Here is a 238,050-nt window from a genome sequence, read left to right as displayed (position 1 = left end):
AGCTGTACATGTCGCTGAAACATGGTGAAGCCCCAAAATTGCACTCCCTGGAAGCCTATGTTTCAGACATAAGGAAGTGGATAGTGGCAAATGTTATACTTTTAAACTCGGACAAAACAGAGATGCTAGTTCTAGGTCCCAAGAAACAAAGAGATCTTCTGTTGAATCTGACAATTAATCTTGATGGTTGTACAGTTATCTCAAATAAAACTGTGAAGGACCTCAGTGTTACTCTGGACCCTGATCTTTCTTTTGATGAACATATCAAGACGGTTTCAAGGACAGATTTTTTTCCATCTACGTAACATTGCAAAAATCAGAAACGTTCTGTCCAAAAGATTAATCCATGCTTTTGTCACTTCTAGGTTAGACTACTGCAATGCTCTACTTTCCGGCTACCCGGATAAAGCACTAAATAAACTTCAGTTAGTGCTAAACACGGCTGCTAGAATCTTGACTAGAACCCCCAAAAATGATGATATTACTCCAGTGCTAGCCTCTCTACACTGGCTTCCTGTTAAGGCAAGGGCTGATTTCAAGATTTTACTGCTAACCTACAAAGCATTACATGGGCTTGCTCATACTTATCTTTCCGATTAGTTCCTGCCGTACATACCTACACGTATACTACGGTCACAAGACGCAGGCCTCCTTACTGTCCCTAGAATTTCTAAGCAAACAGCTGGAGGCAGGGCTTTCTTCTATAGAGCTCCATTATTATGGAATGGTCTGCCTATCCATGTGAGAGACGCAGACTCTGTCTCAACCTTTAAGTCTTTATTGAAGACTCTTCAGTAGGTCCTATGATTGAGTGTAGTCTGGCCCAGGAGTGTGAAGGTGAACGGAAAGGCACTGGAGCAACGAACCGCCCTTGCTGTCTCTGCCTGGCCGGTTCCCCTCTCTCCACTGGGATTCTCTGCCTCTAACCCTATTACAGGGGCTGAGTTACTGGCTTACTGGTGCTCTTCCATTTCTCCTGTCTTATCCGCTGTCCTGAGTGAATTTAAGTATGCCTTCTCTAATTCTCTCTTTCTTTCTCTCTTTCTTACTTTCTCTCGGAGGACCTGAGCCCTAGGACCTTGCCTCAGGACTAACTGGCCTGATGACTCCTTGCTGTCCCCAGTCCACCTGGCCGTGCTGCTGCCCCAGTTTCAACGGTTCTGCCTGCAGCTATGGAACCCTGTTTACCGGACGTGCTACTTTCCCAGACCTGCTGTTTTCAACCCTAGAGACAGGGTTACACACTGCTACTTCCGGGTTGGAGCGAGCAGTCGCATCCGCACTTCGGTCTGCACTTCGGTCTGCAGGTAGTATAACTTTTCATTACATTTCATTACATTTCATTATAGTACAACGGTTTGATTTGTCTAATCTTAGCAATTTCTTCTTAGCTAGCTACATAGCCGTCTTTGTATCAAAGATAATTGCGTAATTATCGTATTTCGTCGTCCTAACGTATCTGCCCAGCAGCTAGCTAACGCCCACCGTCTACATAGCTAGCTACATAGCCGTCTCTGTATCAAAGATAATTGTGTAGTCTAGAGCGATTTTCTAGGTTACCGAGCCAGCTATTGTCGTTCTTTTAACGCAACGTAACGTAATCAACACTGCTAGCTAGCTAGCCAGCTAGCCCCTGAATCAACAACGCAGCCAGCTATTTGTCGTCCTTAACGTAGGAGACACTGCTAGCTAGCTAACAGCTAGCCAACGTCTACCGATTAGAACTCAACAACCCGGTCGCATTCCGCCTCGCTCCACAGGTAGTATCACATTTTCATTTCATTTCATTACAGTACAACGGCTTGATTTGTTTGATCGTAGCTAGCTACATAGCTAGCTACATAGCCGTCTCTGTATCAAAGATAATTGTGTAGTCTAGAGCGATTTTCTAGGTTACCTAGCCAGCTATTGTCGTTCTTTTAACGCAACGTAACGTAATCAACAACGCAGCCACTGCCAGCTAGCCTACAAAGTCAACAACGCAGCCACTGCCACCTAGCCTACTTCAGCAGTACTGTATCATTTTTAATCATTTTAGTCAATAAGATTCTTGCTACGTAAGCTCAACTTTCTGAACATTCGAGACGTGTAGTCCACTTGTCATTCCAATCTCCTTTGCATTAGCGTAGCCTCTTCTGTAGCCTGTCAACTATGTGTCTGTCTATCCCTGTTCTCTCCTCTCTGCACAGACCATACAAACACTCCACACCGCGTGGCCGCGACCACCCTAATCTGGTGGTCCCAGCGCGCACGACCCACGTGGAGTTCCAGGTCTCCGGTAGCCTCTGGAACTGCCGATCTGCGGCCAACAAGGCAGTTCATCTCAGCCTATGCCTCCCTCCAGTCCCTCGACTTCTTGGCACTGACGGAAACATGGATCACCACAGATAACACTGCTACTCCTACTGCTCTCTCTTCGTCCGCCCACGTGTTCTCGCACACCCGAGAGCTTCTGGTCAGCGGGGTGGTGGCACCGGGATCCTCATCTCTCCCAGTGGTCATTCTCTCTTTCTCCCCTTACCCATCTGTCTATCGCCTCCTTTGAATTCCATGCTGTCACAGTTACCAGCCCTTTCAAGCTTAACATCCTCATCATTTATCGCCCTCCAGGTTCCTCGGAGAGTTCATCAATGAGCTTGATGCCTTGATAAGCTCCTTTCCTGAGGACGGCTCACCTCTCACAGTTCTGGGCGACTTTAACCTCCCCACGTCTACCTTTGACTCATTCCTCTCTGCCTCCTTCTTTCCACTCCTCTCCTCTTTTGACCTCTCCCTCTCACCTTCCCCCCCTACTCATCGCTCGACCTCATCTTTACTAGATGCTGTTCTTCCACTAACCTCATTGCAACTCCCCTCCAAGTCTCCGACCACTACCTTGTATCCTTTTCCCTCTCGCTCTCATCAACACTTCCCACACTGCCCCTACTCGGATGGTATCGCGCCGTCCCAACCTTCGCTCTCTCTCCCCCGTCTCTCTCCTCTTCCATCCTATCATCTCTTCCCTCTGCTCAAACCTTCTCCAACCTATCTCCTGATTCTGCCTCCTCAACCCTCCTCTCCTCCTTTCTGCATCCTTTGACTCTCTATGTCCCCTATCCTCCAGGCCGGCTCGGTCCTCCCCTCCCGCTCCGTGGCTCGACGACTCATTGCGAGCTCACAGAACAGGGCTCCGGGCAGCCGAGCGGAAATGGAGGAAAACTCTGGACCTGGCATCCTTTCATCTCTACATTTTCCTCTTCTGTCGCTGCTGCAAAGCTCTTTCTACCACTCTAAATTCCAAGCATCTGCCTCTAACCCTAGGAAGCTCTTTGCCACCTTCTCCTCCCTCCTGAATCCCCCTCCCCCCCCCCCCTCCTCCCTCTCTGCAGATGACTTCAACCATTTTGAAAAGAAGGTCGACGACATCCGATCCTCGTTTGCTAAGTCAAACGACACCGCTGGTTCTGCTCACACTGCCCTACCCTGTGCTCTGACCTCTTTCTCCCCTCTCTCTCCAGATGAAATCTCGCGTCTTGTGACGGCCGGCCGCCCAACAACCTGCCCGCTTGACCCTATCCCCTCCTCTCTTCTCCAGACCATTTCCGGAGACCTTCTCCCTTACCTCACCTCGCTCATCAACTCATCCCTGACCGCTGGCTACGTCCCTTCCGTCTTCAAGAGAGCGAGAGTTGCACCCTTCTGAAAAAACCTACACTCGATCCCTCCGATGTCAACAACTACAGACCAGTATCCCTTCTTTCTTTTCTCTCCAAAACCCTTGAACGTGGTCCTTGGCCAGCTCTCCCGCTATCTCTCTCAGAATGACCTTCTTGATCCAAATCAGTCAGGTTTCAAGACTGTCATTCAACTGAGACTGCTCTTCTCTGTATCACGGAGGCGCTCCACACTGCTAAAGCTAACTCTCTCCTCTGCTCTCATCCTTCTAGACCTATCGGCTGCCTTCGATACTGTGAACCATCAGATCCTCCTCTCCACCCTCTCCGAGTTGGGCATCTCCGGCGCGGCCCACGCTTGGATTGCGTCCTACCTGACAGGTCGCTCCTACCAGGTGGCATGGCGAGAATCCGTCTCCTCCACCTCTGTTCATCCACCTCTGGCCTGCTCGCCTCCCTACCACTGAGGAAGTACAGTTCCCGCTCAGCCCAGTCAAAACTGTTCGCTGCTCTGGCCCCCCAATGGTGGAACAAACTCCCTCACGACGCCAGGACAGCGGAGTCAATCACCACCTTCCGGAGACACCTGAAACCCCACCTCTTTAAGGAATACCTAGGATAGGATAAAGTAATCCTTCTCACCCCCCTTAAAAGATTTAGATGCACTATTGTAAAGTGGCTGCTCCACTGGATGTCATAAGGTGAATGCACCAATTTGTAAGTCGCTCTGGATAAGAGCGTCTGCTAAATGACTTAAATGTAAATGTAGAGATACTCTGAATGATTGGCTATGAAAAGCCAACTGACATTTACTCCTGAGGTGCTGACCTGTTGCACCCTCGACAACCACTGTGATTATTATTATTATTATTTGACCATGCTGGTCATCTATGAACATTTGAACATCTTGGCCATGTTCTGTTATAATCTCCACCCGGCACAGCCAGAAGAGGACTGGCCTCCCCTCATAGCCTGGTTCCTCTCTATGTTTCTTCCTAGGTTCTGGCCTTTCTTGGGAGTTTTTCCTAGCCCCTGTGCTTCTACACCTGCATTGCTTGCTGTTTGGGGTTTTAGGCTGGGTTTGAGATCGACCGATTAATCGGATTGGACGATTAATTAGGGCCGATTTCAAGTTTTCAAAACAATCGGTAATCTGCATTTTTGGACACCGATCATGGCCGATTACATTGCACTCCACGAGGAGACTGCGTGGCAAGCTGACTACCTGTTACACGAGTGCAGCAAGGAGCCAAGGTAAGGTGCTAGCTAGCATTAAACGTATCTTATAAAAAACAATCAATCTTAACATAATCACTAGTTAACTACACATGGTTGATGATATTACTAGTTTATCTAGCTTGTCCCGCGTTGCATATAAACGATGCAGTGCCTGTTAATTTATCACTGAATCACAGTCTACTTCGCCAAACGGATGATTTAACAAGCGCATTTGCGAAAAAAGCACTGTCGTTGCACCAATGTGTACCTAACCATAAACATCAACGCCTTTCTTAAAATCAATAAACAAGTTTATATTTTTAAACCTGCATATTTAGTTAATATTGCCTGTTAACATGAATTTCTTTTAACTAGGGAAAGTGTGTCACTTCTCTTGCGTTCTGTGCACCAGAGTCAGGGTATATGCAGCAGTTTGTGCTGCGTTGCGAACTGTGTGAAGACCATTTCTTCCTAACAAAGACAGCCAACTTCGCCAAACGGGGATGACTTAACAAAAGCGCATTTGCAAAAAAAGCACAATCGTTGCATGAATGTACCTAACCATAAACATCAATGCCTTTCTTAAAATCATTACACGGAGGTATATTTTTTAAAACCTGCATATTTAGTTAAAAGCAATTAATGTTAGCAGGCAATATTAAACTAGGGAAATTGTGTCACTTCTCTTGCGTTCATTGCACGCAGAATCAGGGAAAATGCAACAGTTTGGGCCGCCTGACTCGTTGCGAACTAATTTGCCCAAATTTTACGTACTTATGACATAACATTGAAGGTTGTGAAATGTAACAGCAATATTTAGATTTAAGGTTGCCACCCGTTAGATAAAATACGGAACGGTTCTGTATTTCACTGAAAGAATAAACGTTTTGTTTTCGAAATGATAGTTTCCGGATTTGACCATAATAATGACCTAAGGCTCATGTTTCTGTGTGTTATTATATTATAATTAAGTCAATGATTTGATAGAGCAGTCTGACTGAGCGGTGGTAGGCAGCAGCAGGCCAGTAAGCATTCATTCAAACAGCACTTTACTGCATATGCCAGCAGCTCTTCGTAATGCTTCAAGCATTGCGCTGTTTTTGACTTCAAGCCTATCAACTCCCGAGATTAGGCTGGCAATACTAAAGTACCTATTAGAACATCCAATAGTCAAAGGTATATGAAATACAAATGGTATAGAGATAAATAGTTCTATAATAACTACAACCTAAAACTTCTTACCTGGGAATATTGAAGGCTCATGTTAAAAGGAACCACCAGCTTTCATATGTTCAGAGCAAGGAACTTAAACGTTAGCCTTTTTACATGGCAAAAATTGCACTTTTACTGTTTTTGCATTATTTAAACCAAATTTGAACATGTTTCATTATTTATTTGAGACTAAATTGATTTTATTGATGTATTATATGAAGTTAAAATAAAAGTGTTCATTGTTCATTCAGTATTGTTGTAATTGCCATTATTACAAATGTATATATAAAAATCGTCCGATTAATCGGCATCGGCTTTTTTTGGTCCTCCAATAATCGGTATCAGTATTGGAGTTGAAAAATCATAATCGGTCGACCTCTAGTTTCTGTACAGCACTTTGTGACATCAGCTGATGTAAGAAGGGCTTTATTAATGAATTTGATTGAATAAGGAAGTATGCAAAAGAGAGAGGCCTACCTGACTGTGCAAACAGACATAACATTTCATAATCCTAGTAGCTAGTAATACCAGATCAAATCACCAAATTTGGTAGATGAATTCCAATTCCTATTTCTTACATATTTGACTGATCTGACCTTGACATTCCACAGTTCCTGAAATAGTTCCACAAATAGGTGTAAGTAACAAAGTGTGATCCCAGTTCTGACACTAGTGTAATGAAATCAAATAAAAATGTTACTCTTCACATGCTTCGTAAACAACAGGTGTAGACTAACAGTGAAATGCTTACTTACAGGTTACTTACTAAAGTATGTGGATACCTGCTTGTCAAACATCTCATTATAAAATCATGGGCATTAACATGGAGTTGGTCCCCCCTTTGTGGCTATAACAGCCTCCACTCTTCTGGGAAGGTTTTCCACTTGATGTTGGAACATTGCTGCTGGAACTTTCTTTCATTCAGCCACAAGAGCATTAGTGAGGTAGGGCACTGATGTTTGGCGATTAGGCCTGGTTCACAGGTCCTGGATGTCAGGGAGCTCTGCCCCAGTGATGTCTGCGCAGTACCCACTACCCTCTGTAGCACCTTGCGGTCGGATGCCAAGCAGTTGCCATACCAAGCGGTGATGCAGCCAGTCAAGATGCTCCCAGTTGTGCAGCTGTAGAACTTTGAGGATCTGAGGGCCCATGCCAAACCCTTTCAGCCTCCTGAGGGGGAAGCATTGTCATTCACGACTGTGTGGGTGTGTGTGGACCATGATAGATCCTTAGTGATGTGGACATTAAGGAACTTAAAGCTGTTGACCCGCTCCACTACAGCCCTGTCAATGTGAATTGGAGCCTGCCCGGCCCTCCATTTCCTGTAGTCCACGATCAGCTCCTTTGTCTTGCTGATTTTGAGGGAGTGGTTGTTGTCCTGGCACCACACTGCCAGGTCTCTGACCTCCTTATGGGCTGTCTCATCACCATCGGTGATCAGGCCTACCACAGTTGTCATCAGCAAACCTAATGGTGTTGGAGTAGTGCGTGTTCATGCAGTCGTGGGTGAACCAGGAGTACAGGATGGGACTATGCACACACACTTGTGGGGCCCCCGTGTTGATGGTCAGCCTGGCGGATGTGTTGTTGCCTACCCTCACCACCTGGGGGCGGCCCATCAGGAAGTCCAGGTTCCAGTTGCAGAGGTAGGTGTTCAGTCCCAGGGTCCTTAGCTTAGTGAAGAGCTTGGACTATGGTGTTGAACGCTGAGATGTAGTCAATAAACAGCATTCTCACATAGGTGTTCCTCTTGTCCAGGTGACAGAGGTGCAATAGGGATTGTGTCAATCTGTGGCTTTGTTTGGGCGGTATGCCAATTGCAGTGGGTACAGGGTGTCTGAAGATGGTGTTGTGAGCCATGACCAGCCTTTCAAAGCATTTAATTGCTACAGATGTGAGTGCTACGGGGCGATAGTCATTTAGACAGGTTACCTTGGCGTTCTTGGACGCAGGAACTACGGACACAGGGACTGTAGGCATTACGGACTGGGTCAGGGAGAGGGCGGCAGGTAGCCTACTGGTTAAGATCGTTGGGCTAGTAACTGAAAGGTTGCTGGTTTGAATCCCCGAGCTGACTAAGTGAAAAGTGCCCTTGAGCAAGGTACTTAACCCAGAGTGTCTGCTAAATGAATAAAATGTATAATGTCAGTGAAGACACTTGATAGCTGGTCAGGGAGTGCGGATTGAACTCTACTACAGTCCTAACTGCCACTCAAACATTTCCACGTCCACGAAGGTTCTAGCATCAGGCAGGGCCATGACTACACCAGTGAGAGGAACCAATTATGTTCCTGCCTAGCAACAGAGATTTATTGGCTGTGTAGATGTGTAAGGAGTTGACCCCACCTAGTTGGAGGTTATACATATGTGCTTATGTCATCATGCTTTGTCTTTACAGTGGGCGGATAAACTTAGTTATGACACACATAAATCTAACTGCCTGTATGTAGCTCAGGACCTGAAGCAAGGATATGCATATTCTTGATACCATTTGAAAGGAAACACTGAAGTTTGTAGAAATGTGAAATTAATGTAGGATGTAAAAGTTCATACAAAAAAAAAAAAAGTTTTCATTTTTTTCTCCCATCATCTTTGAAATGCAAGAGAAAGGCCGTATCAAGTCTGCCAGGAGTTTTCCCAAATGTGCCGAATAGGTCAACTGATACATTTTCAAGTACATAACTATAGAGAACATACATTAAAAAAAATGTAAAAGTTTACACACTCCCAAGAATGTCATAACATGATGGATCATTAGCCTATAAACTAACTTTCACACATCTAGATGGCCGGGTGTGGAGCCAGAGACAGCAGTGGGGTCAAATTGTAGACCCCAGTTCCTACATTTGAACATAAAAATGTATTTTAATTTTAAAAAAATATGCTTCATTTTATCTCTGGGACCCACAGGATGACAAATCAGAACAAGATTACTGAATGTAAGAACATTATTTACCTTCAAAAGTGAATGTGTCAAACCAGTTGCCGTGATGAAAGTTTTGTTGTGCACTCACTCTCCTCAAACAGTAGCATGGTATTTCACTGTAATAGCTACTGTTAATTGGACACCGCAGTTAGATTAACAAGAATTTAAGCTCTCTGCCCATAAGACATGTCTATGTCCCAGAAAGTTGGCTGTTGCATATGTCATTCTAGTCACAATAGCAATAACCGTCCTGGTTTAGGGACACCGATCCCGTAGAGGTTAAACAAAATTATACATTTGTTTTACTCCATTGCATTGTTTACAACAGCTTAATAAATAGTAGCCTACATTCTACAGTACATCACACAGATAACATAGATCAGACATTGAAGCATACACTTAAGTAGCAAACAGATACAGTATGTATGATATGTGATTTATAACACAGTTGAGTGAATGAGAGTTCCAACATGTACTGCAAAGTGAATTTAATGAGTTTGGTCACACAGATGACATTGATCAAACAGTCTTTCCCAATTGAAGCACATACTGTATCGCTGATTGCTACGCAAGTAAGTATGATATGTGATTGATAACACTCAACTGAGTGAAGAGCTCCAACACAACGTGGGGTTGGTCAGTTCTCAGTTAGAAAACCCTGACATTGGGTGTTTTGATCTGAGAACAAGCCTGTGGGTTGAGTTTAGCAATACCACTGGAACTTTGTACATTGCTCAAGAGAATATTACTTGTTTGAGTCATTCCACTAAAAATGTTTGACACAAGGCAAGGACAAGCATGCAGTTGGCACTCCCTCATGGTCCAACTTCCTTTACTAGGCATACATCTGATAGAGCCAGACACCGTTGTATTTAATTAAAACTGCTGTCCTGACATTTACAGAGCAAGACATTCTTCTCATAGTTCAATGTACCGTACATTAGTTTCAATGTTTAACTATATGAAGCAGAAAGACAACTGAATGCCATTTTCCCTTACTCCTGAATACCAGTTTTAATTGAATAAGACCGTCATTCACAATGACAAACAAAACACACACACACAGAGCAAAAGCAGCAAGAAATAAAATGTAGGAATACTTCCTCCTGATAAAATTAGCATTCAAAGAATTGATGATAAAAAAGGTTATCAATAATTAAATTAAGAAAGCGTATGTTTAAAGAGCAGGTTTTTCCCTGATTTGTGCATTCATAAATACAGTTTGTGTGTGCTGTGTTGAGGCACCATCTCGCTGCTCTCTCCTTGTACACGGCTAGAAACACCGGGTATTCTTGCCTTTGCTCCGCCCCGCTGACGACAGACAACCGCTGGTCTTGGGACGTCGTGAAGACATTACTTATTCGGATGCTGCTCAAAGAAAACAAAAAGATGGAAACAACCATTTGTGTGGTAAGGATAATCGTCGAGGGCAATGGGATGTTCAGTGGATGTACTATGGATGTGTTTGGGACAAAATATTCCAGTGATTATCATCACTGAACAGGTCCCATTTGTCTGGATTTGACAGAGTTACCCTACTTCGCAATAGCCAGAAATCAGTGGTTCTTGGTGCTAGGCTATCTGAGGTTAGAGACCTGTTTTCAGGGAGTATGCTATGAGCAGGCAGAGTGTAGTGTATTGTGCAGTAGTGTACATACCGCAGCGTTCAGGGCTTGTTCCAGGTCCTCAATGATGTCCTGCTCGTCCTCCAGCCCCACAGACAGACGTATCAGTGTGTCACTGATCCCTAGGGCAGCCCTATCACTCTCTGGAACAGACGCATGGGTCATTATCGCCCTGAGAGGGAAAGAAAAGGGAAATCGCTAAATATGAAAAAATAATAATTATATTGGCACTGTTTAAACAGTTGGTTTCAAAACTTCAAAAAGTTATATATATAGAGAGAGAGAGAAATACAATATTTATTCTTGACCACTGCTGCCCCCGTGTGGCATTATTGTTCAAAAGTGAGGCAATCAAAGTACTTTATATTTTGATATTACAAGTACATTTTTGGGTCAGCTGACAACATTTTAAATCTCGATATCATAGCAATTACAATATTACGATTGTTGATGATATGTAGGAATACTTACGGATGCTCTGCCAAACTTTCATAACCGCCAAGGCTTTCGGCAAGTGCGAACAACTGAAATAAAGAACAGCACAAAATGTTATTCCTGTGTCCATCTGTGATTGAATTCACAACACATACTGTAGTAAAATACAATGATGCCTCATACTATAGAGGTGAACCATGCAGTTTCTTTTCCCACTGTTCTTTCCACCATAGTTCCGACAACTACGGTGTACGCAGCGTAACCAGACAAGTCCAGTAGAGATAGTCTTCGCATTATATTGTGAATCAGAAGTGAGCGTCTCAATTCTGTAATCACCTTGAGGCTGCTGAGGAAGGTGGTGGCATTCTCCAGTTTTCCCTTTATGTAAAAGGTGATCATCCCTGGGCAGCCTGTGCACTGTCTCTTCATCAGCTCGTGCTGGGGGTGGGAGGGTAAGCCTACAGAGTGAAGGGGGAATAAGAGGAAAACCAGTCGACTGTTAAATCCTTTAACCACCGGGTGCGGTCGACTCAAGCGCAGAGAATAAGAGTAACTGGAGAGGCCATGTGCTGTGTTTAACTATACATGTGCTTCTACTGGCCCAGAGAATTACCAAAGTGAATGCATTGTCCACATTTTTGTTACATCACCTATTTGCCCAGAAAGCAGGTCACGTTAAAGGAAAGGGTGGGAAACCTAGTCAGTTGTACAACAATGCATTCAACTGAAATGGGTCTTCCGCATTTAACCAAACTCCACTGAATCAGTTAAAACATGCGTGTTATGCAATATACAGAAGTACTACAGTTTGACATCCACAGAGAACCCCCCCGTCACCTGGAAAGATGACTCTGTCCACCCTGGGGTCAGCTTCCAGGAACTTGGCCACCGCCAGGGCATTCTTGAAGTGCTGCCTCATGCGCAGGTGCAGGGTCTTCAGGCCACGGTTACACAGGTAGCAGTCAAAGGGGGACGGTACGGCTCCCAGGGCTTGTCAGGGTACAGTAAGGAAGAACAATGCGTTACACAACAATCAGCCCCTCAAACAAAGAATAAACAAGGGTAACACACAAAGCCTTCTTTATCAGTGGTTTATAATTGGTGGAAAGCCCTGGCATCATGAGCATGTGTGGGTATTTGATGGACAAAAGTAAGTCACAAAAATGTAGCAACTGCTTCACAGTGAAGTTCAAGTGCTTCAATCATAGGCAAAAAAATGTGGCGGGTGTCAGCTTAGCATGCATAGATTTTATCCAGTTGCCATTGATCCATCTCTCACCATTCTGAAGGAACTTCAGTCGGTCATACAGGTCCTCATTATTCACAGACACCAGGCCCATTACAACGTCACTGTGACCTGTCAATCAAATAAGATTTTTTTTAAACTCCCATGTAAACTGATTTTATTTGTGTGGAAATTATCTTCAGTCAACATCAATGAACAGACAGAATGAACCTACCATTCATGTACTTAGTAGCTGAATACATGCAGATGTCTGCTCCGAGGTCCAAGGGGCGCTAAAGAGCAAGAGAAATCAATGACACTATGAACTGGTCTGTGAAGAGGAAATGACTGGATGAGCGTGAAATGAAGGAACACATCCATTTTAATTCAGTTCACTAAGGTTTTCATTTCCAACGGTCCCTGGGCTGAACCAACAATCTAGTTACATAACCAACAATCTAGTTACATAACCAACAACGCATACAGGGCAGGATAAGAATTGTTACATACCTGGAAGTAGGCTGACATAAAAGTGTTGTCCACAACCACCACGGTATCCTTGTTGTGTTGGTGGACCACAGCTGCACAGGCCTGGATATCCACCACCTTCATGGTAGGGTTGGTGGGAGTCTCAAGCCATACTAACTACATGAAGATAGAAAATAAAAGAGAAACCCTTCAGAATTTCATGAACAAATTAGTTTGAGTGGAAAGTAATACAGTATACAGTGGGGCAAAGAAGTATTTAGTCAGCCACCAATTGGGCAAATTTTCCCACTTAAAAAGATGAGGCCTGTAATTTTCATCATAGGTACACTTCAACTAAGCATGACAAAATGAGGGGGAAAAAAATCCAGAAAAATCACATTGTAGGATTTTTAATGAATTTATTTGCAAATTATGGTGGAAAATAAGTACTGGCTGACTAAATACCCTTTTGCCCCACTGTATATCAATCATATACAGTATCTAGCCTTGTAGTAGCAGGTGTCATTTGAGTTTCATAGTTTTGGCTCCTAATCAAAAAAGTACAGCTATAAGATCTAGGTATTAAACTATGGCCATGCATGGACAGGAGAGAAAAGTCACAGTGAAGTTTCTCTTTGATGATGCCATGACTCATGGAAAAGCTCAGGGTGGAGCACTTAACATGAAGAACAAAAGCGAAATGCTAGTGCTGAATGACATCTATTCTCACACCAACAGCCTGGAAACCTGAAACCTGGGTTCTTTCAAACTTTAGATTAAGGTGAAAATAAATCAATAGAATAAGGTAACTAAGCAGACTTAGAATTCCACTTACCTTTGTGTTTGGCTTAAGAACGGCCTGGAGCAACTCGATTTTGGTACAATCAGCAAAGGAGACATCCAAGCCAAATTCTGTAGCAATCTTCCGGAAGTAACGATTGGTGCCTGTAGAGAAAAAGGAATACCATTTCATGGATGTCATAAGGTGAAAGCACCAATTTGTAAGTCGCTCTGGATAAGAGCGTCTGCTAAATGACTTAAATGTAAATGTCATGGTAATGGCTGTATGCATCAAACCATACTTACAAATACAGTTGAAGTCAGAAGTTTACATACACCGTAGCCAAATACATTTAAACAATCCCTGACATTTAATCCTAGTAAAACTTCCCTGTCTTAGATCAGTTAGGGTCACCACTTTATTTTAAGAACGTGAAATGTCAGAATAATAGCATAGAGAATGATTTATTTCAGCTTTTATTTCTTTCATCACATTCCCAGTGGGTCAGAAGTTTACATACACTCAATTAGTATTTGGTAGCCTTGCCTTTAAATTGTTTAACTTGGGTCAAACATTTTGGATAGCCTTCCACAGCTTCCTACAATAAATTGGGTGAATTTTGGCCCATTCCTCCTTGCTCACACACGCTTTTTCAGTTCTGCCAACAAATATTCTATAGGATTGAGGTCAGGGCTTTGTGATGGCCACTCCAAAACATAGACTTTGTTGTCCTTAAGCCATTTTGCCACAACTTTGGAAGTATGCTTGGGGTCATTGTCCATTTGGAAGACCCATTTGCGACCAAGCTTTAACTTCCTGACTGATGTCTTGAGATGTTACTTCAATATATCCACATAATTTTCCTTCCTCGTGAAGCCATCTGTTTTGTGAAGTGCACCAGTCCCTCCTGCAGCAAAGCACCCCCACAACATGATGCTGCCACCCCCATGCTTCACGGTTGGGATGGTGTTCTTCAGCTTGCAAGCCTCACCCTTTCCACTCCAAACATAACGATGATCATTATGGCCAAACAGTTCCATTTCATGGCTTTTTTATGGCGGTTTTGGAGCAGTGGCTTCTTCCTTGCTGAGCAGCCTTTCAGGTTATGTTGATATAGGACCCGTTTTACTGTGGATATAGATACTTTTGTACCCGTTTCCTCCTGTATCTTCACAAGGTCCTTTGCTGTTGTTCTGGGATTGAGTTGCACTTTTCGCACCAAAGTACTTTCATCTCTAGGAGACAGAACGAGTCTCCTTCCCGAGCGGCATGACGGCTGCGTGGTCCCATGGTGTTTATACTTGCATACTATTGTTTGTACAGATGAATGTGGTACCTTCAGGCATTTGGAAATTGCTCCCAAGGATGAACCCGACTTGTGGAGGTCTACAAAAAAAAAGTTTCTCTGAAGTCTTGGCTGATTTATTTTGATTTTCTCATGATGTCAAGCAAAGAGGCACTGAGTTTGAAGGTAGGCCTTTAAATACATACATATGTACACCTTCAATTGACACAAATTCTGTCAATTAGCCTATCAGAAGCTTCTAAAGACATTACATCATTCTCTGGAATTTTCCAAGCTGTTTAAAGGCACAGTCAACTGAGTGTATGTAAACTTCTGACCCACCGGAATTGTGATACAGTGAATTATAAGTAAATAATCTGTCTGTAAACAATTGTTGGAAAAATTACTTGTGTCACGCACAAAGTAGATGTCCTAACCAACTTGCCAAAACTATAGTTTGTTAACAAGAAATGTGTAGAGTGGTTGAAAAACAAGTTAATGACTCCAACCTAAGTGTATGTAAACTTCCGACTTCAACTGTATGTGTGTACTCTTTCACTGGCAACATTTGTCTACCTTTTGGTAATTCTCCAGACAGTTTTACAGACACTTTGGGCCATGTCTTACCTCCATATACGTCACTCATGCAGACAACACCATCTCCAGCTTTCAGCATGTGAGTGATGGTCATAGTCGCAGCCAGCCCAGAAGCAAGAGCAAAACCTACAGAAAATTCCCAGTTAAGAATACATTCTCTTCAAGTTGTAAACAGGAGTCTCGTTAAATGTATAGCGGTATTTTCTACCTGTAAGCTATAGGCCTACATTCTCTAACCTGTTATATTTTATTAGATACAAATTCATGAGGTAGTTGTCAGACATGAACACTTACAATACTTTGCTCCATCCAAAGCAGCAACAGCTTTTTCCAGACAGTTTCTAGTAGGGTTTCCACTCCGACTGTACTCAAAACCCTGATGAAGACAACATTCCACATTCAGAGAGCCCACATTTACCACATCTTTCATAAATAAACAGATGCTGATACTGCTGATCATCTGGCTATTAATTATTCGTTAAATGTAATGCCAATCGTTAACACTTTCAGTATTCATCAAAAATAGGTCATTTCCCATAACTGTAAGACATTGTGCAACCAACAGTCTGACTTGTGAATAAGTGCAAAATGAGCCAAGCTCGTTCTGGGCAGGAAAAGATGCTACAAAAGACAGTACATTGCTACTACAGTATGTCATACAAATTAATATTTAATTAACCCTGAAAATTCGTTTAACCTGACCGGTTCAGTATACCGTCCAGACCGGTATGACACCCCATGCTGAACGAACGCCTCTCGATACCAGACACCTAGGTTATTGCTGGCCTTGGCTACTGTTAAACTAGCCCTACATATGTCGTACGGCGTCCTATATAGGGTTACTGCTAGACATTAACTATCTAGATACAGTACATAGGGGAAAAAATCTTGCTGGATATACAATGATTATAGCTACTATCATTTCAGGTCATAATAAACATTCAAAACATTTCAGATTTGTCCCGCAGGTAACTCCTACTACAGTTCCCCTACGGTCTTTACGTTAGCCAAATGGTATACATTAGGTAACTTACAGCATGATCTCCAGGTCCATACTGCTTGAACGTGGTGGACAGAGAAATAGGTGGTACCACCGCCATAGATTTCCATTGCTCAGGTTCCTGACCAACGTGGATCGCCTCTGTTGCGAAAGATTTGAACTGCACTCGGAACCCGGCAGGCAAGTCGTTCTGTTGGTGTTTTGAAGCCATGATACAAATCAAGTCCGGTTACATGAGAGTAATTTACAGGATGAATAACCTAAATGGAAACTGAACTGTGAATAAGCAGCGACTTGTAATACCCTTATAATGTCTAGCCCAATCACAGCCTCTCTATAAGGGCAGGATACCACCGATTGGTGTTTCAAAAGGGGAGTCCCGTACCACGTCACCCGTATTTGCACGTGGTTTATTTGATTTTGTTGCTGGCAGGATTTTTTATTAATTTTTGTATTAACACATATCAACAAACAAGAGGAATAGTCACATGTTAACAAGCATACAAACTATTTACATTGCCAGGAATCCTAAACAAACAAATCATATTCATTAATAATACAAGTTTTAATTGTCTTTTTGTTTTTAATTTTAGTTAAAGTGGTGCCATATTGTTTAAACTAATTTATAAAGTGAAAAAAGTTAGGTTTTGAATTAGACCATTTGCATTTGTGAATATGAAATTTACCTAGTATTATTAGCAGTTGAATTAAATATACTACATCTGTATCTATGTCAGAATTTCTGAAATAAATCATTATATCAAAACCATTAAATAGTACAACCGGTCCTATTTTTTTGTAACAAAATTCTGTATGTCAATCCAAAATATTCTACTATAAATACAGGCAAAAAACAAATGCAAAATGGTCTCCTTCTCCATTCCACAGAAATAAGAGTTATATTCAATATTCAGCTTGAATCTTTCCAAAACATGTTTCACTGGATAAATTATATGTAACATTTTAAATTAAACTTCCTTTACTTTGTTACTGATACAATATTTGTTCACAATTTTCCATGCTTTCCCCATTGTATATCACCATAGATATTTGACCAAAAGAATCTTGCTGAGGGAATTGTAGTAACAAACAATATCCATAATCTGTTTATTACTGCATTTATCTTTGATGTTAATATTGACAATTAATATATTTTAATGTAAATCTGTTACTTACATCAACCACAGAGGAATTTAAAAAGAGATAGAACCCCCCTTAAAATCGCATCAAAAACAATTGCATATTCTTTCAGGGTTATTGGAATTGTAAACTTTTCAAGAAATTCCCAATATGAGAGTAGATATCCATCCTTATTCAGTAACTGACCAACCAAAATAATTTTATTTTCAAACCAGTTATGAAAAAAAGAGACTCATTTTTAAATCGTATATCTTTGTTGTTCCATAAAAAGTATCTGTGAGGGGAAAAATTGTAACCTTATCTTTAATTGGGATACCATAAACTTCCTGTAAAACACAATCCTTGAGTGGATTTTTTTTATTTTACCTTTATTTAACTAGGCAAGTCAGTTAAGAACAAATTTTCAATGACGGCCTAGGAACAGTGGGTTAACTGCCTGTTCAGGGGCAGAACGACAGATTTGTACCTTGTCAGCTCGGGGGTTTGAACTTGCAACCTTCCGGTTACTAGTTCAACGCTCGAACCACTAGGCTACCCTGCCGACTGAGTTATTGATATTATTTTTCAAACCTTAAAGTCTTCAATACAGGAAACTGCTTTAGAAACCTCATTCCTGTCTCTTAAAAATATGGTGGTATTGTAAGGATTTAGGATTAATGCATTTTAAACCCGCTACCATATTACTTAAGATTGAATTGTTTGAACAACAGCTGCTTTGTCTTTATCTGTGTGTGTGACAAGAACGGAGTAACATGGTGTGACTTGCATGTTGCAAAGCGGTGTACTGTTTGCTACATTTGCCTTGCCTGTCTGTGTGTGTGGCAATATTGAGCACATGGTGTGACTTGCTGCATGTTACAAAGTTGTGGTAATCAGGTATAGGGAGGGGTGGTCATCACGAGGTTTAACTGAGATGGAAAAATACTGAACACAATAGCAGGAACTGAGCAACTGTTACAACTAGGGTGTGATACCAGAACAGTGAGAATCTATACAGAGGGTGGACTCCAAGAAGCGCCAAGAGACTAGGACTAGTCTGAGCGCCTGCGATAGGCTGAGCAAGTCTAAACCACGCTCAGCCTCTACTGTGATAGGCCAAGAGACGGGTTGGAACTATGTCTATCACAGTATAAGAAAAACTGTTTACGTACATCCTGTCAGTTCTCTACTTGCCCTGCGTGGTGATACAGTGAACCCATATATACGAAAATTGCATTTACCATTTATTGCTCACTTAATAAAAAGCAGGCATAGAATAAAATCTGTGACTTAAGTCTTCTACTTGTCCTGATACCGGATTCGAAAGACGCAGCCTTTAACAGTATCATCAGCCAGTTGACATAGTTTAAATTCCTTGCCAAGTGCTGAAACACCTTGAAAATTCCCTTTCTTGATATGAAGAGCCATAATTTGAGTAACCAATCAAAATAAAAATGGACTAATTGGGCAGCCCTGCCTAATGCCACGGCCAATATCAAATCTTTGGGATGTCCCATGAGCTCATTTAACAGAGCTAGTACAACCACCATATAAAGTTTGGACTGCTTTAAAAAAAAAATCAACAAACCCCAAAAAACTTATTGCTTTGAACAAACTCATGTTCTACAGTGTCAAAAGCTTTATAAAAATCAACAAACATAAGAAAACTATCATCAAGGATGAGGTCATTATAGTCAATCTTATCTAAGATCAACCTGATGTTATTACTAATGTGTCGACCATGCATAAAACCAGATTGTTCTTCATCAATTATATGATGAAAGCCTTGTTTCAACCTCTTAGCAAATACAAGGGCAAATAATTTCCCATCATTAATCAACAGGCTAATGGGTCTCCAGTTGTCTATATAAAGAGTATCCTTATTAGGTTTGGGAATCAAAGTAATTACACCTTTCTTTAAGGAAGCCAGTAACTCCCCTTTTTCTATTGATTCTTGAAACATAGCAAGAATAAAAGGAATCAATTTATCATTGAATGCTTTATAAAACTCGCTTATTAAACCATAATTTCCAGGGGACCTATTGTCCTTAAGGCTTTTAATACAGTCTTTTATCTCAATTTCTGATAACTCATCATCACAAAAATCCCTGAAATAATTATCTATCTTCTTAGCAATGTTTGCTACATTGTCTAAGAAAAGATCCATATTGGAAGTTGGCTGGGCTGATGTATACAGATTCTGCAAAAGGTGGCGCTACAAAGTATTAACTTAAGGGGGCTGAATAATTTTGCACGCCCAATTTATCAGTTTTTGAATTGTTAAAAAAGTTTGAAATATCCAATAAATGTCGTTCCACTTCATGATTGTGTCCCACTTGTTGTTGATTCTTCACAAAAAAAATACAGTTTTATATCTTTATGTTTGAAGCCTGAAATGTGGCAAAAGGTCGCAAAGTTCAAGGGGGGCGAATACTTTCGCAAGGCACTGTACATCTTTGGTACTCCATGTTAACATAATCTTTTCTGGGTTCTTATGTCTCCAAATATCTAGAACACCTAACCGTAGACATATAATCCTTATTTCACAAACATAACTGCTATCCTTAGGAGGCATCTATCTAGACTATCATGTAATACTGTATTAAAATCTCCACCCCATATTACTATGGCCAATGGAAATTTAGACATAATTTTACTTATTTTCCTCTCAATGTCTCTAAATAAAATACAGTTACTTGACTTGTTATTGGAAGCATTTACAACAATGAATTGAACGTGGTTGACATCTACCAATAGTATAATCCATCTCCCTGTATTATCTGCTTCAAGACTCAATATATGACCCTTAAAGTTGCCTTTAAAAATAACGACATCTGCTGACCGATTAGTACCAAATGAAAACCAAATATCATTCCCCATTGACACTTCCAAAACGCAGTATCTGTGGAACAGGCATGAGTTTATTGAATTAAATAAAAGTCGGCACTCTTACCCCTACACTTAGCCTTACAATACACAAATAAAGATTTCCTTTTCAAAATATTACGGATTCCCCTGGCATTAATAGAAAAAACAGAAATGGACATTTACTATCACAGTGACTATATGAAGAATATTCAACTTGTATACGTTCACATGAATCGGGTTCTCACAAAAATAAAAGTTCTTACTAGTTACAAATAAAAACAGTCCTTTGCACCACTCAAGTGGTTGACCTAAATTATATTTATATATATTTTTATACAATTGCAAATAACATTGTACCATAGATTGGTAAAAACGAATAGCCATCAAGCTAACATTAAGTGTCATTGCGAATTTCCCTGCCATAAAAAAAATAGATATAAACTCAGTCCTGCACAACTCACTTGATAAGTCCAGCTGTCAACAAGCTAGGCGTCAGCGTGAATTTCCCTTCCATTATCAAAAGCCTTAGCTCCCGCAAAGTATGTACGTTTCCCTCCCTTCCTTGCTCTCTCAATCATCTGCCACAGACGATTCCGAGCTTCTTTGTCAAATGCTGTCAGATCCTCCTTGAACCCCAGGTTGTTATTCTTTAAATAGTCATTTTTCTTTGCACTTTTCCATGTCATATCCCTCGCTGTCCTGGAGATGAATCTCATGATCACTGGTCGTGGTGGCTGGTTGTTTTCCCCATCTCTCAGCCTACCCAGGCGGTGCACTACATCCAGAGAACCTGCAACATTTCGCTCCTCCTCCGAGACTATTGCCCTGCAAAATGTCCTTCACTCTTGCTTTGATGTTCTCGGCAGATTTTTCTGCTATTCCATAAATTCGAAGATTCCATCTCCGACTATACCGGTCATTCTCATTTATCCTTGACTCCATTTCAGTGAGTTTCTTCTCCTGCTTTGCAACCTGAATGTTCAATGTTCCGTTCTGCTGCTTCAGAGTTATTACTTCCTCAGCATTGAAATCAATCGATTTCTTCAATAGTGATAGTGTTCTTTTTCATCAAATTCATGATGTCATCTGCGCTCTCTTTGATTTTAGCCGTGAGGATGCGGACGATGTTGTCCTGTAGCTGGCTCATTGATGGTTCACTTCTCAGCTTCTTTGGAAATTGCTCCTTGGTTGGGGTATGAGTCGCATTCACCCCCTTTTTTACACTACAAGCATACGATTGAGTTTCAACAATGCCTCTTTTCTCCTTGGAAGTTTCAACATCCATTATCTCAGCAACAGTTTGGTCATGTCCTGATTGTATGCTACTAGCTATGAAGACGTTAGCAGGCTAACTTAACTACACACGCTGAAACTTTTCGATAGCTAGCTTTTTCGTTAGAAATTGTCAACATATATTTCAATGGTTTGATTAATGACAGAATTATTCAAAATAGCTGCATTGTATGGTTAGATATATATATATAAAAAAATGCAACTGCAGTCTAAAACTATAAACTTTGTGAGAAAACCCTAAAATTGTTCCTCAACTTGAAATGTTACACCCTCTCATGTCGCCATCTTGAGCGCCCCCGCTGGCAGGATTTTCTCTCGCCACGCCAACATTACGTACAATGTAGTTTGTTCATAGTTTGAACATAGTCTAAAATTTACACCACCAGTTGTGTGTATTGAAGACAGTTGTGTGTATTTTTTCCACATACATATTTTCAGTTGAATGTAAAACACGGGAAACAGAAACAGGAGAGTTATTATAACACATTTGTATGTTTGTCTTAGTACATAAAAAGCAACATATTGCAAAAAAATAACAACAATGACACTCCCATTAATGCTATGATGGAGAGTCGAGATGTTGCTGTGATAAAAATAAACGTTTCTCTATCACACAACTATTTCCACTCCTGTGACACAGGGGGAGACAGTGTGCTATGTTGTTCAGTCCCTGTGTTTGTCAAGACAGTTTGACTATAAAAAGTAACATTTCGAAATGTGTAGATCCACAGTCCTTCTAGTATCTGTGCCATTGTAGCGTCTGTGACAGCATGGGCAGCGCTATTGAGGCAATCTCCATTTTGAAGTAGCCCTTAATGTTTGTCACAGTTATTTTGTTGTTGAATGGTAAAGAAGGCAATCTATCCAAGTAAGCATAGACAGGTTCTAATTGATATTGATTGAAAATCAAACAAAAAGGCAAAGAAATTGGTTAAAAGGATTAAAATAGCTAATGAATCCAAAGGTAAATCCACAACAGAAAACCAATATAAGCAGTATTTAGATTTGAAATCTGTATCTCTAGGTGTCTTCCAAGCAGGTATCTATCACCTTTTCTAATTAGCCCATTCATAGACGCTAACTACCTTTAGCTCTATTCATGAAGGTATCTTCTAACCAGGGCATAGCCAGAATAGATTCTAAACCTACACTTGCTTACAGCTACACTGGGATAGGATAGGCTTCCACATGTGTTTGAGCACGCTAGATGGCTAAATAGCACAGGGGGTCACCTCTGACTTCCATTTGTCTTCTTTAAACAAGTGCTGTAACATGGAGATATGGCCGTGTCGGAACCCTAACCCTATAAAGGCATGCAGTAATTTAACCTTTTAATTTGTTATTCTTGTTCTTGCTAATAAGAAAAATATGTTCCTTAGGTTTCCAAAACCGTACTGCAAGGCATGTTATTGTTCAGACCGAACTACTACACAAGAAGATTGAAATACTGCTAGTTATTTAGCAGTTATTCAGTTTTGTCAGTGTAACAGTTGGGATAATGGGACAATTCTGAGTACAACGCCCGATTGAGGTACATTTTCTGAGCCATATCTCCTGCAGGCGCTGTAGTTTCTTAATCTAAACAGGAAGTCTGTCTGACCTCAGTGCAGCTGTAAACAAGTGTGGAGTCGTAATCTATTCTGGCTAGCCGGGGGAGTTTTGTTAAGAGTTTAATTCAGAGGGTGAATGGGCAAGACAAAATATTAAGGTGAGTTTTAATGGTATATGGTAGTAGGTGCCAGGCGCACAGCAATGCTGTTTGGTTTTTCATTCTCAACAGTTTCCCGTATGTATAAAGAACGGTCCACCACCCAATGGACATTCAGCCAATTTGACACAACTGTGGGAAGCATTGAAGTCAACATGGGCCCACATCCCTGGGGAACACTTTTGACACCTTTCTTTCGACACCATAATGTTTTGTACGCTCAGTGTATTTTATATCTGCATCAGAATGGAAAGTTGATTGACTGACCATGAAGGGTAAGCAAATCTATAAACTCTTGATCTGTGCTATGATGACACAATGAGACATGACAAATCGACTCAATCCAAGTGTTGTAGCTATTTACTTTATGAATAATGCTAGAATTTGACTTGTAGTACAACTTGAGAACTTATTGTAGCCTAAATGAGCATACTAGTAGCCAATCAGTTAACCCACTGTTCCCTGGGCACCGAATACTTGGATGTCGATTATGGCAGCCTCCACACCTCTCTGATTTAGAGTGGTTGGGCTAAATGCAGAAGACACATTTCAGTTGTAACACTGACTAGGTATCCCCCTTTCCTTTACCATGTAATTAGTAATTGTAACATCATTGATTGTAGGCGTGTACATTAGTAGCCAATCCATTTAATGAGAAGTAACATTGTAGCTATTGGGTTGTAATATCCCCTAATGTAACACCAGAGAATGTAACAACCAATCATGTATATTAACTTAACACCCCCTGGTAATGTAGCTGAGGAACAATCAACTCCGTTTTCTTAAATGGAGGCGGAGTTGACTTTTGATAACTATTCGCGTGATATGCTTGCAACAACATTGAGTCACCATCAGTCGATAATTGTACAAATGAATCTGTTTACATAGTATGTCCAAAGCCGCTACGTTTCCATTTGAGCAACACAAAATAGGAACAAGTCGGTGGTTGTATACGATACAAGTATTTATTAAAAGTATGAATTCAGCACCCCATGGAAGGACCGCGGTTGTACAGGACAAACATATGTACACATTTTTTTTAGAATAGCATTTGTTAGAATATATATATATTTTTTACAAGTATTGACTAATGGTGACTCAATGTTGTTGTTAGCAAATCACGTGACCAGTTATCGAAACTCAACTCCGCCCGAGATACGCCTCGACAGAGAACGGTGTGGAGCATAGTTGAACGTTCCTCAACTACATATACTGTAACCTTTGCAAACTCTCGCGATACTACTGGCGGAAGATGGCAGATGAATCTTCCGTACTAGTCAAATGATGCACTCTGTAGGAGCCGCTAATGTAGGGACAGTTTCGGTTATGAGAAAAGGGGACATAGTTGTAGTTACTGCGGAGTATTTGTTACCCTTTTTAAATTGCATTCTTCTTTCCTTTTATTCGTTGAATAATATAGGATTTTCATGTTGTGCAATTTACAGATTTTGGGTGATCTAGACTACCACTGGCATTTTTGCCAGCGAAATACATATATTTGCACAGAGGGTCATCGTCAACGGCACCCTCTCCTCCGCTGTCAATTGTTTAGAAAATGACAGGAGAAAAGATCCGCTCCCTCCGCAAGGATCATAAACCGAGCAAAGAAGAGGATTTACTGGAACCGGACGAAGAGGCTGCAACTGGGACATTTACTTCAACTAAGACAAATAAGGGCAAAGCAAGTAAAATCTTTAATCACAAGTTGGTTAAATCTCCATCGACACAGCAGCAACATCAGAATCAGCAATCGCAGATAAATGCAAACACTAACACATTGTCAACCGCCGACGTTATCGAGGATAACAACAAAAACCCTGTAATCAGAACCGGCGAAAGCTTTCCAGTCCATGAATGTGTATTCAAAGGGGATGTCCGAAGCTTATCCTCGCTCATTCGAACTCAGAATATTGCTCAGAAAGATCTCCATGGTAAGAATCGTATGGCTCCCTATCTATGTTCCAAACTAGCCTATTTGACCCAGGCAATACCGGTACCGTGGGCATTTATCGTTTCATCTTATTTTCAGCTGACTAAATTATCAATTTAAACACGCTTTGTAGACGAGCTTATGTGTCTTCCAAGCTTGGTTTTCATAATTTATTTTTGGGGTGGTTGACATTGCTCTACCATTTCCCTCAGGCCAACACCTTGGGATGACCATTTTCCAAATGCCCAACGCTGCAGGGCAAGGCCTACCCAGCTCAGCTCGTAGTTGTTCTTATTGGAAGTTGTTCTTAAGGAATGGATAGGTGAGGACAACAACAACCTATACAATGATCGAAAAAAAGCATCCATTAATGAGATTGGCCATACTTCAGGGAAGCTGTCAATCTCACGCCGGTTCAAAGACTAACAAAAATCTGACCCAGGCACACCTAATGCAAATCAAACAGCAATATCTGAATTTGACTGATATCACATGCTAGCTAGGCTAAATTAGTGTAGTGTTTTTATTTAGGCTATCCAATTTGTAAGTCGCTCTGGATAAGAGCGTCTGCTAAATGACTTAAATGTAAATGTATATGGGAATTCCTCTAGTGCTGATATTCAATTTGGCCTACTGTGGTAGTGTCAGTATGGTGAGTCTGTTGATTATTTTTTTGGACCATATCCATTTGAGCATGACCAGGAACTTGATCAGTCTCCACTGTTTACTTACAGCACATTTTAGGTGATGCAGGTTGCAATAGGGCTGGTTCTACATCCCCTTGTGCATGGCAAGGCTATCCCAGTTCAAGTGGACTGGTCCATGTTGACCTCCCATACTGCATTGTTTCACATTGTTTATTAAGGTGTATAAGGTTTATTATTAAGATTATTTAAGATTAAGATTATTATTCCAGAATCTCTAAACCAACCTGAAGTTATGCAGCGTCTGAAAATAAGCAGACTGAGACTGAGGTATCTGCCAGTCTTGGACACTCCCCTTTCTCATCTGAGAACCTCAGCTGGGCCTAGGCCCTCTATGAAGTTTGTCACATCAGGGCTACTGGGAGGCCTGTTATACTCTAGATGCCTGCCATGTGGCCACCCTGTCTACTGGAAGAAGCTATGGGGATGGGTTTTTAGCTTTCTCAGTAGGATTCTACTTGTGCATATTCAGACCTTTGCTCATGCTGTCAGTGTTTGTGGCTTTTCTTCATTAGTTTACTACAGAAGGGTACTTTTTGTCTGTACATGTTCATTTCTTTGGTGTAGGCTATGTGGGGACCTTTAAGTGTACAGTATTATAATATTATAAGGTTAACTGCCTTTTTTTAAACAGGTGCAATTTGTGCCTGTCTACACTATATTCTCTATTCTCTGAGACTGACCACACACACACATACATACACTATCCTTCTTCTTAATGATTAAGGTTGCATTTAAACAGGCAGCCCAATTCTGATCTTTAATATAATTGGTCTTTTGACCAGTCACATCAGATCTTTTCAAATCCGATCTTTTTCAGAGCTGATCTGATTGATCAAAAGACTAATTAGTGAAAAAAATATCAGAATTTGTCTGGCTGTGTAAATGCAGCCAGTGGATTACTGCTTTACCAAATACAGCAGTTTTTCCAAGGTTCAATTACATATTGGTTAGGCTAAGTAAATAACAGGCATGGGAATTGATATGATATTTTGAGTGTCTGTTTGCAGGCCTATCTGTAACACACAGTCTAAACTGGTGGAGAATTGCTCATAATAATGGCCGGAACAGAGCAAATGGAATGGCATTTGTTTGATCTTTGTTCCTCTCATTACCACAAGGCTGTTCTCCCCAATTAAGGTGCCACCAACCTCCTGTGGTCTAAACTGTATTTTCTTTGTCCTCTTCAGGAAACACACCCCTACACCTCGCTGTCATGATGGGTCACAAAGGTGAGTAGTGCACAGGTTCCATTAGGGTGTTTGTGTATGGTGAGTGTCTGTTGTCTGGCATGAAGGCCTAGGTTTCTGACGTGTGTGTTTGTCTGGTCCTGAATCCCTTTGTGGAGGGTAAAAGTGCTATAGACGTTTGCCACCAATCGCAGATCTCAGAGTCAAACCACAAAAGGCAGGATGCTCATGCATTTCTAAACAGGAGCTTATGGATTTATAACTGACCAAAATAGGTTTGCACTGGCAACCCCTTTTTAATGGACTTTCCTTCAGACTAAAACCTCTAAAGTGGACTCTGTGCTAGAACGGACTGTCTCGACAATAGTGAAGATTGCATCATTTCTATTGAATCTAAGGCTGCACAAAAGAGGCTATGCATTGCTCCTTATCTATGATTGAGATGGATACATGTTGGACAGTTGGCCCACACATACCCTGACAGATGGAACTTGGCAGTGAGGATGATTAGCAGTACGAATGACTAGAGATTTTTCTTTCCTAAATTTAATCTGCTATGACTGCTATGCATCCTTGCAGATCATTAATGTCAGTGATCATCTCTCTGGATCAAGGAAGATAAAGGGATTTTGTTCGAAGTTAGATTGTACAAAGCTAGCTAATCTCTCTCATCCCAGAATTATCCAGGCAGAGACCATATCCTAGCTCATCAGTTTTTGGTTGTTGCATATTACTGAATTTACATAGTTTTGTTTATGTATTTTCACAGTGGGATAATGTATAGCCTGTGTGGGTAGTTTGAGGACAAAGTAGAGCGATCACGACTGCTATTAAGGTTTTGTAGAACACTTCAGTACGTTGGTCTTTTTGTGCTGTGTTAAGTTGTATTGGCTTTACTAGAAACATGCTTCTGTGTAAAATATTCATGCAATGCCCCTTTTGTGACTAGATGCCTACATTTCATTTCACTGGGAGACTACAGTACATGCTATTAAAAGATTTATGCATTTTTTAGGGGGCTTTCAGTGAACTATCCAGGCGTATGTTCCTTGTGTGCCGTTCACTGCTTGTATGTCAGATGTAAACACAACTGAATTGAAACTACATGGAAGTCTAATTTCCACTACATATAGGTACCGTTTATCACTATTTTGCTTGCTACCCAACTGAGAGTGTAGTGGTTGAATTGATTGTAGTAATGCGTTAGCCTATCCCTAGCTTATGACCCCGCCCTATCCTCTAGAGATGTATTGGCTAGACAGGCGATAGCAGCAACATGAGCTCATATTGTGGGTGGGGTCCTCCCTATTGGGATTTCTGTTTGGAAGGAGACACTGTACTGCTTTGTGTGTGTGCTAGTCTCTATAACATACAGTAAAGCAGTGGTTCCCAACCTTTGCTCTGCCCGGAGTACGCCTGAAGTACCCCCTCATGTGCATTTTACCAGTAAGCCTATGGTCTCATGAGTTTTCTCAAGTATCCCCTGTGGATAGGCCCCTAGGGGTCCCTGTACCCCTGGTTGGGAATCACTGCAGTAAAGGATGGCCTGTTTGTGATAAGGAGCTGGATGTCGACAATTAATTGTGACTAGGGGGCAGTATTTTCATTTTTGGGGAAAAAACGTTCCCGTAATAAACAGGATATTTTGTCAGGACAAGATGCTAGAATATGCATATAATTGACAGCTTAGGATAGAAAACACACTAAAGTTTCCAAAACTGTAAAATATTGTCTGTGAGTATAACAGAACTGATGTTGCAAGAGAAAGCCTGAGAAAAATCCAAACAGGAAGGGACTCTTATTTAGAAGGCTCTGCGTCCCTATTGAGCAGTGAATGGGCTATCAACCAGATTACTTTTTATATGGCTTCCCTAATGTGTCTAGTGTCACAATACATAGTTTCAGGCTTTTATTTTGAAAAATGAGCCTGAACGTCAACATTGCGTCAGTGGTCAGCTGAAGTCTCTCATAGTGTTTTGTGCGTAAAGGATAACGTTTGCCATGTTTCTGTTGATATTATGGAGCTAATTTGGAATATTTTTAGCCGTTTTCGTGACTGCAATTTCCAGGCGATTTCTTAGCCAAACGTGAAGAACAAACGGAGCTATTTCGCCTACAAAAATAATATTTTTGGAAAAAAAGGAACATTTGCTATCTAACTGGGAGTCTCGTGAGTGAAAACATCCGAAGTTCATCAAAGGTAAACGATTTAATTTGATTGCTTTTCTGATTTCCGTGACCAAGTTACCTGCTGCTAGCTGGACAAAATGCTATGCTAGGGTATCGATAAATTTACACAAATGCTTGTCTAGCTTTGGCTGTAAAGCATATTTTGAAAATCTGAGATGACGGGGTGATTAACAAAAGGCTAAGCTGTGTCTCAATATATTTCATTTGTGATTTTCATGAATAGGAATATTTTCTAGGAATATTTATGTCCGTTGCGTTATGCTAATTAGTGTCAGATGATGACAACGGTCCCGTTCACGGGATGGGGTGTCACTAGAGGTTAATACATGGAGTGTGCCCTCTCTTCTTCCTGCACTGTAGAATCATGATGAATACTAGTGAGAGTCCGTGGGAAGGACTTTAGGATACATGTTTGATACTGAAGATTGTGTAGTATGTCTGAAGAGTCAGATCTGTCATACAAGCCCATGTCTGTACAGTTGCAGATCTGTTGCAGATGTTTGTTTAGATATCAGTATCTACAGTTCCTTTTTCTCCCCTCTCTACACCTCATAAAGCTACGGGCTGAATCCTGAATGCGGCATAATATTGGATGGGTTTGAGGATTCCCCTATTTGGCATACAGCAACAGAACATCGCTGAGCTGCGTATATATCTGTCAGTTGTTAGGGGTGGTGTTTGTTTGGCACCCTGTCCTGTTGTGTCTCCTGTCCAGTTGTGCTTTGCTTGCCCAGAGAGACACAATGACAGGCCACCTGGCCATGTTCTGTTATAATCTCCACCCGGCACAGCCAGAAGAGGACTGGCCACCCCACATAGTCTGGTTCCTCTCTAGGTTTCTTCCTAGGTTTTGGCCTTTCATGGGAGTTTTTCCTAGCCACTGTGCTTCTACACCTGCATTGCTTGCTGTTTGGGGTTTTAGGCTGGGTTTCTGTACAGCACTTTGAGATATCAGCTGATGTACGAAGGGCTATATAAATAAATTAGAGAATTGACCTCAAAAGGATTTGTGAGATCCAGGATAACGAGTTGCGTGTTTGGTACCAAGGTACCAGGTTGAGCCTGTCGATAGCCAGTGAAATCTGACACGCAAGTGCATCATATCATAAGCACACTAAAAAGGAACGTTTTCACAAAACAGAGAAAGGCCCTCGGTATCAGGAAGCAGTAAAGCTCAGTCTGTATTTAGAAGACTGATGAGAATGCCCAAATATTAGTTAGGCTAATTTATTAAGAAGTGCAACCAATAAATGGTGCAACCTCACTCCTGTAAGAGATGATGGAGAGAAAGAAAGAAAGACATAGGGGAGTGAATGAGCAAGCCATTTGGGGATGTGCCTGGCTCTAGTCTGAAATGGGCTGACATTTACAGCCCTGGGTGGTTCTGACAAGTGCCCCATCTGCAGCCAACGCACGTACTGAGGCGTGCGGCAATCAGATTAGTACAACTCTTCCGCCCCGTTCTCTCCGCCCTCCTGTCACTGGTGTGTTTTGGGCAGAGCCCCACTGCCTCTGTACGCACGCACTCTGCTGAGCTGACCAGATTGTTGATGGAGACTTTCTTTTATCAATAGTTTCACAGCTGCTGTCTGTATATTTGATGGATTGGGACTGTAGAGGTAATCTGTTGCTAATTGGCTATCAATTATGTTTCAAGGCAGTATTTTGGTTTGATATGTATTAGAAGTGAAATGTTCATGGTGTGTTGAAGTTCAATCAATGGACAGATAATGGACAGAAACACCCTCACACTGCGCTTGGAAAGAAACTCCCTCACACTGCGTTTGGAAAGAAACTCCCTCACGCTGCGCTTGGAAAGAAACTCCCTCACGCTGCGCTTGGAAAGAAAATCCCTCACGCTGCGCTTGGAAAGAAAATCCCTCACGCTGCGCTTGGAAAGAAACAAACTCTATCACTACTGGGGTTGCAAAGGGTCGGAAACTTTCCGGTAAATCCATGGGAAGATAAACTCCGGAATTTGGGGAATTTTGCTTAAATTCATCAAAGAAGTTAGTTTATAGCAGTGAACCTTTTTTCATGAGATTACACAGGGCAGTTCTAGGTCATGTGGCATATTTTGGTTAAACTATCCCCAATTCAATGGAATTGCAACCCTCTGCATGCACAGTGCACTCTTTCATCACATGTACAGCTGATTCTCAAGATCTTGCACACTAATGGGATGCTATTGAGCCCACACTACTACACTGTCTGAGCCAAGGACTACATCCTTTCTGGTAATTTTTGATTACAATACTGGGTGGGGTGAATATATTTTTACGTCATACATGCTTTTTTGTTCACTAGTAAATAGTAGCCTACAGCAAAGTGTGTTTAAATCATTTCTAACTTGTTAACAATTTCTGCTAGTTAGTTTTTGCTACCATGTGGGTTTTAGCTTGTTTGAGCCTGCTAACTGAGTGTTAATTCACCATTTTAAAACATGTATCTTACAAAGGAGTTGTTTAATCTAACTGCTTAACTATTTATCTGTACATGGAGTTGTATTTGTTTTTTTTTACCCATTTCTTTCCTAATCTTTAAAGGAAAATGCCACGGGCGCTATCTGATGTGTGGTGACATTTCACTGCAGCTAATGTAGATGGAAAAGCTGTGTACATTTGCAAATACTGTGCCAAATCATATGTGAAGAACGCAACAAAGATGCAGAATCATCTGGTCAAGTGCATAAAGTTCCCTCTGCGTTCACAACAAGCAACCTCTGACAAAAGTCTGTCAACTTCTATTCGAGGTGAAAATGATGAAACGGACATCTTATCGATAGCAACAGCTCATGGTCCTCCTGGAATCAATGTTTTTTTGACACAATGGAGGAACGTAGTCAGAGAAATGCTGATGAATGTCTTTCCCGATCTGTCTATGCAACTGGTTCACCTCTGATGCTCACAGGCAATGTGTATTGGAAGAGATTTCTGAATGTTCTTCGCCCAGCATACACCCCCAATCAGACATGCTTTATCTACTCATTTGCTAGATGCAGAGTTCAAGTGAAGGTCAAGCAAATCATAGAGAAAGCAGACTGTATTGCTATCATCTCTGATGGGTGATTGAATGTTCATGGGCAAGGAATAATTAACTACATCATCTCCACCCCTCAACCAGTATTCTACAAGAGCACAGACACAAGGGACAACAGACACACCGGTCTCTACATTGCAGATGAGCTGAAGGCAGTCATCAATGACCTTGGACCACAGAAGGTACTTGCACTGGTGACAGACAATGCTGCGAACATGAAGACTGCTTGGTCTAAAGTGGAGGAGTCCTACCCTCACATCACACCCATTGGCTGTGATGCTCATGCATTGAATCTGCTCCTCAAGGACATCATGGCACTGAAAACAATGGATACACTCTACAAGAGAGCCAAGGAAATGGTTTGGTATGTGAAGCTTCATCAAGTTATAGCAGCAATCTACCTCACCAAGCAAAGTGAGAAGAATAAGAGCACCACATTGAAGCTTCCCAGCAACACCCGTTGGGGTGGTATTGTCATAGTGTTTGACAGTCTCCTGGAGGGGAAGGAGTCTTTCCAAGAAATGGCCATATCACAGTCTGCAGACATGGACAGCCCCATTAAGAGGATCCTCCTGGATTATGTATTTTGAGAGAGAGTGGTAAGCAGCCTGAAACTCCTGAAACCTATAGCAGTAACCATTGCACGTATTAAGGGAGACCATGCCATCCGGTCTGATGTGCAGACTGTGCTTGCATATGTAAGAGAATAAATCCATACTGCCCTGCCCACTTCACTGTTGCTCCAAGCAGAGGAAACTGCAGTTCTGAAATACATCAAAAAGCATGAAGACTTCTGCCTCAAGCTCATATACGTTGTAGCGTACATGTTGGACCTCCCTATCCTGTCTGGTGCAGAGCTCAACAATGCCTATGGTGTCATCACTACCGTGTCTCGCCACCTTGGCCTGGATGAGGATAAGGTTCTTGGCAGTCTGGTGAAGTACACTTCCAAGCAAAGGCTTTGGAATGGAGATGCAATATGGCAGTTGTGCCAACATATCTCAACAGCCACCTGCTGGAGGGGACTTTGTGGATCTGAAGCTCTTTCCCTGTTGCCTCCATCATCCTCCAAATCCCACCAATATCAGTCGCCTCAGGGCGCAACTGGTCCATGTTTGGGAACACACACACCAAAGCACGCAACAGGCTGACCAATAAAATAGATGAAAAATTGGTGGTCATCCAGGCAAATTTGAGGCTTTTTGAGCCTGATAACAAGCCATCCTCAACCAGGTTGGAAAGTGACAGTGAAGATGAGGCGTCAGAGTCTGATGTTCAAGAGGTGGACATTAGAGGTCGACCGATTTATGATTTTTCAACGCCGATACCGATTATTGGAGGACCCAAAAAAATGCAGATGCCGATTTCTTGTATTATTTTTTGTAATAATGACAATTACAACAATACTGAATGAACACTTATTTTAACTTAATATAATACATCAATAAAAAATCTATTTAGCCTCAAATAAATAATGAAACATGTTCAATTTGGTTTAAATAATGCAAAAACTAAGTGTTGGAGAAGTTGAAGTGCAATATGTGCCATGTAAAAAAGCTAATGTTTGAGTTCCTTGCTCAGAACATGAAAACATATGAAAGTCGGTGGTTCCTTTTAACATGATACTTCAATATTCCAAGGTAAGAGGTTTTAGGTTGTAGTTAATATAGTATTTATAGGACTATTTCTCTCTATACCATTTGTATTTCATATACCTTTGACTATTGGATGTTCATATAGGCACTATAGTATTGCCAGAATAACAGTATACCTGCCGTCCCTCTCCTCGCCCCTACCTGGGCTCGAACCAGGAACACATCGACAACAGCCACACTCGAATCAGCGTTACCCATCTCTCCACAAAAGCCGCAGCCCTTTCAGAGCAAGGGGAACAATCACTCCAAGTCTCAGAGCGAGTGACGTTTGAAACGCTATTAGCGTGCACCCCGCTAACTAGCTAGCCATTTCTCATCGGTTACACCAGCCATTAGGCTGATAGGCTTGAAGTCATAAACAGCGCTGTGCTTGCGAAGAGCTGCTGGCAAAACGCACTAAAGTGCTGTTTGAATGAATGCTTACGAGCCTGCTGCTGCCTACCACCTCTCAGTCAGACTGCTCTATCAAATCATAGACTTAATTATAACATAACACACAGAAATACGAGCCTTTGGTCATTAATATGGTCGAATCCGGAAACTATCATTTTGAAAACAAAACGTTTGTTATTTCAGTGAAATACGGAACCATTCTGTATTTTATCTAACGGGTGGCATGCCTAAGTCTAAATATTCCTGTTACATTGCACAACCTTCAATGTTATGTCATAATTACGTAAAATTCTGGCAAATTAGTTAGCAAAGAGCCAGGCTGCCCAAACTGTTGCATATACCCTGATATACCCTGAGAAGTGACACAATATCACCTGGTTAATATTGCCTGCTAACCTGGATTTCTTTTAGCTAAATATGCATGTTTAAAAATATATACTTCTGTGTATTGATTTTAAGAAAGGCATTGGTGTTTATGGTTAGGTACAGTCGTCCAACGATTGTGCTTTTTTCACAAATGCGCTTTTGGTAAATCATCCCCCAGCGTTGCATTGATTATATGCAACGCAGGACACGCTAGATAAACTAGTAATATCATCAACCATGTGTAGTTATAACTAGTAATTATGATTGATTTATTTTTTTTTTTTTATAAGATACGTTTAATGCTAGCTAGCAACTTACCTTGGCTTCTACTGCATTAATGTAATCAGGTGGTTAGAGCGTTGGACTAGTTAACTTTAAGGTTGCAAGATTGGATCCCCCGAGTTGACAAGATGAAAATCTGTCGTACTGCCCCTGAACAAGGCAGTTAACCCACCATTCTTAGGCCGTCATTGAAAATAAGAATGTGTTCTTAACTGACTTGCCTAGTTAAATAAAGGTATATGAAATAAAAAACGTGCCCAAAAATACCGATTTCTGATTTGTTATGAAAACTTGAAATCTGCCCTAATTAATCGGCCATTCCGATTAGTCGGTCGACCTCTAGTGGACATTGAGGAGGTCCAGGGAGAAGACATGGAAGCCTGAGAGGAAGACAACCAAAGCTTTAGTTTCTAGACTATCATTTTACAGATGTATGTTGAAAACGTCTTTGGGAGATCATTGGGGATCATTCAATATTCCCTTTTGTTGTTCAGTGAAATCATCCCATGTCAAGAGTCAACTCATTTAATTAAAGTTCAATTCGTAATTACATTTTTATGATTTTCTTTTCTATTGGAAAGATTTAATCATTTGCAATTATGTTTACTTATGATAAGGTAAACGGTTTGTTTCTGTCTCCATATGATATGGTAAATATATACAATGAAATATTCATCCTTGGTTATTAAACCTGCAGATAAGGGGGGTGCTGTGGTTGTTTTAGACTATGAAAAATATAAAGAAGAAATTCAGAGACAACTCAGCAATGAATGTGTCTATAGAAAACTGAGTGTTGATCCCACACAGGTGTTCCAAAGGTAAATATGCTCTAATCTGGAGCCCTATTAAACCACCTTATATCAAAACCTGAATAGAAATATCTTTGCTGCAAATGTGCCATACGTCCATGCCTGTACATTTTACCGAAATTACACAAACCTAAAACACAAGGCAATTATCCAGGCAGCCAAGTGGTTGCAGGAATAGGCTCAATGCTAGAGCCGTTGTCGAACTTTGTAGACTATTTTATTAAAACTCATGTGCAAGAATTGCCATCATATGTAAAAAGACTATAGACTTCATAAACAAGATTTCACTAATAACTGGTTTAACAGAAGACTGTATTTTGGTCACATTAGATATTGAGAATCTATATACCAGCATTCCCCATGTGGGAGGGCTGGCAACCCTAGCTCACTATTTGGGAGACAGAGGTACTAACGAATATCCACCAACAACCTTTATTCTAATGCTGGCTGAATTTGTTTTGACTTATAACTATTTTAGGTTTGATGATGAATACTACCTACAAACGAATGGAACATTGATGGGCTTCACATTCGCTCCGAGTTATGCTAACCTTTATGTGGGTCTTTTTGAAGAACGTTTTGTTAATAATGAAAACGAAAATCAATTTTTGAATAAAGTCATGAAGTGGTATCGATATATTGACAAAAAACAATTGCATATGGGAAGGACCGGAAAAAGAGCTGTCAGATTTTATGGCACTACTTAATGACATTGTCCCTAATCTCAAATTCACGATTGAATGTGACACTCAACGTGTTCATTACCTCGGTATGTGGATTGAGAAATTAAACGGAACCCTGTTTAATGGACAGAAATACTATATTACAGGGAGACAGCTTCCATCCCGAGACATTAAAAAGAGGACATCCAAGATGCCAGTTTTTCAGACTGCGCTGTGTATGGCGATTACAGAAGATTACCTAGAAAAAGCAGCGGAGATGCGCATTAGGTTTCTAAGAAGAGGCTATTCGCCACAATGTGTGGATGAAGCTCTTAATTTGGCATTGGGGAAAAACACAAGATGAACTGCTACAAAAAGACCTGCAAAAGAACAATCCGTAATGTTCACAACCACATACTTTGAACTCGCGAAAAGTGGGAGATGCGTTCAAGGAACACTGGCATATTTGACCATCGGACCCAGCTTTGCCGGCTGAATTTAAAAATCCACCACTTATTGTGTATAGGAGAGGTCGCAATTTACGCGATAAATTGGTTCATGCCAACTGCCAGCCACAAAAGACAATCAGCCAGGCTCTTTTACGCCCTCTTCCAAATGGTAGCTATACATGCAGAGGATGCGCACAGTGCAACAATATGATGAAGTGGGAATATTTCTGCCACCCACATAAAATAAAATGGTTACAAATAAATGACATTATTACGTGTTCCGCCATGTTATTTACATGATTAAATGTCCATGTGGGCTGTGCTATGTCGGTAAAACCTATCATCCTCTCAAACAGAGAATTAGTGAACATAAAAGTTCAATCAGGAGAAACGACAGGGATTATCCAGTCGCAGTACATTTTAATGACCTAAAGCAGGACATTTCTACCTTTTTAGATTTTGTGGCATAGAGAAAGTTAAGATATCAGACAGGGGAGGTGATATTAATAACACTCTGAGTAAAAGATAATGTTTTTGTATTTTCACCCTCCAGACATTATTTCCTAAAAGACTTAATGATGAAATGCATGTATGTATGTATGTATGTATGTATGTATGTATGTATGTATGTATGTATGTATGTTATATTGTGAATTTGAACATGAATTATGTCCCTATTTAAGATTACTCTGTTTTTCGTACGATGTACCCAATAATGAATGAAAACTTGCTATGTCCTCATTGTGGTTTTACAGACGTGTTTAATACGTCTTATTTACACATTTTATTTGAATATTTATGAAATGCATATTGTTATATTTGGTAGCACTTATTTGTTTTTCCTTCGCCTCCAACCCCTTTTCGATGCGTGGAACAAAAGCTCTGACAAAGGCCGTGAGGCCGATACGTAAGCTTATTAAAGATCGTATCACTGATCTTTAATAAGCTATCAATAGCAGTGTGCGGTTTCATTTTTCCTTCAAATATATACAATGCAAAAAACTAAAACATTTAAATGGTATTAATATTTAAAATTTATATTTTTCACATTTCCATTAATTCCCATATTCCCACGGAAAGTTCCCACCTCTGATTATTCTCCAAAATGTGCAACCCTACTCACTACGCTTGCAAAGAAGCTCACGCTGCACTGTAGTTTGTGCTAACATTTCTGCCTTCGGCCTGTTTTTGTTTAGAAGTTGTCTCATTTCTTCAGGCTGAGCAAAACCCTATATTCTCATACCCCAAATATCTGTCGAGTAGATTCATGTCAAACCAAATTATTTTCACGATTGAATAGTGTAGAGGTCGCGATAAGAGAACTTATCTGCAGATACCATCTGGTCTTACCGATGAGGTTGTACAGCCGTGGTCCAGTCAGTACACTTAGAAAAAAGTGTTCCAAAACGGTTCTTCAGCTGTTCCCATAGGAGAACCCTTTTTGGTTCCAGGTAGAACCCTTTTTCAGTACAACGTAGAACTGTCTGTGGAAAGGGTTCTTCATAGAACCCAAAGGGTTCTATCTGGAACCCCCAAAAAGTTATTCAAAGGGTTCTTCTTTAGAGACAGCCGAAGAACCATTTTGGGTTCGAGATTGCACTTTTTTTTTTCTAAGAGTGTAGGATTAGCCTACCCTAGTATAGAACTCTTCCCTGAAATGCCAAACCCTGCTCCTAGGGCCTTGCCTGACCGACATGCCCTGCAGTTCTCTGCCTAATCTAGCCTGTCTGCTTGCTTGCTCAGGCTTATGTAAAGAATTTTCACTACACAATCAGGGAATAGGGCTGTCTGTCTTACGTCATCCAGTAGGATGCTAGTCATGCACTTAGCTGCCAAGACCACAGCGGCCGGGCAGGCAAACTCAGTTTCCTCTACACATTAAACTCCCTCATCAGCTGGCTTGGCCCTGGACAAAGAGGATAAGCATGGATCATGCTGATGCAACACTCACTGACACGTGTTAGCTTTTTGCTTTTCAGTTTGGAGATGGACACAATACTTTTTGTGACTCAACATCACCCCATCATCGGAGCACAACTTTATATTTTATAAAATAGGAAACTTTATTATTCTTCATTAGATCTAAAATGGTAAAATAAGTATTTGTTCTGAACTGTCTTGCCTTAGTTAGGTTAAAAATGGTGAAAAAAAAACAATACGTTCCCCTCGTTAAAACATGTTTTACTTCTCTTTTTTCACTTGTTCTCTATTTCTACCTCAAACTTCTACTCGTATTCTCTCTAAGTATGTTTTCAAGTAAAGTTAATGTCATGTGCACAAGTACAGTGAAATGCCTTTCTTACAAGCTCCAAACACAACAATCCAGTAATTAATATCAATGTTGCACAAAAAATGATATATGGTAGAACAAAATCAAACGAGAAATAGAAATAAGAAGCTATATACAGGATCAGTTCCACTCCATATTTGCAATGTGCAGGGATTCTGGAGTGATAGAGGTGTGTCTTATTTATATATATATCTCAGCAAAAAAAGAAACAACCCTTTTTCAGGACCCTGTCTTTCATAGATAATTCGTAAAAATCCAAATGACTTCACAGATCTTCATTGTAAAGGGTTTTAACACTGTTTCCCATGCTTGTTCAATGAACCATAAACAATTAATGAACATGTACCTGTGGTACGGTCGTTAAGACACTAACAGCTTACAGACGGTAGGCAATTTAGGTCACAGTTATGAAAACTTAGGACACTAAAGAGGCCTTTCTACTGACTCTGAAAAACACCAAAAGAAAAAGCTCAGGGTCCCTGCTCATCTGCGTGAACATGCCTTAGGCATGTTGCGATGTGGCCAGGGCAATAAATTGCAATGTGAGTCGCCTAAGACAGCTCTACAGGGAGACAGGACGGACAACTGATCGTCCTCGCAGTGGCAGACCACATGTAACAACACCTGTACAGGATTGGTACATCCGAACATCACACCTGCGGGATAGGTACAGGATGGCAACAACAACTGCCCGAGTTACACCAGGAACACACAATCCCTCCATTAGTGGTCAGACTGTCCGCAATAGGCTGAGAGAGGCTGGACTGAGGGCTTGTAGGCCTGTTGTATGGTAGGTCCTCACCAGCCATCACCTGCAACAATGTCGCCTTTGGCACAAACCCACCGTCACTGGACCAGACAGGACTGGCAAAAAGTACTGATGAGTCGCACTTTTGTCTCACCAGGGGTGATGGTCAGATTCACGTTTATCGTCGAAGGAATGAACGTTACATCGAGGCCTGTATTCTGGAGCGGGATCGATTTTTGAGGTGGAGGGTCATGGTCTGGGGCGGTGTGTCACAGCATCATCGGACTGAGCCTGTTGTCATTGCAGGCAATCTCAAAACTGTGTGTTACAGGGAAGACATCCTCCTCCCTCATGTGGTACCCTTCCTGCAGGCTCATCCTGACATGACCCTCCGACATGACAATGCCACCACTCACAGAACGGGCAGTATGGCTGATTTCTTGCAAGACAGGAATGTCAGTGTTCTGCCATGGCCAGAGAACGACCTGGATCTCAATCCAATTGAGAACGTCTGGGAGCTGTTGGATCGGAGGGTGAGGGCTAGGGCCATTCCCCCCAGAAATGTCCGGGAACTTGCAGGTGCCTTGGTGGAAGAGTGGGGTTACATCTCACAGCAAGAACTGACAAATCTGGTGCAGTCCATGAGGTGGAGATGCACTGCAGTACTTAATGCAGCTGGTGGCCACACCAGATACTGACTGTTACTTTTGATTTTGACCCCCCCCTTTGTTCAGGGACACATTATTCCGTTTCTGTTTGTCACATGTCTGTGGAACTTGTTCAGTTTGTCTCAGTTGTTGAATCTTGTTATGTTCATACAAATATTTACACATGTTAAGTTTGCTGAAAATTAATGCAGTTGACAGTGAGAGGGCGTTTCTTTTTTTGCTGAGTTTATATACACAGTGTATTCAGACCCCTTCACTTTTTCCACATTTTGTTACGTTACAGCCTTACAACGTGAATTTTTATTGAACCTTTATTTAACTAAGCAAGTCAGTCAAGAACAAATTCTTATTTAAAATGATGGCCTACACCGGCCCAACCATGACGACGCTGGACCAAATGTGGGCCGCCCTATTTGGCTCCCAACACTGCTGGTTGTGATATAGCCTGGATTCGAACCAGTGTGTCTATAGTGACGCTTAAAGCACTGAGATTCCCACGGCGCCACTCAGGAGCCCATTTTAAAATGGATTAAATAAAGCTGTCATCAAGGCAAAGGGTGGCTACTTTGAAGATTCACAAATATAAAATATATTTTTACTTGTTTAACACTGTTTTTGGTTACTACATGATTCCATATGTGTTATTTCATAGTGTTGATGTCTTCAGTACTTTTCTACAATGTAGAAAATAGTACAAATGAATTAAAACCCTGTCATTTGTAGGTGTGTCCAAACTTTTGACTGGTACTGTAAGTATTGACCCTTTGCTATTTGACTCAAAATTAAGCTCAGTTGCATCCTGTATCCATTGATCATCCTTGAGATGTTTCTACAACTTGATTGGAGTCCACCGGTGGTAAATTCAATTGATTGGACCATGATTTGGAAAGCACACTCCTGTCTATATTCGGTCCCACAGTTGACAGTGCTTGTCAGAGTAAAAACCAAGCCATGAGGTAGAAGGATGTGTCCGTAGAGTTCCGATACAGGATTGTGTCGAGGCACAAATCTGGGGAAGTGTACCAAAAAAAAAATGTCTGCAGCATTGAAGATCCCCCAAGAACACAGTGGCCTCCATCATTCTTAAATGGAAGACATTTGGAACCACCAAGACTCTTCCTAGAGCTGGCCGCCTGGCCAAACTGAGCAATTGGGGAAGAAGGGCCTTGGTCAGGGAGGTGACCAAGAAACTGATGGCCACTCTGACAGAGCTCCGGAGTTCCTCTGTGGAGATGGGAGAACCTTCCAGAAGGACAACCATATCTGCAGCACTCCACCAATCAGGTCTTTATGGTAAAGTGACCAGACAGAAGCCACTCCTCAGTAAAATGTACCTAAAGGACTCTCAGACCATGAATAATAAGATGATCTGTTCTGATGAAACCAAGATTGAACTCTTTGGCCTGTATGCCTTGTGACAGTTCTGGAGGAAACCAAGCACCATCTCTACAGTGAAGCATGATGGTGGCAGTGTCGTGCTGTGAGGATGTTTTTCAGCGGTAGGGACTTGGAGACGCGTCAGGATCAAGGGAACGATGAAATGAGCAAAGTACAGAGTGATCCTTGATGAAAACCTGCTCCAGAGCGATTAGGACCCTTAGACTGGGGCAAAGGTTCACTCTCCAACAGGACAACCACCCATTGTAACAGGTTGCCAAAAAGGAGTGATGATAGTCCCAGTTCCTACCCATGAAATGGCTGGCCTATATATTTTCCATTCAGTGTAATTTTTACAAATTCCAATTATCTTTTGTATGTGAATCTCTATCTATCAATACAATTTATGAATGGCATTAGCCAAAGTTGAAACAGAATTGCATGGAGGCCACAATTTCAAGAGATGTCACTGTTCTATTAACAGTCGAAACAGCAGGCCCCATTTTGGCTCTGTTGCTGACAAAGTGCCCATCCCAGGAAGTACAGAAGCTCTGTATTTCACTCACTGCGGTGCTGCTTGTTGTTGACATATAGGCAACACCTGGGTGTTTGGGCTGTTGTATTGTCCCATCAGAATACAAATTAATTGATGTCTGTTTATTTCCTGGCTTAGGATATGTTGTGGTCAAGCCAGAGGTAAAAACAATTTAATTTCCTACAGCCTTCATAGTTGTTTGGCATTGCAGAGCCAGATGTGTGTGTGTGGCACATCAGAAGGGATTCTATAGCTATAAGCTAATAAAGTTGTAAGCCCATATGAATGCATGAGGTCATGTGGTTTAACAGCACAGTTATTTTCATCCCATTCTTACTCACATCTATGTTCAAGTTTAACATGAATTGTCCTCTACAGCTACAAAGCATTTGGCTCCTGTATTAGTCAAAATAACTTGAAGGCTACACTGAAAATAGATAGCCTAACAGTGGAATGTATGAGAGTATAATAAACCCTTTATAAAATCATAATGAAATAGTTGGATTGGGACGGCTAATATTTCAGAGACAATCCTATGAGGCCTTTTCGAAGGTGTGTATGTGACCAAAATGTTATATTTTTCAATAATTATTTGAAGTGAATTATATTTGAAGTGAAGCCATTCTACCGTGTCAATTCATTTATTGCAGACTTCCATTTTTGGAACCGTTCCCTGGAGAAGAGAAGTTAGAATTCTAATTTAGAGCTTGTTCCGAAATCGGCATGGTGTCAGGTTGGAATTAATATTAGCTTCCGGTGCCTCTTTTGTCTTTTTGATAGGGAAGCTCAGTGGAGTTTGAATGAAATACTTGTCATGACAACGAAGGGCTGATGGGAAGCGTTTGGTGGGAAAAATAGTGTACTGTTGACTTTAGACGATGAAGAAATGCTTACACAGAACCCGCTTGTTAAAGTTTTTGGCGGTTATTAATTTGATTTCTTTGCAATGCTTGACCCATGTCTCCAGTACAGTATTTCCCAACTCCGGTCCTCAAGTACCCACAACAGTACATATTTTTGTTGTAGCCCTATACAAAAACAAAGATTCACCTCATTGAGGGCTTGTCGATTAGTTGACAAGTTGAATTAGGTGTGCTTGTCTGGGGCTACAACAAAAGTGTGTGCTGTTGGGGGTACTTACATGTTTTATTTAACTAGGCAAGTCAGTTAAGAACAAATTCTTATTTTACAATGATGGCTTACCCTGAGTTGGGTAAACACTGCTCTAGTCAGCCCACACTGGGCTATGTAGCAGCGCAAATCAGATTAACCATCATCAAATTGTCAATGAACTAAGAAGGCAGTGCTCTCTCCCACTAGCCTTGTCTCTGTAATGACCTGTAAGTAAATTACTGTTGCCTTTTGTTTATTTTTCCCACAGAGTGTGCCCATCTGCTGCTGGCCCACAATGCACCAGTAAAGGTGAAGAACGCTCAGGGATGGAGTCCCCTGGCAGAAGCTATCAGCTACGGAGATCGACAGATGAGTAAGCAACCGCGCCCCGACTCAGACTGGCTCTAAATCCTGACCAGTGTTCCCCCTATCATAGATGGCAGGTAGCCTAGCAGTTAGAGAGGCAAGCCAGCAACCGAAGGGTTGCCAGTTCAAACCCCGGTTCTGACGGGAAAAATCTGTTGAAGTGAGCTGGCAACCGGTGGGTTGCTGGTGTCAAATCCTAGATGCCATTGCCTGCCGTTGTGCCCCAGTGTGAAGCATTTTGGTGTCAGAAGTCATGCTTGTTTGCTTGAATGCCCCACCTGTGTGGGAGAGAACAACAACTAGGGGGGAAACTTGCTATGAAATTGGCAGATGATCCTGTGCATTCCTCCACATGGCTCTCAGAGTTGGCACCAAGCTGCCCATTTTTTCCATCAGGGGAGAAATTCCTCAAGGGTCTCAGGCTTATGTGTTCAGATGAAAGATAATTCATTAGGAAATGCATCTCTCATAGGCTGGGTATAGGCACGCCTCTGTATCTCCCCTGTTTGTCCCACAAGCATGGCCTGGTAGTGTTATGTCAAGCCCCCAAGTTGTAGAGCTACAGTTGAAGTCGGAAGTTTACATTCACTTATGTTGGAGTCATTAAAACTCATTTTTCAACCACTCCACACATTTTTTGTTAACAAACTATAGTTTGGCAAGTCGGTTAGGACTAGAGGTCGACTGATTAATCGGAATGGCCGATTAATTAGGGCCGATTTCAAGTTTTCATAACAATCGGAAATTTGTATTTTTGGACACCGATTTGGCGATTTATATATATATATTTTTTTGTGTTTCTTTTTTTTGTTTTTTTTTGTTTACACCTTTATTTAATCTTTATTTAACTAGGCAAGTCAGTTAAGAACACATTCTTATTTTCAATGACGGCCTAGGAACGGTGGGTTAACTGCCTCCTTCAGGGGCAGAACGACAGATTTTCACCTTGTCAGCCCGGGGAACCAATCTTGCAACCTTACAGTTAACTAGTCCAACGCAATAACAACCTGCCTCTCTCTCGTTGCACTCCACAAGGAGACTGCCTGTTACGCGAATGCAGTAAGCCAAGGTAAGTTGCTAGCTAGCATTAAACTTATCTTATAAAAAACAATCAATCAATCATAATCACTAGTTAACTACACATGGTTGATGATATTACTAGATATTATCTAGCGTGTCCTGCGTTGCGTATAATCTGACTGAGCATACAAGTATCTAAGTATCTGACTGAGCAGTGGTAGGCAGAAGCAGGCACGTAAACATTCATTCAAACAGCACTTTTGTGCGTTTTGCCAGCAGCTCTTCGTTATGCATCAAGCATTGCGCTGTTTATGACTTCAAGCCTATCAACTCCCGAGATGAGGCTGGTGTAACCGAAGTGAAATGGCTGGCTAGTTAGCGCTCGCTAATAGCATTTCAAATGTCAATCGCTCTGAGCATGTGGTTGTTTCCCTTGCTCTGCATGGGTAACGATGCTTCGAGGGTGGCTGTTGTCGTTGTGTTCCTGGTTCGAGCCCAGGTAGTAGCGAGGAGAGGGACGGAAGCTATACTGTTACACTGGCAATACTAAAGTGCCTATAAGAACATCCAATAGTCAAAGGTTAATGAAATACAAATGGTATAGAGGGAAATAGTCCTATAATTCCTATAATAACTACAACCTAAAACTTCTTAACTGGGAATATTGAAGACTCATGTTAAAAGGAACCACCAGCTTCCATATGTTCTCATCTTACTTAAACGTTAGCTTTCTTACATGGCACATATTGCACTTTTACTTTCTTCTCCAACACTTAGTTATTGCATTATTTAAAACAAATCATAATCATCATCATAATCGGTCGGCCTCTAGTTAGGACAACTACTTTGTGCATGACACAAGTAATTTTTCCAACAATTGTTTACAGACAGATTATTTCACTGTATCACAATTCCAGTGGGTCAGAAGTTTACATACACTAAATTGACCGTGCCTTTAAAAAGCTTGGAAAATTCCCGAAAATTATATCATGGCTTTAGAAGCTTCTGATTGACTAAAATTATGTAAATTAGTCTATTGGAGGTGTACCTTCAAACTCAGTGCCTACCTTCAAACTCAGTGCCTCTTTGCTTGACATCACGGGAAAATCAAAATAAGAAATAAGCCTGACTACGGTTTGCAACTGCACATGGGGACAAAGATCGTACTTTTTTGGTCTGATGAAACAAAAATAGAACTGTTTGGCCATAATGACCATCATTATGTTTGGAGGAAAAAGGTTGAGGCTTGCAAGCCGAAGAACACCATCCCAACCGTGAAGCACTTGGGTGGCAGCATTATGTTGTGGTGGTGCTTTGCTGCAGGAGGGACTGGTGCACTTCACAAAATAGATGGGATCATGAGGGGGGGAAATGATGTGGATATATTGACGCAATATCTCAAGACATCAGTCAGGAAGTTAAAGCTTGGTCGCAAATGGGTCTTCCAAATGGACAATGACCCCAAGCATACTTCCAAAGTTGTGGCAAAATGATTTAAGGACAACAAAGTCAAGGTATTGGAGTGGCCATCACAAAGCCCTGACCTCAACCCTATAGAACATTTGTGGGCAGAACTGAAAAAGTGCATGCGAGCAAGGAAGCCTACAAACCTGACTCAGTTACACCAGCTCTGTCAGGAGGAATGGGCCAAAATTCACCCAACTTATTGTGGGAAGCTTGTGGAAGGCTACTTGAAACGTTTGACCGAAGTTAAACACTTTAAAGGCAATGCTACCAAATACTAATTGAGTGTATGTAAACTTCTGACTTAACTTAAGTTAGGGAATTTTTACTAGGATTAAATGTCAGGAATTGTGAAACTGAGTTTAAATGTATTTGGCTAAGGTGTATGTAAACTTCTGACTTCAACTGTATATCTGTCACATCATTTTGACCCCATATTTGTATTTTTATTTCTAACCTCTGTCCTGTTGTAAAGCAGTAAAGTGCCCATGTTGTCACCCTACTCTTGGTTGTGAATCAAAGTACAAAGAAGATCATTTTGACAGGCTGAGACTGCATTCTGTCACTCTGAACGTGGCCAACCACAGGTCTGTTCTGGAATTAACTCGCCACAAAGGGAGCTTTTGAACTGCTAAAGTGAGTTAGAGGCCATAATGGAACATTGCACTTAAAAAGGGACTAGGATAACATTTTTTTTAAACTTCATTTGGCTGTTCATCATTGTCTCTAGCCTTATGAACTTCTGCTGGTCAGAGTAACGTTAGCCGAGTCATGAGAAGCATACATTTCCTCTGACTGACATTTCTCATTCTTTAAGAACACACTGCATTTTAGATCATAAAAACTCTAACCTCCTCCCTCTATGGCCAGCTTTGATATATTGTGGGTGTGTAAGAAGCCTGATGTATTGTATGATTCTCCCTCTTTCTTCCCATGGATCATGACAGTACATCTATGGGAGGGGGAGTGTGCTTTGATGGGTTTCTTTGGGTTTGTGGTTGTTATAAAGGGGGACTGTGGTATGTACTGTACCTTGAGTGGGATGCATACAATGGGGCAAAAAAGTATTTAGTCAGCCACCAATTGTGCAAGTTCTCCCACTTAAAAAGATGAGAGGCCTGTAATTTTCATCATAGGTACACTTCAACTATGACAGACAAAATGAGAAAAACAAATCCAGAAAATCACATTGTAGAATTTTTAATGAATTTATTTGCAAATATGGTGGAAAACTTTTGTTATTGACCAAATACTTATTTATCTCAATACTTTGTTATATACCCTTTGTTGGCAATGGCAGAGGTCAAACGTTTTCTGTAAGTCTTCACAAGGTTTTCACACACTGTTGCTGGTATTTTGGCCCATTCCTCCATGCAGATCTCCTCTAGAGCAGTGATGTTTTGGGGCTGTTGCTGGGCAACATGGACTTTCAACTCTCTCCAAAGATTTTCTATGGGGTTGAGATCTGGAGACTGGCTAGGCCACTCCAGGACCTTGAAAATCTCACGATACATGGCCCCATTCATTCTTTCCTTTACACGGATCAGTCGTCCTGGTCCCTTTGCAGAAAAACAGCCCCAAAGCATTATATTTCCACCCCCATGCTTCACAGTAGGTATGGTGGTGTTTGGATGCAACTCAGCATTCTTTGTCCTCCAAACACGACGAGTTGAATTTTTACCAAAAAGTTATATTTTGGTTTCATCTGACCATATGACATTCTCCCAATCTTCTTCTGGATCATCCAAATGCTCTCTAGCAAACTTCAGACGGGCCTGGACTGGCTTAAGCAGGGGGACACGTCTGGCACTGCAGGATTTGAGTCCCTGGCGGCATAGTGTGTTACTGATGGTAGGCTTTGTTACTTTGTCCCAGCTCTCTGCAGGTCATTCACTAGGTCCCCCCGTGTGGTTCTGGGATTTTTGCTCACCGTTCTTGTGATCATTTTGACCCCACGGGGTGAGATCTTGCGTGGAGCCCCAGATTGAGGGAGATTATCAGTGGTCTTGTACGTCTTCCATTTCCTAATAATTGCTCCCACAGTTGATTTCTTCAAACCAAGTTGCTTACCTATTGCAGATTCAGTCTTCCCAGCCTGGTGCAGGTCTACAATTTTGTTTCTGGTGTCCTTTGACAGGTCTTTGCTCTTGGCCATAGTGGAGTTTGGAGTGTGACTGTTTGAGATTGTGGACAGGTGTCTTTTATACTGATAACAAGTTCAAACAGGTGCCATTAATATAGGTAACGAGTGGAGGACAGAGGAGCCTCTTAAAGAAGAAGTTACAGGTCTGTGAGAGCCAGAAATCTTGCTTGTTTGTAGGTGACCAAATACTTATTTTCCACCATAATTTGCAAATAAATTAATTAAAAATCCTACAATGTGATTTTCTGGAATTTTGTTTCTCATTTTGTCTGTCATAGTTGAAGTGTACCTATGATGAAAAATTACAGGTCTCTCTCGTCTTTTTAAGCGGGAGAACTTGCACAATTGGTGGCTGACTAAATACTTTTTTGCCCCACTGTACACTGGAGAGCAGAGTACACCATGGCTGCCTTCTGTAATGTGTACCATGCATGGCTATATATGTAGCAGGCATAAAAGAAACACCAGAAACTAGAACCTCTTATATATTGGTCTTGGGAGCAAAACTGACGGGAGGTTCTCTTCTGCACTGTTCAACCAATCCAGGAAATGTGGTGTGTCGCCTTGTTAATGTCCAAAAGCGGAAGTCGCGTCACAGGCTCTCTTTCCGTTTCCCCTAAAAAGCAGAACATTCGATTGTTGTGAACTCAGATAGGAAACAACACCTTCACTTTGCTGATCCTCAACACTGTTGCCCCACAAGGATGCGTGCTCAGCCCCCTCCTGTACTTCATATTCACCCATGACTGCGTGGCCACGCACGCCTCCAACTCAATCATCAAGTGTGCAGACGACACAACAGTAGTAGGCCTGATTACCAACAATGACGAGGCAGCCTATAGGGAGGAGGTGAGGGGTGTGGTGTGCCAGGAAAATTAACTAATAAGAAATAACACAAAAAAACTGAACCTGAGAAAGCATAACTATTCCCCCCCCCTCCAAAGTCAATACTTTGTAGAGCCACCTTTTGCAGCAATTACAGCTGCATGTCTCTTGGGATATGTCTCTATAAGCTTGGCATATCTAGCCAATTGAGCAGTTTTGCCTTAAAGAATGGGCAAAAATCCCATCTCCTTCAAGTTGGATGGGTTCCGCTGGTGTACAGCAATCTTTAAGTCATACCACAGATTCTCAATTGGATTGAGGTCTGGGCTTTGACTAGGCCATTCCAAGACATTTAAATGTTTCCCCTTAAACCACTCGAGAGTTGCTTTGGTAGTATGCTTAGGGTCATTGACAGGGTCTTGGCCAGGTCACAGTTGTAAATGAGAACTTGTTCTCAACTGGCCTACCTGGTTAAATAAAGGTGAAAGAAAAATAAAATTGTCCTGCTGGAAGGTGAACCTCTGTCCCAGTCTCAAATCTCTGGAAGACTGAAATAGGTTTCCCTCAAGAATTTCCCTGTATTTAGTGCCATCCATAATTCCATCAATTCTGACTAGTTTCCCAGTCCCTGCCGATGGAAAAACACGGGATGGTGTTCTTGGGGTGATGAGAGGTGTTGGGTTTGTGCCAGACATAGCGTTTTCCTTGATGGCCAAGAAGCTAAATTTTATTCTCATCTGACCAGAGTACTTTCTTCCATATGTTTGGGGAGTCTCCCACATGACCTTTGGCGAACACCAAACGTGTTTGCTTATTTTTTTCTTTAAGCAATGGCTTTTTTTCTGGCCACTTCCGTAAAACCCAGCTCTGTGGAGTGTATGGCTTAAAGTGGTCCTATGGACAGATGCTTCAATCTCCGCTGTGTAGCTTTGCAGCTCCTTCAGGGTTATCTTTGGTCTCTTGGTTGCCTCTCTGATTAACGCCCTCCTTGCCTGGTTGTGAGTTTTGGTGGGCGGCCCTCTCTTGGCAGGTTTGTTTTGTACCATATTCTTTCCATTTTTTAGTAATGGATTTAATGGTGCTCCGTGGGATGTTCAAAGTTTCGGATATTTTTTATTTATAACCCAACCCTGATCTGTACTTCTCCACAACTTTGTCCCTGACCTGTTTGGAGAGCCCCTTGGTCTTCATGGTGCCGCTTAGTGGTGTTGCAGACTCTGGGGCCTTTCAGAACAGGCGTGTGTGTGTATGTTTGTGTGTATATATATATATATATATATATATATATACTGAGATATTGTGACAGATCATGTGACACTTAGATTGCACACAGGTGGACTTTATTTAATGAATTATGTGACTTCTGAAGGTAATTGGTTGCACCAGATCTTATTTAGGGGCTTCATAGCAAAGGGGTGAATACATATGCACGCACCATTCAGTTTTTTATTTTTTAGAATTCTTTGAAACAAGTTATTTTTTAAATTTCACTTTACCAATTTGGAATATTTTGTGTATGTCCATTAGATGACATCCACATGAAATCCATTTAAATTACAGGTTGTAATGCAACAAAATAGGAAAAACGGCAAGGGGGTGAATACTTTTGCAAGGCACTGTATGTGACAAATTAAATTTGATCTCCAGGGTCTATGGATACCCACCATCCATTTGGTCTGTGTTACTTGGTAACTGTTTTAAAGGAGAGAGGCACTCATTATTTCAAATGATTTTTTATTATTTTTATTATATGATGTTCGGCTACACTTCGACCTGTGTTGGTTGATGCACGCACCTACCTTCTGACTCACTAACTGTGTAGTTCCAAGGCATCATGGGTCTCTTATCACACTGCCACGCCACCCTCACTTAAATGAATCACTTTTATTCTTAGCTGTTGACTCAGTTCCTGTAAATCTTGTAAATGACTACAGTAGGTATATAGGCCTGGCCCTGTCATATGACCTGGCTGTCAGTAAGGCAGAAGAGTAGTACTGAACAGTTTTCCATATTTGTTTTTGTTTTTAGCCAGATGGTAGACTTACTGTATATTGCCTGATCACCCAAACTCCTTTCTCCCGGCAAACGCTACACCACTCCCACATATGTTAATTTCTCCTCTGCAATGAGTCTGGATCTTAGTACCACAACGATTTCTGGAATGGAAAAACATTCTAACCATTCTGATTGGTACCAGAAACCAATTGGGTTTGGCAAGAGTCCCCCCCGTCCCCCCCAAAAAAAGAAAATGTGTCATTGACTTTGCTACTCTGATTGGTTAGAGATGATCCAATCTCTGATTTACTTTTTGTACAACACCCCTCATTTTGACGTCAACACAAACAACTTCAATGATGGCGGTCTCAGACTAAAGTATGTAGTGAACAACCCAGCTAGCACATAATGTTCTGAGAATCATGTTTCTTAGGTGAGAATTTCAGAACTTCAGCAAAACGTTTTCTACACGTTTTCTACATGTTTCCTCATGGTTCTATTTAAAGTCATGTTCACATTAAGAAAACTTACCATAAAAACACACAAGAAAATACTAAGGTTCAAAGAACATTCTAAGAACGTTATTTTAAAACATATACATTCCGTTCTCGGCATCAACAAAACTCTACCCTCTATCTTGTTAAGTGTGTTCAGGTGTGTTGGCTTCGCCCACTAATTGGCCACAGCTGATCTTAATCAAATCAAATCAAATGTATTTATATAGCCCTTCGTACATCAGCTGATATCTCAAAGTGCTGTACAGAAACCCAGCCTAAAACCCCAAACAGCAAGCAATGCAGGTGTAGAAGCACGGTGAGTGCTAGTTTCCTTTGAAATGGAGTCTGTTTGAATAGACAAAAATTAAAAGCTTAGGTAGCTCCATCCTTGTGGCGCTGTAGACTAAGTCCATGGATTGAGAGCAGAAGATCGTAGGTTTAAATCTCACAATAAAAAATAAATGTTTGTTTTCAAGTGCCCTACCTGTGCTTGGAGTTCAAAACAGTTAACCCAAACTAAGCTGGGGATAGAGAAGCAAAATAATGAAGTTTGAGTCAGGCAAAGACTTACTGTAATGTGGTCTGTGTGTAGCTGGTGTATAGGAGTCAGGCGCAGGAAAGCAGAGATAAGTAAATAAACGTACTTTACTCAAAATATACAAATGCGATACAATAAAGAGAGCTCACATTAACGGACCGTACTACATACAAACAATTACTCACAAACAGACGTGGGGGAACAGAGGGTTAAATAATGAACAACTAATTGGGGAATTGAAACCAGGTGTGTAAGACAAAGACAAAACAAATGGAAAATGAAAAGTGGATCGGTGATGGCTAGAAGGCCGGTGACGTCGACCGCCGAACGCCTCCCGAACAAGGAGAGGGACCGACTTCGGCGGAAGTCGTGACACATACAGTGCCATCAGAAAGTATTCATACCCCTTGACTTATTCCACATTTTGTTGTGTTACAACCCAAATTCCAAATGGATTAAATAAATAAAAAATCTCACCCATCTACACACAATATCCCATAATGACAGTGACATTTTTGCAAATTTATTGAAAATTCAATACAGAAATATTTAATTTATATAAGTATTCACACCCCTGAGTCAATACATGTTAGTATCACCTTCAGCAGTGATTACAGCTGAGTCTTTCTGGGTAAGTCTCTCTATTATTTTTCAAACTCTTCAAGCTCTCTTAAGTTGGTCATTGCTAAACAGCCATTTTCAAGTCTTGCCATAGATTTTCAAGCCATAGATTTTCAGAAACATTCAATGTCATAACATGATGCAGCCACCACCATGCGTGGCACTCAGTGATGTGTTGTGTTGGAATTGCCTCAAACAACCCTATTCTGTACAGACTTCCTTCCTCCCTAAATTGGGGGGGACGGGACTATGTACAGAAAGTGCTGAAATTTCTAAACGCTTTACCCGATATGGATGAAAATAACCTCAAATTAAAGCTGACCGCCTGTACTATAACTTCATAATCATTGTTTAATTTCAAACTTTGAAAAGAAAAAATGCTTCACTGTCCCAAAAATGTACAGAGGGCACTGTAATTCATATGCCTAAAAGTACCGTAGAGCTCTTTTTTCTTGCATACAATATAGCTGGATCGCACCATCCTTCCCCTAGGCATTCGCCACCCTGCAGCACCCCAACACATCCCACTCAGCTTTAGGATCTTAGTGAAACATTCATTATTGTTTTCAGGTGTTAGGCCAAGGCCAGAGTGACAACCAACAGTACGGTAGACTCCCAGGGCCAGGACTGAGCAGCCCAGCAGCTAGGGATTGCCTAAATAGTTATCTCCCCTGACGTGGGCATGTTGTCAATACAGACTATTTTTGTCGTACAGTATTCCATAGAAGGCATCCATACCTTGTGAAAGTTGCAAAGTATACCCTTAATCTTGTACTAAATCTAATCTAGTGATACATAACTTGACATTTCTGCCATACATTGTGGGAGGATAACCAACCTTCCAATTACTGGCAATGCATTTCTTAGGTGCTATTAATGCTAGGCTACACAATTTTATCTGATAAGTATCAACATTTCCAAGTAAACAAGGAGAAGGGAGAATCTGTAGACCTGCTGAGTTAAAAGAACATACTCTTTGCCAGAATTCAGCCAGCCTTCACAAGAGCATAACATTATGCAAATATGTCCTCTTGTGTTTTACACCTCCAGCAGAGGAATGACATTTCTGAGTGCATGAAATTTGCAAAATGTTCTAAAAACCTGTTTTCGCTTTGTCATTGTGGGGTATTGTGTGTAGATTGAGGGGGAAAAAACATTTAATCCATTTTAGAATAAGGCTGTAATGTAACAAAATGAGGAAAAAGGGAAGGGGTCTGAATACTTTTCGAATGCACTGTATGCATCTATTCATCATCATCAATAGTGTCTCCTAGGTCTTCCTTACATTTTAGTTGTACATGTTTTGTATCATCAGGAAAAGCCTCTATCAACCCTTGATACAATGTGGAAATAAACTTTAGAAATTTGTTAGACTTCCTTAAAATAGTTTAAATGTTTGAAGCTTCTGGCTTGTCCAGTGTTTGCTGCACAGAGAGAATAAAGTGTTGCATCTGCAAAAGTTCACCTTGGCGACACCACAGACTGGTCTACCCTGGTTGCCTGTCCCTGCTGAGACCCCTGTCACCATCTGATCCTGCTATAAAGCATGACAAAGAATGACCTTGGTGTACATTTATACATTGATTCTATTCTTGGATAATATAATGGTTCAATAATTGAAGTCACCATTATTCCCAGATCCCAGACTGTAGCTTTAAGCTTTAGTCATGTAGCTACTGTAGGCCTTGAAAATAAAAGAGCGCTGCACACTCTAGGAGCTCAGATGCAAAAATGTAATTACCAACGTTTCGACAGCCAAGCGGTCTTCATCAGGGTGATGGTCACCCTGATGAAGACAGCTAGGCTGTCGAAACGTTGGTAATTACATTTTTGCATCTGAGCTCCTAGAGTGTGCAGCTTTCTTTTATTTTCAAGTTTTCTACTCCGTTAGCCAGCACCTCGTCTTAATAGGTGTGCATTTCTTTTTATTCTAGATCGCTACTGTAGGCCTACCATAAACTCAAGATGGAACTTAGTATCAATTCACTGATTGTTTTAATATACTGCAAAATTCACTAGTCTTCCCTGGCTGTCTGACCCTGCTGGGACTCCTGTCACCATCTGATGCTGCTAAGACATGATGAGCATAGTGTTGTGTACTGACTGTGCGCCATGACATTGAAGCCTGTAGAGCTGTTTAAGCCATGTCGGAGTAGAGAATTATTTTGGGAAACTGACAGATCAATAACGTTACTTTGCTAAGTATTGGTCTTCATTCATTTGGCCACTGGTTTCATCATTTGACTTAGGTCTAATGTGATTGAGGGTTAAGTTAGTGAGCTAGCTAACGTTAGCCAACTTTTGGCTAGCTCTAATGGTAGCTACATCAACTGGCAAAAACTAGCCAAGTTAATTTACTTATGAAACAGGACAAAACAAAGGCTACAAAATATTTCCATACACACAACAGCTGTTATACTGCTACCTGACAGATACTGAGATAGCTAGAGGCTATCGCTGAACTGTTTGTGGTAGCTACTGTAGCAAAATCATTCACTTCAGACAGAACTTCAGTCGAGAGGGGATGAAACATTAGTTACTTCCTGTTAAGTCAAACAGCAGTTACCTTGCATCAGTCAAATAAAGAGTAGCCAATTTCTGCACTGCTTGCTTTTACAACTCAGAGAAAATGCCCAACACACACAGACAGCACCTGCCTCTGTTCATCTCTCCTATAAGCCAGCCTTTCAGAAGCTTTGCCTTCACACAGCCTATCCGTACATTATGTGGTGTCCGCGTGGTCCTAAAGCACACCCTTAATGTATAACTGTATTATTGACTGTATGTTTAGTTTATTCCATGTGTAACTCTGTGTTGTTGTTTCTGTCGCATTGCTTTGCTTTATCTTGGCCAGGTGGCAGTTGTAAATGAGAACTTGTTCTCAACTAGCTTACCTGGTTAAATAAAGGTGAAATAAAAAATAAAAAAGTGGTATTGGAGCGCCAAGTATAGGACAAAGGCTCCTTAACAGCATCTACCCCCAAGCCACAAGACTGCTAAACAAGACCCCACCCCCCTACATTTGTTTTGTGCATGGCTACACTCGCTGTTTATTATTTATGCATAGTCACTTCACCCCTACCTACATGTACAAATTACCTGGACCCCCTGTATATAGCCTCATTATTGTTATTTTGTTTACTTTTTATAATTTTTTACTTTTGTTTATTTGGTAAATATTTTCTTAACTCTTTTTGAACTGCACTGTTGGTTAAGGGCTTGTAAGTAAGCATTTCACGGTAAGGTCTACACTTGTTGTATTTGGCGCATGTGACAAATAACGTTTGATTTGAAGATGGTTATTTCCTCAGTCACAATATGCTAACTAAATGAAAACATTCTGCCTAATGGTGTTAATAGGTGTCTCTTTCTAGATCTGCGTGAGAGAGATGGATGGACAGTTGTCCACCACCCATCTGGAGACACAAAAGCCTAGGAAATGGATACTAGCTAGCTATTCTACTGTTTCTGTTCTGTTGATCTCACTTCACATGATGGAATATTGAATTACATATCCTTTGTAGTGACTGCCCTCCCCATCTTTTACAATCATGTAAAAAACAATCATGCTTTTTATTTCTCTCTCATTATAATCAAATGAAAGTCATTAGTTTATTACTCTCATTAGGATGGCTGACATCTAGCCCTAAGTGCTCACATCAATCACAATGCAGCAGCCTATGAAATAGTTCAAAAGCAGGCTCTGGTCCCCTGGGTTTGGCGCTATGGTGGCTTATCATATGGGGCTTTTACTGTCCAGCGCCCTGCTGGGTGCTTTGATTAGAATGGCAGGGGAATTCTGCCATCAAAGCCCAATGGAGATGGAAGTGATTTGTCCCATAGCCTCTGATGTGGCAGGAGAACTGGAAAATTGGAGCGCCCTGCTCTGTCTATGACCGACTGCTAGCTTAGCCTGTTCTGTTGTGCCGCCAATAATGAATAGGTATTTTGCCTGCAGTGAAGCCTAGTGCTGCCTAGTGCTTACACTGTGTCAATATTTACTGTCCTCTCCCTGCTACTCGAAAGCTGGCTGACAGGTGTAGTTCATTTTTCACTGGTGGAGGCGTGTTGGATAAACAATATTATTTCAGGTCTTGGTTATGTGGTGGATTCATTAGCATTAATAATACATGATCTATTATGATTTATTATTAACAATCCAGACCCCTTTCAGACAGGAAATTGCTTCTATAGCCATGATTTGGTCTGGATGAGGGTGAATAGGCCTAATTATAGAGAGGTGGTCCAGTGTTGAGGTCCGTGTCAGCTCGGCCCATTTATGCTGGGTGGTCTGTGGGCAGATGGTGAGTTATTCCTCCCTCCTCTCCCCTCTCTGGTCTCTCCCACCGAGGGACGGTGAGGATCAGGAGGCTCGCCCATCCGGAGCCTGTCGCCTCTCATTAGGCAACCAGGCCTGCGAAAAACAGAGAGATGCCTGGCCCCCAAAACACCAAAACATAGCCCAGCACAGAGCTTGGCCCCCGTGGCCTAGTTTCATTAACAGCACCAATGTCTCTGCTTCCTTTGGTTTCCTCTTTGGGTCTGTGAACTCAAATCAAATTTTATTGGTCGCGTACACATATTTAGCAGATATTATTGGGGATATATCAAAATGCTTGTGTTTCTAGCTCCAACAGTACAGTAATATCTAACAATACACACATCTAAAAGTAAGAGAACGGAATTAAGAAATATAGAAATATGAGGATGAGCCATGTCAGTCCGGAGTCTAAAAAAAAAAGTACATTATTGTCTACACATCCCATCATATACAGTGCCTTGCGAAAGTATTCAGCCCCCTTGAACTTTGCGACCTTTTGCCACATTTCAGGCTTCAAACATAAAGATATAAAACTGTATTTTTTTGTGAAGAATCAACAAGTGGGACACAATCATGAAGTGGAACGACATTTATTGGATATTTCAAACTTTTTTAACAAATCAAAAACTGAAAAATTGGGCGTGCAAAATTATTCAGCCCCTTTACTTTCAGTGCAGCAAACTCTCTCCAGAAGTTCAGTGAGGATCTCTGAATGATCCAATGTTGACCTAAATGACTAATGATGATAAATACAATCCACCTGTGTGTAATCAAGTCTCTGTATAAATGCACCTGCACTGTGATAGTCTCAGAGGTCCGTTAAAAGTGCAGAGAGCATCATGAAGAACAAGGAACACACCAGGCAGGTCCGGGATACTGTTGTGAAGAAGTTTAAAGCCGGATTTGGATACAAAAATATTTCCCAAGCTTTAAACATCCCAAGGAGCACTGTGCAAGCGATAATATTGAAATGGAAGGAGTATCAGACCACTGCAAATCTACCGAGACCTGGCCGTCCCTCTAAACTTTCAGCTCATACAAGGAGAAGACTGATCAGAGATGCAGCCAAGAGGCCCATGATCACTCTGGATGAACTGCAGAGATCTACAGCTGAGGTGGGAGACTCTGTCCATAGGACAACAATCAGTCGTATATTGCACAAATCTGGCCTTTATGGAAGAGTGGCAAGAAGAAAGCCATTTCTTAAAGATATCCATAAAAAGTTCCAACAAGACAATGATCCAAAGCAAAATCTACAATGGAATGGTTCAAAAATAAACATATCCAGGTGTTAGAATGGCCAAGTCAAAGTCCAGACCTGAATCCAATCGAGAATCTGTGGAAAGAACTGAAAACTGCTGTTCACAAATGTTCTCCATCCAACCTCACTGAGCTCGAGCTGTTTTGCAAGGAGGAATGGGAAAAAATGTCAGTCTCTCGATGTGCAAAACTGATAGAGACATACCCCAAGCGACTTACAGCTGTAATCGCAGCAAAAGGTGGCGCTACAAAGTATTAACTTAAGGGGGCTGAATAATTTTGTACACGCCCAATTTTTCAGTTTTTGATTTGTTAAAAAAGTTTGAAATATCCAATAAATGTCGTTCCACTTCATGATTGTGTCCCACTTGTTGTTGATTCTTCACAAAAAAATACAGTTTTATATCTTTATGTTTGAAGCCTGAAATGTGACAAAAGGTCGCAAAGTTCAAGGGGGCCGAATACTTTCGCAAGGCACTGTATGTGTAGATCCAATGCCTTCGGAAAGAATTCAGAACCCTTGACTTTTTCCACATTTTATTACGTTACAGCCTTATTCTAAAATTGATTAAATAAATAGAAATCCTCGATAATCTGAACACAATACCCCATAAGCAAAAATAGTTTTTTAGAAAAACTTAAATATCACATTTACATAAGTATTAAGTCACTTTGCCATGAGACTCGAAATTGGGCTCAAGTGCATTCTGTTTCCATTGATCATCCTTGAGATGTTTCTACAACTTGATTGGAGTCCACCTGTGGTAAATTCAATTGATTGGACATGTTATGGAAAGGCACACACACCTGTCTATATAAGGTCCAACAGTTGACAGTGCATGTCAGAGCAAAAACCAAGCCATGAGGTTGAAGAAATTGTCCGTAGAGCTCCGAGACAGGATTGTGTCGAGGCACAGATCAGGGGAAGAGTACCAAAACATTTCTGCAGCATTGAAGGTCCCCAAGAACACAGTGGCCTCCATCATTCTTAAATGGAAGAAGTTTGGAACAACCTAGGACTCTTCCTAGAGCTGGCTGCCCAGCCAATCTGAGCAATCGGGGGAGAAGGGTCTTGGTCAGGGAGGTGACCAAGAACCCGATGGTCACTCTGACAGTGCTCTAGAGTTCCTCTGTGGAGATGGGAGAACCTTCCAGAAGGACAAACATCTCTACAACACTCTACCAATCATGCCTTTATGGTAGAGTGGCCAGACAGAAGCCACTCCTCAGTAAAAGGCACTTGACAGCCCATTTGGAGTCTTTGGCCAGAATGCCAAGCGTCATGTCTGGAGGAAACCTTGGATCATTCCTACTGTGAAGCATGGTGGTGGCAGCATCATGCTGTGGGGGTGTTTTTCACCTGAAAATAGCTGTGCGGGAACACTCCTCATCCAACCTGACAAAGCTTAAGAGGATCTGCAGAGAAGAATGGAAAAAACTACCCAAATACAAATCTGCCAAGCTTGTAGCATCATACCGAAGAAGACTCAAGGCTGTAATTGCTGCCAAAGGTGCTTCCACAAAGTACTGAGTAAAGGGTCTGAATACTTATGTAAACGTGAATTTCCATTTAAAATATAAATTGACCCCAAAAAATAAAGCTGTTTTTGCTTTGTCATTATGGGGTATTGTGTGTATATTTATAATGAGGCTGTAACGTAACAAAATGTGAAAAAATCAAGGGGTATTTACATACACAATACCAGTCAAAAGTTTGTACACATCTACTCATTCAAGGGTTTTACTTTATTTGTACTATTTTCTACATTGTAGAATAATAGTTAAGACATCAAAACTATGAAATAACACATAGAATCATGTAGTAACCAAAAAAGTGTTAAACAAATCAACATTTATTTGAGATTCTTCAAAGTAAGAAGGAAAGAAATTCTACAAATTAACTTTTAACAAGGCACACCTGTTAATTGAAACACATTCCAGGTGACTACCTCATGAAGCTCGTTGAAAGAATGCCAAGAGTGTGCAAAGCTGTCATCAAGGGTGGCTACTTTGAAGAATCTCAAATATATCATATTTTTTTGTTTTGTTTTGAACACTTTTTTGGTTACTACATGATTCCATATGTGTTATTTCATCAATTTGATGTCTTCAATATTATTCTACAATGTAGAAAATAGTAAAAATAAAGAAAAACCCTGGAATGAGTAGGTGTGTCCAAACTTTTGACTGGTACTGTATCTGATGGGATGTGTGGACATTATGTACAGTATATTGATAGAATTTATATATCTGAAGAATACGTGGATAGAATAGTATATGTACAGCAATAGTTGAATAGGATAGCCTTGACTAAAATACAGTATATACATATGAAGTGGGTAAAAACCTATGTAAACATTAAAGTGACCAGTGTTCCATGACTATGTACATAGGGCAGAAACCTCTAAGGTGCAGGTTTGAGAAACCGGGTGGTAGCCGGCAAGTGTAAGTGACTAAAGTTCAGGGCAGGGTACTGGGTGAAGGCCGGCTTGTGGTGACTATTTAACAGTCTGATGGCCTTGAGATATAAGCTGTTTTTCAGTCTCTCAGTCCCAGCTTTGATGCACCTGTACTGACCTCGTGTTCTGGATGGTAGCGGGATGAACAGGCCATGGCTCAGGTGCTGTAGATATCCTGGAGGCTAGGCGGATCGTTCCATTCTCTGGAGCAGGGGTGTCAAACTCAAATACCCAGTGGGCCAAAATGTAAAACCTGAACAAAGTCACGGGCCAACATTGAACAAATTAACCTTTTAATATGGACCCAAACAAGTTTTGCTTTAACATTGAATATGGAACAAGCATCGCTTATTACTATACAATATATAATTTAATAGTGGAGACATGCAAAATCGAATTTCAAATGAAAAAACACATCAATCAAATCAAATTTATTTATATAGCGCTTCGTACATCAGCTGATATCTCAAAGTGCTGTACAGAAACCCAGCCTAAAACCCCAAACAGCAAGCAATGCAGGTGTAGAAGCACGGTGGCTAGGAAAAACTCCCTAGAAAGGCCAAAACCTAGGAAGAAACCTAGAGAGGAACCAGGCTATGTGGGGTGGCCAGTCCTCTTCTGGCTGTGCCGGGTGGAGATTATAACAGAACATGGCCAAGATGTTCAAATGTTCATAAATGACCAGCATGGTCGAATAATAATAAGGCAGAACAGTTGAAAATGGAGCAGCAGCACAGTCAGGTGGAAGTTGAAACTGGAACAGCAGCATGGCCAGGTGGACTGGGGACAGCAAGGGCATTCATTTATTAAATAAATAAAATTTAAATAAAAATTGTATGCCTCTTTTCTATTTGCAGCCTTCTGATTTAAATACCAAAATAAACTTTTTCCACTGGCTAATAATTTTACAAATAAAATTATAATAAATCAATCAACCATTCAAGCCCATGCCTTGTAGCAAGAAAAAGTGCATAAAGAAAACGTTAATTATTGCACACTGGTCTAATCTGATGTGCCCAAGCCAGATACCTGGCATCTCTTCTTGGATGCTAGTTCATCAATGTCTGGGCTCAAGCTCTGAGCTGAAGAAATCCTCAGTATCGAGCGAAGATGTTCATCAGTCAGATGTCTCCTGTGAGTTGTTTTGGTCATCTTCATCGAGGAGAAAAGTTGCTCGCATAGATAAGTGCTGCCGAACATGGAGAGCATCTGAGCAGCTTGGGTGCGGAGCTGAGGCATTGTGTCAGGGATGAACCGTGGAAACTGTGCGGCGCCCACAGCATCATACTTTGACTTCAGCGTGTCGTTGCACTGGAGTTCAATCAGCTCCATTTGGATGTTGGTTGGTGCATTTTCCACATCAACTGCGAAGGGATTACTAAGCAGTTCAAACTTGCATTTCTGGGCATCGAAGTCGGCAAATCGCCGGCTAAACTCAGCGGCGAGAACACTGAGTTTTTCAGCAAACTGTGCGCATGGGAACACGGCGGTAGAGATCTGAGCTTTTATGGATTGGCAGCAGGGAAAATGGCAAGGGTTTCCTTGCAGCATCTGATTCTCCCACAGGCACAGTTTAGTTTTGAAGGCCCTCACTGCAGCGTACATGTCTGTGATGATGCGCCCGCCCCTGAAGCTGCAGGTTCAGCGCATCGAGATGGCTCGAGATGTCACAGAGAAAGGCCAGCTCACACAGGAACTTTTGCTCCCGGAGCTCTGCTGTATCCTTCCCTTTGGTTTCCAGGAATTGACATATTTCCTCACGCAGCTCGAAACATCTGTTCAGTACTTTTCCTCTGCTTAGCCATCTCACCTCTGTGTGATACGGCACGTCTGCGTATTCCGAACCACACTCCTCCAGAAAAGATTTAAACTGGCGGTGATTTAGACCTTTGGCTCTTATAAAGTTAACTACCTGTGTTACTGTGGTCATAACATGTTCCATCTTTAGGGCTTTGGCACACAGTGCTTCCTGATGTATGATGCAGTGGTAAACAGTTAGCTCACCTGCACAGTTCTCTTCCCGCATCTTCTCCCGAACCATGCCCACCAGTCCACTCTTTTTACCGCACATCGCTGGCGCACCATCTGTCGTTAATCCAACGAGTTTATCCCACGGCAGCTTTATTTCAGTTACACATTTGGAAACCTCCTCAAAGATTTCCTTTCCTGTGGTTGTGCCATGCATTGATTTGAATCCTAATAGCTCCTCCGTAACACACAGATTTGAGTCCACTCCACGGATGAAGACTGACAGCTGAGCAGTATCAGATGCGTCGCAGCTCTCATCCACAGCGAGGGAGAACGCAACAAAATCTTTTCCCTTTTCCATCAGTTGGTCATACAGATTGGTGGCAAGATCACATGTGCGATCAGCTACTGTGTTCCTGCTCAGGCTCACGTTTGAAAATGCTTGTTTTTTCTCTGGGCATATGAGGTCACAAAACTTTTTCATGAACTCTCCCTCATTAAAGGGCCGGGCTGATTTTGCGATCTCTGCTGCCACTATATAACTAGCCTTTACAGCAGCCTCGCTTTGTGATGTGGCTTTTTTAAACATATTCTGTTGTGAAACCAAACTTCTTTTCATCTCCTCTACTTTCTGGCTCCTTTGAGTCATGTCCAGGTCCTTGTATTTGTCATGGTGTTTCGTTTCATAGTGTCGTCTAATGTTGTACTCCTTACTTACAGCCACGTTGACACCACAAACAAGACAAACAGGTTTGTCTTTTACATATGTAAACAGATATTCTGCCTCCCACTTGTCCAGAAAGCTCCTGTTTTCTGCCTTTCTTTTCGCCACTTTTGGGAAGGATTAGCTCGCTGACAGTTGTAGCGTCTATGTTGCTATGACTACTGTCACAGAGGAGAGAGCGTTTCTGGGTCCTGTCCTGATTGGCGCGCGAAAACAGCAGAGCATTATGGGATTCGTAGTATTAGTGGTGAATGCGCTGTATAATACCGGCGGGCCAGCTCTAGTAGTAATTTGGTATTGTCTCGCGGGCCAAATATAATTACCCCACCCACGGGCCAGAGTTTGACACCCATGCTCTGGAGAGTCCTGTGGTTGCGCTTGGTGCAGTTGCCGTACCAGGCGGTGATACAGCCCGACGGGATGCTCTCCATGGTGCATCTGTAGAAGATTGTGAGGGTCTTAGGGGCCAAGCCACATTTCTTCAGCCTCCTGAAGTTGAAGAGGCACTGTTTTGTGCCTTCTTCACCCCACTCCGTGTGGGTGGACCATTTCAGATTGTCAGTGAAGTGTACGACGAGGAACTTGACGTTTTCCATCTTCTCTACTGCGGCCCCGTCGATGTGGATAGGGGGGTGCTCCTCTGTTGTTTTCTGAAGTCCACGATCAGCTCCTTTGTTTTGTTGACATTGAGGGAGAGGTTATTTTCCTGGCATGCACAGAATAAAGCATACATGTGTAGGCCTACAGTTAGCTTATTATTGTGGGATTTGTGTGTGTGTTTGTTCGGAAAACAACCTGTGTGATTGAATGGACAGATTAGGCCTACTTCAGCCCCTGCATTTGAAATGACCAAATTAAACACTATATGGTTTGTCTGCGACATGATTCCATTCCTTTTATTGGAGGTTTGTGGTTTTTATTTCATAAAAGCTGTTTTCTTCTAAAAGCATATTATATGTGGATTGCTCACATTGTCGTTTAATCCCCTGACGCCTCCTATAACTGCAATTAGCTGTTGTTCCCACCTCTCTTTGAACCACAGATAAATGTTAGTCGGGTGTGGCTGTTTCAGCTCGGTCTTATTTGTATGAAAACGAGAGGAATTAGGCTGAAAGCTTGTTAAGCTGGGTTGTCATGGTTAAAAGTCTCAGCTCTATTTGTCCTCCCTCGGGTCATTAAAGAGCTAACAGAGGTATCTCATTAATGGTCCACTTTATTGTTCATCTCATTTCCCTCTTTGAACTTCCTGGAATATATGTGATCCCTACCGGCAGTGTAGTTGGTGGGGGTTGTAAAGCCTGTTATGCCATTTCACTCTGGGAAGTCAATATAGTGTATATCAGGGACTAGAATTAGCAGTCAGTAGCAGTAGGTGTGTTTCCCCCATTATTGAAATTCATTGACAGTGTCATGTTTTTCTTTTACCTTTATTTTACTAGGCAAGTCAGTTAAGAACAAATTCTTATTTTCAATGACGGCCTAGGAACAGTGGGTTAACTGCCTGTTCAGGGGCAGAACGACAGATTTGTACCTTGTCAGCTCGGGGATTTGAACTTGCATCCTTCCGGTTACTAGTCCAACGCTCTAACCACTAGGCTACCCTGCCGCTGTACTGTGTGATCAAGATTTGAATAATGTGATGCTTAGCTACCCAGACACCAAATGATTCAGTCATCGCAACTAAGCTTTTAAAAGCATACAGTATAGATTGGGGTCAAGTTCAATGCAATTTGCATGGTGAAATGTGATCCTCTATTTAGCAATGTGCAATGCAGTTGATTGGGTACTTCCTCTTGAAGACCAATACCTAGAGATTCCAGTAATGATGATTGTTATTGCCGTATGTAGTTGTGGTCTCACTCCTCGCTCTCTCTGTACTTCTCTCTGTCAGTCACAGCGCTGCTAAGGAAGCTGAAACAGCAATCCAGAGAAAGTGTGGCGGACAAGAGGCCAAAGTTACTGAACGCCCTCAAAGAGGTACGGCACTGAGTCTCTCTCTCTCTCTCTTCTTTCCCCGTTGTTATTTAATATCCCTGATCCCTTGTAGTGTATTTGAGGTGTAAAAAGGCTTCTGAAGTCTGCAATGTCCACTTAACAACTACAAAAAAAATGTCTACATAATAATTTATATTTCCTGTTGCTGCAGGATTATTTCCCTGATGTAGCAAAATGTCTTAAACACACACAGACCCAGGCACTATCAGTCACTCAGTCACACACTAACTACTGTCATCACAACAATGCACCCCCAGAGAACGACCCTCTACATGCAGTGAATATGCCCTCGCCCTAGTCGCCTACGCTCAGGGATTATGCAGACAGACAGCAACATGGGCCAACCTGCATGAAAGGTGACATTCTCATAAACATTCTAACGACACAGGGGGAGGCAGATTCTCCACTCCACACACCCACTTGCACACTCACACACACAGTTGATAGTCTGGGCTTTGGGGAGCCTTGCAGCACTGTGGCTGGCATGATGTTGTCGAGGGTACGCTGTGGGCATGAACATCTGGTGCCCTGGGCATTAAGCCACTACCAGGTCAGTTGTGACTCCCCAAGAGGATGAACCTGAGTGCTGAAGAGAAGGAGAGCGCGATGGAGGAAAGGGATGAGAGAGCAGTTCTCTCCCGTGTTAGATGAGAGGATATTATCATTCCTGTGATGTCAGAGAGAGATTCTCTCTTAACTCCAGGGGATTATATTTCTCAGAGATGTGATGCGTTATTATTAATATTACATCACGGGAGGTTTTATTTCTGGTCAGTACTGTGAGATTAGTTGGGCCAGCTGTGTAATTTCAGAGCATTTGAACTACATATTGGATTCTAAACTCATTGAAGAAAATGAGGCTCAACTAGGCCATCTTTGATATGGTAATGTCTGTCAGGTCTACTTTTCCTCTGTTACTCTGGTGTATTTTGATTGATAATGTAATTGATATTCTGTTTCTTTCCAGCTGGGAGACTTTTACTTGGAGCTTCACTGGGACTTTCAAAGCTGGGGTGAGTTTGCTTTGCATTCCACACAAGTATATGATCAAATTACCCACAACCAGGCCTACTCACTACAACTGATCAGTTTATTTTTAACGACAGAGTGCATCTACTTAGATTAAAGTTGAAAAACTAGCATGGTTGAAATTGTTAAACAGAGTGTGTTTGTGTTAATATGGTGCTATCTCTAATAGCTATAATAATAATAATAGAGATTGTTTACAAGCCTGAGATAATCCTCACCCCCCCCCCCCCCCTCCACACACTGACAGAAAGACAGACACTCCCCCTGGTGGTGGCAATACATCATCCCACCACCAGCATTACTAAGGCCTATTAACTTGTACATCAATCAAATGTAATGTATTTTATAAAGCCCTTTTTACAGCAGAGTGCTAATACAGAAATCCAGCCTAAAATCCCAAAGAGCAAGCAATGCAGATGTAGAAGCACAACGTCTAGGTAAAACACAATGTCTAGAAACCTAGAGAGGAACCGGGCTCCAAGCGGTGGCCAGTCCTCTTCTGGCTGTGCTGGGTAGCGATTATAACATTGTCATTAATGCCATATCGTTCTTCAGAATGTAAAACGTTCATAAATTACCAGCAGGGTCAAATAATAATCATAGGGGTTATAGAGGGTGCAAAAGGTCAGCACCTTAGGAGTAAATGCCAGTTGGCTTTTTATAGCCGAGCATTCAGAGGTCAAGCGCAAGAGAGAGAATCAATTAATCTTATTTTTAGATGCATTATTCACGCAATGCCTATCGTTTCTTGGAATACATTATAGAGAAAATAATGTTACAAATGTCCTGCTTGTAAAGATTGTGTGACTGTTCACAACAGTAAAGAAAGGGATCCTGATTGTGTGAATTGGTAGAATTTGACAGGGGATGGAGCCGAGTGCCCCTATGTGGCAAGGGCTCAAATGTAAAGAATGTATTGGGAGATGCCTTTTAAATTATCACTGTTCAGGAGGGTGAAACATCATAGAACATTCAGATGGAATTCTATAGTGCAGAACAGATATAACAGAGAATTGAGCCAGCTCTGTTAATTCCATTTCTATCTGAAACATTCTAAACGTTTCACCTCAGACATTGAGAGACCAGGACCCCAGCAGTCCTTTTCAATATTCTGGGGATAAAACAGACACGTTGTCCAGTCTGTACTAGTGCAGATAAAAGGGAATTGATTTCCTCTCAGAGAGAGGTGCACTGCTGGCACACATGGCATTCATAGGCTCTGTTCCAATATCCATGCTAGCATACTTATATATACATTAGAATTAAGCAAGGGGGTGTGGTATAGGGCCAGTATACCAGGGCTGTTCTTATGCAACGCGGAGTGCCTTGATACAGCCCTTAGCCATGGTATATTGACAATATACCATAAACCCCCGAGGTGCCTTATTGCTATTATAAACTGGTTACCAACGTAATTAGTAATTAGCCATAAAAATAAATGTTTTGTCATGCCCATGGTATACGGTCTGATATAATCTAGAGGCGAAAGAAACGCACAACTATTTAGGTGAGGTGCTGGCTAGCAGAGTGGAACACTTTAAAAAATAAAGGAGAGCCGCACACTCTAGGAGCTCAGATGCAAAAATATTTATGTCCAACGTTTAGACAGACAAGCTGTCTTCATCAGGGTATAATGACAAACACTGCGGGATGACTCGTTTAAATAGTGTCAAATGACACACACAGGTGTCTGTAATCATGGCCGGGTGTGGCCTGATATCATTGGTTAATTCTCATATATTAAAATAGCATATAAAAAACATAAATGGATAATAGCGTATGATCATAGATACAATTTGGCTACAGAAGCCTACAAACATTTACAACAGCAAAATCACAATAATCACAAGAATGGCTTCAGATCAAAGTCTACGTTGAGACCGAAGGGAGCAAGGGCCTTTAAGTTAAAGATCCAGGCAGCCTCTCAATAAATTGTCGAGGTCACCCACTCTCCTAGGGAGGGTACATGTTTGATGCCATGTCACCCTCCCTAGGAGAGGGGGTGACCTCGACAATTTGTTGAAATGTTGGACATAAAATATTTTTTTAATCTGAGCTTCTAGAGTGTGCGATCTCCTTTATTTAAAAAAAAAATACGGTCTGATATACCACGGCTTTCAGCCAATCAGCATTCAGGGCTCCAACCACCCAGTTTATAATGAAGCAATATAGTACAGCATGCTAACGTAATTATTGAAACATCAACAATAGTGTGGTGTCTTCCAAGGGTCAGAAGTGGTCTCAAATCCTATTTGCACATAACCTAAATCAGTCACATAATACCTTCCGCATCTTTTTTATAGTTCTGTGACTGAGACCTTGATAAGGTGCAGGACTTTGGAAATCATTATTTAATGACAGTCTGGTGTTGGCTTGTAAAGAGTGTTAAATATTAAACTGCAGAACTGCATATTCCTGTGCAGGTATGGGCTCTGAAAGAGGGAATATAGGAACTTTGAAGTGGTTGGAGTTTCTAAACTTAGGACCATCTATTTCCCCATGTTGCAGTGCCTTTGCTTTCCAGAATCCTGCCCTCTGACGCCTGTAAGATCTACAAACAGGGGATCAACATCAGGTGAGTCAAGTCATCCCTTGTCATCCCTTGTTCAAAAAAATCTGATCTGCTTGGAGGACTGCTCGGCAGACGTCGGATCACTTACACAGTGAGGTGTTTGTTTAGCAACAATTTGCTTGAAGCCAAAAGACAAACCAGAAGACAAGACAAAAGACAAGATCATTGTAACAAATAAGCATGTCAAACGGATTACAACACATTATAAAGAGATGGGTGTGCCATCATGGATCACTGATTCATTAACCAGTACTGTACTGGTCTCAGCTGTTACAGCCTGTTCAATGTTTGTCCACACACACACAATGCACAATGTTGCTTCTCCTCCTCCGCAGCTCAAAATTGATACACTGTTCTTCACCAATCTTTAGCTTTGGTTGGGTGCCAGTCTGTTTCTCCTTCAGCCATCTTGTCCTAGTCTTGGTAGGGCAGAGATGCAGTTTCGTTAAATTCAGAAAGAGTCAGGTATTGAGCTTTCCCCTATGGACAAACCCAAGGAGCCACCTCTGTCCATCCAACAACATTAGACTGGTGCTTCTCCTGAGTGATGTACTCAGCTTTAGTATTATACTGAAAAAGTCAATGAGATATGGTAAAACCCACGATAATAAATGTCAATATGCCTTGATAAAACCCTTTATTGAAGCACTTTCAAGCTTTTAGAGCCCTTTTCAGTTTAGTAAAGATTCCTGGCCTTGAACACTACACCCGCTCCCAGCTTTATGGGCTTCTGTAAAGCCAACCCCAGCACGGTGGCTAATGACAAGAACGGTTAACTAGAGTGTGAAATCGGTTCTTGCACTGCTGTGACTGAGCAGCACGGCATCTGTTTGCAGTTCTATTACCTCGTCATCCCTCTCCAAATAATTACACTTAGTTAAAGAGATAACCAACACCTACTCTAACCCTACAGACTACATTATAATTGTCCCAGCGCCAAGTCGTCACATTCAATTATTCCCCATCCAGTAGCGAACTGACATCACCAGTTGGACTATACAGAATACAGTAAGGTTATCTGGTTTAATTGTTAGCAGGCTGGTTAATGTATGCTGTGTTGCTAAGATTTACAAGCCTCAGTGTTCATTGACAAGAAGCCAGGTTCAGACTGTGTTGTTCTTCAAAGGGCCTGCATTTTACAACACGCAGCTCTGGCATACCGTGATACTCACGCACATGCTCACAGAGACAGACAAATCAAAGTGTTTTCAGGCGTTGCTAGGTTACTTGCCTCAAATTGCCACCACTTCTCCCCTGCTCTGAATCTATGCAATGCTGGAGATTCAGGGATAATTATTCTCAGACACATGAAAGTATATGCATGTTGTGGTGAGTGGGTGGTGAAGAAAGAAAGTTCTCTAACATGCTTTCAAAATGTCAGTTGGAGAGGGGGGCCAAGGCATAACTTAATTTACATTCCAATGATTGAAAGTCTCCGCTCTGTCGTACCTCTCACTCTCCCTTTCGTGTCTATGTGCAGCACATATACAATGGGGCAAAAAAGTATTTAGTCAGCCACCAATTGTGCAAGTTCTCCCACTTAAAAAGATGAGAGAGGCCTGTAATTTTCATCATAGGTACACTTCAACTATGACAGACAAAATCAGGAAAAAAAATCCAGAAGATCACATTGTAGGATTTTTAATGAATTTATTTGCAAATTATGGTGGAAAATAAGTATTTGGTCACCTACAAACAAGCAAGATTTCTGCCTCTCACAGACATGTAACTTCTTCTTTAAGAGGCTCTTCTGTCCTCCACTCGTTACCTGTATTAATGGCACCTGTTTGAACTTGTTATCAGTATAAAAGACACCTGTCCACAACCTCAAACAGTCACACTCCAAACTCCACTATGGCCAAGACCAAAGAGCTGTCAAAGGACACCAGAAACAGAATTGTAGACGTGCACCAGGCTGGGAAGACTGAATCTGCAATAGGTAAGCAGCTTGGTTTGAAGAAATCAACTGTGGGAGCAATTATTAGGAAATGGAAGACATACAAGACCACTGATAATCTCCCTCGGTCTGGGGCTCCACGCAAGATCTCACCCCGTGGGGTCAAAATGATCACAAGAACGGTGAGCAAAAATTCCAGAACCACACGGGGGGACCTAGTGAATGATCTGCAGAGAGCTGGGACCAAAGTAACAAAGCCTACCATCAGTAACACACTACGCTGCCAGGGACTCAAATCCTGCAGTGCCAGACGTGTCCCCCTGCTTAAGCCAGTACATGTCCAGGCCCGTCTGAAGTTTGCTAGAGATGTCATATGGTCAGATGAAACCAAAATATAACTTTTTGGTAAAAACTCAACTCATCATGTTTGGAGGACAAAGAATGCTGAGTTGCATCCAAAGAACATCATACCTACTGTGGAGCAGTAGGTGGAAACATCATGCTTTGGGGCTGTTTTTCTGCAAAGGGACCAGGATGACTGATCCGTGTAAAGGAAAGAATGAATGGGGCCATGTATTGTGAGATTTTGAGTGAAAACCTCCTTCCATCAGCAAGGGCATTGAAGATGAAATGTGGCTGGGTCTTTCAGCATGACAATGATCCCAAAGACACCGCCTGGGCAACAGGAAGGAGTGGCTTCGTAAGAAGCATTTCAAGGTCCTGGAGTGGCCTAGCCAGTCTCCAGATCTCAACCCCATAGAAAATCATTGGAGGGAGTTGAAAGTCTGTGTTGCCCAGCAACAGCCCCAAAACATCACTGCTCTAGAGGAGATCTGCATGGAGGAATGGGCCAAAATACCAGCAACAGTGTGAAAACCTTGTGAAGACTTACAGAAAACATTTGACCTCTGTCATTGCCACCAAAGGGTATATAACAAAGTATTGAGATAAACTTTTGTTATTGACCAAATACTTATTTTCCACCATAATTTGCAAATAAATTAATTAAAATCCTACAATGTGATTTTCTGATTTTTTTTTTTTTCATTTTGTCTGTCATAGTTTAAGTGTAGCTATGATGAAAATGACAGGCCTCTCTCATCTTTTTAAGTGAGAGAACTTGCACAATTGGTGGCTGACTAAATACTTTTTTGCCCCACTGTTGATGTGAGTAATCATTAAGCATACGTATGAACTGGAGGCAATATGTGCTGCTTTAATGTGCTGATACTGGTGCTATTGACATTATATTGACCCATGAAGTGGTTTGAAATTCAACCTTTCTCTCTCTATGGTCATAGACTGGACACCACTCTCATAGACTTCACAGATATGAAGTGCCAACGTGGTGACCTCAGCTTCATCTTCAATGGCGACGCCATCCCCTCGGAGTCCTTTGTGGTGCTGGACAATGAACAGAAGGTGTACCAACGGATACACCACGAGGTGAGACACGACTTGATGCTGAAGTTGTTGTTTTTGCACTTCTAGCTAATGTCCCTGACAGTTTTTTATTCCACCTTTAAAAACGGGGCACCTAGCTTCTGAACTCTGTGAGCCCTGTTTTTGTGAAGTGTGTGTGTGTGCAGAAGGCTTCTACCTGCTTACCAACGTGGCGGTGGCTCCTTGTGTTCCAGGAGTCAGAGATGGAGACAGAGGAAGAGGTGGACATCCTTATGAGCAGCGATGTTTACTCGGCCACTCTCTCCACCAAGTCCATCACCTTCTCCAGAGCCCAGACTGGCTGGCTGTTCCGAGAGGACAAAACGGTTGATTTATACATCTCTGTCTCTCTCTGTCAAATCCTAAAATGTATCTTTCTCAGAATTAGGGCAGTGGCGATCATTATATTTTGTCAGTCGGTGATTGTCAAGCAAATAACTGCCGGTCTCACTGTAATTGACCGTTAATTAACAAACATATTTAGCATCTCCTGACTTCTATGCATAACCTACAAGCCACTGATGTAGACCTTTGGAACGTTTACATTTTAAAAAGTCTAATGAATCAATTTAATATAGCCTACACATCACAATAAATGCATTATTTATTTTGGACAGGTCTAAAGAAACATGAAGAACATGTAGTCTATTTCAGAAGAACAGAATAGCATACTCTGACTTGTCCTTATGTTTGGACCTGATCTGGCTATGCCATATGGCTGTGGGATACACTAGTTAATTTAGTAGACAAAGATTTGCTTTGAATTCCGTGGCATTATTTTATAGTGTGAAGAATACAATTGAACATAGCTGAATAAAATAGAAGGGATATTTTCTCCAAACGATTTCTGAGGGTGTGCGCACATGCGGCTATTTTGTGTTGAGCTGTTAACAAAGAAACAGGTCCTCCTATATGCTTAATTTTGAGTTATTCATGCAACTTTAGTTGTGATACAAACGTTGGGCAACATTGTTTTATACATTCTAGGGCTGACGATTTGAAAAAAGTTGCATGAACGGCATGCGATTTGCTTTGTTTCTTCCGCAGGCTGCACACACTTCATCAGTCTCTCATTCACAATTTGACAAGCACTTAATAATGCCTCAAATTACCCGCCAGCGTCCCTCTTGTGTGGCCGTAACGCACCCTAAAAAAAATCCATGCCTTTTGTGGCCAGTGGCCGTTGTGCCCTTGGGCTGAATATAATAATTATAATTCCCTTATCCCGGCTGCTAATCGTGTGCTCGCGCACATGGTTCTCTCAGATGGCTCAATTCTTATTAGCTAATGCCTGTCACGTGATCGGGTCCTTCTCACAGGCATCGCCGCTCTGAAGTAAGATAAAAGTGAAGACCGACACATCACCGGCGTACTTTTTATCGAATTCCGAGGCGCATATTGAAGATGTTAAAAGAACTGTCCACGTTTAGTTTTTGTCAGCCAACAAGCCGACTAGGCCTAATGAACATCAAAAGCACAAGCCTATGTCAATCTATTATCCCCCAAAGTACAAAAGTTGACCAATTCTATTGGCCAATTCAATTCTTGTCCTTCTGTGCGAGAAATAAATATTCCAAACATAGTCGAACAGTTGTGGGATGTGATAGATCCCAAATGAATACAACCACTTGCATCAAAAACACTTTTAAAACAATGAGGTTGATGCAACAGATCAGAGCGTTTAGTTTAAAAAGTTGATAAACTATTATGCTATTTCTTCACATTATAAGCACAGCAATGCACACACTTGCAGTAGGCTATAAGTGTGAATGTTCCAAAATGTAATAAATTAGCGGGTGAAAAACTGTGATTATGCATGTAATGCTTTTATTATTAAGGTGCATTTATATGGTGAGAATGATCTTCCCTAAACTTGAAATTCACGCGCCGCTTATGTATGTCAGTTAGGCTCTACACCCCTTGTAAAGCGGATTAACCTGTTGCTTCTACTCGGGACGCTTGCGTCCCAACTAGAGCTCTGGAAATGCAAATGCGCTACGCTAAATGCTAATAGTATTAGTTAAAACTCAAAAGTTCATTAAAATACACATGCAGGGTATCGAATTAAAGCTACACTCGTTGTGAATCCAGGCAACAAGTCAGATTTTTAAAATGCTTTTCGGCGAAAGCATGAGAAGCTATTATCTGATAGCATGCAACACCCCAAAAGACCCACAGGGGACGTAAACAAAATAATTAGCATTTTGGCGTTACACAAACCGCACAATAAAATAGAAAACATTCATTACCTTTCACCATCTTCTTTGTTGGCACTCCTAGATGTCCCATAAACACTATTTGGGTCTTTATTTCGATTAAATCGGTCCATATAAAGCCTAGATATCGTTATATGTAGACTGTGTGATAAACGAAAAAAACATAGTTTCAAAACGTAACGTCATTTTTTAAAATTCAAAAAGTCGACGATAAACTTTCACAAAACACTTCGAAATACGTTTGTAATGCAACTTTAGGTATTAGTAAACGTTAATAAGCGATAAAATTCATCAGGAGGCGATGTAAAGATCATTAGCTGTCCGTCTGGAAAAATGTCCGGCTAGAAACTCAACGAAAATATCCGGTCCTAGACCATAGGAGATACGGTGCCCTGCATGTGTTTGACCAAGAAAAAACTCGAAGGGAAATGACAAGACTCTAGACACCGTGTGGAAGCTGTAGGTACTGCAACCTCAGTCAATTAATTGTGGTTCACCTTTATCAATGGGTTCAAGTAGCGCATGGATATATTTTCCCATTTTCAGTGATCAGTTTTTCCTGTGCTTTTCGATGTAAATGCCGTTCTGGTAAAGCCACAGCAGTGATTTAACCAGTTTTTTAAACGTCTGAGTGTTTTCTATCCACACAGACTAAGCAAATGCATATACTATATTCCTGGCATGAGTAGCAGGGCGCTGAAATGTTGCGCGATTTTTAACAGAATGTTCAAAAAAGTAGAGGGTCGACTTAAGAGGTTAATGTGCTTAATTTTAGGAAGTTATTTGGCCACTTTAGTTGTGATGCAAACCTTATCAAAACACATAGACCTATTAGCTAGGCTACATGAGGTATGCTATTATGATTTGGAAAAGTCGAGAGAAAAAAAGGCCTGCACTGTTTCATGCCTTACTGCACACAAGCTGGGCATCATTCACAAGTGATAGTATATCATTCACAACTGATGATATTGTCACCCATCAGACTATTCTTAATTTATTATTGTCTTTACATATGCTAAATAATATGTGTGTGAAATTAGTTTTGATTTAGAATGGACCGTTATCACGCATTGATCTGGGAACAGGGGCAGGGCAAAAAAATACATGTCATCTATGCACTTGAATAGCGAATGGAGTACACTTTTCCTATGGTTCATTTTCATGCCAGCCAACTAGGTTATACTCCTGTTGTAAAGCAAAGCAATGTGCCTAATATTAGGAAAGTTGATAAATTAATATAGTAGGCCTAGCCTATTGAAAGCTGATAGGATCCTCCTCTTTAATAGAGACCATCAAAACTCTATTTTCTAACACAATTGCATAGCCTATTGAAATGTTGCGCAACATGAGCTCATGGGCTCTCATGAAGTGTTTGATTTAGATTTTCGATTGCATTTGCATTGGTGTCAGGGTGATTAAAGGGACAATAGACTCCTGAGTACCAGGCAGTTAGAACATTTGGTGGGCTACTAATGACCATTAGCAGCATCAGAGCTTGGAGAAGCCTAGTTACCATGACTAAACGGTCATGTGAAATTTGACTGAGGTCATGACTCGTGACCGCCGGTGTGGCGGTAATACAGTCACCATAACAGCCCTAATCAGTGTGCCCTCTGCTACTCTACAGTACACTCTTGTTATTCAATGCAGTACAGGACACCCGTGTCCTTTTCACATTTCCTGTGCTATACCTCCCCTCAACAAAGTTTCAAAGGAAACAGAGTAACCAACACATAGAGGATGTGTTTGATAAACATCTGGGGAGAGCTATTATTATTGGGTTATTGCTGTTTGTCCTTTGAGGTGTATTGAAGGGAAATTGGTGACCAAGTTTTTTTTTCATGTCCTTTGTCGCTCCAGGAGCGTGTGGGGAATTTCCTGGCAGATTTCTACTCTGTGAACGGGCTGGTGCTGGAGTCACGGAAGCGTCGGGAGCACCTGACCGAGGAGGACATCCTGAGGAACAAGGCCATCATGGAGAGCCTGAGCAAAGGAGGGAACCTCATTGAGCAGAACTACGAGGTGAGCTCCGCCTTGAGGCCCTCTAGTTTCAGAGTACGGGTACATTGTACTTGGGTTCAGTCTTTGTCTAGTTCAGCAGTGGGACCTCCCAAGTTGGGGATTTTGGCTGAAGTTCTATGCTGGGGCCTCTAACTGGAATTCTGCTGGAGTCGACTGGTATCATGTCACCTGTTATGGTTGTGAGCTGGGCGCGGTGTGCAAAGTGAAGATACTGTTTGCTTGCACCTTCAGCATAACTGCGAGTCCAGTCCTGAAACTCTCCTCTCCCGCTGGACCCTTGGGGTAGGCCCTCTCAGACCCTACTACTTGCCACCCTTATATCCCTCCCCTACAGGATCTCCTCTCACTTCCAGTCACCTGTACCAAAACATGTCAATGAGACATGGACCACAAAAGGGTCATATCTTTTCACTTAGCATATGGCTAATTTGCTGTAAAACACGTCTGCGTGGTTTATTTGGAAATACTTCAATTGGACTACTCGCTCCTCTTGGGTTTCTTTATAGTTGTATTTGTTTTGCACATACTGTCTGTCAGAATGAAAATGTCCCTTCTAAACCTCATTTGTGGCATTCTGCCAGGGGAGAACGACTGCCCCCTCTCATTGAAGACACGGAAGTTCAAGGTCGACCGCAGTACTGGAGGTATTGTTAGCAGAAAGTCGGATCCCCCATTATAGTGAATGGAAATTGCTTCTAATACACCAGATGTACAGTGCATTCGGAAAGTGTTCAGACCCCTTCACTTTTTCCACATTTTGTTACGTTACAGCCTTATTCTAAAATGGATTAAATAAAAACATTTCCTCATCAATCTACACAGAATTCCCCATAATAAGAAAGTGAAAACAGCTTTTTAGAAACTTTTGCAAATGTATAAAAAACAAACAGAAATACCTTATTTACATAAGTATTCAGATCCTTTGCTATGACACTTGAAATTGAGCTCAGTTGCACCCTGTTTCCATTGATCACTCTTGAGATGTTTCTACAACTTAATTGACCTGAAAATACCTGTGCAGCAACATTCCCCATCCAACCTGACAGAGCTTGAGAGTATCTGCAGAAAAGAATGAGAGAAACTCCCCAAATACAGGTGTGCCAAGCTTGTAGCATCATACCCAAGAAGACTCGAAGCTGTAATCGCTGCCAAAGGTGCTTCAACAAAGTACTGAGTAAAAGGTCAGAATACTTATATAAATATAATATTTCAGTTGCAAACAATTCTAAAAACCTGTTTTTTCTTTGTCATTATGGGGTATTTTAGAATAAGGCTGTAACGTAACAAAATGTGCAACAGGTGAAGGGGTCTGAATACTTTCCGAATGCACCATATGTCCTTGAACCAATTATTTCAAAATCGCACATTAGAAAAATTTACAAGGATAATTTAGTTGCTAATGGCAGCCTGCTTTACCCTGGTCGGCCTTCAACTTGAGTTACTCAATGAGAGTGGGCAGCATTGAACTAGCCTGCAACGTTACTTCCTAGAGTACCTCAAACTGCACACGTTATATCTCCATAAGACGCCATCTTAACAGACTTCTTTTGGTTTCAATGCGCTATTGAGTCTTCACATAGGAATGAATGGTGTCACATGATCGATGGCTTTGTCCATTCATATCATTGCATTTGACCCCCCCTTCTTCCACCCTTGAGCATGTATACCAGGCACCCCCTTCTAGTGATGGAAGCTCAGAGCGGCACCTTATACACACCGTTCCAGTGCTTTCCCTCTATTTGGCCCTATAGATAATTTGCTTTGGGAGCCCCTCCACAAAGGGAAGTCATGGCCTCACTGTCACGAATGTCTTCGGGTGAAAGAGAGGAGGGCCAAAATTCAGCGTGATGATTGTCCATATTTAATAGGACACTTAAACAATGAACAAAAACAACAAACCGACAAAAATGAACGAAGACGAAACAGTCCCGTAACGTGAACACTAACACTGGAACAATCACCCACAAAATACCCAAAGTATATGGCTGCCTAAATATGGTTCCCAATCAGAGACAACGATAGACAGCTGCCTCTAACTGAGAACCAATCTAGGCAACCATAGACTTACAAAAACACCTAGATAGGAAACACCCCCATAAACATACAAAACCCTGAGACAAGACAAAACACATACATCACCCATGTCACACCCTGACCTAACTAAAATAACAAAGAAAACAAAGAATACTAAGGTCAGGGTGTGACACTCACAAAGCTCAATATATGCTTCTTGGCGGCTCTGTTGTTTTCGTTAGTTTTGTCCTGTCGTGAACTGGGTTTTGTGTTGTTGATGTGTCCTGTGGTATTTACTCCCTGTGGTATTGTTGTCCTTGTACTGTGGTGGTAAATGATTTCAAGCATTTTTAATCTGTTGTCCAATTCTTGTCAGCTCAGTATTGAATGGGAAAAACTCCTTACACAGTCCTTCGTGCTTCCATCCATGTTTGTAGAAGTGATTCCCTGCTCAGTGGAAACCGTTTTGCAGAAGTAGGTTGAGGGAAAAATAACATGCCGAGTCCGTCCCAGCACTGACGTTCTCCTCTGTTTACTCCGACGGTAGTGGCACAGCGGGTCAGCGCGGTGCCTGGGGGACACAGATAGCAGGGGGTTTAAAGCAGGGCTCTGTACTATTGACTAGGTGGATGGGGTCTAAAACCCTTGGTGCGACGGGGGGCACGGCTGACTGACTGGAGGCTGTGTGGACTCAACAACGGGGGTGGCGGGAGTCAAAGGCATGTGAGAATATCACAGTCACTCATAGTGATAGGTCAGAGTTTCAAATCAAATCAAATTGTATTTGTCACATACACATGGTTAGCAGATGTTAATGCGAGTGTAGCGAAATGCTTGCGCTTCTAGTTCCGACAATGCAGTAATAACCAACGAGTAATCTAGCTAACAATTCCAAAACTACTACCTTATACACACAAGTGTAAAGGGATAAAGAATATGTACATAAAGATATATGAATGAGTGATGGTACAGAGCGGCATAGGCAAGATGCAGTAGATGGTATTGAGTACAGTAGATACGTATACATATGAGATAAATAATGTAGGGTATGTAAACATTATATTAAGTAGCATTGTTTAAAGTGGCTAGTGATATATTCCCATTATTAAAGTGGCAGGAGTTGAGTCAGTGTGTTGGCAGCAGCCACTCAATGTTAGTGGTGGCTGTTTAACAGTCTGATGGCCTTGAGATAGAAGATGTTTTTCAGTCTCTCGGTCCCAGCTTTGATGCACCTGTACTGACCTCGCCTTCTGGATGATAGCGTGGTGAACAGGCAGTGGCTCGGGTGGTTGTTGTCCTTGATGATCTTTATGGCCTTCCTGTGACATCGGGTGGTGTAGGTGTCCTGGAGGGCAGGTAGTTTGCCCCCCGGTGATGCGTTGTGCAGACCTCACTACCCTCTGGAGAGCCTTACGGTTGTGGGCGGAGCAGTTGCCGTACCAGGCGGTGATACAGCCCGACAGGATGCTCTCGATTGTGCATCTGTAGAAGTGCTTTTGGTGACAAGCCGAATTTCTTCAGCCTCCTGAGGTTGAAGAGGCGCTGCTGCGCCTTCTTCACAATGCTGTCTGTGTGGGTGGACTAATTCAGTTTGTCTGTGATGTGTACGCCGAGGAACTTAAAACTTACTACCCTCTCCACTACTGTTCCATCGATGTGGATAAGGGGGTGTTCCCTCTGCTGTTTCCTGAAGTCCAAAATCATCTCCTTAGTTTTGTTGACATTGAGTGTGAGGTTATTTTCCTGACACCACACTCCGAGGGCCCTCACCTCCTCCCTGTAGGCCGTCTCGTCGTCGTTGGTAATCAAGCCTACAACTGTTGTGTCGTCCGCAAACTTGATGATTGAGTTGGAGGCGTGCGTGGCCACGCAGTCGTGGGTGAACAGGGAGTACAGGAGAGGGCTCAGAACGCACCCTTGTGGGGCCCCAGTGTTGAGAATCAGCGGGGTGGAGTTGTTGTTACCAACCCTCACCACCTGGGGGCGGCGAGCTTGATGACGAGTTTGGAGGGTACTATGGTGTTAAATGCTGAGCTGTAGTCGATGAACAGCATTCTCACATAGGTATTCCTCTTGTCCAGATGGGTTGGGCAGTGTGCAGTGTGGTTGAGATTGCATCGCCTGTGGACCTATTTGGGCGGTAAGCAAATTAAATTGGAGTGGGTCTAGGGTGTCAGGTAGGGGGGAGGTGATATGGTCCTTGACTAGTCTCTCAAAGCACTTCATGATGACGGAGGTGAGTGGCGGTAGTTGTTTAGCTCAGTTACCTTAGCTTTCTTGGGAACAGGAACAATGGTGGCCCTCTTGAAGCATGTGGGAACAGCAGACTGGGATAGGGATTGATTGAATATGTCCGTAAACACACCAGCCAGCTGGTCTGCGCATGCTCTGAGGACGCAGCTGGGATTGCCTTCTGGGCCTGCAGCCTTGCGAGGGTTAACACGTTTAAATGTTTTACTCACCTCGGCTGCAGTGAAGGAGAGTCCGCATGTGTTGGTTGCGGGCCGTGTCAGTGGCACTGTATTGTCCTCAAAGCGGGCAAAAAAGTTATTTTGTCTGCCTGGGAGCAAGGCATCCTGGTCCGTGACTGGGCTGGTTTTCTTCTTGTAGTCCGTGATTGACTGTAGACCCTGCCACATACCTCTTGTGTCTGAGCCGTTGAATTGCGATTCTACTTTGTCTCTATACTGACGCTTAGCTTGTTTGATTGCCTTGCGGAGGGAATAGCTACACTGTTTGTATTCGGTCATGTTTCACCTTGCCCTGATTAAAAGCAGTGGTTCGCAGTATCAGTTTCACACGAATGCTGCCATCAATCCACTGTTTCTGGTTTGGGAATGTTTTAATCGTTGCTATGGGAACGACATCTTCAACGCACATTCTAATGAACTCGCTCACCGAATCAGCGTATTCGTAAAATATTTAGCCCTTCTTACATCAGCTGATATCTCAGAGAGAGAGAGAGAGACTGACTGACTGAGTGGCCGGCCCCATCTGATGATACCCCCGAACAGGGACAAACAAGCAGGATATAACCCACTCACTTTGCCAAATCACAGCCCCCACACCACTAGAGGGAAATCTTCAACCACCAACTTACCATCCTGAGCCAAGGCCGAGTATAGCCCACAAAGATCTCCGCCACGGCACAACCCAAGGGGGTCGCCAACCCAGACAGGAAGACCACGTCAGTGACGCACCCCATCTAGGGACGGCATGGAAGAGCACCAGTAGGCCAGTGACTCAGCCCCTGTAATAGGGTTAGAGGCAGAGAATCCCAGTGGAGAGAGGGGAACCGGTGGTTCGTTGCTCCAGTGCCTTTCCGTTCACCTTCACACTCCTGGGCCAGACTACACTCAATAATAGGACCTACTGAAGAAATGAGTCTTCAATAAAGACAAAGGTTGAGACCGAGTCTGTCTCCCTCACATGGGTAGGCAGACCATTCAATAAAAAAGGAGCTCTGCAGGAGAAAGCCCTGCCTCCAGCTGTTTACTTAGAAATTCTAGTGCCAATTAGGAGGCCTGCGTCTTGTGACCGTAGCGTACGTGTAGGTATGTACGAGAGGACCAAATCGGGAAGATGGGTAGGAACAAGCCCATGTAATGCTTTGTAGGTTAGCAGTAAAACCTTGAAATCAGCCTTTGCCTTAACAGGAAGCCAGTGTAGGGAGGCTAGCACTGGAGTAATATGATACATTTTTTTGGTTCTAGTTAGGATTCTAACAGCCGTATTTATCAACTGAAGTTTATTTAGTGCTTTATCCAGGTATCCGGAAAGTAGAGCATTGCAGTAGTCTAACCTAGAAGTGACAAAAGCATGGATTAATTTTTCAGCATACTTTTAGGACAGAAAATGTCTGATTTTTGCAACGTTACGTAGATGGAAAAAAGCTGCCCTTGAAACAGTCTTGATATGTTCGTCAAAAGAGAGATCAGGGTCCAGAGTAATGTTGAGGTCCTTCACAGTTTTATTTGAGATGACTGGACAACCATCGAGATTAATTGTCAGATTCAACAGACAATCTGTTTGTTTCTTGGGACCTAGAACAAGCATCATTGTTTTGTCATAGTTTTAAAAGTAGAAAGTTTGCAGCCATCCACTTCCTTATGTCTGAAAACAAGGCTTCCAGTAAGGGCAATTTTGGGGCTTCACCATGTTTCAGCGACATGTACAGCTGTGTCATCCACAGTGAAAGTTAACATTATGTTTCCGAATGACATCACCACGAGGTAAAATATATAGTGAAAACAATAGTGGTCCTAAAACGGAGCCTTGAGGAACACCGAAATGTAAAGTTAATTTGTCAGAGGACAAACCATCCACAGAGACAAATTGATATCTTTCCAACAGATAAGATCTAAACCCGGCCAGAACTTGTCCGTGTAGACCAATTTGGGTTTCCAATCTCTCCAAAGAACGTGGTGATCGATGGTATCAAAAGCAGCACTAAGGTCTAGGAGCACGAGGATAGATGCAGAGTCTCGGTCTGACGCCATTAAAAGGTAATTTACCACCTTCACAAGTGCAGTCTCAGTGCTATGATGGGGTCTAAAACCAGACTGAAGCTTTTAGTATACGTTGTTTGTCTTCAGGAAGGCAGTGAGTTGCTGCGCAACAGCTTTTTCTAAAAATGTTGAGAGGAATGGGAGATTCGATATAGGCCGATAGTTTTTAATATTTTCTGGGTCAAGGTTTTGCTTTTTCAAGAGAGGCTTTATTACTGCCACTTGTCATGAGTTTGGTACACATCCGGTGGATAGGGAGCGGTTTATTATGTTCAACATAGGAGGGCCAAGCACAGGAAGCAGCTCTTTCAGTAGTTTAGTTGGAATAGGGTCCAGTATGCAGCTTGAACGTTTAGAGGCCATGATTATTTTCATCATTGTGTCGAGATATAGTCCTAAAACACTTGAGTGTCTCCCTTGATCCTAGGTCCTGGCAGAGTTGTGCAGACTCAGGACAACTGAGCTTTGGAGGAATACTCAGATTTAAAGAGGAGTCAGTCATTTACTTTCTAATGATCATGATCTTTTCCTCAAAGATGTTCATGAATTTATTACTGCTGAAGTGAAAGCCATCCTCTTTTGGGGAATTCTGCTTTTTAGTTAGATTTGCGACAGTATCAAAAAGAAAATTTGGATTGTTCTTATTTTCCTCAATTAAGTTGGAAAAATCGGATGATCGAAGCAGCAGTGAGGGCTCTTCGATACTGCACGGTACTGTCTTTCCAAGCTAGTCGGAAGACTTCCAGTTTGGTGTGGCGCCATTTCCGTTCCAATTTTCTGGAAGCTTGCTTCAGAACTCGGGTATTTTCTGTATACCAGGGAGCTAGTTTCTTATGACAAATGTTTTTAGTTTTTAGGAGTGCGACTGCATCTAGGGTATTGCGCAAGGTTAAATTGAGTTCCTCAGTTAGGTGGTTAACTGATTTGTGTCCTCTGACGTCCTTGGGTAGGCAGAGGGAGTCTGGAAGGGCATCAAGGAATCTTTGTGTTGTCTGAGAATTTATAGCACGACTTTTGATGATCCTTGGTTGGGGTCTGAGCAGATTATTTGTTGCGATTGAAAACGTAATAAAATGGTGGTCCGATAGTCCAGGATTATGAGGACAACATTTATTCCATGGAACAAAACTAGGTCCAGAGTATGACTGTGGCAGTGAGAAGGTCCGGAGAGCTGTTGGACAAAACCCACTGAGTCGATGATGGCTCCGAAAGCCTTTTGGAGTGGGTCTGTGGACTTTTGTGTCTGAAGCTGTGGACGATTGCGTCTGAATCTGGGCTTGCAGCACGGCTATCCTCTCCGCAAGGCGATCGTTCTCCTGTATATTATGAGTACAGGGACTGAAATAAGAAGGCATCATGTTAATGTTACTACTTAGCTTCGGCTGGTGGAGGTCCTGACAAACCACGTCCAGATAAAGCGTACGGAGCGAAAAAGTTGAATGAAAAAAATAAATAATGATGATTAAATAAATGGAGTCAGGTAAAAAATAAAATTATAAACTGTAATTAAAAGTAAAAACCGTAAAGTTGTCAGGTAGCAAAGTGAGGTTAGCAGCAAAACGCACAGCAGCACGTAAACAAGTCTGCAAGTTGTGACCGGAAATGAGCAAGGGGGCGGACTGTACTCCTGCTCTGACTATTGTGGAGCCAGGTGTGCTGACCTATGTGAGGTAGTATGCCTGTGTGTGTCCACAGAGATGATAACCTAAGGTCAAGGTGCTGTTGATAAGGCACGTGTCGAGAATTAACGACCCCTTTTCATTCATGCAGTATGTGTGCAGTTGTAAAATCATTGATTTGTTTTTACCACTGTTTTCATTCCCGCTCTCAGCATTAGTAATGCGCTTGGGCCCTCTAGTGACACGAATGTGGTTGAGAATTGTAGAACGAATTGTGCAGTAAAAAAGTTGACTTCATAAAGGTAAAAGAGGAGACTTGAGTTCCAGAAGTAAAAGTTTTAATACAGAGCTTTTCGGGGGACAGATGGTCATGTGACAATGCAGAGGCTTAAAAGGATGGTATAACAGCCCTTGTGGTCAACAGCAAATGGCAAAAAAAGCATGATGGCTAAAAGGCCTGATGGCTAAAAGGCCTGATGGCTAAAAGTACAAATAATTATTTTGAGTTACGAGATTATATAGTCATTCTGAATTACTTGTACATGCATCATTACAGACATTGGTTAATATGAAACGGGTGCATTTTACAGTTGGACAATGAGGAAGGAGTGTTGACTTTGTCATGTTGTCCAGTACAGAGTGAAATTCAGCAGCTTAAGCCAGTTCAAGTTTGGATTGTCATTGAGTTTAGGCCTCTGAAAATCCTGTGTGATCTGGGGCACAGAGAATGATGGAAGACACTTGTATACTTTAAGACCATGTTAAGTTAACTGTGAGTCACAGGAGGCTGCTGAGGGGAGGACGGCTCATAATAATGTCTGGATCGGAGCTAATGGAATGGTATCAAACACCTGGAAACCATGTGTTTGATGTGTTGATACCATTCCACCTATTCCACTCCAGTCATTACCACGAGCCCCTCCTCCTCAATTAAGGTGCCATCAACCTTCTGTGGTGTGAGTAATTAAGCTGGTTACTTATAATCTGATTGTAAGCAAAGATATGGTCCGCCCTCAACGATCGTCACTCCCGTCCTCAGCATCCTACATCTCATTTACTTCAGGTGGATACAGGTCAAATCTTACAAACAATTTAGAAAAAATTAAGTGTTTTCGAGAAAAGCATAAATAATAATGATTTATTTTTGAACTTTTAGTGGACAGTTTGTTTTGGCTGACCGTGTTTTTGTTTGTGTTCTTTGTAGTCCGTATGTTATCTAGGACTTTTTGTTTGACTTTGTTCTGTGTAGCTTTGTGTTGCCAGCTGTCTATTATTGCCAATCATTTGGGTTTCCATCTCTTTAGCCTGTGAGGCGACAGTCACTAACTGCACCTTCACCCAACACTATCTCCTGGGAGGAATATATCAACGCAGAGAACGGAAAGTATGTATGACAATTACTTTTTCACTTCTCACCACACTTCACAAGTTCTCTTTCACGCGCACTCTGACTCATTGTTAGTGTCATGTCTGTCTACATACAGGGTTAAATGAAGGACAGACAGATGGATCACTTATGCACAGTTGCGACAGGGAGGGTGGGTGGTTAGTTCTATTTCAAGCCAATCCTCTTACTTCATCAGTTAAAGCTGTGGAGAGCTGTTCTACTTTCTGTTGGAGAAACCTGACCCTTGAGCTGTCAAGTTCAGCTGTCTTGTTATTATGGCTTGATGTGGTTTCATTAGTTTCCACTAGCTTCCACAGTCAAAATTGGAAAAAATAAATAAATAATGTGTGGTCTTAATTTAAGGTTAGTGTTAGGCATAAGGTTAGCAGTGTGGTTAAGGTTAGGTTTAGACTTCAAATAATATTTTAAGAAGATAAATTGTAGAAATGGGCGGAGTTTGACTTTGAGGGTATAGGCGCTAGTGTTGACCGTTTCAGTAGCAAACGGCTACTGCTTCCCCCTTCAAATTATTTTTATTTTTAAATTGTGACATTTTTCTAGATGTCACTGAAGTGCAGAGCTTCTATACACTCCCTTCAGTCATTTCACTTTCAGGACCACAGTAAGACTTTCATCCTTTCTTTTCTTTCGAAAGTATTTACCTCATTTTCACCTCATTTTCTGACAGACATTCTCTCTCTCTTTCTCCTTCAGAGCGCCTCATCTAGGAAGAGAGCTGGTATGCAAGGAGAGCAAGAAAAATTTCAAAGCGACCGTAGCCATGAGTCAAGACTTCCCGCTGGGCATTGAATCGTAAGTCTTCTCTTCGATCTCCCCCAGACGACCTTTAAGTCTAGCCAGACAGCAGTAGTTGACAAATGGGATAATTTAACATTTTTAATAACATTTCATAAAAAATGTTCACAAAGTATTGATATCTGAGATTAAGCTTGTATGAAGTGAACCTAGTTTTTGCTTATTTGGGCTAAATAGGTTGATTGACATAAACTGCCTGATAGCCTCCTTTTTTTGGTGGTGTGCAGAGACCTCGTTCTCTCATTATTATTATCCCCATCACTAATTGAATGTGCCAGTGAATGTAGCCTGCAGTACTCTCTGGCATGAAGTGATGCATGAAATCTATTCTTCATTGAGTGAGAATGAAATACCTTTTTGTTTTTTATTTTCAGGTTATTAAACGTTCTGGAGGTGATAGCACCCTTCAAGCACTTTAATAAACTCAGAGAGTTTGTTCAAATGAAACTCCCTCCTGGTTTCCCTGTCAAGCTGGGTAAGTACTATGGTATACTGCTTTGTCGGTGGTAAACTTATTGTACAGTAAAAGAGATCCAGTTGGATGTATACTGACTGACTGATTATTTCCTGATGATGATGTTATAATATGTTTCCCTTTGTCCTTTCCCCACACAGATATCCCTGTCTTTCCAACCATTACGGCCACGGTGACTTTTCAAGAGTTCCGCTACGACGAGTTTGAGCAGTCCATCTTCACCATTCCCAATGAGTACAAAGAGGACTCCAGCCGCTTCCCTGACCTTTAACCCCTTCGGCTGGACACTGGAAAGTGGTCACCTATGAAAAGGCATTGATATTTCATCAAATTGTCGTAGGAGAACAAAAATAAATTGAATGTGTGAGATTTTAAATGGAAGTGAAAATATGTTGTGCATGTAATGTTTATAAAGGGATTATGCTTAACTGACCTGAAGTAAAGCACTGAATTCACTGTATGGGACATATGTGGAGAATAATAAATACTGTTCCACTGTAAACAAGTAGCTACTATCCAGAGCTTTGTTTGGAGTAGCGTCATTGAATGTTGGGCACTGTTTAGATGCACTACAGCCAGTCTGTACTGGGCTGAGCAGCAGAGATGGCGGACCTACTGCACCAGTCGATACTCAACCCTTTGGTACATCATCTGAAACACATCCACCTGGAAGCAATGATAGAAATGATAGGAATTTCAATTATACTAGAGCGGAGTTGTCTTATTCTACTTGACTGGCAGCAAGCGTGACATTAAGTTATTACAAGCCTTGTTTTCGTAATCTACCTAAACTATGTAACACTGTACACTTCAGTTAATGAAAATTAACCAGGTGTACATTTGAGATTACAAGTTATCTGTAGATGATTAAGTACGAAATGAAGTACAATGTAAATGAACTTTTTACAGGTATGAAAAACCAGGCCTTTCCCTGCGCAAGGTGTAAATACCTCTTTTATGATTGTATTTTTTATTTATTTTTGTTAATATGGGAGTAGAGGTCTTCTATGACAGGAAGAGTTTCAGAAGTTTTATGCAACGGTTAGTTATTTCTCCCATGAGGTCATTGGTTTGTATCGTGGTGGCAATGGATATTTTTGTACATCGAATATTGGGCTGGTGAAGGTCTCTCCAATTCTTAGGTCTGACAAAGACAAGTCTTAGTTGACATCTTCCCTTACATACCTATGTGTGAGCCAAGTGTACAAAGCACGGTGAGATCTTACATCCTTGAGTTTTGCAGTGTCCAAGGACTGGACTATTTGGCAGAGTTGCAGTTAGGATTTCAGGAGTGTTCATTTGTTTCAAGTCCTGTTTGCAAGAATGTTGCTCCTTAGTTGAGGAAAAGGTCAAATCCAACAAGCTCAACGATGCCTTTCTTCAGGAATGAAATGGGACTTCGCTGAAGTAGTGCTCATGTGGTTCTGCTGGGTGCAACAGGGTTCGCTGAGCTGGAGGGTGTTCAATTCAGCACCAGTAGACATGGCAGAATGCTTTCTACTCTAATTTTCTATTTACATTGATCAGTGGCCTATTGACAGAGCCAGTGTTTATCAAGCTTCCACATACCACTGGTTAGTGCTGCAAATGGAAGTGTGCTTTCTTCACTTGTGCTGAATGTTTTTACTTCTGACCCTGGCTTTAGCAGCCACGCCCTAATGTACACATGCATTTTCATGTCAGCAAGACCTTGTAAAAGCCTGCCACACTATTTTCATATGAAAAAGTACTCAAATAAAAAGTCTCAATGAACTTGTGTACCATTTGTTTAGCATGCATTTCAAAACTGGTGCAGGTTATTGAACATATCCCACCACACAACCATGTTGACCAAGTTTTATTAGATCCTTTGTAAAACATGTTGCAGACAGTACAGGGTGTTCATCATAATCCAAACACTAATTTTGATCTATAGTATATTGTCACAAGGGTGGGAGGGTATGATTGGACACAACAGTATTAAACACTTAACAGGAGTCAATTTATCAGGATTCTAACAAAGAATAGAAAGCTGCACTGCACCAAAAACAGAATGGTACCAGGCTAAATAAGATTAACAGTGAGTAAGCTGGGGACTAAACCCTGTCCTGTAAATTTAAAGACACCATTTTATTTTAGGAGAAAACAGTTCTCTACATTCAAGATGAGTAAAATCTTTGAGGACCAAAATAGAAAACGCTTTCAAAATTGCTCACATTCAACAGGCCCTTCAACTTAAAAAAAAGAAAAAGGTAGTACAGCAATGTGACATTTTTTAAACGGTCATCTTTTACAAAAAAGGTACTCATTTGGGCCAAATTCCTACACATGCTCACTGGTAATGTCCACTACAAAAATAAACTGGCATTCCAAACAGAACAAGATTTCCCTAACAGGTCTCTAAAATGCAACTCCAATAAGACTACAAAACAGCAGACACCTGCAAGTATTAATTTAAGGTTTTGAGTGATCCATGATGTCATCTGGCTGGGTCTCTCTGGGTGCACTCAGTCACTCATCTCCATGTCGTCCTCATCATGGTGGTCATCTCCATTCTGTTTGGACTTCTTGCTGCTCTCCTCTGCAGGCTTTTCAGACTCCTCCCGGGGATTAGGGGATGACACCAAATCAGGGTTGCTCTTCCTCTCTTCTTCCTCTACCTCTTTTCCACTGTCATAGCCCTGCTCCTCCTCATCATAATCCCTAGTCACCTGCAAGAGCAAAGAGCTCTGAGCAACAAAAGAATGAATGGAAAATTAAACAGGTCAGTTAGGACATGACAACATTCAGGGTCTGTTTTCCCCGGACACAGTTTAAAGCTAGTCCTGGCTAAAAACCTATTTCGATAGACATTTAACTGATGTTAGAATGAGATGTGTTAATGAGGGAAAGTCAGTGGTTGCACACCTTGACATCTCCTTTCTCGCTGTCAGATTTACGGTCGTGGTCCTTCTCCTGGTCTTTGCTCTTCTTGCTGGTGGATCGTTCTCTTTCGTCTCGGCCTCTGACCTCTTTCCTCTCGCGATCCCTGTCCTTCTCTCGTTCTTTGTCCTTCTTTTTGTCCTTCTTGTGCCTGTGGGGGGACAAGAACCATTGTATTTAAACAGACAGGTACACCTACAGATCACTGCATTGTAAAGTCCAGTGTGGTTCTGGAGGACCATCTCATGTATCACACTCACCTTCTAGGGGAAGGGGACCTGGACAGTTTCCTCTTTGGGGACCTGGATTTCTTTGGTGACCGAGAGGCACTGCGGCTTCTTCTACGTCTCCTGTTGAAGACCAGATAGAGATGCGAAGGAAACCAATTAATTACAATATAGGAATTTAACATTTAAAAAAATGTTTATTTAAGCATGTTAAAAAACATCTTTGTGTTAGAATGGTGTGGACGTATACAGGACATTACAAATATTTATGCGAGTAGACCACTGATTGGCCAGGTCATCCTCCTCAGGAGGGCGATGTCCTCTGAGGAAATAGCAAGCTTTTTTTATTTATTTTTTCAATCGTCTGTTTGAAATGCATGTCTGAGGTGTCTGGTTTTTTTAGGTGCATTTTTTCCTCTCCAATTCATGCTTTGGCCACAAACACAAGTCAACAACATTATTTGGGTTTGAGTTAACAGAATTTACTTTTAAAAGTGAGTTTGCCACTGGACAGTTACTTTAATCCTATATTCCACTGGTTGTCTTTGGATTCCTGAAAAGGTCTAGAATATCAAGCGGGATCAATGCATTTAGGTCAAGCTAATATATATATATATTTTTTATCAGCCACTTTATCCAGAGTGACGTACAGTAGTGAGACCATACATTTTCTTACTTTCCCCACTGCGGGAATCGAACCCACAACCCTGGCATTGCAAGCGCCATGCTCTACCAACTGAGCCACACGGGACCATTGATTAACCATCATACCAGCAGACTCCTCCTGTATTTAAACCACTCACCGACTGATGCTTCGAGACCTCCTGGTACTGCTGTAGCTCTTAGGCGGCGTCTTGGAGCGCTTCTTAGATTTCTCCTCTTTCTTCTTATCCCTACAGGAAAAACAAAGGCAAACAATGATTTGAAGGAATCCTGATACAGGCACATCATGCATTTTCCTGACCCCCGCTGTGAATAAAACACTAGATGGACACACCTGGATTTGCTGCGTCTGCCCCTCTCTCTGGAGTGGGACTTCCTTCTGCGGGGGCTCTTCGACCGCCTCCAGCTCCTCGAGTGCGACCTCCGTCGAGACCTGCTCTTCGATCGCCTGCAATCAGAACAGACCGTAAAAAAAAAAAAATGTAAACCCACAGAACTCAGAGCTGTCCCAACTAATCTATGCACTCAACTCAAGTTTGCCAATATCAACTCATGAATATACAGGTAAAGTGGGGCTAACATTCAGCACATTCCCAAAATTGCTGAATGTTAGCAGTTTCATCAGTGGCACACCTGTGACGAGAGCGAGACCTGGACCTCCTCCGCCTTGACCGAGAGCTGGAGCGGGAATGCTTCCGCTTGTCGTCTTTCTTATCTGCAATGACATTTACCAGTTATACAAACAAAAATAATGAATGTTCAGGAAACTCCAATGTAACACAAATCTGAAAACAAACATTACCCTTACAACGACAATGCCTGCAGATGCAAGGAAGAGCACAATAGAGGATAGGAAGGAGTCAGTCAAAATAAAAGGGTAATACTGCAAATATAAAAGTGGTCTAAATTAGTGAGAACTCACTTCCAGGCTCAATAGCTGCAGAGATGAGAGACTGGGCCTCTCTGACCCTCTTCATGGCAGCCTCAATCTCCTTGTTGGAGTCATTCTTCATACCATGATTAACCATCATACCAGCAGCCATTGGATTCATCCTGCAATGGTCAAAATAATAACAATAAGTGCCATTTAGCAGACACTTTTATCCAAAGCAACTTAGTCATACATGCACGCATTTCTACATATGGCTGGCCCCGGAAATCGAACCAACAACCCTGATTGTGCAAGCGCCATTCTCTATCAACGGAGCCATACAGGACCACATAAAACCCAGTTAGTCACACAGAAATAATACAGATGACTTTACCACATATTCAATAACTGTTTGAATAATATTATTTAGACTGGTTAGAATTGGGAGTGATACTTACTTAGGATCCATGGATTGCATAAGCTTCAGAAAGTCAGCAGAGAGGGCCTAAAATAGAGAACACAAATGCATAGCTATATAAATGTGATCATTCCACCAATAGGTTATCAGAAAAGGTGTTATGCTGTTGTTATAACATAGAGCTGTTTTAAAAGTACAAAGAGTAGTGTAGAAAGTAGCCATGTCCAACCTGAGGGTTCATGTTGCCAGACATGCCCATGGCAACCATGGGATCCATGTTTGGATTTCCAAGAGCTGAAAGGGGCACACCTCCCATCTGCCAGAACAAGGGATACATTAGACAAATCGTCTTTTCAGCTACTTCTTTGCTGTGAAGAAAATGGGCCCTTACATAGTTACAGTTAATAGGTCTCAATACAGCACCAAAAGATACAGTCCCTGCAAAACACTTACAGACGTCAAATGATTTGGAGTGGGGAGAAGGCCCCCTCCAGGCATGCATCCCGCCACAGCATTCGCTGGTGCCAGCAGTGACAGAGCTTTAGACTCATCAGGAATCACTCCTGGAGAAAAACACAGAATCAGTACAGGTCTCCACAAACATACACCACACTCAAACAGAGCCACAGACAGACCACCTCAGGCTAACTACTCTTACTACAATAGATATGTAGCAAGATATACATTCCATTTTGTGATGTCTGAAAATGTTGGTCGCTGACTTGTTTAGTATGATTTCAGAATACTACTAAGAGAACAAAGTCACAATACACACTGTGGTCAACACTGCCAAGATTGTATCACCTGTACTTGTTTTTTAAGTCATGAACCAAACGTAAGCAAGCACAGCCGGTTGTCCAGTGGGATGTGCTCTCAAGTTTCATTAGATGTTTTATGAACAAGCGATACGCGTCGGCTGCTTCGCTACAAAGCACACAAAAACATCAAGATACACAAAACAAAGTTCATGATTTTGGCGTCAACAGCAGGGAACAGTTCATTACTTTTGCCTTAAACACTTACCATTACATTAAATAAAAAAATGCTCAACCAAATTCAGTTTTCTGGGCTTTTGCTGATGGCTTCTTTCTTCCAAAGAGCCTACAACACTTGACTGGCTACTGTATTCACCAGGTACAGTGTTGTAAAGTTTAACTTAACTTGCAACTTACAGAAATGCTGACAAGGAAAAAAAACAAGTACAGAGTAGGCTCTTATAAATAACGGAAAATTCCAGCAAAAGGCTGAATACAATGGTGCCCAATGCTGAAGGAAAATATTATACAATAGTTAAATAAAAAGGAAAATCTTATGAGATGATCCATGGGTGTGCAATCTGAAATTAAGCTAATTTCAAATCAAACAACTTTTCATATTTACAGAGAAATGACAGAAAGGACACTTGAGAAACAGGATAAGCTGCAGAAGACAAAACTGTTGGGTGGCATTTTCAGCAGGGCCTGGTATATAGGGCTGGCTGAACCAGGAAAAAGAACTGTAAAACACAACAACAAAAAGAAAAACCACCGTTAAATGTTTGTCTTACTGAACCCTTTCAGAGTCAAGTGGAGAGGATCATTATAAAGCATTTCACTGCAACAACAACCAGAGTTATTTTACCTGCAGTATATGTGGGAATGGAGATACACATATATAAAAGGACTGAAACACAGCTATTCAAGTTGGATGGGTTAGGTAAAAAATAAAATAAAAACATAAGCATGTGTATCTTCATAATCAGGACCAAAATGGTGTTCAGAATCTTCCAGGACTATAGCTAGAATTAACTAAAATGATGTAGACCTAGTACTATACAAATCTACTCTGGCATGCACAGCTGCAATTAGTTAATTTACCTTTGCATGCTTCCTTTAGCTGATTAGATGCAAACCCACAACTAATTGTGACCTTCATCAAACTTTAAATATCTTAAGTGTCCAGATTTGAGATTGTTTATATGCGGGGAGAGGGCAAGCTTTCGGGCCCTGCTATTCCTATGGTTCATTGAGTGGTTACCCTTATAATGAAAAAGAATGCCTTGGACATAGAGAAAGAGAGTTAATCTTTACAGCAGAACAGTGGGAAGGGACTCGTGAGCCGAGTGGCCATTTATTTGTCTAATATCCTGATGGTTGTAGAGGACCCTTTTCAGTCAGCATGGAAGGGGTTCTGCAAATGCCTTGTCCACTATGAAAACCACAACACAAATGACAGAGAGAGAAGTTTAAAAAAATAAAAATATGCTATTACAGCAAGATTACACATATTCCCCTTTTACCCCTAGTATATTTCCAAATGTTTGCAACAATCCAAATAGTGTATGGTTTTGGATGTAGCATCGGGTTTGGTTAAGCTTTGTTAGTTCATATAGTATGTTGGAAAACATTAGAAATAGGACAAAGATCACCAACCTTCTGCAAATGGGACAACAATCAGGGCTCTGTCCACGAAGACGGTGTTGGTCAGATGCTGGGACACTCCAACCGACTCCGTCTCAAGGAACTTTACAAAACAGACACGTGAAGTCACAGGCAAGGGAGATTCACTGGAAGAAAATACACATTTGTTGTGCAAGAAATAAAGATTCTCGACATAAGGTAACAGAAACAAGGTTCTAACAATGGTTAGTACGGCGTATTCGTGAAAACAAATGCTCACTAATCACTTTTCTAACGAAGCATCTTGTATGCTACAATTGGGAAGAGATGAAAGAACATATCTCTTGCAGTCTTTTCTTTGCCACGAGAGCTTCAGAGGGATGATCAAGAAGTCTCCTAACTCCTACCTTAACTGCAGTGCAGCCAGGTGTAATTCGACAGGTGAAAAACAGCAAAGCACAGAACACATCAATTAGGCTAGCTCCTACTACCCTGCCCGGTTATTTCATAGCATGGCGAGGGTAATTCAAAGATTCAAAACAGCTTCTGCTTCCAGTTTGTTTGGTCAACTCAGGAGATTATATTAAATTACGAAATAAACAGATTACTATTATAACAATTAATTAAGTATTCTAATGATATGGATCAACTACCATTGACTGCACTGCAGGCCTGCTTTGTTTTTCGGTAGTTGGTATAATTTAGCTAGTTTACTAGCTAGCCAATGTTCCATATAGGTAGTGTGGGCAAGAGTTCGTATATATCATCTCCATTAAAATTGATGCAACAGCATTTACTACAAAATTAACTAGTTAATCATCCATCGTGAACTAGCTAACGTTAGCTAGCTAAATTGCGAGCTTAGACAAGTAACGTAAGGCGCGAGCTAGGCTCATATGGATCAGTGGCGCAAGTGTGCTATGCTAGTTAAGGTATATTATGGCCGCACAGGCCCCAAACAGCACTGACCTTTTTTAAAATATATATATATATATAAAATGTAGCTAACTATGTCGCTAGTCAGTTAACTACATTGTTTCATATTCAGAATACTCACTCGGGTGGAAATAACTTAAGCTCTTCAATATTTCCCAGAAATCCGAAGAGAGTTCTCATCTGTTCGGAGGTGGTGCTCGGAGACACATTTGTCACTTGAATAACGTTCGTCATTATCCACGACTAGTTTGTCAATTTGAAACTCACAAAAGTCAAGCTAAATGTAAAGAACCCAGCTAAATTAGCATCAAAAAAAATTAAATTAGAATTGTGCTGTCAAACAACTAGCTAGCTGCTACACACAATTGAATTCCCACCGCCATTAGCTAGAATATATTGTAGCTAGATCTTCTTGATTCAGTCATATGATATGGCCTACCCGCCCTCCGTATGATAGGCGTGGCAGTGCTGACGTACTGGTGGTATGGCAAATTCTGCTTTTCAAATTAAATTGTTCCCCAATTTACCATGAACTGTTCTTGTATACTGTTTCACTTATAGTAGCTACTTAGATATCACTTTGTGCGTTTTGTCAGGTTTCGTAAAACAGTCGGCGGAAGAAGCAATGAACTGATGCTGCGTTCAAAACAACTGGAAGGCAGTGATATTTAGGTCGGAAAATCGGAGCTCTAGAAAGAGCACCCGAATTCCTGACTTGGAATTCCGAGTTGGATAACCGTTCAAAACTATTTTTCCTAGTTGGAGCTCGATTTTCCGACTTCCCAGTAAACTAGGACACACTGACGTCGGAGATTCTCGAGACGCCAGTTGTTATGAACGCGGCATCAATCTAGGGGAGTGATTTAAACGTCATCACCGGAAGTGGCATTTAGATTAGTGTGACAAGCTAGCTACCAAACATCTAATCTATAGTCTGAATACCAATTTTATGCAAATGTTTATTTCTATTTCAAGTTGACAAGCAATAGTCATCAGGGGAATAATTTGCGGTCCTCACGGTGTTCGTGACATGTATTTTGTCTGTACAAACCTGTTGCTTCCAAAATGTCCATCTTTAACAGAGCTAGTGTTAGCTAGCTTGATAATACTGTACCACAGAACAATGAGGTTAAGTTATGCACATCTTTGACTGTACTGTCATTGGTACCAGTCTGCCTGCTCCAACTCAGCTGTCACAACTTTCTCTGTATCGAGAGTTCTCCAACACCAACATGGTGAGTTAATGCATGTGTACTGTTTTCTTGTTCTTTACTGTTGCATGGCCACATGCATGGCCACATTCCGTCACATTACAAACAAGTCATTGGAGGAAGGATTATGTTTTTAGCTCGGTCTGAACATTAATACACATCACTTGCGGTACGATTTTAGAAGCATAATGACCTTATTTCATATCAGCAAGAAACAATTTAGAAAACGTCATTGCTACCTTTTGTTTAGGGTTGGAGTTCCTACATGACTATATCTCCATGTTTACAGCCCGTGTTCACATATGACAGACAAGAGGTACCATTTGTTCTAAGTAGCTATCTCGCATGCTCTGAAATGTGTTGTCACTGAAAAATGCTGTTGGCTCCAATTGTGGTAAAGCCGGTTAAAACAATCTATAGTGTGTATTTAACATGTGATATGAAAGTAAGGGGATTTTTTTCTTGAACCGTATCATATTTGAGAAACGATTCACGTTTAAATAGAGTGGCTGTTTTGTCTGCCAGAGGCAGTCTACTGCAGGAAATAAAATGTAAGGTCCTTGGAGCTTCAGGAGTAATGGTAACGTTCGGCTTCTTAAGAGTACATCTTGGGCTAGGTCATTGCATGCTGAATAACATGGTCGCCGAATGCAAGCATTGGAAGACACTAGCGATTTTCATGCAAACAATCTTTTTCAAACTCAGCTTAGCTCTTTACACTGTCTGTTGCAAGAATTGCTGTGTTAATTATTTTAAGAACATGACTCAGCTACTTTATTCTGGATGCATTTATTTTGCATTATAGCTACGCCACATTTCTTTCATGTGATAATAATGAACACTTTGTACATTTCAATTAAGGTAGACTGACCTTAGTAATTCATTCCTTTTATAGGAAAAGGACTTCTCAACCTTGTCAGGGTGTGGACAAGACTAGTAAATGATTCTCAAACCAACACTGCCCAATAAGGATCCAGCATGTTAAACTCAGGGTTCATCCCAATATTCTTCAAGCTGAGACTATAACAGCACTTCTGCTTTCATCTGTGGGAGTCACAGCATGGGTATCCTGAGGGTTCTAGTCAACACTATGGGTAGAGTCAGCACCTTCAGGTCCTATCAGTTTGTCCTCCTCCTCACGGCTGCGCTGGCCGTTGTAGCCTTCTATTTCTTTGGCTCAGAGAGGCATGATTTCTCCAGCACCACCAAGCGCATCAAGCAGACCCAGGCCAGCCACAACACCAACCGGAACGACGCAGACCTTTCCCTGGACACCAGGCTGGTGCACCCTGAGGGAGGAGAGTTGGAGAGGGATGGAGAGGAGGGTGAAGTCAGGGCTAGGAGGGCAGACAGTGGGCATGAGGTCAGCCAGTACTACCATGCCCTCATGATGTTCACAAAGGTGGACAAGAGCCGAAGCCTGCAGGAGAAGTTCCGGGTGGCAATGTTATCCATGGCGAAATACAGCCTCTTCCTGGACAAAGAGGTGCTTGTCCTTCATTTTGTGAGCGATGAGGCCAGCCGAGAGCTGGGCGAGAGGATGCTCCCGGAGCTGCTCCTTGTCGGAACTTTTCAGTATGAGGTAAGTCTGTTTGGAGCCATGCATCTTGCCAGGATTACCATTCAACAGTCAGTATGTGTGCTTGTGTTAAATGGAATGTTAGTCCTAAAATGTGGAATCTAGCGTTTGAACCTTTAAAAATTAGGCTTAATCCCTCACCTGGCAAACACAGGCTTTGTTTGGAGGAGCGTACTGGCAGGTAATTCCACAAATGTACTGTGAATAGTTTAACACAGGGGGGCAGTGTTGCCTTTCCAAAAGATCTTAGTTTAGAAATCCCCCTCTTTCTTTTTTCCCCTCAGCCACTGGAAGGATTAAGCTGTACCTAATACAGAGAGAGAGAAAATAGATCACTTTATTGTTAAATTGCACACAAGGTCCAACCAAAATTAGAATTCTGCTTTTAACCCAACCCCTCAGACCGAAAGTAGTATGTATCTATCTCAGTCTATGTATACTATACAGTGCATTCTGAAAGTATTCAAACACCTTGACTTTTTCCACTCTTACATTACAGCCTTATTCTAAAATGGATTAATTCCTCAGTCTACACACAATAACACTGACAAAGCGAAAAGTTTTAGAAATGTTTGCAAATGTATAAAAAAAAGAAGCATACCTTATTTACAACTTGATTGGAGTCCACCAGTGCTAAATTCAATTGATTATACATGATTTGGAAAGGCACTCACCCGTCTATATAAAAAGGTCCCACAGTTGACAGTGCATGTCAGAGCAAAAACCAAGCCATGAGGTCGAAGGAATTGTCTGTAGAGCTCAGAGACAGAATTGTCTCAAGGCACTCCTGGGGAAGGGTACAAAAACATTTCTGCAGCGTTGAAGGTCCAAGAACACAGTGGCCGACATCATTCTTAAAATAGAAGTTTGGAACCACCAAGACTCTTCCTAGAGCTGGCCGCCCAGCCAAACTGCGCAATCGGGAGAGAAGGGCCTTGGTCAGGGAGGTGACGAACCCGATGGTCACTTTGACAGAGGTCCAGAGTTCCTCTGGAGATGGGAGAACCTTCCAGAAGCACAATCTCTGCAGCACTCCGCCAAATCAGGCCTTTATGGTAATGGCCAGATGGAAGCCACTCCTCAGTAAAATGCACATGACAGCCCACTTAAAGATTGCCAAATGGCACCTAAAGACAGACTATGAAAAACAAGATTCTCTGATCTGATGAAACCAAGATTGAACTTTTTGGTCTGAATGCCAAGCATCACGCCTGAAGGAAACCTGGTTCCATCCCTACGGTGAAGCATGGTAGTGGCAGCATCATGCTGTTGGGATGTTTTTCAGCGGCAGGGACTGGAAGACTACTCAGGATCGACAAAGATTAACAGAGCAAAGTACAGAGAGATCCTTGATGAAAAACTGCTCAAGACCTCAGACTGGGGTGTAGTTTCACCTTCCAACAGGACAACAACCCTAAGCACACAGCCAAGACGAGACAGGAGTGGCTTCGGAAACAAGTCTCAATCTCCTTGGTAGTTCCAAACTTCCATATAAGAATGGAGGCCACTGTGTTCTTGGGGAACTTCAGTTCTGCGGACATTTTTCGGTGCCTTGCCACAATCCTGTCTCGGAGCTCTACGGACAATTCCTTCAACCTCATGGCTTGCTTTTTACTCTGACATACACTGTCAACTGTGGGACCTTATATAAACAATTGTGTGCCTTTCCAAATCATGTCCAATCAATTGAATTTACCACAGGTGGACTCCAAGTTGTAGAAACGTCTCAATGATCATCAATGGAAACAGGATGCACCTGAGCTCAATTTCGTGTCTCATACTTATGTAAATAAGCTATTCATGTTTTACATTTTTTTAATAGATTTGGTAACATTTCTAATCCTGTTTTTGCTTTGTCTTCATGGGGTATTGTGTGTAGATGAGGGAAAAAAACGTTTTCATCCATTTTGGAATAAGGCTGTAAAGTAATAAAATGTGGAAAAAGTCAAGGGGGCTGAATACTTAGTCCATGCACATACAGTCCATGCATGGTCTTTAAGTGTGGTGAGAATGAAGGTGCAGTAATATAGGAATGGCTCTGTCATCTGTTTCTCTTTTCAATGAAAGTTGCATGCAATGAACATGTACAAGTATGTATGTGTGCATACAGCAGAATAATTACAGGATGTACATTTTCCTTTTGAAATTGAATATAGAAAGTGGTGTGTGTGTGTCTATATATATATATAGTACCAGTCAACTTAACCCCTGGAATGAGTAGATGTGTCTTCTTTGTTTACTATTTTCTGCATTGTAGAATAATAGTGAAGACATCAACTTTGAAATAACATATGGAATCATGTAGTAACCAAAAAAGTGTAAACAAAATCAAATATATTTTATATTTGAGATTCTTCAAAGTAGCCACCCATTGCCTTGATGACAGCTTTGCACACTTTTGGCATTCTCTCAATCAGCTTCATGAGGTAGTCACCTGGAATGCATTTCAATTAACAGGTTTGCCTTGTTAATTTGTGGAATTTCTTTCCTTAATGAGTTTGAGCCAATCAGTTGTTTTGTGACAAGGTGTGGGTGGTATACAGAAGATAACCCTATTTGGTAAAAGACCAAGTCCATATTATGGCAAGAACAGCTCAAATAAGCAAAGACAAGGCCTGCTGCAAAGAAACCACAAGTAAAGGACACAAATAATAAAAAGAAGAGACTTGCGTTGGCCAAGAAACACGAGCAATGGACATTAGACCGTTAGAAATTTGTCTTTCGGTCTGGAGTCTTTTTGAGATTTTTGGTTCCAACTGCCATGTCTTTGTGAGACACAGAGTAGATGAACAGATGATCTCCGCATGTGTGGTTCCCACGCTGAAGCATGGAGGAGGAGGTGTGTGGGTGTGCTTTTCTGGTGACACTGTCAGTGATTTATTTAGAATTCAAGGCACACTTAACCAGCATGGTTACCACAGCATTCTGCAGCGATATGTGCCATCCCATCTGGTTTGCGCTTAGTCCCACTCATTTGTTTTTCAACAGCACAATGACCCAAAACACAACTCCAGGCTGTGTAAGGGCTATTTGACCAAGGAGAGAGATGGAGTATTGCATCAGATGACCTGGCCTCCACAATCACCAGACTTTTTTTCTGGTTTACTACATGATACCATATGTGTTATTTCATAGTTTTTGATTTCTTTACTTTTATTCTACAATGTAGGAAATAGTCAAAGAAAAACCCTTGCATGAGTAGGTGTCCAAATGTTTCACTGGTACTGTCTATACAGTGTCAGCTCATTCATGCAGACTAACCCAGTGGTTTCAAACACACAAAAATGAATATTCAGCTTCCACCACAGAAACAAATCACTCTCTATGACACGCACAGTCACTAATGGGATGGCTGTGAACTGTGATGGCCTGTGGGCATGTTGACATGGTTGTCTGCAAATCCTCACCTAATTTCTGTAATTATTCATCTCTCAGGAGGGCCAACATAGGACAGTGGTTATGTAAACCCTTTCGTGACTCCCTGACTGTTTAGTGACAACTGTCTGAGACCCCTGTGAACGAAACCCCTGTGAACAAAACAAACAACTCTTACTATTCTAGTCCAATGTCCCATTTTCAGGACCCTGTCTTTCAAAGATAATTTGTAAAAATCAAAATAACTTCACAGATCTTCATTGTAAAGGGTTTAAAAACTGTTTCCTGTGCTTGTTCAATTAACCATAAACAAAAAATGAACATGCACCAGTGGAAAAGTTGTTAAGACACTAACAGCTTACAGATGGTAGGCAATTAAGGTCATAGTTATGAAAACTTAGGACACTAAAGAGGCCTTTCTACTGATTCTGAAAAACACCAAAGGAAAGATGCCCAGGTAACATCTCACAGCAAGAACTGGCAAATCTGGTGCAGTCCATGAAGAGGAGATGCACTGCAGTACTTATTAATGCAGCTGGTGTCCACACTTTTGATTGGGACACATTATTCAGTTTCTGATAATCACATGTCTGGGGAACTTGTTCAGTTTGTCTCAGTTGTTGAATCTTGTTATGTTCATACAAATATTTACACATGTTAAGTTTGCTGAAAATAAACGCAGTTGACAGTGAGAGGATGTTTCTTTTTTTTGCTGATTTTACATAGACATGCATGCATGTATGTATGAGTTACACACTGTAACAAGCGTGTGTGTGCTTGCATACATGTATATGCTTGTGTGGCCTTGTTGACACTAGAGCAGTCCATGTGCTCTGAAGTAAAGTGTTTTTTGTTTTTCCCAGTCCTAGTCCCATGGGTACTGGCCAGATTTGTGTCTTTATGATTTGTTAGTCAATGGGTACAAGCATGGGACAGGACATGGGACTTTCCACGATGACCGTGGTTGGTTTACTGCAGGCTCCCATGACGTAGAGGGGTGACTGTCCGTGACCCTAGTCCCTCTTCAGTGGACTGGAGTCAGCAAGCCAGGAAAAGCTGAGAGGAAGCTTTGCTCAATGTGGGCTTCCCTTCTCAAACCAGGGCAGCTGGACAACCAAAATTGGAGCGGTAAATGATCAGATGAACATGTGCAGGTAGAGATACTGGTGTGCAAAAGAGCAGAAAGGTAAATAAATAAAAACAGTATGGGGATGAGGTAGGTCAATTGGGTGGGCTATTTACCGATGGACTATGAACAGCTGCAGCGATCGGTTAGCTGCTCAGATAGCCGATGTTTAAAGTTGGTGAGGGAGATAAAAGTCTACAACTTCAGCGATTTTTTGCAATTCGTTCCAGTCACAATCTCTGCTACCATGCGGCAAATGGTACCGGATCGCTGATTTTGGGATCAAAAGGCTCTTGAACAGATTCTATCCCCTAGCCATAAGACTGCTGAGCAGTTAATCAAATGGCTACCCTAACTAAACAAAACAATAAACATCCTCTCACTGTCAACTGCGTTTTATTTTCAGCAAACTTAACATGTGTAATTACTTGTATGAACATAACAATATTCACCTGAGACAAACTGAACAAGTTCCACAGACACGTGACTAACAGAAATGGAATAATGTGTCCTTGAACAAAGGGGGGTCAAAATCAAAAGTAACAGTCAGTAGCTGGTGTGGCCACCAACTGCATTAAGTACTGCAATGCATCTCCTCATGGACTGCACCAGATTTGCACGTTCTTGCTGTGAGATGTTACCACACTCTTCCACCAAGGCACCTGCAAGTTCCCGGACATTTCTGGGGGGTGGCCCGGCCCTGGCCCTGGCCCTCACACTCCGATCCAACAGGTCCCAGACATATAAACACCATGGGACCTCGCTGCCGTCATACCGCTTAGGAAGGAGACGCATTCTGTCTCCTAGAGATTAACATACTTTGGTGCGAAAAGTGCAAATCAATCCCAGAACAACAGCAAAGGACCTTGTGAAGATGCCGGAGGGAACCGGTACAAAAGTATCTATATCCACAGTAAAACGAGTCCTATATCAACATAACCTGAATGGCCGCTCAGCAAGGAAGAAGTCACTGCTCCAAAACCGCCATAAAATAGCCAGACTACGGTTTGCAACTGCACATGGGACAAAGATTGTACTTTTTGGAGAAATGTCCTCTGGTCTGATGACACAAAAATAGAACTCTTTGGCCATAATGACCATCATTATGTTTGGAGGAAAAAGGGTGAGGCTTGCAAGCCGAAGAACACCTTCCCAACTGTGAAGCACGGGGGTTGCAGCATCATGTTGTGGGGGTGCTTTGCTGCAGGAGGGACTGGTGCACTTCACAAAATAGATGGCATCATGAGGAGGAAAATTATGTGGATATATTGACGCAACATCTCAAGACATCAGTCAGGAAGAATAAGCTTGGTCGCAAATGGGTCTTCCAAATGGACAATGACCCCAAGCATACTTCCAAAGTTGTGGCAAATGGCTTAAGGACCACAAAGTCAAGGTACATTTACATTTACATTTAAGTCATTTAGCAGACGCTCTTATCCAGAGCGACTTACAAATTGGTGCATTCACCTTATGACATCCAGTGGAACAGTAGTGCATCTAAATCTTTTAAGGGGGGGGTGAGAAGGATTACTTTATCCTATCCTAGGTATTCCTTAAAGAGGTGGGGTTTCAGGTGTCTCCGGAAGGTGGTGATTGACTCCGCTGTCCTGGCGTCGTGAGGGAGTTTGTTCCACCATTGGGGGGCCAGAGCAGCGAACAGTTTTGACTGGGCTGAGCGGGAACTGTACTTCCTCAGTGGTAGGGAGGCGAGCAGGCCAGAGGTGGATGAACGCAGTGCCCTTGTTTGGGTGTAGGGCCTGATCAGAGCCTGGAGGTACTGAGGTGCCGTTCCCCTCACAGCTCCGTAGGCAAGCACCATGGTCTTGTAGCGGATGCGAGCTTCAACTGGAAGCCAGTGGAGAGAGCGGAGGAGCGGGATGACGTGAGAGAACTCGGGAAGGTTGAACACCAGACGGGCTGCGGCGTTCTGGATGAGTTGTAGGGGTTTAATGGCACAGGCAGGGAGCCCAGCCAACAGCGAGTTGCAGTAATCCAGACGGGAGATGACAAGTGCCTGGATTAGGACCTGTGCCGCTTCCTGTGTGAGGCAGGGTCGTACTCTGCGGATGTTGTAGAGCATGAACCTACAGGAACGGGCCACCGCCTTGATGTTAGTTGAGAACGACAGGGTGTTGTCCAGGATCACGCCAAGGTTCTTAGCGCTCTGGGAGGAGGACACAATGGAGTTGTCAACCGTGATGGCGAGATCATGGAACGGGCAGTCCTTCCCGGGAGGAAGAGCAGCTCCGTCTTGCCGAGGTTCAGCTTGAGGTGGTGATCCGTCATCCACACTGATATGTCTGCCAGACATGCAGAGATGTGATTCGCCACCTGGTCATCAGAAGGGGGAAAGGAGAAGATTAATTGTGTGTCGTCTGCATAGCAATGATAGGAGAGACCATGTGAGGTTATGACAGAGCCAAGTGACTTGGTGTATAGCGAGAATAGGAGAGGGCCTAGAACAGAGCCCTGGGGACACCAGTGGTGAGAGCACGTGGTGTGGAGACGGATTCTCGCCACGCCACCTGGTAGGAGCGACCTGTCAGGTAGGACGCAATCAAGCGTGGGCCGCGCCGGAGATGCCCAACTCGGAGAGGGTGGAGAGGAGGATCTGATGGTTCACAGTATCGAAGGCAGCCGATAGGTCTAGAAGGATGAGAGCAGAGGAGAGAGAGTTAGCTTTAGCAGTGCGGAGAGCGCCTCCGTGATACAGAGAAGAGCAGTCTCAGTTGAATGACTAGTCTTGAAACCTGACTGATTTGGATCAAGAAGGTCATTCTGAGAGATAGCGGGAGAGCTGGCCAAGGACGGCACGTTCAAGAGTTTTGGAGAGAAAAGAAAGAAGGGATACTGGTCTGTAGTTGTTGACATCGGAGGGATCGAGTGTAGGTTTTTTCAGAAGGGGTGCAACTCTCGCTCTCTTGAAGACGGACGGGACGTAGCCAGCGGTCAGGGATGAGTTGATGAGCGAGGTGAGGTAAGGGAGAAGGTCTCCGGAAATGGTCTGGAGAAGAGAGGAGGGGATAGGGTCAAGCGGGCAGGTTGTTGGGCGGCCGGCCGTCACAAGACGCGAGATTTCATCTGGAGAGAGAGGGAGAAAGAGGTCAGAGCACAGGGTAGGGCAGTGTGAGCAGAACCAGCGGTGTCGTTTGACTTAGCAAACGAGGATCGGATGTCGTCGACCTTCTTTTCAAAATGGTTGACGAAGTCATCTGCAGAGAGGGAGGAGGGGGAGGGGGAGGAGGATTCAGGAGGGAGGAGAAGGTGGCAAAGAGCTTCCTAGGGTTAGAGGCAGATGCTTGGAATTTAGAGTGGTAGAAAGTGGCTTTAGCAGCAGAGAGAAGAGGAAAATGTAGAGAGGGAGGGAGTGAAAGGATGCCAGGTCCGCAGGGGAGGAGTTTTCCTCCATTTCCGCTCGGCTGCCCGGAGCCCTGTTCTGTGAGCTCGCAATGAGTCGTCGAGCCACGGAGCGGGAGGGGAGGACCGAGCCGGCCTGGAGGATAGGGGACATAGAGAGTCAAAGGATGCAGAAAGGGAGGAGAGGAGGGTTGAGGAGGCAGAATCAGGAGATAGGTTGGAGAAGGTTTGAGCAGAGGGAAGAGATGATAGGATGGAAGAGGAGAGAGTAGCGGGGAGAGAGAGCGAAGGTTGGGACGGCGCGATACCATCCGAGTAGGGGCAGTGTGGGAAGTGTTGGATGAGAGCGAGAGGGAAAAGGATACAAGGTAGTGGTCGGAGACTTGGAGGGGAGTTGCAATGAGGTTAGTGGAAGAACAGCATCTAGTAAAGATGAGGTCGAGTGTATTTCCTGCCTTGTGAGTAGGGGGAAGGTGAGAGGGTGAGGTCAAAAGAGGAGAGGAGTGGAAAGGAGGCAGAGAGGAATGAGTCAAAGGTAGACGTGGGGAGGTTAAAGTCGCCCAGAACTGTGAGAGGTGAGCCGTCCTCAGGAAAGGAGCTTATCAAGGCATCAAGCTCATTGATGAACTCTCCGAGGGAACCTGGAGGGCGATAAATGATAAGGATGTTAAGCTTGAAAGGGCTGGTAACTGTGACAGCATGGAATTCAAAGGAGGCGATAGACAGATGGGTAAGGGGAGAAAGAGAGAATGACCACTTGGGAGAGATGAGGATCCCGGTGCCACCACCCCGCTGACCAGAAGCTCTCGGGTGTGCGAGAACACGTGGGCAGACGAAGAGAGAGCAGTAGGAGTAGCAGTGTTGTCTGTGGTGATCCATGTTTCCGTCAGTGCCAAGAAGTCGAGGGACTGGAGGGTGGCATAGGCTGAGATGAACTCTGCCTTGTTGGCCGAGATCGGCAGTTCCAGAGGCTACCGGAGACCTGGAACTCCACGTGGGTCGTGCGCGCTGGGACCACCAGATTAGGTGGCCGCGGCCACGCGGTGTGGAGCGTTTGTATGGTCTGTGCAGAGAGGAGAGAACAGGGATAGACAGACACATAGTTGACAGGCTACACAAGAGGCTACGCTAATGCAAAGGAGATTGGAATGACAAGTGGACTACACGTCTCGGGTGTTCAGAAAGTTAAGCTTACGTAGCAAGAATCTTATTGACTAAAATGATTAAAATGATACAGTACTGCTGAAGTAGGCTAGCTGGCAGTGGCTGCGTTGTTGACTAAGTAGGCTAGTTGGCATTGGCTGCGTTGTTGACACTACACTAATCAAGTCGTTCCGTTGAGTGTAATAGTTTCTACTGTGCTGCTATTCGGGGCTAGCTGGCTAGCTAGCAGTGTTGATTACGTTACGTTGCGTTAAAAGAACGACAATAGCTGGCTAGCTAACCTAGGAAATCGCTCTAGACTACACAATTATCTTTGATACAAAGACGGCTATGTAGCTAGCTATGTAGCTAGCTACGATCAAACAAATCAAGCCGTTGTACTGTAATGAAATGAAAATGTGATACTACCTGTGGAGCGAAGCGAAATGCGACCGGCTTGTTGAGTGCGGAAGTTCTGTTCGGTAGACGTTGGCTAGCTGTTGGCTAGCTAGCAGTGTCTCCTACGTTAAGGACGACAAATAGCTGGCTAGCTAACCTCGGTAAATTAAGATAATCACTCTAAAACTACACACTCTAAACTACACAATTATCTTGGATACGAAGACAGCAAAGACAACTATGTAGCTAGCTAACACTACACTAATCAAGTCGTTCAGTTGAGTGTAATAGTTGTGCTGCTAATCGGTAGACGGTGGACGTTAGCTAGCTGGCTAGCTGCTGGGCAGATAGCAGTGTAGACTGCGTTAGGACGACGAAATACGATAATTACGCAATTATCTATGATACAAAGACGGCTATGTAGCTAGCTAAGAAGAAATTGCTAAGATTAGACAAATCAAACCGTTGTACTATAATGAAATGTAATACTACCTGCGGACCGAGTGCGGATGCGACCGCTCGCTCCAACCCGCAATGTAAAGGTATTGGAATGGCTATCACAAAGCCCTATCCTCAATCCAATAGAAAAATTGTGGGCAGAACTGAAAAACCGTGTGCGAGCAAGGAGGCCTACAAACCTGACTCAGTTACACCAGCTCTGTCAGGAGGAATGGGCCAAAATTAACCCAACTTATTATGGGAAGCTTGTTGAATGCTACCCAAAATCTTTGACCCAAGTTAAACAATTTAAAGGCAATGCTACCAAATACTAATTGAGTGTATGTAATGTGATGAAAGAAATAAAAGCTGAAATCAATCATTCTATCAACTATTATTCTGACATTTCACATTCTTAAAATAAAGTGGTGATCCTAACTGACCTAAAACAGTGAATTTTTCTCTGATTAAATTGTGAAAAACTGAGTTTAAATGTATTTGCATAAGGTGTATGTAAACTTCCGACATCAACTGTATATGTTTGAGTCACTCGGATGGTGTAGCACGAAATTAGTTTTAAAACAGCACATTTTCTAAAGTTTTCGGTCAGAGAGCGCACCATTGGCCACGCCCACCACCTAAGCCCCATTTTTATCCAGAAAAAGCCCTGTTATGATACAGTAGGCAAGTTTTTTTTTCTCTAATGCTTTCTTTTGCCATCCTTTTTCTTTATGTTGTGCTCGATGATGTCAAAATAGAATGTAAGTAGGACGTTGGTACAGTGCAACTGAGGAATATAATTGTAATAAGAGTACAACTGAGGAATATAATTGTAATAAGAGTACAACTGAGGAATCTCCGACACTTTTCCTTTTATTATTTAGTACATGTGGGTTGTTGGGAGGAGTTCTGCCCCGTCTTGTTTACTATCTCAATTATTCATCCATAGCTCTTAAAAAATAACTTAATCTATTAAATATACAAGCAAAATCTATAAATAAACATCATTAATGTTTAATTTTCTGCTGTCATTCCCGCATTTTCTGTGCTTAGGCGCTCTTAGCTGTATGTCATTTGGGAAAGGCAACATCACCATTTGTTGGGTTAAGAATTTTGAATTGATTGAATCCAATGTTAATGTGATGAAGGTCTTTAATTACACTGTGGCTAGTGGGTAGCTTTACATAACACTTATGTACCGGAAAATGGGCTTACATAAGAGTTCCCTTTTTCCAAAGCTAGGTCTAGGTGCTGTTCCACAATACCATCTCCAGGGCTGTTTTTATTACCAGACGTACGGTAGGGGAGGCTTACCTTAATCGGTTATGGAACATTAAATGATGTCTGCACATCCCAAGCACACAGATCTGATTAAATATGTCTCCCTTATCACCTAATCCCCCCCCCACACACACACTTTTAATACAGTAGCATTTAACCAAGACATATGATCTGGAACAATTTTGATCATATTTGTTTCTGCAGAAATAAATATATGTAAAATCCTCTTCTAATCTGGAGGGAGATCCACATGATCTGACTGGGGAATGCGGCCCGATTCTGCTTCTCAGCCAAATCCCTGCACTGCACCATGGGATTAGGGCCCCTGGGGTAGCTTGGAGTGTGACCTGCTGAGGAGAGTCAGGGAGGTGGGGCTCCTGGAGAGGGGAGGGTGTTTGATCGTGAGGAACCCTTATGCACATCCCCTTTGCAATTAGAACAGAAAGGTTATAAATGTCATGGGCATGTGTCTTGTACAATTGTCAGTATCAATTCTGAATTACTTGAATGCCTGAATGACATGTTTCTCATATGCCTGACTGCCCTTGTTTGTGGTGAAGGTGGTGTTCCATGACGTGGGGGTCCTGAGCCAGAAGCTCTTCCCCATCGTGGAGGCCATGCAGAAGCACTTCAGCGCCGGCTCCGGGGCCTACTATAGTGATGCCATCTTCTTCCTGTCAGTGGCCATGCACCATATCATGCCCGCAGGTAAGAGTTACTTTATTTACAAAGCCAAATCTGAATGATGTTTCAGGTTTTCATAGGTATTTACTGTATGTTCCACTGCACAGTTGATACCATCAGAAGAAGATATCATTACCGTTTAAAACTATGAAGTTAAGTGTCACTCACTATATTAGTTGGGTGTGCTTTGCTCCCGAGGTCTGTATCAGATGTTTACTACTATTTTTACTTTGGATGACTCACAGAAAGTACCCCGAAGTCTATCCCAAGGTGACCAGCTCAATCTGAAGTTCTGTGCTTGGTGGATGACTAATCTAGCTAGCCTGGGTGCCAGTCTGTTTCTGTTCTCTTGCCAACTCCTTATGGAATTCTCATGCAAAATGGTTTGGATTGACAATGGAGTAGGCAAAAGCACAACCCGATCTTGGGACCAGGCTAATCTGCCCTAATGAAGTCAGAATCCCAGAAGGCTGTGTAGAGTAGAGATAGCTAGCTGTCTGTCTCTCTCTCTTTGTCTGTGTGCACAATGGTTTATTTCCTCAGCCTCTCTCTAAAGGCCGATTTATACCTGACTTAGACGAATGATTCGGAGCGCAGTGTTGCAATGTCGTAGCTCCTTGTAGTGCGCTCTGACATTCAACATACTGCCGTGCCACATGAAAATTGTAACGCGCTGTATAATTCCTTGTGCAGCCGTCCGTGTAGGCAATACAGCTCGCTTGGTTCCTTGATCTGATCTGTAGGCTATGCATCAAAGTAGCCTAATTTGCATTTTTTAAACAAATATAATCTCAGCGTCTGTTCAAACAATAAACTCCCAAAAATTGGATCCTTATTATAGTCCCCACAAAAGTTGTTTTTTATTTAGAAGTAATAACTAGTGATTCCAGGCTATTGGTAAAAACAGCTGTGAGATATGTGCTTTTCCTCCCTGACTATTCTTTGCTTATATGGGAGTGAATACTGAAGCAGCATATCAAAGGGGAATAACATGGTAGGTTACGCTGGGAAATATATTCATATTTAATTATGAATCAGATTATTTCAAATGGCGATGTGGGAAGAAAATCAACTTCAAAATCACTTTATTTTCAAGATTGATGTTTTGGTTTAGCTTTGCATTAAATAAACAACCTATTTTGCATTGATAACCAAATATAATCTCAGCGACTGTTCAATCAATAAACCAAACATTGTAGCCTGATTAGAATCCCCCCCAAAAATAAGTTTAGAAGTGATAACATTATTCTAGGCTATTTTGAAACGTAAAATCAGATGCTGTGTGCTTCTGGGGCGGCAGGTAGCGTTGGACTACATTTACATTTAAGTCATTTAGCAGACGCTCTTATAGTAACCGAAAGGTTGCAAGATCGAATCCCTAAGGTGACAAGGTAAAAATCTGTCGTTCTGCCCCTGAACAAGGCAGTTAACCCACGGTTCCTAGGCCGTCATTGACAATAAGAATTTGTTATCAAATCAAATTGGGATAATATTATAGGTTACACTGGCAAATATACTGTAAGAATATTATTTAATTATAAATTGTATTATTTCACATGGAGATGTCCAAAGTGAAAAGGCTAGCTAGCGTGCAGTGTTTATCCAACTTGCTAGCAAGGGAAGACAGTTAGAGGGACACTTCTTTTGCTTTCACCACAAATGAGAAGACAACAAGAAAACCTCTGTCGCCCCCTTTTGAATGTTTCTATTTGGGAGTCTGGACCGGTGAGGTATCATGCTACCGAAAGGTGAATGTTGTTTTAAAAAATCTGACTCCACCCAGCGCATGCAAGTTCGTAGATCTCAGCACATGAATCTTGTAGTAGAGGGTTTAACCCTCAGTGAGTCATTTTTTAATTTATTTCACCTTTATTTAACCAGGTAGGCTAGTTGAGAACAAGTTCTCATTTGCAACTGCGACCTGGCCAAGATAAAGCATAGCAGTGTGAACAGACAACACAGAGTTACACATGGAGTAAACAATTAACAAGTCAATAACACAGTAGAAAAAAGGGGAGTCTATATACATTGTGTGCAAAAGGCATGAGGAGGTAGGAGAATAATTACAATTTTGCAGATTAACACTGGAGTGATAAATGATCAGATGGTCATGTACAGGTAGAGATATTGGTGTGCAAAAGAGCAGAAAAGTAAATAAATAAAAACAGTATGGGGATGAGGTAGGTGAAAATGGGTGGGCCATTTACCAATAGACTATGTACAGCTGCAGCGATCGGTTAGCTGCTCAGATAGCAGATGTTTGAAGTTGGTGAGGGAGATAAAAGTCTCCAACTTCAGCGATTTTTGCAATTTGTTCCAGTCACAGGCAGCAGAGAACTGGAAGGAAAGGCAGCCAAATGAGGTGTTGGCTTTAGGGATGATCAGTGAGATACACCTGCAGGAGCGCGTGCTACAGGTGGGTGTTGCCATCGTGACCAGTGAACTGAGATAAGGCGGAGCTTTACCTAGCATGGACTTGTAGATGACCTGGAGCCAGTGGGTCTCGCAACGAATATGTAGCGAGGGCCAGCCGACTAGAGCATACAGGTCGCAGTGGTGGGTGGTATAAGGTGCTTTAGTGACAAAACGGATGGCACTGTGATAAACTGCATCCAGTTTGCTGAGTAGAGTGTTGGAAGCTATTTTGTAGATGACATCGCCGAAGTCGAGGATCGGTAGGATAGTCAGTTTTACTAGGGTAAGTTTGGCGGCGTGAGTGAAGGAGGCTTTGTTGTGGAATAGAAAGCTGACTCTTGATTTGATTTTCGATTGGAGATGTTTGATATGAGTCTGGAAGAAGAGTTTACAGTCTAGCCAGACACCTAGGTACTTATAGATGTCCACATATTCAAGGTCGGAACCATCCAGGGTGATGACGCTAGTCAGGCGTGCGGGTGCAGGCAGCGAGCGGTTGAAAAGCATGCATTTGGTTTTACTAGTGTTTAAGAGCAGTTGGAGGCCACGGAAGGAGTGTTGTATGGCATTGAAGCTCGTTTGGAGGTTAGATAGCATAGTGTCCAAGGACGGGCCGGAAGTATATAGAATGGTGTCGTCTGCGTAGAGGTGGATCAGGGAATCGCCCGCAGCAAGAGCAACATCATTGATATATACAGAGGAAAGAGTCGGCCCGAGAATTGAACCCTGTGTCACCCCCATAGAGACTGCCAGAGGACTGGACAGCATGCCCTCCGATTTGACACACTGAACTCTGTCTGCAAAGTAGTTGGTGAACCAGGCACGGCAGTCATCAGAAAAACCGAGGCTACTGAGTCTGCCGATAAGAATATGGTGATTGACAGAGTCGAAAGCCTTGGCAAGGTCGATGAAGACGGCTGCACAGTACTGTCTTTTATCGATGGCGGTTATGATATCGTTTAGTACCTTGAGCGTGGCTGAGGTGCACCCGTGACCGGCTCGGAAACTAGATTGCACAGCGGAGAAGGTACGGTGGGATTCGAGATGGTCAGTGACCTGTTTGTTGACTTGGCTTTCGAAGACCTTAGATAGACAGGGCAGGATGGATATAGGTCTGTAACAGTTTGGGTCCAGGGTGTCTCCCCCTTTGAAGAGGGGGATGACTGCGGCAGCTTTCCAATCCTTGGGGATCTCAGACGATATGAAAGAGAGGTTGAACAGGCTGGTAATAGGGGTTGCGACAATGGCGGCGGATAGTTTCAGAAATAGAGGGTCCAGATTGTCAAGCCCAGCTGATTTGTACGGGTCCAGGTTTTGCAGCTCTTTCAGAACATCTGCTATCTGGATTTGGGTAAAGGAGAACCTGGAGAGGCTTGGGCGAGTAGCTGCGGGGCGGGCGGAGCTGTTGGTCGAGGTTGGAGTAGCCAGGCGGAAGGCAAGGCCAGCCGTTGAGAAATGCTTGTTGAAGTTTTCGATAATCATGGATTTATCGGTGGTGACCGTGTTACCTAGCCTCAGTGCAGTGGGCAGCTGGGAGGAGGTGCTCTTGTTCTCCATGGACTTCAGTGTCCCAGAACGTTTTGGAGTTGGAGCTACAGGATGCAAATTTATGCCTGAAGAACCTGGCCTTAGCTTTCTTGACTGACTGCGTGTATTGGTTCCTGACTTCCCTGAACAGTTGCATATCGCGGGGACTATTCGATGCTATTGCAGTCCGCCACAGGATGTTTTTGTGCTGGTCGAGGGCAGTCAGGTCTGGAGTGAACCAAGGGCTATATCTGTTCTTAGTTCTGCATTTTTTGAACGGAGCATGCTTATCTAAAATGGTGAGGAAGTTACTTTTAAAGAATGACCAGGCATCCTCAACTGACGGGATGAGGTCAATGTCCTTCCAGGATACCCGGGCCAGGTCGATTTAGAAAGGCCTGCTCACAGAATTGTTTTAGGGAGCGTTTGACAGTGATGAGGGGTGGTCATTTGACTGCGGCTCCGTAGCGGATACAGGCAATGAGGCAGTGATCGCTGAGAATCTGGTTGAAGACAGCGGAGGTGTATTTGGAGGGCCAGTTGGTCAGGATGACGTCTATGAGGGTGCCCTTGTTTACAGATTTAGGGTTGTACCTGGTGGGTTCCTTGATGATTTGTGTGAGATTGAGGGCATCTAGCTTAGATTGTAGGACTGCCGGGGTGTTAAGCATATCCCAGTTTAGGTCACCAAACAGAACAAACTCTGAAGCTAGATGGGGGGCGATCAATTCACAAATGGTGTCCAGGGCACAGCTGGGAGCTGAGGGGGGTCGGTAGCAGGCGGCAACAGTGAGAGACTTATTTCTGGAGAGAGTAATTTTTAAAATTAGTAGTTCGAACTGTTTGGGTATGGACCTGGAAAGTATGACGTTACTTTGCAGGCTATCTCTGCAGTAGACTGCAACTCCTCCCCCTTTGGCAGTTCTATCTTGACAGGAAATGTTATAGTTGGGTATGGAAATCTCAGAATTTTTGGTTGCCTTCCTGAGCCAGGATTCAGACACGGCAAGGACATCAGGGTTAGCAGAGTGTGCTAAAGCAGTGAGTAAAACAAACTTAGGTAGGAGGCTTCTGATGTTGACATGCATGAAACCAAGGCTTTTTCGATCACAGAAGTCAACAAATGAGGGTGCCTGGGGACATGCAGGGCCTGGGTTTACCTCCACATCACCTGCGGAACAGAGGAGGAGTAGAATGAGGGTGTGGCTAAAGGCTATCAAAACTGGTCGCCTAGAGCGTTGGGGACAGAGAATAAAAGGGGCAGATTTCTGGGCATGGTAGAATATATTCAGGGCATAATGCGCAGACAGGGGTATGGTCATGACTTGATTATTGAGTGGGCACAGATGGGCTCTCGGATGAGAGACTGAGGAGTGTTTTGCAACTACTCTGTCTCTTTATCTCTCACATGCTCACACTCATACTCATTCTCTCGTTCAATTTCACACACATTCACTCACTCTCTCGTATTTATACCCCTTGACTTATTCCACATGTTGTTGTGTTACAGCCTGAATTCAAAATCTACACACAGTACCCCATAATGACAAAGTGAAAACATGTTTTCACCATATGTCATAAGATCAGTCAGTCAGTTGTCCATTTAGGTCGTAGGAAGCAAAGCTTCAGTGTAAACATGACCCAAAGTGCCTTTAGTGAATGCACCAGAAACACAAGCCTTGGATTCCAAGAAATCCTGAATTCCTATAAGAAGAAACATCCGGGAGAAGATTGCAGCTTGACATTTGCAGACTTCACGGACTGGTGGACTTTTTTATTTTATTTTTCGCAATACTTTTTTGTCATTCACACTAGACTGGTCAACAACACATCGCTCAAGGCTCAGTCAGAGGTCTGAAGAAAAAAATGCAGGCATGAAACACACTCAAAGGAATCAAACGAGGTCTGAGAGAGGAATGATTAAGAATGAATGTGCTGTGTTCCTCTGTCTGATCTGTTGTCACTCTGAGCTTTCACATCTGCCCGGCCAATTTACTGCTTGCCCTTTCAAATAGCAATTGAAGGCTAACGTGAGGTTGAATAGATGTTTTTTCTGTCCATGTTTTCTGCAATTCTCGCTTCAGATTCACCAAGTAGCTTTTCCTTCGTCAGAGGAATTGTTATATCTTCAGAGGGACTGCTGGAGTTTTCACTTCACTTGAAGATAGGCAGTTTGTGTGATTGTGAATGTGATTTTGTGTGTGTGGACCTTATATTTTCTGCACAGTTGAGTGATCGCTAGAATTGCCACAAACGGAGATGTGAGGGAAAGTGGGTCAAGTGCAGTTATTTTATTTATCGTTTTGATGTTTATCATTTATATGAATGTGTTCCAGCTGTTTTGGAAAAGATGTAGCTCTCTGTGGGGGCTATAGATGATTTGTGTTAGGCTTTCTCCCTCTTACCCCAGCCATACGAACTGTTCATTACTCCAACCATACAGAACACTATGGGTAGCATGAGGCAATGCAAATGGGGAAAAATGGCAACCTTGACATTCCAGGTCACAACAATTTCATCATACAATACTGTCACTTGTCAAACATTCAACTCCAAAGTGACTCACAAGTATGTACAGTGAGGGACTGATCAACAGCCTAAATCAAATCCAATGCTATTCGTCACATGCTTCGTAAACAACAGGTTTAGATTAACAGTGAAATGCTTACTTACGGGCCCTTTGTCAACAATGCAGAAAGAAAGAAAATAGAAAAATAATAAATGTAATAATAAATACACAATGAGTAACAATAACTTGGCTATATACACAGGGTACCAGTACTGAATCGGTGTGAAGGGGTTGTCACGACTTCCGCCGAAGTCGGCTCCTCTCCTTGTTTGGGCGGTGTTCGGCGGTCACCGTCATTCTAGCCATCGCCGCTCCATTTTTCATGTATCCATTTGTTTTGTCTTGTTCCCTGCACACCTGGTTTTCATTCCCCAATCAATCTATATGTATTTATTCCTCTGTTCCCCATCATGTCTTTGTGTAAGATTGTTTGTGTTACGTGTGTATTGTTGACACGCCAGACTGGCTTGTTTTTTCCATGTTATTTTTCACGAAGATGTTTATTGTTAAACTTTGCAGTTAGCCTTCAAAATAAAACTATGTCATTGACAGTGATACAAATAGTACAATTATGCCATAATTGAATAGATAATGCTAAACGAGTTCGGAATGTTATATAAAATCAACAAAAGACCATTTGTTAATTTGACAAATCTGTTGAAATCACACTGGATGTGTTATACTTTAGAATTGCATAGGGGGCATACTTATTTCACCATACAGCTTTACCTATGGATTGTGGATCAATGACATGGGGTATCCGTCTACTCAATGGCACCCAGAGAACATTAGCATTGTAGCTCTTGTGTGAATTGAGCCACATTTACTGTCAACCTATGTGTATTGAACACTATTCCAGAGGAAAAACAATATTGCGTGGATCTTTTGGAGTCTGATAACTCTGAGAAGAATGTTGGGAAACATACATTAGGTATTGAGTAGACTGATACCTCATTTCATTGATCCCCAAACCTTAGGTAAAGCTGTACTGTGTAATATGAATATCAATACACACAATAGGCTGACTGCAGATGTGATTTCTCACAGTCCCGCGATAAGAGCTACAATGCTATTATTTGCATAAACTCTTCACAGTTGTGTTCTGTGGGTGTCACAGAGTAGACTGATACCCCATTTCATTGCTTCCCATTCCAACCTTGTTTAACATTATCTAGTCTAAATATGGAATGATTCCACCAATTGTAACCTTCTGCATCACTTTCAAAGAGTTACTTTCATTTTGAAGGCAAACCGCAAATTCTACTATTGTGCCTAATCCTTATTGTGGCTAGCTTCACAACACATAACCCAGTCAAGTCTAGCCTCACTAGCCAGATGAAGCTAGCTGGCTGCTTATAGCGTTCGTTTTCAGCAACAGGGTTAACTTCTTGCATCGAGGCATCCCGGATCCGGGATCGTGACTACAGCCTCAAGCCCATTACCATAACGCAACATTAACTATTCATGAAAATCGCAAATGAAATGAAATCAATATGCCTGCTCTCAAGCTTAGCCTTTTGTTAACAACACTGTCATCTCAGATTTTCAAAATATGCTTCTCAACCATAGCAAAACAAGCATTTGTGTAACAGTATTGATAGCTAGTGTAGCATTTAGCGTAGCATTTAGCGTTAGCATTCAGCAGGCAACATTTTCACAAAAACCATAAAATCATTTACCTTTGAAGAACTTCGGATGTTTTCAATGAGGAGACTCTCAGTTAGATAGCAAATGTTCAGTTTTTCCTGAAAGATTATTTGTGTTGACAAATCGCTCCGTTTTCTGCGTCACGTTTAGCTACGAAAAAAAACTGTATTCAGGATTGTGTAAATCTATCCGCAAGCTCATTAGCATAACACAACGTTAACTATTCATGAACATCGCAAATGAAATGAAATCAATATGCTAGCTCTCAAGCTTAGCCTTTTGTTAACAACACTGTCATCTCAGATTTTCAAAAATATGCTTCTCAACCATAGCAAAACAAGCATTTGTGTAACAGTATTGATAGCTATTGATAGCTAGCGTAGCATTTAGCGTTAGCATTCAGCAGGCAACATTTTCACAAAAACCAGAAAAGCATTCAAATAAAATCATTTACCTTTGAAGAATGTTCAGATGTTTTCAATGAGGAGACTCTCAGTTAGATAGCAAATGTTCAGTTTTTCCAAAAAGATTATTTGTTGACAAATCGCTCCGTTTTCTTCATCACGTTTGGGTAAGAAAAAACCCGAAAATTAAGTCATTAAAACGTGAACTTTTTTCCAAATTAACTCCATAATATCGATAGAAACATGGCAAACGATGTTTAGAATCAATCCTCAAGGTGTTTTTCACATATCTATCGATGATAAATCCTTCGTGGCAGTTGACTTTCTCTTCTGAAGAAATGGAACGCGCATGGACCTAGAGATTACGCAATAATTTCGACACAGGACACCGGGCGGACACCTGGTAAATGTAGTCTCTTATGGTCAATCTTCCAATGATATGCCTACAAATACGTCACAATGCTGCAGACACCTTGGAGAAACGACAGAAAGGGCATGCTCATTCCTGGCGCATTCACAGCCATATAAGGAGACATTGGAACACAGCGCCTTCAGAATCTGGGGCATTTCCTGTATGAAACTTCATCTTGGTTTCGCCTGTAGCATTAGTTCTGGGGCACTCACAGATAATATCTTCGCAGTTTTGGAAACGTCAGAGTTTTTTCTTTCCAAAGCTGTCAATTACATGCATAGTCGAGCATCTTTTCGTGACAAAATATCTTGTTTAAAACGGGAACGTTTTTTATCCAAAAATTAAAAGAGCGCCCCCTATCTCGAAGGAGTTAAGTAGCTGGCTAGCTATTTATTTTCATGAACTGAAGTTAAATTTTAATAGGCGAACAACAAGTGGCTACCTAGCTAATACTTACTCACAAGGATTCCTAAATCATTGCTAAGAATAGTGAACATGACTTCAGTTTCTACTGGTCATTGTTTTCAGGCTGGTTGTATTGGTGCTAGCTAGATACTAAGCTAAAGCTAGCTAGCTACCCCAGAAGTTGCGGTCGAACATATAATGATTTATTACCAACGCGGTATTGTAAACACATCGTTCGTGGCCGGTGTTTGCTTGTTTGCAGACTTTTTTTGTTCAGCTTTGACAGTGCTACTGATAATAGTGGTGCCGCTTGGCTTGCACTTGCAAATTCAGAACACACAATATTCTATAATAGAATGGTGTTCTTTGAGGTGTCAAATTAAAAGCTTATTTAATGCGTCAAATAGTGTTATTGTCAAATAGTGTTATTTAACGTGTATCTTTTTTGACACGCAAAGACCCAGACGGCGTTTCATAGTGTAACTCCGGTACGATAACATCTGAAAAATAGTGCACTTGGTAACGTTAGTGTGTACCGGTGCTCGACCAGTCTTGAAAACCATCATCACCCATGACAGAGAATGGTTGATCGTCATGGGCAATGAATTCCATATCTTGGCGTTAATGGATTTCGCCTTGGAGTTGTCTCGCTGAATTGTTCTTACTTTCAAATGACTGCTCGACTTGTTGACTGCTCGATCTACACAGCAGACATTGTGGGCTAGGTTAGGAATGCTGTGTTGCAAGTGTAGCGCAACATTTTACGTGGCATCATTACATCATGTTATTATACGTTATATAGGTATGCACGGCAGCTTTGACATCGGTTTTTCACATTGACGTTAAACTAGACATCGGGCCGATACCGATGTTGGCCTTTTTAGGCTAATATCGTCCGATTTCAATGTTCACCGATATTTTGTGTATCCCTAGTATCTAGGAATGAAGTGACAAGGCAAAAGGATAGATGATAAACAGTAGCACCAGCATATGTGATAAGTCAAAAAAGTTAGTGCAAAAAGGGTCAATGCAGTGTCGTGATGTGACTTTCATTAATGTGATGACTGTTTATCAAAACAAACTAACTATGTTTAATTGTCACCAATTTAAAAATAATAATAATGTGTTAATCATGTAACAATTAACTCATTCGGAATTTGGGTCACAACGTGAAGTTGTTTAACAAGTTACTATCTTCCGACTTAAACTCTAAAGAGATATAGATGTCTCTTACATCACTAAGTCCTTTATTAAATCATTACCTCATCAGTCTCATTCTGAACATCGTAGACCTCTTGAATTCACAAGAACCCTAATCTTATTGATGAATTAGCAATACACAAATTGGCTTAATTATTTATTTAGTAACTAACTACATAATAACACAGAATACACACACACACAGTATAAGTTATTGATTCGACATAATACAATGCAAACAGGTCCCTAGTGAACTAACAACAGCATGACTGCTTGGTTATAAAAGGGAGGTCAATAGAAATAGAGGGAAAGACAAAGAGATTCAATTTATCGGTGTTACATTTGGAACCTACTCTCAAAGGAATAGTAATACTTGGCACATGAACCACCGCTCATTCGGATAAGATATGCAATGTATATATTTACGCGTAGATATCTTTGTCGTCTCTCTGTTGATCCTTCTATGAGGACGGGGCTGGAGGGGTGTAGGCTATGGTTGTCCACCAGAGGTCACAATGTCCTTAGTTTAGAGCTTCTCTGGTAGTGAAGTGGTTGTTAGAACAAATACTTTAGATGCAGCAACACTTGTCTGAGATGGGGGGATTCTCCTTCCCGCCTTGTTTTTAGTCAAAGTTCTTGACTACTTTTACTTCTTGACAGCTGCAGACTGTCAAATGTTCTGCTCTAGTCTTTATCTTCTTCATTCGTGTTGAGAGTTTCAGAGTTTCTAACTATTTCAACATGTAGACAACGGTTTCACGTCTTGTAGTTTGATTTTTGATTTGATTCGATTTTTGGTGGTCTCAATGAATGGCTATTCAGGGTTCAGCTCCCGACCACTTTACACACCAGTAGTAACAAAATGGTGTACTGGTGTCACCATTTTCAGCCGTGTAGCCACCAATCCACGCTGTCTGGTCTGGTAGTTTCAACCATTCGTAATGTCCAGCTCACACCGCACATCTGCTTTGTCTAATGTACATTCCGTTAGTGAGTCCTTTTTAAGCATTCTGGCCAAAGGGGCGTTCCGTCATGCTGACACAAACTGAGCTCACATAGGCATGACTACTGACTGTGCATAACTTATATAAAAAACAATTATCTCATTAGAAAACTAAAATCACATTTCTATCTTTAAAAAAATACTCTCATGGCCTCCCGAGTGGTGCAGTGGTCTAAGGCACTGCATCGCAGTGCTAGCTGTGCCACTAGAGATTCTGGGTTCGAGTCCAGGCTCTGTCGCAGCCGGCCGCGACCAGGAGGCCCATGGGGCGGTGCACAATTGGCCCAGCGTCGTCCGGGTTAGGGTGGGTTTGGCCGGCAGGGATATCCTTGCCTCATCGCACGCTAGCGACTCCTGTGGCGGGCCTGGCGCAGTGCACGCTAACACGGTCACCAGGTGTTCGGTGTTTCCTCCGACACATTGGTGCGGCTGGCTTCCCGGTTGGATGGGCATTGTGTCAAGAAGCAGGGTGGCTTGGTTGGATTGTGTTTCGGTGGACACATGGCTCACGACCTTCGCCTCTCCCGAGTCCATACGGGAGTTACAGCGATGAGACAAGACTGTAACTACTACCAATTGGATACCACCAAGTTGGGGAGAATTTAAAAATAGTTTTTTTTAAATACTCTCATACTTAATAATTTATGTTATACAACATTTAGATGTAAACTTGACAAATAGAATGCGTACCCTTTCCAAGTAAGTTATTTCGTTATACCATCAGTAATGACATCACAAAATAATAAACAATATGACAGGATTATTCTTTCTATCTCCATAGACCATTCTTAACATTCCTATCTTCTTAAGGCTAGGGGGCACTAGTTTCACGTCCAGATGAAGTGTGCCCAAAGTTAACTGCCTGCTACTCAGGCCCAGAAGCTAGGATATGCATATGCTAGGTTTGGATAGAAAACTCTAATGTTTCTAAAACTGTTAAAATTCTGTCTGTGAGTATAACATAACTTATTTGGCAGGCGAAACCCAGAGGACAAACCATCCAGGATTTTTTTTTTTGAGGTCACTCTCTTTTCAATGGGTTTTCTATGTGGATCTAGATTTCTAAGGCACTTGCTTGCAGTTCCTATCGCTTCCTCTAGATGTCAACAGTCTTTAGAAATTGGTTGATGTTTTTACTTTGAGAAATGAAGAAGTAGCCATTTCCTATCTGGGTGGATAGCGAAGTGTACTGTTGTGGTTGGGGCGCACGACCTGAAAGCTCGCTCCACTTTGTTTTCGTCCGGTACTGAACACAGTTTATTCCGTCTTAAATTTGATAGATTATTTACGTTTAAAAATACCTAAAGTTGGATTAGGAAAGTTGTTTGGATCAAGTTTACAGGTAACTTATTAGATACTTTGTAGTCATGTTGCGCGAGTTGGAACCGGTGTATTTTCTGAGTCAAACGCGCCAAATAAATGGACATTTTGGGGATATAACGACAGAATTTACCAAACAAAAGGACCATTTGTGATGTTTAATGGACATATTGGAGTACCAACAGAAGAAGATCTTCAAAGGTAAGGCATGAATTATATCGTTGTTTCTGACTTTTGTGTCGCGCCTGGCGGGTTGAATTATGATTTTCATGTGTTTGTTTGATGGGGTGCTGTCCTCAGATAATAGCATGGTTTGCTTTCGCCGTAAAGCCTTTTTGAAATCTGACACTGTGGCTGGATTAACAAGAAGTTCATCTTTCAACCGATGTATAACACTTGATTTCTGAATATTTATTATGAGTATTTCTGTTTTTGAATTTAGCGCCCTGCTATTTCACTGGGTGTTGTACGGGATTGGCGCGTGAAGGGATCACTAAGAAGTTAAGAATATTGTTCCAAAGTTCATTCTTTGGCCGTTAGAGTTTTTGGCGGCAAAAGTCATCTGTAGACAAAGACATTCCTTTGATTGGTACTGAAAGGCAGAGAGGGGAAGTTTCCCTCCCCCTAATTTATGACAGGGTGTGAAGTTGTCATAAACCGGCCCAGCTCCCCCCTCTCTTGTGGCTGTCAGCCATTTGCCGAGCTGGCATCTTTGATCCTCAGCAAGCAGAGAGTCATGACAACAGATAGCCCTAGTAGCTGTTTGGTTACCTTGAACTATTTATCAGTCTTATGACTTGGGGGTAGAAGCTGTTCAGGGTCCTGTTAGTTCCAGACGTGGTGCATCGGTATCACTTGCCGTGCTATAGTATAGAAAACAGTGTATGACTTGGGTGGCTGGAGTCTTTGACAATTTTGGGGGATTTCCTCTGCCACCGCCTGGTATAGAGGTCCTGGATGGCAGGGAGCTCAGCTCTAGTGAGTTGCTGGGCTGTATGCACTACCCTCTGCAGCGCCTTGCGGTTGGATGCCAAGCAGTTGCCATAACAAGTGGTGAATCAGCCAGTCAAGATGCTATCAATGGTACAGTTGTATACATTTTTGAGGATCTGAGATCCTATGCCAAACCTTTTCAGCCTCCTGAGGGGGAAGAGGCATTTTCGTAACCTTTTCACAACTGTGTTGGTGTGTGTGGACCATGATAGATCCCAAGTAAAGTGGACACCAAGGAACTTTTAAAGCTCTCGACCCGCTACACTGATGAGAATGGGGGCTTGCTCGGCCCTCCATTTCCTGTAGTCCACAATCAGCTCCTTTTGTGTTGCTGTCAGGTCTCTGACCTCCTCCCTATAGGCTGTCTGATCAGCATAATAATGGTGTTGGAGTCATGCGCACCCACGCAGTCTTGGGTGAATGGGGAGTATAGGAGGGGACTGAGCACAGATCCCTGAGGGGCCCCCATGTTGAAGGTCAGCGTGGCGGATATGTTGTTGCCTACAATCACCACTTGGGAGCTGCGCTTCAAAAAGTCCAGGATCCAGTTGCGGAGGGAGGAGTTCAGTCCCAGGGTCCTTAGCTTAGTGATGAGCTTGGAGGGCACTATGGTTTTGAATGCTGAGCTGTAGTCAATGAACAGTATTCTTCCATAGGTGTTCCTCTTATCCAGGTGGGAGAGGACAGTTTGGAGTTCAATAGAGATTGCATAATTTGTGGATCTGTTGGGGCGTTATGCGAATTTGAGTGGGTTAATGTGAGCCATGACCAAACCCAAATGGAATCTGCAGGGATTATTTCTATTTTCTGCAGCGATTTATGCTGAAAATCTATACAATTGAAGTCGGAAGTTTACATAACCTTTAGGTTGGAGTCATTAAAACTCGCTTTTCAACCACTCCACAAATTTCTTGTAAACAAACTATAGTTTTGGTAAGTTGGTTAGGACATCTACTTTGTGCATGACACACAAGTAATTTTTCCAACAATTCTTTACAGATAGATTATTTCACTTATAATTCACTGTATCACAATTCCAGTGGGTCAGAAGTTTACATACACTATGTTGACTAGTGTATGTAAATTATTCTGACATTTCACATTCTTAAAATAAAGTGGTGATCCTAACTGACCTAAGACGGGGAATTTTTACTCTGTTGAAATGTCAAGAATTGTGAAAAACTGAGTTTAAATGTATTTGGCTAAGGTTTATGTAAACTTCTGACTTCAACTGTAATTGAATAACATTGGGAACATGGTTTAATGTAAATAAATGCTTATGGAACCTATGGTTATCAATGAACCTTCGGTTGTCCTTCTACTAAATCACAGTCAAAAATAACCTCTACATTGACTCAACCTTTAATTATTTTATCGTAAACTTTACCTTATGGAAAAATATTATAGATAAATAAGTAGAGCGTCATCAGCAAAGTGCAAAGGCATATAAATACAAATAATACATTGATGGATCCATCTATAAATACATAAATACCAAATTGATTAGATTACCAATTCTGTCTTCGTTCCATTCATCATTCATTAACTATTATCAAATTGCTTCAAACCAAAACATAGAAAGAGTGGTGGGTTTGGGGGGGGGTGACTGACATGCATTTTAGTGTTCAATGCTATTATACTAGCATTTGATAATGTGAGATAAGTCTCTGTACATCCACTGAGGTCGTGGGAGGCACAGATGTATCGCCACAATGTGAGCTAAGGCCGGCATACTGTCCTGGCTAGCTGCCCACCAGTCCACTGCACTCACTTCAATAGCTTCTGCCTTGTCGATGCCCATGCATGGTGCATTTGGAAAGTATTCAGACCCCTTGACTTTTTCCACATTTTGTTATGTTACAGCCTTATTCTAAAATTGATTACATAAAAAATACATTATTTACATACGTTTTCACATCCTTTGCTATGAGTGTCACGGCCGTCGAAAGAAGTGGACCAAAGTGCATTGTGGTGAGGGTACATTTTCCTTTTATTTAAAATTTCGCCAACAAACGAAGAAACAACCGTGAAGCTTACAGGGCTATAGTGCCACTAACAAAAGTCCACTTCCCATACTGACAAAAGGGGAAAAGGCTGCCTAAGTATGATTCCCAATCAGAGACAACGAATGACAGCTGTCCCAGATTGAGATCCATACCCGGCCAAAACAAAGAAATACAAAAACATAGAACATAGAACGCCCACCCAAATCACACCCTGACCAAACCAAAATAGAGACATAAAAAGCTCTCATAAAAAAAACTGAACCTATAGGGGAGGGTCTGGGTGGGCATCTATCCGCTGTGGTGGTGTGGGACGTAGACCCCGCTCCACCTCTGGCTCACCCCACTTTGGTGGCGCCTCTGGTGTGGGGACCCTCGCCGCCGACCCCGGACTGGGGACCCTCTCTGCGGGCCCCGGACAGGGCACCCTCGCTGCGTGCCCCGGATTGGTGACCCTCGCTGCGGGCCCCGGACTGGGCACCCTCGCTGCGGGCCCCGGACTGGGCACCCTCGCTGCGGGCCCCGGACTGGGCACCCTCGCTGCGGGCCCCGGACTGGGCACCCTCGCTGCGGGCCCCGGACTGGGCACCCTCGTTGCGGATCCCGGACTGGGCACCCTCGTTGCGGGCCCCGGACTGGCCCGTGGAGCAGGCCCCGGACTGGGCACCCTCGCAGCGGGCCCCGGACTGGGCACCCTCGCTGGAGACCCCGAACTGGCCCGTGGAGCAGGCACAGGACTGGGAACCCTCGCTGCGGGCGCCGGACTGGGCACCCTTGCTGGAGGCCCCGGACTGGCCCGTGGATCAGGCACCGGACTCACCAGGCTAGGGAGACCTACTGTAGGCCTGGTCCTTGGAGGAGGCATGGGATGAACCAGGCTGGGGAGACCTACTGGAGGCCTGGTCCGTGGATGAGGCTGTGGGGGAGCACTGCAGATCTGGTGCGTAGCCTTGGCACCACTCTTCCAGGCTGAATTCCCACTCTAGCCCGGCACCTCCAGAGCGCAGGCACAGGTCGAACCGGGCTGTGGGGGAGCACTGGAGCTCTGGTGCTTAGCACTTGCACCGCTCCTCTTGGCTGCATGCCCACTTTAGCCCGGCACGTGCGGGGAGCTGGAACAGGCCGCACTGGGTTCTCCTGGCGAACTGGGGAAACTGTGTGTAGAGCCGGCGCAGGACTCACCGGGCTGTGGAGGCGCACTGGAGGTCTGGAGCGCCATGCTGGCACGAGACGAGAAGGGCTGGGGAGGTGCACAGGAGGCCAGGTGCGTGGGGCTGGCACAGTCTTCACCAGACGGCTAGCACGCACCTAAGGACGAGTATGGAGAGCTGACTCAGGTGACATCAAATCGAGGACACGCTCCGTAGGGCGAATGTCGTGCCTCATGCACCAACACAGCAGCTCTCTCATAGCTCTCTCCTCCAATCTCCCCATCAACTCCTTCACTGTCTCTGCTTCGCTCCCTTCGCTCCGCTCCAATTTCACCCCGGCTGGCTCTCGTTCCATCCTCGGCACCGCCAAAAATGTATGCAGCATTAAAGGTCCCCAAGAACACAGTGGCCTCCATCATTCTTAAATAGAAGAAGTTTGGAACCAGCAAGACTCTTACTAGAGCTGGTCGCCCGGCCAAACTGTGCAATTAGGTGAGAAAGGCCTTGGTCAGGGAGGTGACCAAGAACCGGATGGTCACTGGAAAATCTCTAGAGTTCCTCTGTGGAGATGGGAGAACCTTCTCTCCAGCACTCTACAAATAAGGCCTTTATGGTAGAGTGGCCAGACAGAAGCCACTCTTCAGTAAAAAGCACATGACAGCCCGCTTGGAATTTGCCAAAATGCACCTAAAGGACTCTCAGACCATGAGACAAAAGATTCTTTGGTCTGATGAAACCAAGATTGAACTCTTTGGCCTGAAACCCGGCACTATCCTTACGGTGAAGCGTGGTGGCAGCATCATGTTGTGGGTATGTTTTTCAGCGGCAGGGACTGGGAGACTAGTCAGGATCGATTGCAAGATGAACGAAGCAAAGTACAGAGAGATCCTTGATGAAAACCTTCTCCACAGTGTTCAGGACCTCAGACTGGGGCGAAGGTTCATCTTCCAAATGGACAATCGCCCTAAGCAGCACACAGCCAAGTTAATGTAGGAGTGGCTTCGGGACAAGCCTCTGAATGTCCTTGAGTGGCCTAGACAGAGCCCGGACTTGAAACCAATCAAACATTTTTGGAGAGACCTGAAAATAGCTGTGGAGCAACACTCCCCATCCAACCTGACAAAGCTTGAGAGGATCTGCAGAGAAGAATGGGAGAAACTCCCCAAATACAGGTGTGCCAAACTTGTAGTGTCATACCGAAGAAGACTCAAGGCTGTAATTGCTGCCAAAGGTGCTTCAACAAAGAACTGAGTGAAGTGTCTGAATACTTATGTCAATGTGATATAATAAATGAGCAAAAATGTCTTAACCTGTTTTTGCTTTGTAATTATAGGGTATTGGGTGTAGATTGAGGGGGGGAAACTATTTAGTACATTTTAGAATAAGGCTCTAACGTAACAAAATGTTGAAAAGTCAAGGGGTCTGAATACTTTCCAAATGCACTCTATCTGTGCCACTCCTCTGCAGACACCTGGCTCAGAGAAGGGATGGCATGGACATAGTTCTAAATGTCGTTTTATTGCGCAAACCACCTGGGCTGGCTCTAGAACAGTTAGTGACTTGACCAGGTGAAGGCAGAGGTGCTTGTCCAGCACAGTCTGCAGCTTTATTGAGCACGCTGCCATGGCATACTGGAACAATTCAGTGCAGGAGAGCCTGTCTTTCTCTGGAAGCTGCCCCAGCAGCTCAGTTGTTTGAGGGCGTCAGCCATACTCAAACTGCATTTGCAGGTCCTCCAGCTTGCTGGTGATGTTGTGAGCTGTTGGCACAGAGGTCTCCTCCAGCTTTGTCAGGTTAGCCACTATCTCCACACTATGATCCACAATGAATAGTGCCTGTGCCTTCAGCTGGGCTTTGTGTTCCCTCAGCAGCGCACAAAGTCCTGGGCACACTTCACAGTTTCTGGTAAGTTCATAGTGAAGTCGGTGAACACATCCATGTACTCTGTCAGGTACTCCACAGCACATATCCAAGAGCCCCACATGGTCTGCACAGTATACACAGGCATCACAAGAGAATGGCCATTTTTCAGAATGAATGGTCTCATGATCTTAGGTGCCCAATAATGTTTGTACTATGTTTTGTGCTGCTGACATGTTGTGTTGTACCATGTTGTTTTTATTTTGTGTTGCTACCATGCTGCTACCATGCTGTGTTGTCATGTGTTGCTGCCTTGCTATGTTGTTGTCTTAGGTCTCTCTTTATGTAGTGTTCTCTTAGATCTCTCTTGTTGTGGTGTGTGTGTTGTCCTATATTTAAAACGTTTTTATTTTTTTATTTTAATCCCAGGCCCCCATCACCGCAGGAGGCCTTTTGCCTTTTTGTAGGCAAATCATTGTAAGAATATGTTCTTAACTGATGTTCCTAGGTAAATAAAGGTTAAATAAAAAATAAAGGTCCAGACGATGCTGGGGTGCTTGACAGAACACCTTCTTCACCAGAGCACACAGCCTGTTCACGCCCTCAAATACCTCTGGAGAAACCTCCATCACCAGGCTCAGGAGATGGGCAAAGCAGGTGACGTGTCTAGAGTTTTGGAAGAGGCCCTTCAAGATGCCAGGGAAAGTCTTCTTCATGTAGCTAGCTGAGTTGCTTACAAAAGTCACACATTGTTAAAGTCAACCCCATTGTTGTTGAGGCTGGTAATGACCGCTTGAGACACCGTGGTCCAAGAAAGCCAGATCTGCTACAACAGGTCGCTCACCCACTGGCTGGAGTAGGATAGTGAGTGCACATCTTCCAAAGGCATCGGTCGTCTCATCAAGGATGAAATGTCCTTTCCCTCTACAGAATCTTTGATGTCCTGTTCATATTGTGGATAGAGCTCGGGCAGCTACTCTATGCAGATAGGATTGCGCTGGGATAGACCCTCCCTGCTTGCAGTGTTTCTGAACATGGGCCCCTTCTCGAGGTATGTCTGCATTGATTAATATTCTTTTGAACTTCTTTCTCTCAGTTTTGGAGGGGGTCTTTGCCAGACAGGAGGCCAGGATACTGATTTTGTTTGGACTGAAAAAGAATGTAGAAAATAAAGAACATTTGTCAAATTTGGAAAATTAAGTTCAATAGCAGGCCTAAAGTGGATCTCAAGCTTTGAAGCTAAACACACACACACACTAGAGGTCGACCGATTATGATTTTTCAACACCGATACCAATTAATCGGCCGATTTAAAAAAATATATATATATATATTTTACAATTTATTATTTTTTTTATAATGACAATTACAACAGCACTGAATTAACACTTATTTTAACTTAATATAAAACATCAATAAAATCAATTTAGCCTCAAATAAATAATGAAACATGTTCAATTTGGTTTAAATAATGCAAAAACAAAGTGTTGGAGAAGAAAGTAATATGTGCCATATAAAAATATGTGCCATGTAAAAAAGCTAACGTTTAAGTTCCTTGCTCAGAACATGAGAACATATGAAAGTTGGTGGTTCCTTTTAACATGAGTTTTAACATTACTTTAAATAATATAGTTAATATAGTATTTATAGGACTATTTTTCTCTATACCATTTGTATTTCATATACCTTTGACTATTGGATGTTCTTATAGGCACTATAGTATTGCCAGTGTAACATTATAGCTTCCGTCCCCCTCTTCGCCCCTACCTGGGCTCAAACCAGGAACACATCGACAACAGCCACACTCGAAGCATCATTACCCATCGCTCCACAAAAGCCGCGGCCCTTGCAGCGCAAGGGGAATAACTACTCCAAATCTAAAAGCGAGTGACGTTTGAAACAGTATTAGCGCACACCCAGCTAACAAACTAGCCATTTCACATTGGTTACACCAGCCATTAGGCTGATAGGCTTGAAGTCATAAACGGTGCTGTGCTTGCGAAGAGCTGCTGGCAAAACGCACAAAAGTGCTGTTTGAATGAATTATTACGGGCCTGCTGCTGCTCAGTCAGACTGCTCTATCAAATCAGACTTAATTCTAACATAATAACACACAGAAATACGAGCCTTTGGTCATTAATAACCTTAAATAAAGGTAAATAAAATTAATATGATAGAATCCGGAAACTATCATTTCGAAAACAATGTTTATTATTTCAGTGAAATACGGAACCGTTCGGTATTTTATCTAACGGGTGGCATCCCTAAGTCTAAATATTCTTGTTAGATTGCACAACCTTCAATGTATGTCATAATTACGTAGAATTCTGGCAAATTAGTTCGCAATGAGCCAGGCAGCCCAAACTTGCATATACCCTGACTCTGCGTGCAATGAACGTAAGAGAAATGACACAATTTCACCTGGTTAATATTGCCTGCTAAACTGGATTAGTAGTTATTACTAGTGATTATGATTGATTGTTTTTTATAAGATAAGTTTAATGCTAGCTAGCAATTTACCTTGGTCTTCACTGCATTCGCGTAACAGGCATATTACTCGTGGAGTGCAATGGTTAGAGTGTTGGACTAGTTAACTGTGCGGTTGCGAGATTGGAACCCCTGAGCTGACAAGGTGAAAATCTGTCGTTCTGCCCCTAAACAAGGCAGTTAACCCACAGTTCCTAGGCAGTCATTGAAAATATGAATGTGTTCTTAACTCACTTGCCTAGTTAGTGGGGCAAAAAAGTATTTAGTCAGCCACCAATTGTGCAAGTTCTCCCACTTAAAAAGATGAGAGAGGCCTGTAATTTTCATCATAGGTACACTTCAACAGACAAAATGAGAAAATAAATCCAGAAAATCACATTGTAGGATTTTTAATGAATTTATTTGCAAATTATGGTTGAAAATAAGTATTTGGTCACCTACAAACAAGCAAGATTTCTGGCTCTCACAGACCTGTAACAACTTCTTTAAGAGGCTCCTCTGTCCTCCACTCATTACCTGTATTAATGGCACCTGTTTGAACTTGTTATCAGTATAAAAGACACCTGTCCACAACCTCAAACAGTCACACTCCAAACTCCACTATGGCCAAGACCAAAGAGCTGTCAAAGGACACCAGAATTGTAGACCTGCACCAGGCTGGGAAGACTGAATCTGCAATAGGTAAGCAGCTTGGTTTGAAGAAATCAACTGTGGGAGCAATTTTTAGGAAATGGAAGACATACCACTGATAATCTCCCTCGATCTGGGGCTCCACGTAAGATCTCACCCCGTATAGTCAAAATGATCACAAGAACGGTGAGCAAAAAGCCCAGAACCACACGGGGGACCTAGTGAATGACCTGTACATGTCCAGGCCCGTCTGAAGTTTGCTAGAGAGCATTTGGATGATCCAGAAGAAGATTGGAAGAATGTCATATGGTCAGATGAAACCAAAATATAACTTTTTGGTAAAAACTCAACTCGTCGTGTTTGGAGGACAAAGAATGCTGAGTTGCCACCAAAGAACACCATACCTACTGTGAAGCATGGGGGTGGAAACATCATGCTTTGGGGCTGTTTTTCTGCAAAGGGACCAGGACGACTGATCCGTGTAAAGGAAAGAATGAATGGGGCCATGTATCGTGAGATTTTGAGTGAAAACCTCCTTCCATCAGCAAGGGCATTGAAGATGAAACGTGGCTGGGTCTTTCAGCATGACAATGATCCCAAACACACCACCCGGACAACGAAGGAGTGGCTTCGTAAGAAGCATTTCAAGGTCCTGGAGTGGCCTAGCCAATCTCCAGATCTCAACCCCATAGAAAATATTTGGAGGGAGTTGAAAGTCCGTGTTGCCCAGCAGTTTTTTATTTATTTATTTTTTTACCTTTATTTTACTAGGCAAGTCAGTTAAGAACAAATTCTTATTTTCAATGACGGCCTAGGGAAGTTGAAGTGTACCTATGATGAAAATTACAGGCCTCTCATATTTTTAAGTAGGAGACCTTGCACAATTGGTGGCTGACTACATACTTTTTTGCCCCACTGTAAATAAAAGGTATAAAAATTGTAAAAATAATTTAAATTAAAAAAGAAAATCGGAAATCGGCGCCCAAAAATACCGGTTTCCAATTGCAATGAAAACTTGAAATCAGCCCTAATTAATCGGCCATTCCGATGAATCGGTCGTCCTCTAACACACACACACACACAGCCCATAAACCTGAAAGTATGTCTCACACACAAAGGCGTTTTCAAACAATGATAGTTAACTAAAAAAGGTCACAAAAAATGTTGGCTACTTGCTGCTTTTGTAATTCCTAACTTGTCACTTGTTTTGATAGCTCCACCACATCACTTTGGCTAACTTGTTAGCTAGCTAACAGTAGCTAGCTAGCATAAATTACGTGATGGAGCTGGAGTGACATGGGAATCTCGCACGGCTAACGTTAGCTAGCTAGCTAACTTGCCACTCTATGTAGATGCAGACAAACATGAACAGTTATTAGCTAACTAGAACAAACCTACCAGCTAGTTAATATATCTGTAGCTAGCTAAAGCATCAGAATGTTTACCTAGTCCACTAGCCCTCCTATTTTTGTGTTGGAGTGACCTCAGGTGCTCCACCGCATTTTGACGCCGTATGTAGTCGATTGAATGCTGACAGGCTCTGCAGAAAAGTACTCCTCCATCCTCATGCAGTTCAGCTGGAAACTCCCTGTCCCTGGCTGTTATTCTGGTTGCCAAGTGTTTACTCCTAAACTCTTCTGCTGTATGTCTGGTCATTTTCTTGTTAGATACTTCTCTTCTCAGACAGCTGTCATTCATTCACAGAGCTGTCTGCACCCTGCACCTCTCACTCACACAGGGGAGTGGGGAGAGTGGGCTACACCTCTGGCTACACTTTTCGGTGTGAAAATCCATGAAAACTGAAGAAAATTATTCAACAACGAATCCATTTTATTTAGCTTTTTTTATCAGCTGGCAGCTTATTTTTAGCTTTAGAATCCTATGCATTCCATTTTAAATTCTGCACATTTTCATCAGAATGCTACGTGTGCGCATTCCGTTCGGGTCTATACATGACCATCCTTTCAAAGCATTTCATGGCTATATTATTATTATTATTATTATTATTATTATTAGAACCTTTATTTAACTAGGCACGTCAGTTGAGAACAATTTCTTCTTTACAATGATGGCCAAACCCGGACGACGCTGGGCCAATTGTGCGCCGCCCAATGGGACTCTCAATAATGGCTGATTGTGATACAGCCTGGAAACAAACCAGGGACTGTAGTGACCCCTACAAAATAGCAGAATTGTTCAGGAGCCCGTAAAATGGCAGCTATCCATTGCAGCGCCATTCTATCCTTATATTAAAAATAAGCATCAAATGCAGAACTCGCTCTTCAGAATAGACGAGGGAGAGTACACAATGGAAATATTTCTCAGTAATTTAATTTAGCCCCTGAGAAATTACTCCTTTAGAAGTATCTGATGTTTACCTCAGGGGGTCTCTACAACATGTCCTGACCCGACTGTTCCCCTGGTCTCAACCACACCTGGCCCTTTTGTTAGAGAATTGGTTATGTTGTTTAGACAGCTCTCTATCACCTCCACACTCCATTCCCCCAGGGATCAGCAGAAACCTTGTCAAGTACTGAGCGTGGTTGATAAGCAGATCAGGCGCATAGAAACTATGAAATAACACATATGGAATCATGTAGTAACCAATTTTTTTTAACAAATCAAAATATAGATTTTAGATTCTTCAAAGTAGCCACCCTTTACCTTGATGACAGCTTTGCACACTCTTGGCATTCTCTCAACCAGCTTCATGAGGTAGTCACCTGGAATGCATTCCTATTCACACGTGTGCCTTGTTAAAAGTACATTTGTAGAATTTATTTCCTTCTTAATGCATTTGAGGCAATCAGTTGGGTTTGGTGCAAGGTGTGGGTGGTATGCTGTGTCTGTCAGCGTAGTGTCCAGAGCATGGAGGCGCTACCAGGAGACGGGCCAGTACATCAGGAGACATGGAGGAGGCCGTAGGAGGGCAACAACCCACTGCTACCTCCGCCTTTGTGCAAGGAGGGGCAAGAGGAGCACTGCCAGAGCCCTGCAAAATGACCTCCAGCAGGCCACAAATGTGCATGTGTCTGCTCAAACGATCAGAAACAGACTCCATGAGGGTGGTATGAGGGCCCGACGTCCACAGGTGGGGGTTGTGCTTACAGCCCAACACCGTGCAGGACGTTTGGCATTTGCCAGAGAACACCAAGATTGGCCAATTCGCCACTGGCGCCCTGTGCTCTTCACAGATGAAAGCAGGTTCACACTGAGCACATGTGACAGACGTGACAGAGTCTGGAGACGCAGTGGAGAACGTTATGCTGCCTGCAACATCCTCCAGCATGACCGGTTTGGTGGTGTGTCAGTCATGGTGTGGGGTGGCATTTCTTTGGGGGGCCGCACAGCCCTCCATGTGCTCGCTAGAGGTAGCCTGACTGCCATTAGGTACCGAGATGAGATCCTCAGACCCCTTGTGAGACCATATGCTGGTGCGGTTGGCCCTGGGTTCCTCCTAATGCAAGACAATGCTAGACCTCATGTGGCTGGAGTGTGTCAGCAGTTCCTGCAAGAGGAAGGCATTGATGCTATGGACTGGCCCGCCCGTTCCCCAGACCTGAATCCAATTGAGCACATTTGGGACATCATGTCTCGCTCCATCCACCAACGCCATGTTGCACCACAGACTGTCCAGGCGTTTGCGGATGCTTTAGTCCAGGTCTGGGAGGAGATCCCTCAGGAGACCATCCGCCACCTCATCAGGAGCATGCCCAGGCGTTGTAGGGAGGTCATACAGGCACGTGGAGGCCACACACACTACTGAGCCTCATTTTGACTTGTTTTAAGGACATTACATCAAAGTTGGATCAGCCTGTAGTGTGGTTTTCCACTTTAATTTTGAGTGTGACTCCAAATCCAGACCTCCATGGGTTGATAAATTTGATTTCCATTGATAATTTTTGTGTGATTTTGTTGTCAGCACATTCAACTATGTAAAGAAAAAAGTATTTAATAAGAATATTTCATTCATTCAGATCTAGGATGTGTTATTTTTAGTGTTCCTGTTTTTTTGAGCAGTGTAGTATATTATATGAATGTGTCTAGGCAACGTCAAAACAGCCTGATATGGAAGGTCTGTTGTGTCATGTCACGTGGCTACTACAACAAACAACACAGACAGTTATCACAGACAGTTATTCGTATGAAGATATTCTTAAAATGGACTTTAGTCTGTACTATTCCACAGTGAGACTGTTATTCCATATAAACTGCAATAACAACACAGTTCTGTGTTGTTTTCAGCGTGTTTCAATGTCTTTTTCTGTCCCAGTTACAGTGAGTTCATCAGATGGCTGTCAATGCATTGGTGATTGGAAAGTCATTGTAATCATATCTCAACAGTGATAAATAAATAATAGCCTAGCTTTCATTTGTTACAGTGTACATTGGAAGAGAGTAGAGGTGGGAGACGGGTCCTTCGGCTCAGCTTTGCTGTGGAGAATGAGACCAAGATGCAGCTGTAGTGTCACTTTCGCTGACCTACATACAGCCTCCTCTGATTTCAGCTGAGTGGGTTGTTAGAGGGAGGAAGGTGGTGTGAGCACTTTCACTCCCCTCAGTAATTGTCCTCCTCACTACTACTTGTATCTCGACAAGTGTTGGGGAAGCTATTCTTAAAATAGTTTACCAAGCTACCAATTACTTCACACCCTTAAGAAAATATAGTTTACTTAACTAAAGGTACTTTGAAAAAGTAGTTCAGTAAATGCAAACTACTTTGATATTAAATCTGAAATTGCAATAACAGATCACTTTGGGGTCACATGTCACTTAGCCTATTAAACACAAAAGCAATGTTTTAAAGCTGTAATATATACATATATTTGTTTACATTTTGTATATATAATAATTATTATAATATATATATTTTTAACCTGTTGGGAGTTAGTCTGGTCCCTTCGCTGTAACTCCCATACGTACTTTGGAGAGGTGAAGGACGCTGGAGAAGTGTGCTTTTCAGGGATGAATCCCGTTTTCAATTGTACCGGGCAGACAGCATTGTGTGGGTGAGTGGTTTGCTGATGTCAACATTGTGAACAGAGTGCACCATGGGGCGGTGGGGTTATCGTATGGGCAGGCATAAGTTACGGACAACAATTTAATTTTAGCGATGGCAAATTGAACGCTCCGAGATACTGTGACGAGATCCTGAGGCCCATTGTCGTGCCGTTAATCTTCCGCCATCACCTCATGTTTCAGCATGATAATGAACGGCCCCATGTCGCAAGGATCTGTACACAATTCCTGGAAGCTGAACATGACCCAGTTCTTCCTTGGCCTGTATACTCACCAGACATGTCAACCATTGAGCATGTTTGGGATGCTCTGGATCGACGTCTACGACAGCGTGTTGTAGTTCCCGCCAATATCAAGCAACTCTGCACAACCATTGAAGAGGAGTGGGATAACATTCCACAATCAACAGCCTGATCAACTTAATGTGAAGGCGATGTGTTGTGCTGCATGAGGCAAATGGTGGTCGCACCAGATACTGACTGGCTTTCTGATCCACGTCCCTACCTTTTTTTCAGATGCATATCTGTATTCCTAGTCATGGGAAATCCATAGATTAGGGCCTAATGAATTTATTTCAATTGACTGATTTCCTTATATGAACTGTAACTCAGTAACATTTTTGCATGTTACGTTTCTATTTGTTTAATGTGTGTGTGTGTGTGTGTGTGCGCATTTGAAAAGTATTCGGACCCCTTGACTTTTTTATGTTACAGCCTTATTCTAAAATTGATAATGACAAACCAAAAACTGTTTTTTAGACATTTTTCTTTACGTTTATTCAGACCCTTTACTCAGTACTTTGTTGAAACACCGTTTCCAACGATTGCAGCCTCGTGTCTTCTTGGGTATTGACACTACAAACTTGGCACACCTGTATTTGGGGAGTTTCTCCCATTGTTCTCAAGCTCTGTCAGGTTGAATGGGGAGAGCGTCGCTGAGCAGATATTTTCAGGTCTCTCCAGGGATACTCGATCAGGTTCAAGTTCGGGCGCTGGCTGAGCCACTCAACAACATTCAGAGACTTGTCCCAAAGCCACTCCTGTGATGTCTTGACTATGTGCTTAGGATCGAGGTCCTGTTGGAAGGTGCAGAAATGTTTTGGTACCCTCCCCAGATCTGTACCTCAACACAGTCCTGTCTTGGAGTTCTACGGACAATTCCTTCGACCTCATGGCTTGGTTTTTGCTCTGACCAGCACTGTCAACTAAGTCTCATAGCAAAGGGTCTGAATACTTACAGTGGGACAAAAAAGTATTTAGTCAGCCACCAATTGTGCAAGTTCTCCCATTTAAAAAGATGAGAGATACCTGTAATTTTCATCATAGGTACACTTCAACTATGACGGACAAAATGAGAAAAACAAATCCAGAAAATCACATTGTAGGATATTTAATGAAATCATTTGCACATTATGGTGGAAAATAAGTATTTGGTCAATAACAAAAGTTTATCTCAATACTTTGTTATATACCCTTTGTTGGCAATGACAGAGGTCAAACGTTTTCTGTAAGTCTTCACAAGGTTTTCACACACTGTTGCTGGAATTTTGGCCCATTCCTCCATGCAGATCTCATCTAGAGCAGTGATGTTTTGGGACTGTTGCTGGGCAACACGGACTTTCAACTCCCTCCAAATATTTTCTATGGGGTTGAGATCTGGAGACTGGCTAGGTCACTCCAGGACCTTGAAATGCTTCTTACGAAGCCACTCCTTCGTTGCCCGGGCGGTGTGTTTGGGATCATTGTCATGCTGAAAGACCCAGCCACGTTTAATCTTCAATAACCTTGCTGATGGAAGGAGGTTTTCACTCAAAATCTCACGATACATGGCCCCATTCATTCTTTCCTTTACACGGATCAGTCGTCCTGGTCCCTTTGCAGAAAAACAGCCCCAAAGCATAATGTTTCCAACCCCATGCTTCACAGTAGGTATGGTGTTCTTTGGATGCAACTCAGCATTCTTTGTCCTCCAAACACGACAAGTTGAGTTTTTACCAAAAAGTTCTATTTTGGTTTCATCTGACCATATGACATTCTCCCAATCTTCTTCTGGATCATCCAAATGCTCTCTAGCAAACTTCAGACGGGCCTGGACATGTACAGGGGGACACGTCTGGCACTGCAGGATTTGTGTCCCTGGCGGCATAGTGTGTTACTGATGGTAGGCTTTGTTACTTTGGTCCCAGCTCTCTGCAGGTCATTCACTAGGTCCCCCCGTGTGGTTCTGGCATTTTTTCTCACCGTTCTTGTGATCATTTTGACCCCATGGGGTGAGATCTTGCGTGGAGCCCCAGATCGAGGGAGATTATCAGTGGTCTTGTATTTCTTCCATTTCCTAATAATTGCTCCCACAGTTGATTTCTTCAAACCAAGCTGCTTACCTATTGCAGATTCAGTCTTCCCAGCCTGGTGCAGGTCTACAATTTTGTTTCTGGTGTCCTTTGACAGCTCTTTGGTCTTGGCCATAGTGGAGTTTGGAGTGTGACTGTTTGAGGTTGTGGTCTGTGAGAGCCAGAAATCTTGCTTGTTTGTAGGTGACCAAATACTTATTTTCCACCATAATTTGCAAATAATTTCATTAAAAATCCTACAATGTGATTTTCTGGATTTTTTTTCTCATTTTATCTGTCATAGTTGAAGTGTACACCTATGATGAAAATTACAGGCCTCATCTTTTTAAGTGGGAGAACTTGCACAATTGGTGGCTGAATAAATACTTTTTTTGCCCCACTGTATGTAAATAAGGTATTACTGTTTATTTTTATTAATACATTTACAAAAATGTATACACACACACACTCATTGCAGGGTTTTTCTGTATTTTTACTATTTTCTACATTGTATGAAATAACACGTGAAATCTTATAGCAACCAAAAAAGTGTTAAACAAAGTAGCCACCCTTTGCCTTGATGACAGCTTTGCACACTTTTGGCATTCTCTCAACCAGCTTCATGAAGAATGCTTTTCCAACAGTCTTGAAGGAGTTCCCACATATGCTGAGCACTTGTTGGCTGCTTTTCCTTCACTCTGCGGTCCAATTCATCCCAATCCATCTCAATTGGGTTGAGGTCGGATGATTGTGGAGGTCATCTGATGCAGCACTCCATCACTCTCCTTGGTCAAATAGCCCTTACACAGCCTGGAGGTGTATTGGGTCATTGTCCTGTTGAAAAACAAATATTAGTCCCACTAAGCCCAAACCAGATGGGATGGCGTATCACTGCAGAATGCTGTGGTAGCCATGCTGGTTAAGTGTGCCTTGAATTCTAAATAACTTACTGACATTGTCACCAGCAAAGTACACCCACACCATCACATCTCCTCCTACTTGCTTCACGGTGGGAACCACACATGCAGAGATCCTCCGTTCATCGACTCTTGTGTCTCAGAAAGACACGGCGGTTGGAACAAAAAATCTCCAATTTGGATTCATCAGACCAAAGAACAGATTTCCACCGGTCTAATGTCCATTGCTCATGTATCTTGGCCCAAGCAAGTCTCTTCTTATATTTGGTGACCTTTAGTAGTGGTTTCTTTGCAGCAATTCGTCCGTGAAGGCCTGATTTCACGCAGTCTCCTCTGAACAGTTGATGTTGAGATGTGTCTGTTACTTGAACTCTGATGCATTTATTTGGGCTGCAATTTCTGAGGCTGGTAACTAATGAACTTATTCTCTGCAGCAGAGGTAACTCTGGATCTTCCTTTCCTGTGGCGGTCCTCACCAGAGCCAGTTTCATCATAGCGCTTGGATGGTTTTTGCGACTGCACTTGAAGAAACTTTCAAAGTTCTTGACATTTTCCGGATTGACTGATCTTCATGTCTTAAAGTAATGATGGACTGTCGTTTCTCTTTGCTTATTTGAGCTGTTCTTGCCATAATATGGAATTTGGTATTTTACCAAATAGGGCTATCTTCTGTATACCAGCCCTACCTTGTCACAACACAACTGATTGGCTCAAACTCATTAACAAATAAATAAATAATACAAATGAATTTAACAAGGCACACCTTTTAATTGAAATGCATTCTAGGTGACTACCTCTTAAAGCTGGTTGAGAGAATGCCAAGAGTGTGCAACGCTGTCATCAAGGCAAAGGGTGGCTACTTTGTTGTTTACTACATGATTCCATATGTGTTATTACATAGCTATGTCTTCACTGTTATTCTACAATATAGAAAATAGTAAAAAATAAAGAAAAACCCTGCAATGAGTATCTGTGTCTAAAATTTTGACTGGTACTGTATATATACTGATTAGGGTTTCTAGTGGTTAGCTAAACATGCTACATGGCAAAAAAAAGTTATGAACTACTGAACTACCACCAACCTACTGCAAAATGTAGTTAAATCACTAGTTGAACTACATGTAGTTAACTTTAACACTCATTAACACTGATCTAGACCCACTGATGAGTCCTTTTGTTTTCAGAGAGAAAAAAAACAGCTGTACAAACATCACTGATCAGCACTAGATTGTGTTTAGGAAGTGAGTGCGGGTCATTAAGTCAACAAAATTGTTGGAATATACAAAATGTTTTATTTCATTTTGTCTGTCTTCTTTAGCTGTCCCCTAGCACTTTAAATAGTCTATGATGTGGCTGGGTTAGGTTTGAATAGAACACAGTATATAAGTCTTGAAACGTAAACCAACAACATGTTAGTATGTAGTATTCCCTAAACAGATTGCCTTCAGTCTGTCCCCAGAGATTTCCCACTATACATGCCAACAAAATTTATTTGAACAACATAAGAATAGACTAATGGCCATTTGGTTTGTGATGTTTTTGGTGTGGTGGGGGTGGTAGAAGAAAGCTACAGTATGTACATGGTGCTGTAATTCAGCTGTTAAACCATCGGTAGAACATAAGGGATGTCATCGACTTGACCCCCCTTCAGCGCCCAGGGGTTTTCTACCCATGGGCGTACCTAGGCAAATAGCCCATACTCAATGTTTTAACTGCTCATATAAGGCCGGGTAGTTGGACCTTAAGTTATGAGTCATAACCACGTTGACCCATGTTAAGTTATGCGAGAATAAGTAAGGTCCTCTTTTGCTGCTTTTGTCATCTTGATGTTGAGACACTACAGACAAGACAGAAACAGTGTAATGCACTGGCTGCTTCGGGCTGTCACGTGTGCTCCCTCTACGGCCTCTAGGTCACCAGACTGCTCATTATGGCGCTCACCTGTCACCATCGTTACGTACACCTGTGTGTCGTCAGACTCACCTGGACTCCATCACTTTCCTGATTACCTGCCCTATATATGTCACTCCCTTTGGTTCCTTCGCCAGGCGTCATTGTTTCTTTTTCAGTTTGTCTGTGCATTGTTTGTGTTTCTTGTTTTGTATTATGTTTCGTTCATTAAATGTATTCCCTGAACTTGCTTCCCGACTCCCAGCACACACGTTACACGGGCGGACTCGTAGCCACCTAACCGTCTTAAAGGAGCAATCACCACTTGTTTACATCAACATATATAGCCTCAAAACATGATTAAAACAATAACTGTAATATCATGGACGGTCAGTCCTTGCATTCATAGTCTATACATTTGAGAGTGGTTACATTTCTCCATCCCCATCCCTCAGCTTTTTACCAGAACAGGGGCAGGGAGGACACTGTTATGGTTTCTACTGCTGACTGCCTCTTTATCTCTGACAGACAATGCAGCCCGCAGCTACTACGCTGTATAGAAATAGATAGAACTGGGATGGATAAAGCCTCGTTCTCTTTTTATCCAATATATGAGTAATTGAAAATGGCACATCACATTGCTGGCCTGAAGCATAGTGAGAGGGGAATGAGGCAAATTGTTGGTAGCTTTGTTGGTCATAGTGGATTATGTTATAAAAGGGACAGGTTCAAAACCAATGGACATCTAGTCACATCAGACAAATAAAACAGAAGATCAAAATAAGGCATAGGCCTACATGATCTTGAGATCAGGTGACCACACCTGACATATTTTCTTTCAAATAAGAAAAGGCTTTAGTAGAAGACCAAGTCTCCTCCCTCCCAAACCCCAAGCCCCCCTTTAATGCCGCCTACTTTCCTCAGACATAATGTTCTCTGAAGGCATGATTAAACAAAGCAGTCATCATGGCCCGCCGAGGCCTGGTCCATGGAGACGCTCGGCTGGGCGCCGGAGGTGGGCCGTGGCGGTGAACCCTGCTGTGACCCCTACAGTTCTGGGAATTGGTCTCTCCCGCTGGGGAAACGAGGCCGACTGAAATGAATCCGAGTTGGCCGAGCACAAACGCTCTGTTATCCTGCACTGTAACGTTACCCGAGGCACCAGCCAGAGAGCCCCAGCTCTTCCAGAATGGTAAAATGTCACCCTGCATTCCTCCATCAGTATTAATAGAGAATTTGATTTGAAATCGCGTTTGTTTTTAAGGTAATTCTGCATTGCCTGTCAGCATTAAATGGTGTCATAATAGCAGTCAATGATGGTTAAGCGAAGCGGCAATGGAAGAGTGTGAGTAAAATGTGACTCTTTGCCCCTGTGGTCTTTTTATGCTTTATGTGGTTATATCATAGCTCAGCCCAATGTTGTATCAGCCAAAGACTCTTCCTGCTTTCCCCTGTCCCAAAGCAGGCCGTCTAAAGCCCCCTCAGAACAAACAAAGTCAGCGTTCGCCGGTCGGGGGATGACGCTCCACCACTCTACCTCATGAAGGCATTGTAAAGGGGACTGCCTTGTTTAAAGAGTCAATCCGAAGTTGAAAAAATTAAGGGTTTTCCCCACCACTGTTTAGCGAAAAAACTGTGATGGGGCTGGAGAAATGTAACAGCTCTCAAATTCATAGAGCTATAGATACAAGGACTGAACATCCATGATATCAAAATTATAGTTTTAACCATGTTTTGAGGCTATACAGTGTGTGTTTACATTTTCTTTGTTTATAAACATTAGAATAAAACAAGCTTATTTTGGGTTCTGATGGGGTACAACAGTTGACAGTATGCTCATGAGGCATTTCTAAGTTATATTCATCAAGAATCAATGGGTACATATCATTGATTTAAGTCCACAAATGTATTTAGCAACTGCAGATTGCCCCTTTAAAGAGCAGGGGAGAAAACGGCTGACCATCTCTGCTGAGTTTAGTTTCCGCTGCTTGTTTGGAACGGCCCTAAAATATCTCTCTGGCCAAAGCCTCTGTGGAGACCCCGCTCTAGCCCAGCATTGTTCTGGTTTCAACAGGCTTAGTTTAGGCCACTTGTTTTCCCTTTTCCATATGCAGGCCCATTGTCTATGCAGTCTGGCCTCTTCAGGCCAGGGCCCCGAGCTCCATTGTGACCTCAACTCTGAGATTGGGACAGAGACACGTTTGATTAAAGTGCATACCACTGTCTGATATCAAGAAGCTGGAAAACTGTTTCTTGTTAACTGAAATCGCATGGTTTGTCTTGCTTTACTTAGGCAGCGATTACTTGTACTTTTAACACTCTATAGACACTTAGGCTGTGTTTACACAGGCAGCCCAATCAGATCTTTTTTCTTTTTTTTAAATAATTGGTCTTTTGACTAATCAGATCAGCTCTTTTGCCAATTATTGTGGAATTTATCAGAACTGTGTAAATGCAGCTGTAGTCACCCCAGTTACCAGGAGAGACTCATCTGTTCATTGTTCCACCTTCCTGTGTTTTGCTGGTTGGCATGGCAGTGAAAGGTTAGGGTATACTTAAGGTGCAATGGACACAATACTGTGCTTATCTCAGTTGACCAACAGAGCAGTATCAATCAGTGTCAATCTGAAAACCATGCCTTGGGTCTTGGCATCTCGAACTACAGATGTTACTCGCAGTTTCATATATATATATAATAAAAAAGTTAACGAGTGGAATAGTAAAATAGTAATTTGAAAGTACAAGAAAATTATCTAGATACACTCTCAATGGATCTCCCCAAAAATTATCCGAAAGTCCAAAAAATGATCTAGACCACGTACACAGATGGCTCAAAAACCCAATCCGCAGTAGTCCAAGAAAGTGACAAAAAGAGACTGAAGAATGCGTGATCGAGAGGGACAGAGAGCAGTTGCTTCGTGAGGTATCTCGAACTAAAAAAATACAGGATCTGAGTGATTGATAGTTGGTATTCAGCTGTCATAAAATGCCTTATTTACTTTGAAAAACTACTAAAATAGTGATTTTGTCAGACAGCATAGGCAGCAGCTCTATATAGATGATGACTTGGAATGAAATAATAAAGTCATCAAATTAATCAAATGTAATATACACCTGAAATATATTATTAAAGTCATGTAAATCAATTATTGCTAATAAGTGATAGGCAGTAATGGGCAGTCACTACCATCATGGGACTTTTATTTTTTATTCTGTGTTACAGCATTCAACACACAATGCATAGTGTATTTAATTAAATCAATTATAGTTTTTTAAATTTGGAAACCGTGATTATTTTTGCCTAATTGAACCAAAACGGAACAGACTTGAAAAAGCACTGATCTCTCAGCACTAATAGCTGATATTCTTAGCCGATATGATGTATAGCCAAAATAATCTGCTACTCAACAGGTGCTATCAAGAAGTGTTCATTTCTGAGTTATGTTTTTAACTCTGTTTCAGATCTGCAGCGCATTGTACAGCTGGACCTGGATCTGAAGTACAGGAGCAACATCAGGGAGCTGTTTCTGGAGTTTGATCGATTCCCTCCCGGAGCTGTGATCGGCATCGCCCGAGAGATGCAGCCGGTATACAGGTATTCAACACACACACACGTGCGTGCACACATTAAACATGAGGACTCGTGGGGTTGGAAAGGATCACAGTGTGTTATTTAACCATTTGTTTCACTGCCACAAAAAACTAAGACCATTTACCATCACTAAAATCTATTTCTTAAACCGTGACAAACAACATCACAGTACTATTTGAGACATGAGAGCAGACCTGAACCGCTGAAGTACATTGCTTTGAGTGGCAGAGAGGCAGAACTTGTCGATATGTTCTTGTGGTCAGTCGATGCTAGTCTGTTGAAAGTGGGGCACTCTAAAAGCTGAAATTGACAGGGCCTCTTTTGAGTTCTGAGTGCTCCCTTGCTGTGCGTTCCCACCAAAGTGACAGTGACAGGAGCTGGCAGAGAGGAAGTTCGCTCAGAGCCCTGCTGTCGAGGGTTGTCCATATGGAAAGGGGAAGTGATGAGAGAGAGAGACAGATGTGTGGAGAGGAGGTTGGAGATGGGGGAGTCGGGAGGGGGACGGACGTGAGCGGCAAAAGGAAACGTGTGTGCACGATACACGTGTGTTTATGATATGACATTCTGAAGGTCAGTGTTTTTTAGGCTGCAACAACAGGAAGCACTGTGCTCCTGTGCTCATCAGTGCTGCCTCTGTTCACTGGAGGACAGTTCCCATTCCAGCAGGCTGTCGCTGTGTTCTCCTCTCCCCCTCCCCTATCCTCTACGCCTCTCCTCCACTTTCCTCTGCTCTTATCCAAGCTCATCACATCAGCCTGCCTGCAGGCTCAAAACGCATGCTCCATGAAACCTTGTAGACCTTGTAGAGGAGAGATGGCTTATATGAAGTCAGAGGTAATTAGTATAAAACACATCTTATGATTTAAGATGCCAAATCACATATCACATCTTTGGCAAAACCACAAGAGCCTATGGTTCTCGGAAGAATCCAATTTGTGTGTGTGTGTGTGTGTGTGTGTGTGTGTGTGTGTGTCCAGTATCTAGTCTACATCCACTGCTAAATTACTTTTCCGTATCATATTTATCTTCTCACCTTAATCCCACAGTAAGTAGCTCTGCCATAAAATGGTGTGTTTGCAGGGGAAACTATTTGAACAGTTGCACTAAGATAAACAGGCTCCTCTGTAATACTTAGGAGGCAAACAGAGAGACAATGTTTTTGATCAAACAGAAAATGTATTTATAATTTATAGTTACACAAATGTTGTCATCATCAACACGCTCTGGGGTAGTTTCACAACACTTTTCTAAATAGGTTTCAACTACTCTGATGTAGCCAGAATACATCTGTCTCATAACAACTGATTCAGACTCGCCTCATATTGCTTAGTCTCCTTTGACTTGAGTAAATCTGTTAATTGTTCGTTCACACTGTGTAAACCAGCCGGCAACAACTTAAACATGCCATAGACACCATCTCCCCTAGGTGGTACTCGAGACGGCTAATAGTCTGAGCTCATGGTTTGTTTTCTACCCCTCTCCTTCCCTCGCTCTCCTTTCTTCCATCTCTTCTATCCCTCCATCTCTTCTATCCCTCCCTCCCTACTTCCCCTCTTTCCAGACGCTGTAGCTGGAGAGGGAATACACAGCACTTAGTCAATTGTTTTACCCCCTACCAAAACAGATGTATCACGCTTCAGAAATGTGCATACCGGCACATCCCGTAAATAGCCGTAAACATCCTTTAGTCAGTGTATGTTGAGTCAGTGAGTGTTCTCTATAGAATGCCCCATTTACCGTTATTATGTGAGTGAAGTAAGGCGTTAGAAAATCATTGGGGGCAGGAAGCCTAGCGATTTAAGAGTGTTGGGCCAGTAACTGACAGGTTCTGTCAATGTGCCCTTGAGCAAGGCACTTAACCCTAATTGCTCCTGTCAGTCGCTCTGGATAAGAGCGTCTGCTAAATTACAAAAATATATTTTTTAAAGAAAGTAGTGTAGAAATGTTAGCTTGAAATGTCTGAGACAAACTGATATAAGCATTGATGGATGCTGCCTAAGGAGAAGCAGGCTCCCAGAACACAGTGCTGTGAATTTCATCCAATAAGATTATTTAATGTGTGATTCCACTCTGAACATTCTCCCTTCTCCCCCTGTATCTTGGGCTGGAGGGAGGGAGGCAGTGTGTGTCAATGGCCCTGGAACCCACACACAAAAGTATAATACAGAGTAGGGAGAGGCTCACCAGTACCTAATGCAGTGTATAGTGTACACTGAGGGTGTTTCTCTATGCATATTGCCGTGCTCCACACTCTCATGCTCCAAGTGCATTCTCCGAGGACATTCTCTTCAGTACGTTCTTGTGAGGACGAGAGTGTGAAGAACACATAAAACATTACATTTGAGAAGCACTCCCACTCCCTCTACTGTATGACCTCCGCCGTATCTCCCCATTCACTGAACCTTCTTCCAGCCAGGACAATGGCAACAATGGAGACGAAACAAGATATACACAAAGCAAACATTTTTACTTCATAACTATCAGCTAGCTATATGTGAATCGTATTAATGTCGCTAACCAGATAGTATAACAGGCAAAAATGACCTAAAACCAATGTTATCCAAGGTAGATGTCAATTCTTCATGGGTAGTTAGCCACAAATAATTGTTAGCTAGCTAGCTATCTCACTAGGGAATAGTAGTAGCTAGCCAGTTAGCTCTATTGATTTACTATGGGCTTGCAACCTACAGTGGGTATTGTAGGTAGGTAACCATGCCAAAATTAACACAGTATGTATATATTAACATATCAAGCTAAAATATTGTAGTCTGGCAACATGTGATATGTGAATAGGCAACATTTCATTCTGAAGTCTGAGTGTATTTTCTCTCGCTTCAGCTCAAATAATGGCCACCATTGATTTCATGAAAATGTGCGTAATTGTTTTACGAGGTTGAGCCATATTTCTTTGCATACTTTCTGTTGACGCTTGCATCGATGCATGCTTCAAAGTATGTACAAACAAAGTATGCATTCGAACAGTGGCCTACATACTCCGTTTCGCATACTTTGATTTGGACTCATATTCCGAGCCTCCCGAACTCCAATTTGCATGCTCGGAGCACGGTAGTGTGCATTTTGAGGAACACCTTCCTAATATTGAGTTGCCCTCAGAACAGCCTCAATTCTTTGGGCATTTGAAGTAAACAGAGCCACGTGTATGTGTGGGCTGTGCTCCATAAGAGATGATGCAATATGGTTGTATAAAGAGATTTATCATAGGTGTTCCTGCTATTTACATCAAATGATTTAATATTTTACTTCACTGCAAATCTGATCAGTGGTCAAGGTAGATAAAGGTGGTATGTTGTTGGACCTGCTCCAGAGCTGTGTGGGAGTGAGCCTGGGCTCTGGGCTCCTTCATTCCAAGCCTTTGTTCCTGGCCTGATTGTAACATCCCATTCACAGCCACCAACACAAATACCACTGGCCCGTTTAGACTGCAGCATTGTTTTCCACCCGGGTCCTGCATCAAAACAGGACATTGTGTGTGTGTGTGTGTGTGTGCGTGTGCGAGAGACTGGGCCATGCTCACAGTTAAGGGACAGTTAGCATAGTTAGCATTAGTTAGTGTGTGTGAGCGAGTGTGCATGAAACGAAGATGGAGTGAACTTGAGTGTCTTCAGCTCTAGCATTGTATACTTAGGCAATGTTTTGCTAACTAACCCCTCTCACTCCCCTCTGCCTCTTCCAGGAGTTTTCTTAGAACTTTCTATGCAGTTAATGAGAAGTATAAGTACACAGCATCACTCTGCTCTTATTCCTACCCAGGCCCAAGTGTCAGAGGGGGTAGTCTCAGTCTAGAGAGGAAAAGGACTTCATTGACAGTCTTTTGTTATCCCACTCTTCTCCACATCAGAAGCAAATTCATCTCTGCAAGACTTTGAAAAAAAGTTTAACAAGACACCTTTTGTGAAAGAAATAAAAAGCCTGGGAAAGAATCCAATTTAGTTGGACTTGCATATCATCAATCTTGCGTGTGCTTTCAGGAAAAGTTTTTTCTCAATATTCACTCTCCAGAAGGTTGTGTAGACAAGATGAATGTCCTATTTTCACTGCTCAATATTTTACTCTTAGCAGAAACTCATGACCCGCACATTTACATAAATGTAAATTGGCTGGCTAATAGTACTATTTTACACTACAGAGCACTTTTCCCTCCTGAGCAACTGAAGTCCTTAGCAAACGAAAAGCATTTTGCGAATCTCTAGTGATGTCAACACAGCTGGTATAGGCAGCGTATGGCAGTTCATACTGTATCTGGCCACTCAGTGTACTCAAGCAGTCGCTTGTTGAAGGATGGGGAGATGGGTATAATTTTATTTAACCTTTATTTAACCAGGAAAATCCCATTGAAACAGTATTTTTTGCAAGGGAGACCTGGCCAAGAAGGCAGCAGCAATCAATACAACATTTTAAAAACATACAGTGCCTTGCGAAAGTATTCGGCCCCCTTGAACTTTGCGACCTTTTGCCACATTTCAGGCTTCAAACATAAAGATATAAAACTGTATTTTTTTTGTGAAGAATCAACAACAAGTGGGACACAATCATGAAGTGGAACGACATTTATTGGATATTTCAAACTTTTTTAACAAATCAAAAACTGAAAAATTGGGCGTGCAAAATTATTCAGCCCCTTTACTTTCAGTGCAGCAAACTCTCTCCAGAAGTTCAGTGAGGATCTCTGAATGATCCAATGTTGACCTAAATGACTAATGAGGATAAATACAATCCACCTGTGTGTAATCAAGTCTCCGTATAAATGCACCTGCACTGTGATAGTCTCAGAGGTCCGTTAAAAGCGCAGAGAGCATCATGAAGAACAAGGAACACACCAGGCAGGTCCGAGATACTGTTGTGAAGAAGTTTAAAGCCGGATTTGGATACAAAAATATTTCCCAAGCTTTAAACATCCCAAGGAGCACTGTGCAAGCGATAATATTGAAATGGAAGGAGTATCAGACCACTGCAAATCTACCAAGACCTGGCCGTCCCTCTAAACTTTCAGCTCATACAAGGAGAAGACTGATCAGAGATGCAGCCAAGAGGCCCATGATCACTCTGGATGAACTGCAGAGATCTACAGCTGAGGTGGGACACTCTGTCCATAGGACAACAATCAGTCGTATATTGCACAAATCTGGCCTTTATGGAAGAGTGGCAAGAAGAAAGCCATTTCTTAAAGATATCCATAAAAAGTGTTGTTTAAAGTTTGCCACAAGCCACCTGGGAGACACACCAAACATGTGGAAGAAGGTGCTCTGGTCAGATGAAACCAAAATTGAACTTTTTGGCAACAATGCAAAACGTTATGTTTGGCGTAAAAGCAACACAGCTCATCACCCTGAACACACCATCCACACTGTCAAACATGGTGGTGACAGCATCATGGTTTGGGCCTGCTTTTCTTCAGCAGGGACAGGGAAGATGGTTAAAATTGATGGGAAGATGGATGGAGCCAAATACAGGACCATTCTGGAAGAAAACCTGATGGAGTCTGCAAAAGACCTGAGACTGGGACGGAGATTTGTCTTCCAACAAGACAATGATCCAAAACATAAAGCAAAATCTACAATGGAATGGTTCAAAAATAAACATATCCAGGTGTTAGAATGGCCAAGTCAAAGTCCAGACCTGAATCCAATCGAGAATCTGTGGAAAGAACTGAAAACTGCTGTTCACAAATGCTCTCCATCCAACCTCACTGAGCTCGAGCTGTTTTGCAAGGACGAATGGGAAAAAATTTCAGTCTCTCGATGTGCAAAACTGATAGAGACATACACCAAACGACTTACAGCTGTAATCGCAGAAAAAGGTGGCGCTACAAAGTATTAACTTAAGGGGGCTGAATAATTTTGCACGCCCAATTTTTCCGTTTTTGATTTGTTAAAAAAGTTTGAAATATCCAATAAATGTCGTTCCACTTCATGATTGTGTCCCACTTGTTGTTGATTCTTCACAAAAAAATACAGTTTTATATCTTTATGTTTGAAGCCTGAAATGTGGCAAAAGGTCGCAAAGTTCAAGGGGGCCGAATACTTTCGCAAGGCACTGTACAATACAATCAACACAACAACACCACAATCCAGCCTACAGGAAACATTTGTAGTGTATTTTTTTTTGTCACTTGTCTGTTGTCTCATGTATGTGTCCCCTTGTCTGTACCCCTCTGAAGTGAAGACACCAGCCTTGTCTATCCTGTGCTTGGCTCACTGGTCCTCTCTTCTGGTGACACCAGAGTCAACATAGAGTTTATCGTTCTAACACTGGCTCTATGCAGGGATTTTTCAATAGGGATGCTGTCTGCACTGGCCAGAGCAGAGGGTTTATATTTCAGAAGACGCGATTACAGTCGCAACCTTAGCTTTCTGCCCAGGTCGCAGAGGGCTCCAGTTTCTCCAACAGATTCTCATCTCTGCCCCCACCGTAGCCACTCGCTGGGCCTTGAACCAGGAACTGCTCCATGCCTGGATGTACACACACAGACAAGTGTTCACGTCACTTAACAGTCCCACCGGCCTCTGGAGTTTAACGTAATCCCCCAGAGGACCCACGTCAAGACCCTATACGTGCTCTCACCATTGATGAAGGGATAACTTACCCTGCCAGTCTGTTTGTCCAATGTAGGGGGGCATCATAGCTCAACAGGCTGAAGTAGAATCAGTCCGTAAAACAAGTCAGTTAAAATTGTGGGAAATAAAGGTTAGTGCTATCCGGAATCCTTGGGACGTCCCTACCCTAACCTAAATGTGGAAAGACACATTTCAGTTGAAGGAATTGTTGTACAACTGACTAGGTATCCCCCTTCCTCTTTCCTTTCCCTTAACTTTAACCCCTACCTTTACACTTACCTAACTCTTACCTTAACCGTTTTAAATGTCAACTTAACTGCAGCTCTTAAATACTCAGTAAGTGTAGTAGGCAGCAAACATTAATGATGTGATTGTGGAATGTTTTTTCAGTATTACAGATAGGTCTACAGTGGGAATATTAATGTTAGTGTCATTCATAGTTTAAGTTTCAAGTTGTTGTACACTTCACATGATAATGCAAAAATATAAATATAGTCTGTAGTCTGTATAGTCTGTACGTGCAAAGGCTTTTGTGAATGAAAAGCAGTGTGTGTGGGTTTGTGTGTGTGTTTGTTAACCACTCTCCTCCTCGAGTGCTCTCCGTGCTGAGTGGAGAGGACTGAGAAAGCGCTCTGCTCCTCATCTTTTTTTATTGCTAATGGAGGCAGCATTATGCAGGAGCGCACAGCCATCCTCGGCCACATTCACAACACGTCCTTTCAATTAAATGTTTATTATAGGTGAAGATGCTCTTCCTTTTTCTTCCACAGCTGCATCCTTAATGTTTTAAAACCCAGCTGCCCCTCTTGCATAACACCTGCATGTACAGCCAGACATAGACAGAGAAATGTCAGACCACTGTGTACCAAAGAGTGACAATAACTATACACCCACCTGTATTACTTTCTGGTTGCAGCAAGATCTGGTTTACTCCCATAGGCCACTTGGTCTGAGAGTGGACATCTTCAGTAAAACGTCCTAGTAAAAGCCTGTTAGAAAGTAATACTGATTGAGCCCAATTATGGGCCATTTATCTCATGTCTCATTTCCTAAAAATGTTCTTGACACATAGAATATGACTCTAGACAGCTCCCACTTATCTTCCTTAGTCATCATATGAGTGAAATAATCATTATTATCTGATTAGAGTCTTAAAATCTGTTTTCCTCACTGCACAGTCAACGGGCTGTCTCAGTCTGAGAAATAAGACATACCTGCCTGTAATTATACTTGTGTGTCAGAGATGACACACAGGCCTATGTGTTTTAAGGGCATAGACTCATAATATGTAGGCTGTTTGGTTGAGGGGTTCTTTCTGTACCAAGGTATTGTTTACTTATGAGTGGGTTGGTACATAATTGAATGTGAACGTGTCACATGAGGTATAGGCTGAAGTTTTCACCTACCAAGTAGTTGACTCTCTTATTACATGCCCCTTTGGCCTTTTTCTGAATAAATCCAAATGTAGTGTTTTTTTCTTTCTGAAGGGGGTCTTGTTTTTTTACTTCACGTCGTCAAAGGATAATTGGTTTTGGAATATAGTTTGAATGTTTTGGTAGAGGTGCGGGAGTTTTCACCTACCAAGTATGAACTCTTTAAATCCCCATTTCTTTATCTTTATTAAAACACTTTTCGCTATACCTGCACAATCTCCAAAACATCTCTGCAATGCAGGGAACAGCGGGAATATTATTCCCCATATCCGATTCAGTGTTTAATCTGCTGTGTAAAATCAGGTTGTTCCCGGCTCTGAACAATGTGGAAGGCAGATTTGGTTGAGGAGTGGTACAGATCGTTCCTGATGTTCTCTTCGGGAGGCTTCACACCACAGCCTGGCAGCTTACTGTGAGCTCACAAAGAAACCGCAGATGAGAGCGCCGTGACTTGGCACTTCTGGTAGGCGGGTTGAGGAGCACTTTGAGGCCAGATTGAGAGGTTCTGTAGAATGAAATAGGCTAGGTCTGGTGATGAAACAGAGTTCATAGAAGGATCACAGATGTCACTGAGCGGACTGTTCTTAATCATGACCTACTCATGCACCAAGTAAAGTACTTGAGGGACAAGTTGGCCAGTCTCAAAGGCAAAGAAGCCAGACAATTAATCAATAAAGACCCATACCCTTTTACCCTTATTTTACCAGGTGACTGAGAACACATTCTCAATGACTTGGGGAATAGTTACAGGGGAATGGAGGGGGGATGAATGAGCCAAATGGCAGCTGGGATGATTAGGTGGACATGATGGTAAGAGGGCCAGATTGAGAATTTAGCCAGGATACCGTTGTTAACACCCCTACTCTTACGATAAGTGCAATTGGGAGCTTTAATGGACACAGAGAGTCAGGACACCCGTTTAACATTCCATCCGAAAGACTGCACCCTACACAGGACAATGTCCACAACCACTGCCCTGGGGCATTGGGATATACAGTACCAGTAAAATTTTGGACACACCTACTCGTTCAAGTTTGAAAAAATAAGGTGTACTATTTTCTTCATTGTAGAGTAATAGTGAAAACATCAAAACTATGAAATAACACATATGGAATCATGTAGTAACCTGTCACGGCCGTCGTCGGAATGAGATCAAGGTGCAGCATGGTGAGCATACATTTTCTTTATTTGTTAAAATGTCACCAACAAAACAAGAAATAACAAAAACGACCGTGACGCTTATAAAGGTTATAATGCTCCTAACAAAGACAACTACCCACACTGAAAGGAGGGAAAAAGGGCTACCTAAGTATGATTCCCAATCAGAGACAACGATAGACAGCTGTCCCTGATTGACAACCATACACAGCCAAAACATAGAAATAAAGAAACAGAAAACAATACATAGAATGCCCACCCCACATCACACCCTGACCTAACCAAATAGAGAAATAAAATGTCTCTCTAAGGTCAGGGCGTGACAGTAACCAACTGTAACCAACTATTTTATTTTTTAGTAGCCACCCTTTGCCTTGATGACAGCTTTGCACACTCTTGGCATTCTCTCAACCAGCTTCATGAGGTAGTCACCTGAAATGCATTTTAATTAACAGGTGTGCCTTGTTAAAAGTTCATTTGAATTATTTATTTCCTTCTTAACCTCTTGCTTCTACTCGGGACGCTTGCGTCCCAACTAGAGCTCTGGAAATGCAAATGCGCTACGCTAAATGCTAATAGTATTAGTTAAAACTCAAACGTTCATTAAAATACACATGCAGGGTATCGAATTAAAGCTACACTTGTTGTGAATCCAGGCAACAAGTCAGATTTTTAAAATGCTTTTCGGCGAAAGCATGAGAAGCTATTATCTGATAGCATGAAACAATACACTACAACACAAAAGATCCGCAGGGGACGTAAACAAAATAATTAGCATTTTGGCGTAACACAAACCGCACAATAAAATAGAAAACATTCATTACCTTTCACCATCTTCTTTGTTGGCACTCCTAGATGTCCCATAAACACTATTGGGTCTTTATTTCGATTAAATCGGTCCATATAAAGCCTAGATATCGTTATATGTAGACTGTGTGATAAACGAAAAAAACATCGTTTCAAAACGTAACGTCATTTTTTAAAATTCAAAAAGTCGACGATAAACTTTCACAAAACACTTCGAAATACTTTTGTAATGCAACTTTAGGTATTAGTAAACGTTAATAAGCGATAAAATTCATCAGGAGGCGATGTAAAGATCATTAGCTGTCCGTCTGGAAAAATGTCCGGCTAGAAACTCAACGAAAATATCCGGTCCTAGACCTGAAGAAATACGGTGCCTTGCATGTGTTTGACCAAGAAAAAACTCGAAGGGAAATGACAAGACTCTAGACACCGTGTGGAAGCTGTAGGTACTGCAACCTCAGTCAATTAATTGTGGTTCACCTTTATCAATGGGTTCAAGTAGCGCATGGATATATTTTCCCATTTTCAGTGATCAGTTTTTCCTGTGCTTTTCGATGTAAATGCCGTTCTGGTAAAGCCACAGCAGTGATTTAACCAGTTTTATAAACGTCTGAGTGTTTTCTATCCACACAGACTAAGCAAATGCATATACTATATTCCTGGCATGAGTAGCAGGGCGCTGAAATGTTGCGCGATTTTTAACAGAATGTTTAAAAAAGTAGAGGGTAGAAGGAAGAGGTTAATGTGTTTGAGGCAATCAGTTGTGGTGTGACAAGGTAGGGGTGGTATAAAGAGGATAGCCCTATTTGATAAAATACCAAGTCCATATTATGGCAAGAACAGCTCAAATAAGCAAAGAGAAACGACAGTCCATCATTACTTTAAGACATGAAGGTCTGTCATTCAAGAACTTTGAAAGTGTGTGCAGTCGCAAAAACCATCAAGCGCTATGATGAAACCGGTTCTAATGAGGACTGCCACAGGAAAGGAAGACCCAGAGTTACTTCTGCTGCATATGGGATAAGTTAATTAGAGCTACCAGCCTCAGAAATTGTAGCCCAAATAAATGATTCAGAGTTCAAGTAACAGACACATCTCAACATCAACTGTTCAGAGGAGACTGCGTGAATCAGGCCTTCATGGTCGTATTGATGCAAAGAAACAACTACTAAAGGACACCAATAAGATGAAGAGACTTGCTTGGGCCAAGATACACGAGCCATGGACATTAGACCGGTGGAAATCTGTCCTTTGGTCTGATGAGTCCAAATTTGAGATTTTTGGTTTCAACCGCTGTGTCTTTCTGAGACACAGAGAAGGTGAATGGATGATCTCATGTATCGTTCCCACCGTGAAGCATGGAGGAGGAGGTGTGATGGTGTGGGGTGCTTTGCTGGTGACACTGTCTGTGATGTATTTAGAATTCAAGGCACACTTAAAATAGCTATTACAGAGAACAAATACCATGCTTTTGTTTGAGAAGAGCAATCAACAACAAAATAATTTTCTGCCATGACAGTTTTTACACATACACATCTGAAGGTGAAATTATGGCTTACATTCTGATATCTTGCTCTTATTTCTCTTCCTGAGGGTCCCAGTGATCAAATGAAGTGCCGTTTTCTTTGATAAAATCCATTTTTATAGCCTAAATCAAAACATTTTGTAACCCGTTTGTGCCGTGAATTCCATCTCTATCATTTTTTTACGGAGCATTCAACGTAATTATACACGGTAAACAATTGTTTATCTAGTCATGGTTGGTTTCAGTGCATTCCTCTGGATGTTTGCAACACAGCCAAACGTCATTGTTTTTTTTGCAGGGAGTATTGACCGAAGTGAACTGATTTGAAGACAACGAGCAATGACTACCTTGCGCACCAATAATTTTAGCGAAGCTTCGTTGATTGACTGTATTTCCGCCCAATGACCACTGATCTTCTTGAAATCTAGCTGGGTAGATAGCCAATGAGCTGAGGTAAACGCCAGTATGTAATGGTTTTGGGTTGGACCACCATTCCTTGTTTGTAAATGCACGCGTAACGAACTCCATTCTCGCCTTGACTATCAGAGGAGTTGCTGTGACGCTTGTTACGTGCAGCAGTATTTTGGAAAGTTGTATTTTCAACGATTTCATTGAAAACATCATGACAAATAAATCAGGAAAAGCAAAGTCAAAGTCTAAAGTGAAAGTGAGACAGATTTTTTGTTTGAGGAATCTTTGAGTGTTATGATTCAAACAGAAGCTGGGGAGCTGTTTCTGCAAGGACAGGACGTACTTCTGGACGGGTAAGTGCTAATGCCGTTTTATGAAATATATATATATTTGTTTTTTTTGGGGGTTTTTTGCACACAAAAAATATACTGTATATATATATATATTTTGCAATGAAATGTGTGTGTGTGTGTTGGTTGGTTTGGGTATGTGTGTATATTCCATGTCAGATATATATATTTTCAATTTTTTTATTCAAATGGAATGGAGTAGAACAGCAAACACACACATGGCCACTGCACCTGCTACTCCTCTCCATGTCCATATGAAATAGCCATTGGGTGCAGTTCAGGGGAGGGCAGGCCCACAACAATGGCCGGAGTTGAATGGAACAGCACTTCACCTTAGTGACTGTTCCCTCTGCTCTATACAATACATATCTGTTTATTTTATGTGATGATAAAAGGCTCATACAATACAAATATTTTTTTAATGTTTTCTTTCACAGTGATAGCGACTCCGACTGGGAGCCCCCGGTGCCAAGCTGCCCGCTCTACCTCTGCCCCCTCTACTCCTGCCCCCTCTACTCCTGCCTCCAGTGGTGTTCATATGCCACAGTTCATTACTGCAGGCATGACTGTGCCTCAGGGCCAAAAGGGCACAGCATGGAGGCGTCGTTGTGTTCTGTGTTGCATGACCTGCACCACTTGTTCAGTTTTCCTCTGCTTTACATCAGAAAGAGACTGCTATGGGACATGGCAAAGGCAGCAAAATATTGTGTAGAGGACTTCCAAAGGGTGTACTGTTTTTTTTAAATATTTTTTTTCTAATATTTTTTTTTTTGTGTGTGTGTTAGAATTGCTTTTTGATATGTTGTATATAGTTATTTGCACTGTTGTATATAGTTATAGGTCATTTCACCAATTCGGCCACTTGGGTACATTTGGGCAACTTGTGTGGGACACCTGGGTGACTTCATGCTAAATGTCATGTAGCTCACCCATTCCTGAAGTTATCAGTCTGAAACTTTGCACACCTACAGTTGCCCTCTTGTGTTATCCATCAAAATTATCTCCAGCATCCTATCTGACTGTGTGGCTATTCTAGTACATGTGAAAGATGATGCGACAACAATAAAAACAGAAAACGTATGCTCTTTCTTTCTCTTTTCTTCCACCAGATCTGCTGTGTTATATTCTCCTACATTCAATTAACATTTCCACAAACTTTGCGCTTAGTGGACTATCATTTGTTTTTCACAGGACAATGACCGAAAACACACTTCCAGGCTGTGTAAGGGCTATTTGACCAAGGAGAGTGATGGAGTGCTACATCAAATGATCTGGCCTCTAGAATCACCTGATCTCAACCCAATTGAGATGGTTTTGGATGAGTTGGACCGCAGAGTGAAGGAAAAGCAGCCAACACTTCTTTGGTTACTGCATGATTCCATATGTGTTATTTCATAGTTTTGATGCCTTTGTTGTTATTCTACAATGTAGAAAATAGTAAAAACAAAGAAAAACCCTTGAATGAGTAGGTGTGTCCAAACATTTTCTGGTGATGTGTATTTTTAGACCAGAGGATAGATTGCCTCCTACTGGCTCTCCTGGCACCGATTTTTGATACACACGAGAAACTGTTGAGCGTGAAAAACTCAGCAGCAATACAGTTCTTAACAGAAACCGGTGTGCCTGGCACTTACTACCAAACCCCGTTCAAAGGCACTTCAATCTTTTGTCTTGCCCATTCAACCTCTGAATGACACACATACAAAATCAATGCCTCAATTGTTTCAAGGCTTAAAAATCCTTCTTTTAACCTGTCTCCTCCCCTTCATCTACACTGATTTTAAGTGGATTTAACAGGTGATACCAATAATGGATCAAACTTTTCTCCTGGATTGTTCCTAATGTTTCTACACTGGAGTTGCTTACCAAGATGATTTTCAATGTTCCTGAGTGGCCTAGTTACAGTTTTGACTTAAATCGTCTGGAAAATCTATGGCAAGCATTGAAAATGGCTATCTAGCATTGGTCAACAACCAATTTGACAGAGCTTGAAGAATTCTAACAAGAATAATGTGCAACTATTGTACAATCCAGGTGTGCAAAGCTCTTAGAGACTTACCCAGAAAGTAGTGACGGTCGGTGCCGTTCATGATGAGGGAGGATGATAAAGATAAATGATGGCCATATTTCTATTACAGCATATTGGATGACTGTCATTCATATTCCATTTACCCAGCTCAATGTAACATTGATAGGTTCAGGCTACTACATAATAATCTAATTTTCCCTATACCCATCATGAGGTTGGTACAACCTAATGTTTACAACGTAGGTCCACAGGTCGAGAGAAATTTGAGTAATCAAGGTGACTGACAATACCACCTTGCACGATCTTGCCTGCATAATCTTGCCTGCATCTAGCTGATATAGGGTGTAATCATTAGTCCAACAGTTGCAAACGAGAGTTTCTATTGGAAAAATTCTGGTATGTTTATCCCAGTTTCCTTCCGTTGGCTTCTGTTTAACCTGTTGAGTGTAGGGGACAGTATTTTGATTTTTGGATGAAAAACGTACCCAAATGAAACTGCCTATTTCTCAGGCCCAGAATCTAGAACATGCATATAATTGTCAGATTACGATAGAAAACACTCTAAAGTTTCCAAAACTGTCAAAATATTGTCTGTGAGTATAACAGAACTGATATTGCAGGTGAAAACCTGAGGAAAATCCAACAAGGAAGTGCCTAAGAGAAACTAATCTCCCTGTTCCTTTGCATGTTTTCCCTCCATTTAAATGTTTGCTTGTAAGAAGGAATCAGGAGTATAGAGTTGTGGTCAGATTTACCAAATGGAGGGCAAGGGAGAGCTTTGTACACGTCTCTGTGTGTAGAGTACAGGTGATCTAGATTTTTTTTCTCCTCTGGTTGCACATTTAACATGTTGATAGAGATTTGGTAGAACTGATTTAAGTTTCCCTTCATTAAAGTCTCTGGCCACTAGGAGCGCGGCCTCTGGGTGAGTGGTTTCCTGTTTGCTTATTTCCTCGTCATTCAGCCACAATTCCGTGAAGCATAGGATATTACAGTTTTTGTAGGATATTTGTGATCTTACCTCGTCTAGTTTATTGTCCAATGATTGCACGTTGGCGAGTAATATTGACGGTAACGGCAGCTTTCCTAGTTGTCTTCTGCGGGTCCGGTCGAGGCATCCGCCTCTTCGTCCTCTGCGTCGCTTCCTTTTGCGAATAATTGGGATGTCTGCCCTGTGGGGTGTTTGGAGAATATCGTTTGATTCCTGCTTGTTGTTGTTGTTGTTGAAGAAATCTTCGTCTAATCTGAGGTGAGTGATGATTGTCCTGATATCCAGAAGCTCTTTTCTTCCGTAAGATACGGTTACAGAAACATTATGTACAAAATAATTTACAAATATCACAAAAAAAAACACATAATAGCACAATTGGTTAGGAGACCGTAAAACGGCGGCCATCTCCTCCGGCACCATTAACGCCAATTAATGACCAATTTATGCAGAAATCCAGGTAATTCCAAAGGGTTCACATAATTTTTCTTGAGATATATAATCTACTATTATTCAACCATGCTGGTCATTTATGAACATTTGAACATCTTGGCCACGTTCTGTTATAATCTCCACCCGGCACAGCCAGAAGAGGACTGGCCACCCCACATATGCTCTCTCTAATTCTCTCTTTCTTTCTCTCTCTCTCGGAGGACCTGAGCCCTAGGACCGTGCCCCAGGACTACCTGACATGATGACTCCTTGCTGTCCCCAGTCCACCTGACTGCTGCTGCTCCAGTTTCAACTGTTCTGCCTTATTATTATTCGACCATGCTGGTCATTTATGAACATTTTAACATCTTGGTCATGTTCTGTTATAATCTCTACCCGGCACAGCCAGAAGAGGACTGGCCACCCCACATAGCCTGGTTCCTCTCTAGGTTTCTTCCTAGGTTTTGGCCTTTCTAGGGAGTTTTTCCTAGCCACCGTGCTTTTACACCTGCATTGTTTGCTGTTTGGGGTTTTAGGCTGGGTTTCTGTACAGCACTTTGAGATATCAGCTGATGTACGAAGGGCTATATAAATAAATTTGATTTGATTTGATTTGATATTTATGTATTTGACTTTCAATATATTTGCAAAAAGTCTAAAAACATGTTTTTACTTTGTCATTATGGGGTATTTTGTGTAGATTGTCAATTCAGGCTGTAACACAACAAAATGTGGAATAAGTCAAGGGGTATAAATACTTTCTTGGTATTTCTGTTTTTTTTGGGGGGGGGACTGAAATATTACAGCCTCGAGTCTTCTTGGGTATGACCATAAAAGTTTGGCACACCTGTATTTGGTGAGTTTCTCCCATTTATTCTCTGAAGATCCCCTCCAGCTCTGTCAGGTTGGATGGGGAGCGTTGCTGCACAGCTATGTTCAGATCTCTCCAGAGATGTTCAAACAGGTTCAAATCTGGGCTCTGGCTGGGCCACTCAAGGACATTCAGAAACTTGTCCCGAAGCCACTCCTGCGTTGTCTTGGCTGCGTGCTTAGGTCGTTGTCCTGTTAGGAAGGTGAACCTTCGCCCCCAGTCTGAGGTTCTGAGAGCTCTGGAGCAGGTTTTCATCAAGGATCTCTTTACTTTGCTCCGTTCATCTTTCCCTCTATGCTGACTAGTCTCCTAGTCCCTGCTGCTGAAAAACATCCCCACAGCCCGATGCTGCCACCACCATGCTTCAACGTAAGGATGGTGCCAAGTTTCTTCCAGATGTGACGCTTGGCATTCAGGCCAAAGAGTTCAATCTTGGTTTCATCAGACCAGATAATCTTGTTTCTCATGGTCTGAGAGTCCTTCTATTGCCAAACAAAATCATCTGCGGGCCAAATTCGACATCCAGTTGAGGATCCCTGCTGTATTCCATCTAGCCACAACCCCTTTGGCCTCATGCGATTGGGTTGCATATCCGTTGCTTATACCCCATGATCTACATACATCGAGTTCATGTTTATCTAATGTTGCGAAACTGAATCCTGGTTTCTCTGTTTCTTTTAGATTTCAGGCTGAAAACAGCAAAGAGATATTTGACATGCAGGAGAAGTGAGAGGTGAAATATTTCTGGTACACTAGTAAATGTTAACACGTGTCCTGGCACATTAACCACGCCGTCCCCTTTTAAACAGTTCCTTCTGGGCTCTGTTATCTAAAACTTTTTTTGTGACACAGTTTCCTGCACATTTCGCTCGATTCATGTAATTGGATGTGCCTGAGCAGATTTGTTCAATTCCTAGAAAGGAACATGTTTACTCTACTTTTGGCTATGTCACTGTGATGTTAACGACCTTAGACATGATGAGGACTTAGAAATTAGCAATTTTTCACACTGCAATTTCCCAGCCATATCCTCAGAGGATTGGATTTACTTTAGTGGACAGAAGTGTGTGCGTGCTTGCTGCTGTGTGAGTGTGTTTATGCACGTACCCTGTGGACATTCAAGTATGCCACCAATATTGAATTTTATCCCACCCTAACTACATACCTCCCCCATTGTAGCTCACTCCTCAACCTGGCTCTAGCTCTCCCTGGCCCTAACTCAGCAGTAGGTATAGGCCAGGGTTCTCCTCCACTGCGGTCTTAGTGCTGTTTGTCCTCTGTCTGTATGATGGCTTGCTATTCAACAAAAGTCCTGGTGTCAAAACAGCCATAATGGAGGAGTGAAAGGCTGTGTCAATGTTGCCCTAGCCGGTCGCAGAGGGACGGAATATGTGGCACGCCGCCTGACTTGACTTAAAGGAGATAGATGGCCTTTAAAGCCCCCTTTCCTACAGTCTGGGGGACGGGGAAGGAGGACAGTACAACAGAGCTATGTCAACAAGTATGTTTGGAGCTTATAGCTGCTATTTATAAAGGGTCAATAAAACAATCTACAGTGTCAAAGGAAAGCTGTCAGTCCCACTAGACTTTGCTGAGCTGCAGGGAGAGGAAACACTTGCAATAGGAGGCGAGGCCTCTATTCCTCCTGCTCGCCTCACTATCCTCCCATTGAAGCTCATGTTTGTATATCGGGGGGCACGGCTAATGAATTAGCATTCAGAATAGGGCGGACGCACGCATTGGAGTGTGCGTTGGTGTTTGTGATTCACATCATCCTGTTTGGCTAGAAGACATAGTGTTAAGTCCCCCTCAGGGTCTCCCAAGATCTGGATTGAAGCGCAACAAGTGCCTTCTCATAAACAAGATGATCTTCTCATAAACAAGGTCAGAAAAGTTTCACCAAAACACCTTTCACTCTCCCTTGTTTTGTTGACACACAATGCCCAAAGATAAATGACTCTGAGGATCATTTAACAAAGGGACAAACTCCATTGGGAGATTGACATTTGATGGCAGTAGAAAGGTCTAATCTGAGATAGATTGTTTTGTTCATATGATGGGGCTGTTGGTCTGATGTTTTACGTTTCGTATTCCGCTATTAGCGCCTTGTTATTTCATAGTGAAACCCACTTTGTGCAGCAGACATTGTTGACAAGGTCATTGTCTATTAACTGTCACCAGGCAACAGTGGTGGCTACCCCCTTCCTGCAACTTCATTACTGGCTTTCTCTTAAGTATCAAAGCAGTAACGCTACCTTTGATTTAAAAGGTTTATGTAAATGTATTACTGTGATTTCAATTTTGGTAGAGCTCACAAATTAACTTGTTACACTTTGAAGACACCCCAAGGAATGGATATGCAGTACTGTAACTCAAACTGTCAGTTCACCATACCAGGTAGTAGAGACGAAACAATTGGTTAGACTTTTAGTTCTCTGCGTTTCTTTGAAGTTTTCTCTTTCTTGTGGCCTTTCAAGCTAAACTCCTGAGTGGAGGTTACAAGGATCAAAGCAAATCTGCGTCTGGGGCATCAAATAGCAGGAATTAACACCTGGAGGCCTTTGAGATGAGCTCTCTCCTGCGCCAAAGGCTCCAAACTCCCTTCCCTCTCTGAGATCGGTTCACCAAGTAGATAAGGGAGTTTTTGGGAGTTGGAGGCATGTGGATAAAAGCAGTGTTTAAAGGTTTTCTTTGACACTGCCTGCGCCTCTCTCCACAGCAGTCAAGGAAAGTCCGGCAAAGCTTCTCTGCTCAAATCAAATCAAATGTTATTTGTCACATGCTTCATAAACAACCGGTGTAGACTAACAGTGAAATGCTTGTGAATGTGTGTGTGGCGTCAGCATGCATGTGTGCGCATGTTGTGTGTGTGGGTGTATGTAATGTGTGTGTGTTGGGGTGTCAGCGTAAGTAAGTGTGAGTGAGGGTAGAGTCCAGTGTGTGTGTGCATAGTCGGTGTACATTTTTATTTTACCATTTAACTAGGCAAGTCAGTTAAAAACAAATTCTTATTTACAATGGCTGCCTACCCCGGCCAAACCCTCAGCCGGACAAAGCTGGGCCAATTGTGAGCTGCCCTATGGGACTCCCAATCATAGCCGGTTGTGATACAGCTTGGAATCAAAGCAGGGTGTGTATTGACCCCTCAAACTTAATTGTAGTCCACCTATGGCCAATTCAAATGTTAGGACATGATTTAAAAAGAAACACACCTGTCTATATAAGGTCCCACAGTTGAAAGTGCATGTATGAGCAGAAGCTATACCATATCAAGTCCAAGCTATACTATACCAAGTCCAAGGAACTGTCTGTAGATCTCTGAGATAGAATTGTGATGAGGCATACAGTACCAGTTAAATATTTGGACACACCTACTAATTCAAGGGTTTTCTTTATTTTGACTATTTTCTACATTGTAGAATAATAGTAACGATGAAATATGGAATCATGTAGAAACCAAAAAAGTGTTAAAAATATCTAAATATATTTTATATTTGAGATTCTTCAAAGTAGCCACCCTTTGCCTTGATGACAGCTTTGCACACTCTTGGCATTCTCTCAACCAGTTTCATAAGGTAGTCACCTGGAATGCATTTCAATTAACAGGTGTGCCTTGTTAAAATTTCATTTGTGGAATTTCTTTCCTTCTTAATGCGTTTGAGGGTGTGATCGATGCTGAATGGGTGTAGACAAAGAAGAGCTCTTCAGTACTCTAGGTATCAAAACATTCAAGGGCCATTTTCTCAAAAGTGAGGTTAAAAGTTGATCAACTTTCAAAGCGGAATTACTTTCCCATTGTTCCTCAATTGTAGTAAATGATATACCATTTTCTAGAACTACTTTTATCCAATGTAAAATAAAAAAATAAAAACACAATTTCAAATGTTGCTACATAAGACAGAATCAAGCCGGTCTGTCACAAATGTGGAATAAGTCATGGGTGTATGAATGAATACTTTCTGAAGGCACTGTACATACGGTCACTGTGGGGACAACATCATCGATGCACTTATTAATGAAGCCGGTGACTGATGTGGTAAACTCTTCGCTATTGTCAGATGAATCCTGGAACATATTACATTATGTGCTAGCTAAACAGTCCTGTAGCTTAGCATCTGCTTCATTGGACCAATTCTGTATTGAGCACGTCACTGATACTTCCTGTTTGAGTTTTTGCTTGTAAGCAGGAAGCAGGAGGATAGATTTATGATCTGATTAGCCAATGGGAGAGCGAGGGAGGGCCTTGTATGCAATTCTATGTGTGGAGTAATGCTGATCTAAAGGTGACATTCTGGTAAAATGGATTTCAGTTTCCCTGCATTAAAAGCACCGGCCACGAAAAACGCTACATCTGGTTTGAATTTTCTTGTTTGCTTATGGCCCTATACAGCGTGTTAGGTGCAGTTTTAGTGCCAGAATTGGTTTGTGGTAGGAGGCAATCGCTCTATTGTTTCCTGACTTCAGATACTGACTTTAAACTGAAATGTCCTTGAGAACAAGCTCCTCTGAACTTCAGACCACAAAGCCTTCTTTGAGATGGAGGGAGGAAGATGGTGAGGGAAACGTGTGTTTTTCACATTGCCTGTGTTTTCACAGCGCGTTTGCAAACCATCCTCTGAATAGTTGTAGAGCAATCTTGGCGGGCTCCTCATTGCTTCTGCCAATTGGCCAGAGTGTCTGTGTGTTCCTCTATGGGAGGGTGGACATCCATGCAAGCATACCAATGATAACATGCAACCTTCTCCCATCACAAAGCCAAGGCCCAAGTCCAAGAACGTGACAGACAACAGAGGAGACATACAATTAAGTGCACAGTCTTTAAAGGGTGACTGCACTTCCTGATTTGGCGTCGTTTTGAAGATTGCTCATTAAGAAATGCTAGTGGCCGTCACTAAAGCCAAACAAGAGTTGTCTTGGGGGTGTGGTTTAATATGGGTGTGTTATGTTCGCGTATCGTACAGTGGCAGGTACTGTTGTTTGTCCCTCCTGAGTCATCGTAGCAATAAAATAGCCACTTCCTCAAAATGGTCACTTCCTTTAAAAATAGTCAGAATTAAGATAAATCAAGAAATCTGTAATTCATTCAGATGTTTTTGCCCGAGCAGGTCTTGGTCGTGCAATTTTGCATCTTGCTAAGGTGTTTGTTGCAGTATTTCTCAAGTTAAAAAAGGTGCTAGTAAAACTAGTCAGTGCACTGCATACTGTCTATCGAGTCGGGAAATTCTGGCTGCGTGCCCCGGACTGTTTTCTAAGAACAACAACATGTCTACAACTTCATCATCTGCAAGCTTTCAAAGTAGCTATCTAAGTTCCAACTCTGTCCCCTTTTCTTTTCCTTTTTCAATTAAGCTAGCAAGTAGTAGCTAGCAAGCACATTGAGCAGCCAGGCCACAATCAACTTATCAAGTCACTGCCGAGTGGCGACGTGTGTGCTTCATGCCATTTTGTTTTGTACAACTACCAGAGTGTGTGTTGGTCTGTCGGGCAGTGTTTCTTTAGGAATCATGTTGCAAAACAGGTCGCGGGGACACAAGATTCTTGCAAATGGGTTTTTGGAATATTGACAAGTTGCAGTTGTTATTCAAGTGTGCTCTGATCGTCTCAATTCTCATTTTGCCCCCCAAAAAGTGTCACATTTGAGGGATTGACAAACACTTCAGCAAGTGGCCACTCCATAAAGGGCTTAGGGCCAACAGTTACAGTGCCTTGCGAAAGTATTCGGCCCCCTTGAACTTTGCGACCTTTTGCCACATTTCAGGCTTTAAACATAAAGATATAAAACTGTATTTTTTTGTGAAGAATCAACAACAAGTGGGACACAATCATGAAGTGGAACGACATTTATTGGATATTTCAAACTTTTTTAACAAATCAAAAACTGAAAAATTGGGCGTGCAAAATTATTCAGCCCCTTTACTTTCAGTGCAGCAAACTCTCTCCAGAAGTTCAGTGAGGATCTCTGAATGATCCAATGTTGACCTAAATGACTAATGAGGATAAATACAATCCACCTGTGTGTAATCAAGTCTCCGTATAAATGCACCTGCACTGTGATAGTCTCAGAGGTCCGTTAAAAGCGCAGAGAGCATCATGAAGAACAAGGAACACACCAGGCAAGTCCGAGATACTGTTGTGAAGAAGTTTAAAGCCGGATTTGGATACAAAAAGATTTCCCAAGCTTTAAACATCCCAAGGAGCACTGTGCAAGCGATAATATTGAAATGGAAGGAGTATCAGACCACTGCAAATCTACCAAGACCTGGCCGTCCCTCTAAACTTTCAGCTCATACAAGGAGAAGACTGATCAGAGATGCAGCCAAGAGGCCCATGATCACTCTGGATGAACTGCAGAGATCTACAGCTGAGGTGGGACACTCTGTCCATAGGACAACAATCAGTCGTATATTGCACAAATCTGGCCTTTATGGAAGAGTGGCAAGAAGAAAGCCATTTCTTAAAGATATCCATAAAAAGTGTCATTTAAAGTTTGCCACAAGCCACCTGGGAGACACACCAAACATGTGGAAGAAGGTGCTCTGGTCAGATTAAACCAAAATTGAACTTTTTGGCAACAATGCAAAACGTTATGTTTGGCGTAAAAGCAACACAGCCCATCACCCTGAACACACCATCCCCACTGTCAAACATGGTGGTGGCAGCATCATGGTTTGGGCCTGCTTTTCTTCAGCAGGGACAGGGAAGATGGTTAAAATTGATGGGAAGATGGATGGAGCCAAATACAGGACCATTCTGGAAGAAAACCTGATGGAGTCTGCAAAAGACCTGAGACTGGGATGGAGATTTGTCTTCCAACAAGACAATGATCCAAAACATAAAGCAAAATCTACAATGGAATGGTTCAAAAATAAACATATCCAGGTGTTAGAATGGCCAAGTCAAAGTCCAGACCTGAATCCAATCGAGAATCTGTGGAAAGAACTGAAAACTGCTGTTCACAAATGCTCTCCATCCAACCTCACTGAGCTCGAGCTGTTTTGCAAGGAGGAATGGGAAAAAATGTCAGTCTCTCGGTGTGCAAAACTGATAGAGACATACCCCAAGCGACTTACAGCTGTAATCGCAGCAAAAGGTGGCGCTACAAAGTATTAACTTAAGGGGGCTGAATAATTTTGCACGCCCAATCTTTCAGTTTTTGATTTGTTAAAAAAGTTTGAAATATCCAATAAATGTCGTTCCACTTCATGATTGTGTCCCACTTGTTGTTGATTCTTCACAAAAAAATACAGTTTTATATCTTTATGTTTGAAGCCTGAAATGTGGCAAAAGGTCGCAAAGTTCAAGGGGGCCGAATACTTTCGCAAGGCACTGTATTTTAACATAACATTGGCAACGTGTTGTCTTATGTAAACAAGTTTGAGGCGCTTCGTAATGGGCAGGTCTGTTGCACTGTGTGGAGGTTCTGGCTGCTATGATTGTAGCCTAGCTGTTAAGAGCGTTGGGCCAGTAACCGAAAGGTCTCTGGTTCAAATCTCCAAGCTGACTAGGTGAAAAATATGTTGTTGTCCCCTTGAGAAAGGTATTTAACTATAATTGCTCCTGTAAGTCACTCTGGATAAGAGTGTCTGCTAAATGACTAAAATGTAAAAATGTTGTGCAATCAGCACAGCTGCTTCTCTTAGTGGTCACTGGGTGCGTGTGCATGATCGTAATCCATACCCAAACCTTCAGTAAGTCATGACGAACTCACTTACAAAACTCAGTTTTGGATGAGACAGGACTTTATGACCAAAATTATCCTATTTACACTTTGTAGTCAATTTTGACACTAGAATAATGACTCATATCAATGCCACATAGAAACAACTTCACTGGTTTTAAACGACCTAAAGGCAGCTGACCTTTAAAGCTTCACACCAAAATTATATACCTGTACCTGCCTAGTTATATCAATATATCAGTCCATGCAAACACATCAGAGCTGTGCTACTGTGTGTCTTAAGTGCAGTACTCTACGCATGACACAGTAGAGTACTGTATGTCAGCCTGGCCCGCCTCTCCAGCGTATATTTCCACCGCTCCCCTCAAGGTGCCTTCATGCCCATCAGCCACCATTTCCATGACATTTGGCCTCATTTCGAAATTCCTGCATTCACAACATTTACCCAGGTATTTCCTGACATAGCAGGCCCCTTGCCAATATGTGGATTTCCTGCATAAGCTGCTGCTTATGGGAGAGAAGCGTGCTTGGCAGGTATGCATTATTCAATATTTTATGCTGCAAAGAGGGATAAGCCTGCAGTGTGTAGAGGGTTAAATAACTCTTTCCTGTCCACCCTAAGCTCCCCTAGCTCAGTCCATACCTCATCTGCCCTCAAGGTGAGACAGAGGTACCGTCACCATTAGGGGACGCTGTGGTGTCGAAGTTTTGGAGAGTCTGCGTCTAGCCCTGAGTGTAACCACAGCTGAGCAAACACACGGTCAGGCTACTAGGCTGGTGGCCTCACATTCCTCTGTTAGAGCTGGAGAGCAGAGCAGAGCACACTGGAGGCAGGCTGCTCCTCTCCTAGAAAATACCCTTTATATCGGATATCCCTGGGATTAGCCAGAAGGTTAGGCTAAAGACTAAGGGCCACAGAGCTCCTGAACCAGGCCAGGACTATGCACATGAGCTGTCTGTTATGCAATCGACTAGTTCTGGCCAGACCAAGTTCTCATCAACAGTGATAATGACCTGATATCAGATATTATTCTGTTGCAAACTGGTACCACTGACAGGAACTGTAACAGTGTAGCAAGATAATATATAAACAAACATATACACACACATGGTAATTTAAGATGCCATGTCCTATGTAGATCTATGGGCTTAGTGTGTTGGCAGAGCAGGGTGCTGAGTTGGCAGAGCCCCCTGGCGCTCCATCTGGCTCCTGGACCAGCTCTCTTCCTGTTTTGTGCAGGGCTGTTTATTCAGCAGACCCTGGCCTGGCCTGAAGCAGATCTGATCTGCTCTGCTCGCCATCGAATGGGACCAGCCCAAACACACACACACACACACGCACACCTATACAGAGGCTATCCTCTGTATACCCCCCCCCCCCCACCTTGTCACAACACAACTGATTGGCTCAAACGCATTAAGAAGGCACACCTGTTAATTGAAATGCATTCCAGGTGACTACCTAATGAAGCTGGTTGAAAGAATGCCAAGAGTGTGCAAAGCTGTCATCAAGGCAAAGTGTGGTTATTTGAAGAATCTCAAATATAAAATATATTTTGATTTGTTTAACACTTTTTTGGTTACTATATGATTCCATATGTGTTATTTCATAGTTTTGATGTCTTCAATATTATTCCACAGTGTAGTAAATAGTACAAATAAAGAAACACTTTTGACCGGTAGTGGACATAGCAACACCTCCCTGTAGACATTCCTGTCTTTTCAATAGATGTTACCGTATATCCTTGTATTCTTACTGCCATATCATCAAATGTGTTGTCTAAGTAAGTCTCAGAAATGGCGAATGTATTAATATTTTCTAAGATTAGCAAATTACTCATCTCATGAAATTTGTTTCCGAGGCCACATATATTTATATGAGCTAACTTGAACCCTTTCCCGGGTAGCTTATCTAAAACTGAACTCATAATGGTAAGAGGTTTTATTTCTAATAATTATATTTCTGATAATAACAAAGAAGATATGCCTTCCCTGGTTTAGCTCGGCTGCAGCAGGGTGCTCTATTCTTCGTGCCAATTCTGCATAGCTGTCTTACTGAACTGTTGGTTTCTTCTGATTGGGATGTTGTCCTGTAAGCATGGGGGTGGTGGGGTGAGGAGGTGCTGTCCACTCTGGAAGAGGCCCGATGGTGCAGGGCGGTGTTTCCCCCTCTTTGGATGTGTCATGTAGAAATGCATGATAGGATTCTTTGTCTAGGCTTTCAGCATATAGCAGTATGGTGGTGTATAGCATAAGAAAACAGTCTTTAAAAAATACTTTACTCACTCAAAACGATATCTTTGAGAAGACTGAGGTCTATAAATTTGAATATTTTAGTTGACTTAAAGTGCAGGTGCGATTGTGTCATACTTTTTGGTGTCAATTTGACATCATTAGGCACTAATGATCTCTGTCTCTTTTGTCCCAACTAATCCAGAACTAGGTAATCACATCTTTACACTACTTCTCTATCTGCATTGTTGTGAACATCGTGCTTTACGGAACAACCTCTTGGTTCTTTCTCTGAACTTCCCCTTAACTCTTTTCCCTCCAGACACACCTTCTGGCAGTACCGTAAGGAGAACCCTCAGTCCCGTGTGGGGGAGCCTCCTCCCGACGGCTTGCCGGGCTTCAACAGTGGCGTGATGCTGCTGGACCTAGGGGCCATGCGGACCTCAGCCCTCTACAACCAACTCCTGGAGCCCAGAAACGTGGCCCATCTGGCTGACCAGTACCACTTCAGGGGCCACCTGGGGGACCAGGACTTCTTCAGCATGATCGGCATGGAACACCCAGGGCTGTTCCACCAGTTGGCCTGTGGCTGGAACCGCCAGCTGTGTACCTGGTGGAGGGAGCATGGATACGGGGACGTGTTCCAGCTCTACTACCGCTGTGAGGGGCCGGTGTATATCTACCATGGAAACTGTAATACGCCCATACCCGATGACTGAGTTGGGACCTCGTAATGTGTTTCCCTAAATGGTGGGTCTGTTTTGTGGTGAACTCATTGGAGGTTGTGGCTCAAGACTTGGTTCTGGAGAGAAAATATATTAGCTACACAACTTTCTGGGTCACAACAAAACTCCATAAGGTCTTAGTTTAGCCATGTGGCAACAAAAGTTTTGGAATCAAAACCATTTCTGTACTGTACCACTGCTACTGTAAACATTGCTCCCACTCCTGCCCCCTGCTGGACAGGTGTGCAATACAGTCAGTACAAGGCATCTCACTCACTCCACTAATGTCAAGTGATGCTAATGATAAACGTGGAGCATAAAGAGACCTTGCTGGTGCAAATTGCCGAATGCCATACTTTGTTCTCTCAGTTCACTTTTTGGAACATTTAACATTCTTGAAGAATGTTGGACTGTGGTACAAAAAAGAATGGTTAGCGTGCATAAGAGAAAGTGGCAAACTTTCACCAACAAAAATAACTCTTTACATTGAATATTCCTGACAAACTGTAATAATACCCTGGTGTAATGTATGAGAGAATATGAGCTGATTAGTGTGAGTATTTTATCTGTGCTAATGTGTGTTTGCTGTGTACCATGGTAGTCAGTCTGGATTTGTCTGCCTCTCTCTCTTTTCTCCCTCTAATCAGCGCAAGATTAGGTGAGGGTTAACAATCAGTGCTCATTCACTGCCCGCCCTGGAGTAGTGAACTACATGTAGTTCAACTAGGGATTTAACTACATTTTGCAGTAACTTGGTGGTAGTTTAACTCAATTCAAATCTTGGTAGTGTTTTCAGTAGTTAATTACTTGTTTTGCTATGTAGGTATGTAGATAACTACTGGAATTACACACGACTTATTTTGCAAAAATAAAATATATGTGCTGTATGCAATCATTTCATTTCTTTTACAAAGCATCAGACCTGCCTAAATCTCACTTGAAACATAATTTTTGTGTTAAATAGGCTAAATTACACCTTCTGGTTGCATATCACCCTAAAGTGTCTATGGCATTTCAGATTTGTTCACCTAGTAGTGTGGATGTAGTGAAGTAATTTTTCAAAGTAACTTTAGTTAAATGAACTATATTTTTCTTAAGGGTGCTTTAGTGTAGTTTAACTTATTCCAGTGTGAAGTAATTGGTAGCTTGGTAAACTATATTTTCAGAGTAGCTTCCCGAACACTGTTGTTTACCAATGCTGGACTCTTTTCTGGCAGGGTGAGTGGGCAGGAAGTACGACACACTGACACCCGCTAGGACATCCCAGTGACTGCGTAATGGAGAGAAAAGAGGGGAGGGGAGAGGGCGGTACAGGTGAGGGATCATGGCTACACATACAGATGCTTGGCCCACACACAAACATACATTTTCGAGTGGGATTTAGCCACCATTGTGACTACATATTGACCCCGTTTTGTTTGTCTCTGTGTTACCTGGAGCTGACGTTAATATATATGCCATTTAGCAGATGCTTTTATCCAAAGCGACTTATTCATGTGTGCATACATTTTACGTATGGGTGGTCCCGGGAATCTAACTCACTCTCCTGGCATTGCAAGCTCCATACTCTACCCACTGAGCGACAGAGAGTAGCAGGAATCTCACTCGGGAACTTTGATATGCCAGTAGAGCAGGGTTCCCCGACTGGCGGCCCGTGATTTTATTTGGCGGCCCAAATTTTCTGAGCAAATCATTTTTTTATTGTTAGACATAAAAGGCTGTAAAAACCCCAGCAAAGGAGCTCCAAGTGATAACATTTTTAGACATCTGTTCCAAAGTATTCCCCACAAATAATAGAGAGATATGTGATTGTATACAAATGTAAGCAAGGTTTGAAATTATTATGTTTCAGTGAAATATTATATCTGTTTGGGCTTCTTGCAGTCAATTTGCAGTTATTTACAAATTATTTGTAAGTTACAGACGCAATTTAACCTCCCATGTTATTGTAATGTTGAGAGGATAGCATGACACACTACATTATTTACCATTCATTTCTATTGGGCACAAAATAATCTGAAACACAACTAAAACAAACATCAAATGCATAGTCACAAGCTTAATGTAGTCATTGCGTGCTATGAATATGGGACAAAATACTTAACTTTTTACTACTTTAATACACATATAAGTGAATGTCCCAATATTTTTGGTCCCCTAAAATGGGCGGATTATGTATAAAAGTCCTGTAATTTCTAAACGGTTCACCCGATATGGAGGAAATTCCGCTCAAATTAAAGCTGACAGTCTGCAGTTCAACCTGTTAGTCATTGTACCATTTCAAATCTAAAGTGCTGTAGTACAGAGCCAAAGAAACAAAACATTTCACTGTCCCAATACTTTTGAAGCTCACTGTACATAAGTCATCTGAAGGCAAGCTAATGAGGTCACTCTTTTTTGGATTTGGTACATTGTATGTACCCTGCAAGTCTATAGAGCAGACTAAGTACAGTTGAACCTAGCAATCAGCCTGCAGGTAAGAGGAATCGACTGCTCTGACACATCAACCTGTGTACAGTGTGTTGTGCTGCCAGATCATATCAAGGTTAAGGATAAGCCACTCCAGAACATATAGAGTAAAATGCAATAGGAAAAATCATCTGCTATTGTTGTATGATGACGGAGCCAAAGTCATGTCTTTTTTCAATTTGTTGAGTGAGACTGAATCTCTTGTATTTTGTGTTGTTTTTTTGTGCTTGTCAAGTTAACGTCTACTTTTGGCTCTGGGTTATGTCATTTAAATGTTTTTGTGTTGCTGCTTTTGTACTGTACTTTTTTTGTTTTTGAAAGGTTAACCATTGTCTCATTTAGGTTATGTGGATGTGCATATGATTATTAGCTGTGTTCTATTGTATTGTGGTAGTGTCAGTGTCACTTGTTTGTGTCATATTGTGCAATGACATTTCAAAGGGCAGGGGTTCAGAAGACCCAACTATACTTTCTCTCAAGTGTCTTTAAATTATCTGGCTGCATTTCAAACCACTGAATGGCCGCAAATGCTCCTGTATTGAATGTAGAAACCCCAAAATGTTATGTTTTCTTCAAGGGCATATTCAGCAAAAACGGGTACTCAACACAATAAACATATATGCACTACGTACTGTATTTAAAACAAATCGCAATAATGCAATCTGTGCACAGCATTTTCATAACTGGTCTCCTCCAATATACCACTTTAACATTGACTGACAAGGAGTATGTCATACTTCTATGCTGCATTCTTCTCTACATTGAATGGTAACCACGTTGTCACTTCTGATACCTTTCTGTAACATTTACCTTTGCCACCTTGAAAGGATCTCTAATCAGTCTTTCACGTACCTTGGTTTTTATCATATTTGCTGAATAAATCATCAAAACATTTTGGACATTTGTGTTTCATGCTATTGTAATGCTAAATTAAAGTAACATTATGAATAGAGTAGATAATCTGTTTCATGTGAAATTCAGACAAAGGCCGTGTCCCATATCGACAAGGATGCTGCCTTTTTGTGGCCACATTTCAAGCAGGACTAAAGAAGGGCGATTTTGAAGTCCGCTTCCAATATATCTTTCGCCAGGTAGGATATTCATAAATGGCAGAATCTGATTATACTTTTTTGCAAAGTAGGTTGTTTTCTTTATTTTAGTTAGTATTATGAATATATTTCGCATATATTTCACATTCAAAGTTTGTTTGTGTGTACCGCCAGATAGAAGAAGAGGAGGAAGAAGAAATGAATGGCTGACAAAAGTCCCCGCTTCAGAGAACATTTAACAGTGAGCATATGGAATAACTTTGTCAAATGTGAGTATAATGTTTGTGGTTACAAAATTATTTTAAAATATTCCACAAATTCCTTTATTATTAATTTTTTTTATTCAATAATTTGAACCTACAATGCCATGTTTTATTTTATCAGCCCACTAGCCAAGCTAGCTATCCAGCTAACAATTTACACAACGATCTAATGTTCGCTGCTAGCTGGCTAGCAAGCAATCTCATCCAAATGAGTTGATCAGCTCTTTAGATGAACAACTAAACTGACTAATTGTGAATTCAGGAAGGTTTACATTATGAAGGCCAGCCAATGACAAATGTAGCAAATATGTTTTTCAATCTGTTTATAGGGACTCAAGATGGCAACTGAACTGATAGCTAGTTCACTTCACTTAATTTGCAAATTCAAATTCCCAACTGGTTTGTAAGTTAGAATTTTTAAAATCATTAGCTGATTAAAAACGTAAGAAATGCACCTAGCCGCAGTTCTGCTCAATCGAGGCTTAATAGGTAGCCAAGTCATTTGTGTATTGATTATTACATTGTTTCATATGTACCACAAATGTAGATGAAATAAGTAACATTTATGATTAGAGTAGATTAGAAGAAATTCTGTTTCATGAGAAATTCTGGAAATATAACCTTTGAAAAACCTCCAGGTTGATGATGCAAGACTTATAAATGTCATAGTCAGCAGTAAATCCTTTGATTGATTTACCAGTATATGAGTTTTGTCAACTAGCCAGTACATCGCACCACTCTCAGAAAAGACATTGGCTCATGGTGTCTCCAGGAAAGTCCTATATTCTAGTTCTATCTCAATAGTGTCACTTTTCATACCTCTCTGTTGCTTCATGTCAGGCGCTACACAGATTATCTGTGATGACAGGGTGACGTGTGCCTCTAAACAGCAGTTGTGGATGTGAGAGAGACATTACCTATTTCAGTCACTTTCCTCCCACACATGCATTTCCCTCATCCCAAAGTGCTAGTCTCTTGGTAGCACCGCTGTACGGACATTCCACACAGATCAACAACCAGTAACCTTGCCTTCCAACCTGTAGAGTAAGGTGAATTTCACAAGTCGTTTCCTACAGTAGGGGACGTGGGGTTAGGTGAGCCACCCCTTGATTCTAGGAAACCATAAACAATAATAATGTGACCAAATATTAAAGGAAGAGGTCATCATTTCATGGAGTCTGTGAAGGAATAAACTACATGGAAAAAGTGGTAAGCAAGTTAGGTCTGTAGAATAGTGAAAACTCACTTTGTCTGAGGATCAAAGATAATTAGTGTAGGGGTCTATGACCCTACTATTGTCCCGGGTTTGTGGCTGTCTAGATCCCTGCTGTTTGTTGTTTTCAATCTTTCCTGTGACCTGCTCTGTCTCTATCACACATGAAGGATCTTTTAAATGAAAAAAAAAGAGTTCTACAAGTAAGTTGTTACAACAACAAGAAAATACCTTCAAGTGTTTTGTCCAAATACTGATGGATTCAGCTAATAAAAAAATGGTCCAGGACCTGAAGAACAGTTTGCAGTTCTCCCACGGTCAGCTTGATGTGTTGAAACAGGAGAGCGGCAAGTTCTGTGTGTGAATCCAAGATAACCTCGAGGGACAATCAAGGCGGAACATGGTTGTGGACGGAGTTGCAGAATCTCCACATGACACCTGGCCGGAGTCTGAGGACAAAGTGAGTGAAATGATCTCTGAGAAAAAAATATTTTTAAATTTTTTTTATTTCACCTTTATTTAACCAGGTAGGCTAATTGAGAACAAGTTCTCATTTACAACTGCGACCTGGCCAAGATAAAGCATAGCAGTGTGAACAGACAGCAACACAGAGTTACACATGGAGTAAACAATAAACAAGTCAATAACACAGTAGGGAGAAGAAAAAAAAATATTATATATAAATATCTATATATTTTTAAAAGTATATACATTCTGTGCAAAAGGCATGAGGAGGTAGGGGAATAATTACAATTTAGCAGATAACACTGGAGTGATAAATGATCAGATGGTCATGTGCAGGTAGAGATACTGTTGTGCAAAAGAGCAGAAAAGTAAATAAATAAAAACAGTATGGGGATGAGGTAGGTAAATTGGGTGGGCTATTTAAAGAGGGACTATGTACAGCTGCAGCGATCGGTTAGCTGCTCAGATAGCAGATGTTTAAAGTTGGTGAGGGAGATCAAAGTCTCCAACCTCAACACTTTTTGCAATTCGTTCCAGTCACAGGCAGCAGAGAACTGGAAGGAAAGGCGGCCAAATGAGGTGTTGGCTTTAGGGATGATCAGTGAGATACACTTGCTGGAGTGCGTGCTACGGGTGGGTGTTGCCATCGTGACCAGTGAACTGAGATAAGGCAGAGCTTTACCTAGCATGGACTTTTTATTTTTTATTTTACCTTTATTTTACTAGGCAAGTCAGTTAAGAACAAATTTTTATTTTCAATGACGGCCTAGGAACAGAGGGTTAACTGCTGTTCAGGGGCAGAACGACAGATTTGTGCCTTGTCAGCTCGGGGATTCGAACTTGCAACCTTTCGGTTACTAGTCCAACGCTCTAACCACTAGGCTACCCTGCCGCCCAGGGTAGCCTTGTAGATGACCTGGAGCCAGTGGGTCTGGCGACGAATATGTAGCGAGGGCCAGCTGACTAGAGCATACAGGTCGCAGTGGTGGGTGGTATAAGGTGCTTTAGTAACAAAGCGGATGGCACTGTGATAAACTGCATCCAATTTGCTGAGTAGAGTATTGGAAGCCATTTTGTAGATGACATCGCCGAAGTCGAGGATCGGTAGGATAGTCAGTTTTACAAGGGTAAGTTTGGAGGCGTGAGTGAAGGAGGCTTTGTTGCAAAATAGAAAGCCGATTCTAGATTTGATTTTGGATTGGAGATGTTTGATATGAGTCTGGAAGGAGAGTTTACAGTCTAGCCAGACACCTAGGTACTTATAGATGTCCACATATTCTAGGTCGGAACCATTCAGGGTGGTGATGCTAGATGGGCGTGCGGGTGCAGGCAGCGAACGGTTGAAAAGCATGCATTTGGTTTTACTAGCGTTTAAGAGCAGTTGGAGGCCACGGAAGGAGTGTTGTATGGCATTGAAGCTCGTTTGGAGGTTAGATAGCACAGTGTCCAAGGAAGGGCCAGAAGTATACAGAATCGTGTCGTCTGTGTAGAGGTGGATCAGGGAATCACCCGCAGCAAGAGCAACATCATTGATATATACAGAGAAAAGAGTCGGCCCGAGAATTGAACCCTGTGGCACCCCCATGGAGACTGCCAGAGGACCGGACAACATGCCCTCCGATTTGACACTGAACTCTGTCTGCAAAGTAGTTGGAGAACCAGGCAAGGCAGTCATTAGACAAACCGAGCCTACTGAGTCTGCCGATAAGAATATGGTGATTGACAGAGTCGAAAGTCTTGGCCAGGTCAATGAAGACGGCTGCACAGGATCTCATACGATATGAAAGAGAGGTTGAACAGACTGGTAATAGGGGTTGCGACAATGGCGGCGGATAGTTTCAGAAATAGAGGGTCCAGATTGTCAAGCCCAGCTGGTTTGTACGGGTCCAGGTTTTGCAGCTCTTTCAGAACATCTGCTATCTGGATTTGGGTAAAGGAGAAGCTGTGGAGGCTTGGGCGAGTAGCTGCGGGAGGGGGGGGGGGTGGAGCTGTTGGCCGAGGTTGGAGTAGCCAGGAGGAAGGCATGGCCAGCCATTGAGAAATGCTTGTTGAAGTTTTCGATTATCATGCATTTATCAGTGGTGACCGTGTTACCTAGCCTCAGTGCAGTGGGCAGCTGGGAGGAGGTGCTCTTGTTCTCCATGGACTTTACAGTGTCCCAGAACTTTTTGGAGTTAGAGCTACAGGAAGCAAATTTCTGCTTGAAAAAGCTGGCCTTTGCTTTCCTGACTGACTGCGTGTATTGGTTCCTGACTTCCCTGAACAGTTGCATATCGCGGGGACTATTCGATGCTATTGCAGTCCGCCACAGAATGTTTTTGTGCTGGTCGAGGGCAGTCAGGTCTGGAGTGAACCAGGGGCTATATCTGTTCTTAGTTCAGATTTTTTTGAACAGAGCATGCTTATCTAAGATGGTGAGGAAGTTACTTTTAAAGAATGACCAGGCATCCTCAACTGACGGGATGAGGTCAATATCCTTCCAGGATACCTGGGCCAGGTCGATTAAGTGTTTTAGGGAGCGTTTGACAGTGATTAGGGGTGGTCGTTTGACTGCGGACCCGTAGCGGATACAGGCAATGAGGCAGTGATCGCTGAGATCCTGATCGAAGACAGCGGAGGTGTATTTGGAGGGTCAGTTGGTCAGGATAATGTCTATGAGGGTGCCCTTGTTTACAGATTTAGGGTTGTACCTGGTGGGTTCCTTGACGATTTGTGTGAGATTGAGGGCATCTAGCTTAGATTGTAGGACTGCTGGGGTGTTAAGCATATCCCAGTTTAGGTCACCTAACAGAACAAACTCTGAAGCTAGATGGGGGGCGATCAATTCACAAATGGTGTCCAGGGCACAGCTGGGAGCTGAGGGGGGTCGGTAGCAGGCGGCAACAGTGAGAGACTTATTTCTGGTGAGATTAATTTTTAAAATTAGAAGTTCGAACTGTTTGGGTATGGACCTGGAAAGTATGACATTACTTTGCAGGCTATCTCTGCAGTAGACTGCAACTCCTCCCCCTTTGGCAGTTCTATCTTGACGGAAAATGTTATAGTTGGGTATGGAAATCTCAGAATTTTTGGTGGCCTTCCTGAGCCAGGATTCAGACACAGCAAGGACATCAGGGTTGGCAGAGTGTGCTAAAGCAGTGAGTAAAACAAACTTAGGGAGGATGCTTCTGATGTTGACATGCATGAAACCAAGGCTTTTTCGATCACAGAAGTCAACAAATGAGGGTGCCTGGGGACATGCAGGGCCTGGGTTTACCTCCACATCACCCGCGGAACAGAGGAGGAGTAGAATGAGGGTGCAGCTAAATGCTATCAAAACTGGTCGCCTAGAGCGTTGGGGACAAAGAATAAAAGGAGCAGATTTCTGGGCATGGTAGAATATATTCAGGGCATAATGCGCAGACAGGGGTATGGTGGGGTGCGGGTACAGCGGAGGTAAGCCCAGGCACTGGGTGATGATAAGAGAGGTTGTATCTCTGGACATGCTGGTTGTAATGGGTGAGGTCACCGCATGTGTGGGAGGTGGGACAAAGGAGGTATCAGAGGTATTAAGAGTGGAACTAGGGGGTCCATTGTAAACTAAAACAATGATAACTAACCTGAACAACAGTATACAAGGCATATTGACATTTGAGAGAGACATACAGCGAGGCATAAAGTAATCACAGGTGTTGATTGGGAGAGCTAGCTAAAACAACAGGTGAGACAGCAACGGCTAATCAGCTAACACAACAACAGCAGGTAAAATGACGATGACTAGGCAGAGAGGGGCAGATTAACTACACACAGAGCCTGAGTTCGCGGCTGGGGCCGACAGATAAGATGGACCACAGGAAGATTAAGGTGGAGCGTGCCCATAGGACTGGAAACCCAACACCGTCCCAGGTGACAGACCCAGGCTGATAGTGGTCTGCTGAATGTATATTTTTTTCTCTTGCTTTGTTTGCTCTTTTCAGTATTATGTCTATCTCTGATAAGCTACCCAAGAAAGGGCTGAAAATAGACCATATTAATTGGTGTGGCCTTAGAAATAAGGTTAATGAAATCAATAACTTGCTGACATCAGATAACATGAATATATTATCAATTTCTGAGACTCACTTAGATAATTCATTTGATGATACAGCAGTAGCAATACAGGGATATAACATCTATAGAAGAGACAGAAATGCTTATGGGGGAGGTGTTGCTGTACAGTCGTGGCCAAAAGTTTTGAGAATGACACAAATATGAATTTTCACAGTCTGCAGTTGTGTATGATGGCAATTTGCATATACTCCAGAATGTTATGAAGAGTGATCAGATGAATTGCAATTAATTGCAATGTCCCTCTTTGCCATGCAAATGAACTGAATCCCCCAAATACATTTACATTGCATTTCAGCCCTGCCACAATAGGACCAGCTGACATCATGTCAATGATTCTTTCACAGGTGTGAGTGTTGACGAGGACAAGGCTGGAGATCACTCTGTCATGCTGACTGAGTTCGAGTAACAGACTGGCAGTTTCAAAATGAGGGTGGTGCTTGGAATCATTGTTCTTCCTCTGTCAACCATGGTTATCTTCAAGGAAACACGTGCCGTCGTCTTTGCTTTGCACAAAAAGGGCTTCACAGGCAAGGATATTGCTGCCAGTAAGATTGCACCTAAATCAACCATTTATCGGATCATCAAGAACTTCAAGGAAAGCGGTTCAATTGTTGTGAAGAAGGCTTCAGGATGCCCAAGAAAGTCTAGCAAGCGCCAGGACCGTCTCCTAAAGTTGATTCAGCTGCGGGATCGAGGCCCCACCTGTACAGAGCTTGCTCAGGAATGGCAGCAGGCAGGTGTGAGTGCATCTGCATGCACAGTGAGGCGAAGACTTTTGGAGGATGGCCTGGTATCAAGAAGGGCAGCAAATAAGCTACTTCTCTCCAGGAAAAACATCAGGGACAGACTGATATTCTGCAAAAGGTACAGGGATTGGACTGCTGAGGACTGGGGTAAAGTAATTTTAAACCCTTTACAATGAAGATCTGTGAAGTTATTTAGATTTTTACGAATTATCATTGAAAGACAGGGTCCTGAAAAAAGGGAAGTTTCTTTTTATGCTGAGTTTATATGTATAGGTAAAAAAAGTGAATGGAGGGCTCAGCTCACACAGAACTGGAAAACTCAGCTCACATTCACTCCACATTCACACTGGAGCTAGTCCCCTGACAGTTATTTGTATCCATATTTCAATCAGCTTATTATCCATATATCAATCAGCTTATTATCCACATTTCAATCAGTTAGCTTATTATCCAAATTTCAATCAGTTTAACACATCCTTCCACACTCACACAACCACACACAACTTTCATATTCACTCAGTACTATTCCCAAACTCACTCTGTAATCTCCCTTATTACCCATGTGCATCTTCAACGATTCCCTTGTCGTTACTTCCTATGCACCATATGTATCTCTTATACATACAGTGGGGGGAAAAGTATTTAGTCAGCCACCAATTGTGCAAGTTCTCCCACTTAAAAAGATGAGAAAGGCCTGTAATTTTCATCATAGGTACACTTCAACTATGACAGACAAAATTAGGGAAATAAATCCAGAAAATCACATTGTAGGATTTTTTATTAATTTATTTGCAAATACTTTTTTGCCCCACTGTATATACAGTTGAATTTCGAAGTGTACATACACCTTAGCCAAATACATTCAAACTCAGTTTTTCACAATTCCTGGCATTTAATCAGAGTAAGAATTCCCTGTCTTAGGTCAGTTAGGATCACCACTTTATTTTAAGAATGTGAAAAGTCAGAATAATAGTAGAGAGAATGACTTATTTCAAATTAGGATGAGGACAGAGCTTTGTGATGGCCACTCCAATACCTTGACTTTGTTGTCCTTAAGCCATTTTGCCACAACTTTGGATGTATGCTTGTGGTCATTGTCCATTTGGAAGACCCATTTGCGACCAAGCTTTAACTTCCTGATTGATGTCTTGAGATGTTGCTTCAATATATCCACATCATTTTCCTGCCTCATGATGCCATCTATTTTGTGAAGTGCACCAGTCCTTCCTGCAGCAAAGCACCACCACAACATGATGCTGCCACCCCTGTGCTTCACGGTTGAGATGGTGTTCTTCGACTTGCAAGCCTCCCCTTTATCCTCCGAACATAACGATGGTCATTATGTCCAAACGGTTCTATTTTTGTTTCATCAGACCAGAGGACATTTCTCCAAAAAGTCAGATCTTTGTCCCCATGTACAGTTGCAAACCATAGTCTGTCTTTTTTACAGCGGTTTGGAGCAGTGGCTTCTTCCTTGATGAGCGGCCATTCAGGTTATGTCAATATAGGACTCGTTTTTACTGTGGATATAGCTACTGTTGTACCTGTTTCCTCCAGCATCTTCACAAGGTCTTTTGCTGTTGTTCTGGGATTGATTTGCACTTTTCGCACCAAATTACGTTAATCTCTAGGAGACAGATTGTGTCTCCTTCCTGAGCGTTATGATGTCTGCGTGGTCCCATGGTGTTTATACTTGCGTACTATTTTTTGTACAGATGAACGTGGTACCTTCGGGTGTTTGGAAAAGGATGAACCAGACTTGTGGAGGTCTACACATTTTTTTCTGAGATCTTGGCTGATTTCTTTTGATTTTCCCATGATGTCAAGCAAAGAGGCACTGAGTTTGAAGGTAGGCCTTGAAATATATCCACAGGTACACCTCCAATTGACTCAAATGATGTCAATTAGCCGATCAGAAGCTTCTAAAGCCATGACATAATTTCCTGGAATTGTCCAAGCTGTTTAAAGGCACAGTCAACTTAGTGTATGTAACTTCTGACCCACTGGAATTGTGATACAGTGAATTATAAGTTAAATAATCTGTCTGTAAACCATTTTTGCACAAAGTAGATGTCCTAACCAACTTGCCAAAACTATAGTTTGTTAACAAGACATTTGTGGAGTGGTTGAAAAACAAGTTTTAATGACTCCAACCTAAGTGTATGTAAATGTCTAACTTCAACTGTATATAGTGGACACCCCTTCAAATTAGTAGTTTCAGATATTTCAGCCACAACCGTTGCTGACGGGTATAAAATTGAGCCACAGCTATGCAATCTCCATAGACAAACATTGGAAGTAGAATGGCCTTACTGAAGAGCTCAGTGACTTTCAACGTGGCACCGTCATAGGATGCCAACAAGTCAGTCTGTCAAATTTCTGCCCTGCTAGAGCTGCCCCGGTTAACTGTAAGTGCTGTTGTTGTGCAGTGGAATGTCTGAGGAACAACGACTCAGCCGCGAAGTGGTAGGCCACACAAGCTCACAGAACGGGAAGACTGAGTCCTCGGTTGCAACAAGTTCACCAAGTTCCAAATTGCCTCTCGAAACAACGTCAGCACAAGAACTGTTCGTCGGGAGCTTCATGAAATGGGTTTCCATGACCGAGCAGCCACACACAAGCCTAAGATCACCATGCACAATGCCATGTGTCGGCTGGAGTATTGTAAAGCTCATCGCCATTGTACTTTGGAGCAGTGGAAACGCGTTCTATTGAGTAGTGAATCACGCTTCACCATCTGGTAGTTCGACGGACAAATCTGGGTTTGGCAGATGCCAGGAGAATGCTACCTGCCCCAATGCATAGTGCCAACTATAAAGAAATGGTTTGTCGAGATCGGTGTGGAAGAACTTGACTGGCCTGCACAGAGCCTTGACATCAACCCCATCCAACACCTTTTGGATGAATTGGAACGCCGACTGCGAGCCAGACCTAATCGCCCAACATCAGTGCCTGATCTCACTAATGCTATTGTGGCTGAATGGAAACAAGTCCCCGCAGCAATGTTCCAACATCTAAAGCCTTCTTAGAAGAGTAGAGGCTGTTATAGCAGCAAAGGGAGGACAACTCCATATTAATGCCCATTATTTTGGAATGAGATGTGTCCAGAAACTTTTGGTCATGTAGTGTATATGTAGATATATTTGTTAGAAATAATACTATATTTCTCTTGACATACTGATGCTGAATGTAAAACATTTCTCAACTTACCCCACTCTCCCCTAAGCCAGAAGCATCCATGTAGTAATTAATGCTGATATTTGGATTTAAAAAATGCATGTTATTTTCTGACTTTGGGGCAATGTTTCAATTAATTTCTTCCTACTACTCATAATTGTTAACCATAGTAATATAAAGCTGAAGTTACCCCAGTATCTGCTCGTTAGAGATGTTGAGAATTGAGTATGATGGGTCTCCTCTCTAACGCCCAGAAAGAACCAATTCACACTTCTATTAGACAGCTCTGCAAGCATTATGTCAAAATACTTTCGTTACTCACCAAATATGGAGTTTCGCTGAGCTGCTGTCTTAATTTAAGGCTGGTATGTACTTCCAAAAAAGCTAAATAGAAATGTACAAGAAAAGCTTGCAGAGCTGTCGAATGGGAGTTTAAATGGGAGCTTCCTGGGTATTAGAGATATCTCTAACACACAGATACTGGGGCAAGCTGAAGTCAGCACTGTGCAAGGACAGTCATTAGAGATAATTCACCCTTGTGTCTTTAGGGCACCTCTCATAATCTCTGGCCACTCTGAGGTCATGTATTTCTGCCAATTATTCTTCACAAGGTAGTAGTAGTGACTTGTCATGTACATTATTCCTATATGACACACAAATCACCCAAGTAGACAGTGGAATTACTTTAAGGTTTGTTGAATAAATTGGCACATAGTCAGTTCCATAAATTGGCACACTCAGTGCCATTGAGTGGAATTTACTCCTGCAATTTGATGCCAATGTTTGATAGTCAGTCACCCTTGACTTCAATTGAAAAAGCTGTGGAAATGCACACCTCCGACTGAGTGGGAACTGGAATTCCAATTACACTTGATGTTTTCACACCGCCTGCCAGCCCCTGCTTCTATTCCTCTGAAGAGAGAGTGAAAGAGAAATGGAGAGTGAAAGAGAATTGGAGAGCAAGGTCTTGACTTTCATCTTTGTCAGAATGTGAGTCAAATTAGAGGAGTTCTAACAAAAGTCCTTGTAGCTGTTTGTGGTGCTAATTCCAGAAAGAGTCAATGTAAAAGTATATCCACAGGGAAAAGCACTCACAGGATATCAAAGTTATATGCTTAGTATTTTCATTTATTTAGAGTCATCACATACCGTGCCTTCGGAAAGTATTCAGAATCCTTGACTTTTTCCACACTTTGGTAGGTTACAGCCTTATTCTAAAATTGATCAAATATGTTTTTCCCTCATCAGTCTACACACAATACCCCATAACGACAAAGCAAAAACAGGTCTAGAAAATAAACAAATGTCCCATTTACATAAGTATTCATTCCCTTTACTCAGTACTTTGTTGAAGCCCCTTTGGCAGCGATTACAGACTTGAGTCTTCTTGGATATGACATTACATCCTTGACACACATCTATTTTGGGAATTTCTCTCATTCTTCTTTGCAGATCCTCTCAAGCTCTGTCAGGTTGGATGGGGAAAGTTGCTGCACAGCCATTTTCAGGTCTCTCCAGAGATGTTAGATTGGGTTCAAGTCCGGGCTCTGGCTGGGCCACTTAAGGACATTCAGAGACTTGTCCCGAAGCCACTCCTGCGTTGTCTTGGCTGTGTGCTTACGGTCGTTGTGTTGGAAGGTGAACCTTCGCCCCAGTCTGAGGTCCTGAGCGCTTTGGAGCAGGTTTTCATCAAGGATCTCTCTGTACTTTGCTCCGTTCATCTTTCCCTCGGTCCTGACTAGTCTTCCAGTCCCCGCTGCTGAAAAACATCCACACAGCATGATACTGCCACCTCCATGCTTCACCATAGGGATAGTGCCATTTTTCCTCCAGACGTGACCTTTGGTATTTAGGCCAAAGAGTTCAATCTTGGTTTCATCAGACCAGAGAACCTTGTTTCTCATGGTCTGAGAGTCTTTAGGTGCCTTTGGCAAACTCCAAGCGGGCTGTCATGTACTTTTTACTGAGGAGTGGCCTCCATCTGGTCACTCTACCATAAAGTCCTGATTGGTGGAGTGCTGCAGAGATGATTGTACTCTTAAACAGGCAAAACATTCACTTCCATTTTCAGGAAGTAAAATAAAATGTTGTTTTAACAGTCAAGAAACTTATGGCTTCGTTCCCAGAACCAATGGGACACCAAAAACGTAGGTTCCCACAACTTACAATGAACCAAATGTGCTAGCTGGGAAGTGTTTTGGAATCACACCCGGGTAATTTGACTGGTAAACTCGTGGGTATGCTCAGAATGGCTGTCAGTCCTGACTTATGGATTCTATTTCTATGGATTCTATTTTTCTTCGAGCTGTCAGTGAATTGCTAAAAGCCTTTCACAAAGACACCATTTTTTTCTCAACAACTTGGACAGCACTATTTTTCAAAGTAGCTCAAGCCTATCTTGAAATTGCAACTGGTACGGTAAGCAGCCTAGGCTACGCATATTCAAGCTATCTTCATCATTGGGTGAGTCAGTGCCACTGGAAAGCTGATTTAGTAGCCTACTGTAGCCTATAATATTTATATATTTCCTCCTAATATTGTACAATCTGTGTGTCTCTCTTCTTTTTATTGGCCCTGGGCCAGGTCAAGACCATTGCCCGGTTTTCCAAAAGTATCTTAAGGCTAAGTTCAGGTTCTAACAATGAACTTAGCATAAGATGCTTTTGACAGTGTCAGAATATCTACAAATTTTCTTAATTGAGCACATAAACACCCAATGTTTCGACTGCCTTTTTCAAGGGTGAGCTGCAGCACAGTGGTGTCATGCACCCCCAAAATCTGAGGGGACACAATGAATGTGAGAATGGCTGGAGGATAGTCCTCCCAGAATTGTTTTCCCTTTTCAAACACCTGAAACAGTTTTTTCCTGCAATCTAGAGCCTAATTCTATGTTAAAAAAAATATATGTTTATTTTTCTGCAGATCTAAGCATACCTCTTGATCTGTCTGGTGATAATTTTTTTAAACAAACTAAATATGCTTCTCTATGCAAAAATCTGGGTAAAAGATTGAAAGGAATGTGAGACATATTTAGTACATTTAGTAATTGCTTGCTTTTCTAAAGTCTACCAAACTTGCCAGCAGGCATGCCGGCTAAGATAGACAAGCTAGCTACTCTAACTTGATTGATAGCATGAAATGGCTTCTTGGTAGCTAGTTATGAGGTTGGGAGCTTGGGAACCTATCTGGGCTAGCTAGGTGGCTAGTAGTATAACAGAGAAACAACAACAAATTACTAACATTTAAAATATTTAATAAAACAGGACAAATCTTAGGGGGTACAGCCCCAGTGCTCTCTATGGGCATATGACACCTCTGCTGCAGCACACACTTGAAAAAGACCTAGTCGAAACGTTGGGTGTTTATGTGCTGGCTCTAAATAAATGAAAATACTAAGCATGTAACTCAAACAAAAGGAGGCCACAGCTGCTCTAGTAACCCTTCCACCTGTCTACATAGAGGCTTCATTTATGTCCTTATTTGTCAGTCAAGACCAGACAAGGAACATTGCATCCGGCGTCCATGAAAGACCAATTCAGTCACACAAACCCCTTCACCCATTGCCTTTCTCCACGTCAGACTCATTACCTGTTTGGGACCAGACGTGGTCTCTCTCATTCACATATATATATATATATATATATATACACACACACACATGCACGCACGCACGCACGCATGCACGCACACACGCACAGGTCCCTGCGTCCTGTCTCTGTTACTCACCTGACATTTCTCTGAGAAGGGCATTGGTTTGTCTTGTAGAGACGGAGGTGAACATGGAACAGATAGGGCCTGCAATATTGCGCAACATACTGAGCCATATCCCTATGATTGTACCCTTATGATTGTAAATATCTACTATACCTCACCATTTAAGGGACAAATGCTTCCCAGTACTGATGCAAAATTGTTTGGCTGATATTTACCTCTATAAATGTGTAGTTCTGGGGGGGGAAATAGTTTTTTCATTAGTGGTTTTCTATTCCGGGGGTCCTTAAATGGTGAGACTAAACTCACCAATCAATAGTTCCCAACAGTGATGACACTGCTGGCTGCAGCAAGTTTTCATTTTCATTTGCCAAGCAGCCTTCCGGTCCTCATCAGAGGCTTTATATAAGAGGAGCTACAGGGTGAGCAGCAGCAGTAATAGATTCACTGAGTCGTCACAGTTGGGTCGTTCCACCAATTCGATGCATTTTGAGATGTGTAACTTGTTGGGAAAAAACTTTTAACATTCTGTGATAAAGAGCACATGTTCAACTTCATAAAGTTTTTTCATCTCGAGGTAAAAAAAAAAAAAATGACTGTAGTAAGTGCCAAAAGAGATACATGTCTGACCGTAACGTTCTCCATGTGTTCTATATTAAATGGCACTTAATTGAATATAACTGTAACATCTGCTTACAACTCACACTCTCAAACACGTATATCCCCTGAATCCAAGATGGCGTAGCAGTGAAGACGTGTTTTGTTCGTGTCTCGTGTACTTTTGTATTTTTCGTATTTTTTTGTAAATATATTTCAACTTTATTTTCAATCTCTTTTCGATTTTAATTAGATTATACCTTCCGGTAACCTGCCTCACCCAATGTGATATGGTATCGCTATTATTTTCTATTTTTACATTTTAGAACACATTCAAGAACCTCCAGAAGCTAACCAGCTAATTAGCTACAAGCTATTTAGTCATTGTTAGCCACTGCTAGCGGCTTTTACCTTCTGCACAGATACCAGCCCTGTTCTTAGCCTGGATAATACTCGCCAGTCTACCAGTATCGGACTGTCTCTCCACAACAACGCCGGATTCCTGCCGTAATCCCTGGACCACTACTTCTGATCTTCACAGCTAGCTTGCAGCTAGCTAGCACTCACCGTGGCATCCAGTACCGAAGCTATCCCTGAGGCCCACCTCCCGGCCTACTCAGCTGTTCACCCGAACCCCACTCATACACGGCTAGAGCCCAATACTCCACCGGATCCTTGCTGTAAACTCTGGACCTTGGTACCGGTTCACCGCTGCTACCGATTGGCTATAGTGGCTAACGCCACTGCCACGAAGCTAGCACCAGTTAGCCGTGAGCCAGGCGTATCTCCCGGCTAGCAAACTAAATTCTACAATACCTCTTTCGCCATCTGGCTTGGATTCTCTGTCGACACGGCCCCCTGCCGCACCACCACGACTGGTCTGCTGATGAATACTCCATCCGCTGTGCCTTCAACCGGCCTCCGTCGGAGGGCTACTAACTTTAAACGCTGTGTCGCCCGAGTGCTAGCGTAGTGGCGGCTCCCCTGTTCTATCTACTGCTGCCCTCTGGACACTATGATCACTTGGCTACATAGCTGATGCCTGCTGGACTGTCCATTAATCACGGTACTCCATTCTGTTTATTTATTTTTTATCTGTCGTCCCCAGCCGCGAACTCAGGTTCTGTATGTAGTTAATCCGACCCTCTCTGCATAGTCATTGCCATCTTACCTGCTGTTGTTGTGTTAGCTGATTAGCTGTTGTTGTCTCACCTGTTGTTTTAGCTAGCTCTCCCAATCAACACCTGCGATTACTTTATGCCTCGCTGTATGTCTCTCAAATGTCAATATGCCTTGTATACTGTTGTTCAGGTTAGTTATCATTGTTTTAGTTTACAATGGAGCCCCTAGTTCCACTCTTCATAACTCTGATACCTCCTTTGTCCTGTGACCTCACCCATTACAACCAGCATGTCCAGAGATACAACCTCTCTTATCATCACCCAGTGCCTGGGCTTACCTTCGCTGTACCCGCACCCCACCATACCCGTCTGCAATTTATGCCCTAAATATATTCTACCATGCCCAGAAATCTGCTCTTTTTATTCTTTGTCCCCAACGCTCTAGGCCACCAGTTTGATAGCCTTTAGCCGCACCCTCATACTACTCCTCCTTTGTTCCGCGGGTGATGTGAACCCAGGCCCTGCATGTCCCCAGGCACCCTCATTTGTTGACTTCTGTGATCAAAAAAGCCTTGGTTTCATGCATGTCAACATCAGAAGCCTCCTCCCTAAGTTTGTTTTACTCACTGCTTTAGCACACTCTGCCAACCCTGATGTCCTTGCTGTGTCTGAATCCTGGCATAGGAAGGCCACCAACAATTCTGAGATTTCCATACCCAACTATAACATTTTCCTTCAAGATAGAACTGCCAGGGGGAGGAGTTGCAGTCTACTGCAGAGATAGCCTGCAAAGTAATGTCATACTTTCCAGGTCCATACCCAAACAGTTCAAACTACTAATTTTAAAATGACTCTCTCCAGAAATAAGTCTCTCACTGTTGCCGCCTGCTACCGACCCCCCCAGCTCCCAGCTGTGCCCTGGACACCATTTGTGAATTGATCGCCCCCATCTAGCTTCAGAGTTTGTTCTGTTAGGTGACCTAAACTGGGATATGCTTAATACCCCGGCAGTCCTACAATCTAAGGTAGATGCCCTCAATCTCACACAAATAATCAAGGAACCCACCAGGTACAACCCTAAATCTGTAAACAAGGGCACCCTCATAGACGTTATCCTGACCAACTGGCCCTCCAAATACACCTCCGCTGTCTTCAATCTGGATCTCAGCGATCACTGCCTCATTGCCTGTATCCGCTACGGGTCCGCAGTCAAACGACCACCCCTCATCACTGTCAAACGCTCCCTAAAACACTTCTGCGAGCAGGCCTTTCTAATCGACCTGGCCCGGGTATCCTGGAAGAATATTGACCTCATCCCGTCAGTTGAGGATGCCTGGTCATTCTTTAAAAGTAAGTTCCTCACCATCTTAGGTAAGCATGCTAGATTTAAAAAATGCAGAACTAAGAACAGATATAGCCCTTGGTTCACTCCAGACCTGACTGCCCTCGACCAGCACAAAAACATCCTGTGGCGGACTGCAATAGCATCGAATAGTCCCCGCGATATGCAACTGTTCAGGGAAGTCAGGAACCAATACACGCAGTCAGCAAATTGCATCCTGTAGCTCTAACTCCAAAAAGTTCTGGGACACTGTAAAGTCCATGGAGAACAGGAGCACCTCCTCCCAGCTGCCCACTGTACTGAGGCTAGGTAACACGGTCATCACTGATAAATCCATGATAATCGAAAACTTCAACAAGCATTTCTCAACGGCTGGCCATGCCTTCCTCCTGGCTACTCCAACCTCGGCCAACAGCTCCGCCCCCACCGCAGCTACTCACCCAAGCCTCCCCAGCTTCTCCTTTACCCAAATCCAGATAGCAGATGTTCTGAAAGAGCTGCAAAATCTGGACCCGTACAAATTAGCTGGTCTTGACGATCTGGACCCTCTATTTCTGAAACTATCCGCCGCCATTGTCGCAACCCCTATTACCAGCCTGTTCAACCTCTCTTTCATATCGTCTGAGATCCCCAAGGATTGGAAAGCTGCCGCAGTCATCCCCCTCTTCAAAGGGGGAGACACCCTGGACCCAAACTTTTACAGACCTATATCCATCCTGCCCTGCCTATCTAAGGTCTTCGAAAGCCTAGTCAACAAACAGATCGTTGACCACCTCGAATCCCACTGTACCTTCTCCGATGTGCAATCTGGTTTCCGAGCCAGTCACGGGTGCACCTCCGCCACGCACAAGGTACTAAACGATATCATAACCGCCATCGATAAAAGACAGTACTGTGCAGCCGTCTTCATCGACCTGGCCAAGGCTCTCAACTCTGTCAATCACCATATTCTTATCGGCAGACTCAGTAGCCTCGGTTTGTCTAATGACTGCCTTGCCTGGTTCTCCAACTACTTTGCAGACAGAGTTCAGTGTGTCAAATCGGAGGGCATGTTGTCCGGTCCTCTGGCAGTCTCTATGGGGGTGCCACAGGGTTCAATTCTCCGACTGACTCTTTTCTCTGTATATATCAATGATGTTGCTCTTGCTGCGGGCGATTCCCTGATCCACCTCTACGCAGACGACACCATTCTGTATACTTCTGGCCCTTCCTTGGACACTGTGCTATCTAACCTCCAAACGAGCTTCAATGCCATACAACACTCCTCCAACTGCTCTAAAACGCTAGTAAAACCAAATGCATGCTTTTCAACCGTTCGCTGCCTGCACCCGCACGCCCAACTAGCATCACCACCCTGGATGGTTCCGACCTAGAATATGTGGACATCTATAAGTACCTAGGTGTCTGGCTAGACTGTAAACTCTCCTTCCAGACTCATATCAAACATCTCCAATCTAAAATCAAATCTAGAGTTGGCTTTCTATTCTGCAACAAACCCTCCTTCACTCACGCCACCAAACTTACCCTAGTAAAACTGACTATCCTACCGATCCTCGACTTCGGCGATGTCATCTACAAAATAGCTTCCAATACTCTACTCAGCAAACTGGATGCAGTTTATCACAGTGCCATCCGTTTTGTTACTAAAGCACCTTATACCACCCACCACTGCGACCTGTATGCTCTAGTTGGCTGGTCCTCACTACATATTCGTCGCCAGACGCACTGGCTCCAGGTCATCTATAAGTCCATGCTAGGTAAAGCTCCGCCTTATCTCAGTTCACTGGTCACGATGGCACACCCACCCGTAGCACACGCTCCAGCAGGTGTATCTCACTGATCATCCCTAAAGCCAACACCTCATTTGGCCGACCTTTCCTTCCAGTTCTCTGCTGCCTGTGACTGGAACGAATTGCAAAAATTGCTGAAGTTGGAGACTTTTATCTCCCCCACCAACTTTAAACATCTGCTATCTGAGCAGCTAACCGATCGCTGCAGCTGTACATAGTCCATCGGTAAATAGCCTACCCAATTTACCTACCTCATCCCCATACTGTTTTTATTTATTTACTTTTCTGCTCTTTTGCACACCAGTATCTCTACCTGCACATGACCATCTGATCAGTTTCAACTGTTCTGCCTTACTATTATTCAACCATGCTGGTCATTTATGAACATTTGAACATCTTGGCCACGTTCTGTTATAATCTCCACCCGGCACAGCCAGAAGAGGACTGGCCACCCCACATATGCTCTCTCTAATTCTCTCTTTCTTTCTCTCTCTCTCGGAGGACCTGAGCCCTAGGACCGTGCCCCAGGACTACCTGACATGATGACTCCTTGCTGTCCCCAGTCCACCTGACTGTGCTGCTGCTCCAGTTTCAACTGTTCTGCCTTATTATTATTCGACCATGCTGGTCATTTATGAACATTTGAACATCTTGGTCATGTTCTGTTATAATCTCTACCCGGCACAGCCAGAAGAGGAGTGGCCACCCCACATAGCCTGGTTCCTCTCTAGGTTTCTTCCTAGGTTTTGGCCTTTCTAGGGAGTTTTTCCTAGCCACCGTGCTTTTACACCTGCATTGTTTGCTGTTTGGGGTTTTAGGCTGGGTTTCTGTACAGCACTTTGAGATATCAGCTGATGTACGAAGGGCTATATAAATAAATTTGATTTGATTTGATTTGATCATTTATCACTCCAGTGTTAATCTGCTAAATCCTATTTATTCGCCTACCTCCTCATGCCTTTTGCACACAATGTATATAGACTCTTTTTTTTCTTTTTTTCTACTGTGTTATTGACTTGTTTATTGTTTACTCCATGTGTAACTCTGTGTTGTTGTCTGTTTACACTGCTACGCTTTATCTTGGCCAGGTCGCAGTTGTAAATGAGAACTTGTTCTCAACTAGCCTACCTGGTTAAATAAAGGTGAAATAAACATTTTTTTAAATAAAAATGCAGCTCACTCTCCAGATCCCAATCACCTGAATTCTGATCACCTGTTCACACACCTGTATGTCATTATCACACACAATTTAGTTCAGTTCTTTGCACCCCATCATTGTGAGCTACTGTTTGTTTTGTAATGTAATTTACGCCTCCCAAGTATGATAGTTTTTGCCTACCTCACTAATGACACCTTTTGCCTATTCCCTGCCTGTACTTTAGCCTACCAGATTTCCTGTTATCAACCTATTGTCTGATCTCCCGGACTAAGTTACTAGCCTTTTTCCTGCCTGTACTGTTGCCTTTTTGGACCACTGTGTATGACCTTCTGCCTGCCCCTGGACCCAGCTACCTGTCCTTTATAATAAACACCTGCTGCACCCTGCACTTGAAACCAGCTCTCTTACTCCCATCGTGTTCATTACAATAACAGGATTTTACAATTCAATATTGGTCACAATTTCTACTTAAAATATCAAAGGGACGCATTCAAAAGGCACTAATTTTGTGGGGCCACCCAGTTCTTTCTCTGTGAATGAGGAAAGGCTGAGGAAATCCAGTAATATGGCCCCTTATAATTATTTTCTTCTTTGCTTCCCACATCTCCTTTCCTTCAGGACTAGAGACTGGGCGCAGTTTTTCAAAAGTTATCTATCCGGATTTCTGCTATCGGATAGGATTAAACGCATAGAAATATAATGGAAAAATGTTTTGAAACTTCAAAATTGTTTGCATAGTCAGCTTATTGTCACGACTTCTGCCAAAGATGGTCCCTCTCCTTGTTCGGGCGAAGTTCGGCGGTCGACGTCACCGGTTTGCTAGTCGCCACCGATCCACGTTTAATTTTCCATTTGTTTTGTCTTCATTGTACACACCTGGTTTCCATTTCATAATCATTGTTTCCTATTTACCCCTCTGATTTGCCCCTTGATTTTGTGTGTGTTTGTTATTGTCAAGTTGTCTCGTTTTGTGGACTGGATTATTTTGTCTCCTTCATGGAATATTGTTTTTGAGTAAAGTTACTATTGTTACTCATCTCTGTGTCCTGCGCCTGACTCTGCCTTACCAGCGTCACCTAGAATTTTGACACTTACACACAGCTCTAGCACACACGTATCCCACCAGACATGCCACCAGGGGTATTTTCATAGTCCCCAAATCCAGAAAAAATTCAAGAAAACGTACAGTATTATATAGAGCCCTTATTGCATGGAACTTCCTTCCATCTCATATTGCTCAAATAAACAGCAGACCTGGTTAAAACAAAACAGATAAAGCAACACCTTGCGGCCCAACGCCTCTCCCCTATTTGACGTAGATAGTTTGTGTCTATGCATTGATATGTAGGCTACGTGTGCCTTTTTTTTAAATTATGTAGTTTTGTCCTTGAGCTGTTCTCGTCTATTGATGTTCTGTATTATGTTTCATGTTTTGTGTAGACCCCAGGAAGAGTAGCTGCTGCTTTTGCAACAGCTAATGGGGATCCTAATAAAATACTAAATACCAAATAGAAGGGACAAATTGTTGACTTGAATGGGGGCTCCTGTTCTATTCATTATATTTCTATGCATTCATTCCTATCCGATAGGCAAAATCACTGATAGATAACTTTTTTTTTAAACTAGGCCCAGGCTCTAGTCCTGAAGGAAAGGAGATGACGGAAGACAATAACATGTCATTAATGATTACTGGTCTATGAAAGGACTGGATAGTTTTCATCATATTACTAACACCTACCAGGGTCATTTCAAGGCAAGGGTTCAAGGAAACTAATATACACTATTGAGAGACCCTAGCCAGGGATTTGCATTTTCTTACTGATTAGTACGAGCTCATAAGTCTAAACGTTCATGGCATCCTTCTCTGTTCCCTCCCACCTCATATCAAGTCTGGCATGACGGATGGTGATTATGACGGAGGTCAGAATTAGTTCTCTCTGCAGGTAGTGATTATAATCCCTCTGTTTCACACACTGACCACACAGATTTGTGCTTCTACAGAGTGTGGTGACGTTGAAGTAGTTTTGGAAAAAATTAATTGTCACCTGCTGAAACGCCCTACTGCCCACTTAATTGGTTTCAGGGGATCAGGTGTGTGGTATTACAGCGTTACCTCACGTGTACACTATCACCAGGTAGCACGTAGTAGCTGTGATTGAGAATGTGCTGTCATGCGACTCGTGTCTTTGATTGCATGTCTGTTTATTTGTGTAGGGATGTGTGCGTGTGTACACACATAGTTGCTGAGCAGTGAATGAATGGACTCTCTCTGACAGCTTCCATCAACATGCTTTTATCTCACTGACTCGACACAGCCCTGACTGACGCTGTTGGCCACTTGCCACCTGGGCCAGGGAAGGAGGTCACAGCCAGGATCACAGGGATGGGTAAATGCTGAGTAGATTATTCCTCGGTTTTATCAGCGCTCTCTGTCAAAGTGGACAGTTAGGCTATATCAGTTATTAGGGGGTCATTCATCAGTTTCAATCATACCAGGTATGAGTTTTTCTGAGAGGATTACTCTGGGGACCTCTGATTGATTTGATAGTTCACAGAAGTGCCCTCATCCATATGGGAGTGGTAGTCAATGATTCATACAATAAATCACATGCTCTTTTATGATAATGGCTTTCAAATGTATACGACCTTGGGCATCTGGTTGTGTAAGGTACACCTTTAATGCTTTCAGGGATAATCTGAAATATAAATAATTATAATGATAATCAACTAATTACCTAGTTCCTAGATACCAAGCAAACTCACACACCAACAAGTGGCATCGGTAAGTTGGGTTGTGACTAGAGGGAGTACAGCTACAACCCGAAGTGACTTTTCGGAGCAGATTAGGAGAGCATTTTAGCTAACCCTTTTCCTAACCTTAACTTAAGTCTCCTAACCTGCCATGTTAATTATCCTAGCTTGCTGCAGAAATTCTTCTAACCTGCTACAAAAAAGTAACTTCTGGTCATAGCTGTACTCACTCTAGTCAGAACCTGCAAGTGGTCAATGCTAAATGCATCAACATGGCCCTAATGACTCATCACAACAGCATGTGAGTCTCCGCTCCTGCTGTGCAGCCAACACTTACCTAATTGATGCAGCTGGGAGGTAGGTGTTTTTTGGTGCTCTGTCTCTGAGCCTCTTTTAGCAGGCTAAGTCTTTAACACAGTGGATAAGACCCATAGGGAACCAGATGACTCCCTTACTACCCCACCCACTCCACCATAGCACACTTACATTATCAGACACTGTCCTGGAACAGACCAAAATAATGTAAGTTACATACCATTCCAGTGTCCTAGACAAGCTCACATGAAGTGTATTACAATAGGTTAAGGTTAACTGGGTTAAGGTATGCACAAAGTATTTAATGTAGACCAATGTTTTTCATTCTACAGTATGTGACACATAATACCTGAACCCATTGTCAGCCATTAACGTTATTAGTCACCACACACAGTCTTGGAGGAGGTAAGGTCACTGCTGTTGACTTGACTGATGACAAATGGCCTGATTTGACTTCAGGCTCTCCAGTGAATTCCTCTATCGATTCGTAACAACGTTAATTATTGTGGGACAAGTGCCACTGAGATCAATTGCTCTGTCATCTGTTATAAAAGAAACAATGAACTTTTAAGGATTTTTGAATCCCCTTGCCGATACGCATACATTTTTCAGTGGCGGTTGTTCCCAAAGTTCAAAATCCAAGTCGATTATGTCTTTTTATTTAACATCAAATGTTATTTAGAACCAGTTCACCACAAGGACAAATATTTCAGCCTTTTGTTTGATAATAACTTTGATAATATTTTTAGGCAATACCTCTGTCAAGAAACATTCTGCTATCCAAATGGTTATCTGAAAATATTTTAATCATTCGTTTCTAAACCATTGAATAATAGGGTATGTTACAAAAGTAAAGGACTAGGAACCCTTTGAAGTTTGTCTATTTTGAGACCTCATCTCGGGATAAACTATGATATGGATCAGCATTAGAGTATGTATTGTACTGTTACCTGAGTTAACTTTATTCAGTAAGGGCAGACTCATAACTTCTCCCATTGACATCAATGCATGATTTACATCACCTACTCCTGTATAACTTTGAGTTTTGTGCATGTCTCTGGAGGATTTGGCCTTAAGCTCCCATAATGATGACAACAATTGAAAGAGAGAGAGCAAAAGAGAGAGAGAGAGAGGAACGCTCTCCCGATAGTGAGCCTGCGGGAGGTGACAACGTTCTCCCGTGCTGGCTTTCTTCCCGACCTCATCCTCAATTCAGTAGATTGGTTGGCATTCCTCCCTACCAGAGGCCTACTGATAGGTACTCCTGGTAGCTCCTCCTGATACCAGATAATAACGTCAGCACAAGCATCAGGGGACGAACAGACATGTGCTGTCTGTCTGTGATCTCCGTCTGTCCATTTGTTCATACGGCGAACACGCTACACTGTCAACGCACTGTTTGTGGTGATGCAGGATATCAGATGGACTGACCGACTGACCTATGGTTTGTAAAGTTTAAGCTGTTATTAAACTGGTGTAACACTGAGTAAACTGGTATAACAGTTGTAACGTGTAAGAACCATGTGATGACGATTATTAGCATGTAAATACAACGTTTTTTGGCACAGTATAGAAAGGGACCGAAATGTCAACGGAAACACCACCCTGCTGTGAATACCCCACCAAGGGTAATTCCTTGAGATTGGGCAGCATTGTTGCAGAAGTATTCATAAAGATGTCAAGAAAAGATGGAAAAATGGGCTTGCTTTTGTTCCTCTCAACAGAAGAGGCAGAAAGATCTGAGAAATATGGATTTCACCTCTGAGCACAGCAGTGAATAGAAGGCTTTCTTTACCATCTTTAAGGGAATTGCTATGCTAAGCTCAGGTGAGCGTAGTTGTGTCAGAGTAAAAGCACTATCACAGGTTGGAAATAGGGATGGCTTCACTTTCAGCTAACAGAATAAAGACAACAAATGGATTTCAAGACAGAAATGATCAATATGGAAAATGGCTAAATTTACATTGATATACAGTACCAGTCAAAAGTTTGGACACCAACTCATTCGAGGGTTTTTCTTTATTTTCTACATTGTAGAATAACAGTGAAGACATCAAAACTATGAAATAACACATATGGAATCATGTAGTAACCAAAAAAGTGTTAAACAAATCAAAATGTATTTTGTATTTGAGATGCTTCAATGTAGCCACCCTTTGCCTTGATGACAGCTTTGCACACTCTTGGCAATCTCTCAACCAGCTTAAATGTGTAGGTGTGTAGGTGTGTCCATATTTTTGACTGGTACTGTATGAAAACATGAAAATACTGTATAGCCTTTAATCTGGCAATCAACGTGGGGTAGGGATTTACAGTATTTATGCTGCACGCTGAGGTACTTGTTGCTAACACCAAAAAAATGTATATAACAAAATATGCACACACACACAAATAGGCGCAGACTGGGGGGGTGGATGTGTGCAGATGGATGAAAGCGGTCCATTGTCAGGCATGAAGTTGGGCAGCACAGAGGCTCCTTCCTGGCCTGGCTGGCTGGGGACAGACTCGGGGAACGCACAGGAAGCGTCTGGCCTACATTCCCCACAGTGGGGCACTGTGCCAGACCCAGCGTGCGCTCACACACACATACACACACAACCAGGCACACACACACACACACACACAGAAAAAAGTATTTAGTCAGCCACCAATTGTGCAAGTTCTCCCACTTAAAAAGATGAGAGAGGCCTGTAAGTTTCATCATAGGTACACTTCAACTATGACAGACAAAATGAGGGAGAAAAATCCAGAAAATCACATTGTAGGATTTTTTATTTTTAATTTTTAACTTATTTTCGATCATAAATTTCAAATAAATTAATTAAAAATCATACAATGTGATTTTCTGGATTTTTCTCCCTCATTTTGTCTGTCATAGTTGAAGTGTACCTATGATGAAACTTACAGGCCTCTCTCATCTTTTTAAGTGGGAGAACTTGCACAATTGGTGGCTGACTAAATACTTTTTTGCCCCACTGTATATCTAACTCTTTAACCTAATCATAACACCTAAGCTTAACCCCAACCTTAATTGTAACCCTAACCTTCATTTTAACCCTAACCCCTGAGCCTAAAATAACATTTTTCCTTGTGAGGACTTCTGGTACCCACAAGGATAGTAAAACAAAAAAGCACACACACACAGTCATGTCTCTTCATGTTTCTTCAGCAGCTTCAGCCACCAGTCTGAAAATACATTGTTCTGATAGGTCAAGCAATTGCAAAGCTGACTCACTCTAGGGTTTGGTGTGTGTGTGTGTGTGTGTGTGTGTGTGTGTGTGTGTGTGTGTGTGTGTGTGTGTGTGTGTGTGTGTGTGTGTGTGTGTGTGTGTGTGTGTGTGTGTGTGTGTGTGTGTGTGTGTGTGTGTGTGTGTGTGCGTGTGCGTGTACGTGTGTGTATGTTTATGTCTGTGCTGGCGTCGAAGGGGGAGAAAGAATGGAAATCACTGCTAGGGTACACAATAGTAGGTATTTGATAGATAATAGATGTTCTTTGGTAAATGGGTTGATTGGTCATCAAAAAAACAAGGAGGACCAAGCCATTGGTCATATAATTAAAATTCCTTTATTGTTATGGCATGTTCAACAGAAAAAAATATTTTACAACTGACACATTTTGGTAGCATGGCCTTCATAAGGGAAATTGCTCTGACAAAGGCCATGCTGCCGAAACACATCAGAGTTTTAAAATCTACGTTCCATTGAACATGCCATGACAATAGGGGCATTTTAATTATGTGAAGGGTGTCTTTGTCCTCCTTGTTGTTTTTATGACATTGCAATTGTGACGTGGCCGAAACTGGGCGATGGATAGGACAAGCAAATTATTTTGCACATGCCTACAAGATGTATACATGATACATGAAAGATTTTTGAACATTTGAAATTGAGCTTGCGCACAGGTCCAGTGTGAAACAGTAATGGCTCATCTGTGTAGTATCGTTTCTGTTCCTCGCAAGATTGGCAGTTTTATTAATGTCAATGGAGGATCCATAGAGAAAAAACAATCAATGAGTCTTCATCATGGCTGCTTGTCAAAAGCATGGTCATCTCCCTGTAGTTTTATAAGTGGATAATATGGTGGGTACAGTGCTTGTTATGGAGGTGCTCAGTGCTGCAGATTACAGTCATCAGAGCTGGCTGAAATGATGTGGCTGATTTCCTTGAAAGATTCACATGTGCATTATATGCGCTCATGTTCAAGCGTACACTCCATCCTTTTTTATTTGGACAGTGAAGCTATGATATTTGTGCTTTTTTAATTTATTTTGAGCACAGCATAATCCGAAACACAACCAAAACAATCCTCAAATACATTCAACAAGTTTGTCGATTCGCAACCTTGATGGGGGAGTTGGAGAGACATAGCATTCTTCTTAACTCACCAAGAGCAGGATCTAGTGCTCTGTGTTGTTTGGCTGGGGAACATGAAGACTAGGAGGCTGTGTTCCAGCTAGGTTGTTATAAAACATGTAGGTGTGTGTATGAATGAAACTTGGCCGAAGAGGGAAGTATTGTGAGGATTCTATCTGTTCCATCATGATGTACTGTACTGTGGTGAATAAACAGTGTGATGGTCTTTTTGAAAATCCACTGATCCAGACAATAGTGAAGCCAAAAAATAACATTTCAATCTGAAAAAGAAATGGAACAGAGTTGGATCAGAAATGGATCAGTCAAATCCATAAGATGATTTATCATGCTTCTCCAGGGGTGGATAAACGGGGTGATGGAGTTGGACATCAGGTATATCCTCGAGGTTAGAGTATAACCGGAGGGTTGCTGGTTTAAATCCCGGACCGATAAGGCCAAAACCTCCAGCTGTACCCTTGTGAAGGGCACATAACCCTAATTGTTCCAAGGGCGCTGGACAATGGTGACCCTGGCCGGGATCCCACTCCCTGCAGGTGTCTCAAGGGGAGTTGGGTTATGCAAAAATCACATTTCCATTACACATCTGTAACAGGACAAATATAAGCAACCCCCAAATTATGATTAAACCCAGCAAAAAAAGAAACGTCCCTTTTTCAGGACCCTGTCTTTCAAAGATAATTCGTAAAAATCCTTGTTCAATGAACCATAAACAATTGATGAACATGCACCTGTGGAACGGTCGTTAAGACACTAACAGCTTAAAGACGGTAGGCAATTAAGGTCACAGTTACGAAAAACACCAAAAGAAAGATGCCCAGGGTCCCTGCTCATCTGTGTGAACATGCCTTCGGCATGCTGCAAAGAGGCATGAGGACTGCAGATGTGGCCAGGGCAATAAATTGCAATGTCTGTACTGTGAGACGCCTAAGACATCGCTACAGGTAGACAGGACGGACAGCTGATCGTCCTCGCAGTGGCAGACCACGTGTAGCAACACCTGCACAGGATCGGTACATCCGAATATCACACCTGCGGGACAGGTACAGGATGGAAACAACAACTGCCCGAGTTACACCAGGAACGCACAATCCCTCCATCAGTGCTCAGACTGTCCGCAATAGGCTGAGAGAGGGTGGACAGAGGGCTTGTAGGCCTGTTGTAAGGCAGGTCCTCACCAGACATCACCGGCAAAAACGTCGCCTATGGGCACAAACCCTCCGTCGCTGGACCAGACGACTGGCAAAAAGGGCCCTTCACTGAAGAGTCGCGGTTTTGTCTCACCAGGGGTGATGGTCAGATTCACGTTTATTGTCGAAGGAATGAGCGTTACACCGAGGCCTGTACTCTGGAGCGGGATCGATTTGGAGGTGGAGGGTCCGTCATGGTCTTGGGAGGTGTGTCACAACACCATCGGACTGAGCTTGTTGTCATTGCAGGCAATCTCAACGCTGTGCATTACAGGGAAGACATCCTCCTCCCTCATGTGGTACCCTTCCTGCAGCCTCATCCTAACATGACCCTCCAGCCTGACAATGCCACCAGCCGTACTATTCATTCTGTACGTGATTTCCTGCAAGACAAAAATGTCAGTGTTCTGCCATGGCCAGCGAAGTGCCCGGATCTCAATCCCATTGAGCACATCTGGGACCTGTTGGATCGGAAGGTGAGGGCTAGGGACATTCTCCCCACAAACGTCTGGGAACTTGCAGGTGCCTTGGTGGAAGAGTAGGGTAACATCTCACAGCATGAACTGGCAAATCTGGTGCAGTCCATGAGGAGGAGATGCACTGCAGTATTTAATGCAGCTGGTGGCCACAACAGATACTGACTGTTACTTTGACACCCCCCCCCCTTTGTTCACACATTATTCCATTTCTGTTAGTCACATGTCTGTGGAACTTGTTCAGTTTATGTCTCAGTTGCTGAATCTTATGTTCATACAAATATTTACACATGTTAAGTTTGCTGAAAATGAACGCAGTTGACAGTGAGAGGACATTTATTTTTTTGCTGAGTTTATTATTATTATTATTATTATGGTTTGAAGCAAAGAGTGTGTGGAAATTTCCATTTTCTCTTTAGGAATTGTTAGTGAGTGTTCGCATGTACTTTTGGAAGTGTGTGTTACTGTCCTCTTCTTCGACTGGCAGTCACCCAGGATCATCCTAATATGTGTGCATGCTCACGTGCGTGTGTGAGAGTGCGTCTGTGTATGTGTGGAGGCTAGTTTACCATGGAAACTACACTTGACGCTGTGTTGTAGAGTCATATTTTCTCAAGATATCCGAGTCACTTTGCATTTCCAGAGCGACAGTAGTCACGTTTCCAAGAAAAAATTGCCCCCCCTGTGCTCGCCATGACTGCTATAGCATGGCTATTGTGGTAGCTAATGTGCACATGTGCATTGTAAAGACCTATTGCCCTCATGGTAATAGAGACCTGCATAAAACGGATGACAAAAGAGTGCGAATGGAGTCAGCAAGCAGAAAGTGCTTCACAGAAACAGTTTGTGTTTCAAATGTCATTACAGCTGTCATTAGCATGAATATCAAGTCAATTCATAGACTATTATATTACACAACGCAATACTACCTTTTTCACTTTAAAATGCATGCCAAAAACAGACCATACAACTCTTAGCACAATGACTACTTTGAACAATTTGCACAAAAACACATTTACTAGAGTGAGAGAGGGCCTCGTTTGGACCACCAGATGAAAGAGCGAGATAGAGAACCGCGCTTTGACAACCAGAAGGCATAAAGAGGGAACATAACAGTTTGGCAGTGGAAAAGAGGACAGTAGCAGGTGACCCAACTGTGTTTGTGACTACTATGATTTTCCATTGTAGCATGTTCAATTGCAGCAATTCGGTTACTGATTTGGTAACAGAATTACGAGTTTTAATCACTGAATAATTAATAAACAGAAGTTGATATCAATTACAAGGCAATGTTTCAGGCAGATAATTTCTTCAAAACTAAATATAAGTGTTGATATTGGTTGGAATGGGCCTTTAACATTTTTGTGTGTTAAATGTATTTCTAATACCTTTTAAGACTTTTTCTGGTAGATGTTTTCTCAGACCCATTTTCCATCTATTTGACCAGAAATCAAAGCCATTCCATATGCTTAATGTTTAAGATTGAATATGGTTGAAAAAATATATCTATGCCTTCATTTGTATTTGAAGCTTTTGCCAAGAGTGATGTGAATGAACGCTTTTGACCTTTTGCAAAAATGTTGTATTTGAACGTGATCGTTTTGGTTGCGTTGACAATACAATGCAATACAATATTGTGATGCTTTTTAAGATTGATTTTCACCATTTTGTTCTGCCTTTTATATAGCCTAGTATTTTAGTATGTAAGTAAGATGTAATGTACTGTCAGAGTCTAGGTGATGTGGGTAGTAATAATAGTAACTTTACTCAAAAATAATCTTCCAACAAGAAGAACAAAAATCCAGAATCACATAAACGAGACAACTGACAACAATAAACCAAAACCATGATGGCTCCAGAGGGATAAATAGGGAAATAATTAAAACGTAATGGGAACCAGGTGTGTACAGACAAAACAAATGGAAAAAGAAATGTAGATCGGTGGAGGATAGAAAGCCATTGACGTGAAGTTGACCACCGAACGCCGAACGCTGCCCGAACAAGGAGAGGCACCAACTTCAGCGGAAGCCGTGACATGTACATCACGGAACACAGCGTAGAAGTCAGCTCTGTTTTTCATACTGTGTATTATGTTCTCTTCTCACGTATCATCAGACAAACATCTCAGTAATTATTCTGATTATACGTAGGTGGTTCCGTGCTTTTCTCCTTGACAGACTTGTTTCTAATGATACAGTACATACGGTACCGTACACTCTTAGAAATAAAGGTGCTATCTAGAATCTTAAAGGGTTTTTCGGCTGAACCCTTTTTGGTTCCAAGTAGAACCCATTTTGTTTCAGGGTAGAACCCTTTGGGGTTCCATATAGAGCCCTTTCCACAGAGGGTTCTACATGGAACCCTAAAGGGTTATACCTGGATCTAAAAATGGTTATTCCTGGAACCTACAAAGTTTCTACATGGAACCAAAAAGGGTTCTCCTATGGGGACAGCCAAAGAACCCTTTTGGAACCCTTTTTTTCCCAGAGTGTACAACTCCTCAGGGAGTAATGGAGAATGTGGAGAATTACTGGAGAATGTGACCTAATGATGTAATTCAGCTATATAGCCAAGTAGGCTATATTTTTGTTGATGGTTGCAACTTGGAAAATATGAGGTTCGTACAAGATGGATGAGTTATGTGAAGTTGTATGAATTGTTGTAAGATACGTGTCAATGAAGAGGACAAATGGATTCTAGATGAATTTAAAAGGTTTGGCCCCTGTTGACAGTGGACAGAGGGCCACTCACTGCCCATATGTGCTGTGATATTCCTCCTTGGCAGTGCCACTTCCACTTCACCACTCCAGCCCAGTGGCCGCTGCCAGGCCAGCCTTGGCACCAGCTTGCTACCCAGCCTCTGCCACCCGCCCACTCACCCATGGCAGCCTTTGGTTATGGAGCCATTTGAGACACGGCACCACTGCTGGCTCATGCAGTGTCGCTGCCATAGGACAATGAGATAGAGCCCCCCCACTCAGATGTGCTGCCAGGCCGGCTGATACCAGGCAGATCTTCCTTCCTTGAACTGAAACGGCTGCCATGCCTCCGTCTAATCTCCTTATGGCCACGGTTCATTATTTATTCAGTCTGTGTGACTATACTGCTTTTAGACACATTACATCTGCATCTCAATCCCGTCTCTAATATATCATATATATATATGCCATTTAGCAGACACTTCTATCCAAACCGACTTACAGTCATGTGTTTACATTTAATACCCATTTTCTACGTCTCTGGTTGGGATTTGATGTTCTCTCACAGTGTTAGTGTGACTTAAATGGATGTATTACTTTTTTTTTTACCTAGGCAAGTCAGTTAAGAACAAATTCTTATTTTCAATGACGGCCTAGGAACAGTGGGTTCCTAGGCCGTGGACAAAAGGAACACCTATATGAGAATGCTATTCATTGACTACAGCTCAGCATTCAACACCACAGTGCCCACAAAGCTCATCACTAAACTAAGAACCCTGGGACTAAGCACCTCCCTCTGCAACTGGAACCTGGACTTCCTGACAGGCTGCCCCCAGGTGGTAAGGGTAGGTAAACAACACATCTGCCATGCTGATCCTCAACACTGGGGCCCCTCAGGGTTGCGTGCTCAGTACACTCCTGTACTCCCTGTTCACCCATCACTGCATGGCCAAGCACGACTCCAACACCATCATTAAGTTTGCTGAAGACACAACAGTGGTAGGCCTGATCACCGACAATGATGAGACCGCTTATAGGGAGGAGGTCAGAGACCTGGCAGTGTGGTGCTAGGATAACAATCTCTCCCTCAACATGATCAAGACAAAGGAGATGATTGTGGACTACAGGAAAAGGAGGGCCGAGCACGCCCCCATTCTCATCGATGGGGCTGTAGTGGAGCAGGTTGAGAGCTTCAAGTTCCTTGGTGTCCACATCACCAAGGAACTATCATGCTCCAAACACACCAAGACAGTCGTGAAGAGGGCACGACAACGCCTATTACATCACTAGGGCCAAACTTCCTGCCATCCAGGACCTGTATAGCAGGCAGAGGAAGGCCCTAAAAATTGCCAATGACTCCAGCCTCCCTAGTCGTAGACTGTTCTCTCTGCTACCGCACGGCAAGCAGTACCGGAGCGCCAAGTCTAGGTCCAAAAAGCTTTTGGCTTCTACCCCCAAGCCATAATACTCCTGAACAGCTAATCAAATGGCTATCCATACTATTTGCATTGACCCCCCCCCCCCCCCCCCCCCACTTACTCCCATTTTTATGCTGCTGCTATTCTGTTAATTATATATCCATAGTCACTTTACAAACATGTATATACAGTTGAAGTTGGAAGTTTACATACACTTAGGTTGTATGTCATTAAAACTAGTTTTTCAAGCACTCCACAAATTTCTTGTTAACAAACTATAGTTTTGGCCTGTTGTTTACAGACAGATTGTTTACAGACAGATTATTTCACTTATAATTCACTGTATCACAATTCCAGTGGGTCAGAAGTTACATACACTAAGTTGACTGTGCCTTTAAACAGCTTGGAAAATTTCAGGAAATTATGTCATGGCTTTAAAAGCTTCTGGTCAGCTAATTGACATCATTTGAGTCAATTGGAGGTGTACCTGTGGATAAATGTCAAGGCCTACCCTCAGACTCAGTGCTTTTTTGCTTGACATCATGAGAATAACAAAAGAAATCAGCCAAGACCTCAGAAAAAAAACTGTAGACCTCCACAAGTCTGGTTCATCGTACAAACAATAGTACGCAAGTATAAACACCATAGGACCACGCAGCCGTCATACCGCTCCGGCTTTGTCTCCTAGAGATGAACGTACTTTGGTGCGAAAAGAGCAAATCAATTCCAGAACAACAGCAAAGGACCATGTGAAGATGCTGGAGGAAACAGGTACAAAAGTATGTATATCCAGAGTAAAACGAGTCCTATATTGACATAACCTGAAAGGCCACTCGGCAAGGAAGAAGCCACTTGTCCAAAACCGCCATAAAAAAAGCCAGACTACGGTTTGCAACTAAACATGGGGACAAAGATCGTACTTTTTGGAGAAACGTCCTCTGGTCTGATGAAACAAAAATAGAACTGTTTGGCCATAATGACCATCATTATGTTTAGAGGAAAAGGGAGACGCTTGCAAGCCGAAGAACACCCTCCCAACCGTGAAGCACGGGGGTGGCAGCATCATGTTGTGGGGGTGCTTTGCTGCAAGAGGGACTGGTGCACTTCACAAAATAGATGGCATCATGAGGAGGGGAAAATATGTGGATATATTGAAGCAACATCTCAAGACATCAGTCAGGAAGTTAAAGCTTGGTCGCAAATGGGTCTTCCAAATGAACAATGACCTTAAGCACACTTCCAAAGTTGTGGAAAATGGCTTAAGGACAACAATGTCAAGGTATTGGAATGGCCATCACAAATCTCTGACCTCATCCTATAGAACATTTGTGGGCAGAACTGAAAAAGTTTGTGCGAGCAAGGAGGCCTACAAACCTGACTCAGTTACACCAGCTCTGTCAGGAGGAATGGGCCAAAATTCACCCAACTTATTGTGGGAAGCTTGTAGAAGGCTACCCTAAACATTTGACCCAAGTTAAATAATTTAAAGGCAATGCTACCAAATACTAATTGAGTGTATGTAAACTTCTGACCCACTGGGAATGTGATTAAAGAAATAAAATCTGAAATAAATCATTCTCTCTACTATTATTCTGACATGTCACATTCTTAAAATAAAGTGGTGATCCTATCTGACCTAAGACAGGGAATTTTTACTAGGATTAAATGTCAGGAATTGTGAAAAACTGCGTTGTAATGTATTTGGCTAACGTGTATGTAAACTTCCTTCTTCAACTGTATTACCTCAACTAACCTGTGCCCTGCACATTGACTCTGTACCGGTACCCTCTGTATATAGCCTCGTTACTGTTATTTTATTGTTGCTATTTTTTTAAATTATTTAGTGTTTTTTAGTTCAGTTTATTTGAGCAAATACTTTCTGAACACTTATTTTTCTTAATTGCATTGTTGGTTAAGGGCTTGTAAGTAAGCATTTCACTGTAAGGTCTACACTATTCGCACATGTAACATTTGATTTCATTTGATATAGTGTCGTTAGCAGTGAGTTCTCTTCACTGCCTGTAGGGCGCAGCCACGTTCTCTATGGAAAGCGGTTTTGCAGTTAATGGAATGGGCCAAACCACTCTCATACATCAAAGGAGGTTGGTTGCACATTCAGTGGGGAGGATGGGCTCATGGTAATGGCTGGAGCGGAATCAGTGGAATGGTGTCAAATACATCTAACACATGGTTTGATGCCATTCCATTCATTCCTTTCTAGCCATTATTATGAGCTGTCCTCCCCACTGTCATACATGCTCACTATGAATACACACTCGAGTCTAGTCTAATCTGTCATTTTGATTAATTTGTTTATGCGTGTGTTTATTTATATTTCCAGCAGATTGCTGGTGAGTCTGATCAGCTTGAAAAGCATAGCCTTCCCTCTGCGTCTCTGTCTCTCACCCTCGTTGTACGTTTTCCCCTCAGATAAACCCACTGGGGATTAGTCTGGACCAGGTGTTGCCAACCCCAGAAAGAGGGATAGAGAGTTAAAAAGAGAAGAGTGAGAAGAGAGGGAGAGAAAGGAGGGCATGCTGGGGAATAGGGGCATTGAGAGAGATTGGGAAGAGAGGATGCAGGGGAGGGAAAGAGGGGAGATTCAGGGAGACATCAAGGGTACAGAGAAGAGGAGGGAATTAGGAAGTGGGAGGGAAAGAACAGGAAGGTCAGAATGAGATGTAGTGAAAGAGGAATTGGGGAGGGAGGGGAGAGAATAGGGTGGATGGAGGACGTTCAGACGCTTTGACCAAGCTGTGCTGCAGTGAAGGGAGTATTAGACTGAGAGACTTAGTTTAACTGAACTGATCTTTATCACAGTATATGGCTTTAGTCTTGGGAATTCATGGGAAGGAGTTTTAATCCTCAGATTTGGTCTCAGCTTTTCTCATGTGGGAAACAAAGAAAGGTACATTTCGCCGTTTAATACCACAAGTATGGTTAGTGCTATCTGTCATCTTTGGGACGTCCCTAACCTAACCCTAACCCCTGCCCTACCCCTAACCCTAACCCCTGCTCTATCCCTGACCTTAATCTTAACAATAACCCTTACTTAACCCCAACCTGAAGCATTATAAATGTCACCTTCAATGGGGAAGGGATGTTCCAAGGATCCCGGATAGTATAGAGGACCTCACAAGTATAGAGGACAGCATTATCAAATCTGCTGCAACTGCATTGCCAGATAAGCAGACAACCATTCATATCAACTTCTAGAGCAGAGAGCAGTCACTGTAACATGCACATACCCTTCACTTACATCACACCAATACTATCATTTTCCCCCACATGAGCTGATAGCATTTCTATGTTTTACTAGGCTATAGTGACAATGGTGGTACTGTAATGTAACTACAGAATGCTGCTGTCCAGCATTGAATCACTCAAGCATACGGTACACTATCGAGAATGCCTATAGGTCTATAAATAATTAACAGGTCAATCAATCTGTCAAACCATGCTTCACTTCCCTTTATTTCTCTGTTGCTGCTCTCCCCTCCTCCCTCCCTGTTGTTATCTTTCTCCCTCTGCCCCTCTCTCTCCTCTGATCTTTGAAGTCGTGCTCCCTGTTCTTCACAGTTCACACACTGACATATATTTCTGAATTGATGACCTACATTCAGGAAACTCATGTGTTATGTTCTCTGGATCTCCATCTTCACAGGCAATCACTGTCTTCCTCTCCTCTCTCTCGTTCTTCAGAACCCCTTTCTCTACCTTTCATGCTCTCTCTCTCTCTCTCTCTAGTCTCTGTGTGTGTCTTTCATTGGCTGTCTCTCCTAGTCCTTTTCACCAACCCACCACAATAACAGACTATTTCCTCTCCATTGTTCTGTAGCAGATCCGAACCATTCAGTGATGAATGGGAGACATAATCAATACAGAATGGCTCCAGTAGCACGTGCCTCACTGTCAGCGCTCTTTTGTCACCCTGTACCTGAGAGGGTTCAAGGAAAGAAAAGCGAGAGAGAGAGAGAAGACGTTGCTCTCATTGAGAGGCTTTTTATAACCTCCTTCTCTGCTTGCTATCTATCCCTCATGTCCCTGTCACGACTATCACCCCTAAATGGCAGTTTCTTTAATAACTCAGTGTACATAATGCTTTGTGGGGCTCATGAAGCACGTCCACGGTCGTTTGAGCACATTTTGGTACTGTTGTTTCCGCACCGCTGTAAATAAATCTATCCTTTTCCCCCACCCAGACAGCAACAGGGTGCCGCAGCAGTGACTGGCAGACAAGCACGTTCCCGTGGGATGACAGTCCCCAGCACCAACGCCACCCCATACTTATCTGGTACTTCATGTGGGTACTGACTGCTTCTGTGTGGAATCTCATGTAGAGTGGTTGCATTGGAAAACTCCCTTTGTAAGAGCCCTCCCCTGTAAATCAGTTGTGTGCATTGGGAAGACTTTGCGTAATTACCTTGGATAGAGTCAGCATAATTACATGGTACCTCTGGATGTACAGTGGCAAGAAAAAGTATGTGAACCCTTTGGGATTACCTGGATTTCTGCATAAATTGGTCAGAAAATTTAATCTGATCTTCATCTAAGTCCTTTGTAATTTTGTAATTAAAAAAGGGTTGACACTTTTTCTTGCCACTGTATTACACAGACAGGAAGACAGACAGACAACGAGGCAGACAGAAAGAGGGAGGGGCAGATGGGGGACAGACGGAGAGGAGGACAGATGGGCAGATGACCAGACTGATAGATGAAAAGATGTGGAGATTGTCAGATGGACAGATACCTGGTTACTGTTTTAATTGAATAAGTACTGTACCATTGGGGACTGACCCTAGACTCACCCCTCTTCTCTCTCTGAGTGGCTAATGTTTCTCCAGGTCCCTACACAGGGGACATGTATCTTCCCCATGGAACCCAACACCTCCTGCTTCAGTAGACACAGAGACCTAACAGCTCTTTTGGAGGTCTGGCTGGAACCCCAAAAATAAAATCGCTGCTAGGATTGCTTCTGTTCTTCGCAAAAATAAATACAAATAAAATTAACTTCAGAAAATTGTTCTGCCTCTCCCATACTTATCACTTGAGGTTTTCTGGGCAGTGTACAGTTGAATTTCACACAGCTTCGCCACCTCTCTCTGTACTGAAGGAGTGCCTAACTTCTGAGACATTTTGCATTCTCATGATCTGTGTAGGAAGCTAAAATTACAGCATTACACATTCAGCATCCTGCACACAGTTGCTGTACTTGTGCCTTTGGATGCATGCTCTTGATAAACTCTTCAATGAAAAAAAGGTGACAGGTGTACTGATTGAAGAAGGTTAATCTAGTTACTTAGATGTTTATATCATAATCTGTATTTACAGACTCATAAACCTGCTGTATCTGGGATAGTGTTGGAGATATTTTTGATCAAATTTGTTTATCCTGTGTGTGAGAACACAAACTGTTAGTTGATGGTTAAACTAATACATGCAGTTGCAAGGCTGATACCTCAGTGTTGGGGCGCAAGGAATCCTGTAACTGAATAATTTAACACTGGAATTCTTAAGCCTCCGAAACCCAATACACAGTGGACAATGGCAATTTTGTCAGGGGCAGGGGCAGGCAGAGTGGTCAGACAGGCTGAGCTGAGAACAGAAACGCTGGTTGAATTGACAAACAAGACGAACTGGCAATGGACAAACAGAGAACACAGGTATAAATACACAGAGGATAATAGGGAAGATGGGCGACACCTGGAGGGGTTGGAGACAATCAGAAGGACAGGTGAAACAGATCAGGGTGTGACAGGGGTGCCACCTGGCGTCCTACCTGGGCTCATACCTGGTTGCCCGGGGTGTTGAAAATCCACAATGAGGCCTGGGTCCAGGATGTCCCTGGCAGGGACCCAGCACCTCTCCCCCGGGCCATTACCCCCCCAGTCAACCAGATACTGGAACCCACTGCCCCGAGGTCGAACCTTCAGGAGATGCCTCACCGTGTAAGCCGGTTGGCCGTCGATGAGACGGGGGAGAGGGGGTGGACCTGGAAACTGAAGACAAAGGGCTGTGAGACATAGGTTTGACTCTGGACACATGAAAGGTGGGATGTATACGAAGGGTACGGGGCAACAGAAGATGAACAGCAGAGGATTTAATCATCTTGGAGATGGGCCGATAAACTGGAGGGAGAGTTTGCGGGATTCCACCTGGGGGGGCAGAACCCGGGTGGATGTCCATACCTTCTGCCCGAGACGATACCAGGGAGCCTTGATCCGATGGCAATCCGCCTGTCGTCGATACCTGGAGGTTGTCTTGAGGAGGGCCGACCGGACAATCACAAGGACAGGTGAAACAGATCAGGGTGTGTACCATTATTTATTTTGTTCATTCACTGCCTTAAAGCCCTTGGAGTTGGCCTGCCTGACTATTCTGAAACAGTTCCAAGACATTGTGTGCATCAGTGAAGGCTCCTCAGAGGAGGAAGGGGAGGACCATCCTCCTTAATACATTTTCATAAAAACACTGAAACATTTAAAAAGTTATCCTTTTTAGATAAAATTATACAAAATATTCACGTCACCAAATAATTGATTAAAACACAGTTTTGCAATGAAGGTCTACTGTAGCCTCAATATCACTCCGTAGGGTAGCACCTTGGTGTAACCAGAGGACAGAGAGCTTCCGTTCTCCTATGGGTACATTAACTTCAATACAAAACCTAGGAGGCTCATGGTTCTCACCCCCTTCCATAGACTTAGACAGTAATTATGACAATTTCTGGAGGATATCCTCCAACTTGTCAGAGCTCTTGCAGCATGAACTGGAATGTTGCCCACCCAATCAAAGTATCAGAGAATTAATCAGGTTCTAACACGCTAGTTCTATGAGCTATGTTGACTATGAGGTTACTTTAGCTAATATGGTGAGCTAGCTGCGATTATGATATGAAGGTTTGGCTTGGAAAGGTTTTTTCACCTGATCACAGAAAGCTGATGTGTTTTGCATTGAAGTCCACAAGTGAAGAGAAAAAGTGATAAGAGGAGAGCGCGTAGATGCGAGAAGGAATATAACGAGCTGTTTGTATGTGGCTATGAATGTTAATTGTTTGTGTGTGATCAAGGGTGTATTCATTCCACCGATTCTGTTGAAAAACGTTTTTTAAATGGAAGCAAACTAAACGAAATGTAGGATAAACATACCTGAATTTGTACAATAGAATCTCTCTTTTGAAACTGTTGGACTAATGATTACTCCCTAGGTCAGCTAGATGCAGGCAAGACTGTGCAAAGCGCTATTGTCACTGTCTGTCCATGTGTCACTTTCTGTCCTCTCAAATCTTTCTCTCAACCTGTGTGAACCTACGTTGAATTCATAGGCTAGGTTGTAGCAACCTCATTATGGGTATAGGGAAAATGTGAGTATTATGTAGCCTAAACCTATCGCTGTTAAACTTGGTGAATGGAATATGAATGACAGTCATCCAATATGCTGTAATAGAAATAAGGCCATGCCCAAAAAAAACAAAAATTGCCCTCACTCATTTTAACCGGCACCGACCGCCACTGGTGTGCATACGTTTCGATGGAAAGTTCTACAGACCGCATCAAAATACATTTGGATAACTTGGCATACAACATTCAGTAGGAGAGGGATACAATTCTAAAGTCTATGTATGCCACAACCCATTTCGGATGAACTCTCTTAGCTAACACTTTGATTGAAGTTGTATAACAAAGTGCTCTGCAGTGCCAACAAAATTCTCTGCCAACATGGCCCCCACCCATCAACAACGTGCACCTCAGCATGTTACCAGTCGTCGCCGCTTTTGGTTTTTCACCTGCATTTCTGTAACACTCAGGAAGGGAAAATAAGTGCTAGTGTCCAGAAGTACAGTAATTGCCTTTGGAACCTGCATCCTGTCAGAAGAAAGGGAAGGGAGCAGGAACAGGGGGAGACGAAAGGGCCCGGGCAGAACGGCCAGGGAAGTTAGGCTGATCTTAATTGAAGAGTGGAGCCCTGGAATCTGGGATTAGACAGGGTCTTTGCCTAAGATTACACTTCAATCACCTAATGCTGATAAAAGTGCAGAGGGAGAGACGGAGACCGAGAGACGGAGAGACGGAGAGACGGAGAGAGGGAGAGAGAGAGACGGAGAGAGGGAGAGAGAGAGACGGAGAGAGGGAGAGAGAGCGGGATTCTCTCTTTGTCTCTCCCAGAATGCAGCCATTGATCACTTCATCCAATGCAGATTTGAACAATACTCAAGTATTGCATTGCCCTCCAGTTCACTGTTAAAGTGGTGTGTTTGTACAATGCATTTTAAATCTTTAGAACACCTCATCATTTTCTATGGTTGAAGACGGTTCAGCCAGTGTATTGGCTTGTCTTTATGATTGCACATTGATAGCCCCATAGCCAGATGTCTGAGCTTGCAAAGGCACTTCCCTGCCCAGATCAGGTCAGGTCAGGATGGGTGACAAAAGCTCTCCAGTTTCAATAGTCTAGGATCAGCGACCTCCAGCCATGACCCACTGCAGCCTGCATTGACCTCATTGGACATCCTCAGTACGGATGGATTATAGACAGTGCCAGAGACAGTAGGATGTGAAGCCCAGAGATGAATAGTGGGTTAGATTGACACGGGGTGGCCTCGGCACAGTAACATAAAGACACTTTTTCACCGGACTCATTCTGATTAAAAACGGTATTACACTGTTTAAAGCTTGTTTCCCTGCAAATGACTGGCACCGCTGTGGAGTGTATTTTGTGAATGGACTTGCATATCTAGCTTTTTGTGACTTTCACTTCACTCAGAAATAATATCTTCCTCACAGAAGAACACTTGAATGAGGGTTGGACAAGGCTGTCTCTCAGTAAGATTGATAAGGCGTTGCCTGTAAAAACTGTTAGAGAGAAGAAAGACTGTTGCTGAAACATATTTTTAGAGCCTCAACCCCCAACACATTTCCCTCAATAGTTGTTGTTTTTTACCACAGAAATAACATTAGTTTATCAGAAAGGACCTCTATTGGCCTTGGGGTATAGATGCTACAGGAGCACAGTCTGGAAGGCTACATTAACTGTTAAGGCTACATTAACTGTTGAGGCTACATTCATTGTTAAGGCTACATTAATTGTGGGCCCTCTGACAGAGCTAGTTGTAATGAGCTGCTAATTTACGGGAGGCTCTTTGGCAATGGCTTCAGTTTGCTCAGTATAAAAACCTTGAAATGAAGATAAATTGTCCACAGGCCACATTCACTGAGTCATTAACTTTGTATTAATCAACAAACCTTTTAATAATAATGAAAACACTTTTATTCACACTGTGATCATGCGTATGAGGAAGAGGAAGGTAACAGTACAGTACAGCACTTTGACTTTGTAAGAGGCATCTTTCACACTGTCAAGTCTGGGAACAGCAGTCTCCTCCCATAATGTCATAGTGTGAATAACATTTATATACAGCTCTTTAGTGTGGAATCGGCAATAAAATGACCACATAGTCCATACACTATGACTATGCTGTAAAGATTTACAAAGGCTACTTGTATTCCCCAGTGTGTGTGTGCATACATGAGTGTGTGTACATGCATGTGTTTGTGTGTGTGTGTGTGTACGGACCGCTTGCTTGTGCGCCCATGACCAGTGTGAGCTGCCAATGGTCTCCTATCCTCCAAGTCCCTCCTCAGCTCATTACTGCCATTAGTTGACATTAGATCCTGCTGCCACAGCATGTCTCAGTCACCACCACCTCGCCATGCTGCTGCTGCTTCACCTACACAGACTCTCTCTCTCTCTCCCTCACTTCTACTGAATCATTCACAGCACAGCCCCCTTTCAAAAATGTGTAGTACATTTTGTATCCTGTGATTATACCTTTTCACTGTTTGCCTAGCCTTCATACCTACAGCACCCATTCTTTGTGGAGATTAAGAGCAGACCTTTTTGTAGGGATGGTAGTGACTGAGACATGCTGTGGCAGCAAGATCAAATGTCACCTAATGGCAGAAATGAGCTGAGGAGGGACTTGGTTTCCATATGTTTGATGTGTTTGATAACGTTCCATTTATTCCATTTCATCCATTACAATCCTCCTATAGCTCTCCCCACCAGCCTCCTCTGGTTCAGAGGCAATTCAGTTTTAAACGCTTTTACTGAGGTTACAGAAAATGAATTCTGTATTAACTCTTGGCCAACAATGTCCGCGCCCCAGCGGAAATCTAATTAACAAAATACAAAGATCTTCATCAAAATCTGTCTGTTTAAGCTAGAGATATCGCCCTTCCGCATCTGCTGAAACGTGGCAGAGCTAGGGCTATGTTTGTCAGACCATGAGACATCTCAAAAATCGGTTTGACCTACAAACTATTATTGAAAGATGAGACTCTCACGAACACAATGGTGTTCTCCGTTTTTCTTTAGGGCGCCCACAATGTCATGGCAGTAATGAGCGGAGGAGAGACTTGGAGGATAGGAGACCATTGGCAGCATAAAGAGTTTTGGAAGGTATTTTATAATCCTGGTGTGTGTAATGCTCAGTGGCAACGCGTCACACCAACCTGCCTGTGTGTCTTACATGGATATCAGCAGGTATAGGCATCCTCCTCGGGGAACGACTAGCCATTCCTCTTTCACCTGTGGGTAATTTAGGGAGAAGTGCACTCCACAGTCCACTACTCCCATCCCTGGAGGGAGAGAGCTGGGATGTTTCATAGTGGGCATTCAAGCCCAGATCAATACAGATCTTGCGTTCCTCCTACGTCAAGATGCCACAGGAAGGGTACAGAGGCTGACCTGACCTCAACCACTCCACTCCTCACCTCATTCTACTTCACCATAAGGAAGAACAATATGCTGATGTGTCATCATGATATGACTGTTATTAGAATACATATATGTTTTCAATTGAACCTCTAGGCAAGTCAGTTAAGAACAAATTCTTATTTACATTGATGACTAACCGGGGAACAGTGGCTTAACTCTCTTGTTCAGGGGCAAAACGACACATTTTTACCTTGTCAGCTCTGGGATTTAATCTAGCAACCTTTCGGTTACTGGCCCAATGATCTAACCACTAGGCTACATGCCACCCCAAAATCAATTAATTCTTTATATTTCCGATGCATTTGGTGAGACGCTACACCTTTCACCCACGACTCCATGTTACATGACTTTGTGTCTGATCGTGTGCAATATATGAATGACGGGCTATGAGAGAGTCTTTGAAGTAGCCTACACTATGGAATGGCTCCAGCATGGCTCTAGCCTGTCATCACAGCACTCCTGTTAATTGGCTGTGCAGCCATCGGCTGCTCTCTCTCTGCTCTTTGGAATGGCAGATAATTGGGAGGGTTAGAGGACTGGCCCGCCTTTACTCCGCTAACCCAGTAATTAACTTGTGCTCGGCCAGAGCTTCACACAGCCAAACTCAATTTGTGTGTGTGTGTGTGTGTGTGTGTGTGTGTGTGTGTGTGTGTGTGTGTGTGTGTGAGAGAGAGAGAGAGAGAGAGAGAGAGTCACTGCTGCACTCCTGTAGTTGCCAGGGCAATGATGAAGTGGCAGTTACTGCATGATTCTGTATAATATGCAGTACCAGACAAAGGTTTGGACACACCTACTCATTTGAGGGTTTTTCTTTATTTTGTACTATTTTCTACATTGTAGAATAATTAGTGAAGACATCAAACTATAAAATAATACATATGGAATCATGTAGTAACCAAAAACGTGTTAAACAAATCAAAATATATTTTAGATTCTTCAAAGTAGCCACCGATTGACTTGATGACAGCTTTGCACTCTCTTGGCATTCTCTCAACCAGCTTCACCTGGAATGGTTTACCAACAGTCTTGAAGGAGTTCACACATATACTGAGCACATGTTGGCTGCTATTATGTTTAAAAAAAAAATATATATATATTTTTTAAATATTTTTTTTATTTTTTATTTAACCTTTATTTAACTAGGCAAGTCAATCGGGTTGAGGTCAGATGATTGTGGAGGCCAGGTCTCTGATGCAGCACTCCATCACTCTCCTTCTTGGTCAAATAGCCCTTATACAGCCTGGAGGTGTATTGGGTCATTGTCCTGTTGAAAACAAATGAGGGTCCCACTAAGCGCAAAAAAAGATGGGATAGCGTATCACTGCAGAATGCTGTGGTAGCTATGCTGGTGCCTTGAATTCAAAATAAATCACTGACAGTGTCACTTGAAAAGCACCCCCATACCATCACATCTCCTACCTCCATGCTTCACGGTGGGAACCACACACGCGGGGATAATCCGTTCACCTACTCTGCATCTCACAAAGACACAGCGGTTGGAACCAAAAATCTGAAATATGGACTCGTCAGACCAAGAACAGATTTCCACCAGTCTAATGTCCATTGCTCATATTTCTTGGCCCTAGCAAGTCTCTAATTCTTATTGGTGTCCTGTAGTAGTGGTTTCTTTGCACAAATTCAACCATTAAGAAGGCCTGATTCTCCTCTGAACAGTTAATGTTGAGATGTGTCTGTAACTTGAACTGTGAAGCATTTATTTGGGCTGCAATTTCTGAGGCTGGTAACTAATGAACTTATCCTCTGCAGCAGAGGTAACTCTGGGTCTTCCTGTCCTATGGCGGTCCTCATGAGAGCCAGTTTCATGGCGTTTGATGGTTTTTGCGACTGCAGTTGAAAGTTCTTCAAATGTTCTGTATTGCCTGACCTTCATGTCTTAAAGTAATGATGGACTGTCGCTTCTATTTGCTGATTTGAGCTATTCTTGCAATAATATGGACTTGGTATTTTACCAAATAGGGCTAACTTTACAACTGATTGGCTCAAACGCATTAAGAAGGAAAGAAATTCCACAAATGAACTTTTAACAAGGCACACCTGTTAATTGAAATGCATTCCAGGTGACTACCTCATGAATCTGGCTGAGAGAATTCCAAGATTGTGCAAAGCTGTCATCAAGGCAAAGGGTGGCTACTTTGAAGAATCTCAAATATATTTGGAGTTGTTTAACACTTTTTTGCATACTATATGATGCCATATGTGTTATTTCATAGTTTTGATGTCTTCACTATTATTCTACAATGTAGAAAATAGTACAAATAAAGAAAAAACATTGAATGAGTAGATGTGTCCAAACTTTTGACTGGTACTGTGTATATACAGTGCCTTTGAGAAGTATTTAGACTCCTTGACTTTTTACTTATTTTGTTAGGTTACAGCCTTATTCTTAAATTGATTAAATACACACAATAACCCATAATGACAAAGCAAATTGTTTGCTAATTTATTTAAAAAAACACAAAACTGAAATATTACATTTACATAAGTATTCAAACCCTTTACTCAGGACTTTGTTGAAGCACCTTTGGCAGTGATTACAGCCTCGAGTCTACTTGGGTATGACGCTACAAGCTTGGCAAACCTGTATTCTTCTCTGCAGATTCTCTCAAGCTCTGTCAGGTTGGATGGGGAGCGTTGCTGCACAGCTATTTTCAGGTCTCTCCAGAGATGCTTGACTGGGTTCAAGTCTGGGCTCTGGCTGGGCCACAAAAAAAGATATTCAGAGACTTGTCCCGAAGCCACTCCTGAATTGTCTTGTCTGTGTGCTTAGGGTCGTTGTCCTGTTTGGAAGGTGAACCTTCGCCCCAGTCTGAGGTCCTGAGTGCTCGGGAGCAGGTTTTCATCAATGATTTCTCTGTACTTTGCTCTGTTAATCTTTCCCTTCGATCCTGAATAGTCTCCCAAAAACATCCCCACAGCATGATTCTGCCACCACCATGCTTCACCGTAGGGATGGTGGCAGGTTTCCTCCAGACTTGACGCTTGGCATTCAGGACAAAGTGTTCAATCTTGGTTTCATCAGACCAAAGAATCTTATTTCTCATGGTCTGAGAGTCTTCAGGTGCCTTTTGGCAAACTCAAAGCGGGCTGTCATGTGCCTTTTTCTGATGAGTGGCTTCTGTCTGGCCACTCTACCATAAAGTCCTGATTGGTGGAGTCCTGCAAAGATGATTGTCCTTCTGGAAGGTTCTCCTATCCCCACAGAGGACCTCTAGAGCTCTGTCAGAGTGACCATTGGGTTCTTGGTCACCTACTTGACCAAGGCCGTTCTCACCCGATTGCTCAGTTTAACCGGGCAGCCAGCTCTAGGAAGAGCCTTGGTGGCCACTGCGTTTTTGGGGATATTCAATGCTGCAGAAATGTTTTGGTACCCTTCCCCAGATCTGTGCAATGACACAATCCTGTCTCGGAGCTCTACAGACAATTCCTTCGAGCTCATGGCTTGTTTTTTTTCTCTGACATGCACTGTCAACTGTGGGACCTTATATAGACAGATATGTGCCTTTCCAAATCATGTCCAATCAATTAAATGTACCACAGGTGGACTCCAATGAAGTTGTAGAAACATCTCGAGAATGATCAATGGAATCAGGATGCACCTGAGCTCAATTTCGCAACGGTTCTGAATACTTATGTATATACGTTTTTTTTTGTGTGTGCAATTTTTATTTTATTTTTATTTTGCTTTGTCATTCTGGAGTATTGTGTGTAGATTGCTGAGGATTTATATTTATTTAATCCATTTTAGATTAAGGCTGTAGCGTAACAAAATGTGGAAAATGTAAAGGGGTCTGAATACTTTCCGAAGGCACTGTCTTTAGCTCTCGAAAATTAACTAACAGTGCTGAGATAACATGTCTCTCAGTCTTCTGCTCACTGTTTCAGAAAACATATGGCATAATATTACCCACTGACACACTGAATTCCAACTGATGCCAAAACGAATTCAATGTAGAATTAATTTAATTAGCCTGCCTCACAACAATTTGTTTCAGAGCAGAGGAGGCTGGTGGGAGGAGCATTAGGACGACAGACTCATTGTAATGGCTGGAATGGAATTAATGGAACGGAGTCAAACATGTGGTTTCCATATATTTGATGTGTTTGATAACGTTCCCTTATTCAATTTCAGCCTTTACAATCCTCCTATAGCTCCTCCCACCATCTTCATCTGGTTCAGAGGCAATTCAGTTTGAAAGGCTTTTACTGATGTTACAGAAAAGGCATTCTGTATTAATGTGGTGAAGGGGGCTCAATAAACAATGTGAATATGAAACGTATGTTTCTGAAACAATCTTCATTGAGAACAAAGGCCATTCCATTCACATGGAAGCAATGAATACCTGTCCTTGTATTTTCCCCTGTTGGGTCTGCTCTACACACTCCCCTCAAAACATCACAGAATAATGGGACAATTTACAGTTTTTTACAATCCCTTTGGCGTTAATTTCAGAACCTTGTGGTCATTTTTCAAAGCTCTACTCACAAAACTCAAAACGGTCATCACTTGTAACACAGGCTGTCCAATGTTCAAAACATTGTATTGTGCATTCATATCTTTAAAGAAACCTTGCACTTGCAGAATCATTGGTTCAAATAACTAATCATGAAATCATGAAATATCAAAGGAACATTCATTTAGATCACCCAAACACAAGATACCGATAGTTTCACTGTGTAGTTGTTCGTTCATTCATTAAATATTGTAGTACAAAATATGTGATGCATGTTTCATTATGGTACTACATGTAAGTACATCACTGTAAAAGGACTAGTAAAGAGAATACAGTGGAATCATTGAACAAAATATGACATTTATTGATGAAATACAATAAAATCACTCATAGGTTTCTTTGAATCAAAGCAAAAATAATTAGCTACAAAAAAAGAAAAAACTACAGTAAAACATCAACTGCAGTGTTCCTCACCTAGCTTACTGTAAAAAGCTAAACAACGGATTGATTACTGTACTTCTATATTTCCCTCAACCCTGTCTTGTGGATTTGGCCATAGGTTCTCATCCACATCACAATGGATGTTTTCATTAGCCAAACATCTTGGGAAGAATCTTCGGGCAGGGCGATTCCAGGCCTGACACTGGTCTGCCGTGATGTCATTGCATGCGTCATCCATGGCCTGGAGAAGGGTGGCATGTTCGTGAGAGCGCCTACAATATACCTTCCACCTCCATGTGGAGAAAAATTCCTCAATCGGGTTTTAGGAAAGGAGAGTATGGTGGTAAGTACAGGGTGGTAAATTGTGGATGTGCCTGAAACCATACTTGCACCATTTGAGTATGGTGGAACCTGACATTATCCCACACAATGACATAGGTCACGCCATCAGCTCTACAGACCTTATTTAGCCCATCAAAGAAGGTTACATTAGAACAGCGAATCATGTGGCTGCCTGCAACTCAATATATAGAGTGTATAGAGTAGAGAGCTTTAGTTGTTGTTCTACCTAACATAAGAACAGGCAAGATGAATAATCTAAGATACTTTGACTGTGGTATGATTGTTGATGCCACACATGGTGATTCCAGCATCTCAGAAACAGCTGCATTCCTGGGATTTTTACACACTACAGTCTCTAGAGTTTGCAGAGAACAGTGCGATAAACAAAACACATTCAGTGAGCGGCAGTTCTGTGGTCAAAAACACAGTGTTAATGAGAGAGGTCAGAGGACAATGTCCAGACTCATTCAAGCTAACGGAAAGGCCACACATGCTCAAATAACAGCTGTTTTAAACAGTGGTGTGCAGAAGGGCATCTCTTAACGTACAACACTGTGAATAATTCAGGCTGTTGTGGAGGCAAAAGGGGGTCCTACCCAGTACTAGATAGCGTCTGCTAAATGACTTAAATGTAAATGTTAAATGTGTACCTAATAAAGTGGCCGGTGAGTGTACAATAATGTCAAATCTGAAAACATGTTCTTGAAAAGTGGTACATGGGACCAGAGAAACAGTGTCTGATAAAAAATGATGATGAAATATTACATCTATAGATAATGTAGTCCAATTGGTTCATGTTCCACGGTAATTGGTGTCAATGGATCTCATTATCCTGAAACTTTCACAATCTAAACATGGAATATTGTTTATCAGTTTCCATAAAACTATGCATTAAGAGTAATGCAACAGTTACTTATCATTTTGAGCAGTTGTATCAATTGATAGTTAGATCATTGTAATGAATTTTTTTTTTTGACTTCCGGGTTGGAGCGATCTGGTCGCATCCGCGCTTCGGTCTGCAGGTTGTATAACTTTTTCATTACATTTCATTATAGTACAACGGTCTGATTTGTCTAATCTTAGCAATTTCCTCTTAGCTAGCTACATAGTCGTCGTTGTATCAAAGATAATTGCGTAATTATCGTATTTCGTCGTCTCCTATCTGTCGTCTCCTATCTGTCCAACACGTTCACCGTCTACCGTAGCACTGTAGTAACTATCACACTCAACTGAACGTCTTGATTAGTGTAGTGTTAGCTAGCTACATAGCTAGCTACATAGTTGTCTTTGCTGTCTTCGTATCCAAGATAATTGTGTAGCTTAGAGTGTGGAGTCTTAGAGTGATAATTGCGTTATTATCGTATTTCGTCGCCCTCCTATCTGCCTAGCAGCTAGCCAGCTAGCATACGTTCACCGGCTACCGTAGCACTGTAGTAACTATCACACTCAACCGAACGACTTGATTAGTGTAGTATTAGATAGCTACATAGTTGTCTTTGCTGTCTTCGTATCCAAGATAATTGTGTAGTTTAGAGTGTGTAGTCTTAGAGTGATTATCTTAATTCACCGAGGTTAGCTAGCCAGCTATTTTGTCATCCTTAACGTAGGAGACACTCCTAGCTAGCCAATAGCCAGCCAACGTCTACTGAATAGAACTTTCGCATTCGGTCGCATTCCGCGTCGCTCCACAGGTAGTATCACTTTTTCATTTCATTTCATTACAGTCCCAACGGTGTGATTTGTTTGATCGTAGCTAGCTACATAGCTAGCTACATAGCCGTCTTTGTTTCAAAGATAATTGTGTAGTCTAGAGCGATTTTCTAGGTTAGCTAGCCAGCTATTGTCGTTCTCCTAACGCAACGTAACGTAACCAACACTGCTAGCTAGCCAGCTAGCTCCCGATGAGCAGCATTGTAGAAACTTCACACTCAACGGTACGACTTGATTAGGGTAGTGTCAACAACGCAGCTAGCCTACCCCAGCAGTACTCTATCATTTTAATCATTTTAGTCAATTAGATTCTTGCTACGTAAAGCAACTTTCTGAACATTCGAGACGTGTAGTCCACTTGTCATTCCAATCTCCTCTGCATTAGCGTAGCCTCTTCTCTAGCCTGTCAACTATGTGTCTGTCTATCCCTGTTCTCTCCTCTCTGCACAGACCATACAAACGCTCCACACCGCATGGCCGCAGCCACCCTAATCTGGTGGTCCCAGCGCGCACGACCCACGTGGAGTTCCAGGTCTCCGGTAGCCTCTGGAACTGCCGATCTGCGGCCAACAAGGCAGAGTTCATCTCAGCCTATGCCTCCCTCAGTCCCTCGACTTCTTGGCTCTGACGGAAACATGGATCACCACAGACAACACCGCTACTCCTACTGCTCTCTCTTCGTCCGCCCACGTGCTCTCGCACACCCGAGAGCTTCTGGTCAGCGGGGTGGTGGCACCGGGATCCTCATCTCTCCCAAGTGGTCATTCTCTCTTTCTCCCCTTACCCATCTGTCTATCGCCTCCTTTGAATTCCATGCTGTCACAGTTACCAGCCCTTTCAAGCTTAACATCCTTATCATTTATCGCCCTCCAGGTTCCTCGGAGAGTTCATCAATGAGCTTGATGCCTTGATAAGCTCCTTTCCTGAGGACGGCTCACCTCTCACAGTTCTGGGCGACTTTAACCTCCCCACGTCTACCTTTGACTCATTCCTCTCTGCCTCCTTCCTTCCACTCCTCTCCTCTTTTGACCTCACCCTCTCACCTTCCCCCTACTCACAAGGCAGGCAATACGCTCGACCTCATCTTTACTAGATGCTGTTCCTCCACTAACCTCATTGCAACTCCCCTCCAAGTCTCCGACCACTACCTTGTATCCTTTTCCCTCTCGCTCTCATCCAACACTTCCCACACTGCCCCTACTCGGATGGTATCGCGCCGTCCCAACCTTCGCTCTCTCTCCCCCGCTACTCTCTCCTCTTCCATCCTATCATCTCTTCCCTCTGCTCAAACCTTCTCCAACCTATCTCCTGATTCTGCCTCCTCAACCCTCCTCTCCTCCCTTTCTGCATCCTTTGACTCTCTATGTCCCCTATCCTCCAGGCCGGCTCGGTCCTCCCCTCCCGCTCCGTGGCTCGACGACTCATTGCGAGCTCACAGAACAGGGCTCCGGGCAGCCGAGCGGAAATGGAGGAAAACTCGCCTCCCTGCGGACCCGGCATCCTTTCACTCCCTCCTCTCTACATTTTCCTCCTCTCTCTCTGCTGCTAAAGCCACTTTCTACCACTCTAAATTCCAAGCATCTGCCTCTAACCCTAGGAAGCTCTTTGCCACCTTCTCCTCCCTCTTGAATCCTCCTCCCCCTCCCGCCCCCTCCTCCCTCTCTGCAGATGACTTCGTCAACCATTTTGAAAAGAAGGTCGACGACATCCGATCCTCGTTTGCTAAGTCAAACGACACCGCTGGTTCTGCTCACACTGCCCTACCCTGTGCTCTGACCTCTTTCTCCCCTCTCTCTCCAGATGACATCTCGCGTCTTGTGACGGCCGGCCGCCCAACAACCTGCCCGCTTGACCCTATCCCCTCCTCTCTTCTCCAGACCATCTCCGGTGACCTTCTCCCTTACCTCACCTCGCTCATCAACTCATCCCTGACCGCTGGCTACGTCCCTCCCGTCTTCAAGAGAGCGAGAGTTGCACCCCTTCTGAAAAAAACCTACACTCGATCCCTCCGATGTCAACAACTACAGACCAGTATCCCTTCTTTCTTTTCTCTCCAAAACTCTTGAACGTGCCGTCCTTGGCCAGCTCTCCCGCTATCTCTCTCAGAATGACCTTCTTGATCCAAATCAGTCAGGTTTCAAGACTAGTCATTCAACTGAGACTGCTCTTCTCTGTATCACGGAGGCGCTCCGCACTGCTAAAGCTAACTCTCTCTCCTCTGCTCTCATCCTTCTAGACCTATCGGCTGCCTTCGATACTGTGAACCATCAGATCCTCCTCTCCACCCTCTCCGAGTTGGGCATCTCCCGGCGCGGCCCACGCTGGATTGCGTCCTACCTGACAGGTCGCTCCTACCAGGTGGCGTGGCGAGAATCCGTCTCCTCACCACGTGCTCTCACCACTGGTGTCCCCAGGGCTCTGTTCTAGGCCCTCTCCTATTCTCGCTATACACCAAGTCACTTGGCTCTGTCATAACCTCACATGGTCTCTCCTATCATTGCTATGCAGACGACACACAATTAATCTTCTCCTTTCCCCCTTCTGATGACCAGGTGGCGAATCGCATCTCTGCATGTCTGGCAGACATATCAGTGTGGATGACGGATCACCACCTCAAGCTGAACCTCGGCAAGACGGAGCTGCTCTTCCTCCCGGGGAAGGACTGCCCGTTCCATGATCTCGCCATCACGGTTGACAACTCCATTGTGTCCTCGTCCCAGAGCGCTAAGAACCTTGGCGTGATCCTGGACAACACCCTGTCGTTCTCAAATAACATCAAGGCGGTGGCCCGTTCCTGTAGGTTCATGCTCTACAACATCCGCAGAGTACGACCCTGCCTCACACAGGAAGCGGCGCAGGTCCTAATCCAGGCACTTGTCATCTCCCGTCTGGATTACTGCAACTCGCTGTTGGCTGGGCTCCTGCCTGTGCCATTAAACCCCTACAACTCATCCAGAACGCCGCAGCCCGTCTGGTGTTCAACCTTCCCAAGTTCTCTCACGTCACCCCGCTCCTCCGCTCTCTCCACTGGCTTCCAGTTGAAGCTCGCATCCGCTACAAGACCATGGTGCTTGCCTACGGAGCTGTGAGGGGAACGGCACCTCACTACCTCCAGGCTCTGATCAGGCCCTACACCCAAACAAGGGCACTGCGTTCATCCACCTCTGGCCTGCTCGCCTCCCTACCACTGAGGAAGTACAGTTCCCGCTCAGCCCAGTCAAAACTGTTCGCTGCTCTGGCCCCCCAATGGTGGAACAAACTCCCTCACGACGCCAGGACAGCGGAGTCAATCACCACCTTCCGGAGACACCTGAAACCCCACCTCTTTAAGGAATACCTAGGATAGGATAAAGTAATCCTTCTCCCCTCCCCCCTTAAAAGACCTAGATGCACTATTGTAAAGTGGCTGTTCCACTGGATGTCATAAGGTGAAAGCACCAATTTGTAAGTCGCTCTGGATAAGAGCGTCTGCTAAATGACTTAAATGTAAATGTAATGTAAAATGAAATGAATAGACAGTCATCTCAGATGTAATGTGTGAATTGCATTTTGAAATGGTAATACTTTGATGTTAAGTTGTGTAATTTTGAACAGGTGATTTTAGTTCAATGAACAAATGATCTTAGTTTTATGTGTATTGTATCCAAGCATTTGGAAAAAGTGTTAGAGCTTTGAAACATTTGCATTTTGATCATTGATTGTGAGTTTTGTGTCTAGAGTTTTGAAAAATGACATCAAGGTTCCGAAATTAGTGCCAAAGTGATTGTAAAAAACTGTAATGAAGATCCATCAAACCTTTCAATGACTGAAAGTACATTTAAAAAAAGTATAATCTGTCAACATGGGGGAAATGTCAATTTCATGGTCACAGCATAAAAGATGCATGCTGTTTGTTGACATCATTTTCCCCATCTGACAATGTTTGCTTGATACAGAATGAATACTACTTTCGTTTACCCACTCTGTGTGAGTGAGCGTGTCTGCATGTGGGTTAGTGTTTCTGGATGTGTGTGATTGTGTCTGTATGTGTGTGTGAGTGTGTCTGTATGTGCTCGAGCGTGTCTGCATGTGGGTGGTGTGTCTGTATGTGTGTGTGTGTGTGTGTGTGTCTGTATGTGGGTGGCGTGTCTGTATCTGAGTGAGTGTGTCTGTATTTGGGTGAGCGTGTCTGTATCTGAGTGAGTGTGTCTGTATTTGGGTGAGTGTGTCTGTATTTGGGTGAGCGTGTCTGTATTTGGGTGAGTGTGTCTGTATGTGATATTTGGGTGAGTGTGACTGTATGTGAGTGAGTGTGTCTGTATGTGAGTGAGCGTGTCTGTATTTGGGTGAGTGTGTCTGTATGTGAGTGAGTGTGTCTGTATGTGAGTGAGTGTGTCTGTATTTGGGTGAGCGTATCTGTATTTGGGTGAGCATGCCTGTATTTGGGTGAGCGTGTCTGTGTGTGAGTGAGTGTGTCTGTATGTGAGTGAGCGTGTCTGTATTTGGGTGAATGTGTCTGTATGTGGTTGAGTGTGTCTGTATTTGGGTGAGTGTGTCTGTGTGTGAGTGAGCGTATCTGTATGTGAGTGAGTGTGTCTGTATGTGAGTGAGCGTGTCTGTATTTGGGTGAATGTGTCTGTATGTGGTTGAGTGTGTCTGTATTTGGGTGAGTGTGTCTGTATGTGGTTGAGTGTCTGTATTTGGGTGAGTGTGTCTGTGTGTGAGTGAGTGTATCTGTATGTGAGTGAGTGTGTCTGTATGTGGTTGAGTGTCTGTATTTGGGTGAGTGTGTTTGTATGTGGTTGAGTGTCTGTATTTGGGTGAGTGTGTCTGTATGTGGTTGAGTGTGTCTGTATTTGGGTGAGTGTGTCTGTATGTGGTTGAGTGTGTCTGTATTTGGGTGAGTGTGTCTGTATGTGGTTGAGTGTCTGTATTTACAAGTTTCTTTTAAACGCAGAACATAGCGGCTACACACAGATATACGCCTTCGGCCACTCCCACGAACAGGCCAGGTTCAAGCAACCTCAGAGTCTCTGATGTTGCTTTTAAATCCACAATTAAATAAATGACGCTTGGGTAGCGTCCTCGGCTCTCCATGGTAAGTTTCCTTCCCAGGTACATCTGCTGAGCTAGAGTGTTAATTTGTAGTTTGTCTCTGGGATTTTGAACAAAACCATAATTGGCGTTCAAACTGATGGTGCGGCTACTTTTACCTTGGTGAAACACATTCATAATGCAGCAGACAGGTTCTATAATTAGTATATTGGGTAGCAGCTCGGGCAATTAGGATGTTAAGCTACAAATAGCATATCGTCCAAAACCAGATTGTTTTCATGAGGGTAAAAGTTCATCATCAAGACAGGAACCAGGCATTCTTCAGCAAACTTGATTTTATTGTCTTCAAGCAATTCACATGCAGAGGTTGGTAACAAGAATAACACCACACAACATTATCAGGCTTTTGAGATAACATAGTGCAGAATTCTCTAAAATACTTTGCAAAATAGTTTACCATATTAGGAAGGCCCTCTGATTAAAAGTGAAAATGGTAGTTGCAACCGGGGTCAAAACCTTCTACAGCAGTCATTATATCTAAGCTTTAAGACACCCTGTAGCATAGCATAAAGGTCAAGTGACAAAGGAGTAATGTGGTCCAGTCAGGCAAGCAGTCTCTTGTCATAGACAACCCTGAATCTTTTAGTAAGTGAGGCATTCTCAGATGGAAGCCCTTTTATCCCCCTAACAATCTTTCACAAGACTCAAAATCTCAAGTCACTATTCTGTCATTTAAGACCCCTCGACCAAGCGTGATTGATTCCAAAGTTTACCGCTGGGTACTCTGATTTTGAGTGCTCCTTGGCTTTCCTTCACAGTGATTCCTTATCATTCCTAAACATAGCTTTTGGGACCACAGGATGACCATTCTGTGATATGGTCACCCTCTGCGAGTTCACTCGTTAAGCCACCCAGATGTGATTACCTGAGTGGGGGGTCCAATCCCCGGTTTGCTTACATAGACCACAGAGTCTGTGTCATGGTAAAGTACCGCCTCTGAAATATCTGCTTGTGACCCTTTAGTTCCACCAGAGTAGTATGAGCCGTGGTAATGTATAAATGCATTTACATTACCCGGGGTAGAACCCTGCTTGTTCGTCGCCATTGCACCAGGGCAATGTCTTGACTCAAGAATGAAAAATGTGAAATTTCGTATTGGTCCGAAAAAAACGAATTTCAAAAATTCTTTAGGGTCTTTAATAATCGACGTTGTTGACATATTACACCTCTGCGCTAATTTGCTAGCGAATTAAGGTAACAATTTGCCACATTTCGTTTGGTTTTGTTGACCTCACTATTCTGTCAGGGTCAAGAAGGATGCCTTCTCTGTCATGATAGTCTTGAATGTACCTGTCTTGCTCTCTTGATCTGCGACCGTGCGAGATAGCCTGAAGCCATTTAGCACATCTCAAGAAGGTGTTGATGTACTCTTTAAAAAAAGTGTCTGAATTTCTTTAAAGTTCCTTACTTCAATTTGGCCAAAGCGATACCCCATCTCTAAAGCCTTAGAGAATTCGGCTGTAACCATACCTGTCGGTGCTCTTTCTTGTTGATTGTGATCACATGGGGTTCATTTGTACATGTTTCCTGCACAGGTCGACAAAGGAAATAATTTTTTCCTTGCAAGGGCCCCTGTAAAGTGCACAGGTATAAACAAACCCCTTGGAGGGTAGACTGTTACTTCAATTCAACAGACCAAAAATAGTTTGAGGTAAGTCAAAATGTGATGAATAATTTCAGAGGATGACCTATTGGATAACGCATAGGAACTCTTTACATGCGGATAAAGGGATGTAAAATCTACATAGCTATTGTCTCGTCGGGTTAAGCTACATACCTCAATGTCAAAGCATTTAGTGCTGACGTATACAAGGCACATGGTTCAGTTCTGGGGTGTCAGCTGGGAAAGATGGCAGACATGAGGATCAGAACTTTTTGAGGGCTGTCCATTCGTGCTCCACAAAACAACCACTTTTAGACCCGTTAAGTAGCCTGTAACCGTGCAACTTTGTCTTGAAACTCTTGGTACGTTTCCCCCAAAGTCTTTTGGGTTAGGACACACACATGTTCTGGGGCACAAAGCAAGATTTGCAACCATGCAGGAAAACAACCTGATTGTACTCGTACGGTCTCAACCCCGTCAATCTGGGTGTAGCCATCTGCATGGTAGAGCCAAATGCCTTCTCCCGCCTCGATTCCAAGCACTAGTTCTGAATAAGAAATGTCTTTATTCTGGGCCATATACTCCCAGCCAGCTGAATGGACCCACTAGAGTGCGCCTTGAACTGGCGTCGGTAGTTGTCAGGCAGGAGGAGGGGATAGCTATAGGGCTGTAGGCAGATAGTGTGTTAATGCTGGTGTGTTTTCATGCATGCCAGTGCAATAAGTTAGTACAACTCCAGGGTCATCTGCCGCCATCCTTTGATTACCTCTTCTCTGAATCTGAGGCATCCTTCACGAGAAGTATAACCACATCATTGTCACAGTATGATTCCATCTCTTTATGGAAATCAAAGGTGCCATGTCTTACTGTCTCATACCACGTCATGAATCTCTGCGCTCTTTGAGAGATTATTTGATCAACCCAGTACATTTCTGGGCTGGGATATGATCCGATATAATCATGTGATTCTCCTCAGATGAAAATTAGAGGAACAACTCTAGAGTTTTCAAAACCCAAGGCCTCTGGCAGTGAGCCAATCTCATGGGTAAGAAGCTTAAACTGTCAATGTATCTCTGGATTGAAGGCTGGGTCTACAAAGGCACAAGATTTTACTACCTTGAGCTATGACACTGGGGGCCACATCTTGCTGTATCAAGGGGTTCAGAAGAAGGTAGATTGGTAAAATCTAGCATTGTGCGCTATAAACGTAGTTTCGGTACTGTGGTTTTCTAAAATGTTTTAGAAAGAGTGGTGCACAATTGGATCCTTCTGCAGACCACTTTTCCCCCTTGAATGTCATGGTAGATACAAAAATGAGCCGATAGTCCCCCGATTGCTGATTTATTGTCTCAAAATCATAGACACCATATTTCTCTGAATGTTCATCTTCAGCCAAGGGCTGAATATAACAACTCGTGTGGCACTTCTTGAACCACTTCAGCGTTTCCCAGCTTTCAGAGCCCCTTTACAGATTGGACAATGTATGATTCCTGACATGTGGTTTAAGACTATCTATTTTAAGGCTGTAATTTGTGTGTTTTGGGCATTTCTTGTTAATGGCACAAATGCTTACAGATTCTAGGTATAGGGTGCCATCTGTTTCATTTTGTGTTTATCGTAAGCAGTAGGTGAACGACATGTGTGCGATGGCAATCCTCACAGAGTGTCAAGTTTAGGGTTGCATAGGGCACTCTGCATCCTGACATGAACAGTTCATAACTGAAGCATAGTGCCCCCTTTTCGGGTGTAGCCGGTATGGCAGGATGGACACACATAGGGGCGCCTGAACGCGTGATGTTGTGCGGTGTAGTAATGGTCGTTTGCACATAAAGTACAGAATCTGTGAGGTGCGGTTGGGGGTGTTTTGGAACAAGAGCTGCATTAGCTCTATGGTACAAAACCACAATCTTGATATTCAGAAGAGTTTCAAATTTGACTATGTCGGGTCTGAATGCCACCCCTTCCTGTATGCAGGACCCCGCCGTTTGGATCTCTCTAGCCTTTTGCAATGCCGTCAGATCAGTACATCAGGTTTAAATAAATACGCTAGGCCTATTGCAAAACGCAAGCATTATCGGGATTGTGAACGTTTATGAGGTGGCTTCCTTTGTGCTTATGATTTCTGACTGCATTTGAGCTATCAGCTTCCTTCTCTGCCCACCACCCCCTGCGGTTGACGTATTATTTTCCTGACTCGAGGGTCTGGTGACTATGATGGCTAAGTTGTTTGAATAAGGCGTTCTAGCAGCGTGAGTAAATTGTTCAAGATCTGCTTCGCCATTGGGTAAAATAAGAGATACTGTGCTATGCTGGCTATACACAAATTCTCCAACTGTAAGACATCACGCTGGTTCGCCATAATCTCTGCCGTCTTCTAACGAGTCATTTAGATCATGTGTAAATACAACCAGTCAAGATTACTGATTCACCCAGGGGAAATTGAAAAACTGTCTGACTCTCTGTATTTTTAATTAATACCTGCACACAGCCCTGACACGCTCTATCAAAGACATCTGCCTCCAGATTCATTAAACAATTGTCCAATTCCCAAAACATCTTGTGGCGTTTCGTGACTCTACCGACCTGGGCGTTACTGGTTTGTTCTATCGAGGTTGGGGTGTGCCGGGCCGGGATTGTCTGACTCTCGCTCATCCGGTAAGATTAAAGGTTATGAGGGCCTGGGAATCTGGGATAACATGTTTTCTCAGGCGCCCCCTAGGCTCTGCTCGTGTGATTCGTCGTTTCTAAGAGTTTGGGCTGGAATCTGTGTTAATATGCTTTCATCTAACGTTCCTGACTCGTTGATACGTTTAACCACTTCTAGTGAGTTCAGATGGAATCTGGGATAAGAGGCTTTCAACTGTCTCCCCTTGTTGCGGTAGTTCAGCCATTTTTGGATAATTAAAGGGTGTCTCGTCTTTTGGGTCTTTCTGTAACGGTTGGTGTTAAGGCAGGCGATTTTAGCGTCTGTATTTTGCGTTTTTTTAATGGGTTTGCTGTTTAACATGTTCGGGAATTGTTCTATGCCAGAATAACATATCGTCTCTGTACTGTCTCCTCAACCAAATCCCCCAGACGCTTGTATAGCAAAACATTCCCTCGATTTCAGCGTGGAGCAATAATAACTTGTTCGGCTGCAGGTACTGAGAGCCGTAGAATTGACTGGGTCGATGGGTTGGCGCATCTGAGTAACAATTACTCAACATCTGACATGTCAT

The 238,050-nt window shown here is 42.5% G+C and overlaps 4 protein-coding genes, 1 long non-coding RNA gene and 1 other non-coding gene across 8 annotated transcripts; 3 read left to right on the top strand and 3 right to left on the bottom strand.

Moving 5' to 3' along the window:
- Positions 1-9,997: 9,997 nt before the first annotated feature.
- On the bottom strand, positions 9,998-16,718 carry LOC115109183 (cystathionine gamma-lyase-like). The gene is made up of 12 exons (XM_029633839.2): positions 16,460-16,718; positions 15,720-15,801; positions 15,456-15,551; positions 13,598-13,707; positions 12,805-12,939; positions 12,530-12,587; positions 12,349-12,426; positions 11,907-12,059; positions 11,406-11,527; positions 11,106-11,158; positions 10,668-10,806; positions 9,998-10,377 (listed from the first exon to the last, which is right to left on the bottom strand). The coding sequence occupies exons 1-12, from the start codon at positions 16,634-16,636 to the stop codon at positions 10,363-10,365; spliced, it is 1,218 nt and encodes a 405-aa protein (XP_029489699.1). The 5' UTR covers positions 16,637-16,718; the 3' UTR covers positions 9,998-10,362.
- A 6,631-nt stretch (positions 16,719-23,349) lies between these two features.
- Positions 23,350-89,758, top strand: LOC115109180 (ankyrin repeat domain-containing protein 13C). 2 transcript variants are annotated; one of them, XM_029633835.2, is made up of 13 exons: positions 23,350-23,413; positions 27,238-27,279; positions 44,082-44,186; positions 65,906-65,991; positions 66,977-67,022; positions 69,547-69,613; positions 72,809-72,953; positions 73,145-73,276; positions 77,027-77,188; positions 86,633-86,712; positions 87,430-87,528; positions 87,906-88,006; positions 88,147-89,758. In XM_029633835.2, exons 2-13 carry the CDS (start codon positions 27,264-27,266, stop codon positions 88,275-88,277), a joined length of 1,170 nt encoding a protein of 389 aa, XP_029489695.1. In that variant the 5' UTR covers positions 23,350-23,413; positions 27,238-27,263; the 3' UTR covers positions 88,278-89,758. The 2 variants fall into 2 exon arrangements, with proteins under 2 accessions (XP_029489695.1, XP_029489694.1); XM_029633834.2 differs by lacking the exon at positions 23,350-23,413 and adding an exon at positions 24,665-25,344.
- A 70-nt stretch (positions 89,759-89,828) lies between these two features.
- Positions 89,829-96,952, bottom strand: LOC115109181 (serine/arginine-rich splicing factor 11-like). Of its 2 annotated transcripts, XM_029633836.2 has the most exons (12): positions 96,522-96,952; positions 95,498-95,631; positions 93,540-93,649; positions 93,316-93,402; positions 93,127-93,173; positions 92,720-92,850; positions 92,431-92,512; positions 92,132-92,245; positions 91,938-92,027; positions 91,168-91,257; positions 90,893-91,058; positions 89,829-90,714 (listed from the first exon to the last, which is right to left on the bottom strand). In XM_029633836.2, the coding sequence occupies exons 1-12, from the start codon at positions 96,632-96,634 to the stop codon at positions 90,493-90,495; spliced, it is 1,386 nt and encodes a 461-aa protein (XP_029489696.1). In that variant the 5' UTR covers positions 96,635-96,952; the 3' UTR covers positions 89,829-90,492. The 2 variants fall into 2 exon arrangements, with proteins under 2 accessions (XP_029489696.1, XP_064865726.1); XM_065009654.1 differs by lacking the exons at positions 95,498-95,631; positions 96,522-96,952 and adding an exon at positions 93,891-95,491.
- On the bottom strand, positions 91,812-91,885 carry trnaa-ugc (transfer RNA alanine (anticodon UGC)). Its single transcript has one exon. It is a non-coding gene; the product is annotated as a tRNA-Ala (tRNA).
- An 85-nt stretch (positions 96,953-97,037) lies between the features above and the next one.
- Positions 97,038-177,345, top strand: LOC115109182 (xyloside xylosyltransferase 1-like). The gene is made up of 5 exons (XM_029633837.2): positions 97,038-97,635; positions 98,507-99,193; positions 110,873-111,020; positions 146,640-146,772; positions 173,581-177,345. The coding sequence occupies exons 2-5, from the start codon at positions 98,672-98,674 to the stop codon at positions 173,975-173,977; spliced, it is 1,200 nt and encodes a 399-aa protein (XP_029489697.1). The 5' UTR covers positions 97,038-97,635; positions 98,507-98,671; the 3' UTR covers positions 173,978-177,345.
- On the top strand, positions 157,019-160,108 carry LOC135564508 (uncharacterized). The gene is made up of 2 exons (XR_010461091.1): positions 157,019-159,031; positions 159,466-160,108. It is a non-coding gene; the product is annotated as an uncharacterized LOC135564508 (long non-coding RNA).
- Positions 177,346-238,050: the final 60,705 nt, after the last annotated feature.

Source organism: Oncorhynchus nerka, linkage group LG25, assembly GCF_034236695.1.
Source record: "Oncorhynchus nerka isolate Pitt River linkage group LG25, Oner_Uvic_2.0, whole genome shotgun sequence".
In the NCBI taxonomy this organism is placed as follows: Eukaryota; Metazoa; Chordata; class Actinopteri; order Salmoniformes; family Salmonidae; genus Oncorhynchus; species Oncorhynchus nerka.
Note: the sequence above shows the minus strand (reverse complement) of the source record. Positions and strands in the feature narration are given on the sequence as shown.

What these genes read in the sequence shown, in the direction of transcription:
- LOC115109180 (XM_029633834.2), top strand. Translation starts at nt 24,969, where the DNA reads ATGACAGGAGAAAAGATCCGCTCCCTCCGCAAGGATCATAAACCGAGC. An exon ending in CTACGGAGATCGACAGATGA is followed by an intron (nt 44,187 to 65,905) that starts GTAAGCAACCGC and finishes TCTCTCTGTCAG; the next exon opens with TCACAGCGCTGCTAAGGAAG. An exon ending in ACCAACGGATACACCACGAG is followed by an intron (nt 72,954 to 73,144) that starts GTGAGACACGAC and finishes CTTGTGTTCCAG; the next exon opens with GAGTCAGAGATGGAGACAGA.
- LOC115109181 (XM_029633836.2), bottom strand. Translation starts at nt 96,634, where the DNA reads ATGACGAACGTTATTCAAGTGACAAATGTGTCTCCGAGCACCACCTCC. An exon ending in AGGTCCCCTTCCCCTAGAAG is followed by an intron (nt 91,059 to 91,167) that starts GTGAGTGTGATA and finishes GTCCCCCCACAG; the next exon opens with GCACAAGAAGGACAAAAAGA. An exon ending in GCGAGAAAGGAGATGTCAAG is followed by an intron (nt 90,715 to 90,892) that starts GTGTGCAACCAC and finishes TTTGTTGCTCAG; the next exon opens with AGCTCTTTGCTCTTGCAGGT.
- LOC115109183 (XM_029633839.2), bottom strand. Translation starts at nt 16,636, where the DNA reads ATGGCTTCAAAACACCAACAGAACGACTTGCCTGCCGGGTTCCGAGTG. An exon ending in TTCTTAAGCCAAACACAAAG is followed by an intron (nt 12,940 to 13,597) that starts GTAAGTGGAATT and finishes ATCTTCATGTAG; the next exon opens with TTAGTATGGCTTGAGACTCC. An exon ending in CCTTCCTCAGCAGCCTCAAG is followed by an intron (nt 11,159 to 11,405) that starts GTGATTACAGAA and finishes TCTTTATTTCAG; the next exon opens with TTGTTCGCACTTGCCGAAAG.
- LOC115109182 (XM_029633837.2), top strand. Translation starts at nt 98,672, where the DNA reads ATGGGTATCCTGAGGGTTCTAGTCAACACTATGGGTAGAGTCAGCACC. An exon ending in TCGGAACTTTTCAGTATGAG is followed by an intron (nt 99,194 to 110,872) that starts GTAAGTCTGTTT and finishes TTTGTGGTGAAG; the next exon opens with GTGGTGTTCCATGACGTGGG. An exon ending in GAGATGCAGCCGGTATACAG is followed by an intron (nt 146,773 to 173,580) that starts GTATTCAACACA and finishes TTTTCCCTCCAG; the next exon opens with ACACACCTTCTGGCAGTACC.